This window comes from Zootoca vivipara, chromosome 4 (genome assembly GCF_965207765.1).
Source record: "Zootoca vivipara chromosome 4, rZooViv2.hap1.1, whole genome shotgun sequence".
NCBI classification, from domain to species: domain Eukaryota; kingdom Metazoa; phylum Chordata; class Lepidosauria; order Squamata; family Lacertidae; genus Zootoca; species Zootoca vivipara.
Genome location: NC_142587.1, coordinates 46,528,472 through 46,816,829, shown reverse-complemented (window position 1 = coordinate 46,816,829; position 288,358 = coordinate 46,528,472). Strand labels below are relative to the sequence as shown.

Genomic DNA, 288,358 nt, shown 5'->3' with positions numbered 1-288,358 from the left:
TATATTATGATTGTCATATTACATCTTTAATTTGTTGTTGGCTGCCTGATGGGGGGGATAACAAGTACCATATTTTTCCGTGTATAAGACTAGGGTTTTTTCCTTTAAAATAATGTCCCAAATTTGGGAGCGTCTTATACACGGATAGATCTCCCCCTATTTTCTTAAATCCGAGTCCCCAAAAATAGATGGGAAAATATGAAATGGGAGTGCCTGATCACCTCATCTGTCTCCTGAGAAATCTCTATGTGGGACAAGAAGCTACAGTTAGAACTGGATATGGAACAACTGAGTGGTTCAAAATTGGGAAAGGAGTACGACAAGGTTGTATATTGTCTCCCTGCTTATTTAACTTGTATGCAGAATTCATCATGCGAAAGGCTGGACTAGATGAATCCCAAGCCGGAATTAAGATTGCCGGAAGAAATATCAACAACCTCAGATATGCAGATGACACAACCTTGATGGCAGAAAGCGAGGAGGAATTAAAGAACCTTTTAATGAGGGTGAAAGAGGAGAGCGCAAAATATGGTCTGAAGCTCAACATCAAAAAAACCAAGATCATGGCCACTTGTCCCATCACCTCCTGGCAAATAGAAGGGGAAGAAATGGAGGCAGTGAGAGATTTTACCTTCTTGGGCTCCTTGATCACTGCAGATGGTGACAGCAGTCACGAAATTAAAAGACGCCTGCTTCTTGGGAGGAAAGCAATGACAAACCTAGACAGCATCTTAAAAAGCAGAGACATCACCTTGCCGACAAAGGTCCGTATAGTTAAAGCTATGGTTTTCCCAGTAGTGATGTATGGAAGTGAGAGCTGGACCATAAAGAAGGCTGATCGCCGAAGAATTGATGCTTTTGAATTATGGTGCTGGAGGAGACTGTTGAGAGTCCCATGGACTGCAAGAAGATCAAACCTATCCATTCTTAAGGAAATCAGCCCTGAGTGCTCCCTGGAAGGACAGATCGTGAAGCTGAGGCTCCAATACTTTGGCCACCTCATGAGAAGAGAAGAATCCTTGGAAAAGACCCTGATGTTAGGAAAGATTGAGGGCACTAGGAGAAGGGGACGTCAGAGGACAAGATGGTTGGACAGTGTTCTCGAAGCTATGAACATGAGTTTGACCAAACTGCGGGAGGCAGTGGAAGACAGGAGTGCCTGGCGTGCTATGGTCCATGGGGTCACGAAGAGTCGGACACGACTAAACGACTAAACAACAACAAGATAGATAGATAGATAGATAGATAGATAGATAGATAGATAGAAGCAAAGACACAGCACAAAAGGAAAAGAGGGAAGGGTGGAAGCAAGCTCAGGCATGAGTTCTTAAAGTTAAACGACCAGCTCTAAGGAGTAGTCTTTTCTTCTGCAAAAATCTGGAGTGGAGTCCCTATGATGGTTGAATGGTGCCCTGTAAGTCCCCTTCTGGAAACTCCTGCAGACAAGCTGGTGCCAAACATATTGCTCTGTTGTCCATTGGATCACATCAGTGTGGCCAAGAGTGGGGTCTTGTTGTTTGGGGAGCCCAGGATCTCCACACACACTGCCCAGGCTTCACCCCCAGAGGCGCACTCCATTGTCTCTCATGATGGATGGATCAACAACTGGCACCTCATTTTTTGCTGCCCATGACAGCCATTTTATGTTGCCACCTACAACACTTTTATCAAGATATGAGAACTGGCACTTCATTTTTAACACACAAAAAAAAGCACTGGGCAAAAGATAAATGAAGTGAAGCCGTGATTTAATTCAGAAAATAATAAACTTCCTTTGACTATGCTAATGCTGTGTTGTTGCTCTGTAATCTCATATTGGGGGGGGGGGGGGGGAGTTAGGACTACAACCTGCTATCCAGCCACATCAGAGGAAATCAACATAATTTGGTTAACAAGTCACACTTATGTGTGAATGAATAGCAGCTTAGTGCAAAGCTGGCAGTTCAATTATAAAATATGTCAAGGCCTTGCAGAAGTGATTACAGCCACAATGTTAAATAAAGTTACCAGAAGCATGACTGACTAACTGGCAATTCTAAATCTATTTTTAAGTGTTGTACAGCATTTTACTGGGAATGTGTAGCATATATAAATTTAAGAGCTTTCCTCAATTTCAAAAAAAGAAAAAAGCTTTGGATTCCAAGAGATCTCACCTCAGTTGTCTGAAATGAAGTCGCATGAACATATAATTTAATGTCAAGTAATGAGCCTGTACCTAAGAACTAATTCAAACAGAACCCACATGAAGGCCACTGGGGGAAAAGTTTACGATTGGCACCCTGATCAATAAGGTCTGTAGTGTGTGATACATGTTTAAGATACAGGTTCAAGAGAACCAGTGATTTGATTATTAATTTTCCATACCCAGAGCTTTTTTTCTTTTCTTTTCTTTTTAGAAAAATTGGTGCTGGAACTAACCAGGAACACCTCCCTTTTGTCGTCTTATAATGGCAATGGCATCCACCTGAGAGGTGCCAGAACTGAGTTCCAGTTGAAAAAATATATATACTGTACAGTACTCAATATATTAAATATATCTCTAAGTGCTGTACAAAAAAATTGAAGCAGCAACAGACAACTTAAACAAAATATTACCAGAATATATAGTTACACCCAGGGTCCAAACTAACTCTCTGCTCACCCTCAAAAGTCTCTCAATGAGAAGAGTTCCTGGAAATAGCAGATAATCATCTAGTCTAGTCTCTCACTCTAGACTTGCTTTTTATGGGCAGAACCAAGGTGGATAGTGTTTTCTCAGGCTGCCCACAGCCGTGTCCCGTTCAGCTGCATTCTCCACACCCAAGTTCAGGTAGAACAAGTTTGTTGAGTTTCCCAGGGGGTCCTAAGGATGCAATCACAGCTCTTTCTTCACCCTCTGTCCTCTCCGCCACCTCCTCCAGTTGCATTGCGAAAACAGATCTAGTGTAAGCAAAGCTAGGAAGTTAGTTCTCGGTCCAGGACCTTATTACAGTCGTACCTTGGATCCCTAATGCCTTGTGAGTCAAATGTTTTTGCTCCCGAATGCCACAAACCCAGAAGTGAGTGTTCCGGTTTGTGAACGTTCTTTGGAACCCGAACGTCCGACGGGGCTTCCGCAGCTTTCAATTGGCTGCAGGCGCTTCCTGCAGCCAATCGGAAGCCGCGCCTTGCTTTCCGAACATTTTGGAAGTCGAACAGACTTCCGGAACGGATTCCGTTCAACTTCCAAGGTACCACTGAACTGCTGCTGCTATTCAGGAAATTCTTGAGCTTGCCCATACATTTTGTTATAACACTGACTTAGGTTATACCAAAAGACTGAGAGATTGAACCAAAATGTGAGATATTCGACATGTGAAGCATTCCATTGTCCTTCTTTTTGACTGGTGCTTTACATGGTTACAATGAATGATAATACTGTAATATATTTCATGGAAGAAGAATAAAATAGTTCTGAACTAACTGAAGGAATTAGCTGCAGAAATAATCTAAGCAACATGTGTCCTGATCTTATTCACATTTAGTCAGCAGTAGAGTCTGACTATATTCAATGGGGCTTACCCTAAAGAAAATGTGCATGTTGTTGAAGCTTTAATTTATAAGGCTGTAAACCTGGAGGGTAATTCATTCTCCTTGTGTGATATTCCCTGGCATTTTGGTTGTGCATTGTGTCTTTTTAACTTTACAAAACAGTAAAACAGTTTAATGAGAGAATAGAGCTCTTAAATTAAATCCCAGACACCTACAGTAATACCTTAAACTGTAACCTACAAGGAACTCAAAATCACATTATAGAACAGGGATCAGGAAAAAAAGACTCTCAGATGATTGCAGTTAATACATTAAGCCATCTGTTCACTGTTGTGAAGATGTAAACAAGGACACTTTGTGTTTCTAACAATATTTGCAAGTTGATTTTTTTTGTTTCTGCTATAACTTCAGTGACCTAAGAAGCACCTTGGAGGGATGTATTGTGTACAACTGCATATTCAAAGCACTCTTTTTCAGCAAGATACTTCGAGTAACACACCACTAAAAACAGCTGTTGGGAAACCAGAGCTTCCACTGTGGAAAGTGGGAAGCTGACCCCACAAATTCCAGTATTTCTAGCATGTTTAGTTTCATAATGGTATAGAGAGGAAAGAATATATTTTGTGATAAACTAGCCATAACAGGATTCCTCATAATAGCCACAGAGGGTATGTCCTAAAATTGTAGTGTGCCCCTCCCTTCATCTTCTGATGAAGTTAACTGTTCTATAACCAGCTTTGTGCTTGTAAAACAAACATGAAAAAAACCCCAACCTTCATCTGAATCTGTTCTTGCAAGCTGATGGGAAGGAAAGCAAGTGCCACTAATGGATGGCGGCATTTTACTATTATACCACACATTTTACAGCACATCTGCACTAAATGTGCTGTAAAACAAATTTCCTTACACAGCTAAGCAAATATGAATTAAGAAACATTGCTCTCTTTTTATCATACGCAGGTGTGGATTTACACTTCAGTTCTCATGGGGGGGAAACCAAGCATTTTCTTGTTGCTTTTATAATCCTTGATTATGAACAGCAAAGTATCGAAAGCCCTCTGCAGGTGTTCAGCTCGTGTGTAAAACTGACACACCAGGCTCTGCCTAACTAACTCATGGAAAGACGAAGATCTGAAGGAATCTCCTGTACTCAAGGAAGCTCCCTATGTGTGCAGGATTCCAAATCACACAGGGAGTCTCTGCAGAAGGCTCTTGCTTTAGACCTTCATCCTCTATGGTGGGCAAATGAGTTAGGCATGCTCACCCCTATTCTCACTGCTCCTGTAAGTACTTTTAAGAGCATCATGGCCCATCTAGTCCAGACCCCTGTTCTCAGTGGCCTCTCGGATGCCTCTGGGACTTGAGCATGGCACTACTTTGCCCACCTGCAATTCCCAGCAACTGGTATAATTTAACCTGAATGCAAAACACCATCAGAGGACTAAAAATGCCCAGCAAAGTATCTGAGCAAGACTGTTTCTTAACCTCTGACCAGCTGTTTGATTTTCAAGCTTTTGGGTTTCATGCTGTATGTTTTGTAGCTCTCTCTTCTTAATGACTATCTTCTGATATCCTGTGTGTCACCTTTTTGAGTACAGTGGTACCTCAGTTTTCGAACGTCTCAGAAGTTGAACGTTTCGGTTTTCTAACGCCGAAAACCCAGAAGTAAATGCTTCCGTTTTCGAATGTGCCTCGGAAGTCAAATGGCTTCCGCTGAGTGTTTCTCAATTTTCTCAATTTCAGACTGCCCTTTGCGCTTCGGTTTTTGAACATTTCAGAAGTCGAATGGTCTTCTGAAATGGATTATGTTCGAAAACAGAGGTACCACAGTACATGTTTTAAATAAGGCCATGGCAGAAGCCTAAGAGTACTATCTTCTTTTTGTTTTATCCTGCATTTGCTTCTAAGTTTGTAACTTTTCCAACATTTCCCCCTAATGTTAAACAGCAGCACACTCATCCTAGGTAGATTTCTCTTGTAGTTCATGGAATAAGCACTTGCTGGAAAGTCCAGTATAAGGTGTTGGTTCCTCAGACATAAAGATGAAACTAAACATTATAGACAAGCAAATGTCACTATTCTAGGAATATGAAAAACTCAGTAAGACAGAAGAGGGGGTTTGGGGAGGGGGGGCAACAACAACACAACTCCTTTTCAACAGTGACAATAATCACATAAGCTTACGCTGCTAGGCAGATTTTGCCCCACCTCATTGACAAGAAAATATTGCAGAGACTAGGAAGATGCAATAGAAACTAATCCAGTAGGATCTGCAATTAGGTATATTAAACTGCAAAAAGTTAACCTGGATTGGCCTCTGTGAGCCAATGGGGGGGGGCGGAATTGTTTGAGAATTGCAAAAGATAAGCAGCACCTGTGAAGAGAAAGAACAGATTGGTTCTAATAAGCCAGTAAACATAACAGTAGTAATTTGCCAATAATGAACCATATCCCTAGTGCATATTACCACTGTAAGTATGCACAACATTACAGATCACAGATATGGAGAACAAAAATGGTATAGCTTAAAAAAACCACCATAAAGCCAAGTACAGATGAAAGATCTGAGCAACTAGATTTTGCAAGCTACATGGCAGAGGTGCTGCTACTAATTCAATTTATGTAATGAGAAACCATCAGATTGTTTTTAGGGCTTTAAAGCTTTAAGTGGACCATATGGCCTTCTGTCCTTAAATGTTCTTGTGCTGTGTATAATCTGAAACATAAACTCTTCTGAGTATTGGCCCCGGGGTGCGGGATGGATACTTCTGCAAACATTAGAAAAAGGGAAAATGTCAAAAGGCCAGTATAAAGTTTTTACAGAACTGACATTATGGTTTGCCATATCATTCAAAACACAGAATTAGACCATAAAGGTATAAGTCTCAATTAGGATAAAAGCTCCAGTCCATTTGATTTGTGATATTAAGATTACACTCAATATATACTTCTTTGAAACTAATATTGATTTGTCACTTTCAAGTGTTATTCCTCTATTTCAAATATCCATTCAAGTAAACTGAGTACCAAAATATTGTTCTGTAAATAAATATCTACAGTAAATAGCTGAATATGAATGCTAATCCTAATTGACCTGCAGAAATGTAGCTTGCTGGCTTATTTGCCAACCATCTGACTGGGTTGCCCCAGCTACTCTGGGCAGCTCCCAACAGAAAATAAACAAGCTATCTAATATAGACTGCACGTTAAAACCAATAAAAAAATAAAAAAATAGTAATAAAAAGAAACACAATTTACAACTACACATTCGTTAAAATAAGAATGAAATAGGAATGAAAATAACCCCCCGCTCCATTGAAACATTGAACCAACCACGCAGCCAGCCCATTTTGCAGTTCTCTCCGTTCGGCTGGAGTGCCAGGCAAGCTCCAACTCTGCCTTTACAGTACTGGCTTCCTCCACCACCACCAAGAGCCGCTGCTGTTGAGATGGCAGCAGTGCTGGCAGAGCCTAGGCTGAGACAGGTGCCTTTGTGAAGCCCTTCTAACCGCGACGATTGTATGTTGGGGATGCCAATTCCTCTCTGCAGACTCCTATATTACGGTATATACAGTGGTCCCTCAACTTACGAACTTAATCCATTCCAAATGCACATTTGTAGGTCGAAAAGTTTGTAAGTCGAAAAGCAGTTTCCCATAGGAAAAAAAATATTTGGAAAAATTCGTAAGTAGAGGAAATCGCATTTAAAACCGCCAACGGTTTCCGTTCGGATGTAGAAAAATTTGTAAGCGTGCAGCCATTTGTCCCGTTCGTAAGTCGAAAACATCGGATGTCGAGTAATTCGTAAGTCGAGGGACCACTGTAGTCTTTTTCTTCTTCTTCTTCTTCTTCTTCTTCTTCTTCTTCTTCTTCTTCTTCTTCTTCTTCTTCTTCTATACCACCCTTCATCTGAAGAGCACATGGTGGTTTACAATATAAAGGTAAAGGGACCCCTGACCATTAAGTCCAGTCGCGGACAACTCTGGAGTTGCGGCGCTCATCTCACTTTACTGGTCGAGGAAGCCAGCGTTTGTCCGGAGACAGCCTCCGAGTCGTGTGGCCAGCATGACAAAGCTGCTTCTGGCAAACCAGAGCAGTGCACGGAACACCGTTTACCTTCCCGCCGGAGCGGTCCCTATTTATCTACTTGCACTTTGATGTGCTTTCGAACTGCTAGGTTGACAGGAGCTGGGACCGAGCAACGGGAGCTCACCCCGTCACGGGAATTCGAACCACCGACCTTCCCACAGCGCCACCCGTGTCCCGGTTTACAATATAGTAGCACAAAAATACATAGCATAACAACAAACAACAACAACCCCACCACACACAGTTGAAAAGGCCTTAGGTTGTGACTATTTCACATTGTTACTCCTTTGTGCATTTGCCTGCAAGTTGCTGCTCTGCGATACAATCTGTATGTTTCTGTATTTTCCTGCATTTATCTTAGAGGAGAACAAGTGATTTCCTAAAGAAACTGAGTGGAGATAAATTCTACTACTTCAAGGAGGGGAGGGGACCCTTTTATTTCAAGATAATGAGAAGATAACAGTTGACTTATCAACTGTGGCGTATTTAGTTTTGTCCTTGAGTTTCTCAGTAGATAAAAACAACTTTCTTTTCGGAAAAACTTTTGAATCTGTTAAGAGTTACCTAACTTAGACTCCTGAGCTTTGAATAACTTGTGTGACTGCAAACCTGATGAAGAAATGTTTGTTATTCTGTCATTTTTCATTCCTGGTTTCAAATAGTATAAAAGTATCGTATTATTTTAGCACCTCTGTTGGCAACGCTCTTTCAATGCTACAGCTGTAGAAATCTAAAACTATGAAGAGTGAAAAGCATATTTGATTAACCCCCCACCACTGGGGGGTTAATCTGCTGATTTTGCTTTTAGGTAAGGTGAAAACATCCCACTCCAGCCCTCAAATCCATACAGATTTGCTCAAGAGAAATAGTATTCCTGCTGAACAGGGTGAGATGTTTTTTTCTCCCTTTCAATTCTTTTTAATGCAGATATCAGAATCTGAGGGCAAAAAAGCTAATTTGAAATGGAACTGGATCTGGAATAACCACTAAAGAAATGCCTTTTATACCAGGAGAATTGAAGGATCATTAAAAGGGGCCGGGTGATGCAGCTTCCTCACGAAAAACAAAATTTCACATTCCATGCATGTTAACCCCTCCAAAAAGTCCAAAACTGCTTATAAATTACCCAAAACCATAAGGGATCTCACAGATAGGAATTGTCTGCTTTACTCTTTCTGCTTCTGTATTTGGCAAAACATTAGTTTCCATAACAATTATATTTCTAAAGTTAGTTGTTTTCCATTATAGCCCTTTGCTACCTAACTGGAAGGCAGCTTTTCATTCTAGGCTCACATTTCAAGCACCCACACAATGAACTGAAGTGGATGGTACCGGGAATGGTAGCTCTGTGGGGGCTAAGCTGCAACTCCCAGGATTCTGAAAGGAAGTATGTGTGCTTTTCATGTATATCATGTGCACAGCCATACACCATAGGCATAGCCAGGATTTATGTCAGGGGAGCAGAGCAGAGCTATCTGCAATGCAATTGGTCAGTTATTTTTATTTTTACTTGATTGGGGGGCAGCTGCCCCCCTGCCTGTCGTCGTCGTCCCCAGCCATGCCCATGGCACAGACTTTCTGTTCAAAGCCTCATCCTGTGGTTTTGTTAGATTTGACTTGTGTGTGTTCATACACCTTTTCATCTCTCCCTGGCACTCCATTGTCATTTTTTCTCTCCCTCTTTCTTTCTTTTTTTCTTTCTCTCTCTCTCTCACACACACCATTTTCTACCCCCTCCCCGTTCTCTCTCTCCTAACTCCTGTGACATCTCACTTTCTCCCCAATGGTTTCTCTATTTTCCTTTTTAATGTTTTTTTAATGTTTGAGGCTGTATTGTTTTTAATATTCGGTTGGAAGCCGCCCAGAGTGGCTGGGGAAACCCAGCTAGATGGGTGGGGTATAAATAATAAATTATTATTATTATTATTATTATTATTATTATTATTATTATTATTATTATTATTCCCCTGTTCCCCCAGAACACTACCATTTATTGCCTACCTACTCATTTTCTGTTTGCTTTCAGGGGTGCTAATCTAAGCCTTGAAAAGCACAGAGCTGAAGAGAGGATGCGAGACAGTGTGCCATTCTTCCAAATTCCTTCTTCAGCTCTATGCACTTTTGGAGGGGCAGTATGGGAGGGAGGCCCAGAGACTATGTGGGCACCAGGAAAAATCCCCAAGGACATCTCTAAGCCCGCATGCACTACAATGACAACCGCAGGATTGCAATCTGTGTGCAAGGTGCAGAGCAGGCCTTGCATTCTCTATACTTCTCATTGCATACATAAGAGGAAGATGAATTCTGGAGTATGCAAGTTTTAAAAAATAATAATGGCAGTGTCATCACATGTATGGCATTGTAAAAAGAAAAGTGGATTTTAAAATTCTAAAGCCCAGTCTCATTTTTGTAGGGACCCTCTCCTGACAGCTTCACTCCAGCTGAGAGGGCCGGATACTGTGCTTTCTCGCCCAGAAGTGGAAGGAAGAGAAAGTCCCATGCAAAGAAGAGTGGATAACCAAGATGATAGACTACGCTGAAATGGCAAAGGTGACCGTGAAGATCAGACATCAAGGTGATAAAAAAAATTAGTCAAGAGTGAAAAAAGTTTATAGAATATCTTACAGACCCCTGTAGATACTTAAAAACGTTAGCAGGATTGGTATAACACTTATAATGTAATATGAGTTACGGTAAGGTTAAAAAAAAGGAGATAAAATGGATTAGAAAAATGTAATGAGATGCAAAAAAGGGGGGGGGAATTGGAAACCAGGGGAGGGGGAAGTCCGAGAGATCTAATTAGAAATTGAAAATGATGTGAGTTTATAATAATATTTTTTTTAAAAAAATGAAAATAAAATATACCATATTTTTCCGTGCATAAGACGAGGTGTGTTTTTTTAATTTATTAAAAGATGTTAAAAATTGGGGGTCGTCTTATACACAAATAGTGCAGAGGGTGGATGGGTGATTGGTGGCACCCACGAGCAGTAGATTGTCAGTGGTGAATGGGTAGGTGATTGGCTGCTGCGGCAAGGCCTGCTGGTGATTGGCTGCTGCGGCAATTGGTGGGGTGATTGGCTGCTTTGACTATTGTTGGTGTGATTGGCTGCTGGTGGTGGCGAGCGGGCAGGCGATTGGTGGCTTCGTTGAGGAGTGCATTTAGCATCAGAGGTCAGGCAGGTGAGTGATTGTTCTCCCCCCCCCCCAAAAAAAAAGCTCAACAGCTCTGGGCATCCACCCCCCCCCAAAAGCTCACCAACTCTGACCAACCCACCCACCCTCATTTTCTTAATTTGGAGTCCCCAAAAATAGGTGTTGTCATATACACGGGGATGTGTTATACACGGAAAAATACGGTATATATATATTTAAAAGTTGCTCTGCAGTTGCTATCTGTGAATTGGCTGCCAGCCATGGCTCTTTTTCCAGGATGCTACCGGTAAAGGCACCACAGGCTAGAGAGGGTTTCCTTCCATTCACTTAAGGAATTCTCAGTTTGGTTGACAAACATGTCCCAGGCACACGACAAATGAGAGGAAAGCTGTTGTACCACCTCATCTGTTCCTTTGTTGTGTTTTAGGCAGTGTGCTGTGCATCATTTCATCTCGGCTCTCTTTCTTCCCAGCCTGAATGTCAACATTAGATAATCGGCAGGTTGTCAGAGACAGCCGTCTGCTCTAGTTTAGCCCCCTGAGCCTAGAGAGTCTGTATGCCAAATTTTTAATCATTTTTCTTTTTCGTTTGCTAGCCTTATCCAAAATCTAGCTATGGGCATTGGTTGAACTGGCCATATGCTGAGCATATCAATAGAGAAGACTGCTGATGGCTCATAAAATAATTATTTGAATGGCGCCGCATATATATATATATATATATATATATATATATATATATATATATGAGTCATGTGGTGTGTTGTCTTTATTTTTATAGTCCCTGAAGAAGGCGTTTAAACTCATCAGATGAAATGTGTTAGGCTATTTTGAAAATAAAAACATTTTATCTTGAAACATGTTCTCCTTTTGTTTTTTGTTTCAATGCCGCCATCAGTGCCTTTCAGCCCCTTCACATCAGGAAATCTATATAAGGTAGATTTGGCTGAGAGACTGATACCTGCCCAAGACTACGACAGAGCAGGTATTTGAACCTAAGCACAACACATTGGCCAGTGCACCACACTGGATGTCCATAGAACCATAGAGTTGGAAGAGACCACAAGGGCCATCCAGTCCAACCCCCTGCCAAGCAGGAAACACCATCAAAGCATTCTTGACATATGCCTGTCAAGGCTCTGCTTAAAGACCTCCAAAGAAGGAGACTCCACCACACTCCTTGGTAGCAAATTCCACTGCCAAACAGCTCTTACTGTCAGGAAGTTCTTCCTAATGTTTAGGTGGAATCTTCTTTCTTGTAGTTTGAAACCATTGCTCCGTGTCCGCTTCTCTGGAGCAGCAGAAAACAACCTTTCTCCCTCCTCTATATGACATCCTTTTATATATTTGAACATGGCTATCATGTGGTGCCCAGAACTGGACACAGTACTCCAGGTGAGGTCTGACCAGAGCAGAATACAGTGGTACTATTACTTCCCTTGATCTAGATGCTTTACTCCTATTGATGCAGCCCAGGATTGCATTGGCTTTTTAGCTGCTGCATCACACTGTTGACTCATGTCAAGTTTGTGGTCTACCAAGACTCCTAGATCCTTTTCACATGTACTGTTCTCAAGCCAGGTGTCTCCCATCCTGTCTTTGTGCCTTTCATTTTTTATTTTATTTTTGCCCAAGTGTAGTACTTTACATTTCTCCTTGTTAAAATTCATCTTGTTTGCTTTGGCCCAGTTGTCTAATCTGTTAAGGTCATTTTGAAGTGTGATCCTGTCCTCTGGGGTATTAGCCACCCCTCCCAATTTGGTGTCATCTGCAAACTTGCTCAGGATGCCCTCAAGCCCATCATCCAAGTCATTGATAAAGATGTGGAATAAGACTGGGCCCAAGACAGAACCCTGTGGCACCCCACTAGTTGCTACTCTCCAGGATGAGGAGGAGCCATTGATGAGCACCCTTTGGGTTCGGTCAGTCAGCCAGTTACAAATCCACTGAATGGTAGCATTGTCTAGCCCGCATTTTACCAGCTTCTTTACAAGAATATCATGGGGCACCTTGATAAAGGCCTTGCTGAAATCAAGATAGGCTACATCCACAGCGTTCCCTTCATCTACCAGGCTTGTAATTCTGTCAAAAAATGAGATCAGATTAGTCTGACATACCGGTAACTTATTTTTCAGAAACCCATGCTGACTTTTAGTGATCACAGCGTTCCTTTCTAGGTGCTCACAGACCGTTTGCTTAATGATCTGCTCTAGAATCTTTCCTGGTATTGATGTCAGGCTGACTGGGCGGTAATTGTTTGGGTCCTCTCTTTTCCCCTTTTTGAAAATAGGGACAACATTTGCCCACCTCCAGTCTGCTGGAACTTCACCTGTTCTCCAGGAATTTTCAAAGATTATATGTTGGTGGCATTTGGAGCCCATTTTCTTCTTACAGAAAATAAATGTGATACAGCATTGGGCTGTTTTTTGTGATATCCCAGCTATCTGTAAATTAAAACTGATGTGAAGCATGAGGGCATACTGGCTTAGCATTCTAAGACACGATAAATGTACCCACAGTCTATCTCACACCCCTTTTCTCTTCAGCCACAATACATTTGCTGACTGCCAGCCATCTGATAAGGCTAGACTAAATGGATGTAATTAAGAAATATCTTTCTTCGGATAGATCGTTCTTCCTTCCCTGCTACATTTGTACTGAGTGCTTAACAACTCCCTGGAAGCTTCAAAGCTAACTTGCCTATTAGATGGTCTTACTGCAAGCTCTTTACTGGACAAGGATCCCAAAGCAGAGTCTCACCTCTAAAAGTCATTTTGGGGGAAAGGAGACATTTCCCCCCTTTCAGGGGAAGTCATAAATCCCTTATACTAGGGAGAGATGCTGTCTGAAAAGGTTTGATATCATGGGCCGTCCCCTGAGTCCGCTAGATGTTATCACAGGAGACCGTTGCCACATGCCAGGCACTCCTGTCTTGCACTGCCTCCCGCAGTTTGGTCAGACTCATGTTCATAGCTTCGAGAACACTGTCCAACTATCTCATGCTCTGTTGTCCCCTCCTCCTAGTGCCCTCAATCTTTCCCAACATCAGGGTATTTCCAGGGAGTCTTCTCTTCTCATGAGGTGGCCAAAGTATTGGAGCCTCAGCTTCACGATCTGCCCTTCCAGTGAGCACTCAGGGCTGATTTCCTTCAGAATGGATAGGTTTGATCACCTTGCAGTCCATGGGACTCTCAAGAGTCTCCTCCAGCACCATAATTCAAAAGCATCAATTCTTCGGCGATCAGCTTTCTTTATGGTCCAGCTCTCACTTCCATACATCACTACTGGGGAAATCATAGCTTTAACTATACGGACCTATGTTGGCAAAGTGATGTCTCTGGTACAGTGACAATAAAGTATTTCTATTTCTATGTGGCAACACACATGAAGATATCGCTTGGAACTCTATTTCAGTCAGGAAGGGAAACGGAGAATGCCCTCCTAAGGGGCAAAAGCCATTCTGAACTGCCCCCTAAGACGCTTGAGTCCTACTGAAGTGAGTGATTTTTCCATGGTTACAGAAACAGACCAGTTAAAACATGGTGTAATACAATATGGACGGACAAATTAATAGGGATTGTTAACCGATTGTGATTCATGTTCATGTGAGTCACTAGGACTCTATTAACAGCATGAAAGGTTTCATAGAGAAGGTATTCTCTTGATTCTTGGTACTTTGGTAGTGCAGAGGTTTCATAGTTTGTCAATAAATTGACTTAGATGTAAATTGTTTCAAGTTCATGCCCTCGTCAGAGTCTCATTTTAAAGACCTTGCTTGTGTGAAGGCCTTTGAAGGTTTGGTGCTGTGCTATAACTAGATTTGAGGAACAGAAATATAACTCCCTAATAAGCCCCATCAGTGTTGGCAGCATCATTAAAAGAGTCAAATCCTTTCTCAAAGAAACAGCCTTTGTTCCAAAGATGCTCCAAAGGAGGTAGAATGTGTATTGTGTAGTCTGGATAATATTCATCACATCACAATATTCACATGTTTAAGCAGCTCATAGAGATCAATGAGATTTCTACTGATAAATGGTAAATCTGCACTGGGAACCAAACATTTGCACTCCTGTTGATTATAAGCATGGGACAGTTTTATTTGAATTGTCATAATGCAAAGCAGTCACACCTTTGCTTATAGTTTGGTTCTGTGGGTTGAACCACAGAGCCTAGGGCTTTGCCAATCAGAAGGTCGGCGGTTCAAATCCCCATGACGGGGTGAGCTCCCATTGCTCGGTCCCAGCTCCTGCCAACCTAGCAATTCGAAAGCACGTGAAAGTGCAAGTAGATAGATAGGTATCGCTAGAGCGGGAAGGTAAATGGCGTTTCCGTGTGCTGCTCTGGTTTCGCCAGAAGCGGCTTTGTCATGCTGGCCACATGACCTGGAAGCTGCACGCCGGCTCCCTCGGCCAATAACACAAGATGAGCACCGCAACCCCAGAGTCGGTCACGACTGGACCTAATGGTCAGGGGTCCCTTGACATTTACTTTATCAGCCACTGGCCACAGCAGTGCCAGGTATTCTAAAGGTATCCCAATATAGCCAGATTTCAGTTACTATAATACATTTTTTTAAAAACAATTATTAAAATACTTTCATATTTCAATCTGATTTGGGGAGTGAGTAGGGCTAATCCACCCCTTGCCACTATAGCAAATAAGGTGGCAGCTTAAGTCGTACCTGGTGACATATAACTAACCAAGAAGGCTAGAGCTCCTTTTGTCCTCTTGGATTTGTTTTTAGCTGTTTGCAGTGCAACCAGTAAGACCCATTGAGTTGAAGGTGATGGACGGAGCAATCCTAAGGACTGGATGGGATATCCTAAGTGCTGCCATTCACACCAGCCAAGGGGGATGGAGGAGGTTGTTTTGTCCTGTTTTGCTGTGCCAACTCCAGCCTGAGGATCAAAAACCACTGGTGCCCCCCCCCAAAAAAAACCCTTCATCTCAAGCATAGTGAGGAACCTTCCTGCCCAGTGTACACATCAGAGGCCTCTACCAGAGGTTGGTGGAGCCTGGCAGAAGGTCACATCTGCCCTGCCCTATCCCACTCCAGTGATCCAAAGAAAAGGGGGGAGCTTGAGTATTGGTGTTTTAAATCATGGGTAGGCAGATCCACCCAATCGCCTTCTAAATCAGGTCCACGGCCTCTCCAGGAATCAGCATGTTTTTACATGAGTAGAATGTGTCCTTTTATTTAAAATGCATCTTTGGGTTATTTGTGGGGCATAGGAATTCGTTCTTTTTTCCCCTTCAAAATATAGTCCAGCCCTCCACAAGGTCTGGGGGACAGTGGACCAGCCCCCTGCTGAAAAAGTTTGCTGACCCCTGTAATTTAAATGAATTTTCATGCACTCAGCTATTTATAAGATCCATTCAGGACATGTAAGCCTACTGAAATGCATAATAAATGTTCGTGGAAACCTTTCCTGATACATGTGATAAGCTAAAAAAAAAGCACTTTATGTTTTCTAGACTTTTTTAATATAAGGGTATAATTTTATATGAATGTATTAAAGTAATTTGGTTATTTTTGCATTTTTGTATGCAAAGACTGACAGTTCCTTTCCTTCCTTCCTTCCTTTCTTTCTTTCTTTCTCTCTCTCTCTCTCTTTCTCTCTTTCTCTCTTTCTCTCTTTCTCTCTCTCTCTCCCACCCTCTGCATCTATTCCCTTCTCCCCTCCTTATGATTCCAAATCAAATTCATTGCAACAGAAAGGAGAGAGAAAGGGTGGGGTTCTTATCTCCTCATCCAAATTTTAAAATAAATAAATAAAACACAGCAGGCCAGATGGGAAATGTTAAAAGGCAATTTACAAAGGAGAGGAAAGAATTAATGTGCTTGGCACTGTATGGAAGTGAAACTCCCGGGGTCCTAGCACAGCTGACAGTGTTTGGCTTCCAAATCCAAGGACCAAAATCATGAGCCCTGTGATTGGCATGTTTCTTGGAAGGCACTTCAACACTGAGACACAGTCTAGCCAGGCGCTTATGAATGAGAACGCTTTCCCACAAAAGATGATGAGAGGCAGCTCATTTAGATGACTCACATTCACACAAAATTACTTAGAAAATTGAACAAGTCACATTAAACTATTGTTTGCACAGCTAAGATTTCTCTAACATCCTTTCTTATCTGCTAGCCTATGTGCACTGCAGTTATCTATACTCCGGGAGACAGACTGGGCGAGAATAAGCAAACAGTCATTAATAAAATAGCTTAGAGCCACTTTAGATTCAAGACACGCTGGCATTATGAAGTACTGGTGTGCAACTACAGGACATGCCTTTTTGGCACAGAATTGGAATAGAAGTTTATTTGCCATGCAGACGGGCAATAACAACAAACTCTTAATCGGTCCTCTTATCTCACAATCCATGGATCCTGTGCCCTGCCATCCATTCACAGCTCTGACAACTTCACTGATCAACTTGCCCATATTTACACATTGGTATGGTAAACACATTGCATTGTCTAAGTATTCAAGTGCTCTATAGAGCAGGACTGTGGATTCTATAACATCCTTCCTCACATATTTCCTTCTACTGTTTCCAAGCTGAACTTTTCCAAAGCCAACCCTTTACATAATATGGGAAACAGTTATATACCGGTATCTACACCATAGAGGAAGCTGTCCTTCCAGGCTTAGCTAGGTCACTTCCTCTCATCTTGGGAAGAAGCATTACTAAACTATTTGTTCTCTCATCTTCCACCATTTGAACCCTACTGGTAAGGAAGTCTAAGCTGGATGCTCCAAGCTTAGACCTCATGGATTAAGCAAGCCATCTTTATGTTTCTATACAAATAATTTAGAAGCATTTACCATTTTGGAACCTAAGTTATACTGCCTGTCTTTTCTTGCTGCTGTATGGAAAAGCATGTGAATCCGGCCTTTGAAGAGTTTGTAAGTACTGTAAACCAAACATGTAGTCTCTCTCTATGCTAAGGGAAGTGGAGAACTTAGAAGCGACTTAGAAGGGGATATTTTAAAAGTCTAACAGCCTGTATTTCCAAACTTTGCTGCATATTTTGTGATTTTAAATCTTTGCTGGGGCTCTCTCACCAAAGATCTAGGCATCAAATGAATTCTCCTTTTTATTATACCATATTTCACCATGACAAGGTGATGATCCAGCATAGTGTGTGCATGCTCAGAGGATGACCTCCAAACCATCCTAAATATATTTGCGGAAGCTTACGAAAAAGCTTGCCCTATCACTCAACATCCAAAAAACCAAAGTGCTGCACCAACAAGTACAAAATAACCCCTCTGCAGCACCGCAAATCCAACTCAGTGGTGTAATGTTGGAAAATGCCAATCACTTCTCATACCTAGGCAGTTATCTTTCCACAAGGGCCAACATTGATGCTGAAATCTAGCATCGACTGAGCTCTGTGAGTGCGGCTTTCTCCCGATTGAAGTGCAGAGTGTTTGAGGACCGGGACATTCGCAGGGAAACCAAAATGCTTGTTTACAAAGCTATTGTACTTCCAACCTTACTATATGCTTGTGAAACATGGACCACTTATAATAATAATGTCTAATGTGCACATACACACCTATTCTGCAGGCAGCTTAGTGCTTGTCACTCTGGTTTCTGCTGCTCAGCCCCTCCTCTTCATTACCTCAGCCTAGAGCAGTAACCAAGATTGTGACTTGGAAGAGAAGACACAAGACGTCTGGGTAACCCTGTGACCTTGAAATTCCAGCTATAAAGGACCCAAATACTTAGCTACTGATCAAGCACTCTGGACCTCTAGAACCCCCTAAGTCACTCACACACAACACAAACTAGAACTATCACATTCTCTATCAAAAGTTCCATGGTCACTCATGCACTCATGCTAGAGTTTCCACTGAATCCATCTGGAAATCATCAAACATCACGCTCCAGGACAGGACACTCTCCTTTTAAAGATCTCCTCTCTTCAAAGAAGGGACAGACCTTAAGAGAGGTAGCAGGACCATTAGAGAGAAAGGCCCTGGAACTCGGGGAAGGTTGTCTCCTGCCTGGGAACTATATTAAGTGCTGCAGATGAGGATTTCATTATCTGTTTCATGGCTATTCTTCATGGCTAGTCTCATGCTGAACACTATGCCAGTGGCTGACCCACTAAGTACTGGATGCCTCCCTCACTGCTACCCCTTAGTGAAGATTCTACATCAGGCATCCCCAAACTGCGGCCCTCCAGATGTTTTGGCCTACAACTCCCATGATCCCTAGCTAACAGGACCAGTGGTCAGGGATGATGGGAATTGTAGTCCAAAACATCTGGAGGGCCGAAGTTTGGGGATGCCTGTTCTACATGCTCTCAAGTGCTCCACATGCATTCAGCTGCCACTAATACCGATATTGTTCTTGTATTCCAGACTGCTGCAGTCCCCTGCATATTCTAAAGGTACCCACTTTCATGGCCCAGATACCAAGTCATTTCCCACATTCCATGCAACACAAGCCCTGCTCAGGCATTTGTTAGCTCTGGGTACCAAATGTGTGAATCTGCTCCCAAGGATATGCTGTTAGCATAAAACACTTGTTTTATGTTTAACGGTGTTCCGTTGTGCCAGAAGCGGTTTAGTCATGCTGGCCACATGACCCAGAAAAGTATCTGTGGACAAACGCCAGCTCCCTCAGCCTGAAAGTGAGGGGAGCGCCGCAACCCCAGAGCATAGCTGCCAAGTCTCCCGTATTCCCCAGGAAAACCCCGTTTTTCCAGCTGTTCCCAGCTGAAAAAACAGTTTTTTTGTTTTTTCCCGGTTTATTTTGGCGCGGCGGCCATTTTGGAACTGGGTGGAGCATGCTCAGAAGCGACTTTTGATGTTGCTCTGCCCAGTTCCAAAATGGCGGCAGCGCTACTTCCGGTCTGCTACTTCCGGTCCGATCCCTTATTTCTCCAACAGGAACTTGGCAGGTCTGCCCCAGAGTCGCCTTTGACTGGACTTAACTGCCCAGGGGTCCTTTACTTTTACCTTTAAAACACCTGCTGATCACACCCCGGGGCAATGTGTGATTGGCACCAGTCTGACATATACAGCAATCCCTCATAGGGATGTGAACTCTGGTCAACCAGACTTTGCACCCCTATGGAAGGATTGTATGTACAGTACATGCAACCATATATGCATAGAGCCCTTAATGCTGATGGTGTGTTGGCTGGAAGCAAGGTTGGTGCACATGTTGGCAACTGGGGGTGGGTCTAGTCATGCATATTCTCAGTGGCCCTCTCACATATTCTGTACCCAGGTGAATAACATGCATGAACAAGGCTAGAGTGGGGCCTGGGACTGGGTTCAGCTGGCAAGCAGCAACATGGCCTTTGCACTTTCCTGTGAACTCAGTCCAATTAGGATGTGGGCAGTGCCACCCTCAGCTTGTATAGTAGACAGTATTTTTAGACTTTCAGACTGGATTGTCAACTGTCCAGAAAAAAACCTCACCTGCTTATCTTGTCTTGAAACTCTACCTTGATCTGCAGAAGTCAGCAGGTAAAGCTTTCCATAGCACAGAGATCAACATGATCCCTTGCTAAAGTTTCCACAATAAGTGGCAGTTAAAACAGCACAGTTATGGAGGCTGGCTGAAAATCTGGCAGAAGGGAGCACAAGTGTATTATCTCCCACCTACATGAGGTCATCAGAGATTCAGAGACACACGAGGAAGGAGAAGACTTTTCAGTGGCTGAGTAGAAGCATGTGACCAAATGTACACATTCCCCCAGATCAGCACTGGGTACTTGTCCATTGCTGATTGAACCCATTGACCCTTAGTAGGTCTATAGATAGTGTGCATGCAATACCCCCTAGCTCTTTAATTTCAGGGACAGTTGGGGAAGAAGTTGGGGTTGTTTTGACACCCTACTCATTTGCAGATGGTGACAGCAGTCACGAAATTAAAAGACGCCTGCTTCTTGGGAGAAAAGCAATGACAAACCTAGACAGCATCTTAAAAAGCAGAGACATCACCTTGCCGACAAAGGTCCGTATAGTTAAAGCTATGGTTTTCCCAGTAGTGATGTATGGAAGTGAGAGCTGGACCATAAAGAAGGCTGATCGCCGAAGAATTGCTGCTTTTGAATTGTGGTGCTGGAGGAGACTCTTGAGAGTCCCATGGACTGCAAGAAGATCAAACCTATCCATTCTTAAGGAAATCAGCCCTGAGTGCTCCCTGGAAGGACAGATCGTGAAGCTGAGGCTCCAATACTTTGGCCACCTCATGAGAAGAGAAGAATCCTTGGAAAAGACCCTGATGTTGGGAAAGATTGAGGGCACTAGGAGAAGGGGACGTCAGAGGACAAGATGGTTGGACAGTGTTCTCGAAGCTACGAACATGAGTTTAACCAAACTGCGGGAGGCAGTGGAAGACAGGAGTGCCTGGAGTGCTATGGTCCATGGGGTCACGAAGAGTCGGACACGACTAAACGACTAAACAACAACAACAACACTCATTTGCTACCTGGACAAGAGCTCTACTCCAGCATTTTCTCAGTTGCCCACCGCATGGCTTAACCAATCTCAGAAACAATGCATATATGCCTAGATTCGTGTTGCCTAGGGAAGTCTGAAGTATAAGCTTAGAAATTAAAGGGAAGTTGTTTTTACATATTAGCATATTATTACTCAGACTCCAGGACCTCTGTATTTTGAAGCCAAAAAGGATTTTATTTTTGAATACATTCTTGTGGAAACCATTGCTGATCGTGCAACTTTTAGTTATATACTTCACAAGAGAAAATGTCAAGAGATGGCCTTGTGTCCTTCTGGAGAGAAATATATACCAGTGCTTCAATTTTCTGAAATTTTTTGCTTCTGTGCATGGCTGCTATTATTGCATCTAAACATTTTGCCTAAGCAGAAGAAAATCTAGGGCACCTTTCACAAGATCAGTTTTCTTTCACAGGAGAGCACGAGGGAGCACTGGAGACGTATGGTGACTTTATAAAACTTTAATTAATTTACAAATGTGTGCATCAAGCAGGTATTATGGGGTGAACAGCAAGCATATGCAACTTTAGTCTCACAGCCACATCTGATTATGCTCCATTCTCCAGACATAACTGGCTGAGAGCAAACGAGTCTTTGAGCGTCTATTTTGCAAGCAAAACAATTGCTTGTGGGTGCCTTTCAGCAAATTCAAGGTCAATTGTATTCATAAGCAGTAGAAAGACACTGATAGATTTACCCATTCAGGCTGCACTCCTGTTTCCACAGTTTTCAAAGTAAACCCCACTGAACTCATTATGACTTCTGAGTAAGAATGAAAGGATCTGTCCATTTTGGTTCTCTCAGTTTCTCATTTTTTCTAATCTTAAATTCAGTTTTCCAAATCTTACAGCAATTAGCAATTTTTTTTAAAAAGAACTCATGAAAATTCACCAGCATTTTAGTGTGAATTTTTCCTACTCGACACATTTTTATGTGCTGTTTTCACTAACGGACACGTTTTTGCAGTTTCCCTATTTTTATGTGTTATTTTCACCAAAGCCTTCCTTTTTATGCACAGTCGTCGCTAATACTGTACTGTATATGAATTTTGGTTCGTGAACTACAAAATTTGGATAAGTGTGACTTTTTCAACCGATAGCTGTGTTTTGATTCACATCTTGTTTTGGAAAATATGAATGATATAGTTTCTACTTCAGATGAGGGTATCCCTACTTAGAAGTAGGGATAATTTCTTCATTATCCCTACTTCTAAGTAGGCTCGTATAGGATTTTCCCATTAATAAACCTGTCTTGCTGATACCCCTGAAGGAAAGACACCCAAATGAAAGCTCTACAAATCACACACCTACACTGCCTTTTAATGAAGGCAAGGTTTGGGATGAGCAGACTTCCCCTATTCTGTCCTTTTATTGCTCTCTGCTGTCATCCTTCCTCCAGCATTCTGATTTAAGTCAGGGAATGCCGAAAATTAATTCCAGAACTGGAGCACAGGCCATTTATGGCAGTTTTCAGTCCCTTCTTTTCCTCTTTACCTCTCTATGGGATGGGGGGGGGGGGTGTAGAGAATCTATAAATGAAATTGAATCCGATTGCATCAAGATTTTTTGGCTGCAGCTTTTTTTTCCGGTTCACACAAGTTCACACATACATGTCAGTCTGGCACCACACAAAAAAGAATCCTGTCATAGTCATTTGTAGATGGCTTGCAGACAAGTGAGGCAGCATATGCAGACCAATCTTGTGCTTCCGATAATCCACCACTCTGAAGGGTGCTCTGATATCCCGTACTTGAGCTTGGCGGTCAGAAAATAGCAAGTCTTTGTGAACTGAGTCCCAAACCTGCCAAAGTCCAGTGGTGTCCACTGCCAGGCAGTCTTTCCTGATAGCAGCACTCCCCTTCTTTTCTGAAATTTACCCATGCAATGAAGGGGAACTAGCAGCAAAGAAGACTGGTATGCAGGGACAGGTTAATGTAATACCTGAATGCTCTACAGGAGAGTCCATTGCTGCCAGGGAGCTTGGGAAGCTCTGTCCCCAATGCCATTCAGCTTACTCAAGGTCCATGGTAGCAATGGACACACCACAGCAGCATCTAGGCCTTAAAGATAAGGTGCTCCCTGTTCCTTCCACACCAGCCTTCCTTGCCACTGGGTGCCCCACCTCCTCGCAGTAAGTTCTAGAACACAAAGGGAGGGCTGAGGGTGTTCTGGGAAATTTGCATTTGCCACATACTTCATCCTCAATCTTCCATTTTCTTTTTTATTTCCTGGAAGGGGGGAACTAGCAGCCACAAGCAGCAAGGGCAAATCTGGGGACCTGTATGTTTTGCATTATGAGGCAAATAGCAGCTGGGTGGGTGGGTTCAAATTTAATCAGGAAATTATTGGCAAAGGGGAAGGATTAATCACACCTAAAGGTAAAGGTAACCCTGACCATTAGGTCCAGTCGCGGACGACTCAGGCATTGCGGCACTCATCTCGCTCTATAGGCCAAGGGAGCCGGCATTTGTCCGCAGACAGCTTCTGGGTCATGTGGCAGCGCATGGAAACGCCATTTACCTTCCCACCAGAGAGGTACCTATTTATCTACTTGCACTTTGACATGCTTTCGAACTGCTAGGTGGGCAGGAGCTAGGACCGAGCAATGGGAGCTCACCCCATTGCGGGGATTCGAACTGCCGACCTTCCGATCGGCAAGACCTAGGCTCAGGGGTTTAGACCACAGCGCCACCCGCGTCCCTAATCCCTAATTGCACCTAATCTACCTCAAAACAATGGAGAAAAAAATAGGTTGAGTTGGGGGTTTATTATTACCATCTCTCTAATTCTGGCAGTGTAAAGGTTTTAATGTCAGGCAGTGATAATGAAATAACAACCGGTTTCATACACAACATCTTACTTTCCCCGGTTACTACTATATCAAATCTTCTCTGGTGTATTTGATTAAAACACCTTTTTGAAGGTCGACTTTGAAGATTTGAAGAGATTTCCCTTCGTTGCCTCTTTCAAAGGTTAATTACCTTCATTGTTACATGTGGGCCTTTCTTCCATTTTTAATGTGCTTGGTATTAGATTCAATTAGGGCTGAACTGAACGTTCTCCAGCAAACATTTTTTGGTATGAAAAGGGGCTTTCAGGGGCTCTGCAGTGTTTCCTGAAAGAATGTCCAAAGTTACCCTTTTCACCTCAATTTGCTGCTCTTCCCAGCCTCCATCAGCTGCAGCTACAGCACCTTCAAGACTGAGGGATACCTTTCAATCATGCTAGCCAGTGCGAGAGACAGTGTGGTGAAGAGTGGGGGAATAGGACCTGGGGGACCAGAATGCAAAGACCACTTGGCCATAAAGGCTCACTGGATGACCTGGGGGGGCAGAGGCCAGGCACCCACAGAAAAAACTGTGTGGGTTCCCAGGCCCCAGGGGCCCCCTGGAGATGGCGCCAGTGCACCTGTGCTTCCCATTTTTACCCACCTGACACTGTTACAGGACCTAATGATGTAAAAAAATTACAATGTTGAAAAACTAGTGGGGCGACATTTCAACCTCAGTGATATGACTTCTAGATTGAAGCAACACAATGGATTGGGTGGCCTTTTGAAGGTTTTGGTGGCCCTTCATGAACTTCACAGAGGAACAGAACTGCAAGCAGAGCCTCCCTTGCAGATCTTGAGACCTGGGCTGGTATATGTGGGAGGAGGCACACCTTCAGATAGCGGAGGCCTAAACTTAACAAAGTCATCAAATTCTGTTTAAGAAGCTTTTTCACTGCGAAGGGAAGTTTCACTTCCATTTATTTTATTCATTCTGGGGACTTCTTTGGTGTCTCTGTTTCCCTTGATATATATTTTAAGACCATGGCTGCCAAATCTTTGCTCCTCCTTTCAGCTGATTTGCCATTTCCATATATACAGAGGGCAAATAAAACTTCTTACTCTTATTTTGTACTTGCCTACTCAGAGGTCTGCTGGTGAGGCACATCTTTAGTCTCATAAGCATCTCATAGACGGTGTTGCCCAGTATGCAGCGCCGTCTCAACCATGTCGGGCGCCCTGGTGCCGTGGTGCGGAGATCGCTCCAGCGCCCCCGCTCCGCCCCGTTTCTTGTCGTGGTTGGTGGGCGGGCGCAGGGCGCAGCACGGCTTCCGCGCGGCTCCGCTGCGCGACAGCCCCCTGCCGGACCGGCGCCCTGGCACCCCGCGCCACCCAGCCTACCCCTAAAGCCGACCCTGCCAGTATGTCCAGGATGCAGCCTTACATTCATCTATGTTTAAGCATGTGATCCCCTGTTGCAAAGGTAATCTACTACTGTGATCAGCAATTATTTTTGAAATCCTCTTTCAGATTCTTGAACGAGGATATTAAGTCTTGGGTCTGGAACAGAAAGAACATCATTTTATTATAATTTAATTTTGTCATATACTGGTTGATATTGTACAATCTTTAATTCGTGTCTCATTGGCAATGCATTTTTCAGGCTGTCCTAGGTCAACTGACTACAGTGGAACCTCGGTTTACGCCTACCTCCGCTTATGAAAACCTCCGTTTGTGAACGCTGTGGACCCGGAAGTGTTTACATCTGGGTTCCGCGGCGTCGGATGTGCAGACGCGATCTGCGCAGCATGCGCGTGCGCAGAAGCACTCTATCGACACTTCACGCATGCGCAGAACTCTGCCTTTGGTGAGCGAATGCCTCGGCGAGCGAACACCTCCGCGGAATGGATTGCGTTCGCAAACCGAGGTACCACTGTACATAATATCAGCTGAGTTGCTTTCATCAGTAACCAGATTTGTAATCACAGCAAAGATTGAATTAATTTTGTTTGATGAGACCCATTTTCCACAGAGGAAGGTTGACTTGTTATTAATGGCAGTATATGCTTTAAATGCTTCCTGACTGAATCCATCATTAGCTTTTCCACCATCCCCCCCCCAAAAAAAATCAATATCAGACTAAACCTTTTATAATTACTTGGGTCGTCCAGTCTATCCCTTTCCTACGTGGCACAAGAAATGACCTCTGCCTTTACTGCAAATTTCCCAGCTATTAGATAGCCTATTTGCATTATTCATATGTACGTGAGTTCGTGTGGCCCAATAAAGTTTTAATAGCCACGTACTGTTTTCAAAGTATGTTTGCCAGTATCCCTTTTGGCAGGCCACGCGTTCCTCTCACATCTTCTGGAAATCCATCTGTTATGCTTCTTATCCACAAGATCTTGATTTTGCTCACAGTCTGTACAGGAAGGATGTTTCATGCGCCTGAAATATAAACAAACAGAGACCTAAAATTACAAAAGTACTCTCATTGTGCCCAAAACGAATGCTGGAAGGACAAAATATTCATATTTCAATGCTCTTAGCCAAAGGCTATCCTGCTTTTAGCCTGCATGAGTTAAGTGGGACAGCTATCCATAAAAGGGAAAGCACCCTATACAAGCTCAATACCTCTTTGTCATTAACCCCATTTTTAAAAACAAACATTCTGGGGCATTTCCCCCTTAGTACCAACCCAAATAGGATCTCCACATTAAACTGCTGCCTGTATCAATGGCATATCACTTTTTCCAAAAAGCACAATGCTTTTGCCACAAGAAAATATATTATTCGTATAAAATTTCATCTTTTTTTAACCATCTTTTATATGACCTGACCTCTATTCAAGGGCTTTCATATATGACAGAGGTTCAGCTAACAGATACATAATTGTACATGCTTAGTTGCTCCATCCATTCCTACTAATTAATACAGCAATAAATACTTCTATTTTACTGAGTTTCCAAAATTTGGTTAATTCATGTTATTACTGAAGTAGTAAGCTCAAACATGATGCCCTTTTACCAGTCAGCTTCCTTTCAGGCAAAGAGAATTCAAAAATGTTGATACAAAGACTGGATATATACAAAAAGGTCATATATGCTAATTTTTGAATGGACCACTTTGATTACAGATCAGTTTCATATATCAAATCATCGCTTAGCTGAATGCCATTTCTTTCCTCTTTGTGTTCATCGCAACGAAGAGGTTTCAGAATACATTTGAATAAATGGAAATGGTATTGTTGCTCTCTCAAGCTTATGAAAAGCCGCAGTTGAAGATAGGCTGGTAGCATGAAGTGTACAGAGAAATGCCATCTTTTGGTTTTTATTAATTATACCTTTGGAAAGCAATGTTTTCCACGGCCCAACAATGTAGTAAGTCAAACTGTTCATTGTGGCATTTAAAGGATGTTGACACTTACCTTTAAAAACAGTGCACCAATTGTGCGTATTTAATTGATGCAAGTGCATAATGTTTAATTAACAGGGCTTTTAATTGGCTATGAAACTTTCAAAGAGAGCATTCTTGTGTAGGACAACAAAGCACCAGAACACATGTAATGTTTGTTTATGTAAATGTGTACCCTGCCTTGCCACCCATCTTTCCTCAGAGCATAGTGCGCTTTCAGCAGCAGAAACATCCCCCCCTCCCCCGCTTGAATTATTTGTGCAAAGTTCAAAGGGATCTGGCTTCATGAAATGCACTGTTCAGGTTGTGCCGAAAGGCTGGGGACTAGAAGGAGCTTGACTGAGAGTAATATTTTAATAATAATAATAATAATAATAATAATAATAATAATAATAATTAATTTACCCTGTTTCTCATATTTTAAGGCATACCCATAAAATAAGCAATAGCAGGATTTTTAAGCATTCAAGGAATATAAGCCATACCCCGAAAATAAGACATAGTGATAGGCACAGTAGCAATGCCGGCCACGGCAGGAGGAGGAGGAAAAAATAAGACATCCCTTGACAATAAGCCATAGTGTGTTTTTTTTTTGAGGAAAAAATAAACATAAGATGTGTCTTATAATATGAGAAACACGGTATACCCCGTCCATCTGGCTGGGTTTCCCCAGTCACTCTGGGCGGCTTCCAACAGAAAAATGAAATAAAATAATCTATTAAACATTAAAAGCCTCCCTAAACAGGGCTGCCTTCAGATGTCTTCTAAAAATCTGGTAGCTGTTTTTCTCTTTGACACCTGATGGGAGGGCATTCCACAGGGTGGGCGCCACCACCGAGAAGGCCCTCTGCCTGGTTCCCTGCAACTTGGCTTCTCGCAATGAGGGAACCGTCAGAAGGCCCTCAGTACCGGACCTCAGTGTCTGGGCAGAATGATGGGGGTGGAGATGCTCCTTCAGTAAGGTTGCACTATCCGGGAAAGAATGAACAGAAGCATGATCATTTCAGCATGAGTGGCCCACCAAGACGAGCCTTGAGCATAGTTCATAACCACAGCCACACCATCAGAATATAAGCATGCATACTTGCACATTGAACTGCAGCTCTTGGCCAAGATCCCAAGAGCATATGCAATGAGGCTTCTTCACTTTTCCTTTTCTAATTTTTATTAAAAAGTTTCAAAACAAATACAGGCAGCCCCCTGGTTATGCATGTTCAATATATGTACGACTGTACATACATGCATCGTGCTGAACCCAGAAGTGACCCGGAAATGTCATGGCATTCAGCGGAGACAATACTGAGCTCACTGGATCGTGTGGGGATGTGCACAGAAGGGTAATTATAGCAAAGTGTGGCTCTTTGGATCCTGGCCGTAGTCTATTTGAATTACAGGAATTGATTAGGCATCATACAGTACATTATTCCTCTTATTTGGGAACCTGGGGCTGCCATTATAGTTCTGCTTATGTCTTCTCAACACTCACTTAGGACGTGACCATTGCATGGCAGGAGCTGTCCAATCGAATAGTCCCTAATGATCAATTTTCAGGTGTGGGAGTCAGGGTGGTGGGGTGGAGCTGTCCTCCAGACACTAGTGCTGCTGCAACTGACAGGGTTGGGGCAGGGCAGCGGTAGGGATGGGTGGGACAGAAACACCAGATGAGCCAATCCAGTGCTCCTAGTGGTGCATCTGCGCAGGGCCAACCTCAGTGCCATCCAGTTCCAGAACCTGCTGACGCTCAGTTGATGGGACCATGAGCAAACACCTCTCCTTTTTTGGATAATTTGGTTATCAAAATGCTTTGATAATCAATTATTATAACACTTTGATTATTTGAAGCAAAGCATTGTGAGCCATAAAAGGTTCATTCTTTCCACCCCTTTTTTCAACTGACATGATTTTGGTCCAGTAAAATGGTATCCCTTTTTGGTATCCAATGCTGAAATCCTATACGCACTTATCTAGAAGTAAGGCACACTCAACTCAGTGGGTCTTATTTTTGAGTAGGCATGCATAAATTTGTACTTTTAGTATTGGCAACAATCCCTTCCAACCAACTAACATCAAGAGTGGCTTCAGCTTAAATGAAACTCCCTTGCCGAATATTCCCTTGGCCTCTTGCAATACATTTGTTCAAACACAGACCTATCCTTTAAAGTCTGAATCCCTTTAAAACACAAAATGCTGATAGTAATTATTGATCTGCTGAAGTGAAGATTGCAAGCCCATTTCCCTAGCTCCAGGCAATTGATTTCCATGGAAATTCAACTGACAATTTTAAATTTAACATTTTCCGAAAGGGGAAAAAATATGGTAATTCTCCATTGAGAGAGCAAGTAGGGTGTTTGTGGAGGGGAAAAACTGAACTACAATAAAACATCATGAAAACTTTGATGTATTTTTGCATTGCTTGTGTAGTCTGCAGTATAGGAAAATAAAGTATACCCCATCTGTTTTTATTCAACATTGTGGCACTTTCACCACTGCAACTAAAACATTTTGATTTTTTTGCAGAACCTTCCTATAGCATTAAAGTTACCCAAATTGCAATAGTTGGCTTTTGAAATTCTGCTCAATAAAGATAAATGTCCAACTACATTATTTTAAAGAGGGGGCAGGGAATCTGTATTATGGAAGAATAGCTTTTTACTTGTCAGGTAACATTTTTCTGCCCTCCACACACACAAAAAGTCAAACGTGTTTAAATGTCCAACTCATGATAAAGGGTGAAGCCAATTAAACAGGACTTGTAACGGCTGCCTGACTGTTTCTTGCACTGGCTCTTCCCCATGAATCATTTCCTACTACATTAGACAATAAAACAGGGGATAAAAGCACAATTTGATCTTTCAAGTACAAGGCAGAAGATTAAAAAGATTTTTTTGTGTGAATGTTTCTGTTATAATCGCTTCTGAAAAGTTACATCTGTACCAAAAGAACTTCCAAAAACTCTGTATGCCATGTTTCTTATTGTAAGGAATAAACCATTCAAGTAGCAGGTTTTTTTAAAAAAAAAGAAGAAGAAGAAGAAGTCTGTGCCATGTTATCAAAGAACCACAATTCTGGTAAGAGTAAGAATCTGCTAAGAACAGGTTGACAGATACACAGGAAGGCAGGGCTCATTTATGTTTCTATAGGTGCAAGGGAATTTTAAGGGCCTTTCTTCAGTGAGGTTGCCCAAATCCCCTCAGGTACTAATTATTGAACACCTGGAAGTTCTGCCGTCCTTTGCATATAGTTACTTTACTCTGCTGCAGGTAAGGGTGCTTCTAAAACTTTCACATAATTTCTCCCCAGATGTTGACGTTCCTAATTCCCTGGTCTTGGTGTCCTAATGGAATCCTCTATCATTCCATTTAAATAATAATAACATTCTGAATTTGGTACAGAACCTTGAAGACTGAATGAGGGACACCTGAGTGAAATTGGTCTCTATGTTCTTAATGCTAGAAATATGCTCTGTTAAGTTTTCGCTTATAAAAAAAAACAAGGTCATTTGTATATAGAAATCTATGTGTGGAAAAGACCTGAGCATTTTCTTCTCCAACTGAATCATCAGAAGGAGGATGTGATACTTGAAGTGCTATAGGTAGTTTTTAGCAAATGTTGATGAAGCATTCCCCTCCCCCTGAATTTTCAAGCTTACCTTTCAAAATGTATGCTGCATGAGCAGTCTGCTCCCAATCCAACTCAAGTCGGTGGGAGAGTTCTTACTGACTCAAGTCTTAGAGCTAGCCAAAGGCAAGACTCATGTCTTTGAAAAAGCTGAGCCCTCATGGAGGAGGTTACAGGTTTGACAGATCAAAACCTTGCTTCGTTAGAAAGGATTTGCTTGTTCACTTAGCACATCAAAGTCTGCAGGACGGAGGGTTTTTTCCCAGGCATTTTTGTTTGTTTTATTTCTATCCCTTACTTCTTCATGTTCATAATCCCATGGCAGGTTCAAAACTAAAATATGACTATAATAAAACATCAGTTTTAATAAAAACTAAAATACAACAACAGTGCAATCCTAAGCATACATATACTGTGAAGAAAGTCCCATTGAATTCAGTGAGGCTTACTCCTAGGTAAGTGGAGCTTGGAGTGGCCTGTCAATCAATGAAAATCAAAAACTCACTTTAGGGCAAAAGTGAGGAACCTGAGTGTAACAGGCTGTTACAAGACAGGATGAATCTTCAGCCACATCAGTCCATCTAGCTCAGGCATCCCCAAACTGCGGCCCTCCGGATGTTTTGGCCTACAACTCCCATGATTCCTAGCTAACAGGACCAGTGGTCGGGGGAAATGGGAATTGTAGTCCAAAACATCTGGAGGGCCGAAGTTTGGGGTGCCTGATGTAGCTGCTAGGATGTTTTTGAGCCCTTTTGCCCAGAGTCCCTCCCTTGGGACCAGCTCTAGGGCGGAAAGTAAAGAGAGAAGCTTTGGTTTAAGGAACCCAAAGCCTAGTGGACACAGAACATGGCAAAATCTTGTGAGATATCTATTTTTCAATTATAGAGTTTTATTAATTTCCATTATATAACCACAATTACAAAAAAAGAAAAAGAAAAAAAGGAAAACATACAAATACAAAATCCCATTTTACCCCCCTCCAGGGGGGTGTTTAAGTTTGCCAAAGCACAGTCTGTGATTTCAGTGGCTGACATTCCTTCAGGGTTATCAGTAAAGTATTTTATAAAAGGATGCCATAATTCAACCAAATCGTCTACAATACATCATACCTTGTGAAATATCTTTATAAAACAAAGGTATGGGAGAAGCCAGGTCGGGTGGAGCCACTATGCTAGCTTCTTGGCAGATGAACTGCTGATATTTACCAAGTGGAGGAAGGGTGAGGTAGTAGGAAGGTCAGTGCAGTGCAAATGCATGTGCAGAAGCACCAGGTGAACTCTGCTGGTGCATTTGCACCATGCTAACCTTGCCTCTCCTGGTAAGCAGCAATGATCAGAAAGCTAGGATAGCAGCTCCATCCCATCTGGCAACACATGGGAAAGGTTTTAGTGAGATATCCCTTTGTAAACCAATGAAACCACCTGCCCATTTTTAAAAAATAAAATAAAATAATCCCATGTCTCACCTAACTGATACCTAGGCTTGATAGCACAGATTATGGTTCAAACGCCCTTTGCATTTAGACAAGACAAGAGCGTTGTCTGCACTTAATATGGGGTGAGGAAAGGTTTTGCATTGTATTTTTGTGGAGAAAAATCGCACTAACAGCTCTGACTGATCACACTTGCACTTGGTCTACTGAGTAGTTTTATTATATACTGGTATCCATTAGCAAAATCTATCGACATAAAAAGGCCCTTGGTATAAAATATTTCCTTGCTCAGAATATATATTAGCAGCTCACTTAAAAAAGCATGAAAGTCAAAGGCAAAGCTATGTCATTAAAACATATTTTGGTACCTCTATGTCCTTGTATACTTCTCAGGCTCTGTAATATCAAGCTGTGCTAGACTATCCCTGAAATGTCCAAGCTTAGTGAAATGCAGACATCTGAAAGCAAAAAAATTCACTGAGAATAAGAGACTTGTTATAAAACATTCAGCCGAGCTTTCAGATTCAGAGCACATGTTGAGACACCTGTTGCTCCTCTTAGCTGGAGCTCTGAACAGCACTTTAGTTAACAGCGCTATAAGATAGACTACAAAGCAATCTCATGTGGACCAAATGACTACAGTGATTCATTATTCTAGGATTTAAATGGATACAATGGCAAGACACAAAAACACACACCTCCATTTAAGAAACTACTGAGTTTCAGGGAGCATTTTTAACCAAGCTTATTCCCTATAACTAATACTAGGGAGGGTGTTGAAGAGAACAGGACCAGGAACCAGCCGCTTTTCCGTTTGAGCTTATAACTTTATTCTAACAAGACTCCCACACCAGGCCTGCCAAAAAGAAACATTCCCCCTCGCATAGGGCAAGATTTACCACACACGTAGGCACACATAACCGGCCACAAGTCAAAATTGACTTTGCCACCATTTTCTCTGTATGTATATCCCAGCCTATATATCTTCTCATTTTTTTAAAAAAAGGCGCATTTCAAGGGGCAAAATATTGTTGCTTGTTTTGACACTTTCCTCATTTTGAAGCAAATAAACGGCAAGGCAGGAAAAAGACGAAGGAATAAAAGAGGCATCCCCAGACTTCAGCCCTCCAGATGTTTTGGACTACAATTCCCATCTTCCCCAGCCACTGGTCCTGTTAGCTAGGGATCATGGGAGTTGTAGGCCAAAACATCTGGAGGGCCGCAGTTTGGGGGTGCCTGGAATAAAACAAGGACTTAATTTAGTCTTTTATCACTCTGGAGAGAATAATTTCCTGACACGGTTACATAGACAATTCTAAATTATTCGCCTGTTTGGGGTGAAAAATGAGTGAAAAACAGCTTGCCATTTCTCGCTTTTACAAATTGAGTTAGAATACACACTGGATAGCACGCCAGGAATGCAAGCTAGTCATCTGGCAATCCTATTTCCTCCTTGTTGCGCAGCACTCTGTGCAGAAGTAGCTAAATCTCACACATGGGCAGAAATCAGCAATGACAAAGAGTTGTTCAGACTCACTAATGTACGTCAAGTTTACGAGTGTCTCTGAAAGAATTTGCTGAGGCCAATGGATAAACACTTGCATCTTTGACAACCGTATATATTTGATGGAATTTAACATCATGCTAATACGATCATTCTGCCGGCGCAAGCAGGTGTTGGGATGCATGGGAGAGGAGAGAGTAGTAGCCCCGTTGTGCTAGCACTGGCTTCTGCTAATGCACCAGGTTAGTTGAATCCAGCTATTGCCCTGATTGCTACATGTTTCAATTAATAGGGTAACAAGTATGTGCATACTCACCTGAGTGCAGACACCTGAGCCAGGACTTAGACCTGCCCAGGACATAGCTGCCAAGTTTTCCCTTTTCTCGCGAGGAAGCCTATTCAGCATAAGGGAAAATCCCTTTTAAAAATGGATAACTTGGCAGCTATGGCCCAGGACTGCAAATCTTTCACTGTCCCGGGACAATGAAAAAGTAGGGGGGGGGGGTCTAATGCAACAAGGGCAGTATTGAAATTTAATAAATAAATAAATAAATAGTCCAAACCATTGGGAGCACACCAGATTGGCGAGGGCTGCCTTAAATGAACTGCATACCAATAGCAGGTGGGTGACTTATTTATGGTACTTTAGTCTGAGCAAGGGTGGTCCAATTTGGACTTTGAATAGGAGCTTCTGACATCTTATGAAAGTGTGCTATGTGGGGAAAGTAATGAATGAATTAAGGCATGAGAAATGGAAACTGATATCATACTCACTGAGTCTTCCATTATTGCATAAAGCTTATTATAATGTATTGTTGGGGGGGGGGGCAACACTGCTATTAAAAAATGATTACATGCATAATAAGTATACCAGAAATCACAACAGTATTGTTAATCAGTTTACCTGGAACTTCTGCATATATTCATGTGCAGATCCATACACACCTGCACATTAGTTTTAGCAATGAATTTTGCTGGATTAGAACAAATGTACTGGATCAGGTTTTGCTCCTGGCTACTGCTCCTTTTGTTCCAAATGCGGGGCTAACCCTTTAGCTAGATATCACCTTTCTGTAGGTTTGGCTAATTAAAATGCTAACAATGATTCCCCTATCCACCCCCAATAAATCCAGGGTAAAGGAAGATTTATTCAGATTAGGACCGTGATCTGATGCACATTTACCAAGGAGTAAGTAACACAGTGGGACATAATTCTGTGTTAATATGTGGAAGATTACACTAAACTGGTGAAGCTAAAGGTGCGTTTTTAAAATTTCATTTAAAATATTTATATACTGGCTCTCATTAAAATAATACCAATGCAGTGTACATTAAAACAACTATTCATATATATTAAAAAAACAAAAACAAAATGTAGATACCTGTCTGGACATACAGAATGCTTATATTAATCTATATGTTTAAATTAGAATGGATGAATTCTTTTAGATAATGCCAGCTGGGGATTCCCAGCCATCCACCCATATTTCTTTTTGTTATATATATTTAAACCACAGAGCCTAGGGCTTGCCGCTCAGAAGGTCATCGGTTGAAATCCCCACGACGGGGTGAGCTCCCGTTGCTCGGTCCTAGCTCCTGCCAATCTAGCAGTTCGAAAGCACGTCAAAGTGCAAGTGGATAAATAGGTACCGCTACAGCGGGAAGGTAAACGGCGTTTCCATGTGCTGCTCTGGTTTGCCAGAAGCGGCTTAGTCATGCTGGCCACATGACCTGGAAGCTGTACACCGGCTCCCTCGGCCAATAACGCGAGATGAGTGCCACAACCCCAGAGTCGGTCATGACTGGACCTAATGGTCAGGGGTCCCTTTACCTTTACCTTCACCATTTCAGCTGAGCACCTATTTACTAATAGTATAGTTACAGGTTTGTAGGTTTCATAATTTAATTAAATCTTAGAGGGAAATATCTAGTTTCAGTATTGCCATTTGCATAATCTAGGGCTGGATCTTTTGGAGACTGTACACAGAACTGTCAATTTATAACTCATCATCCCGTTAATATAGTTATCAGTAAAGTATTAACTGGCTGTTGGGCTTCTCCCTCTTTTACTCAGTATTTTTTGCCCTCTCGCATTCACAGTCTCTTGTGTTTTCACATTCTGTTATTGCGTATTTTTAAAGCAAGCATTGACTGTGTGCTGGTTTGCTACAACAATTATCATCTTTGATCACCAGTTACAGAGAATGGAATATGCCTTAGCATATCCCACCTGAACTCTGTAAATTAGTGCTGACACTGTAAAGTCGGAATCCTGCACATCAGCAGACCTCATTTCTCTCATAATCTCTTGAAGCCCTACTTCGTTTATTACTTGCTCAGAAATCCAGCTCAAGTTGCTATTTGCTTCTTTGCAAAAGATTGCTGATCTAATATCAAGGGTAATATTATCCACCCAAGGTGTTTGCTAATTGGCTTACTTAACCAAAAAAAAAAGTTGTGAGGCTGATTTTTCACTAGATCTCCCTCTCAACACTTACACTGTTTCTGCTTTACTGCAATATAGCCTTGAAGTTTAAACTAGATTGTTGCAATTCATAATATAACAACCCCAAAACCCACAGAAAATAAAATCTAACAGTCTTTGCCATCCTGCTTTTTTGCATCTGCTGAATATTTTAATTGGAGGACTTTAATACTACTCCAGCACTTTTTTTAAAAAAAAGTATTTTCTTTTCAAAGGGTTCAGGACAGACTACAAAATATCCTTAGTTTGATCTATCCTCTAAAGGACAAAATAGACCAGAGTCCAACTTTTTGAAATCCCAACATCAAAGCAATATTGGGGGTATCCATTTTTTTTCTTAGAGTGGCATTGCTGGGGGAAGAGTGTTTAACCATTTCCCCAAGCAGTTTTCCTGGTTTTTATACTCCCCACACCACCTCAGTACATGAATATGCTATCTGCCCCACCAGGGAAATTACAACTAGCTGAGAGTTGTTAAGAGACCTCTATTCCCCTCCCAGAGCTATAATTCCCAGAGTTCCCTGTGAAGACGGATTGATTAAGAAACCGCTCTGAGGATTGTAGCTCTGGGAGGGGAACAGAGGTCTCCTAACAACTCTTAGCAGTGCACCCTTAACAAACTACAGCTCCCAGGCTTCTTTGGGGGAAGCCATGACAGTTTAAACTGGTACCATAATGTTTTAAATGTATCGTGCAAATGTAGCCCGTGCCTTACCATGCAAACAAACACAGAACGTTTTAGAACAAGATAAAGCAGATGAAACTCCTGGTGTGCTTTACAAATGAATGATTTTGACTCATTTGAAAGACAATCACAGAGGTCTCTGGGGTACAAAGGTTAAAAAGACTAATGCATGAGAAGTTGTGGGGCGAACCCCAACCCCTACCTCTAAGCAGTGCTGGCTTAACCATTTCTGGCTGGCATTCTTGCAGTGTTGACAAACACATGAACATGTAGGTGAATCCAGTTATTATTATTCATGTTGTTATTATCTGTAGAGTATTTCTTTTGGTACTATATGTTTTGGGAAGGGCAGTGCGGCCAATGAGTCTTCAGGAAAAGTGCATGTACAGTGGTACCTCTGGTTAAGAACTTAATTCGTTCCGGAGGTCCATTCTTAACCTGAAACTGTTCTCAACCTGAAGCACCACTTTAGCTAATGGGGCCTCCCGCTGCCGCCCCGCTGCCAGAGCACGATTTCTGTTCTCATCCTGAAGCAAAGTTCTTAACCCGAGGTACTATTTCTGGGTTAGCGGAGTTTGTAACCTGAAGTGTTTGTAACCTGAATAATATAATAATAAGAATAATTTATTATTTATACCCTGCCCATCTGGATGTAACCCGAGGTACCACTGTACTGCGAGGGGGTAGATTTCTTCTCTAGTGCTGCTGTTGCCCCAGCCTGGATTTTGGGAAAGATACTGTGTAATTATTTTAGCAGCAGCAGCATCTGTAACCAGTGGAGGCACAGCCCCGCCAAACTCAGGCTGCTCTTAACCAGACCCCAGCTGCCTTCTCACTTACAACCAGTCGGAGGGTGGCTCAACTTCTCATTGGTTCTGGCTTTACCTACTTTTAGCTTCCCTGCCTTCCACTCCACCAACTCCAATGGACCCTGGCCACCATAGTCTATAACAATGGCACAGTATGTGGGCAAGGGTCCTCTTCTTTCTCAGATTATCTAGGTCAGCCTTCTCCAACCTGGTGCCCTCCAGATGCTGTTGGACAGCAAGCACACTGATGGAGCTAATCTGATGCTCCAGTTGGTGTGTTTGCACTGCACCAACCTTCCCACCACCTAGCCATTCCCCCTCTCCCTCTCCCTCTCAGTAAGCAACAGTGACCCACCTGCTAGGAAGCTAATGTAGTGGTTTTGCTCCACCTGGCAAGCTGCTTCTGAAGAGATATGTTACCTTCTGGGAGATGGGTGGTGTACAATTCTAACCTGAGCATACTTCTCATTGCAGAATTTACACAAAAGTAGACTTGCAACACAGTCCTTCTAGGGAATTGTCACCTGCACAGTAGTAAGCAATGTCTGCAAATTTCAGCCCCTTACTATTGACAGCTTCTCCTTTATACACAAAAAGCTATTGGGACAAAAAAAAATCCTTTAAAAATCCCAGCTGATACTTGTGTTTGGGGTATATTTTGTCCCTGCCAATGTAACATGAGGGTGCATGCAAACTAACAAAAACTATTCAGTGGAAGCCAATTTTATTCCCTATACAAAGAATTTTTTGAGACAAAAAATATCCAGATAACTTCCCAGTTTATTCCTATGGCTGAAATATATTTTTGTCCCTGCCACTGGGAAACATTGAGATAAAAAATGCATGTGGTTTTTCAAACAAAAACTGATTCAGGTTTCAATGTCCTTCCAACACCACACACATCGGTCGCTTATTTTGGAATATATTAGAACCACAAGATACTGTATACAGTAATTGAATTCTGATTGTGGTGAGAAAAATGTCCCCCAAATATCTGTGTGTGTTTTTTGTTGCTTGGAAAGATTTAACCACATTCATTGGTAACATTTTGTAAAAACCAACGCTACACAGAAATTGCAGTCTTCTGGAAAATAAACCCTTATTTTTAGATGAGAGGAAAATCCTGAGCATTTTTCAGCTAACCAAGAAAAATCAGTCAGAACCCTGTTGTACAGGAACACTGAGTGGTCCTGTACCCATGTTTTGCAAATATAGATCTACTTCATAACTCAACATCTTCATTGCATCAGCCCAATTCACGTGCCAAATGTAAAGATTCAAGAAGCCACCTTTTTTTCTCTCTCTCTTTCTTTTTGATTGACTGAAAGTGGGGGAATTCCCTTTCCTAGAACTTTAGAAGTATAGCGTTTTCCCATTTCTTGAGTGTTTCATGGTGCTTCTTGTAAACAGGTTTACCCAAGACTTCTTCAGAAGCCATTCTCATTTCTGCAGATTCATGCTGAGTCACTTGCCTCTCCTGAGCAAAGCGGAGTTCCATGAATGCGCAAACTTGTCAACATGCAAACAAAGCTCTCTTCACCATGCTTGAGCACTCTGGCACCATCAAGTACCCTAGAGCAGCTAAGCCTAACTTTGCGTAATTAACCTAGATTTCACTGCCTGCATGTACACACCGTGCCATTTGGCCTATACTTATTTTGACAAAACAGCCTCTGATCAAATTAGACTTGCATGCACCATTGCTCTTTGTCACATTTCATTTCTTGTGGCTTTGTTTTGTTTGCCTCACATAATCCCTTGGATGTCCCCATGCTGCTGTGTGCAGTGCAGATCCACAAAAAGGGATAATTAAAGGACAACAACAACAGTGAAGAATAAATGGCAGACTAGGACACTTAGAGCTTGTCCACATTCGAGCATCATTTAGCTGTTAATCATTTTTCTCCATCTGAATTGGACTGGGCAAGTCCACACCTGAAAGTAATTGAATCTGTAGTCCTCCATCTTTCCTGTTCACAAAGTAGATGTGTCTCCCTTGCATTTGTGTCCATCTTTGTTGATTCTGTTACTTTGATTGTAAACTCTCAGCACATACTTTTTCGAACACTGGATGAAGAAGATTTGCTCCTGGGGAGCCAGCAATGTGTGTTAACCTTCATCTTGAAATGCCTGCTTTCTACGTTCTCTATACTGTACAGACTGAAGATAAATCTGTATAATGCAACCTCTTGTTTCTGAAATCTTCTTTAGACCTGAAGACACACTACATGGACCAAAGAAAGTACTTGATAAGGATGTTTGGGATCTAGATTACTGGCACAATATATTTTGATGAACTCCTATATTCCAGTGTAACTCAACAGTGCCACTTAGAGCGTCTGGGAGTAGGGCGCTCTTTGGGGAAGTCCACAACATACCAATAAACTTCTGAGGTAATCCTTTTTACACCTGAACTGGTTGGCTCTTTTGTAAAAGGAAAAGGAAAAGGAAGAAACACTCCTTCAGGTATACAGGGCCGAGGCCATTTAGTGCTTTAAAAGTCAGCAACATACACTTTGAATTGTTTAGGGAAGCTTTTAATGTTTAATAGATTATTGGATTTTAATGTCTGTTGGAAGCCACCCAGAGTGGCTGGGGAAACCCAGACAGGTGGGCGGGGTATAAATTATTATTATCATTATCATTATTATTATTATTATTATTATTATTATTGAATTGTGCTCGGAAACGTACTGGGAGCAAATGTAGTTCTTTTAGGTGTTATATGGTGCCAGCAGACACTGCCCATCACCAGTCACCAAAGACACACACTCATCTGTGAGGAACTCTGCATATTATCTGAAACCCAAGGCTCTTCTCAAGCAGATAATATGCAACTGGCTTTGTTAGAGTTCCCTTTCTATTCAGTTTGCAAGTTTTCCTGTGTGCCTTTCCCTTTCTCTCCCCCGCTCCCAATACAATTCTTTATACTTTGACATTTGGCCTCCCTGGTTTTAAAAATTCAATCCTCACAAGAATCTTTTCCACCTACTAGACCCCTTGTGTTCTAAGGATATTTCACAAGATTTTGTTAGATTCTGTGCCCTCTGGCTTTGGGAGAAGTAAATCCAAAAAGGGTTTTCTTTCTTAGATCTGGGATGTAAGGAAGGTTCCTGGGCAATAGAGCCCAGAAACTCCCCAAGCATCCTGTAACTCTCTCTTTTTGGGGGGGGTACTCTTTTACAAAAGGTGGGCCTGCCGATATTTTTTGCCTGATATATATATCTGTATATTCCTAGCCTCAGAAATCAAGTGAAAGGTCAAAGTGCTGTATAGGGAGCATTCTGATTAAAACTCCTTTCTCTGTTGCCTTCCTACTGCTTAGACATGCCAGTGCTGTCCTTAGGGCCGACAGCAGCTCAGACTGGGGTTCTCTTATTCATTCTTATCTTCTAAAGTACAGATATAAAATCCCTTTGCAGACAAGCACAAACAGGCTATAGCAGAGGAACAATGGGCTCGTTTCTTAAGCGCCATCCCATCCCTTTTATTAAAAACAGATATGATAAAATTAGGAACTCCAGATAGTACAAAAGGGATCCCAAATGCATTTTAAGTCACAGCCTGCTATCAACAAAATATGTTTGGCTCATTCACCAAAGACTTTTATCTTCTGCAATTTAATAATTGTTTGATTCATGTAGCAGCCTCGGATGGCAAAAGATAGTGGCTAATCCACTCACACACCAAATCCCATCTTTGGGTTGAGACAAAATTGAGCTTCAGCAGTTCTTAGTCTACTGGAATTAATACTAGCAGAAATGTTATGTAAGTAGGACAGTTTAGCGAAAATAGCACAGCCCAGGGAGGAAAAGACTTACAAGAGTGAAAGATTTCTATTTAAGATTCTTATTAAAATCAGGTAAGTGTTTAATTGAGAGTGCTGATAATAAACTTGAAATGTTTATGATGGCATCTTGGCCCTCCTGCTGTTCCAGTGTGTGTGCCAATCATATATGCCAGCCAACTGACAGAGAGGGCTGGTCTAGCAACAGCCTGCACAGACCAATAAACACAGACCATATGGGCTCTTTGGCTGCATTTACACAGCAATTTATTCCATTTCCCCAACGTTCCCCTAACTGTTAATTTCCACATTTTATCTGAGCTTTCACACGATGTAAAACCCATTTCCAAAAGAAACTAATGGAATATAGTACATGTTTAACCCTCATTTCCATGATATTTGATTCCATTAAAAAATCCATTTGCCCCCTTAACCCTGAAAATTGTGAGAGTAAAGTGACAAAATTTGGGGTGGTATACAGTTCCTTCCTGCTGTTTCCATGGGGGAATCTTGGGAAACAAAAGAATACCTGTGCAGAAATGATGAGGGCAAAACAACGTTGTCCAATGATGTTGACTGTTGTGTCACAGCAAACCATGAAATCTAGCACGACATGCTGGTATGAGTATCAGTCAAAAAGTCGCCATTCCATAACACAACAAGTACAGCAGTATGAAAAGAACATTAGTGAACAGGACAGAAGCAGTAGCATTATAATCTGGAAAACGAATGCAATATTCCCCACATCTGAAGGCAGCGGTCTTTGTAATACAACACTGCCTTTTATTAAAAAAAGAAAGAAAGAAATACTGTGCATCTAAAGTGTTGGGGGGGATCCTGTGTGTACTGTATATTAGAAAAGTTAATATTGTTACAAATTTTTATCTTACTTAAATAGTTATTTCCATTGATTGATGTCCTGTCTATGCGCATGAACACACACAGACATTCAACTGCTTGTGCATATTTTCCATTTCGGGTAACATTCCAATAAGCCTTCAATTGGAAACCAAGCCTTATGACAACAGTTGAAGGAGTTGGTATGTTTAGCCTGGAAAAGTGGAGACATAGAGGAGATATAATAGCCATCTTCTAATATCTAAAGGGCTGTCACACAGAGGATGGAGCAGTTTGTTTTCTCCTGGTCCAGAGGATAGGACCCAAACCAATGGATTAATGTTCCAAGAAAGGAGATTCTCAAAAACATCAGGAAGAACTTTCTGGTGGTAATGGGCAGTTGATAAATGTCTAATATTTAGAAAATATTTAAAAAGATTCTCCCACTGCCTTTTCAGTGCACTTGTGGTATGTGGTTCTCAATTACTTATATCTATGTTGTCATATCTCACCATCTTGCATCTGCACACTTCCACATTTTTATTTTTGAAGTACAGGGACATTTTTAATTCAGTGTGCCTCGTATCAATTGATTCTTCTAAGTATACATGTGCAGGATTGCACTGTGAATATGTTTAACCCTGAATTTTCCACTTTAATGACTGAAAGCGAATTAGGTCTGCAATACAACTCATAAAATTTGGACTGAAAATGGTATAGCAAAAAAGAAGAGTGATTTGGGAAGCAATTCATTATCAGGATCAAGATCCTTCCTATCAACAAAATCTGGCTTATTTTGAAAAGTTGCTCTTCATCATCAAATTTGAAGATAAATTAATATAATTAATTACCTCCCATCCACTCAGATATTAATTTGTTCCCTGATTCTATTATCTACTTCATTTCTTATGTCTATTGATAATACTTTTTAAAAAAAGAAAGAGAGAAATTCTTATGCCTAAGCTAAAAGACTAGAATGAGTTTAATAATGATATCGTTGCACAATCTGCATGCAATTTTGCTTCATCCTCATGTTGGACCTCTCCTAACAGCCCTGCCAATATTTTGGCTTAGCTTTTTGTAACAAACTACCCCATGCACAACTGAACTTTCCATGATATGTTATTTATATTTAGGGGAATAAACATAATAGACCAAAGTCTCAAGTCTCAAGTCTCAAGCTAATAATGTGAACTGAGCAACTTTAGTCACCCCAGAATCACACAGAACCTGGCCTTTTCATTGTTTGATGCCATCATTAAGACAAGCCACATTTTCCAGTTTTTACTTCTATACAGAAAAAAATAATAACAATGCAGAAGATGGCTCATGTTGTTGTCACACCCAAACAATGATGTGCAAATGCTCAAAACAGCTACTACCCCAAGGGCTAAATATTCTCAGAACAGCTGAGAGCACAGTCATCTTGTCAGCTTCACTCCACCTGTTCTGATATTTGCTTTTAATTCTTTGTGTCTTCCAGTGCAAAGTGTGTTCTTTGCTTTTCTGGTCCTCCCTTGCCCCCACTTGAGTGATGGATTTTCAATGCTAATTTCTATAGTGGTATTATCATGAATGCCAGAAGTAGAAGCAGTCTACATCAGATATACACTTTGCAAAATAAAAATAAAAAATAAATCCCAAGGCCACTGGAAATGTCAAACACGCTATCCAACGTTATTTTTCGAGAAAAAGAGGTGTCAAAATTCACCATGAACACCTCCCTTGTTCAGAGGTGGAGCTAGCTGCTCTGGCACCCGGAGCGACACACATGCTCTGCACCCGGGGGGGGCTAGCCGCCTGCGGAGGCACCGCCCACAGTGAGCAGCCCAGGGGGTGCTGCCTGCAGCGAACGGTGAGCGTCCGGGGGAGGCGGTGATGTCACCCCCCCAGGGATGACACCTGGGGCGGGCTGCCCCCACCACACACCCCTTCCTCCACCACCGCCCTTGTTCTCTTAGAATAGCATTGGCACCCACCAGAGAGGTGTTGGGACTGAATTCTGGCAAATTCCGGCTGAAAAAAGCCTTGCAATTAGCTATTGGTAACTCAAATACTTATATGTAACCTCTTGGAAGAACCAAATCTTAAGAAGGAAATGTAGCAAAAGCCTTATTCTGCTAATGAATACTGCTCTTCATGATAAAAGAAAGAGACATTAAACAAAAAGACAACAATTCAGTGCATACTTAAACAGCCTTGAACCTCCTGGAATCAATGGGCTTAGAAAGCATAATAAATTCTGCTGGATCATTATCAATGTCAGATAGCTCATCCCAACATAGAAAATGCATTGAAGAGTTTCATAAAATGACAATGGATATACAACACATTTGGAGCACTAACACAGCAAAGAAAACATAAAAGTAATTTCTATTCAATACTGTTGGGGAAAGCCATAGTGTCATAAAATTAAAGGAACCTCATAGGTCAGCTAGTTCAACCCCCTGTTAATACAGAAAATTCACTTCTACAGCATTTCGAATGCATGGACATCCATCCTGTGGGAGTTTTGACCCACTATGGCTGCCGCCTTGACACTTACAGAGAAGTACATTTCCATAGAAATAAATAGGAATTCATAGTAAATTTGTCGAGACTATTGTACAAGTCTTCAATCTTCTTGCTCAGGAGTAAGCCTATTGCATTCAGTGATATGGGCTTCTGAGTGAGCATGCTTAGGAGGACCAAACTGTAAGCACCTTAACTTTTACATAAGATCTATTGTACTCAGGGCCGTCTCAAGCAGGTCGGATGCCCTGGCGCCGTGGTGCGGAGATCGCTCTGGTGCCCCCGCCCTCATGGGCGGGCGCAGCGTGCAGCACAGCTTCCACGCGGCTTTGCCGCGAGGTGCCCCTCTGCCGGCCCGGCGCCCTTGGCGCCCTGCGCCACCCAGCCTACCCCTAAAGCCGGCCCTGATTGTACTTAATCATGCTTACGTCTAGGTATATGTACGGTATTTAAAGCTGAAATTCAACATAACTCCTTTCAGAAACATGAAGCAGAAACAGCTATGTTATATAATGATATCACACTTACATTTTTGCCTTGCTTCTTACTTTCAGAGTTTCATGTCTCAGCATTAATAGTAAATTTAAGGGGGTTGCAGTTGAAGGAAGAATGTATTACGTAAGTCTTTTTTGCATTAAGCCTTTTGTTACACATTAAGGGCACAAATTAAAAGGGACGTGGGTAGCGCTGTGGGTTAAACCACAGAGCCTAGGGCTTGCCGATCAGAAGGTCGGCGGTTCGAATCCCCGTGACAGGGTGAGCTCCCGTTGCTCGGTCCCAGCTCTGCCAACCTAGCAGTTCAAAAGCACGAAGTGCAAGTAGATAAATAGGTACCGCTCAGGCGGGAAGGTAAACGGCATTTCCGTGTGCTGCTCTGGTTCGCCAGAAGCGGCTTTGTCATGCTGGCCACATGACCTGGAAGCTGTACGCCGGCTCCCTCGGCCAATAATGCGAGATGAGTGCCACAACCCCAGAGTCGGTCACGACTGGACCTAATGGTCAGGGGTCCCTTTACCTTTACCTTTTAAGGGCGTGTGAGTGAACTAACACTGTTAATGGTCGTGTGAGTGAATTAACACTGACTGGGTGTGTTAAGTATCTCTTTTGTTTTTGGATTGGTAGATCTGCACTCAGGGTTATCTAACGAAAAATGTATTGAATTTTCAAAATACGGAGCAGATCATCTGAGAATGTCCTTTGGCCAGAATACAAGATTCAATGCAAAGGCGTTAAGCCTTTAGCAAACAAGGGAATTACCATCATGGGAGAATCCTAGGGAACCCAACAAACTGAAGTGATCCAATGTCTGCACTAATTCATGAAGCTGGGGTGGGGAGAAATTGTAAGCAGTTTCCTGGCCAGGAATTGATCAGGTCAGATTTGCTTAGCTTCATCAACTTTGTTTCATCATAAGTCTTATGATGGGACAATACAATCAAGGGCTACTAGTCACAAGGGCTGTGTTCAACCTTCGCTATGAGAGCAAGTATGCCTCTGAATACCAAATTGTTTGGAATCACAATTGGGAGAGTGCAAAGTCCTGTTCAATTCATGGACTTCCCACAGGCATCAAGTGGCCACCGTGAGAACAGAATGTTTGACAAGACGGGCCTTTGGCATAATCCAGCAGAACTCTTCTTATATTCTTATTGCACTTGATGAAATGTTCCTTATCCTCCTCCCAGGAAAGAGTTAAAAGCAACATTCCACTACTGCTATTCCTAATTGCAAGTTTGTTCACTTCTCTCTCTTTTTAAAGGAAGGTTTTAATCCTCAGCATACTTGCCATAGCTGAAGTCAAAAGGCATTTATGTCTGAGTAAACACATATATAATCAGGCACACATCTACACAACAAATTACAACTCACATATACATGTAAAGGACATGGAATAATTATCATGTAAATTGGCTGTGTAAACCCACCCCCAAATAACCATGGCATTTAAAGAATCCTTTAAAAAATGGACAAGTTTTCAAAAATATTTAGCAATCTTTCTTTTGTCTAAATGAAATGTTGGCTGTAGGCTCCAATCTTGCTTTGTGCTGATCCACATGAATATGGAGTTTTACACTCTCAATTATTTTATTAAGGGCAGGCTTTTCTTTTCTTCTAAAGAGTGAATAAATAAATATATTGTGCATCTGTTTGACAATTGTTTTCTAAATTTGTTTCCTTCCTTTTTCTCAGTGTATTAGTCATTTTTGACAAGCTCATACTTTCTTTACACATAACGAATGTAACAGTGCCAAGTTCTAATCTTAGATATGCTAACAAAATTGAAAATCTCTTCATATATAGAAGGTCCGTCTGCTGCGTTCCCATAGCATTCCAACAATGAGCGTCCATTTAAGAAGCACTCTGCTGGATAAGACCAAGCAGCTAAATAATATAAATAAATAATATAGATACATTTCTAATAATGTTATTTAAATAAATAAATATTCAATAAACCTCTATTACAGGCTTCCTCAACCTCGGCCCTCCAGATGTTTTGAGACTACAATTCCCATCATCCCTGACCACTGGTCCTGCTAGCTAGGGATCATGAGAGAGTTGTAGGCCAAAAAACATCTGGAGGGCTGAGGTTGAGGAAGCCTGCTCTATTATGTCTTTCCTTAGCTGTCATTTCTAAACAAAAAAGCTGTCCTGTTTGAGTCCGGTGCCGGATTTCAGGCGGTTAAGGCAGGCCAGGAGTTGCAGAACCATGGATAGCTCTGAGTGAGCAACAGAGGTTGAAAGCAAACTAATATCACACCCAGATCATACATTTAATGCACATTTGAGGTGCATGGTTCCCCTGTCCCTAGGAATCCCAGAAAGTGCCGTTTACCTCTCACAGACATACAATTCCCACACCTTAGCACAGGGCCGGATTTAGATTTGATGAGGCCCTAAGCTACTGAAGGTCCAGCTGTCCTTTGTCAACAACAAATTGTCTCTTTTTGTGTGTGTGGTATTGTAATTCATGGACCTAATAGGAGCCTAAAGGTAAAGGTAAAGGGACCCCTGACCATTAGGTCCAGTCGTGACCGACTCTGGGGTTGCGCGCTCATCTTGCATTATTGGCCGAGGGAGCTGGCGTACAGCTTCCAGGTCATGTGGCCAGCATGACAAAGCCACTTCTGGCGAACCAAAGCAGCACATGTTTACCTTCCCGCTGTAGCGGTTCCTATTTATCTACTTGCATTTTGACGTGCTTTCGAACTGCTAGGTTGGCAGGAGCCTACACAACACAAAACACTGCTGCTGTATGCAGATTTTATTTTATTTGTTTTTGATCTTATATTTTGGAAATGTACACCCAGTTGTTGTTTTCTTTTTTAAAAAAATAGGGGGTCTCAAGAGAGTGGGGCCCTAAGCTATAGGCTGTTTAGCTTATACGTAAATCTGACACTGCCTTAGCAAACTAAAGCACCCAGAATTATTTGGGAGAAGAGCTTCTGAAGGAAGCAGAACTACCGAGAGGGACCCCTTTGCTGATCTTAATAATGACAAGCTAGAGAGTCTTTAGGGAAGGAGGAGGTCTTTCAGACCCTTGCGGTCTGAGTTGTTTAGGGCTTTAAATACTAATGTGAACACCTCGAATTGGTAACTAATACAGCTGTTTTAAAAGCGGGGTTATGCCAGATCTAAATGGAACCCCAACTGCTGCATTTTGGACCAACTGAAGTTTCTGGACAGTCCTACATAGAGCACATTGTAGCAATCCAATCTGGAAGTTACCAGAGCATGGAGGTCAGTGGCAAAGTCATTTCTGTCTAATACAGGACATAGCTGGCAGACCAGCTAGAGCTGGAAAAGGGCACTACTAGCCATCGAGGTCACCTGGGCCTCCAGTGACAGAGGTTGAATCCAGGAGCTCCCCAAAGCTGCACTGCTGCTCCTTTCAAAGGAGTGCAACTCAGCCCAGAATAGGCTGTCTCTCCAGCTCCTAGACTTGAGAACTCAAGACCTCTGTTGTCACATAATATATTTTATGTTCCCTCTATTAACAAAGTAACTTTCCATCTGTAACGGGTGCTTAAAGATAAATATTGCATATTGTTTTCCAGTTCCCCCAACATTAGTTTTTCATTGAAAAATAATTTTTAAAAAACTTTTGTGCATGGCTTCTAAAGTTTTAGAATCTCTTCTGTCTGAATTGCTGCTGGACTCAGGGGTCATGACAAAAGCCTTTATCTTGGAGAAGGTACTCGAAACCTTTGATCATCTTGATTGCCCTCTTCTGCACTTTTGTCTGTACAGTTCTGATTGTCCCAGCTCAAAATATATTGTAGAGCTAGAAAACGTGCATACAAGAACAGCCAAAACATAGCCGTCAACTTCCGGATTGGAAAATAAGGGATCAGCAGCGGCGCGGCACCAGAAGTTACTTCTGCGACTTCCGGTGCCGGCTCTGCCCGATTTCCAGTGCCCAGACATGGGCAGAGCGGCACCGGAAATCGGTTTTGCGCATGTCCAGACAAAAACGGGAGAGGTTGACAGTTACCCTGGGACTCTTTCATTTGGGGAAGGAGCTGAAAACCTGCAAATGCTTCCATTGCAGGAAAAGGGGGAGCAATTTATGCCGATTCTCCCTTCCCCTGCAACCCCAGAACCACTTCCCACCTTTTTTTCTAGCTGCAGTATCCCATGCACAGCATTCCACTCATGACAACTATGAATCCAGACTTATACAGAGACTTTACAATTCAGCCATTCTTAATAATCCCTAGCATCTAATTTGCCTCTTTTTTTAACAGTTGCCACACACTGAGTTTACATTTTCACTGAACTATCGTCTATGTCTCAAGGTCTCTTTCCTGAATTCAAAAATTAGTTGTTTATTATTATTATTATTATTATTATTATTATTATTATTATTAAATTTTCTTCATACATCTTCAGATTTACAATGCATGCTCAGATAAACCAAAGTTCTCTATTTACAAATCCAAAAAAATCAACAAACCAACCAAAAACAACAAAAACAATAACAATAACCAAATAGCATTTATCATCCCTCCCTCCCAATCCCCCCTACTGACTCCCCCTCACCCTTGTATGGTCTCATTCTTATTTTTTCTATTTCAAGGTTTTCAGTTGTGTCTGAATCATATAGCTCATATATCTCTTTTATCTTTTTATCTTGTTTCTCTTCCTTTCCCATGTATTTTTAACATTTCATCTACAGCAAAATTATCTAATTTAGAGCAGTACTTTCCCATATATTCCTTCAAACTTTCCCACTCTTTCACCAAGTCCTGGTTTGAGCGGCCTCTGATATTTGATGTCAATTTCGCCAATTCTAAGAATTCCAATGGTTTATATCTCCACTCCGTTAGTGTGGGGATTTTTTTCCCTTTCCAAATTTTCACAATAAGTAATCTGGCTGCTGCCGTAGCATATAAGAACATATTTTTCTTAGTTTTGGGGATGTCCCCAGATAATAGTTCCAGTAGGAATGCTTGTGTTTTTTTCTTAAAATACTTACCTGGCAGGGGAGATACCATGATCACAAAAATTAGTTCTTTGGGCTGCAGTCTTAACTCCACTAACCTGGAACTAAGCACCATTGGATCCAACAGGACTTTACTTCTAAGTAGGAATTGTTTGGATTGCACTGGAAGACTACATGCAAATTTGAAAATGGAGAATCTGAATGATCTTACTATGAAATCCTATATAATTAGCAGGTTCCTGTTCATTACAGAAAACTATTGACAGCAATTGCTTTTCCTGTTTCTTGTAAAATAGGAAGCCCACTGTAATATGGGAGAACTCTAGGTGAAAGCACAGATTTGTGCGGCTGCAAGAAACTGTTTGCCCTTCAAAGAAACATTGGTATTATAACAATAGCTGCAACGAGACTCTGTATATCGCCATATCCTTTTGCTCACATATGAAATTCAATTTCCATTATAATTTTTTTGCTAATAAAAGTTTCACACTCACCACTATAGAAAACTACATTATTATTATTCTATCTTTCCCCCTTTTATTGATGTTTCCTGCTGCGCTGTTTCAAAAAAAGATAGAAAGCATTTTTTAGATACCATTGTAGATTTTGTTTTAATCTGGAGCTTGTTCTGGCCAGTATATGAGGAAAAGAATGAATTTGTTTCCCCCTTTCTTCCCTTCAGCTGCTGTGTTCTGCCTTCTCCCCTTTCATTTGCAATTATATGTGTAACAATAAAAATCGGAAAGAAAAAAGAAAAAAGAAAAGGAGGCTCACAATCATTTATCCTTGGGATATTAATACAAAAGGGTGCAGTCACCACTAGTGTGGGGAAAAATTATTTTAAAGTGCCTCATGTGGGCCTGTCCTAGTTACATTATAAAGCAGACTGGGCGGGGGGGGGAGGGAGAGCAAAATGAGGTGCAAGGCGTGGGGTACTGAACTCTCCTATCATCCATCCATGGTTTTCCTCCCTGCAAAATTGACTGTAATCTAACTTTTCCTTCAAGCATGCTTTGACACCAGGTATGTCGAAAGCACCCAGAATGGGGGTGGGGGTGGGGAGAGACCCTGTGGCTATCCATATGCTGTTGGACTCTAACTTCCATCAACCCCAGCCAACCTAGCCAATGGACAGGGACGATAGGAGGTGGAGTCCTGCAACATCTGGGTGGGAGGTGCAAGTTCGCCATTCCTGACCTGGGTGGAAGAACTGTAGGGAGATAAGTAGTGGGCACGTGAGAGTTTAATATCACTCACCCACATACTGCTTCTTTAAAACAAACCCTTCATCTTATAACTGTAGCACGTCTTGCTGTTGCTAGACACTGGAGGACATTAAACATGAACCTATATGAAGTTTGGTATGCTTATGTCTGGGAATTAATTTTGATGGAAAAGTTAACAGAAAGGTTACATGAAAGAAAACAACGTGAGAAACTACATAACTTTGACAAAACATGGTCCTCCTTTATTACATATGCTTCAAAGAAAAAGCATGCATTTAAACCACCTAAGACACATGGCAACATGTGGAATTATATTTTTTAAACCAGCAACTGTAGAAATATTTTTAATTGATTATATTACTAATGTAATTACCTGGATGTAGTTGGGGCTGTTTGGGGAGGGTAGGGGGGGACTGTATTTGTTTGCTTGTATTTGATGATATGTTGTTCTTATACTCAACAAATAAAATATTCAAAAAAAAAACCTTCACTGTGGAGCTATGGATAGCTCAGTTGGTAGAGCATGAGACTCTTAATCTCAGGGTCGTGGGTTCAAGCCCCACGTTGGGTAAAAGATTCCTACATTGCAAGAGGTTGGACCAGCTCTGTGGTTCTATGACTATGGCTCCCTTTCCGATCCACCCACTTGCATTACAGGTAGTTGGAAAATGATAATAATTTAAGAATATAAGGGTTGTATTCAACGTAGTGCTGAGTCAGGGTCCCCTCAGCACAAAGATTGTCACTAGTGGATTGGATTGGGACCTTCCTCCTCTCCTTCCTCTGTGCACCCCTAAAGCTGTGCTAGGTATTCTCCAACCCTTCAGAGCAGATTTGAGAATGGTGCAGAACATGCATGGGGAGGGGAGCGAAGGGGAGGAGGAAAGTCCCATTGCACATGCAGAAGTCATACTGCTGGCTTGATTATTTAGTCATCATGCATAGACTGAGCCTCAGACTGTTCAAATGAGGCCTTGAAGGCTACTTGCTAGTGAGCACCAATGGTTTCAATAGTGTTCTGTCTCTGACAGTGTTATGACCTGGGTGTTCATAACCCTAGATGTTCATAACACACCCACCCATGTTTCTCCGTAATTGGATTTGCTAGCTGAGCTGTGATTCTAGAACAAAGCTAGAAATGTGGGCATGGCTACTGTAGCTATACATGTGTTCTAGTTTCCTATATGCTCTGGCATCCATATAAATCTTAATGTGTCTGCACATGTGCGACAGTTGTGCATCTCTTTGAGATCATTGCATGAACACCTGCTGAGATCAAGGCCCACCTGTAAGCAACTCTCAGTGAAATCCTAGGCATGTTTATTCAAAGACCCACTTTGTTCAATGGAGCCTACTCCAAGGTAAGTATGCATAAGGCTACAACCTAAATTAGGATCTAGGGCATTCAAATAGCTTGTGGTGACACAAAATGTCATCCTGGATATTATTATGATGTATTACTGCATTTCTTCAAATGGAGAAAAGAAGAATTACCCACAATCCAGGAGTGGCAAATAAAGTTCATAGAATTTATGAACCTAGAGAGAATGACTGCAGCAATTAGAAACATTTCAATACAAAAATCCAAAATAGAATCGGGGTTGGTGGAAGAGTATTTTAAGAAAACGGATATAAGAACTGAATTGATGGTCTGTTTAAATTAGGTAGTCATGGGGGGTAATTAGAAGGAGGAGGCGAAAATAAAATATAAAATGTATTAGAGTTGTATTATAATTGGAAAAAAGTGACGCAAGTTAAAGAGAATTGGAAAGATAAGTGATGTGTTGTGATTTGGAAGTCAAGTTCTTTTTAATAACATATGATTTGGTTGTATATAATTTATGATTTATTTTTTCTGTATTGAATTTTAATAAATCAAATAAAGATTTTTTTAAAACTAAAAAAAAGTAAAAAAATATTATGATGTATTACTGTGTTTTAATTTGTTGGAAGCCACCCAGAGTGGTTAGGGTAACCCAGTCAGATGGGTGGCATATTGATGATGATGATGATGATGATGAAAAATGTTCTCCTATGGCCAAATTTCCACAGTATAGTTAAAAGCACAAAGGACAGCAGAAATGGGACAAGTTTAGGGGAAATTGGACATATTAACTATTGTAAAAGAAATGCCATATGTCCAAAAAGACCATTTAGTTTAATGATTCAAAGAAGTAAATATAAGTTAATAACCACTCAATACTTCCATTGGCTAGGTAACTGTAAGAACTTATGGTTGTCCTTTATCATTGTTCTGCTTGTAATTGACTTTATATCTCATTATTATAAAAGAACAAATGTGTTTATTTCTGTCCATATACTTATGCAAAATTAAAAATTGAAAAACAGAATTGTTTGTGTGAATCAGTTATTAAGAGCCATCAATACATCATGAACTTGCACCCTTTGCAGTGAATAGAATCCCAACAGACGACGGTGTCCTTTCGAGAACCTACAAAGCCCCATGTGAAGATGAGTAGAGACAGCCTGCTGCTTATATCAAAGAGCTTAAAGAAAGGAGCAAAGCTTCTATGAAGCACAAGCTCGCCTCTCTGTGTTTACACTGGGAACCAGAACACCTGTGATGGCAGGACTACTGGGCCCGAGCAAAAATCAATAATGTTCCTGTTTAATGTCCGTTTGTTCCATCCACAAACAAAATTGCAGGCAAAGGTCCCGGCAAGTCATACATCATAACTGTAAGGGACATGCCAACAAGCCAGATGCTGGTCCTGACAGAAGCTGCAAGGTTTGGCAGCAGGCCTCTATTATCTCTGCCCAAAAGGATAAAACAGATTAGTGGTGATTTACAGGGCTGGTATTAATAAAATGCCATCTCTTGTTCTCGCTTCACACAAAAACACACCCAAACACATGCACAAACAGACACATGGAGACATTCATTTGTTTCAGTAGTTCAACACAACCAAGAGTTATCGGTGCAGTAATGCAAACGGACGTTTTAATCCCACAAATGGTTCCCCCCCAAAAACAGGTTCAGAACTGACAAGTCCCAGAAATGGTAGCTTAGGATCATGGCTCAGATAGATAGAAAACAAGGCCTATATGAAGGTAGACAGCCCAGCACTGAAGGTACATAAGAAGAGGGGCAGCTGAAATCCAAAGTCTGGGACAGATGAATAATTGAACCATTTCCTGACTCTTTTTCATAGGAGTTGTACTGCTTCACCCAACTATAATTAAAATCCTGGTGTCAGGGAATCACTTAAATTACCTGTGATATGGAATCAAAGGTGAGTGGGCAGATGGGCAGAAAGAGTTGAGTATTAAAGTAGCAGACCATGTAGTGGTTAAAAATTCCACTGTTTTCACTCATTGAACTTGATAGAGGGATTTGCCTATTGTAATATACAGTTACTGACTCACACTTGTGTGCATGAAAGGGTTAATCTGAGCCCTGAGCTCAAGTTGCCAGTGTGGGTACTTATTAGGCTCTCAGCAGACTTAGTACCCACCCCTTTCTTCTCTCTCTTCATGCTTCCTGAAACAAGCAAGAAGACATGAGGCTATGGCTCCCAATGGCAAGAAAAACTAAGTGAACTAAATCTTTCCAAAAGGGCAATTTTATAGCCTGCATCTTTACTAACCCCAAGGCTGGATGATCCTTTTTGTAACGAAACCAAGTTCTTTTTCTTTTTAAGTCATTTGGAACCATTTTTCTACCAGTGGATGGAGACTTGCTTGCTGTAACTTCTGAAACTCTGTGAGTAAAATATTTTGTTGTGATTTGTTCTAGCCAAAGTATTTTTGTGGGGAACATTTATTTAAAGGCGAATGAGGGCAGATATAAATCTAACCAAGTTGTAATGTGCTTGGGGCGATCATTGTGCTTAACTTGGCTACAAGAGAGCAAGAATCTTTCTTTCAAATCTATCTCTCCAACATTGCCTTCAGGTAAGAGAAAGACCTTAATCTGTTCAAGGAACTTTATTGTGAAGCCAGCATTTAACATGTAGTGTAAATTGCTGATTCATTTGGGAGCAAATCAACATAATGTACCAGCATTAAGGATTTATCTCTAATAAGGCTTAGGCAATGGCTATATTATGCAGATATACTCTTGCACAACAATCTTCTTCACACACTACAAACTTGTGTTATCTGACAATTTAATTAGACTCATCTCTTTGCCTAGGAAACACCCTGTCTTCTTTTATTAGATATCTCAGTAGCTTTTGACACTCCTACAGCACTACGGCATGTTAGAAAGACAGTCTGCCTTTATTGGTCCTGACTTTCAGGATATGCATTACAACTTCGCAACCTGACATATTCACTCTACACCTTGCCACACTTTGCTCATACCTAACAAGAAACATGTTCTTGGTTGCATTTTGAAGAACAGATTGTTGTGCAGGCATGCATAGCAGGAGGCCCCTGCTTACAAAAGGCCCAATATTTTGATAGCAAGGTATTGCAAGATCCCTAATACAAATATGAGAGGAGAAACCAGAATGGCCAAATCCCTCCCATGCAACTTGTCAGAATGAATTAACTTTGAATGCAGATGCCTTCATTTTTTAAAATATACCTTTGCCATCTGTTTGCTTGTGAAAGGTTACAGCTCTTTTTATACATACAGTGGTACCTCAGCTTAAGTACACAATTGGTTCTGGAAGTCTGTACTTAAACTGAAGTGTACTTAACCTGAAGCAAACTTTCCCATTGAAAGTAATGGAAAGTGGATTAATCCATTCCAGGCAGGTCCACGGGGTACTCAACATGAAGCATACTTAACCCAAAGTATGATTGTAATTGGTTCTGGAAGTCCGTACTTAACCTGAAGTGTACTTAACCTGAAGTGAACTTTCCCATTGAAAGTAATGGAAAGTGGATTAATCCGTTCCAGACGGGTCCGTGGAATACTTAAACCATACCTGCCAAGTTGCTGTCAGAGAAATAAGGGACCGGCTGGAAATAGCAGACCGGAAGTAGCGCTGCCGCCATTTTGGAACTGGGCGGAGCATGATCAGAAGTGACTTTTGATGCTGCTTTGCCCAGTTCCAAAATGGCCACCGCGCCAGAAGTCGCACTGCAGCCATTTTGGAACTGGGCAGAGCAGCATCAAAAGTCGCTTCTGAGCATGCTCCGCCCAGTTCCAAAATGGCCGCCGTGCCAGAATAAACCGGGGGAAAACAAAAAAATCCGTTTTTTTCAGCTAGGAACAGCTGGAAAAACGGGGGTTTCCCGGGGAAAACGGGAGACTTGGCAGCTATGACTTAAACTGAAAGTACTCAAACCGAAGTGTACTTAAACTGAGGTATGACTGTATATAAAAATCCATAGTAACATCTGCTAATGTTTAATTTTGACCAAAGCAAGTAACTTGTGCAACATTTCAGAACATTTTTCTTTTCAAACAGAATTTCAGCAAATTTCATACCCCTCAATCTCAGCCCCTCGCGAGGCTTCTGTCGGGCCAAGCCCACAACCCCACCTCCGTGTTAGCGGAAGTGGTTATTTCATACAGGTGGGGAGGCACTGTCACAACAGCAAGTAACATGAACCTGGGGAAAGACTTTGAGTGTTCTTAAAATTGAGGGGTATGGCTCACACCACCCCACAAAGAAAAAAATGGGGTTACTTTACTTCAATAATTCCAAACATCCTTTCAAACACCTGGATTCTGTACCGAAATGGGTTGGTCATCCTGATTGCACTGGGAGAGACATGGGGAGCACAACCCGGGTCAATACCACTGACTGCAATAAGTGATTTGCTTTTTTGAAAACGACATACCAGTAATTCACTCTCAAAAATCAGAAGCATTCTCTGAAGGACAGAAAAGTTTTGGGTGGGAAATAGGCTGTAATGCATGGGAGCAAGATTCCTTAGAAGGAATAAATTAGGAACAAAAATTTCTCCAGTTTCAAAGCATGTGCAGTCTATCACTTACTTTTCTAAGTTTCATGCTTATTTAGAAAACCTAAATATAAACATGTATATAGTGGGATACCCATTCTGACTCATTTCTTGGTCACTGATTATTGCACAACCTGCAACTTTTATAATTAGTGACAGCTGGACCCACTGGAGCCTAATAAAAGTCAATTAACAGAAAGTAGCTGAAAGTTTGCTTTTTAATTTCCTCTGGGCCAAGAAGGAAGAGAAAACATTTTTTTCCTTAGGTAAGGATTGCATATGTTAACTCCAAAAAAAAAGCAATCTATATGAAACCCTGAGATGTGCTTTTATTAAGAAAGATCTTATGGAGCTCATCAAACTCCAGTTCTTATAGATCAGAAACTGAGCACTTACTTTTTATTGGGGATATTTTTTTCTCGCTTTAGGTAAGGAGTGGAGAAATGGATGTGGCCAAAGGCCTAGAGTCAGTAGTGAATCCTCGATACCCACCTGTCAATCACCCAATGTCAAGTCATTGGAAGTTCAAGCTGGGGCTGCAAAGGAAGTATAACAGGACTAGCCCTGTGGAAAGGTTCTATTAATGATTGTGCCCTGGTTCCTGTGCTGTGATCCTGTAGCAAACACTATTGAGGATGTTAGTGTTTTATTATTTATTTTACAATATTTCTAGACCACTGTTCATGAAACATATCAGAACAGTTTAGAAAATTAAAATGGCAATTATTTAAAGCCAAAGAAAAACAACACAGCACAGCTGATATAAAGCAAGGGATGTAGTATCAGGTTCCGTTTTCAAAGGCAAAATGAAAGAACAAGGATAGCCAATGGGATGGCCAATTTCTGTAATATTAGGGACTGTTCAGTTAACTACACAGTGGTCCGGGGATCAGAGCTGAATTTTGCCAGAAGAACAGACAAAATCTTTCACCAGTGTTTGGTAGTAGGATCAAGAGTCTCACAATAATTGAGCTCAGGAATAGCTACAGTATTGCATAGAAAACCCATTTATGGATGTAAGCCCTAGGTTAGGCCCAGACTTAGTTATGCTTGGAGTAAACACATTGAAATGAATGGAACAAGTTAATCACAACTGATTTAAGCCCTACTAATTTGTATGGATCTACTCTAAGCATAAGCAAGTCTTGGACTGAATCCATTAAAATGTGCAATGTTTCTCACATATAACCTGCGTGTAAGCCATTTTCTTATAGAAATAATATTAATAATTTTACTTATGACTAAGCAATCTCATCTTGACTAAAATTTGATAAGCTGGTTGGCAGCCAGAAAACATGGCTTTGGAGGACACTTTGGTCCATGGGACATCCTTACTTTATAAAAACAACAACAACAACAATAAGGGAAGCCTCAAGAAATTATGAGAAATCCAAATAACTGAGGTATAACAACAATATATCACTGTACCTTAATTGTTCTGGCTTTTCATATATGGGCACTCTCACTGGTTTCATGTGCCTATAGGATAACATTTTCTCCCTCAAATGTAGAAGAATATTTATTTCTATTCCCTGTACCATTTTTTTTTATGATGACGATGTTGATTTGGAAGAAATTTACTGTCATCTAAATAAGTTAGAACTGACAGTTTTTGGCCTTGCCTTCTAACTCTCAGAAATAGTTACCTTGAAAAGTAGTCAAGGAAAATAGCACTAAAGACTGCTGAGATAAAGGTTGAAGGGCAGACGTCAGCTTTGTGGACAAAGCCATCTCTGAGGGCCAAAACGGATGTTCACTTAAATGTGTGGAATAGGACTAAGTGCCTGATTTTCCTTTAATTAGTTACAGGTGTGGGAGGACGGATTCTAACTAGAGAATGATCCTACTTGAAGTCAATGGGATGTCATTCCGAGCATATATGCATAGGATTAGACTGTAATCCTACCAGGGAAGAGAACAGGAGAGCTCTTGTTCCTATATGTGCATAGCTGCCAAGTTTTCCCTTTTCTCGCGAGGAAGCCTATTCAGCATAAGGGAAAATCCCTTTAAAAAAGGGATAACTTGGCAGCTATGTATATGTGCATTAGAACTGCATGCATTCAGTAGAACCACTGGCTAGTTTTCCTTACATTGGGGGGGGGGGAGATGGTGTTCCAGGTGTGAGATGACAATATAAAGCTCTCGGTGGCTAGGAGCCATGATGGCTACCAGTACTGTTGGAGGCAGTATGTCTCTGAATATCAGCGATTCAGAATCCTAAGTGAGCAGAGTGCTCTTGCACTCAGATCCTGAGCTTACGAGAGGCATCTGGTTGGCCACTGTGAGAACAAGTTGCCGGACTAAATGAGCTTTCGTAACAATTTGTTGCAAACTTTCAGTTTCTTTAGCAAGGAATCTTATAATGGGGGTAGATTGTGTGCGGTAGTGCTGCCTTGTTTCAAAACTTCGTAATAGTACAATGCAACTTACTTTCAGAGCACATTTTTTTAACATCCTAATGTGGTCACCTTAGCAGCATGACATCAGCACAGTATATTACTATTCGTTCTGGAAGCAAATGTGGAATTAACTTCTTGAGCTAGCAGAGGTCAGGTTAATAGCAGAGATACACACTTGATGCTAAAGGTGAAAGCAAACTGCTGGCTTTTTCATAGTAGTGCCAGCTTTATAATACTGCCTGCAGATGCAGAAATGTTCTCTCTATACCCAGCCCTGGAAAAAGTATGTTTCCTTCCAGCAAGGTTTAATTGATGGGACAGAACAACATTTTCTTAGACAGAGAATCACATCTGTGAAGCATTCCATACCACCATAGATCAGGAAAATTGTGGTATATGGGAGATGAGGAGGTGCACATGATTCAGAAATGTGGGTGATTGTTGATTTAGACCTGGCATCTGATCAGGATATAGTTCATACCTTTCTTTTAAAAAAAATTACATTGGAAAAAAGAGAGGAATGAAATACTGAACTTCATTTGCCAATGGAGTCTTGGTCTCACAGAATGAAGATAGACAAATAGATGTAGAAACATATCTTTGTAGCTTGCCATTTTTCTTTTCTGCAATATATGGAGTGAGCTTTTATCTTCTGACTGTATTTCTTGCTGTCTTGCCTATTTGTTTTTTTGTACAAAAAAATATATACAAAAGATCTAAATAAAGAAACTGAACGTGATGGTTGTGTTATAAAGAGAATACGGGCATAGTAAGGACGCTGTGTACTAGGAGCTAAATCCTGTACTAACTTACAGCTCAAGGTCTACTTTTTAACTCTGTAGAGCCCTATTTCAAATTCTTACTCCCTGGAATTTGAGCCACTGTGCTTGATCTCATTGGTTGCATTAATTAGCCAGGCATGTAAATTTAGAACAGTCCAGAAAGCAGCTCAGTCCGTGAGCTAGAAGGGGCCACATTGACAGAGTGTCAAGCCAGTGCATGAGTTAAGCTGGCAAGTGAGTCCAGCAGGGCGGGCTGTTCTCGCCCTCAGAAAAATAACTCAATGAACTACAAAAATAGATATGCAGTCAGAAAGCCAGGAGGGGTAGGAAGACTATTCAGTGTATTGCACAGTATGTCACATGTATCTATCTGCAGGATGGAAGTGGATGGGCACCAGGCCCTCAGAGAATGTTTTTGTTCCCTTAAGACCAAAGTGTCTAATCTGGAGAATATGAAAGAGGTAGAGAGGTTGGTGGGTGAGGCCTTTGGAGATGTCATAGCTATGTCCTGATTCCAGGAGGACAGCTCCCCTACTGTCTTGGTGAAGGAGGGCTTCAGGGAAGGAGGCTGTAATTCTGATGAAGAATGAAACAATCTCTTAAAAGATTGGGATGCAAGATTCAGGACTGTAGCACTTCTTCACACAGTGCATTGCTAAACAATAGAATTCAATTTACAAGAAGTAGTGATGGCTACCAAATGGGCTACCTTTAAAATAGGAGCCCCTCTAGGGTCTTTTCAGGCCCTACTCTTTTTTTGTTGTTGATATCTCAATACATATAAAATGTTTACATAATATTACATATACATTATACTTGTAAATTCACATTTTTCATTTCATTATGTATCAACATTGTCATTTCTTACTTACTTCTTGTCTTACCCTATGTCTTTCCTCCCCCGTGCATGACTTCCTAATTTTTATTTTATAACTTTATTATTGTGATTCTATTCTTGTATCTTAATAATTAAACATACATTCTTGTATATCTATTTAAATTCACTTTGTGATATCAGTCTATATACATATCAATAAATTTTTGTTGGAGCATCTTTTAATCATGTATTCGTACACACTTCCATTTCTGTTTGAGATTTTGCTTAGATTGCATTCTAATTGTTGCTGTCATTTTTGCTAATTCAATCATTTTTAAAAAAAAATAGGTTGCCAATCTGCCACTGATGCGACTTCTTCTGATTTCCAATTTTTAGCAACCAATAACCTAGCGGCGGCTATTGCATATAGAAAAAAAAAATTCATGTCTTTGGGAATGTCATTTGTTACAATTCCTAAAAGGAATGCTTCCGGACTTTTACCAATTGTTATTCTGAATATTATTTTCAATTCCTCATGTATATTCCCCCCCCCCAAAAAAAATTAATTTTATCACATTCCCACCAGACATGATACAAAGATCCCTCTTCAGACCCTACTTTTAGGGTGCATTTGGGGACGCATTTCTTAATCTTTTACCAAATATTTGCATGGTGGTAGTGCTCCTATTGCAACACACCTTGGATCAGACTGGTCCCAAACCACCAGCTGAAGATCAGTGAATCAGACAAATTCCTGACCACTAAAGCTATCAATGGCTCCTTGCCACAGTTCTACCTCCACTGTCAGAGCAGTATGTCTGTTTCTGAATGCCAGTTGCTGGTAATGACAAGGATTCTACTTTGCTCAGGTTCTTCTGGCAGGCTTCCCGTGGACATCTGATTGGCCACCATAAAAACCCAACCCCCCAGTCCAGTTCTGGTGTGTGGTAGATGCAAACGGTGCATTGGCTGTGAATCCAGGCGGGGGGGGGCTGCTCCCTTCTTACAGGCCTTTCCCACCTTACTGACTCCAGCTACAAAATCTGAGGTGGCTGAACAGATGCTTGAGTTGTTAGCAACATGCTGATGACACACAACTCTACTTCTCCTTTACATCTGCAGGTGTGGCAGTGGATGTGCAGGACCACCATCTTGCCTTGGCAATGGATTGGGCAATAAACTGAAGCTCAATAGAGATAAGATGCAGTAACTGTTAGTAGGTGGACGTCCTCTAGACCGGATGGATAGAAGGTAGCCTGCTCTTGATGGGGTTACACTGCCTCTGAAGGAGCAAGTACAGTGCTTGTCTGACTCCTTTGCTGTCACTGAAGCTCAGGTGGCCTCGGTGGCATGGAGGGGCTTCCATCAGCTTTGGCTGGTGGTCCAATTGTGCCCTTATCCGCACAGGGATAGCATAACTTCTGCCATCTATGTTCTGGTAATCTCTAGGTTAGATTCCTGGAATGTGTTATACATTGGGTTACCTCTGAGGATGGTCTGGTCTGGAGCCTTCAGCTGGTGCAGAATTCACCATCCAGGTTGCTCACCAGGGCAAGATGGCTTGAACATATTACACCAATCTTGGCCCAACTGCACTGACTGCCGATTAGTTTCTGGACCCAATTCAAATTGCTGTTTTGACACATGAAACCTTAAATGGCTAAGGACCACGATACCTCTCTCCATACAAATCCCATGATCATCATCTGAGGCCCTCCTTTGTGTGCCACCTTCACCAGTACCACAGAATACAGAATGGGACTTTTCTGCAGTGTCTCCCTGTTTGTGGAATGCTCTCCCCAGAGAGACTTCCCTGGCCCCTTCACTATATATCTTTGGGCATTGGGCAAAACACTTTTCTACAACCAGGCCTTTGACAGATTAACATTCTATGCCCTTTTCAATGTGTTTATGGGAAGGGGTTTATTGGTTTGTTTTTGTTTTACTAGATAGGGTTCTCATTTTGTATTTTTATCTAGTGAATCACCCTGTGATCTTTGGGTAAAGGGAAGTATACAGGTTTAATTGCTTAGTGCTTTTGGATACTTAATGCCAATTTTCAAGAACTCTAAAGTAAGCAGAGCATTTTATCCCCCTAGCAGAGAAGGAACAGATGTTGTGGAGTCTGACAGGCCATTTCTAATGTCTTGGTGGTCTGTATCTAGCCGCCAATAGCCTGCAGACTAGCCACCCCATGTATATACTCTGCTTTTCTCAACTCAAACCCTCTGTGTTCAAAAGGCTGCTGTGTGGAGTTACAATTCCTTGCACCCACTACCAGAAATGCTGTACACCAGGCATCCCCAAACTTCAGCCCTCCAGATGTTTTGGACTACAATTCCCATCATCCCTGACCACTGGTCCTGTTAGCTAGGGATCATGGGAGTTGTAGGCCAAAACATCTGGAGGGCCGCAGTTTGGGGATGCCTGCTGTACACAGCTGCACTTGCTGGATTCAGTCTTACTTTAAAATGTCGAATTTTCAGAGCTAGGGTCCATGAATATCAGTGGCCCCTTTCCTCTCTACCCTCAATGGATGATGGACATTGTCCCAGCAACACAGCAACCGTCTGTTCTGCAGGTGCCTGCATGAAGATGGTAATCTCCAATAGCCCAGTGCAGTGTTTGAAGACCTGTGGATCGAGACCAGAAAGTCGGAGGGGGAAGCTGCAGCAAACTTTCATACCACCTTTGACAGAAACAAGGTGGCAGGTGTCACGTTAGATAAACTCTGAGCTGCAGAAGCATACCATGATGCTGCTTCATTAAAAAATATGAGCAAATTGAAGCCTGTAGGGTTATGCGGCTAACCTTGATTTATTTTTATAAGGCTGTCTAGAAATTTCAGTGCATGTCTGCAGCACAATGAAAATCAAAGATAAGGTCTATTTTTTTATATCAGCTTGACAAAAATTTAGTTATACAGAAATATATGAGGTTTGAGTTCGGGAAACTAGAATGATGTGAAGGAACAAATTGTGTTCTGTGGTACTTGTACGGCAGTTTATTTTTTAAAAAACAACAACAACACAGTGAACCAATATGCTTTTCAGTGCTGTATAGCATGAGCATTAGACTTGATGTGCCTCTAACAGCCTGCTGTTCTTGACATACAAATTACATCAGTGTTCTTTACAGGTGCATTAAGCTTGTGGCTTGCTGGCGTGCGCACACACTGTGAAACGTATGTACAGGCAGTATTTGCAAAATAATGTTTTTTTATAACAATGTTTTTAAATGTTGGGGATAATGAAGGTCCTTTATAAACAACTCCCTCGCTGAAGAAAAACCTAGCAGAGCATAATAAGTAAACATCAGTGTCCATGGGGGGATAGGCTTTGAGTGTGCTTTAAATATCTGGTATGTACAGAGCCTAACTTAAAAACTGTTATCATGCCCATATGACAGTTATGACAGTTTTACAAAAGATTGATAGTCACTCCACCAATGGTGCTATGTGGCGACTGGCTCACATTTATGTCTCCTCAAAACAACATTTAGCTGTTCTTCGCCCCCATCTTTTTCACAGATGTAATATCAAAAAGAAAGTCTGGGGAAGCAGTACAGTGGTACCTCGGTTTACAAACACAATTGGTTCCGGAAGTCTGTACTTAACCTGAAGCGTACTTAACCTGAAGTGAACTTTCCCATTGAAAGTAATGGAAAGGGGATTAATCCGTTCCAGACGGGTCCGTGGAGTACTTAAACTGAAAATACTCAAACCGAGGCGTACTTAAACCGAGGTATGACTGTAATCCCAGTTTGTCATCACATCACTGTGAGCACAAATAGGAGGTCAGAGCATTGAAATTAGAACCTAGAAGAATGAATGAAAAGTTGCCCATAGCCATTTCTATGCAATATTATTGAACTCTTGGCTATTGGGGGCGGGGAGCTAAATCTCCTGAGAATCAGATGCTGAGATACTAAATCTTAAAACAACGGAGAACAACTTTAGAGCAGAATGTCTTGTAGTACTAAGCATAAATCAGCTGTGATATGAAATCCATAGAGCATAGGGTCAGTATGTAAGCCTCATTGTGTATTGATTGTTGCAAGCCAGTACTGGCCTACGTTTCATTTGTATTTTATGTACTTTAATATAGGCACTAGGCATAATAAAGAACTGCAACAGAAAGTGTGTGTGTGTGTGTGTGTGTACACAGGTGTGATCTATTCTTTTTCTTCATAACAGCCTTTTAAATAGCATTTTAAATATGACGCTTAGCCCAGTGTCTAAAGAAGTTATGCATTGTAGGAGAAGGAGCTCACATATGTAGTTTTCTTGTTGTTGCTGAAAAGTTGAACTACTGTTTCAAATTGAAAAGCATATGTTCAGCCTCTTCAGGGTGACAGAGCTGCAGCAGCAAGGGGGGGCAGCAAAGAAATCCGCAGCTGTATCTAGCATCCCTCCCCCAGTGCAGGCCCATAGATTTTAAAACATAGATGATTATCACCTTTGAATTGTGAGAGACCTCAGATGACCTGTGACAGATGGCCCAGTCGACACCTCATATTTAGCCAATTAACAGAGATCTGGAGCCTCCAAAAATATCCAGAGGAAAGCCATTTTGTGCCCAGTGACCAGTGAAGCATGTTTGATGAACAATTAACTGTGCTCTATCAAGGATATGTTTTGAGAGACAGTTTTATCTTGGCGCTTGTGTTGAAATAACCAACTCTGCTTGGTCTGTTTGCTCTAGTTGCTGATGAGATACAGTAACCAAGTAACCTCAAGGTCTTCATGCAGGCTGAAAGGAGAAGGGATTTAAGCTCTGTGAGTGAGAGATGAGAGAGAGAGAGAGAGATGTCAGGTGCTCTGCTTGCCTGCCTTAATAGTAAGATGGGGACTAAGAGAAAGGAAATGTGTCCATTCATTACATTTGTACAGACCATGTACTTTTATCCAACTTTACATACCAGACTCTGGACTTTTATCAATCTTTATTTACCTTTGACTTTTCTGCTCCATCCAGTTTTATTAATATACAGTAATACCTCGGGTTACGAACGCGATCCGTTCCGGATCGCAGTTCGTAACCCAAATAGTTCGTAAACCGAACGCGACGCGCAGCGCCATTTTGCGCATGCGCAAAGCACGTTTTTCTGTGATTTTCGCGCTTTATGCATGCGCAGGCTGCGCGCCGCTTCTTTACACGCACATGCGGCGAAAACACTTCTGGGGTTGCGCAGTTCGTAACCCGAACTGTTCGCAAACCGAGGTGTTTGTAACCCGAGGTACGACTGTACAAGAGAATATTTATTTATAATGGAAAGGCTCAAAATCGGAAGAAGCGCTCCTGTTTTGTTTTTTCGGTTCTGCTATGCTTCTCAAAGAGCCATCTGTGACGTTAACCTATGAAAGTGCTGGAGGCGAAATAGTTAAACGGGTTACCCAATAAGAACCCAGGGGGGTGGAGTCAGAGGGACTATAAAACCAGCTCGGGGGGGGGGGGAGTTAGTTCAGTTGGTTCAGAGTTCAGTTGGGATTGGAGTGGGAATTGAATTGTGGGGGAGTCTGTGGGTAGGTTGAGTTAGTGTAGCGGAATATAAGGTGAGTCAGTAACAGTTAGTTGCTAGGAAGTTCAGTAGATCACTGAAGGGTGGAACTGGATCCAGGAAGGAGGTTGGTTTAGGGCAGGCATCCCCAAACTTCGGCCCTCCAGATGTTTTGGACTACAGTTCCCATCTTCCCCAACCACTGGTCCTGTTAGCTAGGGATACCAAAACATCTGGAGGGCCGGAGTTTGGGGATGCCTGGTTTAGGGAATGTTAGCAGGTATAGGCCAGTATAGGCACCAAGTGTTTATAATTGACTGAAGACCACACGCTTGTTAAACTGCAATAAATAAAGAGAAGTTTTATGTTCCAATTTAACTCTGACTGGACTCAGCATTTTACCAGGTAGAGCCTGGTTGGTGGCACAGGGATCAATAGACCGTGAAACGTCCGGGGACCCTGTGTGATCGCCATACCACCCTAGCTGGGTAGAACCTTTATACTGTAGCTTTCAGAAAATCTGGCACACTCTTGCTTTATTGGGGGCATAAATGTTCTTCACACACATAGGAGGTCAAACCTCTGGCAACATTCTTTCCAATTTGTTTGCATCCTTCTTTTGAAATATGGTAACAAAAATGGGAAGTTAAATGTCTAAATTAGCTGGTATGATTAGTATTAGAATCGGCTGGCATTTGTTTGGAACAGAGAATGGGATCCCCAGGCTGAGGGGTCAAATGCAGCCCTCCAGTAGAGGTGCATTTAGGGGTGCATTTAGGCCAGTTCAGTTGCGCCAGGTGCAGAACCTTGGGAGCCCTGCAGGGGGTGCTGCAACTAAGATGTAGAATGGAAGACAAGTTGCAGGGGTGCTGAATTTTGGCATCACCCAGGGTGCCGCTGAAATTTGAGACCCCAAAGTTCCTCCACTGCTGCTGGGCTTCTCTGTCTGGCCTTTGGAGCTGTCTCCATCCCACATCTCCTCCCCAGCACACCCTCTCCCCACACACCTCCCCAACCTTGCTTCCTGCCTTCCTTGAGCATCGTTGCCTGACTGGAATGTGCCCTTGTATTCTGATAATGCCAGCCTGAAGGAAGATAGAGGTGTGAGGAAGTGTGCAGAAATGAGCCTACCGCACACAAATAAAAGATGTGCATTCCTTGCTCCTCCTCCTTTTTTGCCTCTGGCCTCACTCACCACTGCCAGATGCCCCCTGGAAATTTGCCCTTGGCCTGGAAAAGGTTCGCCACCCCTGGTTTAGTGCCAAGTACTGTTTCACACAATGCAGCAAGAAATGCCATTTAAAAAGTGGTTTGCCTGATGGAGCAAAGTTGTTTAGCAGATGGAGACCATGCGAATCCATGAATGAACTTGGGCCAGTCAGAAATTCTCAGCCTAGCCTATCTCACAAGGACAACACGAGGTCAGCTGCCTTGTTTGGAGAAAGAGGAGGAGACACACGTAATCATTAAATAATTTTTCTTTTTTCTTTTTTCTTTTTTTTTTTTTTAAAAAAAATAGGCTTTATTTCGATTGTACAAACACAAAATATAACATAAAATTTAACAAAAGATCATATTCAAACATCAACAAAAGATAACAAAAAAGGTGAAAGAAAAGACGGGAGAAAAAAAGAGGGGGTGGGGAGAACTGTATATATGTAGCCTTATAAATACACACATATATATAGTAAAAAGGTAAGCTTATAGACACTAATTTGAAATACAATTCCATTTCAAAGAACTTAAAACTTAGCATACCAGATAGTATACCTGATAATGCTAAATGATATAACATAACATAACTAATAACACAAATGAAATAACATAATATAGCAAAATCAGCACCCATAAAATGTATCAAATAAAATGTCATATAAGCTTAGGATTTGGATTACAAATCCTGAGATAAAAGATAGACAGGAAAAACGGAGAATGAAAATTATAAATTGAAAATTGAAGATTACCATAAAAAGAAAAAGAAAAAACTTCCCACTGTTCATACATCGCTTTATTTACATATTTACCAAATTCTTGCTTCTTTTAGATTATCTTTGAATTCCTACTGCTAATTTTAACCTTTTTATTAATTTTCCCCTGTTTCTTAACTTCAATTTAAGCATATCACCAGATGTACATTAAAATTTTCTTTTCTTAAATAATCTTCTACCTGTTTCCATTCCTTAATACATTTCTGTTTGGGGATGTTCCTAATTGCTGTGGTCATTTTATCTAGGTTCATGAATTCGACCAATTTCTCCTGCCACTCATATATTGTCGGCATTTTTTCACCCTTCCAGTTTTTAGCTATCAATAGTCTGGCCGCTGCACTAGCATATGATAATATATTTCTTTTTCCTTCAGGAATATTTTCTGGGATCATATTCAATAAAAATATTTCTGGATTTTTGGGGAACGTCATTTTCAACATTTTTTTCAATTTTTCATATACTCCGTTCCAAAATTCTTGGATCTTGCCACATTGCCACCAGCAATGGTAATAATTTCCAATTTTCTCTTTACATTTCCAACATTTGTTGGAATCATTTTTGTATATTTTGGCAATTTTGGCCGGCGTAAGATGCCATCTATAAATCATTTTAAGAATATTCTCTTTAATTCCTGAGCACGCCGTAAATTTCATTCCTTCTTTCCAGAGTCTTTCCCATTTATTACTAAATATAGGTCTCCCTAGATCTTGGGCCCAACGTATCATCGTGGTTTTTACCAATTCATCCTTTAATTCCCACTCGAGAAGGTAAGCATAAAATTTTGACATTGGCTTCTCGCCATTTTCCAGTAGTATCTCCTGGAATTTAGATTTATTTTCGGAAAAACCAATTTTCAGATGTTTAGTAAAAAGACTTTGGATCTGGCCATAATGAAGCCAGCTCATGCATTCTTGTTTAAGCTCATGATATGATTTCAATCTTAATCGTTCTCCCTCTCTTTCTAGGATATCCGAATACGTCGGCCATTTATTCTGCCTGAGTTTTCTGAATAATGCAGTTGCTTCCATAGGGGAGGCCCACCAAGGCGTTTTCTGCTCCAAGATGTTTTTATATTCGTACCAAATTTTTAATAAAGATCCTTTGAACACATGGTTCTTAAATTCTTTGTATCCGCCTTTTTTTTCCTCTAATAGATACTTGTGCCATCCCTGAGTGTTATTAAACCCTTCTATGTCTAATATCTCTTTATTCTCCAATTCTACCCATTCTTTTAGCCACACCAAGCCTGCTGACGCATGATACAATTTTAAGTCTGGGACCCCCCATCCTCCCCTCTCCCTTGTGTCAGTCAGCAATCTGTATTGTATCCTTGGCCTTTTTCTACCCCATATAAATTTGCTCAACCCCTTCCTCCATTTTTCGAATATTTCCTTTTTTTCCACAATTGGGAGCATTTGAAATAAAAATGATAATTTAGGTAATATTATCATTTTGATCGCCGCTATCCTTGCAGAAAACGTCATTTGTAGGTTACCCCATCTTTCTAGCTCTCTCTCTATTTCCTTCCATTTTTTGCCATAATTATTTTCGAATAGGTTTATATTTTTGGCTGTAATTTCGATTCCCAAATACTTCACTTTATTTACGATTTCCCATCCTGATTTTTCTCTCAATTCTTTTATCCCTTTTTCTCTTATATTTTTTGTAATAATTTTCGTTTTATTCATATTTATTTTAAAACCCGAGACTTTCCCATAATCATTTAAGACTTTTTTCAAATGCCCTATTGTCTCTAGAGGATCCTCCAAAATTATAATGACGTCATCTGCAAAGGCTCGCGTTTTATACCTGCTTCTTCCCACTTTAATTCCTTTGATCTTTTCACTTTCTTTTATTTCCTTCAATAAACTTTCAATTGTTAGAATAAAAAGGAGGGGGGAGAGTGGACATCCCTGCCGGGTGCCCCTTGATATTTCAATTTCTTGGGAAAGCTCTCCATTTATTATCAAAATTCCTTTTTGTTTTTCATAAATTGAGTTTATACTCCTAAGAAAATTCCCTTCTATTCCTATTTCTTTAATTACTTCTTTCATATATTCCCAATTGACATTGTCGAATGCCTTCTCCGCATCAAGGAATATCAAGGCGGCTTCCCGACCAGGGTTCCAGTCAAGGTATTCGATCAAATTAATCAGAATTCTGACATTATTATTCATCCTTCTTTTGGGGAGAAATCCTTGTTGTTCTTTTTCTATAATTCTATTTAGCACCTCCTTTAGTCTTTTTGCCATGATTGCTGCGAATATCTTGTAATCGACGTTTAATAGGGATATGGGCCTATAATTCTCGACTGAGTCTATTTTGTCTCCTTTCGGTATGAGGGTTATAAAGGCCTCTTTCCAAGACTGGGGCATTTTCCCTTCTTCCATTATTTTATTGACTACTTTCACGTAAATCTCTCCTATTTCTTCCTTGAGGATTTTGTAGTGTCTACTCGAGAGCCCGTCCGTACCAGGGGACTTCCCTACTTTTAGATTCCCAATTATTTCGTGTACCTCTTGCAAGGAAACCGGTTTGTTTAACCTTTCTTTCTCATCCTCACTTATCTTTTTTAACTTGTGTTTTCTAATATATTCTCTTATCATTTTCTCATTAATATGGTCTCCTTTATACAAATTCCCATAATATTTCATGAAGCATTTATGAATATTTTCTCTCTTAACCCAATTTTTCCCATCCATTTTAATATTTGTGATTATTCTTTCATTCTGTTTCTTTTTTAATTGCCAGGCCAATAATTTCCCCACTTTCCCTCCCATTTCAAAATTTTTTTGTTTGGCCCACTTAATTTTTTTCTCCATTTCTTGTCCCGTTAGTATTGATAACTCTGTTTGCAGGATTTTAATTTCAGATGCCACTTTGGCATCTTTGGGTTTTTTTACTAATTCTTTTTCTTTTTCCTCAAGTTCTTTTTGGATCTTATTTAAATTCTTTTCCCTTTGTCTTCTTATTTTACTCTTTTGTTGTATATATATCCCTCTAATAAAGGCTTTACTGGCGTCCCAGATTGTTTCCACCCCTTGTTCCCCTAATAAATTAATTTGAAAAAATTCTTTAACCAAATTCTTTATTTTGCCTACAAACTCATCATCACTTAAAATGGTTTCGTCTAACCTCCATCTCCTTTTACTCCTATACTCTTCCTTTAAATTTAGCATTATTGGGTTATGGTCCGACAATGATTTCGTCATAATTTCACATTTGTCTAATTTAATCATTAACCTGTTTGTGATCCAAATATTATCAATCCTTGCTGATGACCTTTGTACATTTGAGTAAAATGTGTACTTTCTTTCCTCCGGATTTTCTAACCTCCAGCAATCTTGTAAATTATAGCTCTCTAATAATCTAAAGAAAATTTCCGGTAATTTGCCTTTATATTTCTTTCCTCCACTTGACCTATCTAATTCCGGTTTTGTTACTCCATTGAAATCTCCTGCTAGTATTACTTCTTCATCCTCAATACAATTTCCCATTAGCTTCCATAAATTTTTAAAGAATTCAGTCTTTCCTCCATTTGGTACGTACACATTTACCACCACAATTTCCCCTTCTGGTACATATAATTTAACCGCGATTGCTCTCCCCTCTTCGTCTTGAAAGAGTTTTTCTGCTCTAATCTTAGAATCTACATATATAACTACTCCTCTCTTCTTTTTATTATTCAAGGAGACAAATTCGTTTCCCAGTCTTTTGTTCGTCAACAATCTTTCATGTTTTTTTGATATATGTGTCTCCTGGAGACAAATTACCTTCCATTTACCTTTTTTCAAGATATGTTCAACTTTATTTCTTTTAACTTTATTATTTAGGCCATTAATGTTCCAGGAGATTACCTTGAGGGTCATTTCTTTATTAATATACTTTCTATCAACCACAGCAAAAATTCAACTTTTATTCAAAATTTTAATTCCCCGTTGAAACCCAAGAATTTTTACTATAAACAGGTGTGAGTAACTATGTGGTTATATAAGCAAAAAAGGTACCAAATCTAAAATGAAAAAGGAAAGAAAAGGCAAAAGAAGATTATCTGCTAAGTCGCTATATTCTTACTCCTCTCCTTCCACCACCTGTCCCTCCTCTACACTGTTCTCCTCTCTTTCTCCTACTAACTCTCTCCAATTGTTCTTACTGAATCTTTCCGCTTCCTCTGGTGTTTTTATTGTTTTCTTTTTCCCTTTGAAGCTGAAGGTGAGTCCTTCTGGGTACTCCCAAACGTACCAAATATTTTTCTTCCTCAGAATATCAGTCAGGACTTTGTATCTTTGTCTCTTCAGTCGTATTCTTTTAGGCAGTTCTTTGTAAATGTCCACAATCTTTCCCTCTATTATTAGTTCATTCTGTTTTTTCGTTTGAAGGATCTTGTCCTTAAGGAGTATTGAATTTAGATACATCATGCAGTCTCCCACCGCTTTGCCATTTTTCTTCTTATCGACTCTGATTCTATAAATTTTATCTATATCCAGCCACAAGGCGTCTTCTTCCACTTCCAGCCATCGGGCTATTTCTCTAACAATTCTCTCATCCACCCTTTCGTTAGCGATCTCCGGCACTCCCCTCAGGCGGAGGGTCAAGGCATTTTGTTTAAGTTCGAGCATTGCCATCTGGTCCGCTATTTCTTCTTGCAGTTTCCTTAACTCAACTCTCTCTTCCTCCTCCTTTTTTTGCATTCTTTGTATTTCTCTGTTTTCATTTGCTATTCTTTTTATAGATTCTTCTTGCTTATTCAATTTCACCGTCGTTTCTTTAACTGTCTTGTCCAATTCTTTGTGTTTACTGCTCAGTTCTTTTATTTGGCCAGACATGGAGTCCAGTTTTTCACTCAACGATCTGTTCATTTCGGTGATGAGATCTTTAATTTCTGCTAATGGGTCGTTTTCTGATGTTAATGATAATCTTTTTGAATTGCCTGCTGGATTTGCTGCCATTGCTGATGTTATTTTCCTTGTTGTCATATGCCCAGGCATTTCTTACTCCTTCTGGTGTAGCTTTTCTCAATATATTATTGCTTATTCGATCTTTCCCTGAGGTTTCTATTTTGTTTTGGGAGTTCCCTTTCCAGGTTGATTATAGGTTCATCTGTTGGCTCCCCTTTATATTATTTCCGCTTGTAATATCCCCACAGTCCAGTAGGTGGCAGCCTTCTTCACCCCCAGTATCTATGACTCTTCTCTTTCTGCTTCTTGTTGATCACTCAGCTTCCGTAGTGAAGGAGGAAGTGTTGCAACGATGACTTTGTAAGTCTTAATCCTCCATTTTCTCCCTCTCATCCACTCCAAATATTGAGGTAGGGAACATATCTCAAACAGTCTTTAATCCTTATTTCGCGAATATAGTTGACGTATTTAGCGCTACAAAAGTTGTTCCGCAGCTGCTCCCCTTTGCCTCCACTTAACGTGCCGGCTTAGGGGGTTTCTCACAGCTTCTCGCAGCGCAAATATAGTTCTTTAGAGGCGTTACGCTTCCCTTTATAGTTGGCGCATTCTTTAGATTTGTAAATTAAGATATAATAATGAAAGGAACTATAAAAACAGGGCTTACTCTGCAAGTCTTTTCCGCGATGTATGCAGCAGCCCCGTGACCTCCTTCCCGGTTTGCGTCGCGTTTTCTCTCTTTGTTTCCCTTTTTATCGCCAAACCGTTTCCTTAAACTAAATTCTTTCTGGTCCGGGGATCTTGGGTGCTCTCTGGGCGGGTTTCGGGGCGCTCTGCCGTTCAGCTGCTTGGATTTAGCGCCAGCTTCTCTCCTCCGCTTTCACTCCCCTGACATGGGGGGGGGAGTGTTAGCCCGGAGTTCTGCTTTTTCGGCGCTGCTTTTTCTTCTTTATCCAGCCAAACCCCGTGCTTGGCTGTTTTAGGGGGGTAGTTTTAGCGCCACTGGCCCCCACGCACTCGCTTTCACGGCCTGTAGGAGTTCTTTTTTCACGGAGCTCCTCTTTGCCGACCCGATCTCCAGGGCACCCTGACCGCATTAAATAATTTTTCAACCATATCATGTTGAAGGTCCATGTTCAAACTGTGGTTCCTGTGTAATCTCTTGCTCCTGCTTGCAATGCTACTGCATATTCTTTAGATTAAAAAAACCCCTATTCTGTATAATAATTTATATAGGTCTCTTTAAAGGTTTGTGTTGCTGCTGCTCACACTCTGGTTCATAAAGGTGCTCATCTATTTTGAGAGCATCGTGTCTAGGAAGATGACAAATGTCTCAAGGGACTACATGCAAGTATTACTACCTCTGCTTCCCTTGGTTTGGTTTTCATTTTACAGGAACGGTCAGCTGAATGTGATAGATGCATATCTTGCCACTAGCATGAATGATTACAGCAGCAATAAAATGTCTGGAGTGACCACAGACAGCACTGTAAATCATTGCATCTGGGAAACAGATGCTTTTGATCGAGGCGATACATCGCCATTCAGGAAGCTGCTTTTAAAAATACAAAAATTCCTCCATTCATCTTCTGGCTTTCACTAAGGTGACGTACATAGAATTTTGCAGCTGCAACCAAAATGTGCACCTTAACTGAAATCAGTTGGAAGTCAAACATAGGTTCACTACACTGAATCATGTTCATTATAATTATCCCAAACTGATGTAAGTCACTATTTATGTTTGGCTTTCTACTGCAGGAGGTCTTCTGAAGTTGCTGTTTTTGCTGCCTGGTTCTATGCTTGTATCATTTGTATCTGCTTCCCTTGTTTTTAAGTCTGCTGTTGAAATTATATCTATATATTAGAAGTGCTGTTGTGTTTTAGATTATGTCTAATTATGGTTTACAAGCTTATGTTTTAATATACCGTGAGACATCCTGATGAATGGCTGGTAAAGGTTTAGGGCTCCCAGGACCAGCCGCATTATTCTGGCACATGGGCAGAAAATCCCACAATTCCATCTCCCACTCCCTGTGAATAAAAATAAAATAAGAATCAATTAAATAACTAACAGTTTGCTGTCCTGTCATGATACACTGCCTCTCTTTGCCTAATAGTAGGACTGGGCCTGTTTCAAACCGGCTACTCAGCTAGGGATCTGCATGCATCAAACTGTAAGGCAAATGAAAACCACATTCATGTGTGACTGGGCATTGCAGCAGGCATGTTGCCCTATGGCTATGGAGGTGATGGGAAGGATATTTTATCCCTGGTACCTGGATGGATGAAGAAATTCTGTTGAGAGATGTTTCCCTTCCTTCCAGCAAGACACCAGGAAAGGGGAGATCACCCTGGCCTCAGATATTGAGCAGAGGATCAAAAGCCACTCTTAAACACAAAAGAAGAAGAAGAGGTATTCAGCAATAGACTGTTTTCATGGAGGTGAGGGAGAAATAATCTGGTGTCAGTCAGTCACCAACCAGATGATGAACAACAGCTCCCTTCCACCCAGCAAGAGCATCTGCAAGAGGAAGGCCAGTATTTTTCTTCTTCTTTAATGTAAATATTTGAAATATTTGTGTAAGCTGCTCAGAGCCTGTGAATTGGAGTGAGATATCAATCAGACAAGTACATTTGTCACTCTTTCTTTAAAAACAGGGAACAAAATTGTTACTTTGAATGAATATCTAACTGGCAAAATTAAACAGTAGTATTAGTATTAGTAGATTTTTAGAAGACATCTGAAGGCAGCCCTGTTTAGGGAGGCTTTTAATGTTTAATAGATTATTTTATTTCATTTTTCTGTTGGAAGCCGCCCAGAGTGGCTGGGGAAACCCAGCCAGATGGGCGGGGTATAAATAATAAATTATTATAATATTATTATTATAGTAAATCTAAATCGCAAGGATCTGAAGGTGTCTGCCTAAAAGTTTGTGAAGAAGCTACGGTACATATGTATTTAAATGAGCTTCTATACAAGATGTCTAGTAGGTTTGTATTATAGTATCAGTATGAATCAGCCTGCGGGAGAGCTAATTGTATGAAAATAACATTAATAGAAATGGCTAAACAGGTAGGTGAATATCCCACACTGAAGAATAAAATAATGCTTGGAGTGAACTGAAATACTAAATAGGACAATGTTAAGAACATAAGAGCCTGCTGGATCAGGCCGGTGGCCCATCTAGAACATCATCCTGTTCTCCCAGTGGCCAACAAGATGATGATGGAAATCCCACAAGCAGGACCTGAGCCCAAGAGCCCTCTCCCCTCCTGTGGTTTCCAGGCTTCACAGAATCATTGTGAGTAATATTAGGCCCCCAAAGTACCTAATTTAGTACTGGTAACATGCTACTGTCTCCCTGGTCAAAATGCTCAAGGAAATCTTGAAATGAAGAACAAAATCAAGGAAGCATCCCAAGAAGGAATTGTTGTAATAATGGATGACTTCAACTAACCTCACATAGGTCAGTCATGGCAAAAGTTAAAATCTAGATACCTTAAGTGACTGTGTCCTGGACCAGTTGGTCACGGAAGTGTCCAGAGGGGCAGCAACCCTGGTTTTTTATCTTGGGTTATGGCCAGGAGCTGGTGTGAGATGTATTGTTGAAGCAATTGGGAGTAGCGGTCATAGGACTTTTAAATTAAATGTATGTGCAAATGGTCAATTGTCAAGAAAATCCAACAGTTACAGAAACACAAATGTTGGAAAAAGAAATTCAAACAGACAATAAAGGATACAAGATAATAATTTGAGAAGCACATTGCTAAAAACATAAAGACCCACAACAAAGAATTATTTAATTTCTTAATAGCAAGAGAACAGCTAGAGAGGCGGCTGGAGCTTTGGATAACAAGGGAGTCAAAGTTGTACTAAAGGAGCATTAGTAGATCCCAGAGAAGTTGAATGAATTCTGTGCATCTGCTTTCATGGAATATATAGCCAGATCCCTGTGTTTGAAGTAATGTTTACAGGAGGGGAGACTGAGAAACTGAAGCAAACAGTGGTGACGAGAAATAAAGTTCTTTGCCTAATAAATGCAATTATGCTTTATGACTTCCTGGTGGCAAGTGGAGCTGCAGACCATGATCATTCTCTGACAGACAACCCAGAGAGAAAGATGTTTATTTTCTTGTAGGAAAGTTATTTTGAACCCAGGGAAGACAAAGGTTAAAAATAAAAAGAGACACTATAATCTATTTGTGTGCTTGAGTTCGCGCACACTGCAAAATGTACTGTTAATTGTTGCAGAGTTTTCTTCTACCTTTTTGGGCAGTTTGCCCTAGTGAGGTGTGTGGACTATGCTTTTGCAAACAGTAGCATTGACAGATTGCCAGAAGCTGATATCCTCCTCAGTGAGGACCTACGAAAAGGCCTAAGTAGTCATACCAAAGGAAAGAGGGCAGATTCAAACTGTATACTGTATGGCTGCTTCTGAAAATATGAATCACAGAATCTTATCTTTGGAGTGGGTCTTAAGGGCATCTTGTCCAACCCCCGAGGCGATGCAGGAAATCCAGAGACAGGGTATCCCCAACAGATGGCTGTCCAGCTTCTATTTGTGGAATCTAGGAAGGGAGAATCCACCACCTCTCTAAGCAATTGGTTCCATTCACTGAATCATAGAATTGTAGAATTCAAAGGGATCCTGAGGGTCCTCCAGTCCAACCCCCTGCAATACAGGAATATCAACTAAAGCACCCAAGACAAATGCAGTTTACTTCAGCCATCAATTCTAAATCATTTGTATGTCCAACTGCAGATTGCTTTTCACCATTTTCAAAAAGCGCATGTGCCCTTCCAGAAGTAGCTGTTTCCCAGACCAATGCAGTATATAGAAATGAGAATGTCTCCTTTGAAAAGCCTACAAAAGTTAGGCAAGGAACACAATTAGAGCTGCTGGTTGCATTCAACTACAACGTTCCTATCAAGTAGGCTATATTGTCTAAGTGCTCTTAGTTCATGTAATGTACAACTGAAATCTACCCTCTTGCAATTATGTCCTTTGAGGAAACAGAAAGTCTTCTGTCCTCTTCTTTGTGACAACACTTCACTGATACTTGAAAAATCCTATCATGTCCCCCCACGTTCTTCCCCGGGCTAAAGACACACAGTAGCTCTCATCGCTATACTTGTTTATCAATGAAGAGTACTTGTTTTCCATAACTCTGACCAAATTTGTTTCCCTCCTCTTAACCTTTTCGAATTTGTCTACAACCTTAAAGTGCAATGTCCAGAACTGAACACAGCACTCTAGATGAGGCATGAGTTAGTGCAGAATAAAGTGGAACTGTTACTTTCAGGGAAACAAATATTCTGTTAATGCAGCTAAAATTGCATTAACCCTTTTTTGCAGTCACATCACACAGCTGACTCACATTTTGCTTGTGGCAGACTACAATCCTGGGAATATGTTCATATGTACTGCTGCCAAACCAGATATCCCCATACAAGTGCATTCGGATCCCGCCCCCTCCTGTCAATGTCATTTTAAATTTTGTTTGTCTTTTGAGCTGTTAGGTATCCCTTCCAGTTTTGCTTCTTCTGGAATTTGATAAGGATTATCCTCTAGCCCTCCATCTATGTTATTGATATGAAATCTTGAAGAGATTTCCATGACAGAGCCCAGTAGCACCCCATTTGAAAACTTTCCTCTAGTCCATATGGAGTCATTTTCCTACCAGGTCACAATTAACCTACTTGTGGACTAAAATATAGTAGGGAAATTTGTCAAATGCTTTGCTAAGATCAAGATAAATTACATCCTCAGCATTCCCACAATCCACTAAGATTGTAACCCAGTCAAAGAAAGAGATCAGATTGGTCTGACAAGATTTATTCTAGACAATTCCATGTTGGCTTCTACTGATCACTTCAATGTTATCAAGATGCTAACAAACAGACTCCTGTATATTCTGTTCCACTATCATCCATGGTGTTGAAGACATATTGTTTGGTCCTTTTTGTGGGGGCCTCCTTCCTCCCCTACTCATTTAAGATAGCTCAGCATTTCCTGACAAAATCCTCATTAGTCTTGAGCTGCGATCCTTATCCCCTCACCAGTGATACTGCAATATAGTACCCTTTTTCACACAGTGGATTTTTGGACCTTTGGATAACAATGGAGTCAAATTTGTGCTAAGGGAGCATAAAGAGATGCCAGAGCAGCTGAATGAATGGTTTGCATCTGCCTTCACAATGCCCATCAGTAAACGGCCTCTTGTTCTGGGCCTACAAAGTAAGTAACCTTGCCGTGTATTGAATAACAACATAATAGTTGGGATCAGCATCTCTTTTCAGATGGCTGCTTTCCTCTCACATAGTTACAAGCTTCACCCATCATTCAATCAGATTATGCTTAGTTTTACTTCAGAAACTCAGCAGACCATAGAATTATGCAGAATAAAAATGTGCAAAACTCATTCCCAAGCTACCCTAGACCCATTGCTCATGTTTTGACCCCCACAAAGGACTTTCTGATACTGGATGCTGTTTGTATCATCACTCATGCCATGAAATGAATTAGTAACTTTCAATTGCATTGATTGTAGCCATTATTTAATATTCCCATGGGATTGTAGGGAGGGGTATACCTGAATTCTGGGTGCAACATTCAGGCAGCAAGTCTGGAGATGACCCCATTTTCCAGCCTCCAGACTCTATCTCAGTGTATCACATTAAAGAGAAAAAAGGTTACGATGTCATGTTGACTTTTCTGGTACAACTACCTCTCTATTTCAGGCAAACACCCACCCACCAAAATAAGACAGGACAGGCAGAGACAGTGCTGACTCAGAGAAACAAGATTTCATAGACCAGTTTTGCATGGGTTTATGGACATCTGATGAGAAACCTTCTTCCTCCTATTGCCTAATTTTAAATGTCCAGAGCAGCCAATACTCTGCACCAGAGTAGAATGAAGAATTTTAACAACCACAGATTTTATTTCTCATAAAAATATAGAACGTTTCCAATATGTTTTACTTTAGAACAATTTGCAGTGTGGTGTTAAGAGGATTGACCACTGTAGTAAAGGGTCAGCTCAGTCAGTAGAGTATGTGACTCTTAATCTCAGGGACATGGGTTTCAATCCCACTCTGGACAAAAGCTTCCTGAACTGTGGGGGTTGGACTAGATGACCCTTGTGGTCCCTTCCAAACTCTACAAAGAACCCTATGATTCTTTGAATTCAGATAGTTCCATTAGATTTTCTGCAATGCATTTCAGAAACACATGCAGCACTGAGACTTGCTTTCAAACTCCCTAGAGATTCGAAAGGTTTGATGTGCCTGGTAGTGACCTGTATGGTGGAAGTGGAATAAAATTATTCTCTGAATTGTTGAAATTTTGAAAGGAGAGAAAACAGAGAATGAGAAATTCCTTTAAAGCAAATAATATAGAACCTAAAAATTTGTTTTCCCAACAATATGGTTGATTTCCTGGCCATGAAACAGTTGCTTCAGGCAACAGATTCCAGACAGGTGCCATTTTCCTACCTGCAGTCTCCATCTCTTTTTTATTAAAAAAAATATTTTTTATTAAAGATTTCTTGAATTACAAAGGTGTGTGCAGTGTCTCTCATATTTTAACATGTATCATTTTTGCAAATCAGTTTCATTTGTTAAGACACTAAGAAGAAAGAGGGACAATGAGGTAGATAGGGGATGGGAGGGTGGATGGGAGTGAGAGTAGGTGACGATGTTTCTTTTTTGCTTGGCCAACCCAAATCTCTCTCGCCATCAAAAGAACACAAGCGAATAAAGGAGTACCAACACAAACAAAGCTGACATCAAGCCCTACATATATTAAGCAAAACAGTCTCCATCTCTTTTTATCACTTAACAAATCAATAGCCGGGGAGGATGTCGTCTTGAATTTTGCATCAGGTGTGACTACCTATCTCCAAGGCCAGCATTGAGAAATACTGATTCTGAGCCACTGCCAGGAAGCCTTGACTGGTTCATCTTTCCCAGCAGCATATTTTCGTCTTTTCAAAGTGATGGATTGCCACTGAGTAAGAAATGCAGAATGTAGGCCACAGTGTGAGGAAGCAAAGGTTCTTTCTCACAAAGTGTTTAGGCAAAAAAATCTCTGTGTGCGCCTGTGCTAAGTATTTATCAAAACGTCCTGAACCAAGGAGTCAGGCTGAAATAGACAAAACCTCATGCTAAACAATTGAATTGGAAATAGATAGAATAGATAGAATCACATGCTTCAAAACATGTATCTGTTACCACTTCACAAACCGATGTGGACCTACATGCATTGGGCAAACCAATCGAGATTGCCCAAAGTATACAAGGTCGCATTGGGATTGGGCTCTTTCATATAATATCTGGGTCCACATTATGGTTGCCAGAAGTCTCCAGGTTTGCCTGCCCCCTTCAGGTGGCAAGCTTAACTCTCCAGATGGGCAAGTGTGCTGTTGTTGTTGTTTGCAAACTGAATCAAATATGCACAGGACTACACTTCAAGAATCAATCTTATGTTTGTTTATTTGGGAGCAAGTCCAGCTGAATTCAATGGGATTCACAATAACAGGATTGAGCTTTATTCAAATTACAGTAATAAACAAGGTGTAAATATGTATGCACATTGTTTTGTCCAGCCCAGCCTCAGTGTTGATGAAATATATTCTAGTTTGTGCTGGTCAAAAGGATGACCTTAACACCTGCATATACCGGTATGTTATATAGACACTAATCATTCTGTGTGCTAGAGGAAACAACTGGAAGCAGATAGCAGATATATTTTCTAGTATATAATAAAAAATAAAGAGATGAGTCTGCTTTAGTACTTGTTATAAAGAAAAATGTGTAATGCTGAATTTGACGTTTCAGAATTTCTAAAAGGAACCATATCATCAGCTCTCCCTGGAGTGATTGCATACATGATGCAGCAATAAATCTATGTTTACCACTGAGTGTATATATCAAACAGAGAACCACAGCCAATCTGAGATGAGAGTGGAATACGATAAATAGGTTCAAACACTGGTTTCTTGCATTCAAACACTGGTTGTTATGTATATACTAAAATAATAATAATAATAATAATAATAATAATAATAATAATAGGTACATTCCTGCATAGATAGTGAGTAGAGAGGCCCCCAAAGGCTTTTCTATTCTTGAGACACACAATAAACAAACAAAAACAATACTTCCGAGTGCAGGCATGTGTTCACACTGAAGACAGTGGCAAAGCTTAGATTCCATTGATTTAAATTTGGATTCTGATTCTTTTTCCATCTGACACAGTGCATGGGAACTTTTTCAACCCAACAATCATGTTCCAAGGGCTACATGCCAGTGGGGTTAGATACAAAAGCAAATGGAGCAATGAAGGCACAAGCACTCAAGCAGAATGCAGAGCAGGGCCCATGTTAGAGTTGCTGCAATAGAACCCCTGATCTGGACCTTGTGTAGATTGGAAAATAATTTGCTCTCCACTACAAAAAGGAGTTTCTTAAAACAGATCCAAATAAACATTACAAGATACAAAGGAACGCATTGCTCTTAAACAAGCAAGCAATTAGGTCCTGTCTCCTTTTTAGTCCTTAATACAGTTCAATAAACTTTTCTCTCTCTGATCCTGGAGAGAGATCCTAAGCAATTTGCACCATCCTGCAACTTAGCCACTACTGCTACTGCTGCTGGCTCCATCGCTAACAAAGATCCTTGCTTCTCATTTCATCGCCTGCTGTGAGAGATCTGCAGCTCAGGTTTCCAAGATGAGCCATTGATTAGTCTAAAGACTGAAACAGAAACATGCAACCTTTTATGCCACATTTGACAGAGTGAAACATCCCATGCCTAATGCAAACTTTTATTTGCAAAATGTTTACCAACACGATGCATACAAATGTTACATTTTATGCATATTAAACTGATATATACCTGTAATAATAATAATACTTTATTACGGTCAAAGACCAGCTCGCATAACACAATAGGGACAGCATTCATAAAGATAAAATATACAATTAGAATAGATTGCAGCAGTAGCTCATGAGTTAAAATTGAAATATATACATACATCCGTACAACTGAGATTTGGGCTACCATAAAAATTGATACTAAGGCACCCCTCCCCAAGAGGGGACTTCAGCTTTTCCCTAGTAAGCTATTTTATTCTAAAGGATTATCTGTGCCTACAAATCTGGGCACAGAATCTGGCTACCAGCCAGGTTGTCTTGTGATCTTTGCCTAAGAGGAGAGAATTACGGTAAGTTTAGACTTGTCTGGAAGATCGGCGAGCCTCTTCAGCAAAGGGTCGATGGTTTCTCTACGAATCTCAGCATAAAAAGGACATCTAAAAATTACAAATGTTACATTTTATGCATATTAATCTGATATATACCTGAAGGAGCGTCTCCACCCCCACCATTCAGCCTGGACACTGAGGTCCAGCTCCGAGGGCCTTCTGGCAGTTCCCTCCCTGCATGAAGCGAGGTTACAGGGAACCAGACAGAGGGCCTTCTCAGTAGTGGCGTCCGCCCTGTGGAACGCCCTCCCATCAGATGTCAAGGAAATAAACAACTATCTGACTTTTAGAAGACAACCCTGTTTAGGGAAGTTTTTAATGTTTGATGTTTTGTCGTGTTTGTAATATTCTGTTGGGAGCTGCCCAGAGTGACTGGGGTATAAATAAGTTGTTGTTGTTGTTGTTGTTGTTGTTGTTGTTGAACAGGCTGCTGAGAGGTTTAGTCTGGGATGGAGGTGTGGCCGTGGGAGGGGCTCATTGGCCAGATAGAGAGTTTTGGAGGACTGCACTTGGCCCCCTCAGCCATGACGTTCCTGACCCCAGATCTATAGAATATTCTACAGCAGGAGGTTAACTTTAAGAAAACAGTGATCTGTATGCAGTAGCCTAACATGTGGAAATCTCTTATATCTCACTTGTTTTTTTGCTCCCATTTAATGGAAAGGATTCTGTACCAAGTGAAGCATTTTGTCTTAAGCTTGCATCTTAAGCAGCCTAGAAGCACCTCTGATGGGTGTATTCAAAGCAAGCATTATAAATAAAGGAGTGCAAATATATTATGTGCTGTACCAGGAATATGTTTTCCACACTCTAAAATGTCGCAAGCATCTTTTGGGTGGTAGCCCATTTATATAAATGCGACAGAAACTCTGTAGCAATCATAGTAAAGGTGTGACATTCTGCAACACTTGCAAGTCTGAGCTGAAGTCCTGGTTTAACGCTTGCAATACTGCAGTGGGGGACTGCATTGACCGGGGCCGGTTTCTAACACTGCTGTTTCACACAATCAAAGGTTCACATATGCCAGTGATGGCCAAAAACAGCTAGAGGGCCAAGTTTGGTCATCTCTGACATATGCGAAAGGTGCATGTAGTTAACAGCGACCATATAAATGTGCATTTTGACTTTGAAAGCATGCAGAGAGTGGGAAGCTGGTTGTATGGGGAATAAAATATGCTTTGATGCTTGAAACTGTTCATTGTGACTGACCCTAAGGACTGGCAGTCATAAACCTTTAGAATGTAAATTTTACATAGTACTTATTTAGTGTTCAAAGTATTTCATACAACCGAGCCTGAGACAGCAGTCTGACTAAGCCTTCCTAACTGAGTTCCTGATTGAGGGAGGATTTGAACCAGCTCAAAACTCAGATTTGGGACCACCAGATAGTAAGTTCCCCCATGTTTGATTTTGAAGTGCACTGATCCAAAAATAGTGGAAGCAATACTGCAAAGAAGAGATGCCACAGGGTGGGTGGTTGCAAGGTTTGCTTTTGCAACAGTCTTTTGCAGTCTACTAGAGACAGATATTTGCACATTTAAGACAACAGATGTTCCATAATCCCCCTGAATACTTCCTCCTGCATTTGTTGTCCAAAATGCAGTCGTAAGAATTAGCATTCTTCTTCTACTTAACAAGCCATTGCACATTTTAAAAACCTTTTTTCCAGATCACCTGATTCTAACCAAAGTAAGAGAGAAAACTATTAACATAGCTTATCTGTTTCCTTTGCTGAACCTGTGAATAGCTGCTATAACCACTTCATGGGCACCCACAAGATAAAAACACTTGGTGCCAGGTTAGTCTAGTACATAGTATTTGACTCGAAGCCAGGAGGTCTGAGTTCAAATTCCCACTCAGATGGGCATATTTTGGTCACTTACTATGTATTGGTAACCGACATACTATACAGGGTTTTTTTTGGGGGGGGGGGGAGACTTGCATTATTTCATGTTATATGGATATTCGTGGTACCTACTCTGTTTTGTCTGTTTTCTGCTGAGGCGAGGCAGTCTATAGCAAATCCCCACTGCATTATCAGTTTTTTTCTTTCCTTTAATTTTTACTCAGAAACTTGAAGTGCATGTTTGATCTTCTTGTACATAAAGATATTCATAATTGCACTGTCAGGTTTAACACTCTATTTGTAAGAATGGAAAGCATTTCATTCTTAGGGAAGCAAGATAACTGAGGGTTAAATTTTAAAATCATGACACTTGATCAGAGCAGGTGGAACTTGGGAGTGACAGTGTATAATGTAGGTGGGCAGACAGGTTCCTCCCTCACTGTGAAGCTGTGGGAAAAGCAGCTGGGTCCCCTGCAAAACCTGCTTTTATTAGGTTTCTATAACTCCCTTAATCAGAAACTAATGGAAAGCATTTGCTGGTGGTTTACTAAGAACTTAGAGTGGAAGGTCTCATCAGGAACAAGACAAGTGACAGGAGCTAAGACTACATGGCTCGAAAAAGGTCAGTATTTTCCTGGCATACCCTCAGGCGAAACACTTGTTTCATTCCAGTCTGCATTTTTTGTGGGTAGTGACTGTTGAAACCATTTTTAACCAGTTCATTTGTACTGCAGAAGTGTTCTGTCTCATTTAGAAGATAGTGAAGATCTAACAACTCCCGTTTTATGAAACACAAAGACCTCCGTGGTGATAGGTTGTGTTTTTCCCCCTAGAAATATAGGTGCCAGTTGTGACGGATTGGCCTGGTGGGCAAAAGAACTCCAGGGTGCAGAGAGTTAAACCCCAACCTCCTGGATAAATGACGCATTCCATTCCTGAGGGGCGGGACTGCCAGGAGTTTAAAAGGAATGGGAGTCAGTTAATTCGGTGGAGAGGGTTGTGGGAGCGAGGGAGAGTGTGGGTAGGCGTAGGAGATCTTAAAGTGTTCTGAGGAGTTTAATTGAATTATATTATCTAGCCATTGTTAATTGAAACTAAGAATATGATCTAAGAGCCTGTACACATGAAACCATTACGCTTTTAAAAGTCATCTAGTCTAAATAAAGCTTTCTTAAATGTTAGTGGATGTGCTTAATTATTCCAGCTGGGTATCTAAACTCACAGAAGTGGTGGCTCAATAGAGGACAAAACTTACCTCGGGAATTGAGGCAACGGTTTGTGTCTTAGAGATACACTGAGGAGGCTTAGGAGGATAACCTGGGATGCTACAAAGTTGCCAGAGTGGAAAGGGCAAACTTTTGCAGTGGGGAATCAAACTGAGTGAGACCCTTTACTGTAGGCAGGAGGTTATTCTGTCAAACAGCCTAGAGTTTCTCATGATACCAGGCCACGTAAGCTGGAAGACTCTCTTTACTAAGAAACCCAAGTAACAGGGGTTTATTTTAAGGCAGCAGGAGAAGTGGGGGGGGGGTGGTTTCACCCCTGGATTCCTGTGTCACATTTTTAGTAATAGAGAGGGAGGACATTTTGTCACATATTAAGAAGGATCCCTGAAAGTTTAGTGACGCCGCCGGGACTGGGTTTGTCGCATATTAGTTGGTGGCAAAGTCCCTGGTTTCGTTACACCAGTACTCACCATTAGGGACACGGGTGGCGCCTAGGGCTTGCCAATCAGGAGGTCAGCGGTTCGAATCCCCGTGACGGGGTGAGCTCTTATTGGTCGGTCCCTGCTCCTGCCAACCTAGCAGTTTGAAAGGACACCATTGCAAGTAGATAAACAGGTACCACTCTGGCGGGAAGGTAAACGGCATTTTCGTGCGCTGCTCTGTTTTGCCAGAAGCAGCTTAGTCATGCTGGCCACATGACCCGGAAGCTGTCTGCGGACAAATGCCGGCTCCCTCGGCCAGTAAAGCAAGATGAGCGCCGTAACCAGAAAGTTATTTGCGACTGGACCTAATGGTCAGGGGTCCCTTTTTTACCTTTACCTTTTACTCACCATTAAGTTGTGACAGTAAGTGCCACACTTTTTAACAGCAACAAAAAGAGGTGCCGATACTGCGTGCCCTTGAGTACCCCCTGGAGAAAAAACACTGGATGTGTTATATCCATGATTCCTTTTTTTTTTTTTTTTAAATATTTTTATTAATTTTCCAATTAAAACCAATTATATCACATTCAATATTTCAAATTATACACATATATATATCAATCAGACCGAATGTTATGCCAAATCATCTAAAGAATTTTTTATTTGGGTTCCCATGCTTCAAGAAATTGGGAATTCCTCGCAACTGTCCACTGCCGTCTTTTTTCTAAAGTTCAAATCGTCCTTCAAGTTCATAATAATCCAGATCTTCCCCTTACAGTCACATAGATGTTTTCCACTTTCACGATTGTTTCCCAGCTGCTGATATAAATATCAAACAAAGTCTCACAGATGTTCTTTCTCCTGTGTGAGTTAATCAGTCCAGCCTCCCCATAAATCTTCTTAATGGAGCTCCTGTTGCGTTGAAGCAATTCGAAGTAGCGCCATCTTAAAAAGCTCAAATCACTTTCGCTTTCCTCTCATGGCCATGAAAATTTACGATCATTATAGAATTTACAGCTTTTCCAGGCAGGAGACCCAAACATCAAACCATAGACTCTTGGTAAATTAATGGATCTCCTTGCCCTATAGCTGAACTTAGCTTCAGGTCGCTGCTCCAATTTAAAGTGCGTCACAGCTCATAAATCCTCCAAACGCATTCAGAACTCCTTCCGTCCGACTAGGGGGGGGCTTTTCTCATCGGCAACTCCACATCTTTAAAAAAATATGCTCAGTAACAACAGTTATAAGGTTCAACTCACACAGTCTTTTGCTTCTCTTTCACTCCAAACAAGCCAGGACATCGCGTCCGGGAAGGTACGAGGCAACAATATGAAGAAAAAAAATAAAATAAAAACTCACTCCCCTTATCGCTCCGTCCCCATCAATCCTTCTTCCAGATGCAGTACAATCTTTGACTCCTCTCACTCGGCAGCATAAATTTCTCAGCAGTAAACAGCGCTTCTTTCCCTCCTTCTGAAGTATGTCCATAGATTTAAGCCTAATTATCTTCTTTAACCATGGAAATCCCCGCCATGCAGATTAGCGTCCGGGAGTCCTGGCCCTTGTAAGTGCTCAGCCCAAGCTCCCCCCACTCCAAAAACAGTCGGAGTGGGTCTGGGGGCATCGCGGGCCAGCGGCCCCTCTCCGTAACCCCCGGAGAGGGTAGGGGGTTGCCATTTACTCCCCTAGCAACCGCCAAATTCCTTACAAAGGTCAGAGAGATGGAAAACAGGTCCGCCATTCCTGCAGGCGGAAACCGGAACCTTGTTATATCCATGATTCCAGGCAATAAAAGAATGGACAGTGCTAATTTGTCTCTGAACAGCTATTTATTAACTATACCTATATTTTCTTTCAGACGGAAGAAATAATATCTAGAACAGGCCAAGAGTCAAGCCATCTAGTTTAATATTCTGTTTCCATTAGTAGCTGGCCAGATAAGACTGTAATAATTATTAATGACTGGCAATATTATTACATCTACAGATTATATAGATAAAATTTATCTAGGGCATTGGGGAATGTTATGAAGTCCACATGATACAGTACCTTAGCTTGCCAGAAATAAGTGTCTTTTTTCAAAGTAGTGTGGCTGTATCTTAGGGAATGTTCCTTATGTTGAAAGAAATGAGAGTTGTGAAAAGATGCCAAGTATCAGAGGCCTTGACTACAAGGGCTTTTTCCTGGGGTAGGTGTAGCTCAGGTTCATAGTGTGGTACAATATTCAAGTGGCAGTCCATTGCCATTATTTTGCTGCCACCATGTGTGTGTGGTGCAGGAGGGAGAATAGAGGGAGAGGGAGACTGTTGACAATTATCTTGCTTTTTGAAATATCTTGCAAACCCGTTTCAAAGCAAAAAAAAGATTAATTTTAGGGTGTATAAATATATGTATGCATACAAACCTCCAAGAGGACACAATGATCTTGGAAAGTAGTGCTAGAAAGGAAACTTCTAGGGAGTGAGGCACATTCCAGACTTGTCTTTATATGAGTGGCTGTGGATGACATTCCTGGCTGTGAGAAGGGAAATTGACTTTGATCTTGTGAAATAGTCTTGAAATAGAAATCTCATATCGAGTCTATCACTTAAAGTGAGGTTGGTAGTAAATCTTGCATCTGGAACTCAGCCTTAAATGAGGCTGCCAAGACCATGTACATTAATCAGAGACTGCAAATCCTTACCCCATACCAGCAGCATACTTCATGCAGCACTAAGCTAACTTTGGAGTGGGGCCACCATTGAGTCTGGGGTGACATCAACAATTGCCCCATGGCTATCTCACTGAGACTGTCTCTAGATTTCGCAGGCTCTGCAACAAGCTCATTCTAATTTGGCTGCAGATGTCAGACTTCATTGGGTATGTGACATCATCATTATGCCAAATGAGACAGAAGCCAATGCTTCTGGATCACTCTCTGGTGTCTTGTGTGTAAAAAGGGCAAGATGTCAGTCAGGAACAGGATGCTGCTGCTAGGAAGCGAGGTAAAAAAATGTCCCTGTTCACAGTCCTTCCACTCACACGGAGGAATATTTAATTGTAGCCTGCAAACAGAGGGGCACAGTTGGGAATTGTTCTCAACTCAGTCCTACTCTGAAGCGGCTACTGGCATGCTTTCAGGCATAAATCAAGAAAGTACCAAATGGCATAGTCCCTAAAAGCTAAAAGACAGCTTTTTCTGCCATGGATTTGGAGAACTATGGGAAACCTTCTCTGGAACATGATCCTATGTGTCTTAAAGGGACAGAAGGAAATGTTTGTTCTCAATTATAGCGCCGATGTTATTGTTATTTGAAACACTTTGAGCTTTAGCCAAATGAGGCTCCTGGAGTGGGTTATGAAGGATTGCCCTTAGGCTTAGAATCTAAGACATGACACAAAAGAAAAAGCAACAGGGAGGGATGAGGAAAAAGTAAACTCAGGCACAGGTTCTTATAACCATCAGTTGGAATGAAAAAAGTTCAAGGTGCAAAGTTGCTAGTCACATAAGAGAGAGCCCTGCTTCCCTTCTCTCTCTCTATTAGATGTTGATGGAACAACTGCTATCTGGAGAGTTTTTTTCAAATATATTTATTAAAATTTTCAACTTAAAACTACAAATCATCATATCATATCATAATACAATGAAAAAATTCATCAAAAAACATTTTTTAAAAGAAAAAAATAGAAAAACACAAAAACCAATCTCACTTTAATAACTTTGTCATAACTTCAACTTCCCCGTTCCTCCCTTCCCGAGTCTATTTATACCCCACCTTGGCAAATTTCACAATTAAACAAAGCTATCTGGAGAGTTAATACGGGGAGGACCCTGATGAAGCTCCCTTCATATCAAAGCTGATAATAAGCTTCCCTTCTCTCTCTCTCCTCCAGAGCCAGCAGTTATGGCTGGGGATGTTGCTATTTGTTGTTGATAGTTTTAAGGGGGGTGTTGTTTTATTGATCCATTTTGTAAGTATTTCTCCCAGGGATACTAGCTTTACATGCATGGAGACTTTGAGTGGTGCATTCAAATGTGCTTTTGTGTCCCCTGCATCATGATGTGATATAATCCAATCAAAACTATATCATGGTCCCCCCTCCCCCGGAATATTCAAATACACTCAAGGAATGCATATGAGTAAAAACTTGAAAGTATACCAACGCTTTTAGTTTTGTGGGACTTTTTGCAACATACTCCAAGCTAAGTATTTCCTAACAGGAAAAAGATTCAGATAATTCATATCAAGTTGCCCAGATTTCGAGAATGGTAATTGCTACCTGGAACATTATTTCTCCCTATGTGACCCCAATATGTCCTCTATCCAAGAGGATATTTCCTATTTTATGACAGCATTAAGGTGGATTCTTTAAGAATGACACATTTTATGAAGTTTATAAAGTACTCTAACAAGGCCTGCCTTTAGAATCACAATTTCTACTAAAATTTTGATTGTATCCCCACCCCCAGTATAGCTAACAGCAGCTTTGGGTGCAAATTAGATTGGGAAAACAGCACAGGGCAAAGGATCAATCATGCATTGGGGACTGTCTCTGGTTTAGGCTGGAGTCCACCAGAGAGGCTTTTAAGTTTTTTTTTTAAAAAATAGTGGAAGGTCGGATCACAGGTCTACCATTTTAATGGTACCACTGTCCATTTTAATTGAAATGAGAAACAATGTGCAATTACTCCACTCATCAATGGGCTCCACAGCAAAGTTATGCACACTACTGCGTGCAAATAAATCATCACAGGTCCACCACATTAAGACACGGCAATATGCTGTCATTTCGTTTTAAGATTTGTATCTTAACTTTTGCCTGACGCCTTAAGTGCAGCAATTCCATTATAAAACCTTAATATTAAAATATAAAACAAATGGTCTCCACAAGGAAAGATAGGAGAGAAGGAGTTGGGGTCAAAAATGTATAATTCTAAAATACTGCAAGGTGGGGAAGGCAAGGTCAGTTCAGCTGATTTCGGAGCAACTGTATGACCTGGTCTTTGTGTGCCTGCCTTGGCACTACTGCACTAGGTCTGACATATTTAAACCACAATTTTGTCACTCCATTTGCTTTCTACCTAGAGCAAACGTCACTCACCACTTAACAAGCCACCCATTTTGCCCACACCTGTTAGGGCATGTGTGAATAAGACACCCAGATTTGGTCTAGGTGCATCCTCTCTACCACACCCCTTAAGATAACTGGTGCTGTTCTCAAATTCTGCAGATTACATTTTGGGGAGTAGAGCTCCTCGGGTATGGCAATTATCTGTTGCAATCAGAGTTCTCAGGACTGGAGCAAACGTGTATCTGGGAGTGGGTGGGTGTCAAGATATTATGTAGATATGAACGAAGCAAACCTGAAATTCTTGGCTGATTGAGTCTACTGTATGATCTGTTGTCACCACTGATCACACAAACATAGGAAGCTGCATTCTGTCAGGCAAAACTAGCTGTCTCTCTATCTCCAGAAGCCTTCAACCATCCTGGCTATTTATAGGTCCAAGAGGCTCTCAAAGCAATTTACAAGAGGTTCACATTCAAAAAAGATTTGCACATATAATCAGATATAACATGACACCAGGCTTATTAAGGCAGCCTTTCTTGGTCTTCTCTGCTGTTGCCAAACCCAAGTCTTCCTTTGAGAGTTGTTCCCAGGTAGTAGTTTCTACTAAGGCAAGGGAGTGAGGCTGAGCAGCTGATGAAGTCGGGTCTTCCCCCTTCCATACACTTGTATTGTGGCAGTACTACTGTTGCCACCCAGCTTAGTCAGGCTGCAACCCCATAGCAGGTCCTGACTTAATAGCCAGTCTACTACTGACTTCAGGTCAGGTGCATATTCCATTATCTGCTACCTGATCCTTTTCACTGGATGTGCCAGGGATTGAACTTGGGATCGTCTACATGCAAAGCAGGATCCCTCCCATTTATGATGGAAGTCTATCTTGTTAATGACTGCTGCATTCCTCATCCACTGCATTACCAATAGATATCAACATTGCACTGGCTCAAATCATTCTACTGAAAATGAAAATTGTCCTTTTTAAGCAACATCCTAGGTTTGATCTTACAACCGCTAAAATTGAGCTTAGCCTGCATGCAGCCACCCACTTATCTTTACTGCTTGTTAAACTAACCAAGTTAATACATAAAATGCAGTCTCTTAGCATTGACCTAAAGGCTGCATACTACAAAATCTGTTAGTCTAGCTCTAAATCAGATTACAGTACTACAAATATCTTATTTCATACTTTATAGTGATCTTTACTACACACTTTGGGAATTGGTTGGAGGCAGCAACAGCTCTTAACACAACTTCAATTTTTATTAAACCATCCTATCTTCTACTGTTGAAAACAGATTCCAAGTAACAACTTACACTGTTTTTAAAGAGTTTGAGGTTCAAACTTTGCCAAGATTTGCAAAAGAAAGTTTCCACTTGTAAGTCAGTAATGATTGAAAAAAACCTTTACCTTTATGCTCTGGGTATATGAATCCTCCAAAAGAGTGAATGGTTGGTAGAATGGCAAACACAATTCAATGTAAGAGAGTATAAAGTGATGTCTATGCACAAACCCCATTTCACATATACTCTCATGGGATCAAAACTGGTGGTGACTGACCAGGAAAAAGACCCTGCAGTCATAGTGAAGATGTTGACCAAGGATGCAGCAATAGAGAACAAGGCAGATTCTATGCAAGGGACCATTAGGAAAGGAATTGAAAATACGACAGCCAATATCATAATGCCATTATGCAAATATACTGTACATTATGTACATTATGCAAATATACTGTGTACACTTGGAGTAATGTTTACAATTCTGGTTGCCTCATCTCAAAAATGATATTGTGCAGCCGTGGAGAAAAAATCTAAAAAGCATGATCAAAATGATTAAAGAAATAAAGCAACTCCCCTATGAGGAAAGGTTTTTTAGTAAAGAGGAGAATTTGTAGGATAGAAGTGTATAAAGTTATGTATGATGTGGGAGAAGTGGGTAGAGAAATGTTTTTCTCCCTTATAACACTAGAACTAGAATACCACTTGCTGGGCGTCCAAAGTGGAGAGACTGCTGTTGTGCTCTGCTCATGTAATTCCCAGAGACATCTTGTTGGCTACTTTGAGAAGAGATTGTTGGAATTAAATGGGTCACTGGCCTGATCCTGCAGGTTTTTTTTAGGTTCTTCATTTAGGGACCAGCAATGACAGGGCTTAATGGAGTGTAGCATAGTCATTGCCACAACCCATCTGGTTGTGCCAGCATGACAAAGTGAGGGGACAGGAAAACTGCCTCTTTGTTATGCTAGCTCCTAGGCTGCTACACCAAAAGGGTCTGGATCAGGCCTGTTGTTGTCACATGATGGCAGCAGCACTGGCGCAGCTCCCTACCATGCTCTGTTTTGGAAATTTTGGGTGCCACCTGGGCTTCAATCCCCCTGATTATTGGGGAGGTGTCTAGAGGCACTCCTTGTTAGCAGGTCCAGGAGCAACTGTTTGGATTGCTTTATCCAGGCGCAGCAGCACAAGCTCATACCAAAATAAAAACTTAGTTGGTCTTTAAGGTGCTACTGAAGGAATTTTTTTATTTTGTTTCGACTAAGACCAACACGGCTACCTACCTGTAAATGGAATTTTCAGTTAAGATGGTACAGCAGGATACAATGTAGATGCAACTGCAAGTCACCTTCCCATATGCAAATATAACAAAGGGAGATCTCAGCTTGAAGAGCAGGCTGCATGTCTGCAAGACATTCCATTTAAGCTCTTTTTCTTACAGCAAAAGTGTCATACACAGAAACAATTGCACTACGTATATAATTGCTGTGTCCATTTGCTTGCAGTTATTAATATACAACTGCAGTTTGAACCTATCCTGCGCAGAAAAGCATATCTGAACCATGCATTTTGTGTACCCTTTCACTTCACAACAGTTTTATATAAATATCACAATCTCTCATTTTGCTTCCATGCTCTAGGGATATCAGATTCAGGAGTAGCACCCATAAAAGCTGCATTGATTCATCTAGCCCAGCATTACCCAACCACTCCCACTTGCAGAAGCTTTCACAGGCTGAAGCTGTAGATTCCAGGAACTCCTGCATGTAAAACACATACTCTTCCATTAAACTTCAGGCATTCTAAACTTAAGTGGGAGAGTAAAAGGAGAACTTTGTTTTGTGGTCACAGAGAAAGTATTTCACTCAACAGTGGAGTGGCAGAGCCAGGAAAGGATCCACCACTCATTTCACAGCAAGGATGATCTCTACTGCAGCATTATTTATCAGAGTCTATATACCAAATAAATACTGTAAGTGAGCTTTTCTCATAGATAAATTCACCATATAAGATAAAGTATTACAAAACAGTGAGCACACTTTTGAGTAAACAAAAAAAAGCTAGTTTGGCATTGAAGCCGTATTGTCCACATAAGTAAAAAATACATTTTTGTTCTGTAGTTTACAAGGGGTGTGACTACAAGCTCAGAGTTATGAGTATTGTCATGAAGTACGCCTATCTCATGTTGCAGCCTAACAAGTATGCTTTAAACCCACCTTTTAAAAATAACTACATTCCTACTTAAGTCAAACATCCAACACGAGCATTTGGGGGAGTGGGGGGGGGTAAAGAACCCAAACTTGTATTTTAATAAAATAGCATCCAGAAACAAAAACATCCCGCACGCTCTTCGCCCTCTTGATTAACAAGGAAAATGCAAATGATTAATTAAATAGCCAACAATCTGCTGCCTTTCAACGACATCCAAAATCAGCTCTCCAAGGCGGCTTCCTCGCTCTCCTTGTGCGGATCCGAAGAAAACCTGTCCGGCTGCCCCGGTCAGGTACCTTAGCGCCAAAGAGGCACGCCCGGCTACATTACCTGTCCTTTCTCAGCCCCGTCTAACTTCTTGCACAAGCCAAACTGACGACTTGTTCCCATAAAAACTAGTCACGGGGGACAGAAACAACGCTGAGGAGGAACGCAGCTATTTCTCCGCAAACACTACACGCTGCTGCGCCGCGCCGCGCCGCGGAGCCGCTCTCACTTCTTCGCGCGAGCTCCTACCGGTACAAGCCTCACTACACTCAACAAGGACAGGCTCCAAAGCTACTACAATGAATGCCCGCCTGCCCAGAAGAGCGCTACGGCGCCCCGCCTCATTTTCCCCTTCGCCTTCCCTATGACGTTAACACACCCGCGTCTGCGCAGAGCGCTCCCTTTGCGCCCCTGCCCTGAAGGGAAGGGTGTTGTGGGCGTGGCTCTGCGCGCGGTTCTGGCAAAGGACTTGTCAAATGGGGGAAGAGGGGGGAGGGAGGGGGGACGAGAGAACGGGCGGGCGAGCGGGGTGGGGAGGAGGCAAAGAAGAAGAAGACTGCGCGCGCGCCCTTCGAAGAAGGGTGCGCGCGCGCTGGCTCTGGGCGGTTGCGTGACTGATTAGAAAGGTGGCGGCGGCGGCGGCGCGCCCGCCCTCCATTAAACAGCTTAGCGCGGCAGTTGCTTGGCGCGTGGTCGGAGCCGCGCCTGCCTCTCCCTCGCTCCCTCCCTGTGTGTGCGCGCGCGCGTTCTGTCTCTCTCTCTCTCTCTCTCTCCTCGGCCCCTTCGCGTGTGAGTGTGCACCAGTGGGGGAGGGGAGGCGAATGAGGCGGCTCTGCCTTCCGCCGGTTCATCTCCGTATCCATCCCCTCCGTGGTCCCTGCTCCACCCCGCCAGCCACCGCCTGCCGGCATTAGCCTCCAGGGCCGCAGCGGTGGGGGAGCAAAGGGAAAAGGGTCGCGGCGGACGGGGTGGGGAAAGGTGAGGACCTGGCGGCGGCGGCAGCAGCAACGAGAGAGACGGAGAGAGACACGCGGGGAGGCTGAGGCCCACAGGAGGACGGAACAAGGAGCGGCGGCTGAAGGGATTCCCGGCGTGGCCGTTGGAGCCTCCGGGGCGGATTTGGATCTGTGCGGCGTTAGGCGGCTGGGATTTAACGCGGTGGTGGCGGCGGCGCGTCGTGCGGGGAGCGCGGAGGGGATCGTGCCCGCGCCCCCTTCCCGCCTTTGCCGCCCGTGTGGCGAATTGCCCCCATCTGGACCATGGCCGACGACGACGTGCTGTTCGAGGATGTGTATGAGCTCTGCGAGGTGATCGGCAAGTAAGTGGCGGCGGCGGGAGAGGCAAATGGCCGGGGGGGGGATGAGAGGGAGGGCGAGAGAAAGAGACCGAGGCGACCGTGACCGAAGCAGCAAAGCCTCCTCCCCGACGGGAGGTGGTGGTGGGGAGAGAGATGCTCTGCTCCGTTCCCACCTGAGCAGCAGCTGCTGCTGCTGCTGCTGCTGCTGCGGCCGCCGTGTCTGTCTGAAGCAGGGAAGGGGGAGAGAGGGACCGGGTCCATGGCGTTGGGGCTGAGTGACACGACAAGTGAATCCGCCGTGGCGCCCACGCGCTTTCACATGGTGGGGGAAGTGACTTGATGATGGGGGGGCTGTTTCTTCTTCTTCTCCCTCCCCCCCCCTCGCCACCTTCGGGCACTCTGATTAAACCGGCTGTTTGCTCCTGCAGCTAACCTGGTTTTCTGCTTGCCCAGGTGTTGGCAGAGGTCTATGTGACCAGGAAGGTAGGCAAGGAAGGGATGGGGCGGGGGAATGTTTTTCCTCCACATCTTTCTGCTCTTGGGTGGTGTGCCTGGTATATTTGCACGCCAGGTGCCTTCCTGTGCTCTGCTGCATAATAGCCCAGCTCGTTAGCGACGATGTAAGTGACACTCAGGTAATGCTCAGTTTCTCTGTAAATATCCCCCCCCCCCCAATAATAATGATGAAGAGTGCAAAAGGAGATTTTTGGCTTTCTGGGGCTTATGCAACTGCTTTTAATTCGATGTTCGAGAGCTTGCATAAAACGCATAAAACTGAAGTTGCAGCGGTTGCTAAACTGCCACTGCCTGTCTGTTTTGGAGTGACCAGTTTGGTAGGTTGTTTGAAAATGGCAGCTCAAGTCTTCTTAGTTTGTAACTTGTGCAATTCTGTGCTAGTGGGAAATAAAATTAAGTATGATATTAAAAGGAAACAAAACCACACTTTATTTATCTCCATAGTTTTAGGTTAGTAGTGATACTGTGCTTTTTGTGAGCTTTCTACTTATTTTTATAGTTCTTGGTGATAAAACAAAAGTAGAATAAGATGCACCATTTTGAATGAACAGGTAACTTTGCATATTGGAGTTAACTGAAGATGCTTTAGCACTTAGGTGGCTTTCCTATTACAGATTTTGAAAGGATAACTACATGGTGAGGAAAACGCCTTTGGAAATGATTTACCTGGGAGTAAGGTATGCTTCTGAGTACAGGATTGCACTGTTTTCTTTCATTCTAATTTTGCTATAATAGTTGTCAGTTGTCTACTGTAAGACAATGCAGAAATTATATTTTTAGAATTTATTTTGTAATGTTTCTCTCAAAAATTTCTTTTATGGAGCTAAAATTGGTGTCTGCTTGCTCAAAATATTTGGTCTTGTAACACCTTTTGCCAAATACTTTATTGAATGTGTGTGTGTGTGTGTGTGTGTGTGTGTGTTACAAGTGTCTCCCAACTCTTAATTATTAATTTGTCTATGGGAATTCCAGTTTTTGAGAGATAATTTGGTCAGAACCCTAGAAGCATCAGTTAGAAATTCATGTGTTTGCTCCATAGTTCTCAGATTCATTCATTTATTTTACTTTGCTGCTCCAGTATACCATGTGATAGGGTTTTGTTTTGTTGCTTTTGCAATAAATGTGCTACCAATCATGTATTTCCAAAAGGTTATCCTCCTCCACTGGGAAGCTGCTGTCAATTAACACTATTTTGTACTGGAGGAAATGCAGAATTCCCTCTAGGTGACACTAAGACTGAGATCCTGCTCCCTGTCCTGCCACTGATAAATTACGGTATATCAGAAGGTGTTAGTGTTGGGAAAGGGCTTTTTCAGTTGTGGTCTCACACCTTTGGAACTTACTGGTATGATAACTTAATTTGGCCCTCTATTAGGTTTTAAATATTCCTTAAACCTCTTTTTATTCTACCAAACCTTTTCTTGGTTTTTAATGCTCGTTCTCTTTGTTCTAATTAGGTGCTGTTTTATGGGTTTTTATTTTAATGTCCTTGTTTCCAAATCATTTTCTGAAGGCTTTTGGCCCAAAAGACAGATTGAGGTGGGTAGGTGTAACTTAATAAATAATGACAAATGGTGTAGCTTTGAGCATAAGTGATGAATGAAGAAGTCCTAGATTCAATCTTAGGTAAAGTTTATTAGGTGTTGTGAGACCATAGGCCTTGGGATTGGATTCACAGGAGGAAGAAGAAATGGGGGGGGGGAATTGAATTGGGGAAGCCTTAGTAAGAAAGGGACCTCCCCTTTCCACGCTGTCTTTAACCATTATGCAAGAGGAAGCTGGGATGTCGGCTGTCCCCTCTGACCTTCCTAAATAGCGGGGGGTGGGCTTTGATCAGCCAGGAGGGAGGATGCTGAGATGGCTCAGTTGGTAGAGCATGAGACTCTTAATATCAGGGTCGTGAGTTTGAGCTCCACATTGGGGGGAAATTGCTGCATTGGAAGGGGTTGGACTAGATGACCCTTATGGTTCCTTCCAACTCTGATTCCAGTGTTAGAAACTCAGATATATAAGATAGGCACCAAGGCTACAGTCACCAAAACGGGATGTCTAGTTGCCATTTGGGGGTAAAACTGCTCTAAAGTCCTATTTTTCAAATGATGGACTGACTGTGATTGATTCTCAGTTAAACATCTGGCTAGTTCAGATGACAACCTTGAACTAGATTAAGTACTTTTAGAACTTAAAGAAGAAAAGTCACTCAATTCAGGGGCAGTTCACAGATCTACTGGCCTATTCCTACCTCTTTTTGTTAGCAGTGACTGCTCCTGCTCAGGCTGCAAAAAACAACAATGCATTTTGGTTCCAGAAATTCATTCTGATTGTACAGATAAAATATAGCTGATGAAATTCTACTGGATGGGGTATTGGTGTGTGAAAACAGTCCAGATCCAATGATCCCCAGGCATGCACCTCCAAATGATGAAGGTGCCAGGTGCCATCCTGGTTCCTAAGCATCTTCACTTGGTTGCAAGTGGTTGAAAGCCAGGTGCAAAATGAACCTGGTGCATGGATAATTTCAAACACTGTCTGATTCTATTATTCTAAGGCTGAAAAGAGGCAGCAGCAACTGAACAGAAGCATGAACATAAGGGTGTTGTCTTGTGACGGTGTTGCCTTCACTGACAAAAATTGACCCATCTGCCCTGACAGCATGTGTTTGTAATCTCAGCATTCCCACAAGATGAGTAACTTGTGACTAAACTCAAACATACCTTATCTTTAAAAGTTTGGCAGGTAGGGCAGGGAAACTTGTTGGGATACTTCCTTCTCTTACTTTTCTATGCTCCTGAAATCCTGAATCATGACTTCTGAGCACTATGTCTGCTGCCAAGGCTGTACAGTTACTTGCCTGAATAAGGATACTGTATCTTTCCTACTTACAAATTGAAGCCTTTGTCTGTGTGTTTTGAGCAGGGACCAGAGACGGATTAGGGGAGCACAAAGACTCAGAGTGCTGCAACTATTATATAGAATGGAAGTCAGGGGTGCTGAATTCTGGAGTGCTGCTGAAATTAGAGACTCCAAGGGGCCATGACATTACTTGGCTTTAGACAAGCCGGTATCAGTCAGACACAGCCCCTTTCTGTTTTGTTTTGTTTTGTTTTATATTCTGGCCTATCTTCCAAGGTAGTCCATATTGCTGTATTCAGTATTATTAAGACTGTGTACATAAAAGGCTTTGCCTACTTGGTGGGGGGAAGGAAGCTGTTTGCACACTATTGCTGTGTGGAATATGAATATGTGAGTACCATAAACTGCAAGACAGACTGTAGACAGTCCTGGAAAATTGTCTGACCTGGCAAAATGCAACTTTTTACATTCCTAACTCCAACAGGAGTGCTGCTTTAATGATTCTTTTAAAGTGGCAAATATCTACAAAGCTAATTCTCAGTAGTGATGCCTAGGCATCTTGTGAGCTTTTAAAGTAATTGCTCTCTTTAGAGGCTGTGCATTGGAATACACATCTAGCAGGTTTCTTAAGACAGGTATAAGCAATTGTGAAGAGGCTGTGGCACTCTGATTCCTTCTGAGATATTCCCAACCTCTTCCTCTCCTAGCTTTCAGTGGAAGTCTGTATGATAATTCTTTTACTTAAAGCACATCATTCTTATAATTTGCTCAATAAGACGCAAATCTTCTTTGCTACCAATGAATGAGATAATTGACAAGCACACATTGATATTCAAATTTTCTTATAATTCTTTAATCAGTTAATTGTTAATTGTACTTACATTTGAGTCTTTGTTGTTTTTCCATTGGTTTATGATGGCCTTCGCTGTACGATCTTTAGGTTCCCTATTCTCCCAAACTTTGACTGTAGGGGTGGAAGAACAATGGCACAGCAATTTTCTCTCTCACTGCTCAATTTGTTACATACTGTAGAGCAGGTATGGTGAACCTGTGGTCCTCAAGATGTTGCTGGACTCAAAAATTCCCATCCTCTCTTACCATTGACCCTGCTGGCTGGGTCTGAACTATCTTTTTTTTTTTGCATTGTTAAGGGTCTTGTGGGAATATGACCCAAAAGCTAAAATTATTTGAAGGTATAGATTGGCTGATTTTGAGGTCTTTATTTTGAAATCAAATCAATTCTAAGATCATAAATGTGTTTCATGGAAATGAATTTGATGGGCAGTCCAAATCCCTGGTTGGCAGTGGCAGGGCTAAATAGACCAGTGTAGCCACTGCTGCATCCATAGCCCTGCTACATGCACTAGTCAGGTGGGGGGAAGGGTGGGGAGAGACAAAAATGTCTATTTGCTGTGTGAGCTCCCAGGGCCATCTTAAGTATATTTGGCCCTGCACTACCCAGCCTGGCCGTAGGGCCGGCCCTGTGAGCTCCCAGGCTAGCAAAGCCTGAAAGGTCTCTGTTGGGCTTGATGTCAAAGAGTTCTGTCCCAAAGTGTCTCATTTTGAAGGTTACCATTGACTACTGCTGGCAAGGGGATACTGCAGGTGGGAGCTTCTGCCTGCCTTTTGTTTGGGTATTGGGGTGCTCCTTATTAGCAGGGTTGGGCAGAAAGGCACCTCCAGCTCAACCACACACTCCCTCCAGCATGGCAGATCAAAGGTTTGGATTAGTTCATCAGGATTGCAGCTGTGCATATTTGGACCCTTAGTAAAATTACGGTACTTTTAAGTTTTATTAGTTCTAGTGGAGTTTACTTTCAGGTGTGTAGATGTAGCCATTATTGTTTGTATCGAATGATCATATATAGCAGTAATAATAATAGCTGCTGTTGGTGGTTGTGGTTGTGTGAACGTATAAATATATGCTGGCTGGTGTGTGAAAATATATGTTATTTTCTAATGGGGGAAATAAACAGTGATGAATTCCAGATCTTTACATTCCCAGACATACTAATTAGACATAGTCTTATTCTTAAATTCTTTCAATAGGGTCAGAAAGATCATTGTTGTAATTAACTTTCTGCATAAGCAGTATCTATTTAGAATCTAGTAGACATACCTTGGTTTTCTCTCTTATTTAAATTTATGATCTGCCAAAATTTATTTTGTATAAGCTGTTTCTCTACCCACGCAGTTGTGCATGTGTAAAGTTTTGATATACTGATTTAACTTCTAAATAGCTTGGTCTCTAACTTTAAAATATTCATGCAATTTAAAGTGTAAATATCTCACAAAGATAAGGATGATCTGATATTTACTGTGGAAGGAACATGATTTTCAAAGAACCTGTTTTTTGAGTGCTTGAACAATGGTGCTTTCATCTAAGTGATAGGCACCCCCCCCCCCAGTTCACATCATTCTGAATGGATAGGATTAAACTCTTGCTTTAGCATGTCAGCAAAAACTTATTACAATCTGGATTTAGACACACACTAATAGTATAATATGATATGATATAATATAATAATATTCAACTATACTCAGACTCCGAATAAAGACCTGATAAATATAATGTTAACACTTTAGGAAGTTTTATTTCACATATTTAGTTTAATTAAAGGGAAAAGTGAATTTTTCAGGAGACGAACTGGAAAGCGCATGTGTCATTTTTGTGTGAACATACCTAATAAAAATAATAAAAATAATAATTATTCCCCACCCATCTGGCTGGGTTTCCACTAAATGGATAAAAGTGTGCAATCTCAGTTAAAACAATTGTTAATTTGAATAATCATAATCATAATAGTTCTTGTACCCTGCCTGTCTGATTGTATTGTCCCAGGTGCTCTGGGGGACTTCCCACAAAATTTAACAGAACACAACAAAACATCAAACATTAAAAGCTTCCTGAAACTAGGCTGCCTTCAGGTGTATATTAAAAGTCACATGATTGTTTATCTCTTTGACATCTGATAGGAGGGCATTCCATGGGTCAGGTGCAGCTACCAAGAAGGCCCTCTTCCTGGTTCCCTGTAATTTTACTTCTCACAATGAGGGAACTTCCAGAAGCCCTTGGAGCTGGACCTCAGTGTCCAGGTTGAACAATAGGGTACAGCCCTTCAGGTATACAGGGCTGAAGCCATTTAGTGCTTTGAAGGCCAACATTTTACATCCTTATACTTAAAACATCAGAATTAACTGTGTTGTTGGCTAAACAATTGCTTGGTTGTAAAGATCCACAGTGAAACTGGGCAGAATCTCAGGCTGGGATCCACTTGTGTTATCCGTACAGTATACTGAAACTGAAAGCTTGTTTGCCTTGCATCGCCTCCAGCCTCCTCTTGGTAACAATCTAACTAAGAGGATCACACAGCTGCTGGTTAAGAGAATCTCATATAGCTGGACTTTCAGGCTGACACAGAATTACAGTTAGTGGGTTGTGTTTCACATTGACTAACCAAGTACATAAAGCCTGTAAAGCCTTGGTTAGATTTGGGATATGTTTAAATTTTAATGTCTCCAAGATAAAGTAATAATTTATTTTTTATATTGTTCAGGTTGGGATGTTTGCATATTATGTAATAGATGTAATTGGTCACCCCCTCTAACTTAGTACCAATAGGATTGTCACCAAAATGGAATCATTGAGAAGGAGGGAGGAATTCCAAGGTTTGCAGAAGCATAGGAAAACTTTATCAACCCTCCTAAACAGCAGGGAACCAAACAGCTCTCTGAGGGCTGAGCTGTGTGGGTGAGGGAACAGAAAACCCCACAGAGGAAGGAATGGAATGGAGCATCTTGAATTGAGGGTGTGGCTGACTGGCCGGAATATCAAAGATGCGCACTCCAGTACTTTGCTACATGTTTCATTCATATTGTCATCTCTATATGAAGTTTTTCAAGGATGACAAACTATTACAAATTTATAGTTTGAACTAGTGCTTATAATGAATTTGCATAATCATGTGTATGAAGGACTTTATTGGTATACCCAGCTTTGTGATTTTTTTTAAAAAAGTATAAATGTAGAGCTTGAGCAGTATCCCAACTTTGCCTGCATGGGCAAGTTAGAGGTCCTGGAGTTTTTGGAAAGCTAGATGAACCAGCACTTGGAATGGGGATTGGGAACCAGTGAAAAACTAACAGTTTTAAAGTTATGTATTCTTGTCTTGTCAGAGCCAGTTACTATTCTGGCAGTGGCATTTTGAACCACTTAAATTCTTGAGCATGATTTAAAGGGCAGTCTCATGTTGGGTTTGTTACAATAGTCCTACTGGGAAGTTACTAAAGTTTGCATTATTTTGGCAAGGGCTTTCCTTCCTGGAATAACAAAGTTGCATTGTTGTGTCCAGAAAGAGACAGGCAGACTCTAGAGACTGAAGCTGCTGTTGGAACACAGGCAGTGACCATTTTATACAGGGTTCTGTAAAATCCAGGACACCCCTAAAGTTGTTGAGTTTTTGTTTTGTTTTTGTTTTTTTACAAAAATGCCACAAAAAGATGTCACTTACGCCTTTGAAATCCCAGTACAGTGATACCTCAGGTTACGGACTTAATTCATTCTGGAGGTCCGTTCTTAACCCGAAACTGTTCTTAACCTGAGGGACACTTTCACTAATGGGGCCTCACACTGCCACCACGCCACTGGTGCACGATTTCCGTTCTCATCCTGAGGCGAAGTTCGTACCCAAGGTACTTCTGGGTTAGTGGAGTTTGTAACCCGAAGCATTTGTAACCCGAGGTGCTTGTAACCGGAGGTACCACTGTAATGTCTGGGAAAATCTGGATGTATGGCAGCCCTGAGCATGTATAAGTGTGCCCCACACCATAATGCCCCTTTTCTGCCTCTTCTGGGTCCCAAAGCCATTGCGCATCCATTGGGCGTGCTTAAAGTGGTCGTCACCTGTACCTATGGATATTTTACTATAGGGGCTCAATTGAAAGTGAGCATAGCTAGCTCACTACAGAAAATATTTGTCACTCTTTAAGTGTTTATACCATAGCTGCCAAGTTATCCCTTTTTTAAAGGGATTTTCCCTTATGCTGAATAGGCTTCCTTGCGAGAAAAGGGAAAACTTGGCAGCTATGGTTTATACTCGCTAGCTACCATTCTTTGTTGTATTCACTACAAGTGGATTACACATCCACTCTGGTTGTATTTTCAGCTCTTTCGAATGGCCCTCATCTACATCTCTTTTCTGCATACTTAATGTTACACTCCTGTCTTTTACACTCCTGCTCAGCCTTCCAGCAGTGTGATTTACTGGATAGAGCATTGGACTTGGACTGTGGAGATCCAGTTCAGTTCCCCACTCAGAAATGAAACTCTTTGGGCCAGTCATCACAGAAGATATGCCACATATGCTCAAAAAACACAACCAGCCCCATTGAAGCAGGGGCCAGCACCAGATGTTCTTTCCTGCAAAGCAGCTAAGGACACAAGAAGAACCCTGCTGGATCAGGCTAAAGAGCTATGTAGTCAGATTCTGTTCTCACAACAGTACAGATACCTGTGGGAAGCTTGCAAGCACAAACCAATGACAATAGAATTCTCCCCACTGGTGATTCCTGGCAACTAGTATTTGGAGGCATACTGCCTCTGTCAGGGGAGTTAGAACATAGCTTTCATGGCTAGTAAAGTGGATTTTTAGGGGTTGGGGGCTTGATAAGTCTCTCACTCAATTTAACACACATATGCAAATATATATAGTTCATGCTTTCTTGAAGCTTACAGCTGGCCACTTGAAAATACAGTGCTGCATTAGATAGAGAATTGGTCTTACCCAGCATCTTATGTTCTTAAACTCTTTGAAAACATCTTAGTAAAATTGAGGACCCCCTTGGCCCATATATATCGGATTGATTACTGAGGTCACCTGGAGGAGTCCTAATAGTTGTTCTGTTGTGTTTTAGAAGACCGACTGGCTTCAATTAGAAGCCAGGCGCTTAGTGTTGATAGTCACGCACTCTTCCAACAGAGACTTGGCAGGCATCCTCACTGTTAATTTTCAGATGCCTCTTGGAGGCCTTTTTATGTGACAGGCCTATTCAGTTGTTTAATTTTTTTCAAGATAGTTATTTGTATGATTATTATTGTATTTTATGTTTATTATACTTGCATACTTTGTTGCACACAGCTTAGATATGCGAGGGGTGGTCTGTAAATAATTTTATGAATAAATCTTATACATTGATCTGGCATTTTAATATGAGAGTGCTCAACTTCTGAAACACTTTGCAATCTCTAGGAATTTGAATGGAATTTCCTGGTTACATAATTTCTTAATGCAATGATGTTTTTTTTTTTAAGTACCTATGTTATTCCATAAGAATTGTTCAGAAATTGACAGACTGGCAATAGGTTTATTAGGACAAACCAAAAAGTCACAAAATAGTAAGTTTTTTTAGTACCCTAGAACTATTAATCAGGCTGGAACTTAAGTGAAGGGAGGGAGAGAGAGGAAGGAAAAGAGCTGGCTTGATGTTAAAGCCACAAAGTCTGCATTTAGTCACTGTCTTAAGATGGAGTGTAGGAGTAGATAACAGACTTAATTGGATTAGGATCAACCATGTGCTATGTAGATTTCAGGGTGCACCTAGGATTGCTGGAGCAAAGAAGCAAAGAATGTCTAATATCTCATTTTTAAAATTACATGAAACCAAGGTTCCTTAAAACTAAAATAAAGGATACCAGAAAGCAAATTATACCAGATTTCTGCTTAGTTGATGGAAATTAGGTGCTCAGAACATTCATCATTTTAAAATCCTTTTATGTCTACACTCAGCATATGTTTGACTTTTCCAATCTTAACTACATAGAGGATGCTGGAGATGAAAATAATTTCTAAAGGACATGATCTGCTAACTTTTTCCACAGAAGCTTGTTTTGAAAACTTGGCTACCACTGCAGTAAGCAAGGGAGGGCATGGAGAGGACTTATTTTGTGGAGTGAAAAGTAGTAATGGATTGATTTCAATTGAAAGCAGATTCCTAGACTCAGACCTCATTTGTACTATACAGTGGTACCTCTGGTTAAGAACTTAATTCATTCTGGAGGTCCATTCTTAACCTGAAAATGTTCTTAACCTGAGGTACCACTTTAGCTAATGGGACCTCCCGCTGCCGCCATGCCACCGCCATGTGATTTCTGTTCTCATCCTGAAGCAAAGTTCTTAACCCGAGATACTCTTTCTGGGTTACCGGCGTCTGTAACCTGAAGCATCTGTAACCCGAGGTACCACTGTACATTTAAAGCAGCATTATTCGGCTTAAAACCGTTGTGGGTTCTTCTCCAAAGAATCCTGGGAACTGTAAAACTGCAATTCCCAGGATTCATTGGGGTAAACTATGATAGAGTTTTCAGCGGTTGGCTTAGAGTGGGCAAGCCAATCCATTCCTGTTACCAGATTTTAAAAGAGTTTTGAATGAATTATTGGAATGGTGCTAGCAGTGATTCAACTTCTTGGTAGCATTACCTTGTATCTTGCAGCCAAATCGTGCTATAATCTCCTTCTCAAGCTGTTGTAGAATACTTTCTTCTACAGAGGTAACCTCTTGATGTTGCCTAAAAACCAAGTCTTCCCTGTGGCTTTAAATTTTGCTCCAACAACAAATGTCAGGATAATATATTGCTGAATCCCAATAATACTTGAAAAATGACTACTGCAATGGTTTTCTATGTGACATAGCCCTAGGAGACAGTTACAAAGCTAGATTTATTACAGAATTTTATAACCTGGCTTCCTGGAGGACAGACACATATTATACCAATGTTTTGTAGCATCTGCATTAGCTTTGGATATAGCACAGTAGGCACAACTGAAGGGCTTTGTATCAAATGGTGATTTTACATTAATGGAAAGTACTTCTGTTCACACACCTAATTTTAACTGATCCGCTCAACCATCTATTGAAGCTCTCTTTGCTGTATCCCACATTGCTTTGGTGGATACAGGAAAATCAGTAAAAAAAACAGGTGCCCCACTTTACATGAGCATAAGTGCTTTTCCATCAGTGATCTGGGTTTTCTGGAAAAGTATGAATTGGAAAAAATTCCTATGGAAATTAAGCTAATTCTGATGAAAAAAATGTGGTGTTCTAGAGCAGTCTTTCTTGACCTTCTGCCCCTAGATGTTGTTGGACTACAACTCCTGTCATTCCTAGCCAGCATGGCCAATGGTCAGGGATGATAGGAATTGTAGTTCAAGAATATCTGGGGACCCAAGGTTGAGAAAGGCTGTTCTAGAGAGTTATCTAATTTGTCATTTTTATATAGTAAATAAAGCTAAAGACTTTGATATTGCTAAGTTCGCCCAATGTTGTAGTTTTAATTGGCTTCCATTCATTGTTGTTGTTGTTGTTTAGTCATTTAGTCATGTCCGACTCTTCGTGACCCCATGGACCAGAGCATGCCAGGCACTCCTGTCTTGCACTGCCTCCCGCAGTTTGGTCAGACTCATGTTGGTAGCTTCGAGAACACTGTCCAACCATCTCGTCCTCTGTTGTCTCCTTCTCCTTGTGCCCTCCATCTTTCCCAACATCAGGGTCTTTTCCAGAGAGTCTTCTCTTCTCATGAGGTGGCCAAAGTATTGGAGCCTCAGCTTCAGGATCTGTCCTTCCAGTGAGCATTCAGGGCTGATTTCCTTAAGAATGGATCTTCTTGCAGTCCATGGAACTCTCAAGAGTCTCCTCCAGCATCATAATTCAAAAGCATCAATTCTTCCATTAATAGTTGTTAATAAACTTACAAAAATATTTCCACAGAAAAAGAAAGCTTTCATTTGGCTTTATTTTCTGCCCATCTCACTTTTCCTCACTAATGCAAAGCAAACTTTGAAAACAATCCAATGTGCTCATTTTAAACTATGGTTAGGCTAGTGGTTCTCAAACAGTGTGGCACACCACATTGGTGTGGCAGGAGATGATGGCAAGTATGGCAGGAAGATTCAAGAACAATCAGAGAGGCATTTTAACATTTCAGTATAGTATAGTATAAAAAATGGGTTGGGATGGGGATATACAACCAAAAACAGCATCCATGCCTCTCTTTGAGAGCATTGGCTATTATTCTACAGTTCTCTGTGACATTTTGTGTGAACAGGGATTTTCAACTCTGACAAATAGGAATAATCAGAAAAGAGAAAGGCTTCTTTGTGTTTATGAGGAGATGAGTTAGTTTGTCTCAAATTAGACCGAATATAAATGAGATTACTTGGCATAAGCAAATTCACACCTCTCATTGAGTTTGTATATATACTTAAGGTACATATGTAAGAGGCTTGTTTATAATTACATTTTGGGAATTATTCATGTTCTTATGTAGCTAGGAGTTGTTCCTTTTTGTTTTCCAATGTATTTCTTGTTACTAAAAAAATTGGTGTGGCATGAAAAAAGATTATTCTGCAAGTGTGACCCACAGAACAAAGTTTAAGAACTTTTTCTTGTATGTTCTGTTGCTGCTTAACAGGTTTGCTCAGCCTCAGAAGTAGTTCTGTATCTTTTAAAAGAAATGTAATATATTTTTATTTGGATCTGTTATGAGCTGGGGATTATTATTTTAAGATAATTTATTAGGCCTAAAAATTAAAAGTTTTTTTCTGTTGACTTGTTATCTGGCTTTTAAATAAATTTACATATTCTGTAACCAAGCATATAAAGTAATGCCCTTTTATTTTACATGACTCTCTTAGATGTGAATCCTATTTTCAGCATTCTGCAGTGGCACATTCAGAAACTGATCTTCTATATCAAGAGTATTGAAGCTCTGTCACCTATTTCTGTTTGGCCGCCTGTTGAACTTCCAAGCCAGGACTTGGCTTCTCTCTTTTTTGGCATTCCACACTATCTTTATTGCAAGTGTCCTGGCAAAATTCATTTGTCCAGAGCCAGCTAATTGGTGAGATACATTTTCCAGATATCTGCAGAATGATGATCAAGTTCATCGTTACTTTTAGATATTCCCCTCACCCAGGCTCTTAGTTGCGTTCTCCTGAGATGAGATTGAGTAAGCTGCTGAAGATCCTACCACTATGTATAATGTAGTATCCTGGTTCTTTAAAAAGGAAAGGCTGGGCATAGGAGGGCATTGTTGTAATCTTTGGATGAAGGGTGGTATAGACATTTAATAAGAATAATAAGAATAAATTTATAATGGGCTCACTCTCTTCACTTGGTCAAGAAAACTTAGCTTCAATTGTGTGTGTGTGTGTGTGTGTGTGTGTGTGTGTGTGTGTGATTGTGAGAGTATACACAGCCACTGAATAGTAGTACTCAATATTGTATGTTAATGTGCAGTATAAGCTACTGTAATTATTAATGATGTGTGTGTGGAGTAGTTAATAGTGTGCTCTGATAGGTGAAGTATTGGCCTTAGACTTAAGAGACCAGGATTCACATCCCTACAGATATGAAGCTTGCTTCTGCAGATTCTCAATCTGTGGTTTAAGGTGCCTCACAGGATTGTTGTTAGGATAAATTGGATTAACCCCATATGTTATGCCCTGAGCTCTCTGGGGGGAGGGTGAACTATGAATATAAAAAGTAAATTGCCACCTTTAAATGTCCACACACATTTTAGTTATTTTCTGTTTTACATGTTTTCTGGATAGTTATAAAGTTCCCAGGTTTTTATTTTGTAATAAAGGCAAGCAGTTGATTTTATCACATCAGCAATCCAGAGCTCTTAATCAGGCATTACTCAAACATTAAGAATACATAAGAGCTACAGCCTCAGCCTTGATCCAACTGGCCATACAATGTTATGCAACTTTTCATTTATATCCATTTCAGTTCACCTGATGTGCTTTACAACCTAAAATAATGTTTTATAGGCAAAATACGAAAGAGAGAAGGGGGAAGGCAAATACTGATATTGATTGTGTACAATGCTACATAAAGGTCAAAGGTGGAATGGCCCAGTGCAGGAGATGATTCTGGAAGAGGAGCAGCCAAATAGCTGTCAGTCCCAGCCAGGCTAGTAGGTGAGGTCTTGTTCTCCCACAGAAATTGCTGGTTGAAATTACTGCTGATGGACAGCCTTTTTAGAATCACCAACTTTATTCTGCAGTCCTCTGCCTAAACTGACTGATTATGATTATATCCCATATTTTCTAAAAGTCAATATAGTTTTAATGTTATCTGCCCCCCCTTTTTTTTGTAAAAATGTACATTGACTGAGCTGCTCATTCAATACATAGTTTTCACTGTGAAATTGTTAATCTGCTTCCTCTAGGACAGAACTTTCCAAACTGTGTGTTGCAACACATTAGTATGTTGGCTTCAGTGTGGAGGTATGTCACGTCATGCTGGACCAACCAGCCAATTTCCAGTTTTTTTACCTGAGGAAAATTACTATTTCCCCTCCGCTGAAGCAACTGAAGCCTCTCTGGTGCAGAGCGGCACACCCCTTTCCTTCCCAGCCTGATTGTCTCTACCAGCTGCACCACAGTGCACTCTGCCCTTGCTGTGCCTCCTTCGGGTGTTGCCGGGTGGGTTCTGGTGTGTAAGAGGGAGGGGAGAGCAGCAAGGGCATACAGGCGGCGGAGAGCCCATTTAGCACCAGCCTTGCCCTGCACACCTTTCGATAGGCAGCAAACAGGCAGGTGATCTGTGCTGCCAGCTCCAGCGGCCTTTATTCCTGCAAACATCTACGGGTTGATTTAAAGATCTGACAGTTTTGAACCTTTTTAACACTTTCCTCCCTTGAAATCGGCCCTTTTGCAAATGACTTGCTCCCTGGCTGAACTTGATGGTTGCAAAGAAATGAGATTCCATATCTGCATCCTCCCTTGAAGTCCAGCCCCCACCCCCTCTACTCTCTGAAAAGCAGCAACAAATCCTCTCCTTTTTGGGAATTATTTACTCACCTTTCCTCCAAATTTACCAACCCCCCTCCCAACAATACTACTACTGTACTAGGAAATCCCAAAGCCATTTTTTAAAAATTTCTCCCCAGAATAGCTAGAACAGAATAGTAAGGTGTTAGTATTTACATCCCCAAAAAAAAACTCCCCCCAAAAAACCTGGGCCTCTCTAGGCAATAGGGCAGTTTCTAGGTTTAACCCTTGGAGCACCTCACGAGAGAGAGAGAGAGAGAGAGAGAGAGAGAGAGAGAGAGAGAGAGAGAGAGAGAGAGAGAGGGGAGACAACTTATTTCCAGGTTTGCAGCAAGAAAAGCAAAACACACAACTCTGTGCTTTATTCTTCCAGCACAAAAGCAGGCACGGCTGCAATCCCAGTAGCAAGGCTGCTGGGGCGGCAGCGTGGGGACATGGCAGCCGCTTGATCCCAGGCTAGGATCGAGGGGCACGTACGGTAGTTACCATATGCCTTTCTCGTGGTGCCCTCCCCAGATCCAAACCTTGCAAGGCAGCTCAGGGAGGATGGTATGGGGATGCAGCAACCGCCCTGAAACCTCTGGGTGTAGGACGGTATTTAAATTCAATAAATAATAATTATAATAAAATTATGTGTCTTTCAATCAGGGTGCATGGCTGTCACGTCCCCACACCATCCTCCCCAAGTGGCCTTACAAGGCCTGGATCCAGGGATGGTGGTGTGAGGAGGCTGCAACAGCAATGTGGCAGGGGGCTGAGTGCACACACCCTCACTCTGGACAGCTTGCAGACGTGCCCTGCCAGTGGAGATTGCCTCTGGTTGCAAAATGATGCATGTCTAAAAAGTGTGTCACCCAACATGAAAAGTTTGGAAAGCACTGCTCTAGGAGGTACTACAGTCATACTCATGTTGCGTCCGCTCCAGGTTATGTGTTTCCATGTTGCGTCCTGCAGCAACCCGGAAGTACTGGAACAGGTTACTTCCAGGTTTCACCGCATGCACAGAAATGCTAAATTGTGCCGTGTGTGTGTGCGCAGACGCAGCACTTTGGCTTGCGTCAGTTCTGTGTTACGGACGGGCCTCTGGAATGGATCCCGTCCATAACACAAGATTCCACTGTAATGGTTTAGGTAGTCTGTGATTGGAATCATTATATTGTACAAGGTAGTTTCAAAAGCAATAGCTGTGCTATCCTATGCAGGAAAAGCATGCTTAGTGTTCAAAATATAGTATACCAAGTTCTGGGAGTATGAGATGCCATTGAAATGGTACCAAAATCGTTGACAATTTTCATATCCTTGGCTATACCCTTATGATTCCTGACTGCAGAAGACCAAGGAGCCTTTTTATAAGATAATGTAAAGTAATTTTCTTTAGTTGTTTCATGTGTTACTTCCTTAATTTTATGATTCTATGATGGTCTTAACTTTTAAATGGGTAGTGTAATGCACTCTGTGGGGCTGCCTATCAGGTAAGCCATAGGTCAGCAACGTCTGGCCCGTGGGCCAGATGCGGCCCACGAAGGCCGTTTATCCAGCCCATGGGCCGCCCGTGATCCGAGCCGCCCGCTCAGCAAGTCCCCCGCGCGCTGCACTAAACCGGCACAGCGCGGCGCAGGGACTCGCCGAGCGGCGCCAGAAATGGCACCTGCTCAGACGCTGGAAATCGCGTCTACACAGCCACAGAAGTTATTTCCGACGCTGCAGACATGCACAGAAGCCATTTCCGGCGTTCCTGACATGGGCAGTGTGGCAACTGAAATGGCTTCTGCGCATGTCCGGCGCACAGATGATAGTCCGTGAGAATTCTCTGGCCCATGTTGCCGATGCCTGAGGTAAGCATTCCTACATGATATGTGAAAGAAGTTATGTAGCAATGCTTTTTTTGGAGGCATCTCAGTATCAAGTGTAATATGTAGTTTCACTCTATGGTTCCCTATGCCTTTTCCCTCTTTATTCTCTTTCTACAGCTTAATGAATCTTACAGTATGAATGGACAGATTCCAGGCTTGTAGAATCACCTCACTGTGGGTGAAGAACTGGTGGCTTTGTTTAGAGCATGTTGTGTTGTCTTCCTTTTTTGCTCCCCATCTCTGCAAAGTATCAGGAGGTATAACATTCAAAACCACAATTGTATTATAGAAAACTACTGCCACTGTTTACTGTTGTATTTAGCCACTGTTTAATGTTGCATTTAGTGCTGAGTGTTTAATATTTACATTATCATTAGAATATGTATTTAAATTGTACTTTGGCCTGATGTTTGACAAATGTATATGCATCCTACCCCCTGCCAGTAATGATGATGATGATGATGATGATGATGATGATGATGATATTACAGCATTGGAGGGAGGCAGCAATGTGACATCAGCTCCAGGTTTTGAAGTTGTAAATATTGGCAAACACAGTAGCTACATTTAGGAAATGCTGCTTATAGCATATAATGTAGACAGACTTCTTTGTCCCAAGTGTCTCCAGTAATAGAGTGGCAGAGCAAGCATAAGAAAAACTGAAATCTAGCCAGTAAATAAGCAATTCAGTGTCTGAAGTGTTTTTATCTCAGTATTTTGATACAGTAGATCGCTCCATTGTGACTCTGACAATTCCAGAAATTGTCCAATTTCCAGTCTGTTGGAATGTCAGGTGAGCCAGAGTTAACAGTTCTTAATCACACACACAGCTGCTTTAGGATAATTTTGAGGTTGTTCTGGAATCTAACTGGATTTTTGTAAAGCTCTCCTGCAAAGATTTGTACAGGAAACTCAAGGAGTCTTCAACTTTTCTAACACTCAAAATTGAAATCTGTTATTTTTCTACTCTGGTAAGTGATTGCTACAAGCACCTGTTGAATAGTGCCTATGGCATTTCTAGGTTTAACTGGTGCAACTTCTTTTCTGCAGTACTCTATGATATTGTGAACTTTATTTGTTGCCTCTTAAAAAAATAGACAAGGTATCCTTCTAGCTCATTCCACTAACCTTTACAAGGAAGAAAAGGCAAGCCCCTCCTAACACTTCCTGAATTTCTTTTGTTTTAGTTTTGAAATTAATTTACATCTATGCATCAGAATATAACTCTTTCCTAATTGCTTAGGAAGGAGACTCAGCAAATGATTATTCACTTAAGGAAAGACATAACAATATCAGTGCTTTATACCAACTCCTGTTTTAGTTGCTGTGCTTGACCTAATGCTTTAAACAGCTTGGATAACAAGATAGCTATGAAAGTGCCTCATCCTGTTTCGTCAATAACTTTCAATGGTTTATATCCTGCATTTCAACATAAAGATATCCATGGTAGTCAATACCATAGTCTGAAGGTTGTCTCAGATTTGCCAGCAGCTTCCAAGCAAGTGCCTTAGGTATGTGGAGGAGCTCTGACTAGCTTACAGCTTATACTGATTTGCCATTTGTGAGTATTTATACTGATTTATACTGATTTGCCATTTGTGTGAGTGTGGCCTGTCCCCAAGGCCATTGATAGTCTTCTGAGGCAGCTGCCAGCAAGTATTAATTAGCCATCAAATTCACTGAGAACTCTTAACGCCATTCTGTGAACTGCATTTGGAGCAAGTAAAAGCACACAGATCTCCTTGGTGGTTGTGCCACAATTTATAAAGCAACTTCCTTTGTATATGTTGGCTTGGAGGGCAGGGACACAGTGGTGCTATTGACTTAAGAATTCCAGTCCTTTTCCAGGTATTTTGTCTAGTAGACTATCAGTTTTGAGTATATGCATCTGGTATTGGGATATTGAGATAGGAGAGGTATTCTGGTCACCCTGCTGCCCACTACCTAACAGAATTCTTACCCAAGCTAGCAGAGGAAGTCTGGGTGGATTGGGTGTTCCCTCTCCAACCAGTGCAGATTGACTTGAACACTCATACCAAAGCCCACTTAGCAGTGGGTGCTCTGGCTTTTATCTGGCATGATTACCTTGGGTGTACAGTATTGTTTATATTTATTTATATAAAATGTAGCCCATCTTTCCACCTGCCAAAAGGATTCCAAGGTGACTAACAATAAGACAAAATTTATACACCACAAACAAGCATTTTATTTTCTAAAATTCCTTCAGTAGCACCTTAAAGACCAACTAAGTTTTTATTTTGGTATGAGCTTTCGTGTGCATGCACACTTCAGAGAGAGAGAGAGAGGACTTCATGGGTGATGATGATGTAACATGGGTGGGAAGCCTTAGCTCGCCATATGTTTTGTTTTGTTTTCATTTCATTTCATTTTTATTTGAAAACAAAAAGCTTACAGCCACAATCAATCAACATGTTTCCAATTACATATATCATTTGGCTTTTATATCACATTCTTAAAGGTTCTTAATAATTCTTCAGATACCACCTTCTACTTCTACATACTCGGACCTCGGCTTTCATTGCAGGTGCTCTGGCTATTCAAACTGCTGTTCTTCAAAGGTTTGATATTTTGCACCAGGTAGGATGACAATGATTTATAGCAGGATTCCCCAACTTGGGTCTCCAGCTGTTTTTGGACCACAATTCCCATCATTCACCCATTGGTCTTGCTAGCTAGGGATGATGGGAGTTGTAGTCCAACAAGTTTGGTAACCCAAGTTTGGGAAACCCTGATCTATAGGTAGGGAACGTTTACCATACCTAGAAGTATGGTTAGACTGGCAAAATGCTGTGTTTCTCCCATTGCTATATGGTTGTGCACTTCTATAGTTGAAAGACCGTTCTTTAATAGAAGTATTCAGAGCTGAGGGACAGTGCAACCAGCAGCTGACATGCAATGTGTATTCAGAGAGCATCTGAGAATCATTGAAGCATCAGAAGTTGGTTGCACAGTTCAGGTTGAGTTCTTTTAAAGAGGAGTAGCAGTTGTTAATTAAATTTAATAAAAATGATAACTCTTTGGTTACATCTTAAAGACATACATACACTTTGACAAGGGAGAAAAACATGTACTGTATTATTTTTAATGAGATGTTTGATAAAGAAGGACAACAAAAATTCTCAACTCAGAATGCTGAACTACTCAGTGGCTGGTTGCAATAGCTACAGAGAAAAGAAAATCTATGAGAAGGCATTTATCATTATTGATTCTGAGATCAAAAGTCCTTCAATTTAAGAAGACCTAACTACAAATTCATTCATGCAGTGAAAACTATGAAAGCTGTAAGCTAATGCATTTGCCATAAGTCCTCTCCACAAATGCAATAAACAGATTCAACAGTCTCACATATTGTGTCCATTTACAACTTCCAGTCTTCCACTGGAAAAAGTAAGCAGTATTTCTAAAATCTCTTCCTAGTTGCAGATTTGTGCCTCAATGTTTTTCATGACATTCAATGTTTTCTTATTTCTTATTAATTTTGTATACCGCCTTTTATTCGTAGATCTCGGGAGGTTCACAACATAAAAATACAAGAAAAGCACACTAAATACACACTAAAAACAAGAACAAAAAACCCACCCACAATACCACCCTCCCCGCCCCCACTCTCTCCCACAAACACATTTTAAAGGGTATAGGAATGTTTTCGCCTGGCGCCTAAAGGTGCATAATGAAGGCACCAGTCAAACCTCCCAGAGAGAATTCCACAAATGGGGAGCCACTGCAGAAAAGGCCTGCTTATGTCGCCGCCCTCCAGACCTCTTGTGGAGGAGGCATATGACGGAGGGTCTCAGATGATGATGGAAGGATTTGGGTAGATTCATATGGAGAGAGGCGGTCCTTGAGGTACTGCGGTCCTGAACCATTTAAGGCTTTATAGGAAAATCAGCACTGTGAATTGGGCCTGGAAATTAACTGGCTGTCAGTGCAGTTGGGCCAGGATCGGTGTAATATGCTCAAAACGTCTTGTTCCAGTGTGCAACCTGACCACTGAATTCTGCACCAGGTGAAGTTTCCAAACCATCTTCAGAGGTAGCAAAGCATCCAGAAGTACCCCCAACCTTCATACCTGCTGCTTCAGAGGGAGTGTAACCCCATCAAGAGCAGGCAACTTCCCATCCATCCTGTCTAGGGCACCATCCGCTGACAGTGCTTCAGTCTTATCTGAATTGAGCTTCCGTTTGTTGGTTCTCATCCAGTACACTACCGAGGCAAGTCCAGCTGACTCCAGCACATCCACTGCCACACCTGCAGATGTAAAGGAAAAGTAGAGCTATGTGTCATCAGCATATTGCGGATATCAGGACAGTACCTGTCTGTTTCCCCTATGTTTCTCCTTTAGTTGCAGGTTATTATTATTGTATTTCCTTTACTATTTTTTGTTAAGAGCTTCCCAGAGTGGCTAGGGCAAACCAGTCAGATGGGCAGCATATAAATATTTTATTATTATTATTATTCATTAAAGAAAATGGTGTCGCCATATTGGTTTGTGGTTTCTCCTATTCTTTTTACAGTTTAGATTGTAATTTCAGTTTAATGTTGCTTGAAGTCTGGTACACCACTGTAATAGTGCAAGTGTGTGGAGCAGAGTGATGACTCATAGTGCTGGTATTGACCTATGAAGCCTTACATGGCTCAGGACCTTAAGGATCGCCTCTCTCAGACTTAGACCCTGTGCTTGTCATCTGAGGCTCTCCTCTGTGTCCCCTTTCCTAGAGTGTTTGGAAGTTGGCAACAAGAGAGCGGGCCTTTTCTGTGGTGGCTTCCTAATTGTAGCATGCTTGCCTCAGCGAAGCCCACCTGGTGGTTTTGGTTTTGTTTGGTTTTTTGGCGGCGGGTGGGGTGGGGTGGGGAGAATTGGGGTTGGGTGAAGTGCAGCAACAAATATTGATGTGCCTAATGCTAATCCCACTCCCCAAAACTTTACAGTGTTAAAGGAACCATTTGCAACTTACCAGTAAACTAGGAATTGCCGAAGGGTTTGGGGGGTCCTGGGCAGGAGAGTCATTTGTGGTCCATTAAAGTTATAAAAGCAAGTCAGGCATAACATTTCACTTAATTTTATACATGAAGCTTCAGTGAAAGTATGGATAAGTTTACAAAATACATTTTTTGTTGTCAATTTTTATTACAAATGGAGTGGATAATACATTCTATCAACATTATATGGTAAATACATACAGTAGATATAAGACATAAACAAAAAGAAGCAAGCCCTTACCGCCATATGTAATGCTCTTACATAAACAAAAATAAGGTGGAGGGGAGGACCTAAAAAGCATATGGTATGATTTTATGGTAAGAGGAACATATGATGAATTGGTGATAGCCTGTTCACTGATAAATAATGGTACAGTGATTAAGTGATTTAAGAGTCAATGTTCTGTTACCCTGTTTAATTAAATGAACTTTTTTGATACTTATTTGAAGCAAAATCCTCAATCAAATCACTGTTATTCAAACCTCTGCTAGTTTTATGTTCAATTGAAATCAGTACAAATCCTGCTGGGTGTTCTTGTGACATAGAAGAGCACATATCATTTATTATTATTATTTATCAATTTGAACTTTGAAATTATCCATTTGATGGGTAGGTTGACAAAAGTATGGGTTATCCTACTGATTCTGCATAAAAACGTACAAGATTGGTGAGATAAGATAAGGCAAGCTTTCATGTTTCACAACAACCTTCATCAAACAAGTATTCTGAACAAAGAGTCAATGCTTTGACTAGTAATTGTAAAAATAGTATTCAGATTTCTTTAAAATAGACAATGCTCACCCTAAAGCTTTGTTTCATTGTGATGTAATCTATGAAAGTTACAGACTAGGGAAATTTTTGGAGAAAAAATGTTTGCTTATCGGTTGAAATAGATTTCTGAGAGATAATGCATGAGCTCTTATTAAGACAATGGAATTGCAAAGCTGTAAAAAATCTTTACTGGCATCCTTACTTGTATATGTATGTAGTTTAGGATCTTTTGTAAGGCGTAAAATTCCATCTGCTGACTCTCTCTGCTGCTTGCTTTGTTCAGTGAACACTGACTTTGGTTGTTAACAGTACTTATCAAGAATAGTTTCTCCTAGTTTTCTTCACTATAATTTCTTAGCAGTAGGTTGTCTGACTTCAGATCACATTCTTTGCCAATATACTGCTATATGAATCCTGTCACTATCATAGAATTCTGTAGGAAAGTCATTACTGATGACAATTCCTGCTTGGAATGAAAGAAAATTGAGTAGCCCTCGTTTGCAGGTTTGCATAAATTTGTAGAAACCATTTTCCAATAATGGCTGTTAACCAGCTTTCTGCAACACCTCTTTCATGAACCATGACCGCTATATAAGTGCATAAAATGCATATCAAACTGTAAGTATTGGGATGTTTCAATAAGAGTAAACATAATAATAGACTCCTAGAACTGTAGAGTTGGAAGGGACCACGAGGATCATCTAGTTCAGGCATCCCCAAACTTCGGCCCTCCAGATGTTTTGGACTACGATTCCCATCTTCCCCGACCACTGGTCCTGTTAGGGACCCTGCTAGGGATCATGGGAGTTGTAGGCCAAAACATCTGGAGGGCCGCAGTTTGGGGATGCCTGATCTAGTTCAACCGCCTGCAGTGCAGGAATCTTTTGCCCAATGTGGGGCTCAAACTCATGACACTGAGATTAAGAGTCTCATGTTCTACCAACTGACAATGCTGTTGTAATATAAATAGAAAAGAATAAGGAGCCGTGAATGTGCACTTCAAAACGAGCTTTGGGCCACCACAAATGAGCTCCAGGTCTAGCAGTCCAGGAGAGTGTCCTCTAGTGTCCTCTATGAGATTACACTGAAACATACCTGGCCCAGTGTTTTGTTTTGGCGTGGGATGCTCTAATTCCTTATTCTGATCTACAGAGATACAGAACAATTAAATCAAGAACGAATAGATTAAAAAACAGTTTCTATCCAAGAGCTATAACCATCTTAAATCCTGTAACCAAATAATATGATATTGGGGAGTTGTGATGGGTGTGTACATTTGTGTGTGTGGCTGTAATCGTGTTTTTGTTTTGTTTTTATGGGATGGCATTCAGTTTCGTTGTACTAGGTACAATGACAATAAAGTATCTATCTACATTGTAGCTGTCATTGGCATGGAGAAGCCATGCTTGATGGTGTCCGATGCCCAAATAGCTTCCCTAGATGGATGCCAACCATGTTATCTACTCATTTTTTTTTCATTCCAGACTATGACTTCTATGTCATCTAAACAGAAATTGCTGTCAGTAATTACTCTCCTCCAGAAGTCTATTAGAAGGACAGGAATATATAATGTGCCTAGAGTGATGTCACAGTTCTCTGAATGATGTCCAGTTGTAGTAGTCCATTCATAACAACAGCTACTTCACTAGCAGGAGTTTCATTCTTAGTGTACCACAATAGCTGAATCTAGTGGTTGGACTTCAGTGGAGGTTGCAGATGTCAAGATCAGTGTGGGCTCTGTAGAAAAAATTAACCATGACCATTTGTACATGGGAAAGGTGTCCACGTCATGGGTTACCTGGCTGTTGATGCCTTTCCAGAAGCAGAAACGAGTCACATGCTCACGGGCTCTTTTGACCATGTGTCACAAAAACCATGATGACTTCTTCACCAGGCTAATTACTCAGGACAAAACATGGGTCCATCATTATGACTCAGAATAAATCCTAGTCTAAACAATGGAACCACTCTGTCTCACCACCTCCAATATAGGCACGTGTTCAACTGTCAATGGGCAAGGTCATGCTCACAGTCTTTTGGGACCATCGCAGAGTAGCGATGATGGATTTCCTGGCAAAGGGTACCCCAATTACCGGGACATACTACACTTCACTGCTGCAGAAATTGCGGGAGGCCACCCAAATCGAGAGGCGTGGTATGCTGACCAAAGGTGTCTGCCTTCTGCAGGATAATGCCCCAGTTCATAACATGCATGTTGCTCAGACAGAAGCATGGTCCTGTGGCTATGAAATCCTTCCTCACCCCCCTTATTCTCCCAACCTCGCACCATCGACTTCTAACTCTTTCCAACCATGAATTTATTTTTGAAGGGCAAGCTTTTTCCAGACGATAAACTGCTGATTTCTGAGGTTAGGTTGTGGCTTCTGATGTAACCTGACGACTTCTACAGATGAGGTCTTCACAGCTACATAAAGCGATGGGAGATGTGTTTGACTCTTGCTGGTAGCTATGTAGAGAAGGACTAATAACTGTGCCCAGTTTCGTTTGTCTCAGTCCACGGGAAGTACATCAGGGGAAATCTTTAATGAACACCCCTCGTAGTTACACCTTTATCCTGCTTGTCATTCAGAATTCAAGGTTGGGAACATTGGGTTTCTGTATGGTTTCTCATCAAGGCATTGAGCAGATTCGGACTTTAGCAAAGTGGTTGCAACACGTGTGACTGGGTCAGTAGTGTATGTGCATGAATATAATATGCTTTTCTTTTTGCCTAGTTTATCCATTGAATCTTATTTTGTGGGCATTGTTTGAGTTTAATTCCTGTTGCAGCTACTACATTATTCAAACATGGTATTAGTCTTGGGTTATTGTAGGAGAGAAGAGATTCGCTTATTATTGCATTAGGAAATTGAGATCATTGATTGGCTTGTTTGCCTTTAGCATGCATATCATAAAGACTGCAACTTCTCTGGAGCTTACTAGTGGGTAAGCAATATGCATAGTTGACTGGATGATATATTTGATAATTTTGCTGGTAGTGCTGATAGTCACTTTGGCTTAATAACAAGCACTGAGAGAACTGTAGAGGAGTCTTGACTCCTGTTAATTTGTTAAACCTATTATGATTATTCAGGCTGAGAACGGGGGGGGGGGGACTTCAGTTTTTATTAATAACTTGTTGACAGGGTTTGATTTGTCTGTATCTCTGGCCTTATAACATAAGTCTAGAATCTGCTTTATCTGCATTTTAAAAAAACCACATGAGCACAATCCAACCCATTCCAGCCTGCAGCACCTGCAAGAAGGGGTCCACATAAGTTTGAATCAAGCTCTTTTCTCCCTCTGCCCCTTTCTCACCAATTCTCCCTTATATGGATAAACATCTCTCATATCTGGATCTACCCTGTTTCTCATATTTTAAGACATACCCATAAAATAAGCTATAGCAGGATTTTTAAGCATTCAAGGAATATAAGCCATACCCCGAAAATAAGACATAGTGATAGGTGCAGCAGCAATGCCGGCCGCGGCAGGAGGAGGAGGAAAAATATAAGACATCCCTTGAAAATAAGCCATAGTGTGTTTTTTTGAGGAAAAAAATAAATATAAGACGTGTCTTATAATATGAGAAACACGGTACTCTTCAAGTGAAGCCTTACTTGCATAATAGGTGATGATGACTAGCAGTATTGCTCCATTTGTTTATGCTTGCACACAGCAAGAACTGATGAGAGGGAGGAAAAGATTCTATTGAGGATCCTTTCCCACAAGTACAGTGGTGAGAACTTTATGCACAGGAGGAATTGAGTTGTGTTCCATGTCTCTAGACGCTTTAGGAAATCTTGTAAAATGTGTGAACAGATGTCAATTCCAGCAGGGCTTTCTGTAGTCTAAATAGGGCATTGCACAATTCTTCCTACTGTGCCATGTAGAGAAGAGCTGAGTTCCTTGATTCAGCTGGTCATTTGAATCTAGCTTTTTAGTTGTTTATTATTCACATTTCTACAGGCCAAATTTTATCCACTTTCATAGTATACATCTGTAGTGCAGCATTATTTATTTAACTTTTATTGGCAAAAAGGTACAGTTGAGTGATAGCATAATAAAGAGCTGGAAACTGTTCGTATTCTTAGACCACAGCAAACATTTGTAGGAACCATTAAACTGTTTGATTGCTTTAGTAATTGTTAGGCAAAGTGGGGGAATACCACTGAAGATTGAAAGACTTGAATGGTTGTGATAAAGAACAGCAAGCAGCATTGTGTATGCTGTGGGAGAAGAAAGTTGAATATCTCTTCAACTGCGACCAGGTAGGATCTGTGGGTGGGATGATGCATCTTTTTATTTTATTTTATTGCTTTGTTTTTATTTATTTTTTATTTATTTATTTGCTTTACTAGGTTTACATAACAAAAGCATAAGTTCATTCCATGTATCTTTACAATTTGCCTTTTTCCTTTCCCCCCAGTCCTCCCCCCTCCCTTCCCACCCTCTCCCCTGATCGGGACTTCCTTCTTCATATCTTTAACCATGTACACAGTCTGTTCATTCGTGCTTGTATATTTCTACCCAATTCCTATAACATGCGGGTGGGATGATGCATCTGAGCCTCATGAATACAAAATGCACTAATGTTTGTATGTCCTGTGCTCACGCTTATTCTGTTAGGTGGGTAACCTTTTGAGGTCTACAAAGTTTCCCATTGTGCACTTTTTTCTGCACTTGCTTAGAGATCAAAAGATGGTGTCTTGTTCTATTCTAGCTCTTGCTGCTCTCTGCAGGACAGAGTAGCAACTCCATGGTCCAGTGCCACATCAGGCCCAAGCCCCTAGTTAATCAGTGCCTTCCAAAGGTGGTACTGCTTCCCCTCCTCAATTTGCTTGGCACCATTGCTAGGTCAGAGGTGCTTAAGAAAGAGCACTCATTCTTGTTTCCTGAACAACCCCTAGTGCTGTGCAAGAGGAAGAAAGGATGCCTTTAGAAGGTATTCTCTGTAGCACTCAACAGATGTGCATGCTTAGAAGAAACACTGTGCTTACTCTTCACAGATCATTCTGTGGAGAACAAAATACTGTTCCTCCCATCTCACCCCCACCACAGAGCTCTGATGAGAGTGAGTGGAAACCCTGTCTTTTATTCTTCAGAGGTGGTTCTGTGAAGAGCAAAATACAGCATTTCCCCCAGCTGTGAACGGTGTTGTGTGCCTGTGTTCATGCTTCTGCCTGCATACCTGCATATGTGTGTATACATGTATGTATGAAACTGCCAGATGTGTGGATTTGTGTGTGTCGAGTCCATGTACACTAGGACTGGGCAATATCTGGGTTTTTTGTGATATATCACCAACTAACAATCACAGTATAGTGATATATTACAATGTCTGAAATAAGGAGGGGTGGCTGGGCTGTGGAGGGAGGGGAAGGGAGCAGGAGGAGCTACCAGGAGGAAGGAGGCACCCTGCTTATTCGGTCTCAGGCAGGCAGGTGAGCACCTTCTTAGGCTCTCTCTGTTGAGGCCATCACTCTTATTAAAAGAGCCTCACACAGTCCTTCCCAAGTCTTATATTTTCTGTGTGTGATCATTGCCTGACATGGCAGCTGGCTGGAGGGAAGGAGGAGCAACCAGGAGGAAGGGAGGAAGAAGGAGCCTGTTTGTTCCTATGAAGGCAGGCAGACAGGTGAGCACCTTCTTGGGCTCCCTCTGCTGCAATGGGTGAGCACCATGATATATTCCTACCTCAAAAAATTCGAAACTGTTATCACGATCTGAATCTTAAGCTGGTTTCAATGTATTGAAATACCACCCAGCCCTAATGTGCACAGGTGTGTGGTCCTCAGAGTAGTCCTTCCTTAAAGCTACTATCATGGATGTCCATCTGAAAAATTATTTAAAGTTGATCACAAGAGCAGTGTTTTCTTCTGGAAATGGTGTTATATGCATTAACTACTTCTAAATGTCAGTGATATCAAAATGTAGCTATTTTAGAACTGTTCCATCTTTAATAAACCCTAAAGTGTTCATTAAATTGCTTAATAAGCTTTATCTGACAATTGTTGTTTCCAGCTATATATAGCTCTAAAGCCAATCCTTTGGCAGTAGAATGTTTAACTAGCTTTGGGCTATAGAATGCTTAACAGGCTTTAAGGCTGATTTTATTTTTGCAAGAGCTTTAAGGCCACATACAGTGAATTTGCATTTCTCTTCCAATGAAACCATAAGAATTTTAGAAACCATAACAAAATTTTGCATATAGTTTAGAGCCCATGTTGCCTAAATCTAGAAACTAAATATATATCACAGTGTGTGTGTGTGTGTGTGTGTGTGTGTGTGTGTGTGTATATATATATATATATATATATATATATATATATATATATATATACAGACACACACACACACACACACACACACACACACACACGGTATATATATATATATATATATATATATATATATATATATATATATATATATATATACACACACACAGTGTGATATATATATCACAGTTCTGATATATATATATATATATATATATATATATATATATATATATATAGGTAAAGGGACCCCTGACCATTAGGTCCAGTCGTGACCGACTCTGGGGTTGCACGCTCATCTCACATTATTGGCTGAGGGAGCCGGCGTATAGCTTCCAGGTCATGTGGCCAGCATGACTAAGCCGCTTCTGGCAAACCAGAGCAGCACATGGAAATGCCGTTTACCTTCCCGCTGTAGCGGTTCCTATTTATCTACTTGCATTTTGGCGTGCTTTCGAACTGCTAGGTTGGCAGGAGCTGGGACCAAGCAACGGGAGCTCACCCCATTGCAGGGATTCGAACCGCCGACCTTCTGATCAGCAAGCCCTAGGCCAGGCATGTCAAACCTGCGGCCCTCCAGATGTTTTGGACTACAATTCCCATCTTCCCCAACCACTGGTCCTGCTAGCTAGGGATCATGGGAGTTGTAGGCCAAAACATCTGGAGGGTCGCAGGTTTGACATGCCTGCCCTAGGCTCAGTGGTTTAACCACAGCGCCATCTGGGTCCCATATATATATATATATATATATATATATATATATATATATATATATATACATACACACACACACACACACACACACACACACACACACACACAGTATATGTATATGTATGTGTGTGTGTGTATGTGTGTATATATATATATATATGATTCTGTAAATGAACTTTGAAGTTATACAGGATCACTTTATGGACTATCTTCCTTCACAGAAGTGAGACTTTTGTGGGAAGAAAGTACAGAATAAATGCACAAGTGTACCTTCATATGAGATGAGCAGTTACCTGGTATGTACAAGACGGCAAGCCAAGCATACTGAGACTACACAAGCATGTGGGATTTCTGAGACAGCCCCAGTCCCTTTTAGTGCTGTGCCATGCTTAGCATGTCATTCGAACTGGGACACACAGTTCAGTTCTCTCCTCACCAACCATAAGCTGCAGCCAAGGTTTGTTCTTGAGTGATTTAGCTAATGAAGTAGGGACAAAGTCCTTTGCTTCAACTATCCCAATATTCATTGGTTGTAATACTTCCAGGGGTCTCTTTTATTCAGATATATCTATACTGAAAGTTTTATATGTTGTTATTGTGACAGGTTAACATTAGCTAGATTTAAAGCATTTTTTTTTCTTTTGGCATCACCCAAAAAAAGCACAGAGCAGAATAAGAAAGTATGTTTTTATTATTTTACATTAAAAATCTGCATGAGATTAAATTGTAAACAGATGATCAGCCAAGTGATGTGAGTCCTTTGGCTTAATATTTTAAGATTTTGTTTGTAAGTAATACAATAACTCCTCTGAAGATTAATATAATAGAATAAAATTATATACACAAGTTCAGGTGATACTTCTGTGTTTCAAGTTAAAATACTTGCCGGGGGGAAGGAAAATACAAATATATTGCAATACAATAGTGTACTTGAAAATTGAGACATTTAAGTGAATGAAAGTTGGTGTGCACATTCAGAATAACATTTTGTGTTTCAGTTCTAAAGCCCAATTTAAGCCCCCAATTTGTTTTTGGGAGGGCAGGAGAGATATAAAATGCAATGTAATATCTGACTCCTATACCTGTTTTTAAAGTGAGGATAAGCAGCTTAGTAGACAGAGATATTAGAATGAAAGTTGACTCTATTTATTTATTTATTTATTTATTTGTTTGTTTGTTTGTTTGTTGGATTAGTATATTGCCCTTCATCCAACAATCACAACATAAAAATACAAAAATAAAGTACATAATACTTTATATGTGCTTCCAAGCAGGTATATGCCTGCTTCTGTATATGCCTACTCTTCATGGGCCACTTTTGGTATGTCTCATTTGGGGATAGCTCTACAGGTATAATTGAAAAGACTATTTGATTCTTACCTTGTAAAAGGGATTTCTGATGCCTGAAGTGATGTCTCACATAGCAGTCATATGTAACTGGTGCCCATGGCATTTCCTCAAAATATGCCCACTTGTCCAAAAAGGTTGGGTATAGAGTCATACCCAAAATATTTTTATTGTGTTCTATGCTGGTGTGAATTCCAGAAATGTAAGCTTTGGCAAAACTGACTAAAACCAATGTAATAACCATAAGTGGTAACTCTACTTACGAATAACTCTACTTACAAATGTTTCTACTTATGAACGGAGCTCCGCCCGCCATCTTGGATGTGGTTTAGATAGGATTTTTTCTACTTACGAAATTTTAGATAGGGTTGCTTCGACTTGCGAATTTTTTCTCCCAATGCATTCCTATGGGATTCGACTTACAATTTTTTTTTACTTACGAATGTGCATTCGGAATGCATTAAATTCATAAGTAGAGGTACCACTGTATTTTGAATGATGGATTTTTCCTGTATGGGTATCACTGTAAACCAGGGTTCCCCAAACTAAGGCCCGGGGGCCGGATGCGACCCAATCGCCTTCTAAATCCGGCCCGCAGACGGTCTGGGAATCAGCACGTTTTTACATGAGTAGAATGTGTCCTTTTATTTAAAATGCATCTCTGGGTTATTTGTGGGGCCTGCCTGGTGTTTTTACACGAGTAGAATGTGTCCTTTTATTTAAAATGCATCTCTGGGTTATTTGTGGGGCATAGGAATTTGTTCATTTTTTCCCCCCAAAATATAGTCCGGACCCCCACAAGATCTGAGGGACAGTGGAAAAGTTTGCTGACCCGTGCTGTAAACCTCTCAAAATTTCATGTTAGTAGTAGTTAATCAGATCAAAAAGGAAAACAAAGCTATGTGTGAACTATTTTGGAGCTTACACTCAATTAACTATGGGTTATCTTCTTTTTTAGGGGTCCATTCAGTGTTGTGCGACGATGTATCAACAGAGAGACGGGGCAACAGTTTGCTGTGAAGATTGTCGATGTAGCAAAGTTCACCTCAAGTCCAGGATTAAGTACAGAAGGTGAAAATCAGTGGTTATCCTTCCTTCCTTCCTTCCTTCCTTCCTTCCTTCCTTCCTTCCTTCCTTCCTTCCTTCCCTCCCTCCCTCCCTCCCTCCCTCCCTTTCCTTTCTTTTTGGTTGTACAGTATTTCACAACACACACACACACACACACACACACACACACACACGTAGCTCAGTTGGTTTTCATGTGGTGCTATTAAGGCCAAGGTTGTAGGTTTGATCCCTGTATGGGACAGCTGTATATTCCTGCATTGCAGAGGATTGGACTACTAGATGATTCTCAGGGTCCCTTCAATTCTACAATTCTATGATTCTATATCTCTAGTCTCCTCTTGCTATTTCTGTGGTCCAGGGGCTCAATGTAAACTTCAACAGTGTGCAGCAGCAATAACAAAGGCAAATGCTAGAAATAATTAGAAAGGAGACTGAAAATAAAACAGCTGACATTTAATGTCTTTATATCTACAGTGAAGCCACATTTGAAATCCTGTGTATAGTTCTGGTCAACCCATCTCAGTCAGGATATTGTTGACCTGGAAAAGATAAAGAAAAGTGCAGCAAGAATTAGGTAGTTGGAGCACCTTGTAAGGGAAGAGTGAAGTGTTTCCAGAAAAGGATGAAGTTTATAAAATTATTTATTGCACATAGAAAGAGAATCCAGCATTTTTTCTTGTTTTCCCATAATATTAGAGTATTGGGTCACCCATTGAATGATTAGCAATAGATTCTGGACAGATTAAAGTACTACTACAAAAATCACATAATTAATTTATGGTATTTGCTACCACAAGATGTAGTGATGGCTGCTGGTTTACATTTACAGTATTGTGGATACATCTGTCTGTGGTGACTAGTCACGATGGTTGTATGGAGCATGAGATGCACAATTTGCCATGAATGCCAATAGCTGGAGATCAAGAGCAAAGGAGTACAGTACTGTTGTCTTTATGCCCTGCTTGTAGGCTTTCTGGAAGCATCTGTTTGGCCACTAAGTAAAACGGGACGCTTGACTGAATGAAACTTTGGTCTGATTCAGAAGGGTTCTTCTTGAGTTCTTAAAAAAAAAGTTTGCATATTTTACCCAGTTATACAAGTGTATTTATAATCTACATATACTTTTGTATACTGAAGTTTTATTCTTCTGGAGTCTATAAAGCAGAAGCAATATTCAGGATAAAATAATAATCTTTATATTATATATTTCCTATTGCTCATATAGATCTATGGTGTCGGTTTTTATTATGAGACAGTATGCAAATATGTAAATATATTTGTTAAAATCCTGCCGTGTTAAACAGGCAAAGAAGAGGGAATCCAGCTCTGTTCCAGTGGTGTAAAACCTCCAGACCATAGTCTTAATTAGACCCACCAAGCCTCCTCATTGGCCTGCCTTCCTCATACCTGCTGTCTGGAGAGGGGGACAGGGTCTTTCTGGGATGTGTTTCCCCCTCTCCTGTTGTTGCTCTACTTCCTGTGTAGGGTTTGCTTGCTGTGGATGTGGGATCTGTCTATCAACCCCAGCAAACAATAGGAAAAGCATATGTGGCATGGCAAAGCAGTCACTGCCTTTGGCAGTTGCATGACAGAGGAAAGTAAAGAAAGTATGCTAAGCCTCATTGCTTAGTGTCTATGCTAGAGGCAACATCATATGTAGTCTGACAGACTACCACAGATCTTGCCAGGACATAGGACCCCTGCTTGGTTCACAGCCCCACAAGGAACATCTAGTAGTGTGCTGGTCATGGTCAGTGTTGAAGAAGATGAGGGTGAGTCTTCCTCATGGTTTGCATGAGATGGGCAGTTCCTTGGCCCCAATGATTGTACCTGCTGGAGAGGAATCTGCTGAGAAAAAGAATGGAAGGAAGAATGAGTGGTGCCACCTTAGTGTTCAGCTGTTGCTCATGCTTCAGTCACCACCACCACCACCTCATGGGGAGAGGGGTAGATTTCATTGACTGTGAATCACTTCCCCTCTGGGAGTTTCAGGACTTTGTATATGTTGTGACAGCTTGTTTTGCTCCATGTGGCTGTGATCCTACAGGGCAAGCTTGCTCATGAGTTAGGCCAGCAATGCTGATGGTTGGAGCAGAATACCTGGCTTTTGTCAACAGTGCTTAGTTAGCTCCACATGGGACTGCGTGCTTGTACTGTGTAGAAGATACTGCTTCTCACTGTTGTGCTGGGGGTGGAGGGAGAGTATGCTGTAGAAATACAGTTCAGACAACTGCTTGGCAGGGGGTTGGACTGGATGGCCCTTGTGGTCTCTTCCAACTCTATGATTCTATTATTCTATGATTCTAAGATAAGGCTATGCATATGTCAAAGGTGTTGGAGAGCAAACATGGAAGACTGCCACATCAGTTACATACTTAGTTGGTCTCTAAGGTGCTACTGGAAGGATTTTTTTATTTTGTTTTGACTAGGGCAGACCAACACGGCTACATAAATTACAGTTTGCAACAGATATTTGCCCTTCCCCTTTCTTGTCTATGTGGAGTGCTCTGTTCTGACACCCACCAGTTTGTGGAGTGAAGTGGTGGCTCTTGTTGGGTATTTGGGTCTAGAGTCCCAAGGCAAGGTACTGGTTAGAGATCTAGTAAGTTTTAGCAAATTGCTTACATTCCTATCTGTGTTTTGAAGAAAGGTTGTTTTATGCAAAGTGCTCCCTTTTCTTACAAATAGTTCCTGTCACCCTTGTGAGATCTATGTGTACATGACATGGATCCAGAGGGATGTAGCCCTATGTCACATGCCCTACTGTCATCTTTCTGTGTCGCATTCACATATACTGGTGGTGAGCTGTGAAAAGGTACTGAGATACACCATTCCTGTGCACATTAATGGCAACATGAGTTGCCACTGTGGAAGTGGCGATATTTGTAAGTTTCTCCTTCAATTGATTTTAATTGGAGAGAAATTGTTTGTACAAGGTCGAGCAGTGTGAAGTTGTGCCATTGGGTGCGTGCCTTCATGCCTTATCTGTTCCCAAAGGGTAGCCAACATGATGCCCTCCAAATATTTTGGACTTCAGCTCTCATGAGCTCCAGTCAGCATGGTCAATGGTAGAGAATGGTGGGCATTGTAGTTCAAAACATCTGGAGGACACCATGCTGGCTACCCTTTCCTTTTGGCTAACATTATTAGCTGTCTTCAAATATTTGATGAGCTGTTGTGCAGAAAATGGAGTGCACTTGTTTTCCATTGCTCAAGAGTGCAGGACTAGAATCAAATTGCAGGCAAATAATTTTCAGCAAAACAATAGGAAAACTTCCTTAACAGTACAAGTTGCTCAGCTATTGAGCAGATTGCCTCAGGAAGTGGTGGGCTCTCAATTGCTTGAGGTATTTAAGCATAGGCTAGATTGCCACCTAACAGGGATGTTGTAGTTGCAGCCTGCATTATAGTTCCTTCACTAAGCAGGATTTCAGACTTGATTACATCCAACACCCCTTCCAACTCAGTGATTCCTAGTGCATGTGTTCAGAGCAGGCAGAGCTATAGAGCTCCTTCCTCTGCCTTTTAATTATGTTGCTTTCCATCCACACCCATTTCCTGCCTTATTTGAATTACTTATGAGGATGCATCTCTCAAGGTCAAGTATCACATTTTGGCACCTTTTTCTGAGACCGCTTCCCAGTCTTCTGATTTTATGGAGATAGCAGGAATCACAAAACAGGAGAACGTAAAAACTGCCCATGTAATCAGTGATTAATTTTGGTCAGTGATAAGAGGAGAGGTGGTCATCTTCTTAAATTATTCTAGCTTTAAGTCACGGTTGGGGAGCACTTCTTTTGAACTAGGGCATTGCTAATTTTGACAGACAGAAGACTTCACTTCAAAACTACATGTGCCCACATACATAACTTTATTTTGTTTATCTGTCTGCTCCAACACATACAGCTATGTTCATGCACAGCCATTGTTCTTTAATCACATACCAGGCATTCATATCCATGTTCATTCACATGCCCCCCCCCCTTTCTACTAAGGAAGCAACAGTGGACAGTAACAAAGATGCTTCTGCTTCTCCACTAGAAACACAGAAGCAATAGTGGAAGCAAAGAAGATGAGAGAAGCTCCTAAACTGGACAATGGTTTATGAAATATTACTAGCAACAAGCGTTCTTAATTTATGTATTACATTTATATCCCACAGAAGTCAAGGCAGCACACAGCATTCCCCCTCTCTCCATTTTATCATCACAATAACTTTGTGAGGTAGGTCAGGCTGAGAGTTAGTGACTAGCTCAAGGTCACTCAGTGGAAATTGGAACCCTGGTCTCTCAAGTCTTAGTCCAGCTCTCTGACTACGGTACATCATACTGCCTCGGAATGAAGAATGTTTTTAGAGACTTAAATATAAATAGCCTACCGTTTTTAATCATCAAGTACTACATTTGATTTTATGCCTATTATGAGAATACAGATGAACAAATATTAAATAATGTCCTTTAGCAAGAGGAATCTTAGAGGCTGGCCATAATAATGTTTTCTCAGAAGTTCTCCTAATTCTACTAGAACTTAATTCAAAGTAAATGTGCACAGAATCAATCTCATTCAGATTCACAATGCTGTTGCTGTTAATGATTGTGGTATAAATCATATCCCCCATCACATTTTGAAAAATAAAAAGGCCTAATAGGTTTTTGCTTTTTGCTTTTAAAATATAATTACCTACGAAATTGATGCTTCATGGGGGAAAATGAGTATTATTTCATTGATCCTTCTCAATGGTGAAGCAGTCACTTTCCATATATGCATAACACATAAACGAGAGGAGGGAAATTATCAAAGTGTCCATGTAATGCAGGTATCTTGTAATGGAACAAAAATTGTATTAAATGCCTTGTAATGAATTCTGACAACTAGCAAATCTAGTATATGCAAAATTCTATTGAAGCAAATATTAGTATTCATGGTATTTGGTTCTGTGTCATCAGTCTTGGTAGTGTTGTAATTTATCACTTCAAATACAGTCCATTGACACTTTCTCAGTGTTCCAGGAAGTAGCAGAATCTACTGGGTATTATATGTATATGTGATGACAGAATCAGTTAGAGTATTAGTATTGTTTGTGTAATATAAAAGTATACTGATACTATTTGGGGTTTAAAAAATTAAGCTTTCAGATACTGTAGTATAAAAAAAAATGATTCACATATACAAATATCTCAGTGCACCCACAACCACCTTTTCAACATCTTTGCTAGCCTAGGCAGCTGAGTAGACAGGGGATTGTCAGTAGACTGGTCTTGAGCATCTGTGACCACTTGTGACAAATCCCCTCAAATGTCTTACCCATAGGTTTTAGAGGAGAAAATCACTTTGAAAGCATGTTTCAGTTACTGTGACAATTTCAACCATCACACCAATACAGTACTCTTTTCTCCCCACATCTCTTGCCGTTATTGCAACTCTGATAAGTACCCACTGTGCATGCCATGCTGATAAATCCAAAGAATGCCTAGCAACCAACTGGTCTTTATAATGTTATCAACACGACCATTTAAAGAACCATGTTCCTTTTACCAATGACATTTGGAAGGAGGTAAAACAGTCCAGAAAGAATTGTAATAGAAAGAATTGCAACAGAATTGAGGTAAAACAGTCCAGAAAGAATTGTAATAGAAAGAATTGATTGCTAATCAATTTGTGGAGACAGAGTGAGAAGGAAACGGGAAAAGATACATGTTCAGGTGTTGACAAAGTGCAGTGATTGCCATATGTGAACAAAAGGGGATGGGGAAGTGGTTAGGAAGAATTAATGTCGATGTGCACAGGGGGAACTGTGACTATTGCCTGGACACAAAGTGAGTGGAAGTGAGTGGAAGTTGTAGAACTTGAGGAAGCATGGTTCATTTATTCCAGGACATTTCCGTGTAGTATAGCATAGTACAGTATCGAAATAATTATTTTGGGATATACTGTACAACCAGAAACAGTATCCATGTCTCTCTTCAAGAGCTTTGGCTTTTCTTCTACAGTTCTCCACGCCATACTGTTGTGAACAGGGATTTTCAACTCTGACAAATATGAAAGAGCAGAAAAGAGAATGGTTTCTTAATGTTGATGAGAGTTTGTCTGTCTCAAATTAGACCTGATATAAATGAGATTACTTGGCAAAAGCAAGCCCACACTTCTCATTAAGTTTGTATACATACTTAAGGCACATATATTAGAGGCTTGCTTATATTTGGGGAATGATTCATTTTCTCGTGTAGCTGCATTGCTTTATACTTTCTGGATGCCCCATGATCATATTATAAAGTAGTTGTGTTTTATGTTATAAATCAAGTACTTCTAGGAGTTGTTTCTTTTTGTTTTCCAATGTATTTCTTACTAATAAAACATCAGTGTGGTGTGAGCAAATTTTTATTTTGAAAGTGTGGCCCAGAAAAAAAGTTTAAGAACCACTGGTGTTAAATATTGATTTCAAATTCAGGAAATGCTCAACTATATTATTTTACAATTACAATAAGATTGTAGTACTAATTTTTATAGAGGTGGTAACAGTAAGTAATATATGCTGGTCAAGTGATAAAAGCAACCATAGTGGCAGTAAAGTAAGATAAAATACTGAGCATGTTGGCAATAAGGTTTTTATGAATACATTACACTGTAGCAATGGTGGCAGTAACTCATTGAAGGTGTGAACGATAAACGCAAATATAAATTAACTTCAAGACCTTGTCTAGGAATAGGAACTAGAGATGATATTCAGGGAATGGCTAAATATGTACATGAAAGGAGTGAGAAATTTGCACTTAATTAAATGTCTGCATAGGATAATGGTTTGTTTGGCTGATTTCTCAAATCTAAGCTTTGTGGGTGTGTTTTTGGAAAAAAAACCAACCTGGACCAATTTTGTATGACAAACCCCTTTTCTGTCACACATCTAGGATGTTGAAGGAAACAGAAAAGCTTGCATAGTCATACCTTACAGTCTTAGGGTAAAGGTAAAGGTAAAGGACCCCTGACAGTTAAGTCCAGTCGCAGATGACTCTGGGGTTGCAGTGCTCATCTCGCTTTACAGGCCGGGGAGAGCCGGCGTTTGTCCGCAGACAGTTTTTTGGGGTCATGTGGCCAGCATGACCAAGCTGCTTCTGGCGCAACGGAACACCATAACCAGAGCAGTGCACAGAAACGCCGTTTACCTTCCCGTCACCTATTTATCTACTTGCACTTCTTGGCGTGCTTTCGGACTGCTACAGTAGGATGGCAGGAGCAGGGACCGAGCAATGGGAGCTCACCCCGACGCAGGGATTCAAACCGCCAACCTTCTGATCGGCAAGCCCAAGAGGCTCAGTGGTTTACAGTAGTTATAAACAGTACTGGGCTTGATCCATGCACATGGAGGGATTATCATAGAACATGTTTCTTTAGCTAAGTGTATGGGTGATTCGTATGTGCATTATGAGCAATGAAAGACCTCTGTAAACCTTCTAGAGAGGGAGGCTGGATAGGAATGTGGGAAACAAAGACAGACTTCCTGTGTGTGCATCATCAGTGTGTGCGAAAACATGGTCCCAATTAAGTCCCATGGAGATCCCTCCATGTGCAGGCGCTGTCCTTTTGGTGAACTAGATTATGCTCACTCTGGAGCTGGTCTATAACTGTAATAAACAAATGAATGAATGAGTATGCCCACTCTGAAGAATCAGGCATAGTGATGCTTGTCACCTAAAAATGGTTCATAAAGTAGAAACATATCATTAATTGGTGCAGTTGAATATTAAGTATTAAGTGAATTAGAAGTTTCGTTTAATTTAAGAGCTCTGTGAAAAGTTGCTGTAAAACGCTGAAAGATTCTGTGTCAAATACAACCTCTTGATTTAATCTGAATTATGATCTCTGTACAGTATAGATAATGGTTAAACTGCAAGTGTCACACCTGCAAAGTGAAATTAATAGTCAGTTAGCTGAGTGAAAATTGTATGCCCAGTAGAGCTTTTTTCACTCTTTGGTTTTTCGTTTGGTGTTGTTGTTTTTAATGAAGCCCAAGCCCCATGCCATGCTTTTGGTTTTGAAAGTGTCCTTTGGTGAATGAAGAAAGGGAAAAACAGGAGCACCTGTTTAAGGAATGAATCTAAAGTTCCCTCTGGGTACATGGAACTATTAGTCTTTCTATCTTTTAGCTTTAATCCATGAATGCAGTATCTTTATACACAAGCATTTTTTTTAAAGTACGTCCCCAGTTTACGACTTAAATGCTCCAGAGTTTTAAAAACTTTAAAGCCTAATTCAGTGGTCTCTGGGAGGACGCTTGAACTAGAATCTGAACTTAAAACTGCTTTACCATATTGTGCCTAAGAGCATTAATGTTTCGTAGAAATTAACAACTACTACCTCGCTTGGTCAGATAGCTTTGCGCTAAAGAAATTGCACCTGGTATTTTCCTATACGTTTGTAGTTGTAGGGTGGTCTTTAGAGTCAGCTGTAATGAGGAACTCAAGCAGGTAGGGGGGAGACTGATTATCATACTCTTGATGCACAAAATCATCTCCTCTCCTTTTAAAAATATGTCCACTCAGTCAGATGAATTGGATTGCTATGTTATGAAAAGTAATATTTTATTTCCAAATCTGGACGTTTATTCTTCCCCCTTCCCTCAGATAAGTGAATATCTGTGAAACTTCAGCAGTGAAATTTTAAATATCCTTGGGCACAATCCAATTGAGCAGATTTTTAGTTTGATTCTATTTGAGTCAGAATTAAACATGCTGTACTTTTGTCTGAATAGTACCTCTTATTTTTATTGTTCTCTTGTGGTTGTGTTCCTTTACAAAATAGCTCTTTTCCACTGTATTTTGAAGTAACCTATGTCTTGGAGTTGAAATTTCTAGCTATTTTATTGTCCATCTTTGCTTCTGAAAGGCTTTGATTAGCTCTGAGTAAAAATGCACTGCTCAGTAATTTGGCCTTTTGTTATTAGTAGGGTGTGGTGAGTCAGACGTTATATTTGTAGAATTCTCTATGCAAAAGGGTGTCTAATTATGTAAAGACCTATGCTCCTGTTTCCCCCACTCATATGCCTTACTTGTTAAATTCTAGCAATTGCCTAAAAAGAAACTACAGTATCTTTTAAGGCCAACAAATCATACAATCATTGTCCTCAAGCACACTTCTCTGTGTGTGCATGCTATGGCATGTCAGCCTTTAAATGCTTTGAATTGCCTATCTATCCTGTGCAAATCATGCCAGCTGATTCTGACAGCATCTTAATCCTATAAAATAATCTTCAGTTTATCAGAAAATAGTGTGGTGTTCAAAATAGCAAGACACTTCTCCTCTTCCCTCATGCTCACCCCCAAATATGCTCAGGGGGGTTTGGGGAATCCCCAGAACAGATGTAGGGGGCACAGAAAGAGGGAGGGGAGGAGATGATTCTGTCAGTGGAAGGATTTCCCTTTGCACAGCAGAACAATATTTTAAGCCCTATATTGAATACAGCACATACAAACTAGACCACATTAAAGAACCTTTTCTGCTCCATGGACTAGATCTGAGTGGTCCAGCCTCTCAGACCAAGTGAAAATGCAAGACTACTTCAGTACAGAACCTGTGGGCCACACACCAAATTAAATTTCATTATCGTAAATTAAAGTGTTCACAATATAGTTCATATTATTTAATATACCCAATTAATACATTTAATGTACTTATTTATTAAACAAAATTTAATGCACAAATTATTTTAGAAGGCTATGCACTGCCTCCCCGCCCTCTCCTCCTCACAGGACCACTGGTGCCACCACAGAACATACGAGCATTATGGGAAGGCTGGGAGGAAGGAGCAGAAGGAGAACCAACCACTGCCACTGCTGTTAACTTCACTCATACACACACACCCCACCCCACAAGGATGTTATGGGACAGTGCAGCCAGCAACCCACCCTCTTCCCTCATCCACCCATCTGTGGCCCTCCAGATGCTGCTGACCTCAACCTCCCATCATCCACAATAAGCACAGCCAATAGATAGGGATGGCAGGCCAACAATATTTGGAGGACCATAGATTCCCCATCCTGGTCGTAAAGGTTACTTATTGAACTTATGTGCAGTTACTCAAGAGTAAGTCCTATTTATTCCAATGGGTCTTACTTCAGAAGAAGAAGAAGAAGAAGAAGAAGAAGAAGAAGAAGAAGAAGAAGAAGAAGAAGAAGAAGAAGAAGAAGAATTTGATATCCTGCTTTATCACTACCCGAAAGAGTCTCAAAGCGGCTAACATTCTCCTTTCCCTTCCTCCCCCACAACAAACACTCTGTGAGGTGGGTGGGGCTGAGAGACTTCAAAGAAGTGTGACTGGCCCAAGGTCACCCAGCAGCTGCATGTGGAGGAGCGGAGACACGAACCCGGTTCCCCAGATTATGAGTCTACCGCTCTTAACCACTAGAGAAATGCGCCATCCCCTGGTTCTCTAAGGTGGGGGTGGCAGCAGAGGCATTTGGTTGTTTGGAAAGACAGGGACTCACTCACACCTCACAGCTTCTTCTCTTCTGAATGGCTTCCAAGGACTGTAAAAAAAAGGACTATTGGGCTGGACCACTCTGGACTAGATCATCATCAGATCTTAGTCTCATGGGCCAAATTTGACAAGTAGGCAGGGTTGCCTCCCTGTCAACCACTTGACTTCACAATGACATTAGGTAATTGGATGCTTTGAAGTCCCGAAGTAGGGACTTTAAAGCACTATGCAGGACTTGCAAAGAGAGCTGTATGGTACTTTAAACCACCTGAAGTTTGGACTTTACTGCCAGTCAGTTGATGTGCTATAGAATGGAAGCTTGCTTTCTGCTGTTAGGCATGATGTTAGGTGCCAGATGTACGGTACATTTAGGATTTCAGTGAGGCGGTGAACAGCACACTCTGGCTCCTGCTGTTGGGACTTACTCTGATTTGTAGTGTGCCAACAGGGTTTTCTGGGCCCAATATGTTGGAATGGGCCCTCCCCAAATAAAGATGGTAGACAACTGGGGTCTCACCAGCAGTGCAGTTTGCAATGTGTCCAGGTGCTCTGTAGCAAAGGGGGGGGGGAGGAAAAAATATTAAAAGGGGGGGCAGGAATGGATACTTGTGCCACCTTAACAATGGCCTGCTGCTAAATGTCCCTGTGATGGAGAGGAGAATTAATTGTCTGTCATTAAATACTTCAATATGTGTAGCTTTGTGCTTTATTCAAGGCAAGAGGAATGTCTTTTTTACTTACCACAGTGTTCTTTATGCATGCTGAGAAATCAGCTGTGTGAAAATATTTCCCATTGTGTCTGCTTGTTAACTGAAACTAGTTATTTTCCTCTCAGAATATACAGAACAGTGATTTAAAAATCCCTGATCCTGCTTTTCCAGAAGATGGAGATCAGTTCATTCAGTGGTTCTTAATGTAGGACATGCAATAAAATAAAAAATGTTGTCTTTATCATGCTCCTTTAGAACAGAGATAAGTTAATTTCAGAAATGTTTGGCTCTTGGAAACATTTTTTCCTACAATTAGCTATTGTTTGGATTTCAGGTTGATGGGATTTAAAAAATCCGATTCTTCTTAGAATTATCTCCTGTGAAATAATGTTTACTACCAAGGCACAGTTACATGGAATGTACTTCTGCTATATAGAAAATGATTTGAAATCAAGCTTGCAAAATGTAATTCATACAGTATGAAAGGCTTTTTTTGTTTTGTTTTTTGTTTCCTTTAATCTTCCTTGATTTGACTTAGAATTGCTAATGAAGTCTGATTCCTGTGCTTGGTGACAGGTCTGGTTTGCTGAAATCATAGTCAAGGTGTAATTCAAAGGACAAGTAGCAGGTTTTAACCTAGTAAATCACCTTTAGGCCAACATAGGGACAACTGCAAGCTGTTGGATGGCTAAGCAGATATGGAGAATTTTCAGGCAGTAGCTCAGTCTTTCCTGTACCACTCATTGTACCACTCATTGCTGTGCCAGTCAAACTTCACAAAGTATTACATGATTTTGGTGCTACCAAAAAAATATTGTGTTGTGTGGACACATGTCTTTGTCTAGCACAAGCTTTTCGGAGGAAGCAAGCAGATTGACTGCAGCTTTGGAAGGCTTGTCTATAAAACAGGCACCTTGGAGGGGTAATTCTTCATTTGCCAGTAGCAGTCATCTATGGACCCATGTCCTGTTGCCCTCAGCAACCGGGGATGCCTAGTATAGTACTGCCTTGCTTGTAACACCATCCTGTTCCCAAATTGACCTCCTGGAGCTGAAACTGAGAGCCCACACTTCTATGTTACAAAACCTGCTTCTGCATCCAGGCATCTTGGCAATTGAAGAATTGTAATGCAATAACTAGTGGTCTGGGCTCACTGCCCCCCTTTTTGTGACTCAGACACTTAGACTTATGGTCCAGGTTGCAGGGTCATATATATTCAATATAGGTAGCCTTCCCCATTATGCGAGGGAAACTAGTAGGTCTGAGGATTGTAGGGAGCACCGGATCCCATACTATGATAGAAAGATAGTGCACATGAATGGCTAGTTGGGTACACATGAAAATGCATACAGGAACTGACAGTTTACTTAGCCTCAACATGCATTTGATGAACTTACCACTTAACGGGAAGTGTCTGATGCATATATTTTCAAAATGTCAGTTCTGCAGGAACATTGGAGGCAGAGGTTGTTGGAAGTGACTGCTAGATAGGTTTAGCCATTGGAGCAGGGTGACAGTGTGTACTAGGTTTGTGATTGTGGCTGTCCATTTGTAATTTGAAAAGAACTACACTCTGCAACCTACTTGACGGTGTCCTATTCATATGCCTGTTGCTTTCTAAGGACGTGCACTCTGCCAGGCCTGGAACTGATTGGTTAGGATCCTCATGATGAGATTCAGGTGTTTACATAACCTTTGAAGATCTTTTCACACATATGTTAAATGTCCTTGCATTGCTTGGACATTGGCAATGCTAATTGACATGCTGTTCATGAAGATAGAGAGACTTGGCAGACAGCATCTGGTCTCCCAGGCCCAAGGTTCCCCACCCCTGCATTATGGTCTTCAGGGTGTGCAAGTACTTTGAATGGTCTTAGTCTGAGGAGTCCAATGATTGACTTGGATGTGGAAATATATTACATACAAGTTTAAAGACCAACCAACCACAAAGCACTGTGTAAGCCAGTAAACCAGTCTCTGATCATGGCATGGTTTGTTTCTCCAGCTTGTAAGCACTACAAGTGCTGAAGCAAGTTGGTGTTTATAGTAGAATTAGGCTCACAACTTCTCTAGGAAGTGCATGTAGACTGTTGCATAATTTTATAACTGCACATGAGTTTGAAAACACTCGGCTTTCTTTCATTTATATTTGCAGGGTTCTTTACTGTGTCTGATTAATCATCTTGATTTTGTACCTATATATACACAGTATATGTATATAAGATTGCATTAATACTGCAGCTAAAAGGAGAGAGTTCAACATGTCAAACCTATTTAAACTCTTAAAAATGATTCAGAAATTAATCCAGTACCTTGGTGTTAAGTATTCAAATGGTTGTGCATCATTTGTGTGTGTTCTGTTATCAGTACAAATTATACTGTTGACTGTCTCTCAACAGATCTGAAAAGAGAAGCCAGTATCTGTCACATGTTGAAGCACCCTCATATTGTTGAACTTTTGGAAACCTACAGTTCCGATGGAATGCTATATATGGTTTTTGAATTGTAAGTTTTACATTTATATATTACATACACACTCTTCATATGTTTTGCTCACATGGCCAAGCATGCACTTAAAACTAAGCAAAATGGGCTAACATGTTAGATTAGGTGGGTAGTTAACCTTCTTTCATAATTTTTAAATTGGATTTAAATAGTTGCAAACAGTTCCTTCCAAGCTTCATGTGCTATATATAATAAAAAGTATCATGAAAAAATGAAACTTCATTAATATACTGAACTATAATTGTAATACACACATTCTAACAAAGCAAAACCTTAATGTTTACTACATAAGAAAGGTCCAGCCAAATTAGAGCATGTCTTGTGGATGTTAACACAAGAAAACTAAGCACATGATAAACTCCTTTCTAAATTAGTAGGACATAAACATGCTTGTCTTAGTTGGATCTTTCTGAGGGGATGGGATCGCAAATGTTTGCTTGCTTTATTAAATTTGTATACCTCCCTGTACCCCCATAGATCTCTGGATGTTTCACAACGTAAAATTATAATGTGTTGTGTTGCTTATATGCACATGCTTTTATGTATCCTTTAATGCTTGTAGAAGAATCACCTGAGAGAACCTTAGAAGCTATGCATGATGAAATCTTGAAGCATCTAGTTCTCCTATAGCCAGCATGCTTGGAAATGGTTATCACTCACATAGTATTTGGATTCCAGACAATATATTTATTTAGGGTTATATATTAGGTAAAGGGGCCCCTGACCATCAGGTCCAGTCGTGTCCGACTGGGGTTGTGGCACTCATCTCGCTCTATAGGCCGAGGGAGCCGGCATTTGTCCGCAGACAGCTTCCGGGTCATGTGGCCAGCATGACAGGGTTATATATTAATATATAATTATTTATTTAAAAGACTCATGCAGATAGTAGTATTTCTTTACTTTAATGCAGATTGGGCATTGCACAGTTACTTTCCTTAACATTTTTTTAAATTTAATGGATTGTCATCATATACCAGGCAATGATTTACTGTGTAATGTTAAATGCTATTAAAGCATGAATTTTTTAATCCAGTTATTATAATTACAGTTCCACTAGCAGTTGCTTACTTTTTCTTACCCTGATCAGACATCTATGAGGAAGGAGAACGAAAAGGGAAATATTAAAATCCTATTACGGTGTCTGGTCCTTAGACACATTGTAAAAGTGCATTTTCTTATTTTTGTGAAGCACTTTAAGAATTCTCATGTGGCTGGTTAAACTAAATGACACATCATTTAGTTAGGAGTTTGTCTCCATCTACTGGCAATAATTTTTTTACATCACCATGTTCCAAACAGATACTGTGGTGTAAATGTTTTGTTTGGTATGTAAAGTAGTAGCATGCAGTGTTTGAGATTTCAAGATAAAACTGTCTTTTTTAAAAGTAAATTGTCATTCCAGATACAATTACCACAACAGCAAATTTTCTAATAAATAAATAAATCATATTATGAATTTCCACATTTGGCAGAAAAAGAGTGTAGGAAATGAGATGTTACCTAACCACCTTTTGCTTACAACTGCTTCTTCACCCTACCTCTTCCCTTCTTGGTTACAGACTTTGTTGCATAAACAGGTTTGGAATCCCAGCTGGTAAGGGAGAGTTGCAGTGGGAAAGTGACAAGTTGGAAATGGGTTAAGCACCCCTCTTCCTCTCTCCTTCCTTTCTGCTTCTATAGATTGTCTCTTCCTGACACTGCTTTGTTGCGATTCTTTACATATTTTAATTAACTTTGTTTCCGGCTGTACCCATAAGCATCTTGTAATACTGATAGCTGTTCGTGTTTGAGACCATTCTTCACAACTCTTATTACGTTTTGAGCTGCGCTGAACTTGCAATAAGAAAGATGGTTAAGACTTCAAATATTGTTAGTCATTTAAAATAAAAATTTCGTGTCTTACATTTTGGTTAGTGTAATGTGTGACATTTTTAGAATACTTTTGAAAGTGTAAAATTGGAGCATTATCATTATTACATTTCTACTTCCTGTTCTACAATCACATTTTTCTTACTTTTTTAACCTGCAGTATGGATGGTGCAGACCTCTGCTTTGAAATTGTAAAGAGAGCAGATGCTGGCTTTGTGTACAGTGAAGCAGTAGCCAGGTATGTATTCTTATTTTAATTAAATCGTTGAGGAGAATGGAGGGGGGCATAAATGACTAATATTAGATGCTTAAATATCCAACATGTGTGTGTGTGTGTGTGTGTGTGTGTGTGTACACACACAAATACTGCACGTATAGTGTATGTTTTTATAAGCAACTTCATGCATGTTAAAGTATGAAAGTGGACTAAAATGCATTTGGATTAAACATCCAAAGGGTGGTTGGCATGATTTCGAACTTCCAATGGGATTAATTTACATTTTTGCTAGTCGGTGTGGAACAAAATGTTTTTGTACCAGTGCTGTCTCAGCAATTTATACTGCTCAGCTATCTCATGCTGCTGCTGGCAATATGTTGTCAATCATACTTCTTTTTAAATTAAAAATAGTAAAAGAATAAAAGGCCCTGGTCCAGCCAAAATTCAGCAAATGTAAATTAAGAACATAAGAACCCTGCTAGATTAGGCCAGTGGTCTGCCTGCTTCAGCATCCTGTTTCCAATAGTGACTGGTCAGATGTTTTTAGGAAGTTGGCATAGTCCTGCCTGTCCTGTGACAACTGGTATTTAGAGGAACACTGCATTAAACTAAAGAGTGGGTGGAATGGTGCCACAGAACTTCCCCCTTGACAGCAGTGTTGCTGCTGCTTCCCAAGACTGGGCAGGGTCAGGGTGGTGTATAAGTCAGGGCTATACAGTTCACTGGTAAGAGCACCAGATTGGCTGTGCTGGTGTGCCCATGCAGACCCAGCCCCACATCTGAACCATCCTGGTAATCAGCAGGGACACTGGTGACTGGTGTCACCATGTCAGCTGCTCTCATAAGCTAATGTTGAAAGATCCCCATGAATTTGCTCTCCCCTCTTAAAGTCATGTAAACCAATACCCAAAAAACATAATGGCTGCATTTGCATTAGCATTATGACAAGGTGCAACAGCTAGCCTCGTGAGCTTGTGCACTCTCTTGTCGTCCTCCTCCAGGAAGGAGTTCAGAAGCTTTTGTTTTCATGGTGTTCAAACCCAATTACAGTTAAATTTAACTATGGTTAGTGAAAGGAAGCCAGCTCCAAAGCATACTTTATGAACCACAGTTTGGGATTGGGGTGTTATCTTAAATTCTGGTTAATTTTAAATGGAAGTAGAAGCCCCTGGCACCATCACAACAAGGAGCAGCATAAACCTTAGTCTCATGGCAGCTCATCTTTGTAACACTAAACCATGGCAAAGCATTACATGTGAGGCAGATAATTCTATGACTGTATTGAATGAAGAAGTTGTATTGCTTAACTCTTCTGGTTGAGCCAGCTGAATGAAATCCCACTAACTTCGTATTCCAAATTTCTAAACTACCTCTGTGTGTGCATGTGCTTTAGAAAGCAACACAAACGTCTGAGGAGTTTTTTCTCTCACTCTTTTTACACATTTGTAGGTCATAGGTAGAATCTTTTCATCTTCAGTGGCTATATTTCCCAGAATTATTTACCCTTTATAAAGTTTAATTATCTAGCATTTCAAGAGTTGAGGATGTCTGACATTGGGAATATTTTCAAGCCAAAAAGTATATGAGTAAGGATTAATAGATGATAGATCATAAAGTGTTGCAGAGAGCTTTCAAGGGCACAGAGTTTATGGTGATAGAAGGGAGAGGCAGGGAAAGGGTAGTTTAATATACTCAAGGATGAAATCTAGTGTGTCTGAAAAATGGTTTGGGTGCATTTGATAGTATAGCAAAGGATGGCAATGAGTTTAATGGGGGGAGGTGAATAAAATGAATGGACAAAATGGGGTGCAATGATCTTAGGAGAAATAGAGTTTTCTTGTGATTGTAGATTTTGTGGAAGATTCTTAGAACAGGTTTGAGGAGAATATAATTGCTGTTTTTGATTGGTGCTTTTCTGTTCTACCTGCCTAGTGAAGCAAGGCAAACCAAAAGCATGGACGTGATTTTTCAGGTTGGTCAGAGTAGGAGTTTTCTTAAGGAGCTTGTTGCTTTAAAATTGGCATTATGGTGTAAGCTTGATGTGTAGGTAACTAAGGAATACTTAAGTGTAAGAAAATTTTAGTTATTTTTTAATATAGCTCCAATACAACCCATATACAGTGGTGCCTCGCTAGACGAATTTAATTCGTCCCACGAGTCTCTTCGTATAGCGAAAAATTGGTTTTGCGAAGCGGCTCCCATAGGAACGCATTGAAGTGCGGTTTCCCATAGGGTGCCTCGCAAGACCTATGGGACGGGAAAAAATCGTCTTGCGAAGCATGCCATAGGAAACTTCGTCTTGCGAGTCTCCATTGAAATCGCAAAACGCTTTCGTTTTGCAAGTTTTTCGTCTTGTGAGGCATTCGTCTAGCAAGGTACCACTGTATTAATACTGTATATTCCCTTTGAGGGCAAAGCCCTCTCAAGGTGGCTTACAATTAAAGTATAATATGCTACAAATCTAACATTTAAACGGTCAATAGAAGCCAGCAAATAAGACAGTGAACTTCCAGTCCAAATACTAAAATGCAAAATAAAGCATTCAACAAGATTGTAAACAGGAGAATAAAAGCAACTCAAGAAAAATCCAACAAAAGCAAGTTGGTTTTTTGTGCTTTCCCAAGTACCTGAAGGAATGGTGTTTGCTGAAGTGTAGTTGGTAATGCATTCCAGAGACATGGGACCACTACAGATAAGGTCCTGTCCATGTTGGAGGCAGGCACGTGCAATGAGCCCCCATTGTCAGTCTTAAAGTGTGTGCAGGGTGATATGAATGTGAGTTCGTCCCTGAAAATGGGGAAATGCACCCCACCAAAGTTTGCTTTGAAGAGTTATTCCACCTTGTATTGCTTACCTGCATGTAAATTATTTCAGGAATCTAGCAATATCTGTTTTATGAGGCAGTGTAAAGCAAACATGGACATTGCACTGAAATTGCTTGGTTCCACCAGCTGCTGCAACACTACCATGTGACTGTTCTGGACATACAACCCATATAGTCAGATGGGATCCACATTCATCAGTTGAAGCTGTTAATGGTCCTACTGCTTTGTTTTTCTGTGAGGATTCAAAGTTTAAGTGAGTCAATTCCAGAGGTTGGCAACCTCCAGCCCATATGGGCCGGATCTGGCCCACGGAGGCCATTTATCCAGCCCATGAGCAACCCAGTCAGCGAGCCGCCCGCTCGGCAAGTCCCCCGCGCACTGCGCTAAACCGGCGCAGCGCAGGGACTCGCTGAGTGGTGCCGGAAATGGCAGCTGCACATGCACAGATGCCAGAAACTGTTTCTGCGCATGCTCAGACCCCAAAAATCATTTTTGTGCAAGCACGATTTTCGGCTTCCGGGCATGCGCATGTGCATGTCCGGCCCACGGATGATTGTCCATGGGAATGATCCAGCCCACAGCCGGAAAACGTTGCTGACACCTGGTCAATTTAGATGTAGCAACAAAATGAAGGATCAGGTTTCCCTCAAGCTGATCCCTCAAATAGAGGAAAGTTCTTCCACAAGATGTGCTTTTTGGCTCTTTTGGAGTCCTGTAGGCAGGCTGAGACACTTGATAGTTCAGTTGCTGTCTTATGTTCCATAATTGCCGCTGTGTTCTGTTGATTTTTATATTGTGTGGTGTTTTGTTTATTGGCTTTAACTGGATTGCTTTTAATTTGTTTTTATTTCGCTATAAACAGTCTTTAAACCCTTGTTGGGTGAAAGGTGTACAAGTTTAGTAAATAATAAGCAAACTGAAAACTAGCGTGTATACATGGAATAAATTTTGGGTCTTTTTATTCACTATTACGTTTTCAGCTCTGTTTTGAATAAAAGGTAGCCGTTTCATAAAACATAGTTTTTCAGAAGTACATGTTAATCTGCAAATCTTTAAAAATCCAGGTTTTTCACAGCATTCTGTATGTAGTAACAATTATTTTGGCATTAGTTTAGTATAGAGTAGAAGAGTGCCATCCACTGGGCAAAGTAAATTGCAGCATGGGGAAAATAACAGGGATGAATTTAAATACCATTGTTGCTTCAGAATGAACATGTGGGATTGTATAGGTGAGTACTAGTCCCTAAGGGAAATGTTATTAAACATTTATATGCCACCTTTCATGTATACAGCCTCCTAAAGTAGTTACAAAAAATGAACATGTTACACTATCAATTCAAATTTATACAGTCTAATATAATAAGACTTCAACAGATTAGCATTTAAAAACCAGCTAAATCCAACAGTCAAAACTAGGAGAGTTGGAAGATTAAGATTATGATAATTATCAACAGCATAGTATCATCACTGTGTATGATGCTTTGCAAAATAACATAATACAGTTCTCTGCCTCAAGGAGACTACAGTTTACTTAAGAAACAATTTTGGGGTGATTGGTGGAGCACTCATTGGACATTTTACTATTGGAGCAGACAAAAGGCAAATTCAATGTTAGGAATTCCTAAAAGATAAACATTTTGTTTCTTCATTTAAAACATTTCTATTCCATCCTTCAGTTCAAGATTTCCAGTGAAATGAACTCACATTTGAACACTGTAATTTTGACTCCTCTGTGTCCAAAACTGCTTTACATAGTTTGGAAAAGGCAACTAAGAGGGGGCAAAATAAAGAGTTATTAAATTGTGGGTAATCTGGTAAGAATAAACAAATATTATTCCTCCCTTAAAACCCTAGGATTAATCATTCATATATATATATATATATATATATATATATATATATATATATCCACATACATATGTTACTTTCATGACAGAGAAAAGTTTTCTCACGTGGTGCATAATTAACAGGGAATTGATTTCCATAAGACGTAGTGATGACCACTAGTTGAGTTGATTTTAATAAAGAACTGGACAGTGTTATGGAGAGGAAGTATATTAGCTTTGATAGTTAAAAATAAGGTGTGAGCCTGGAAGCAGGTGTCTCGCTAAACCACAGCTTAGTGTGAAGTCCAAATGCAGCTAATATTTGCATGTTGCATACATCATATGCTAGTGCTTGATCCAATCTAGCAATAGTAGATACTGCATGCACAAAGGGCTGCTATGGAGGGAAACTAGGAAATGAACCACTGGATTTGGATATTTTGTGCACTAATCCACAAGTTCAGGAGGGCAGCAGAAGTCTATAAATCATCTCTGTGGTTGATTGCAGGATGACACCCAGCAAGACACCCCTTTTTTCTCCATCTCCTTGTCAATTGATCATCATTTGGCTGACAGGGGGAGGTTGTCTGCTCTTTCTAGGGACTAAATGTGAAATCCTAGGTTTACTCAAATGTAACACTTACTGTATCCAACAGAGCTTATTCCTAGCAAAGTGTATACAGTGGTACCTCTGGTTATGAATGCTTCAGGTTACGTGCTCCACTAACCCGGAAGTAGCTGCTCCTGGTTGTGAACTTTGCCCCAGGATGTGAACGGAAATTGCACACTGGAGGCCCCATTAGTGAAAGCGCGCCTCAGGATAAGATCGGTTTCAGCTTAAGAATGGACCTCCGGAACGAATTAATTTCGTAACCAAAGGTACCACTGTATAAGATTGCAGCCTTGGGCCTTAAAATGGTCTCAAAAACAACCTGAGCACAATTCCTATGCTATATTTGTAAAGCTATAATAATTTTATTTATATTTTGATTTTGCAGTCATTACATGAGACAGATACTGGAAGCACTACGCTATTGTCATGATAATAACATAATTCACAGAGATGTGAAGGTAAGTCATATTAACATCACAAAAATATTTACCCTTTACTGTGTTAACAGTAAAGTGTGGCATTTATATTATCTGCCTTTTTCTTTGTTGCCATGTAGTTTAACCCATTCTTGGAAGGTAAGGCAAAGCGCCTGTTACGGTAGCAACTGGGACTTCCAGAATCTTTGGTACAACTACCAAAATACTGAAAATTGTAACATTAGCAAATCGTTTATGCATTCACAGACACACACACACACACATCCCACACTTTTTGGCCTTGAATTTATGATCCTTTAAAATACGTTGCTGCTGTATTTATCTCCACAGCCACATTCTTTAAAATAGAAGCTAGAACATAAGTTCCACAGGCTATGTATTAAATTCATTTGTTTCCATAGCATCTGTTATTTATTGTTCCAGTTGAATGCAGGTTCAATGCACAGGAGAGTCCAGTTGGGCTCTGTAGACCCTTAATGATATGTATTATTAATGTTTCATAAAAACATAGTGCTTGATCCAGTTGAGTAACTTGAATGGCACAAAGAAGGAGGGCTTAGTGAAAATGTGGAAGGTATGCATAGGTCTCCCAGGCTCTGTAATGCTCCCGTGCACCTACAAATGTGAGTATTGGTGTGGTACCGGTAGGGAATGATGAAAACAGAGCTCTATTAGTGGGGTAAGATTCAATGGGCTTGTTTGCAAGTAATACTAAAACCATGCTTTAATACCACACGTATGAGCTAGAACGAACCCATGCAAAGCCTCCAGTTCTCACACTCCTCCTCATCTCCTCCAACTTGACTGAGACCAGTGGCAGAGGAAGGAGGGTGCGGGGGGTGTGGTCCGCCCCGAGTGTCATCACTGAAGGGGGTGACAAAATGAGGGGTTTTTTATTTTAAAAAAATGGGGCTCATGAAACTTTTTAGGAGTAACATGGTGGCTTAGGCACCTGCAGGTTCTGCACTGCCTAAAACGGCAGTGTGGGACTTGCGCCTGCCTATGTGTGGGTGCTGTGCCCACATTTGAGTGGATTGGTCCCTAAATATTATTCATTATTTGTTTTATCTTTCTAATGTGAAGCTTTTTCTTTTTCTTTACTATAGTTAATAAATCTTAACAACAAACCTTCAGCTATTGTGAATACCAGTATATCTTCTGGAAATTATAGATTTCTGCTTGCTTGTGTTCCCTAATGCCATAAGCTAGGTGTCACTGTTTGATTCCTTTGAATACATTTGATCTTCAGCTGTGTTAAAACATAGAGTAAGGTCTTATCAAAGAATCCCAGTCTTGTTTCACCGTTATAAGGAATTAAACACAGACTCTGGAGAGTCAGCTTTAATTGGGACATATTGAAAATGTGATGAATCCATGTCTGTAGTGTCCTTTCAATTCCTGGAGTTGCTGCACTAAAACAGAAAACTCTACAAGCTGTTGCATTACATAACTTTTATTTATGTATTTATAACATTTATATAATGCATTTTGTCAATGTGCATATATTCAGTTTTTGAACAGTATTACTGTTCAAAAATTAAGCTATCAACTAGAAAATTTTAAAGAATCATGAAAGGTTCAGATGATAATGGATTATATTTTATTTGTTAAATTTTTATCCCACCCCTCCTCTTAAAAGGCCCAGGATGGCAAACAACAAGTGAGAAAACAATAAAATATCTTGAAAACAATTGCAATACCATTATACTGTATAATAATGTAATGTAATACATAATAATAATAATAATGTACAGAAGCTTTTATGATGCTTAGGAATTCGATTTGGTCACTATTAACTGATATTTGTTAGCTTAGCTTCAGTTAGTGTCATGTAGATTTTCCTTAAGATTTTACTTTGGTAACCACTTATATGATTTTGTAATAGCTAGACTTTTAAATGTCTGGGTAGGATTTTGGAGATGGGAAAATTAAGCAATGATTCTTATCTGCATGTACTGTATTCTGCAGTCTTCTTTAGAATAAATGTTATTTTCTCTTTCCATAATTTCTACAATACTAAGTACAACAAACTTTTTTTTAATGTGTTGAGGAAGGTGCAGAAGTCACAGGGTGCTTCTAACCACTAAACAAAAATAGTTGCTGTAAGTTAACAACATGTGAGTCAAGATAGCTTGGTTAAATCAGTGGCCAGAATTCAAAGAACTCTTCAACTAATTCCTTGCATTGAAGAGAGTTTTGAGCTTGCTTTTCTTGAACTGCGTTGGAGAATATCTGATGAAAATATTCTATATTTAGCAGTGTTTTGCTACACATCAAATAAAAATGAAAATATTGTATGGTCTGCTTGTAAATGGTTTCTGTAATCTGTAAAAAACAATTGCTTTGGTGTTTTCCACAGTAAGATTTAATTGTAAATTATATTTTCTCCCCCCCCCCAGTATTTGTATATGTGTTTGCAAATTGAATAGCAGCATTAGTATTGATATACTGAACAGAAATTGAGAGTAAAGGTCTGTTCTGTTGTTATATTTAGTAGAGTGAGAGTTTCTATGTCTGCATTTTGATAGAGCACTTTTAATTAATTGCAATGATACATTGGGCATTATATGTGGCTTTACCAGAGAGATAGGTAAAGGTGCCCCTGACCATCAGGTCCAGTCGTGTCCAATTCTGGGGTTGCGGCACTCATCTCGCTCTATAGGCCGAGGGAGCCGGCGTTTGTCCGCAGACAGCTTCCGGGTCATGTGGCCAGCATGACAAAGCTGCTTCTGGCGAACCAGAGCAGCACACAGAAACACCGTTTACCTTCCCGCTGGAGCGGTCCCTATTTATCTACTTGCACTTTGATGTGCTTTCGAACTGCTAGGTGGGCAGGAGCTGGGACCGAGCAGCAGGAGCTCACCCCGTCGCAGGGATTCGAACCGCCGACCTTCTGATCAGCAAGCCCTAGACTCTGTGGTTTAACCCACAGCGCCACCTAAGCACTAATTTTAAACCTTTTAGAGGCAATGTAGTAAGTAAAATAGTAGGTATTTCTTTAGCTTTGGTTCTTACTCAAAGCCAAATAAATACATAACATTGGCAAAGGCATGGTATAGGATGGGAACACTTACTTCCTGCATGTATGTTGTTATTTAGAACTGGAACTTTGAGGCTTATAGGCCCAAAGACTAAACAGTGTCTCTGATTGCTACAGATAAAGCAACTTCTGAATTATGGCAGGCTAGGGCTAAGCAAACCTATTCTGCTTAACTTCTGCAACATGAAACATCTTCTACCCCCCTTCCTAGATAACAGCTTTGTCTCAGGTTCGCTTAGTCCTTTTTGACTGAAAGACTGTGGCTGCCCAGTGCTGTACCTCCATGGTGACATGGCCAGGGTTCTTCATTGTATAATTTTGCCAGCAATGGATCCAGTTACGGGCTAAGACCCCAACACAAGTTGTGATGTTGGAGCCACCATTTCACCTATTTATGGCCATCTTCTAGACATACTGTATAGAAGCCTGATAGAAAGTGAACTTTGCCATGCATGTTACAAGCAGACCGATAAAAACATTACTGTATCCATAATACATGCAACAATCGTTTAAATTGTTGTGGCTCAGGAAATTTGGGTTGCTAATTTAGACTGTGGCTTACAAAAACAAATGCAGAAGCAAGCAGTCAGTTGCTGATAGTGTTATTCAGTTGCGATCAGAGGAACCAGATACAGTATCTGACCCTTTTCTATTCAGGAACACCACAGTGGGATTTTAACCACTTGCAGGGGCTTAGAATGCCCAAACCCACTCACAAGGCACTACAATTTTTCTCATTTTATTTTAATATTATCAAAACACAGAGATGTGTTTTAGGGTTCTACTATATGCGAGGTACGTATAATGTAGGAATAACCAGCTAGAAGACAAATATTAAGTGTGGGATGTCTGCATATTTCATTAGAGAATATTTCTTCTTTAAGGTAATCAAAATGCAAAGACTGACAGTGCTGGAGTTTCAGCAAATGTAGCCCTTTCATTCTTGCATGGCAACCTGCACATGCCACTGCCCCTTTTAAACATGGCTGTGAAAGGATCCTCTGCCATCTCCTGCTTGGCACCCACACTTGGCAATACAGAGTGCTTTCCAATCATTTCTAATTCAGTAGTGTCAGCAACGGGTTAGTAGCCATAATCAGGAAAGTGCAATATACAATTTTTACCTGCTCTATTTCAATTTCATTGTTAAGGATTCATGGTTAACAATTCATTCTACATTTTCTGACTTTTGTAACCCTTGGTTACATGTGCTGTGTAATTCTAAGCATATTTACTCCGCTAGATTCTTATTATTATTTTCTTCCTGCTTTATAAGGTATTTTTTATTTTATATGTGTTTTATGTTAAAATGAAAAGAAACGAGTGAACACACTAAACTTGTTTTGTAATATTTGAGATACTTGTCTGCATGTACTGTATACAGTATAGTTTGGAATCCATTGACACAAATAGTTTTAATTAATGTAAGTCTGCAGTACAGTTGTAAAATGTTATTGAGAATTAATGCTAGCAAACATCATTACATACACAAGAGTCTTGTGCGGAGATTACTTTCTGCTTCTAATATACTTTACACACACACCTTTTCAAAAGTCTACTGCATCTACAGCTATTACTACTTTTTCATCTCAGAAACCTTACTCTTAAATTCAAAAGTCTTAGCTATTACAAAATTATATATGTGATTACCAAAGCAAATTCTTAAGGAAGTTCTGCATGAGAGTAACTAAAACTAAGACCATGCAAAAATGTTATCTCTGTTGACAGGATTTGTTAACTTTAAGCTACAATCCTATTCACTCACTGAACTCAAATGGAAGTTACTTCTGAGCAGAAATATATGTTAATTGTTAATCTTATTAAGATGCATTCTGGAATGGTGACTTGGGATTTCTGAATTATCTTGAAAAGAATGTCCTTGTTTTGTCTCTGAAGTACTCTCATTCACACTTGAATCCACATGAAGTCGCTTACAAATCAGTTGAAGTACAGTTTTCCGGACACTTCTGGACATGAAGAAATACATAACTGGATCTAAGCAGCTGTTAAATGATGAGAAGACTAATGTGATCTCATTATATTTGTGAATGATCTGTTTCCAGTAACAAGAAGTTTTTTGTAGTTGTGAAGTGATATAAATAAATCTGAATATATGATAAGGAACAAAGCATAATGTGAAAATGATAAGTACTATGAAAGATTTCCTTGCAATGGCAACATATGTTCTAGTATTAGGAAAACTTGTTCTCTTCTTGGAAATTTTCAGAAGATTGTTTGCAATTTTAACATACGACAGAATCAGTAGGATGGAAACAATCCAAAATATTATAACAAGAATATAATTAACACCTGCTTCCATTTTTGCGTTTTGCTTTTCTCTGTAATGGAAACATTTTGATGAATATTTATCTTCATTCCTGGTAGACTGAACAACCATCAGTATAAATCCCGTTATTGCAACTGTCCACAGCGTACAACACAAATATACGCTTTGTCTTGCTGTTAACACTCTAGGGCGTGGTATAGATTTGTTAATTTTTACATAACGGTCCCAACTAATAAGCCCTAGTAGTACAATGCTGATGTACATGTTCATATAAAATAAGTTTCCTACAATCTTGCAAAAAATCAAGCCCAACAGCCACTTGTTCTGGGCTATGTGATAGAATATTCGGAAAGGGAGACAAAATATCAGTAAGAGATCTGCGATGGCAACATTAAGCAAATAAACATGGATAGAGTTCTTCTTGCAAGGAATGCCCAGAAAAACATACAGGGCAGTAATATTGCCAACCAATCCAATTACAAAAATGACCGAATATGAAAATAGTAGAGTTAAAGACAGTGATTTCTCTTCCGTATCACAGTAAGTAACAGGCATTTCTGTGGAGTTTTTTCCAGTTTCATTTTCAGCAAGTGAAAAATTCATTATTCTTCTCTGGGGTTTTACTGTGTGGGAGTTAAAATTCTTAGTAAATCTTCACTTACACTTTTCTGATATTGCCTGGAATAAAATGGAAGACAGTGCAACGAGTACAATGAACTTGATTAACTTTTCAAACAAACTCAGAAACTTATCTGTCATAAGCCTTGTTTTAGTCATGCATCAGCAAAATAGGGTCTTCTCCCAGAAACTATTTATGAACAAGTTTGCAATTATAACTGCTTTATTTATGAAAACATTTTGCTCCTTTTATTTCTCCTCTTTTTTAAAAGTAAGGGAAGAATGAAAAGTAGGCTTTCTATAAAATCTGATATCAATCCAGTATCCCCAGTGCTTAGATGATTGCATTGATAACAAGTGGTGATAAACAAATAGTAGGTAAAGTCTCCTTTGGCACATTAAAAACAAACTTGTTTCAAAAACGATCAAAAATACAAAATGTGTCTTGATATTAGCTAGGTAGTATCTTAGGAATGTAAGAAACAGATCTTGTTTACATACCAAATATAACTATTTGGAATTCCCCACTGTCTGTGGTGGCTGAGGCTGATGGGAGCCCAACAGTATCTGGAGAGCCATGGGTGCCACACCTGGGTTAGGGAAAGACATGTTAGAAATGGAACAAAGATCTTGTTTGATCTGTGGCTATGAGAATTTCCCCATGGCATTAGCTTGATTGAGAGTCTCTGCAAAAATATTTACATTTTGATACCTAAACCCATAATAAAGTGACATTCTAAAACCATGCCAAAGCAGGTTGACTTTGTCACCATAAAAACAGATTCAGATTATTTAAGGGTAGATTCAAAATGGAAAATCAAATTCTACTTTGTGTTTGTAGTTTAGAGTATGATTTCATTGTTGAAAATGAAAATATGAACCTTGAAAGATTTAGATTTATGATTTTACTAGTGTTTTAATATCACATTTTATATACCGTATTTAGACTCAAGAGTGTGTTCGTTTGCATGCTCTCTCTCTCTCTCTCTCTCTCTCTCTGCAATCAGCACTAAGCTCAGAGGGGCTTACTCCTCAATAGCCATGAATAAGTTGTGCTGTATTCACACTCTGCAGCAAATCCTAAACTACTTGTTGTTCCAATGATATGCTACTACTTTAATAAAGTTGCTTGTGGCAGTCTTAACATTTCTCTGCCTTTTTAAAAGGAAAGATGAAGATGTGAAAGAAAAGTAGAATATGTTCTTGAGAAAAGTGCTTTCTCATCTGTCAAGAAAGTTGCACTAGAAATTTAGAACTGTTTTTCTGCACTTAACATATGAGCAAAATAGAACTATAATAAAAGGAAATACTCACTTTTTGGTTAGTGGCGGAGTTTTTTCTACTGAATTCTCCTTTCAGCCCTTGCGTTTAAGGAAGTAAGGGAGGAAAGGAAGTCTGTCTTATTAGAAAGTTGTGACTAGGGTGGTTTTAAACTGGTAAGAATCAGCTTCATCAGCTATTTTAGTCTTTCGTGCTTTCCTCCAGATAACTGTTGGAGGATTGGGGGATGGTGATGAGCTTTTATGTGTAATAGTAATCTCTGATGCATGAAGATGCACCGTGGGAATGGCAGGTACAGTATATATAAACACACATTGGGATATGGTGGAGGACAAAATATGAGTACTAAATACAGGGGAATGCAGAAACACATACAAATAAGAGAGCTGCCATAGCTGAAAACAAAAGCACATTTAAAAAGAAATCCCAGTTAGCTCTAACCATGATTTTAGCTTGCTGGTGAGGCAAAGCTTAATCAGAGTTAAGGCAGCAGAAGGGGATACTTTACAGAGTGGTTGGGTAGTGTGTTTTCCTGGACCTACTTCCAATGTTTTAATCATGATTAAGAGTATGTCTGATAAATGATTACTTTTTTATGATTACTGAAAGACAATTACTTTTTCGGTGAAAGAAATATTGCCTACAATCCTTTTCCAGGCACTAAGTAATGCTGTCAAATTTTATACTTCAATCTTCCATTTAAGCTATTCTTCTTATTGTCGTTGTTGTTGTTATAATGTCTAAATAAAATGTAAAATCAATAATGGTATGTCCACCTCAGAATACAGCTTCCCTCCCCTAAATATTTTTCGTGCTTATGCAAAACTTGTAGTTCTCCAAAGCCTGCTGATACCTCCTCTTTGTACATGATCGTGCTATTTTGGCAACCTAAGGACAGGCAGCTAAGATAAATGAGATCACTGGGTGTGGTGAATTTTGCCACTGATGGGTTAGATATGATTGACAGATGAGTATTGTCACAGGAGTGGGTGGACAAAATATGCACTGGTTTTGTTAGCATTTGCTAGGTGTAAAGCAGTAAGGGGTGCTACTGAATCAAACATATTCAAAATGAGAACTTGTTGTGAAAAGGTAATTTAACAGTAAGGAATTAGACATATTAGAAGAGCTTTTCATTTATTTATTTTAAAGAAGGTACAGAAGAGTTCATGCAAATAGAATTTTGCAAGAGTTCTCCAGCTCAAAACAAGTGTGCTGCTTGTTTTAGTAACTTCTGTTTTTGCACCAGATAATAGGTACAGTGCCTCTTTGATGTGTAATAGGAAGGAGTCCCAAAGAATAGGTGCCACCACACTAAAGGCCTGATTCCTACATTGTTTGGAACAAACCTTCTGATGACATGGAATCTTCAACAAGTCCCAGTAAGCAGTTGAACCAATGCCTTTTGCAGTAGCTGCAGGTAGCCAGAAGTGTGGTATGCAAGTTGACACAGGAATTTCTATTTTTTCTCCTAAAGTTTAGTTAAAGACTCTCCACAAAAATAGGCAATGGTCGAATTGCATTTTATGGTATTGAAATTTAGATTTGCTCTGATGAACTAACAAGAAATTTTCATTAGGAATAAAATCAGATAAGTTTAGGGAAATAATGCTTCTGTTGGTTGAGTGTGTTATGTTGGTCACAAAAACACATAAGCCCTCCACCACAAACAAATGAAAATTTATGTTTTACCTTTATTCTCTTTTTTTTGAGGTTCTTGGCATTAAGAAAATGGGATAAGATGTTACCTGAAATATGTTCATATGGAGCATTTCTTGTGACCAGTGTGCCCCTACATTGCATAAATGTGCTGTCCCATTTGTCATCTAAACCTATTTTTATAAATGCACCATACCATCAGTGTAGGGAAACCTTACAAAGCAACCAATCCCTTGTTGTGAACGGTTGCTACAATGAAGTAGCCGGATACCTCTGGAAGACATAGGTTAGGCTGACAATTTACACAGAATCTTCCTTATCCTCCTGAACATTTTCTTCATTGGTTGAGCTTATGCTACACAGAAAACTAAACCAGACTAGTGGCAGAATAATCCGGTTAAGTTGAATAACAAACTCAGTGAAACTCTTGTGAGGGATTAGAACAGGAGTGGGAAACCTTTTTGACTCAATGGACCAGATCGTTATCATTCCTTGGCCCCATAGGCCATCTTTAACAGGTGGGCGAGAAACCACCTGATACTGGACAGTTGGCAGGTGGGTTGTCAAAGTTCCTTGTGCAACATGTCCCAAGCACCCAGCAACCACCTGGTTGTCAGGCACTTGCAAACCGCAGAATGATGGGATTTGCCAGCAAAGTGACAAGCTGCTGTCTACAAAGACCAGCTTTGCAATTGAGTTCCCTACAGGGAATTCAGGCAGGCAGCCAATCCAGTAGGGTTGAACTTACTGCCCATCAGCTAACTTCAGTCCTGCTTTCTGCAGGGTTAGGCTGCAGGATTGAGTTCGCCAGAGGGTGCTCAGTTGTGTAGCCAGTTCAAATGTATGTCTCCCTGCCCTAAACATGACATCACATATGACATCAGGAGGAGGCTTGCCATCCCTGGATTGAAATCTTAACAGGTTTTGGGTGCTTCTCTCCTTGGTGGTAGAACAGAAATTTACAAGAATAACAAAATTACTTTCTCAACAAATTCCCGCCTTCAGCTGCCCCATATCACCTGCCAAAACAATGGTTCTATTCAGCTGATACATCCATTAATGTCAATTGACACTCTTTCTAGCTTTAATACCATTACCAAATATGTGTTGTCTTTTTGTGAACATTGAAAGCCGAGCTAACTCTGTTGAAGACCTACACCAGAGAATACTTAGCCATTTATGTGGTTCTTGTGATTGTTGTAAAGACATAAGCCTATTTTCTGTTGTCATAATGTTTTGTTTATACCAAATTTTGTTTTGTTTTGTTTAAATTAAATATCAGAGGGGTTTTTGTCTTTTCAGCCACACTGTGTGCTACTTGCCTCAAAGGAAAATTCGGCACCCGTGAAACTTGGTGGTTTTGGTGTTGCTATTCAATTAGGGGAATCGGGACTTGTTGCTGGAGGTAAGAAATGCAAGTGTTTCGAAAGAGGTGCTATGGAGCTCAAAATGGCGAATTAACATTTCAGGCACTAACTACCTAAAAACACTTTCACTTCTCATAGCTGTATGTGAGGGAGGGATTTTTGTGACAGTCAAAATGAAAGATGATCCATAGTGAGAAAGTTCCCTTCCTGAGAATTGTTTATAATTATTCATCACCTTCCCACCTCCTCCAGTGTCTTTTGACTGTCTTAACACCTTTTAAATAAATAATCCTTGAGCTACTTATTATCCTTGCCATGAATCATCTATAATTGGGAGGGGGGGGCAGAAAAAAACCTTCTAGGCCTGCATTTGAGGCCCCTCCTTAAAAGTTGCCAGTTTGCTATTTTGCTTCAATTAAAGCCAGGACACCTGTTTTCATGTCATGTAACATTCAGTGGAGACAAAGCAAGGAGGAGGAGAGATGAAAGGGGTGCATTTACCGGGCCCCAGACCACTGAGATCAGCCAAGGTTCTGGTATCATGGGCTGTTATTGCACTGGTAGAACTGTTACAGGCCACCATGTCTTTTTCCAGGTAGAAGCTGCTCAGATCATAGCTCCATCTTTGAAAACTAAAGTCATTTTTGTATTTTCCTTCAGGACGGGTAGGAACACCTCATTTTATGGCCCCAGAAGTAGTAAAAAGAGAGCCATATGGAAAGCCTGTAGATGTGTGGGGATGTGGAGTGATCCTTTTTATTCTGCTCAGTGGTTGTTTGCCTTTTTATGGAACAAAGGAAAGATTATTTGAAGGCATTATCAAAGGAAAATACAAGGTACGTTATATTCATTTTTCTCAAGGAAAAAGAAGTCTGGATTTTGTAAAATGTATTTTGATGCATTAAAATATGTGGACAAACTCCAGGCTTTTTTTGATAAGAATTAATCAGATCAGCAGTCTCCTGAAAAGTTGTATTCGGAGCACTGTGGAAGTACAGAACTAGAGGGGCAGTTCCCCTCTCCCACCTCCAAGTTCAGGAAGGCGGCTGGGACTTGTCATGGTCATTCACTATGAAAGGACCTGTCACACTTATCATGGATACTTGCCACGAAAAGCACAGCAAGTGAGTTTGCAGACCCCTGACCTGTACAATCTTCATCCCTAGTCATTTGTTGTTGCATTTGCACATCAGATTGGAAGTGTACACTTCAAACACCTAAAAAATGTTTTAAAAAATTTCCCTGATCCTGCAGGTAAGCACTGAAGTCTACAATAGCGCTTCCCTACCCATGGCATTGGAAGTGTTGTTGTTAGCCAGGTTAATGTGCCATAATTTTTAAAGAGCTCAAATAAATCCTCTTAATGTGTTCACTTTTTTAAAAGGGTATTGCAAGTATTGAGTCTTCTTACTTTCTGATTTTATTAATTGGTTTGTATTTTTGGAGTTGCAATCATGTGTCATTTGGTAACAATCACAATAGCATAAATTAAAGCATATTAAAAACATTCTGTGGGTAAGCGGTCCTGTGTTTCCTTACTACTCAGTTCTTCTTTTGTAGAAAACATGGAGGAGCTAGAAACCACATAGTTTCCAAAACACAGTGGTTTAACAATAAAGTCTAGTTTCAAGTTCACAGTTTCATTCAAAACTGACATTTGAAAACTCCTATTTCCTGTTTTCAAAGCCAAATATTAGGTTTTAGCTTATAGTTCATCAGCTAGGGAGTCTGCTTTTAAAAAAAAACCCAACAAACTTACTTTCTATAAAGTGGTTCTGAACCATTTTTTAATATAATAAAAGCTGCACAAAGAGGTGGGTGTTTTCCATCTGTGGCTTGCTGAAATTTTGTTTACTTTGGAGGGAATTAAACAATCTTTAGTTAATTGTCCTTAGTTTGCAGGAATATTGAGTATGTATGGTATATTTCAGTGGTGGTGTATCTGTACACTTCAAACATGCACACACAGAAATCAGAAACCTGAACTTAGGTAACAGATTCCATTGAAAGAAAAGCTGAATTATGTAATATGTACATATTATTTGAATTGAACACATACATTATTATTATTATTATTATTATTATTATTATTATTAGAAACTAGCTAAATATTGCATGCAAATATGAGTAATGAAACCCTGATTGCTCTTTTCTGGGAGGACATTTCACCTTTTCCCTGCCCCTCACTTTTGCATACCAAATCCTGTTACTGCTGCCACTTTTCACTGCATGAAGTTTCAAATGCATAAAAACATACTGTTGGAGTTCATGAAAGAGAGAAAGTGACATGGGTGGGTGGGTGATTTGTTAAGTATCTTATACCCTAAATCACCACCACCCGAACTGTCTTTTATTACTGGTTTTTTAAATGCCCTTGATAGAGTTTCTTTATATGCATTGTACATAGTGTTAAGTTAGGCCCTTGCTGCTGAGGTCTAAGTTTGGCTACTCAGCAATAAATAGAGAAGTATTTTGCAATTGCACTGCTTCAAAGTGTTCCGTATTTTTAAATATCGGAGAATTCAATTGACTTGATCTGGTAGATTACTTGGTGAACTGTTTCAGTTCTTACAAAAGTAGTTGTGCACTAATCTGCACAAATGTTTTAACTTGGATTGACGTTTCCAGCTTTTTAACAATCTACAGCATGTTTCTGGAACTCTTGTTGTAAAGACCCTGTCATGTGCCTTAGCTTAACTTACTCTTTTTGACCTAGATGAATCCAAGGCAATGGAGCCATATCTCTGAAAGTGCCAAAGATTTGGTACGACGTATGCTTATGCTGGACCCAGCTGAAAGAATTACTGTTTACGAGGCACTCAACCATCCTTGGCTGAAGGTAAGCAGTATAAATGGTGTGAAAGAACAGCTGATCTCCAAATCTGTCAATGTTTATAAACCTTTGTAAGACTGTTGCTAACTTGTATGTACTGATACCAAGCCCTCAGATGGCATAATAATAATATAATTAAACAAAACATCATAAAAATATTTGAGCACATTTAATATTTGAAGCCAAAAGAATAGAAAAAAATTAAATGTCAATGTTCTAAACACTGTAGAAAAACACACAAAATAAAAAGGGTTTACTTCCTGCCTAAAAACCGTCAGGGATGCGACTAAGATTTTCTGAGGTAAACCTGTAATTGTGGTCTTGCCACAGAGAAGGTTTGTCTCAAACTGTCGAAAGGCACACAGAGATGGATTCTAGGAGGGTATTTTGTAATGTTCCAATTTTTGTCAAAAATCTACAATACCGTCCTTAATTAATCTCTTCTGTTTTCTGTAATTTCACATTCTTGTTCCTAACTTTATGGCAGCAATGAAGAACCATTTTATTTCAGGGGGCATTTAGGGTTCTCTGAGTTGCTGCTCTGAGCTTGTGTTTTTCTGTTTTTGGCTCCTTGTTGTTGTTTTTTTGTTTGTTTCATTTTGTCTAATGGTTGTTATGAAATATTTTTCTAAATGATTATGAGCTATCTCAAGACACTTTGTGTGAGATAAATATCTTTTTGAAAAAGAGAGAGAGAGAGATTCCTGGGAACTGCCCTGACTCAGATTAAAATTTACAAACATACTTTTTTCAGGGGGTTTTTTTGTTTGTTTTGAACATGTGTTTAATAATAGAGTTAATAACTCTAACTGAATACAGTTCTAAATGATATACATTGTTTCCAATATTTTATTTGTAGGAACGTGATCGCTATGCATACAAGATTCACCTTCCAGAAACTGTGGAACAGCTGAGGAAATTCAATGCAAGAAGGAAGTTAAAGGTAAAGAAAACAAGCAAACTACTTATATTAAAATATACCGAAATAGCATTCAGGGTGATCGCCAATGTTAATTATACCCACGCCAGACATACATTACTCTGAATATGACTTAGTTGAAAATCACTCTCAGAATAGTATTCTAGTTGTTGGCCTTAATGATATTGGGGTGGGGGGGATGATTGTTTGGGGGGGGGAATCTTCATGAAAAGATGTGGATAGCCACATAATTTGAATTATTTAAACTGGAATAAAAGAATCATCAACAATAAAATGCATATTGTTATAGAACAGTTCCCAAGCGTCTTCTCTTCTCTTCTCTTGTCTGTCTGCCCAAGTACATGCAATATTTGCAAGCTGACGTCACCACCTTGCATTTCAGCAGAGTGAAGCAGTAATAGGCCATTTTTGCAGTCTCTGGGTGGGCAGCAGTTGCAGCCTGATGAAGCAGGCCCTCAATGTCACAGAACCAAAGACCTCTCCATTGTGTGGCCAGCTGCAAAGGAGGGTGGGATAACCCACCATCTCCTAGTTTTCGAATCAGCCAATCAGAGTACCAGAGGGCCCAGCTATATACCGTAGGCCAATTGTGCCCGAGTTCAGGGCTACAGTCAGCTGAAGAACATATAACTACTTGGAATTGTGCTACAGAGAATAAAGTTTAATGGTTACTCTGGTATTGCACAATCCTTTGTTTCAGTCATAAACACTTTACATAGGTAAAGAACTTTAAACCAGTTTCTGATTCAACTGATTCATCCCAGAATGGCTATTAAAATATCCACAGAGTTGGCTCTGCAAAGGTGTGTTGGATTCATAGGTGACCATTTGAATACAGGTTACAAGCAAGCAACTATTTTTGCTAGTGCTAAATTTAGAATCCCCTTTGGCCTTAAAATGATGGCTTTAGGATCTATAGTATTGGGGGGAACATTACTGATAGTGCACTTTATGACGTTAGCTTTTTGTTTATTCAGGGTGCAGTACTAGCAGCAGTATCAAGCCACAAATTCAATTCTTTCTACGGTGATCCCCCTGAAGAACTGCCAGACTTCTCTGAAGACCCTACCTCCTCAGGTATTTCCATTTAAAAGAACATTACTCTAGTGACTTTTGGTCAGACATATTCTAATTGTGGGTGGTATCGAACAGAGCACTTCTGCTAAAACCAGAATTTCCACTTGCACTAGAGATATTTTCATTGGGTGTCAGACCACCACATGGGTGACTATCGCCACCTGGCATTCAATGCAGGAAATGTTCAGAGTCAAGCAGGATAGATGTAATAAGATCCCAAGGAGCTGAACTACTCAGTACTACAGCTTTAAAAAATACATGTTTGGAGAATGTTAGAAACAGCAGAAGAGATTCCTGCTTTGTCTTCCTTTATCTCTAAACCAGCTCAGACTAGGAAGTAGGAACATAGAAAGCAGCCATAATTTATGTCAGAACATTGGGACATCTGACTCAGTATTACCTATACTGACCAGGAATGGCTTTCCAGGGTTTCAGACAGGAATCTTTATCAGCTGTACATGGATATTCCAGGGCAGTGGTTTTCAACCAGTGTGCCATGGCACCCTGGGGTGTCTTGAATGATGGTCAGGGGTGCCGCGGGCAACACTGACCTCTGTCCCTTTCCTTCCTTCCCTCCCTTCCTCTGATGCCCTCTCACGTCTCTGCCTCCCAAAGGCCTGAACAGCTGTTTGTTGCAGCAGCCCTGGCTACATGCTCCCCATGTGAATGGTGCCTCTGGTGCTGGTCAGGGGGTGCTTCCCAGGCCTGTGGGACACTGTGAGGAGGTACCTCTCTTTGGGGCATGGGGGGCAGCTCAGAGACCAGGGGCTGCAGCTGCGGCTGCCCAGAGGATTCTCAAGGAGAGGGAAGAAAAGAAGAGACACTCCACAAGGGAGGGTGTTTGAAAAAGGGTGAGAGGCTGCCAGCTCTGCAGGCAAGAGGTGACATAACTGGGCTCTTGAGCCCCACAGGGGTGCCGCAGAAAGAATGTGGTTGCTCAAGGGAGCCATGGACCCAAAAAGTTTGAAAACCTTTGTTCCAGGGGTTAAACCTGGGGTTGGTTGTACATGAAGTATATACTCTGCCACTGAGCTATGCTTCCCAATTCATATTGGGAGCAAGAAATCTATCTCTGTTCCAAGTCCTCTAGCAAGTGCTCCAGCTGCCTATTAGTTCAGTTAACTCAATTAAAAGTGCTTTTGATAATGTATAAAGCTCTGAAGAACTTGGGATTTGGGTATCTTAGAGAATTCTTCTGCCAGCACCAACCTGTTGAGGCTTTGAGAACAGTGCCTGTGGTCCTGCTTTTTGTGCCTCGTGTAAATGTTATTCACAGTGTGGGAACATAGGATAGGGTCTTCTCAGTGCTGGCACCCCGATTATGAAACACTTTCCCCCTGTTAGCACAGACAGCTACCAAGTCCTTTACACCTACTAGCTGACTTACAATAATAATAATTTATTATTTATACCCCGCCCACATGGCTGGGTTTCACCAGCCACTCTTTGGGGTGAGTAGTTGTGGCAAGGAAAAATAGAGGCCTCCTAGTAACCCAATCAGAATCAAATAACAAAAACAATTAGGAAGAGTAAAGGAACCTTTAAGGTGATGAAAAAATAATCCTGAAATTGATGTAACAAATGCATCTCCAAATTGTTCAGAATATTCTTTCCTATTCAGTATCTTGTAAGTGGTTCCCAGTTTTTATGAATTTTCTTTTTCTCAAAGAATATTTATAATATGAACATAATTAATTCAGTTAACTTATTTTACTGCATGCCATATCTTGATAAGTTGTTCTGTTACCAATAGGAGTACTTACTGATTGCCCATCCACAAACACTATTACAGTAATATATTGACATATTTCCCACTAGCTGTTATCTCTGATCTCTAAAATGCACTATCGTACACTGAAAGTCAGTCACAACTTTGCATAATATACATTTTCACTTCAAGATTTTAGCATTATGCACTATATTTTTCAAGCGGCATCTATTAAAGCTTCAGGAAGGCTTTATTTCTACTGGTTCCTCAATCTTGATAGAAGCAGTAGCCCACTTACATAACTGCCCTGTCATCTTTCCTGTCCTAAAACTTGCATGGTTCCTCTTATTTTCTGTACAACATCAGCATGATTTCTCTTCCTCATTTGAAGATAACAGTATGTATTAAAGCAAAGGTTAATAGTTAGTTTATTTTGTCTCCCCATGCATCCTTGTGTCTTGAATATGTCAGGTGGAAGAGTTATGAAACTGGAGAAGCCTCCTTCTCACGCTAGGTTGCAGGAATGTGTTGATGCTGTATAGCTCTACTAAGCTATATTGCTATGTATAGTGCCACCACACTATATTATTTTGTTTTTGTTTTTCCAGGGCCAGGAAGGAGAGGCTTGAATGTTTTTTTGACACTTACTTAACTGTACTCACTGGAGAATCCTTCAGAGGGATTTGTACCTTATTTCTTGAAATAAAATAATTCAATTTTTTTAAAACGAATGTGGCATGAGATACAAGCTTATTAGTAAGGAACTTAAGAAACTTCAGTTGAGCTTTTATATTTAAATTTAACTGACGCAGTGCTGTATGGCATGATGCGGGTGGCGCTGTGGGTTAAACCACAGGGCCTAGGGCTTGCTGATCAGAAGGTTGGCGGTTCGAATCCCCGTGACAGGGTGAGCTCCCGTTGCTTGGTCCCTGCTCCTGACAACCTAGCAGATCGAAAGCATGTCAAAGTGCAAGTAGATAAATAGGTACCACTCCAGCGGGAAGGTAAACGGCGTTTCCGTGCACTGCTCTAGTTCACCAGAACCAGCTTAGTCATGCTGGCCACATGACCCACAAGCTGTACGTTGGCTCCCTCGGCCAGTAAAGTGAGATGAGTGCCGCAACCCCAGAGTCGTCCGCGACTCGACCTACTGTTCAGGGGTACCTTTACCTTTAGTGCTGTATGATTCTAAATCTGAGGGGAAAGGTGAAGAAGCATGATCTCTTAAGCTGTGAGCAATGTGCACTAAACCCTAATTCTCAGCCTTGATCTTTTAACATTTATTTTGGGAATATAGTCTACTTCACAAGTGTGTTGTAAGGATTAGCAGTGGTTTGAGCATTCAAAAGCACTATACAAATGTTGGTGTTTCCTGCAATAATATTAATTCTTCAATATCATTCTTATTGTTATAAAATTATGGAAATCAGCAGAAATGCAGGTTGTTTACTGGCAGAACTTTCAGAATACAAATTTCAAATGGGATTCTTCTTTCCAAGGTAATACCAGTTGAATTTTCTGGGATGTGACAGTTCTGGTAAGGAAGAGTATAGTGTGCAGGGCAGTGCTTTTTTCTGGGGGGATGCAGGGGTACGCATACCCCTAATCATTTTGTGAATCTTTGTACAATTGTCCATGTACTGTATCTATTTTTCCCAGTCTGAACTATAAAATGGTGATTTTCTTGAGTCAAAATGAGACTACCCCTAAACATTTTTTTAGAGAAAAGAAAGCACTGTTGTAGTGTATAAAGCAGTCTTCCCAACTCCCAGCAGCCCTAGTCAGCATGTGTAGTGGTTTGGGATACTGGGAGCTAAAAATAAGCATTTTTAGATTTCCTGTATTTAATACTTTGCTTGTAATAATAAGAAATAATGTAAGAAATGTTTTGGGTTTAGTGCTTGATATACTAAATTACCAAAATTATTTTAACATTCTATAATTACAATCCTGCCTAAGCACTACAACAAAAGTTTAGGATGTCATTCTGCTTGTTCTTAGATTAACAGAATGCCATAGGAAAAATTTATCTTGGTTTTAAAAGACGTCAGTTTTATAAGATGGTAAGGAAGCAATACTATTTAAATAAACATTCACATCTTTATTTACAAAGAACATTTAAAACAATATAAGAAATGATATAGTAGACTTTTAAGAAACAGCAGTATGTAAAGAGGGAAACAAACCAGAAGTGGAAGTTGAAGGAAGCTCAGGAGGGGGAGGGAAGAAGTGATGTAACATAAATGTTATTGATATGAGATGTATGTAATGATAGAAAAAGAAAAGTGAATAAAAATTTAATAATAAAAAGGAAGCAATACTCAAGATAAATGATGTAACAAAAAGAGAAATGGTCACACCAATCCTGAGGTAGGACACACTGTGAAGTAACTTTAGATCATTTATTCTGGATATTACATTTACTTACTGGTACTTACTTACTTACTTACTTACTTACTTACTTAGTATACCACCCTTTATCTGAAGATTACCAATAACCCCCCTTCTGTTAACACTTCTAAAAGGCTACAGAATCTTAATCAGCTAAAGCCCTGGTTACAGAGAAACATTTTTGCATGGCTCCTAAAAATATGTAATGAAGGCACTCGGCGAGCCTCCTTTGAGAGAGCATTCCACAAACAGAAATACACTGCAGAAAAGGCCCATTCTCATGTTTCTATCCTCTGGATCTCTGATGGAGGAGGCAAACAAAAAAGAGCCTCAGATGATGATTGCAGGGTCTGGGTTGGTTCATATGGGGAGAGGCAGTCCTTGAGGTATTGCGGTCCTGAGCCTTTTAAGAGTTTATAGATCCAAACCAGCACTTTGCTTGCAGATAGCCAGAGTCCACTTCTGCAATGTATTCTGTCTCCCGCCCTGATAATTATAGACTTCTTCAAATTATCCCAGGGCAGGTTACAAAAATATAACAAACACATTACAATGTACAATAAAATAAAAAAATTCAGAAAACAATGAAATACCCTTCCCTTTACAAAAGTACATCTCCCTTAAAGCCCACAGAGTGTGAGCAAACTGGCTAGACAATTCAAGTAGACCAGATCCCATAACCTAACCAACATCTGAGCTTGAACAAAAAAAGAACAGAATTATTTAAACCAGTATAAGAAAAATAAAACTGTATTGAAAGGAAAGTGGGGGGGGGTTGGTTGGTCACTATTCTTTTTCACAAAAAACCCATATGATTGTCTTAACATAACTCTCATCACTCAGGAGTTTGAGTTTTATTTTTGATATGATGAATTGAGTTTGTCACTGAAGGTTTAAGTGCTTTGATTGCCACTAGATGGCAGAGAGAATGAACTTTCTAGGACCATTTCCTTACCAGGCAAATGTTAATGTTTACTTGTATACTTTACTGCATAAAATGATGCAGTATGCAATCTTTGAAGCAGCGGAGGGGAGACCCAACAGGTCTAATTAGGTCTACCAGGCTTCAGTCAGACTGGATCCAATTTCCCACTCCTGCTTTAAAGCACAATACTTTCTTAATGAGCTAAAATATGTATGTCCATATATATAACATTCTTCAGTAGTGTTGTGGCCCGAATGAAAAGAAGCAGATGAATGAAAATGTGGCATTGTGGTTGACATTATTACAACAAATCTAGATGCCAATTTTGACCTTGTATCTACTCTATAGGATCTAATAATGTCAGCCAAAACATTGCAGAGTCATCTGCCAGCAATGTCTTTCTGTATTCTATGCAGGATGAACAGGTCAAACACAAAAAGTGGACACAAATTTGACATCAGAAATTGTAATACTAGAGAATATTTTGACATACCAAGACACTTAAGACAGTCATCCTCAAACAAAGGAACTTCGGTGTTAGACTCCATCTTGAAACTGCTGGACTGCATGTTGTCAGGAAATTCAATTTGATCAGCTGTGATTGTCACTGTAACATTAATTTTCATGTAATTATTACTGCTCTTTGTGCAATTTGGTTCCCTCTGTCCTCACTCCTCTCCATCCATGCTACCCCAAAAAGTGTCTCCCAACTTGGAATTAGACTATACATCTTTTAAAGTAGATTCAGTTTCCAAAACTTTATGCCAACATTTTTCAATCTATGGCCCAGGGATCCCTGGTGAGCCTCAGCCCTGAAGCCCAGGTGCAGTATAAACTTTTGACCAGGCTGATGCTAGCAGCAGTTCCCTGCATGCACTGTATGTTGACATGTGTTTCAGCAGGAGTTTGTTAGGGAGCAAGGCTGTAGTATGCAAAATTTGAGAGAATGGAGGGAAAGGAAAGAATGAGAAGGAAAGGGAAGATGTGGGTGACAGGTAGACCGTGTATCATGTGAATGTGAGGGAAGGAAAGGGGGTAGGATGTACTAGTGGAGAGGATAAGTGTCTGGGCCCACTGCTGTGTGTTCTGGCCTCTTCTGCCCCTGTAAGAAGTTATCAACACTCCTCCACAAGGGAGATGGAGCTGGTTCTCATGGGGACCTATGTACTGTTACTACTTCTTCACAGACACTGAGAGCAGATATGAGTGCCCTGAAACAGTAAGTAGTGCTCTGATCTGCTATGAAGTTTCCCAAGTGCCGGGCATAGCCCAACATGCAGGAAAATGGATGCACACCTTCCTGTTCCCAGAGTGACCAGTTGTCAGTAGTGGCTAGAACAGTGTTTCTCAAACTTAGGTCCCAACTGTCGTTGCACCACAGCTCTCATCATCCCTGACCACTGGTCCTGCTAGCTAGGGATGATGGGAATTGTAATCCAACAGTAAATGGGGACCCAAGTTTGAGAAACACTTAACAGCTACCTCAACACATTAGTGGAGCTTCACAGTGGTGATTGTGTAGCTCATGCGGTTGCTGTTTGAACCTATCATCTTCAAAGGTGGTATTTTTAGTAGGATTCATCCTGACCAAAAGAGTGTGCTGTGAGCCTTTCTTTTAGACTTCTTGTGCTACATTTGGCACTGCACAGAGACAGAGTCATGCTGAAATCTGACATCTCATGTTGACCCAAACAAAGTCCATTCCATCTTAATGAGCATATAGTTCTTCTGGAAGTTTTCCAAAACCTGGGATTAGATAGGACAAAGCAGTGCATACTTTGGATGTTTGCTAGGCTTTGTCCTTTTAGTTGTCCAGGACCAGATCTCTGGGAGAATCTGCTACCGTCAATTTGCTGTGGGTACACAAAACTGAGTGAACTAGTCTCAATTCAACATTTCATTCACTGAGTGTCCATCTTCACCTCTATGGACTGGCAAAGCTTGCTGCTCTGAAACAGGTCCAGTTTTATTCCCATGGGCTATTGTAACATCCACTGGGTTCTTTCAGGGAGTTGCACTACTAGATATTTGGCCCCCTGCAACTTTGCAGTCCTTCTTCATCACTTCCAGCTGGATGTGAGATCCTGGACAGATGCCTTCTTTGTCTGTACTCAGCTTTTTGCTTTCTTAGCACCTGTCCCACCTCCAGTAAGCTTGCTACTCTACCAATATGTATGATGGCACAGAGACTTGTACCTGTTGTTCTTTGAGTGGTCATATGCAGGCACGCAGCCTGTCCCCTGCTGCAGGCATTCCTATTTTTCTACATGGCTCATTTATATATGTGTTGTGACCATTGGAAATTTGAACTGCGTGGGAAGGTGGGTGCATTGAGGATGGAGTGCCTGCCAAATTCTATTTTAGGTTGAGAATGTTCCCATATGAGACTCTGTGCAAAATCCATATGTGTACAGTATCTGCACAGATGACTACTCAGAGAACTGGCATTATAGGTAAACGGCCTGTTCTTTGCATCACTCTTGTTTTATTCTTCGGCCTAATGTTGAATACATCTATTCACCATAATGTTTACATAATGTATTTGTTTTCCTGTCTGAGCAGTTTTAAGATCATTTTTATAATAATTTTCCTAGCTACTCCAGCTGCAAAAAAGTCCAAAGTTTTCTCACAATTGAATCACAGGTTAATGTTTTGAAATTATGATCAAACTGCCTGATAGATTAAATTTACTAAAGATGTGTAAAGCTATGATACTATATAATTATGCACACTGATTTTGCATATATATCATGTACACTTGTACTTCCTTACTCCTGTATGGGATAACTGATAGCAAAAATATTGTACTTGTTTTAATTTCAAAAATTATACAACTGCCAGAAAGTCAGGTGTTTAGCATAGGGAAAATGTATGACAAGGTCTGCTTCCCCACTTTTTATTGCTTATTTTAATCAACATATTAAAATATAACCTATAATAAATAAAAAGTGTTTGTGTGTTCATCTTTTTGTGTGTGGCTAAGCTAGTGTGCCAGGTTGCAGCTTTCATAATTGCTTATTTTGAAATCTTTATGCTATTGTTGTTTGTCCAAATGCTGCCTTTCCTGCTAGGACTTCTAGCTGCAGAAAGTAGGTATCCCTTTGTTTTCCTCTAAAGCTTTGCATTCTGCTACTGTGTTTGGCTTGCATGTTTAAATCTGCTATTTTCTCCTTTACAATATCCCAGTTTTATATTGCCTGTGCTTAAAAGAAACATAAAAGCATGCTGTAATTGTATACACTATTTGTTAGTTAAGTATAATAAAAAATGTTTCCTCTGGATTTTTTTTTTAAAGCTGTTCTTGATATAGTATTAAGAGTAAGAACACAATTATTCTCCAAGCACGGGTGGGTGCAAAACCTGCATATGGCAGGATTCCCCAACTAATCAATGCAGCCCTGTTTCTCTTCCTCAGTTCAAAGCACAAAGTAGCGCACAAAGGCGTTAAGGCAGACATAGGCAAACTCAGCCCTCCAGATGTTTTGAGACTACAACTCCCATCATCCCTGACCACTGGTCCTGTTAGCTAGGGATGGTGGGAGTTGTAGTCCCAAAACATCTGGAGAGCCAAGTTTGCCTATGCCTGCCTTAAGGGAAGTGGGAGGTCTGTGTGCCCCACCCTCTCTCCTCATGTAATTTTAAGTTACTGAAAATCAATATATTGAGTAACTTATAATACACAGAGGAGAGGACTAGATCTGGGGGAATGTGCGAAGTTTGTTTGTTTGTTAAAACCAGTGTTTCCCAAACTTGGGTCTCCAGCTGTTTTGGACTACAGTTCCCATCATCCCTGACCACTGGTCCTGCTAGCTAGGGATGATGGGAGTTGTAGTCCAAAAACAACTGGAAACCCAAGTCTGGGAAACACTGGTTTAAAAAAAAAACATTTCTACTGTGTGTAGTCCAGTTTCCAAGATAATTTAGTTGAGGCACTTGAAATTTTCCCTAATACTAGTAGCCACATTACATTGATATTTAACTAATCACTACTTGTCTATTACAGCATGATAATGTTCATGGAATCTCCCTCTCCCTGTATATCCAAATATATGAGCATTCATATTTACAATTGAAGATTACTGGTTGTCTAAATATTTTCAGAATTTTGGTGTTTGCTTTTGTTTGGTTTATAGGTTTCTTTTCAAAAGTTTGGGGAAACATACACGAAACCACCAACAAAATATATCTGTACTTATCAATATGCAAACTTAACATCTCAAATACCAACTTAATCCTGACAACAAGTCAGGTAGATCACTGCCAGTTTTTAACTCTGTGAGTAGATTGCAGACTCTTTGGAGTTGGCCACCCCTGGTATAGGCTATTCTGGAGACTTAACAAACGATTACCACAATGTGATTTATTTATTTTTGTCGCCAGCTGTATGCATTCTGCACGTCTACAGGTTTACCATGCAACCATGGAATCTGATATCTGCTGCAGAATTTGGTATCCTGGGTATCTCAGTTTCTAACTCATGGTCCTAGAATGGGATATCAGAATTAAAATCACTACTCTTCTGGAAAGTTCTATTTGGTTGTTCTAATTTGAACATTTCACTGTTCAAGTATATGGCACTGACAACTGTGGTCTAGTATCTGACTAAAAATAGTAGCTCAGGTATTAAAAAGTATATGGCACTGACAACTGTGGTCTAGTATCTGACTAAAAATAGTAGCTCAGGTATTAAAAAGTATATGGCACTGACAACTGTGGTCTAGTATCTGACTAAAAATAGTAGCTCAGGTATTAAAAAGGGGTAATTAACTATAAGGGACCCAGGTGGTGCTGTGGGTTAAACCACTGAGCCTAGGGCTTGCTGATCAGAAGGTCGGCGGTTCGAATCCCTGTGACGGGGTGAGCTCCCGTTGCTTGGTCCCAGCTCCTGCCAACCTAGCAGTTCGAAAGCACGTCAAAATGCAAGTACTGTAGATAAATAGGAACCGCTACAGCGGGAAGGTAAACGGCGTTTCCATGTGCTGCTCTGGTTCGCCAGAAGCGGCTTTGTCATGCTGGCCACATGACCAGATGAGCGCGCAACCCCAGAGTCGGTCACGACTGGACCTAATGGTCAGGGGTCCCTTTACCTTTACCTAATTAACTATAAAATGTATATCAGTTTCCATTATTCAAGATTGCACAAAATCAGTAAGCAAGGGGTATGAGGTAGATATTTCCATGTTTATGCATATGGAAATACATTGAATTTCCCACCCTCCCGCCCACATAAAATATATACTAAAGACAAATCATTGTAGCATGTTGGAGTACTTCTGGTATGGTACTTGTGAATGAAATGGTGTTTGATAAACACAGTATTTCATGTAATATGGAAACAAGACAGCTTCGGTCAGCAAAAGGTAGTAGCTAGCATTTAAAGACCTACCGTTCTTTAGCTCTTGAGTACCATGCCTCATTTTATGCTCTGCAAAATTGACCTTTTTCCTCTTATGTTCTTGTCCACCATTATTTTCACAAACTGCTTTTCACAGACCATTTGGTGGTGGTGGGATTTAACATTTTAGATTGGGGGGTGGGGGTGGGTCGCTGCGCCAGAAGGGCCAATGTTTACTTTAATTTTTGCCTTTGCTCACCTAGTACATTCCAGACATGTCGGGCTACAGCTAGCATCAGCCCAGCTAGCACTGCACTTATCTTTGCATATTAACCAAACTTCATAATTTATAACAAATTCTGTTCAGTTTCAGAACAAGCCAATTTCAAACTGTGCTTTCTGAAGCTGATTGTTAAACTAACCATAGACTGTTACAAACCACAGTCACAGACAATGGCAAGATGAGATATGGGGAAACTGAAGCAGAACACTGCCAAATTTGTCCTTCTGACCTCAGGGGAAGAGGGGAGGGGAGCTTGGATGCCTTCCAACTTGGACACACCATGCTACACCGTGGATTACACATGATGTATGAACTCAACCAGTGAAAAATGTTGAGTGCCCTTGCATTTCTCATTTAAAACCAATACAGACCTAAGCATATTTGGATTGCAGTGGAACCAACTTTAGATGCTTTGTGCTGACAAACACATGGTTGGATTGGGGAAGCCATTTTTATATGCTATATGAAAGTTGTTTTGTGTTAATGTATTTTTTATTTATAGAACATCAATATATGAAAATTCTGTTCATTATGTTCAAATAACAGTTCCTCAGCAAAAGTTACATCTTTCTGTCTTGTTTCATTCATAGTGAAATATTCTCGTTCCACTTGAGCCCTCAGTCTTTTCTCTAAGTAGTTTCTTCTCTGTGTCCTTGGCTATAGGAGCAGTCTCACAAGTGCTGGACAGCCTTGAGGAAATCCATGCGCTTACAGATTGCAGTGAAAAAGATTTAGATTTTCTACATAGTGTTTTCCAGGATCAGCATCTTCATACGTTACTAGATGTAAGTATTTTCCTAGGCAGAAATATTTGGTTATTGAAATATTTTGAGCAAATCAATGTTTCTTAGTTGTGGGGAATATAAAAATTGCTATAGATCTTGAAACAGTTTGGAGGAGGTGAGTGCTTAAGGTACCCTGCCTCAAATTGCCTTAAAACATTTCATGTCAAAATCATGATCAGTGCCTGGTATATTTTAGCTGGTTCTATAAATGGTCATAACAGCCAGAACTTTGAATTGTGCATACACCTTAATTGGAAGCCAGTATCACTCCTTGAAAGCTGACGTTCTTTCCTACTTGCTACCATCCAGTGTCTCGGACACTGAGGATTCCCTTCTCTGTCTAGGAAGTAGGCTCTTCCAGAGAGAAAGGCTTCACCAGGGATTGAGCTCAGTGGCACCTCTCACTGAATGCAGCTAAAAACATGGCCACTGGATTCATGATCCATTATAGTTTTCAAACACATTTCATAGAAAACTCCATAAAATGTCTATAACGATAATCCAGTCTGGAAGTTGTCAAATGATGAATCACAATTATGGTTCCTGTTTTAGAATGTAAATCTGTACAACAGTTGCTTCTGAAAAGCAAACTGAAAATTGCATTGACTTCAGTAGGACTTTCCTGCAAGTTCTCTGTGGAGCATCAGTGCTTATATCTTCTTAATTTATATACGTACCTTACAGGTGGTCGTGAAAATATAGCACAAGTTTATTAGTTTTGATTCATGAAACTTGTAACCCCCACGTAAGGGATTTCCATTTTACTTTTCTTATGAAAGTGATATTCTCCCCAATTTCCCACAGCACAACTGCTGCAGGGGTGGGGGCAGCAACAAAATCCTCAATTCACTAAAAGTTCACTGCTGCCTACCTTGGTGGGCACAAATTAAATCTATCTTATGGAATCATGCAGTTTAGTCATCTATCAGGGACAACTTACATGGGTGATTCTGAATAGAGATGGCATTTGAATAGAATCACCCAACTTACATGGGTGATTCTGAATAGAGATGACAAGTTACAGTGGTACCTCGACTTACAAATTTAATCCGAACGGACCTTCGTAAGTCAAAAAATTGTATCTAAAAATTCGTAAGTCAAAAAAATCCTATCTAAACCACATCCAAAATGGCTGACGGAACTCCATTCGTAACTCGAAACATTTGTAAGTCGAGTTATTCGTAAGTCGAGGTACCACTGTAAATTTCTGCATAGTGATAGAACAGTATCAGTTTTTTTATATCTGAGTCTAGTTTGTGCTGCCACCTTTGTCTGTCCTGAGCTCTATAACTATAGTTGAAAATATATGAATAATCAACTTATGAAGTTAGTGTTACTTTTTATTTCATACACAGATTTTTAAGGTAAGGGATATTTGTACAACCTTTTCTGTGCTTGTAAAAAAATAAATCTTGAGTTTTAATGTTTATTTGGAAACAAATCTCACAGAGTTCAGTGCAACTTAACTGTTTCATAAGTGTATGTTGGCTTGCAGTCTAGCTAGCAGGACCAGTGGTCGGGAGCGATGGGAGACAGCTCTAGCCACTACCATTGAGAGCAGGTCAGAGCACTCTGGAAATAGGAAGGTGTGCACCTGTGTTTTCTGCATGTTGGGTTATCCCTAGCACTTGGGAAACTTCATAGGAGATCAGAGCACTACTTACTGTTTCAGGCCATTCATATCTGCTCTCAGTGGCAGCCAGTAGAGGAAAGGCACTTTATACAGCACAACTGTGTCCACAGTAAATTGTGTTGGGGAATGTTGGCCATCAAAAATGGTTTGTGGCCATTCCTATTCTTTAGCATAGCCATAAGATATAGCCATTTTTGGATGTTGTGTGGTTATGTTTGTTTTGGAAACAATTTAGAGATGTTTTAGCAAAAGGTAGACTATGTAGTTGTCTTTGTCCATGGAGTTTTCTTGGCAGGGATACTGGAGTGGCTTGCCAGTTCCTTCTCGAGGTGGGGAGTCTGACCAAACTGCGGGAGGCAGTGGAAGACAGGAGTGCCTGGCGTGCTCTGGTCCATGGGGTCACGAAGAGTCGGACATGACTAAACAACAACAGACTATGTAGTTATGATGTTTGTGTTTTTCCTTTTAGCTTTATGACAAAATTAACACAAAATCTTCACCGCAAATCAGGAATCCGCCAAGTGATGCTGTACAGAGAGCCAAAGAGGTAAGCATTTTAAACGCGTTTGAACTGGTTGAATACAGACTTCTATGTCCTAAATCAGTGTATTAAGAGTACTCCAAATGAATTAACTGTCAAAATGTTACCCATGGTGCTGTGGCATGCTCCATGCACAATGTTCAGTTTGCCTGAGTAACTACAGTGGTGTTAGAGTCTACAAAGATACCTAATATGATTATCCTAACAAAACTTGAAGAAGTCAGTGATATCCTGCTGATCCCAACTGTGGCAATAACACAATTGGTGTTCCCCCTACAGAATGATGTTGCTATCTAGTACCAACAAGGAGCACATGTGTACCTCTCCCCCTCTTATTTTCTCTTCTCTCTCTCATTCACACGCCCCACACAAACTAACCAACCAACATACCTCTCCCTCTTTCTTTTACTCTCATAAAGGCATAGACCACACAGATCTACCTACCTTTTCCTCTTTCTCACACATGCACACTACATACCAACCTATCTAGCTCTCCCCTCTTTCACACATACACCTAGACTACACTGATCTACCTGACCCCATTTTCTCTCACTCTTACATACACACAACGCACAACTATCTAAATACTTTCCCACTCCTTTCTATCACCTAGCCCCACCTCTTCCACCAACCTCCCTCCCCTTTTCTATCTCTCTCGTACACCTGCTCCCACTTTTCTATCGTTCTCTCTTCCTTCCTTCCTTTCCTTCTCTCTCTCTCTCTTACACACACACACACACACACACACACACACACACACACCAATGATGGATACACCATACTGAGTGATACATCCACACCCAACAGTCATCAAAATCCACTTATAATTAGGAATTATCTAATCCACTCTCCCAATTAGGAAAGTCCCTTCATGGGTAAAGCAAACACATTGCTCTTCCTGCCACTTCTGCACAAGACAGTGTGTCCTGACACTGGCGTATTAGCATCTGTCCCAGGACACTGTGGGCCTTCTTAAGGAGCTTTTTCTGCTAAAGTGTGGGATACACATATGCAGATCTGAGACTATTTATGAATCTCATGTCAAAAGAAAAGTAAGATATTTTAATTAAATAATTCACTTTTTTTAGACCTTCTATAGTAGAGTTAAAATTCATATAATAGGGCTTATGGCTGATCGGAGGGGGGGGATTAATGTGTTTAAAAGTTCAATTCATTTAATTAGCATGCTGTTTTGGTTCGCAGGTATTGGAAGAAATTTCATGTTACCCTGAAAACAGTGATGCAAAAGAACTGAAACGTATTTTAACACAACCTCATTTCATGGTAAGCAAATGTTTGTTTGTTTTAAAAATGCAAAACATTTTTAGATTGTTTTATAACAATAAAATGTTGCAGTGGCCATTCTTAACATTTGTCGTTAAAACCTCTGCATCCGGGGGGGGGGGGGGAATACCATCTGAAGCCTGTGAGCATTAAAACAAAAATCTAACTAAGCGCACAGAAGTATGCTCAATCAACCATTTGGATTAACTCTTACTAACATTTTAGTTGACAGTGATCATGCTTGCCTATGGCGTTTGTCATCTTCTAGTCATAGTGACAACAGAAAAGTCCAGAAACAATTATTTTACCTAAGGCTGCAATTTTGCATTGGGAATACCACTGAATTCAGTGGTACTTATGAGCAGAAACATGTATAGGATTGAGATGTTAGTTAACTAAGGTAAAATAATTTTAAATGCAAATCTGTTGAGAGCAATCAACTATCATAGCATACAATTTGTGATAACAAATTAGCAACATATTATTATTTAAATGTATTTATTTAACTTATTTCTGTCCTGCCTGTCTGATATCTAACTTAGCCATCTATTGGCTAAGAGGAAGCCTGTAACTCAAAGCCTTGACACTGTGATCAGCCATAGCTGGACTTTGGCATGGCCAAGTTAAGACAGGAAATATGGAGCTAATTTATTATGTTCTGGAATAAGCTAAGTAGGTCTGCAGTGAGCAATGTGACAAAATCTACCCACTCCGCCCCCCAAAAAAGGACCTTGGAAAGGAGGCCATTGGCCATTCTTTCTCTGCATGTGGATGAGTATTGCTGCTATCGCTTGGAACTCCTCTTTTAATTAAAATAATTGCAGTTTCCTCAAAAACATCAATCAATCAATCAATCTACCCACTCTTTAGTTTTTGTTTTCACTGAATTAAGGGTGCTATTAAGAGCAAACATTATCTCACCATTCCCATAGTGTACAATACTTTTGTTTCCAACAAACCACAATATTTTTTTAAAGGAAAGTTAAGAGGTGTGCATGTGTGTCAATGAAGTATGCACACATCACACAATAATGTAAATACAGTGGTACCTTGGTTTATGAACAGCTTAGTTTATGAACAACTTGGGTTAAGAATGCTGCAAACCCGGAAGTAGGTGTTGTGGTTTGTGAACTTTGCCTTGGAAGCAGAACATGTTCCGTTTCCTGTTGAGTGTAAATTGAGTCCCCTGCTGCTATGGGAAAGCACGCCTTGGTTTAAGAACGCTTTGGTTTAAGAACGGACTTCCGGAACGGATTAAGTTCGTAAAGCAAGGTACCACTGTAACTTGGGTTTTGAAATATGACAAAAAGGTACAGTATGATTCAGAGGCACCATCATTATGTATGTAGAATATGTTCAATCCTCATACATGTAGAGTAAGCACAAGAAATTGTGGAACACCATAACTGTTATTTTCTTACAGGCCTTGCTTCAAACTCATGATGTTGTGGCACATGAAGTTTACAGTGATGAAGCATTACGAGTTACACCACCTCCCACCTCTCCATATTTAAATGGAGATTCTCCAGAGAGCGCCAATGGAGACATGGACATGGAGAATGTAACAAGAGTGCGATTGGTTCAGTTCCAGAAAAACACAGATGAGCCAATGGTAAACAGACAGCTGCTCTCATATAAAGATATCTGATTTGCATCCATTCATTACCAGATGGTAGATTGTGACTAATGAATGGATCATATAAAACTTAGTTATAAACCATTTTTAATTTCTGTCTTTAGAATGGCATTTGATAGCTAATCATTAAAAATGTTTTATTGGGGATTCTTAATAAGTTGTAGCATTACATATTGGATTTTCCTAACTTTAGAAACAGACTTCGATTTGTAGTTAACTGTGTAGCTGCTGCAGCTGCTTAGCCCAACTATATCATACTGTATTCTCATTCCAATTCAGTTTTCCAAGTGTTGTTGCTTATGTAGCCAAAAAGGCAACAGCCATACAATAGAGTTTCATGAGAAGAATCCCCCAAAGTAGACCAGTGAGGACTCCGTGCCCATGGAATGCTAGCTGTTTGTGGGGGACGGGACTGAAAACTGGATGGGAGTGGGGATCAGATGGAATGGCTATAAAATAAAGCAGAAACACATATGTATGAAGGTACCTGACCATTCATGCTCTTGCTAGCTTAGGTGCCTGCTTGTTCACTCATTCTTTGCAGTCTCCTACCTAAAAAGGAAAACTTTTGAAGGTTCCCTTGCAACAGACACACACCATTCTGTTGTGCATCTTAATAGCTAACACAGATGGCTGCGCACCAGTCCATGTATCACTGAAACAATATCCACACGCAAGAGGAAGAATCCAAGTTGGTAGAACTCTTAAGAACGTCTGCAGAAATACAGAAAAAGAAAGACTAGACGGAGAAGCCCATGTGGGCAGGAATAACTGCAGAAGGAACTGATGAACACTGAGCATGCTCATCTGTCATGGAATTCTGGCTAATATAGGCAAGGGGAAATGGAACTGAATTGCTGGCAATCTATGCAACATTGTTATGCTGAAAAGAAAGTAAAATCCTTAAATTGCAATGGAAGAAATGATAATTCTATCATGTTGCTATTCCAACAACAACTTGGCTTTTTGCAGAAGAATAAAGTCATAGATACTCTCAGAAAGGTTACCTCAGTTTATATATCTGATTTCTAGCTTAAGAAAGTATCCTCCAAGTGAACTTCAAATATCTGATAGAGGATATTCGCTCAAGAGAAGAATTACGACCTTTCTTGGTTTACCTGCAGTAGTTTTCCTGTGATAAGCCTTGATTTAGAATGTTAGCTGACAAACAGCAACAGATATAACAGAATATTTTCTTGGAAAGTTTGCATGATAAACCTTCTAAAGAACAACTATTTGCTAATGTTGTATATGGAAACCTTTGGCTTCCATGAATCCATTAATAGAATTGGCCATTTTTTCAGCTGGTTCAGATATTTAAAAACTAACACATAACAGCCCAAGTGACCCAGAGGATTCTGTCTGGAAACAATGTTTGAGCTGGCATATCCCTGGTTTCCCAGCACATCAGCTCTGTGACTTCCCGGTAATTTCTGTGAGTGCAGTATCTGAAAGGAAAATACTACAATGTTTATGCAATTTGCACAAACAAAGTAGAAAGTGGTAGGTTTATTATTATGTTATGAGTTGCTTACTATAAAAAGTCACTAAGTAAGTTGTAAAAGGTTCAGTGCAAAGAAGGCATAACATAAAACCAAAAACAGTACATTTCAATAAAACTCTTTCAGTGACCCTATTCATTCATTCATTCTCCCTCTCCTTGAAGCAGCCCAGGGCTGCAAACACATCCAAACTTTGGTTCCGTTTTGTTTTTTAGCATTCTAAAACAAAAACAGTTACAGTTAAAAAAACACCTTCTAAATACAATTTCAGTTTAAAATATTCTAAAAACAATTATAATTAAAAACAGAATTTTATTCAGTGATCTAAGGGTTGCCATAAACAGTCTTTGCAACTTCAAACATGCTGGGTCAGACATTATTTCTACTACACACCTGTGAAGAATACTCATGTATGAACAAATTTAGTTTCTGAAATACTTGTTCGCTCTTTTCTGAATTGATTGTTTCTTTTTACTAGGGAATCACTTTAAAAATGAATGAGCTGAACCACTGCATTGTAGCAAGAATAATGCATGGAGGAATGATTCACAGACAAGGTAATGTTGGCACGAGAGCAAATTAACACAACTTTTGCAAAGTACCTGGTGCTAGGAATTGTTCAGTGGCTATAGTCCCATACCTCTCTGCTTCAGCAAGTCCTGTTGCTATACCTGAAGCATAGAAATGCTTCAAGAAACAACATATAATGCAAAGTTTGATTTCATACTATAGTTTGTGAACCAGAGCCATGAGTAAGGCTTCATTATGAGCTAACTGGACTGCAGCCAAGGACCCACCTCCAATAGCTTGTGCATGGTGGGCTTCCTACAACATTTTATGGGTAGGGCCTTCTTGGTAGTGGTGCCTGCCCTGTGGAACACCCTCCCATCAGATGTCAAGGAAATAAGCAACTATCTTATTTTTTTAAGACATCTGAAGTTTTAGGGAAGTTTTAATGTTTAATGTTGTATTGTGTTTTTAATATTCAGTTGGAAGCCGCCCAGAGTGGCTGGGGAAACCCAGCCAGATGGGTGGGGTATTAATAATATTATTATTATTATTATTATTATTATTATTATTATTATTATTATTATGTTTCTGCTGTGTGTTATGTTCTCTCTCTTCTGCCATCCTTGCATTTACTGCTTAGTATAGATCTGATTTTAAATTGTATTGAGTTTTAATGATCGTATCGTTTTATGATTGTTAGAAGCCACTTTAAGGTCTTTGAGCAAAAAGCAATCTATACATTTAATAAAGAAATAAATTTAAAGGGACCCCTGAACATTAGGTGCAGTCGCGGACAACTCTGGGGTTGCGGCGCTCATCTCGCTTTACTGGCCGAGGGAGCTGGCGTACAGCTTCCAGATCTTGTGGCCAGCATGACTAAGCCGCTTCTGGAAAACCAGAGCAGCGCACGGAAACGCCGTTTACCTTCCCGCTGTAGCGGTTCCTATTTATCTACTTGCATTTTGACGTGCTTTCGAACTGCTAGGTTGGCAGGAGCAGGGACTGAGCAACGGGAGTTCACCTCGTCGCGGGGATTCATGAAAGTAGAATATTTTTTATGTTAATACCGTATATTTCGGTGTATAAGACGACTGGGTGTATACGACGACCCCCAACTTTTCCAGTTAAAATATAGAGTTTGGGATATACTCGCTGTATAAGAAATACGACCCGGCGTATAAGACGACCCCCGACTTTTGAGAATATTTTACTGGGTTAAAAAGTAGTCTGATACGCAGGAATATACAGTGTTGATGTAGTTTAATATTATTCCATGTATGACTCCTTTTACTGCCAATCCTTTTCTCTTTGGGATTTGATGCTTCTGTTACACAATGCCATATTGCTTTCCTGCTTCTATAGGTACGCTTCATGTGGGTGATGAAATTCGGGAAATAAATGGAATCAGTGTAGCAAATCAAACAGTGGAACAGCTGCAAAAAATGCTTGTAAGTATGCAAATGATTATGCATCTGATTTATCTAACTTCAATGGAGGAATAAAAAGTCAAATTTGCTTCTTAAAATAATGGAGTCCAGCGCTGTGAGCTTTGCTTCCCCATCACCTATCACTATTAATTGACAGTGTTTGGGGGCTGTTTTTTCGAGAGATAATTCTTTGCAAGCTTAACCTCAGGCCTCAAAGCATTTGTGGTCTTTCCCCCTCTCTTCTTCTGATTTGCTTACCAACTAAAGTGGGACAAGATATTTACTGTCCCTGAGGGCTTATCTACAGTTATCTTTTCCCCTGCTCTTTCCAGGCGCAGGTCCACATTTTAATGCTCCGTATCCAAACATGGGAGGGGGTGTGTGTCCCAAGCTTCCTGCACAAAATCCTGCTCTTTAAAGCTGAATTGAAGCAAACATTAATTGAGGTTTCCCATGGATTGCTGTTTGCTCCAGTTGAGCTTTAAAGAATGAATTTTCATGGGGAAAGCTCCAAAGCAAAAAAAGGGGGGTGCTCGGACACAGAGCTTTATATCGCAGCTGTGCCTTGAAATAGCAAAGGAAAGGTAAGCGTGAATAAGCCCTAAGTGTTTCAGTTGGGATGGCTTGTACCACACACACACACACACACACACACACACACACACACAAACACACACACAGCACTTGATTTAGGGATACTCATAATGACAAAATTAGAACATTTGTTTTTTTAAAAAAAAAATCATCGTTTTTCCTCTTCCATTGAAAAGTAATGCTCCCGAAAATTAGACTGACCATTCTGATCCTGTCCTTTTACGTTTGTACAAATAACTTGTGTGTGTGTTAGGGTAAGGAGCAGAAGTTGAAAATGTTCAGTGACACCAATCTTTTTTTCATGAAACAGTAATGAAAAATATTGTGTCTTCAGTGATCACTGTTATAGAAGTTGATCAGACACTTGTTCAGTCTTTTGTTGTGTAAGTTTACACATTCTATTCAGGGCTGGAGATGCATTTTATATAAAACACTTAACTCAATCTACATAGTAATACTAAGCACAGGAAGGAAGTTATTTTTCAAAGCATTCTATTAAGCAGCTTTCATCTGTAAGATTTGATTATCCTTGTTGTTATCTTCTGCTTGTATGCCCGCATTTGTTGTTCATAAAATAATCCCATTCTTTGAATTTAGCCTCGTTGTTGTTTTTAAAGAAATAATGGATTATGACAAGCCTTTGCATGCTATGTAAATAAATAATAATTATAAAATCTGCAACAAGCTGCAGGTTTCACCTTATAATAATGGTTAATTTAGGTTAGAGTTTTTAATGTCAGTATTCAATGCCACTCTCTATTTTTCAATCTTCAATATAACAAATTTTATGCTATATCAAAATTATTTTCTTTGATTTTAACATGTGAATTGAAAAATAGTTGCATGTCTTTGTTTGCTAAAGTAAGCCAGGAAATGACAAAGAGAAATGGTTGAAATCACCAAGAGAGAAGCAGCTTGCAGGTTCAAAATGTTTGTGATTTCTTGCTGATTCCTGAAGACCTCTAATGAGTACAAGTGAACATTACAGGTGCATCTGGTTTGAAATACAGCCACATGATTGCCATATTTTCTATTTTATTTCTGAATGTGAATTTCTGAAAGAACTGCTGAAGCCCTAAGGTGTTTTATTTTCTTGAAATATTAGATGGTTTTGAGTGTTCTGTTGTGCTTTTTGTAAAATAAATACTTAAATAAATAAATTTATTTCACTTTCTCCAGAGGGAAATGCGAGGTAGTATCACCTTCAAGATTGTGCCAAGTTATCGCACCCAGTCTTCTTCATGTGAGGTAATGAATTTAATGAATTACTCTTTCTTCTCAATCCTGTAACCTAACTGCCTGCTGATGGCTGAATGTTATTGCTTTCTGGGAAATTGTTTCTGCCTGTGCTGTTAGATCACGCACACCAATTTTACAACAAAGATAACGGAACAGAGGAGTAGCGCTACCTACCTACTGTGTCGTCCTTCTCTCATATTCATTACATCAGCTCATTAAATGCTCCCTAACAGCCTATAATATGAAAAAGGACTTGTACTATTTCCTGCTTTATTTGAGGCATAATTGGGACGTTCGGTGGTAAAAAGCAGGCTTAAGTAAGTTTTTAGTGCAGTGAATAAGATGGTATGTTCAGGAGGACTGTAAAGGCAAAACAAATTCAGAATGCGTGGTCTGTTTCTCAAGGAGTTAAAATGTTTAAACTGATATGGCAAATCACTGACAGAGAGAGAAGGATGATACTAAAAGGAAACACACGCTGTAGCGGCAAGATTTTTTTTAATGTGAGAATTAAAGACAAGCTTCTAAATAGAAAAGGGGAAACATTTTATATTTAGATGTTCTAGTAGAAACAAACTGATTGAGCCAACAGCCCAGTTTATTGCATCTAGTGAAAATAATAAACATCAGAGAGGATAAATAAATTAGCAAAAAAAAAAATCAGTAAATTGTAAGTCCTTAGCAGGATCATGATTATCAATTAATGGGGGAAATACCTGTTTGTTTATTATAAAAAGGATAACCATGTGACCAAAAGGCAAGATACTCAATGAAGAGATAAAAGTGATATAGATAAATAGGAAAAGAATGTTGAAAATGAATTAGTCATTAGGATATCATTTATGATATCCTTTAATCTACCAATTTAGCCAGAGGAAAGCAAAAGCACCAGATGGCTGAAGAATCACTGATATCGGGGGGGAAATGGCGAAATAATTATTTTTATTTAATACATTAGGACAAATTTCTGTCTCTAGTACCTAGTGAGAAGTACAATCATGAAACTTCTCACTTATGATAGAAATTAAATAGATGTTTGGCGTTGTCAGGAGTAAGCAATGCTGTACCATTTTTTTTTCATGGGATAACTTATTTCATTAGACAAGTAAATGTTCTAACATACATAGGGTAGATTTACAAAGTTTGTTCCTGTTGAAAATGCTGGCTTTTGGGGTTAGAGTTATCTACCTGGCAGGTGAAATGCCTTGTAAGAGTGAGAAAAATCAAGAGAAGAAAGGAGAAGATTTCAGTTATGAGAAAAGCCAGCCCTTTTCAAAATCACAGATAATTATTTCATGATTTTAATACAGTACTTTATATCCCGAGCCCAAAGTTCCATATAGTCACTGTTAGTTGTAAGAAGTAGAAATTCACAGTGGCTTAGCTTGGATTCTTTTTGCAATTCATAATTGTAATGAGGCATGAATAGAATGAAATTTGGGGGGTCATCTAGCCAAAGAAAATGATGTATGTTCAAAAATATTTAAAGAAAATTGTAAGAATATAACACAGTTTGCAATACTTCCAGAAAGTGGGAAGTGGTTAATGGATTTTAAACTGTACATTTTAAAAAGGATTTAAAAGTTTAGGAATATCCTGATATCAGGCAAACTAACAAGGAGATAAATTAGTGGCACATTGTGAGCCAAACAGCTTTCAGAAAATACTTAAATATAATTCTGTTTAAATTATTGTTGGGTTACCTCTTTGATTTTTATTCTAGTTTCATAATCTTTAATTCTGCAATGACTAAGTGTAAAACTATTTAAAACACTTTTTTCCAGGAAGTACATGTAACTTTTTAAACCAAAGAGCCTTCTACTCTCTTGTCTCCCATGCAAAATGTTTCTAATTGCTTGTTTGGGGTTTTGTACCTGTATAAAATATGCTTTGATAGATTTGTTTTGATTAAATTCATTTTAAGGAAGGATGTTTTTCCTACTTAGCAAACAAACTGGGAGAAATACTATGTAAGTGATGTCATACTTTAAAATACTGCATGCTCAATGTATCAGTTGATGTGGATTTTGGTAGCATATTATAGATTGCCGATATACAGATACACAAAAATATTATCTTCCATTCTAAAATGGCAATTATTTAATTTTGAAGTAAATTGTATTTATATCAGTAGTTGCCAGAAGCGCATATAAGCCATTATGCAACATCCATGTAGATTACTTGTTTGTGTCAATAGCACAACATTCCACACTCATATAAAAGGTAAGGAGAGGCCCACCTTGTATTGGAGGCTAGCCATGCTACTGTTTGTCCATTTTAAAACATTGACAAGTTGTACACTCCTATGCAGGAGTCATGCAGTTTATTTAGTGCACAGTCTCCAAACCTTTTGTTTTAGAAGGATAAGTAATACTTACAAAATGGCCTGGAGATTAAAAAAACAACAACCCTGTGTTGGCATCACAAGTCACATTACAAACCGTACTGAATAGGTGCCTATGACACTTTCATACCACAGTCCTCACAACAATCAAAGAAGCAGTGAATATGCTAGCGGGGAACCCACATTTTCCCAGACATAAATCCTACTCAGTGATACAAAGCACGACAATGTTGAGGGGGTGTTGCCCTTCAAAACACCTATACCAAGATTGCTTTAATCCAGGAGGCGGTGAAATAGCTTCAACCTCTAATACTAACCCTCAGCATAAGATGATTTTTAAAGGATAGTTTGTGTACAGTAGAATCTTATTTATCTAAATGCATTCTCCAAACGATTAAGCACATATCTGTAGTCAAGCACTGAAAACAAGTTATTATTTTTCTAGAACTCTCAGGATGTACTTTAGACTTTGATAATCACTTTGAATTTTAAGGGGGGGGTTAGATGCTGCCTTGGTCAAAGCTCTCCTCCTCTTAGAAAATAAAATAAAAAGAGAACATAGCTTTACATTAAAATAATACAATTGGAACTTTTTGATCCACAGAAGTAAAACTTGATCTGTTATTGTGTTTCTTCTCATTTTACTTTTTACTTGCTGTTCTTTTTAGTAGTCTATCCTCAATTTTTATTTAAAAAAAACCTCAACTTCTAGCATCTAGAAAAAGCTCAGTTTTCAAAATTTGAAAACACAAGTTCTTGAAATGTATGTTTGAGCTCTTTGGAGAAGCTTTGCATTTTTTAAAAAAAGCACCAGGAAATTTTTGAAACCCTGAAATATAGGCTTTGGGTAGGAACCAAAGGTAACATCAGTTGGTGGAAAGCTTCTTCCATGCATGGAAGGGCTGTTTCTGACTTATCAGAAAAGCATTGTGTGAGAAAATAATCCCCAGATCCAGATGAGTTTCTCCATTTGTACAAGTTTTTTTGTAGGACTTTCCACAAGCTTATTATGATCTACTAGAATTTTTATGCTGCAGCTGGTATTTTAGTTATGTCCAGTTTCTTATACTGTAATGCAGTCTCTGACACATTGTGCCTCTAGCTCTTGAGCAAAACTCAACATGGAACAGAACTAACACATATCCTCCTCCTAGTTGCTGTAAGATAGGCTAATAGTTAGAATTCAAATGTGATGTTGAAATTTCATCCCCAAAAATGTGTTGCTTTGAGTATATTTTTTAGAATGGTTCGGACCTAATGGCAAACCATGGGTTGGCATTATGTGAACATAGTGATTCACTACTTCCTTCTGGTTTGAGGTCAACCTTAATTTGCCATTGCATCTGAATTAACAAACTATGGTCTCAGCATGCCCTACAAACCAGTATTATATAACATCCCTTAACTTTGAGACTCCTCGTCCATTAAGTGCACATTTAAGGAATGCATAGACTGTTTGACTAAAACATAATACATCAGAGTATATTGCCCAGAGCTGGTGACCAACATGACACCCCCCTTAATGCTGAAAGGTAGAACACACCTTTTAGTTTGTGAGGCATTGCTTGAGAGGCTTGTTCCTAAAAGGTCCATGTGTTCCCCTTTCTGCAAGTAGCAAAAGTTATTATCTGAAAATGAGGCAATATATACAGAGGAAGGAAATTTAGCTGGAGAATAGCAATGTGAGTTTCACCTTCATATGAAAACCTGGCATGAAGTGAAAATTCAATGGATAAATGGAAATTTGATTTCATTATTTATAGCTGAACATTGGGAATTGTGTAGAAGTCAAATCCATGTTTCCTCCATTGGGTTCTGCAAGTTGGTTTGTAATTTTAGGTGTTCAGAATATAGTAGTAGCTATGTTAGGAACACCTTGCTTTTTAAACTGTGTTCAAATTTTGAGTTGGCCTTTGGTAAGAAAACAGATACAAAGGCATAAAGCATAACAAATCAAAGGAACATTATAAACAAATTGTATGGTTGGCTACAGGAGAATATACAGCCTTTAGTAAAATAGCAAAATCTGTTACTGAACTAGTGTTGTTTTTTAAAAAAGAAGGTAAAACCAAAGGAGTCATGAAGACTTCATTACTGGCTGTTTGCACTTAACATTTATTGTAAAACATTAATGTGTAAACACATTAAAGGTAAAGGTAAAGGGACCCCTGACCATTAGGTCCAGTCATGACCAACTCTGGGGTTGCGCGCTCATCTCGCATTATTGGCCGAGGGAGCCGACGTATAGCTTCCAGGTCATGTGGCCAGCATGACAAAGCCACTTCTGGCGAACCAGAGCAGCACACGGAAACACTGTTTACCTTCTCGCTGTGTGTGTGTGTGTGTGTTTAGTCGTTTAGTCGTGTCCGACTCTTCGTGACCCCATGGACCATAGCACACCAGGCACTCCTGTCTTGCACTGCCTCCCGCAGTTTGGTCAAACTCATGTTCGTAGCTTCGAGAACACTGTCCAACCATCTTGTCCTCTGTCGTCCCCTTCTCCTAGTGCCTTCAATCTTTCCCAACATCAGGGTCTTTTCCAAGGATTCTTCTCTTCTCATGAGGTGGCCAAAGTATTGGAGCCTCAGCTTCACGATCTGTCCTTCCTGTAGCGGTTCCTATTTATCTACTTGCATTGTGTAAACACATTATTGAGGTATAAATGCATTCCTGATTGCTACTGCAAATCTGTTGCCCCCTAATCTGAGGGTAGTTCATTTCTATGAAAGGAAATCTCCCACACACTTTTGTTTGCTAGAGGGCTAAGAACTATTATGGAGGACACTTCACATTTTGCACAACTCTGCTCCTAATTGCTCAAGCATCTCCTCCACTGCAGAGTCCAAAATGGGAGTAAACATGTTTTAAATTCCCCAGGCAGAAAAACTGTTTTAGGGGTGAGCACACCCAAAAGTGCAAGTAAATAAATAGGTACCACTCCGACAGGAAGCTAAGCGGTGTTTCTGTGCGCTGCTCTGGTTTCACCAGCAGTAGCTTAGTCATGCTGGCCACGTGACCCGGAAAAACTGTCTGTGGACAAACATCTGCTGCCTCGGCCAGAGTAGTTCGTGACTGGACTTAACTGTCAAGGGTCCTTTACCTTTAGGGAGGGAAGAGCTAGTAGTTCAAGGGCAGGCGCTTGAAATTGTCTCCCTTCTCTCCCTCTCTTTCTCCTTGGTGATAAATGGTATTGTATTGTGATGGGAGAAAGGATAATCCAGCTGGGGTAACAGTAGGCACCCGATATTGCGATATATAGCAGCACATCATTCAAAATTAGTGTTGGCATTCCAGCCCCAAACTTGAGCTCTTCAGCACAGTATAGCACAGAAGGTTAAGGTTTCAGGGACATGGAAATAAATAACAGTACACTCTTTTTTTTCCATGTCAACTTCCACAGCAAGTCCAAAATAGTGCCGCAGGGCTCCTGTTTCAGGCTGCCTGGAATTCTGAGCTGGAGGATTAGTTTTAGAACCTGAAGGAACAAAGCAGTATTTTGTTGAAGATCCTCGCTTGTCTGATAATGCAAGCTGAGAGTGAGATATGAAAAAAGTATCGTCAATGAGGGAAATTATATGTGCAAATCCCGCTATCGGCCCACTCCCTATGCAAAATTCACCTATCCACAAGTAAAGAATTGTGCCCAAAACTCACTATAAACACCACAGATTCACATATCCAAACATCCAGAGTTTGCCCACTTCCTTATTTCCTTGCTTGCTTCTGCTTTGCTGGTTGGTAGCAGCTATGTTTAGGCAGAAACCATGAAGGGATTGAGGGTGCAAGATCAGATGAATCAGTGAGTAGGAGGGATCAGAGAAATCAGTTTTCCCTTTGTCTCTCTTTTGCTGATTGGCTGCAGACATTTCAGGAAGAAAAAATTGAAAAGGGTGGGGGAGAAATTGGGAAAATCCCAAATTAGAAGTATTTCTATCAGAAATAATGGAAATCATGAACTCATTATGTGAACACTCGCCTGACGAATGATTTTCACAGAAAGTATTGTGCTTGGTAAGCAGGACCTGCAAGTATATGTATTTTAAAAAGGCTATTAAAATCAAAGTAGCACTGTTGAAATTAATGACCCAAAGTAATCATGTTCATTAACTTCAGTGGGTCTACTCTGAGCAGGACTAGCATTGGATACAACTTTATTTTGAAAATCATAGAGTCCGAACGTTTTTCCTAAAAGGATGATCTTACAATATTTCCTAGAAGGCAAATGATTGATTAGGCAGACTTCCCTAGGCAAAGAATACTAAATATGGGACCTACAACAATAAAGACTGCTGCATCTCCTCATTGATAGCACTTCTTGACTGAAGCTACTCCTTCTCATATCAATAGATGGGTGAGCTCTTTTGAGGAAAATATGCAGCTGCCCCTGTTGTGTGTATTAGTATGCATTAGTATTCTCAGATAGATACCAATGCAGGCACAACTTTGTAAGTTGAAATGTATGAGGACGCCATTCATGTCATCTGTTGTTTTGTAACACAAGAAGCTATTGACCCGTTGCAATCTAATATGGTGTTAGACATATTTTACTTATTGTTGGGGAAATTATTAAATCCAACTGAATATTCTCATCCTAAAATATAGAGTCCTGTATTTTTGCCTCAGTCCTTTTTTTCTATAACGTAAGTGATTTGTTTACTGCAGAAATATTCAAAAGAAGATGAGCTTTCTTTTATGACAACTTTGTCATGTATTATATGCCACATCAGAAGTGTAAAGATACGTCTTCTAAAGAGTGGTTGGGGAAACTCAGCCCGATTGGTGGCATATTATTATTATTATTATTATTATTATTATTATTATTATTATTATTAACAATATCATACTATTCCATTTGTTTTTAAGCAAGCTATGTTTCTTCATGTTGCCCTCCAGATGAACTACAGACTATGAAAAGCCCAACAGAATTTACAGATTATTATAGGAGGAAAGCCTCCCCATATACACCAGAAAGATAATAGCAAGTTTTCTATTCAATTATGTCCCAAGATTTCAAAATACTATGAAAGATGCCATTCCAAGTTACACACACACACACATGTATGTATGTACATATATATGTATATTTAGTATTTCCCACTTACATTTCAAGTTATAAAAACTAGACATTAATTTAGATTGTGAATTTAAAAAGTATGAAAACACTCGAGACTCCTGGTTTCCACATCATGCTAAGCCAATCCCTGGTTTAGCATGAACTTCAGAAGAGGAGAGGGTAATAATTTTGCTCCTGCCCTGTCGTTTTGCTGAGATAAGCCGTAGCTTGATTCAGTGTGTCATCTGAATCTGGATGCATGGTTTCACTCTCCCAGACAAACCTCAAACTGTAAACCATAGGAAAAAAACCTTGGATAAAACTGAACATTAGTCTAGAGAGAGCTAAACTGCAACTAGGTTTAAACAACACACAGAGCCAAACTATGGCTTAGTACAATATAGCATCAGGACCACCTGGGGAGAAGCAAAGCGGCCACTTGGTTCTCTTCCAGAGTTTGCACAAAGCTGTGGTTTGGCTTTGTGTGATGTGGAAAGCAAACTGGAAAATAAAAGGCAAAATAATTGGTCACGAGCCTGTGGATATAACTGTTGACATGAATATATCTATGTTCTGCAGTAGTGTTGTGTGATAATGAACCTTGTGTCTTATTTCAGAGAGATTCCCCCTCTACATCCAGACAGTCCCCAGCTAATGGCCATAGCAGCATTAACAATTCTGTTTCGGTAAGACTTCTAGACAGAGAGTATTCAGATCTTGTTGGTGCTCATCTACCATTCCTGTTATGATTACATGTTCAGTAGAAAATTGTCTTCTGCTGATAAAATCAAGAATACTTAGAAGTCTAGTTCCCCATTTGCTCTCATTCAAGGGTTTACGCAACAACATAATCTTCTCATTAGAATCCCTTTAATGAGTTACATTCAACTGTAATGTAGAATTTCACTCATCCCTGAAATATGCTTATCATTACCCTCATCCTGACTTGCTCAAAACTAAGCAAAAAGGCTAATTTCTATTTTCAACTTTTGAAGTGGTCTTTTGAAGCAAAACATTTGCACAGCAGGTATTTGGAGGGTTTTGGTTTTTTTAAGACCTGGACATTTTTTTATTTTTAAAGCTCTGTAGATTGCAGTATTGGTTTCCGCTATCTCAGTTAAGGAATTGGTGTGTCCTCTGCTGTTGTGGTATGTGCACATATTTTTGTGAAATATGAGCCTTGCCTGGATATGAAAAGCAAAAGGAACTGGCTTTAAACTGCATTTATAAGCCCAAGCTATTAACATCACATCTTTAACACAAAGTACTTTCTTTTTAGTCATATGTTCAGGAAAAAAAGGTACTGTTAAACGTAATGGCAGACACCGCTATTTTTTATCATTTGTTTTTCTCTGAACATATATGGTAAAACACTAGAAAGCACCTGTAGACAGATCCTTCCTTCAGAAATACTTGGATAATTGTGCTGTTAACACATGTACTATAAGTTGAGAAATGGTATCTGTTTCTGCGAACTTTCAGTTAACATCAATATAGACGGTTCTATATGTTGTTTAAAATACTGCAGTTGTAATTAGCTACAGGAATAAATTGGTTTAAGTATAAACACTAAAATTTATATGAATTAGAAATCTATTTAGACATAACAGCTGGATACACAGTAGCTTTCAAATTGTAAAAACAATTTATTTATATAATTGTCCCATTAGGAATATAATTAGAACGTTAAGGCTCCTCCTTTGCTTACAGGTGCTTTTGTGTTGAAGATGATGAATTCTTATTGAAAGCACATTTTCTGTCTGCTTAATTTTTACCTGCTTTCTTCAGCTTGCTGCTAAACAGCCTGGGTTTGACATTTTTTCCTAATAAATGATTATTTCTGAAAATAAATTTGTTGTTAATACTTGCAAATTAACTATTTGCTTTGATACTGTTGACTGCTTTCAAAGTAAAATGAAGTTTTCTTTTCCTGGGTTGGCTTTGTTCTGCAGGACTTGCCATCAACAACACAACCAAAAGGACGACAGGTGAATAGCTATTCTACATGGAAGCTTTCCTAATTTAGCTCCTTTAGTTTGTAGCAATTGCTCCTTACCATCTCAAATGTGGTATTCCATGGTGTGCTCACTTTAAAAACTTTTCCCATTTTGTGTTTCACTTACCTAGCTGATTCACCGTAGTTTCCTGTGACCTGAAATCTAGTTGTAATTTTTTATTACAACTTTTATTATTATAATTTCTAATAGTAGCTAGATTCAGGACCATGTGATGTGTTGATGCCATCATTCTTCTAATGTTTTGTTTTCATTGCATCTTCATGGTTGTCGTTTGCTGCCCGGAAACTAATATTTAGGCATTTACTATACATAACAGTTTTTCATGCGTGGTAGGAGTTGTGCATTCTTGAGTATTTTGGTCTTAATAAATACTGAATTTTCTTAAGTTTCATTATGCTGAGGAGGGGGTGATTAAGGGACAGTTCTTACAAGCTGGAAATTTTTATTTATGATTATTACTCAGGTATCCTGATAATATTTGGTAATACCTTTAGAATTTATTTACTTTTATTTATTTATTTATTTATTTATTTATTTATTTGCTTGCTTGCTTGCTTGCTTGCTTGCTTGCAGATTTATAAACTACTTCACAACAAAAAGTAACTGAAGTGGTATACAATAAAATAATATAAAGTATTACAAGCACCATGAACAAAGGACAATAAAACCAGTTCTGTAGTTACAGTTATTGTTGCACAAAATGGCTGGGTCACATTTCATGAAAAGCCTTTTCAAACAAAACTCCCTTTAGTTAAATATAAAAACAGCTAGGTGTTTGTCTGATTTCAAATGGTAACTGATTCCAAAGGGCAGCTGCAACACTTAAAGCCTAGTTTCTACTGCATACCAATCACACCTCTGGGGCATGCGATACTCTTAGCCAGGATATATGGGGTGAGGCAAGTTGTTTAGGACATTACATGTTAAAAGCAAAACCTTGAACCGATCCCAATAGCATATTGGCAGCCAGTGCAGTACTGTGGCAAAGGTTTATGTGGTGTAAACAGGGTGTCCCGGGCAGCAACCTAGCATCTATATTCTGCAACATCTGCAGATTCCAGACTAAGCTCAAGGGCAGCCCCACATAGAGCACCCTGTAGTATTCCAGTCTTCTGGGTACCAGGACCATACCCACAGTGGCCAAGCTATCTCAGTCCAGGAATAGACATAGGATTTGAACTCTGTTTATGTGCCCTCATGCAGCCCACTCACAGCATTCAAACACCAATCTAGAGCCTGATTCAGATATTGCAAAGAAGCAATTGTGTGTCATCATATTTTTTTGTCTCAGTGTGCTTCACTTTACAATTGCTTACCCTCAGCTTCATTTTCCATTTTAATGCTCATTCACCCAGTTTGAATAGATATCTGTTTAGAGCACCTTACTGTTCTTACCGCCCTGAATGAACTTGGCCACTTTGCTAATCACCTGTAACACTACATCATGACTAAGTTAAAACAAGCACTGGTCCCAGTATTGGGGGACCTCACATCCTGTCATTGTGAGAACTGTCTCCCCCCCCCAACTCTCTTCTTCCTGCTTGACTTGACTTACTGATCCCTTAAAAGATCATGACTGACTGCTAAAAGTACTCAGATTCCGTTAATGAGAAATTCCATCAAAAAGTTTTTTGAAAGTCCAAGTTTGCAATATAGCCTCTCAAATAACTATTGCAGGACGCAGGTGGCGCTGTGGGTTAAACCACAGAGCCTAGGGCTTGCCGATCAGAAGGTCGGTGGTTCGAATCCCCGCGACAGGGTGAGCTCCCGTTGCCCGGTCCCTGCTCCTGCCAACCTAGCAGTTCAAAAGCACGTCAAAGTGCAAGTAGATAAATAGGTACTGCTTCAAGCGGGAAGGTAAACGCCGTTTCTGTGTGCTGCTCTGGTTCGCCAGAAGCGGCTAAGTCATGCTGGCCACATGACCCAGAAGCTGTACGTCGGCTCGCTCAGCCAATAATGCGAGATGAGCACCGCAACCCCAGAGTTGGTCACGACTGGACCTAATAGTCAGGGGTCCCTTTACCTTTACCCTTGCAGAAGCAATATTGGTCCTTTCCAAGTACAGAGGCTGATCTTGGAGATGTTAACAGATCTTTGTTAGATCAGCTATTTCATGTTTGAGTTCTTTAAAGGTAAAGGTACCCCTGACCGTTAGGTCCAGTCACAGACAACTCTGAGGTTGCTGCGCTCATCTTCCTCTATAGGCCGAGGGAGCTAGCATTTGTCTGCAGACAGCTTCCAGGTCATGTGGCCAGCATGACTAAGCTGCTTCTGGTGAACCAGAGCAGTGCATGGAAATGCTGTTTACCTTCCCGCCAGAGCGGTACCTATTTATCTACTTGCACTTTGACGTGCTTTCGAACTGCTAGGTTGGCAGGAGCTGGGACCGAGCAACGGGAGCTCACCCCATCACAGGGATTCGAACTGCCGACCTTCTGATTGGCAAGCATTAGGCTCAGTGGTTTAGACCACAGCACCACCCGAACTCCTAAAATGGATATCACCTGGATCCTGTGATTTGTCTGTTTCTAATTTGTCAATAAGACCCAGAATTTCATCTCTTGTCATCATGGTTTGGCACAGTTCCTCAAATTCCCTTTCTGAGACAGTTAGTTCAGCTACAGGGATCTGTTCTACATCTTCCGCAGTGAAATCAGATGGAAAGAATTCATTCAGCTTCTTCACAATTTCCTTTTCTTCCTGATAATGCATCTTTAACTTTCCTGTCTTCCAAAGGTCCAACTGCCTGTCTAGCAGGTGTCCTACTTCTGTATTTTTTTCCTTAAATGGTTGCTCTTAATGTTTTTAGTGATAATGCTTCTCAAAAAATTTCTTTGCATCCTGTATTTTCTGCTTGCAATTCATTCCATAACATCACTTGAGCAACAAATTATTTCAAACTAACTCATCAATTTCAAAAACAGTAGCATCTTTATAAAAAATAATAATTTCCAAGACTTGGGAAAATACAACCAAGAATTCCAGATTTTAAATTAGTATATATTTAATACGATACATGTTGAATCTAAGGGCTAGATATTTTCCTCCTCTCAGTAAACCCCTGGCCATCTGACAGCAAAATTAGGCATTCCTTCTATGACTCTGTCCTTCTCGTCTACAGCTATCATGACTTCCAAAGGCTGGAGGTGTATGAGGGAGAACTGAGAATTAAGACAGGACTTGAGATGATGTTGAAGAAGTTATTGGGGAGCCCAGACAAGGAATCGTTGAAACAGGGCTTTATAGAAATGAAAGATTTAGAGCAAAGGAAGCTGCCTATAGATATGCCCCTAGTAATATAGCTTGTGTTCAGCACATAGTAAAGATGCACTATGTACATTAATATTCTTCATCTTCTGAATTAAAGTTTTTCTTAGTTAAGGTAATGTCCATTAAGTTATACATATTTCTATTTCATATTTTGAGTAACTAGTAACAATCTTTTAATGCAAACAGACAAAGAGGTGAAGTAGAATTTCAAAGTTTCAATGGAATGTTAAAGTACTCCAGTTAAAGGCTTCATCAAAATCATCACCACAGTTCTTTCCAGCTTTTTCTGTTTTGTTTTCAGCCATCATTCTTATGTCTAATACTGGTATCTTCCTAAGCCTGGATGCAAACAGCATGTGATAGTTAGATTATAGAGTAACATTTCACCTATCAGTTCTAACCATATTAACATCACATTGTCTTCACAAACTCCTGTTTTATAGATATATGTAAGAGCACAATTTGAATATGACCCAGCAAAGGATGACCTCATTCCCTGCAAAGAAGCTGGTATCAGATTTAGAGTTGGTGATATTATTCAGATAATTAGCAAAGATGATCACAATTGGTGGCAGGGTAAACTGGAGAATTCAAAAAATGGAACTGCAGGCCTCATTCCTTCTCCTGAGCTTCAGGAATGGTATGTTTGGAATTTTATAAAATTAATATGTCTGTATTTTAAAATAAATTGGTGTGTCAAAATGTGCCTACTATTTGAAACATTTGTTCCCTTTTTCTGGCAAAAAAAAGGTGTTGGATTTAGTCAATTAGATTGGTCATTCAGTCTAGCGCTCAAAACACACATACACTGTTATAGCAAGAACATGCGCATATACCCTGAGACTACTCATGGGAGAGGTAAGTAGTGATAGCACTGCAGTGATAAGATCAGTCCCTGTGGAACTTATTCAGGCAGTCTCTTTGTGACAAAGAAACGAACAATTGGTCTTACCTGAAGTGTAGTTTTGGGAGTGGAGCATCGTTTCCAACGGAATGGGTGTTCACCATGTCTCACAACAAGGTGAACACCCATTCCATTGGATATGATGCCCCATGAACTAAAATATGCCTTCCATAATCATCTCTATCAACAATTCAGTGAAGAGGCAGATGAGTGCTGCCACGACGTTTTCTCATTGATATTTTGAACAAATGCTGTGGACAGTCCATGAGAAATTTATGGTTAAACATGTCAAAATCCTCTGAGAACCAAAACAACAACCAGAACAAAAGCCGCCAACAACAACAACAGAAAAGCAAAAAGCCTCTGAGAAATCTAGGAAATAATAGATGATGGTGTTGCATTTGCCCTTCCTTGGGTAGATTGACTGCCAGGTCTAATAAACCAAACTGAAATTGTTTGGGGAAAGATGTGTGATTCAGCAACCATTCTCCCCCCCCCCCACCTTTAAAATAATAGGGAGATTAGACACTAGATAATGGCTATATAAATTATCTGCTTATACACTAGCCTTCAGAGAGCTTTCATCACTGCTGTCTTCTGAGGCAGCAGCAGCTTTCTCTAATTAAAAAATGTACTGGTAATCCCATTCAGCAATCTGCTCTTCCTCTTAGTGTAAATGGTTGCTAACATTTTTACATGCACCATGTTGGCATCGGACAAATGTGATAAGAGGATACTTTCAGTGCCTCTGTTTGGATACTTTCATATAGTTGCAGTGTCCAAATCAGATTGGAGGCAATGTTGTTTTTCTGCAAAATGCCTTGCAAAGCAAGTCCATAACAAACTGTAGTTAGTTCACATAAATGACCAACCGGAGAAGGCAAGAAACCCTTGCCTATGCAGAAGAGCTCCACCAGACGGCATGGCATTTGTTTCACTTCCATGGCATGACCTTCAAATGATATCTGCGTTGTGTTTAGTTTGATTCGGCCTGAATCTTACACTGCTTGCACTCAGTTGCCTTCCCTGCTGCTTTAAGGTCCTTGGCAATTCAGTTACCAAGGAGTAGCACCTTACAAAAGTGTGAGAAGAGAATGCCTAGCTGCCACAACGTCATAGCCACATTCAACTTTTGATTTCATATATCAACCATTCTGTCACCAGAGTGACCTTTAGTGCCAATGGATAAATCCTCCAAATAATTCTGTAAGCCAAAGGATCCATCAGCTTCTGGAAAAGTACTGCAGAGAGCATGAACTGAGACTACTCAGGCCTACATAAGGTTGTGGTCAATTCATGACAAAATGTATTACGATAATACCCTCATACCCTTGCTACCTAAATCTAGGACGCTACAGAACACTAAATCTGGAGTGTACCTGTGTGTGTGTTTCTAATTAATTAAACTTACACCCTAGTCTTCCTCTGAGGAGCTCAGAGCAACTTATATATGGTTCTTCGTCAGCACCCCACCAAGGCAGCTTCCAAGATCAAACTTGCTTGACTTCAGTAGCAGAAATGCTTCATATAATCTTAGGCCATTATCTGGGTTTGTAACACATCAGCAAATGATTGTCATAGCAGCCATGAAGTTCCTGCTAAAGGCTTGATAATAGCAAGCCTGAAGACCAGGTCTGTAATTAGGAAGTCTCGAAGATAAAATCTCAGTCTCAGCCTTACCCTATATGTGAATATAGTCTGTCCTGGTTATCTACTAAAAGGAAGGCTAGCACTGTAGAGATCAGAGATCTACTCTGTACCCAAATTGTGGCTGATGTTGCACTAAATGACCAGGTGGAACAAACTGGACCACTCTGGATTAAGCAGCAGTCCATCCAGCTTTTGGCAATGCGAATGAAATCAAGGCCTTCCTTCGTGTTTAGACTATGAAGGTCATGTAATTTAAGTTTGGTTTACAGATCACCCCGCTATTGGAGGATTGTATTCATGAGAGTTGTCCCAGGAGCTCCCTCCTGCCATCAATCACGACAGTCAGTAGCCATGGCAGGATGAGAGGCTTTGAGAACTGGAGCACCTTCTGCCATGCTATGCCCTGTGCTGTGACAGACAAAAAGAGCCACAGCTGTCAAAGTGCTGCTTTGCCCCTGCCTTAGCTCCTCTCAGCAGCTGCAGCTATCTTTAAATAACTCATTTGACTCCATGGTGGCTGCTGGTGTGCTAAACAAGGAATTGGTGCTTTGAAAGGGTCATCAAAACTTCCAGTGCGAAAGCTGGAAAATGAATTTTAATCTGTCCTGCAAAAAATTAAAAAAATATTGGGTGGGGGGAATTATGTTAAAGATAAATATTAACATTGCTTCATTTAAAAAGTAATCTTTGGTAACAAGCTGATAGTTTTTTCCTCTTCACCTACAAGGCGAGTGGCTTGTATTGCTATGGAGAAGACTAAACAAGAGCAGCAGGCAAGCTGTACTTGGTTTGGAAAGAAAAAGAAGCAATACAAAGACAAATACTTAGCAAAGCACAATGCAGGTGAGAAAAACATAATGCACATAAAGCCTTATTTAACATTGCTGCATTGTTCATTATCAAGTAAAATTTTAATTTCACCAATGTCTCTCAGTGGAAACATTTACCTTAAAAAATCCAGATATCGAAGCGTAAGAAAGCATAAGCACTAAACAGATACAGTACTGGTCAATAAACAATATATGGGAAAAGCAATGGTTAGCATAAGTTGAATATGGAAAATGTGCCAATGCATCTGGGGCAAGATCTGCATCTTGAAGACAGTGTTAGGAAATCTGAGATGTTGTACAAGAATGTTTTTGCAGCTGTACAGAATTTGCATATGCAGTATGCAGTTGAACTTCCAAGAAAATACAGTGCTCTTAAGAAAGACAACAGTTTTAACGAGTTTAACATTATGCATATCTCTTGAGAGTTAGTGTAGTTTATTACATTTGACACTTCTCACATCTGAGGAAGTCTCAAAGTGAATTATCAAAAAGACAGAGACTGGGTACATCATGGATTTCATTACCATGGAACTGAAAATTATGCATATTTTAATCTACTGTATGTTTGCATTTGGGTGGTTTATATTTTAAGTTTTTGTGTTAAGACATTTCGGTCTAATGTGACTGAGGGCGCTGTATTTGTGATGACGATGTGTTGTGGTACTCTGACACTCAGACAATTAAGCCTTATAGGGCACTTCCAAATTCTGGAACTTGCTTAAATATACAATTTGTTGTCTATTTTCATTCCTTTGCTATAGTTGAAGGAAGGGATTTTTATTTTTAAGGAGTTTGGGAAAGGGCTATAGAAGAAAGGGTGGGGAATTTGGGGGAACGTAGGTACAGTTGCTGTTGTTGGGGCAGGGGAGGAGAAGAGCAATGAAAATGGGGAGTTTCAATATCTTGAATGTGACAGTTCCAAGTTCTCACCAAATTTGGAAATATTTCACCAGAACTGTGCACACCTTTTGATATCCCCCCCGCCCCTGGACTCTACATTAGGGGGCTATTCTCTAAAATATATTATATGATTGCAACAATGAAAATTCCTGTAAATCCTTCCCCCTTGCTTTTCATGCTAACATAAACACCTCCCACTTTGTCCTTCGGTGTCCGATGCACAGTTGGAAATAGTATCTAAGCATTAGATACAATGTATTGTGAGTGGGCATCCATTGGTGTTACAGAACGGATTTTTTTATTATAGTCGAGCTGCACGTAGCTACACTGACAAATAGAAAAGGACAGTGCAAACATTCATAAGGTTTGCTTGTATATTAAAGGCAAAAGTTCCTTTCATTTTTATTAGCATAATTATTTCTGTTCTATGTGTTTTGCTCCAAGCTCCTAAAATTAGGACTATGCCTGTTCGTTTGTTCGTTTTAAAAATATTAAGTTTTTTACAAAAAAAGTTGAAGATTAATATAAATAGTCAAAGTGTGAAAATATAGTCTGCATACATATTCCAGTGTGTGGTAATAAGCTCCTGTGTATAACATCAAATCTTCATATGAGACCACAAGCAGTTCCCCCATGGCCTGCAAACTCGTGTCACCTGAATGATAGATTGAAATCTACTGTGAATGTTTTTCTGAAGTGGATTTTCCCACACACCACTCTGTACTATTCTGCTGTGTTAGTTACCAATATAAAGCACAATAATGTACTTCAAAATGGACCATTACCTAGATGAATCTGCCTCATGAAAAAACTGTTACAATACAATCAGAGGCAGGGAATTCAGTGAGACTTCCTTCTAAATGTTCTTAGGATTAGTGCATTTTAATTTGGACCATCTAATGCAGAAATCACCATGTTCCAAAGCATGCTATAATGCTCATTAAAATGTAGAATTTGTCATAGTATGGGCAGGCAATTTGGAAATTGCTTCATATTGCCGGTGGGGTGCATTTCCTTGCATAGAGTCTTATGAAAAACTCAAATGTGTTCAAGGTAACAAGAATAAAATTCAAACAGTAAATGTTTCCAACTGGAAAGGCACAATCTATCCAAGGTAAATGGTGTTAAGTCCCATTGATTTCAGCAGAGAGATTTAAGCATGTGCTTAACTCGCCCACTGAAATCAATGGGATTTAACAGTACTTCATTTGAACTACATCATGGCCCCAGTTCTCCTAATATTCTAGGTTTGGTGGGGATTGGTCCATTCATAATTTATGTAATCTAGGAGAAGTCTAGTATTTGTTATGATGATGATGAATCACAATAAATTGTAGGTGTATTTTAAATTGTACATGTATTTTAAATCTGAGGCAATAACGAGTAAATGCATTGGCAAAAATGGAATCACATAACTTGGATACCTGATTTGTGTGTCATTATCTTCTTGCCTGTTTCTTGTGCTTTGGGTGAATGAGTGGTCCTGTCCCTACTACAGTCTCTTATCAAAGAGAATTTAAAACTGCTGGTTGGCGGCAGAAACTTTCTGGGTGTCAGTTGGAAGACACCAATCCCCCAAAATAAATCCAGAGTTCTTTGTGCTTCACTGCTACCATAGAGATTATCAGGACCCCTCAATCTGTGTGTTTTTAATATATTTGGGTTTTTTTTAAAAAATGCTATGGAATCTGTAGTGTATAGACCAGTTGCTAAAACTACCTCTGCAACCCTTCCTCCCTTAATTCTTTCACGCCCCATTGTTCCACCTTTTCCTTTCAATTACTCAACCTTTGCACATGCGCAACATCTCATTCTCAATACTGATGGGGAGGCATGCTGCTGCCTTGTTAGTAATGTGTTTTTTAATTTTTTAAAAAATACAACTTATAAATGGTGTCCTCCAAACAAACCAGATGGCTAGACGCATACTTCACAAGGAAAGGAAAGCTCTTTAAAATCAGAACTGCATCAGTTCCGAAAATCAAACTGGTTATTTTTCTCCTCCCTTTGAGTTGTATCCAATGGTGCACTTCCACAATTGGAAGGAATCATTCCTTTTGCAGAAGCATCTTTGATATAGTGGAGACCTCCACTGGCAGAAGAGGAGAGGGAATTATCCTTATAACTCTGTGAAGCGGATTTAGGCATTCAGGGGGAAAATGACATTCTGTCCTGCAAAAAAAGGGGGGAAAGAGTCCTCAAGATCAAACTCTTCCCTGAATGGAAGGACACCATGAAATTCAACCCTGTATTGATAGTGGATAGTGGATAGGCAGTATTTCCTATCTTCTGTCATATTTCTGCTATTTCTGAATTCCTTTTCATCCTAGTTATTTTAGAAATTCTAGCCATGGGGCTCATTCTTGCCCATCAATATCTACAGCTAATTTGAAGTACAGGTTATTCCATCTACATTTTATTTTAAAATTATAAAGTAAGAGTGGAATCTAGTGCTCTGTGAGTGGACTTCCAATTATGCACAGAAGCATTGGATACAACCCTGAATTTATAAAGGCCAAGTGCCGTGGGTTTCTTTTCTCTCTAAACACCAGACCATAGGCATATTCAATTATTCTTCTGGTCATGCCAATGACAGCAACTTACAGGACAGAGCCAAGTTTTTATAAAACATGCTTATCATTTAACGTGATTTATTTGCCTTGTGTTTAGACTAATGCATGGTGAAGTTTATTTTGTGCCTATACTTTTATTTTACTAATATATTATGAGCCATATTTCAATGACCCCTGTACATTTTTCATGCTGTCTTAATCCCAATGGCCTCTGTGCATGTAAGTAACCTGTCAAGTGACAATGCCTCTTTATTTGCTTCTTACAGTTTCCTTTCAATAACTCCTTTTCTTTATTAGCTAGAAGTGTAGAACTGTTTAAAAGTTCAGTCTGTAAATGTGTCCATGTACTCCTGAATTTGTGTTTACAAATCATTTCTTCATTTCTGTTGGAAACCCTGAAATTATTAGTGGTCATGATTATTTACCAGAATGTTTTATTCTGTTTGTTTTGTAGTTAAGGAACTGTGTTCTGTTTTCACTAAGGGTGGTTCTACTCTTAGCAAATATAGCAAGGGCCTGATAAATTATTTTGGGGAGCTGGAGTGAAGTTTTTCAGAAGGGAAAAAAATTAGGGCTAGTTACCGACTTAGGTGGGATATTGTAGAACAAGCTCTTTGATTTTAATTACCTGAGGATATAACTGAGACACTTTCTTGGTACATGGCAATATAAGTTCTTGAGACACGTTTAGGGATAGCTCTGAAGAAATGTTAAAGATGTAAATATTAATATCCTATGAAAAAAATACCTAAAAATTGCCTGGAAATGTTTTTGAAACTAAAATGTTTCGCTTGCTGAAGTAGATCTTGGCTTTTAATTATTCAAGTGTTTATGCCCCACCTTTTGATCTCAAGGGACACCTCCGTCACCGTAGCAGCTATATGGTGTGTGGGGTTTATTTTAAAAACAAACAAACTGAAAGCTTCCTAACATTCTTGACATAATATTGCTGTACCTGGAGATAAGCATCAAATAGATTTGGTCCAAACGTAGCCTTCCACAAATGAAAGGGGACCTTTAGCTGGCCAAAATGGGCTGAGTTCCAGTGGAGACTTCCCTTGGAAGAAGGGGAGGAGCTAATTGTCACTCATTTGCCCACTCCCTCTGCAACCCTCCTAGCCCGAGGCTCCCCTGGTCCTCCAGAGCAGCTTGTTGGGAGGAAGGCAGAGGAGGCTGCCTGGAGAATGGGAAAACTGACAAATGACAAAAATAACTTCCTCTAGCAAGAGAGTACTATGGACAGAGTTACACCTGCAGTTAGTCTGGATGCAGCCACTGACCGTCCTGTCCTGAAAAGTCTTTCCAGCTTTTCAGGGACATATGACTGAAAAAATGTTTGGATGTCCTGGTTCTGAATCTAAATTTAAAACTGTACTCTAATAAATTGATTAAAGTTAAGCCATGCTTACTGTTAGACCTCCCTTTTTTTTCCTTCCAAAATCATAGTAGTATAGACAATGTTTAATAGAATGGCTTCTTCACTATTAACATCATCATAATTTAAATATTCAAATATACCTTTATAATTGGCCGAAATCCTTCAACTGACAATTGTTTTCTACAGAAATTATTAAAACACCAGAAACCTGTCATTATTGGCCACAAGTAAGGACAGGGTTGATAATATGATTTGCTGTATCACAGCAATCAACAGTGGTTTGAGGTAGCATTGCAGTAAACATAAGGAAAATTGAGAACCTTTACTAGAGTCATATTTTATTAAATGCTTGAATTATGGTGGTGGTTTTATAGTGTGCCGTGAAGCCATCCTCTGTCATCAGATCTTTACTCACCATCTGAAATTTAGAGAGCATGTTAATATAAAATTAGCACTTCTGTGTGAAGAGAACTCTACTTACAATTAATCTGATAAATGTATATGGAAGAGTAAGTAAAACAATAAAACCAAACAATTTAATGCATTTCCATAGTTTTGATAAAATCTAAATCTTTATTGTCTGTGTAAGTAGATGTTCTCATATTTGTATTCATCTGTCTACAAACTTTATTACTCACTTTCAGGAATCCCAGAATTTTCCAGAAGCACTAATTTTTTGTAACGTGCATAGTGCATGATCTCAAATTCTTAAGCATGCAATTTGAAATATGATCTTAATATTGAAGCAAAATTTGTTTGTTTAATAAATTGAAAGAAGGAAATAGTTGGTTAAAATACTGGCTTAGCTTATAAATTTGGCATTTGTGGAAAATTAGGTAGATTCACTATGCTTTTTCACCTTATTTCTGGCTTTTGTTTTCTGTTTCAGTGTTTGATCAATTAGATCTTGTCACGTACGAAGAAGTAGTAAAATTGCCAGCATTCAAAAGGAAAACACTAGTCTTACTAGGTAATTTTGAGTATAATTTTTGTTCTATAATTGAAATTTAAACAACATAATTTTGAATCTCTGTGATAATATTACATTTCCTTTCCTGTAGGAGCACATGGTGTTGGGAGACGACATATAAAAAATACACTAATCACAAAACATCCAGACAGATTTGCATACCCTATTCCACGTAAGTAACTGTTTTACGAGGCAGATAGCTGCATATTAACTACTTATTATGATGTACCTAATTTATTACTTCCCAACAATTGTACAATTTTCCTGACCCAAAAACCCTTGGCTGTGTGTTTTTTGAACACATTTCAATACAGACATTTCAACTTTTCCTTTCCCTGCACCCTAACCCCAATCTCAGAGTAGCAACCTGAGCCATGTACACCAATGATCTAAACTAGTGGAAGGCAGCTTCTGCTGTCTATCCCAATATTTTCTACTCTGCCAGCTGCTCTCCAGGATCTCAGGAAGAAATATTTCACATCATCTACTACCGGAGATTGCCGACAACTATCTTCTGTGTGCAAAATTATTTTATTTATTCATTGCCCTTCTGCCCAAGCACCCAGGGTGGTTTACAGTTTAAAAGGTCTACAACAAATGATACAAGATGTAAAGTTGGCTTGGGGGGCAAGGAGACTGCTTGACCTAATGTTCTCTGTGCCTCACCCTCTTCTTCCTCCTCAAAAGGGTTTTGTGTCTGGGCCCTGGGCAGTCCACCTAGAGCAAGCCCTCTTTTTCCTCTTCATAGGACAGGTGGTGTCTGTTGGCTCTGTAAGTGAGGGGGGACACCCCAGCTAGAGTGGGCCCTGACAACAAGCAATGGGCATTGCAGAATTATAATGGGGGTTATAGCATTATGTAGTTTCAATGGAAACTTCTTTCATATACTGTACCCCTTCCAGCTGATTGTGGAAGAGGAATATCTCAACAGCACCAGAGAACCCTAGTGCAGAAGCAAAATACTTATCCTCATAAATTCACACCGTTTTGTGATCTGTTGTGGCAAATTTAGTCATTTTTTCCGATTACATTCCACCTCCAGCCCTAGCACCACTCCCTGGCTGTCCGCTTCTCACAGTACAAATGTGAAACTTTCACCCAGCCACATTTACAATAGATATACCTATGGATAACTACAACATTAACTCACCTATACATTTTCTGAGGTTGAGATATTATGAACTGGGGATAGTAAAAATATGGGGCTGCTATGCTTGTAATAAAATCATTTTAAAAAATTATTCTAAAGAATTGCTTTCAGAAAGGTTTTCTTCAGTGTTTTGCAATTTTAAAAAACATCATTTTTGTTTTCCATAGCTTGAGAAGCCAATGTAAAAATACTGAAATAATTAGTGGTAGTTTTTGCAAATACAAATATATGAAGGTGAAAAATAATGTTGTTGTTTAGTCATTTAGTCTTGTCCAACTCTTCATGACCCCATGGACCAGAGCACTCCTGTCTTCCACTGCCTTCTGCAGTTTGGTCAAACTCATGTTAGTAGCTTCGCGGAAATAATAGTCCACCATATTTACTTATGAATGTCTTTGGCATCAGAATATATGGACGGTCTATAATCCTGTGGAGCAGATTTTGAGGGCATGCAAGGAGCTGCTGCAAAGGGGTTGAGGGGAAGTTAAAGTCCCCTTTCATGAGCAGACGTCTGCTCCACTTGCTCATGGACAGCATTGGCAGCCATTCTGTATTATAGATTGGGTGTGAAACATGACGAGTGAACAAACAGCTAGTTACAGTGTTCTTGTAATTACAGATACAACCAGACCACCAAAGAAAGATGAAGAGAATGGAAAGAATTATTACTTCGTATCACATGACCAAATGATGCAGGACATTTCAAACAACGAATATTTGGAATATGGTAGCCATGAAGATGCAATGTACGGGACAAAACTGGAAACAATACGGAAGATCCACGAACAGGGATTAATTGCAATACTTGACGTAGAACCTCAGGTAGATATAGAAGTGACTACCGTAACTCATTGTATTACAGATTTCTAACATGATTTTATTTTTTTTGCTAAATTAACACATTTGATATGTTAATGAGCTTTTCTTCATATATGAACTTGATTTTTAAATTGTTGGTATATATGAAAAGTACATGACATTTCCCCACATAAAATGAAATAGAGCTATGTATCCTTTTTATGAACATTTTTGTCTCTTGCAAAAAGAAATATGAAATAAAAAGTCCATCTGCAGTGTGTTTTACATCCCAGGTGGGCCACAACAGTGTGTGACAATATTTTCCAAGGGTGCCCCCAATTATTTAGTTAATCAGACCAGTTTAGGATGTGGGTTGACACATAGCCAAACCATATTGTCTGTGAAATCATTGCCTTTGCAATATGATCCCTGATCAGCTGGGATCATTCAGGGAAGAGAACCTGGGGAATATAAAATGCCACTGAATCAGCAGTAGAGGGATAAACAGGCTCTGAACAGTGGGAAAAGGTGCAGCTAAGGGGCTTGTGGGGGAACATTTCCTCTCTAAATATTAAAATTTGGCAGGGCTCTTGAAAAGACTTCATACATAGCCCAAAGTGTTTCTTGCCATTTTTCAAGCACCAGTAAGAAGAGTTGCAGAGGGAAACAGTACTGTATTTTAAACTGTGGATTGTATAAATTGCAATACTGTACAGTAATATCAGCTTGAGTACTGGTTTGCAAAGTCTTCAATATCAAATATGTACAACTGTTGCGACCTGGTAGTCAGCAGGAGTTACACATACCTGCTATTCCTGGTTACCTAGTAGCAAATGAAAGCCCCTTCACCTAGTTCTCTGCGCATCACAGAGAAATCAAAGGTGGTAAAGATCTCTTCCCCTCTTGCTTTCGCTCTCCTAAGTTCTCTGGCCTGCTTCCAAGTGTCACCAATGCCTGATACGAACAGAAAGTCAGAGGACAGGTGGGAGTCAGTGGGAACCACAAATAGTGTCTGCCTGCCAAGCCCAGATAAAATTGGGGGCCCTTGTATTATATTTAATTTATTTTTTACATTCAGTAGTACCCTTGACAGAAATGAGTTCTAACAATGCATAGACATTTCGGGCATTGCAAGGTTGGAAACACTTATCAACTTACAATTTGGCTTCTAAAAGGATCTAGAATCATGTTTTGTCTTCACATGTATTACAATGTATGCCATGCTCCTCCTCCTAAAATATTCTTTCCTTAGGCCCTGAAGGTCCTGAGGACTGCAGAGTTTGCTCCTTTTGTTGTTTTTATCGCTGCACCTACAATTACCCCAGGCATTAACGAGGTAAGTCTTTTGCAATGTAATCCCATTAAGAATAGGTACAAGCAGAAACTCCATCCCTATTTGACAGAATTTAATAAGATAGATAATAGTGATGTATGAAATCTTGAACCATTAGATGATGAAGAAATATTATATTCATTATTGTTTGTACTGTACTGTAACGGAAGTTTAAGACTATGCCCATTCATTCATTTTCCTTTCAAATCATCGTTTGCATAAATATCCCTTTTTCTTTACCTGCTTTATCATACCTTGTTTTAAAACCTACCTTTAAAGCACATATTTCTAAGGACATGTCTGTACCACTCATTTCTGCACAATCTTCCACTGAAAATGCATGAGAGGATGGTGGAAGTCTGCCTCTCTGTTTTGTGTCACTGATTGTCCCTAATTGGAAGTTCACATCATGTTTCTTTGCACACAGATAGAGAGAATGACCTTTTTAAAGATATAGATTGAGTTTGGACAATGTCTTGTGATGTTAAGACATTATCAGAGCTTCTTTTCCTTTTAATCTTTAAAACAACTTTTAGCATACTTACATTTATTGGGAAAGTAGAAATTTGTTTTTTTTACTTTGTCCAAGCCCAGCTGCTTAAAACTTCCATATAGATCTATTTATTCATTTCATTTTGTATCAAGTGTCAATAGTTGGTGTCTAGGTGTAATTGAATATATTTTAATAATTGCGTTTTATAAAAAGCAAAATGCTGAACTCGTGATTCCAAGATGGAGCAAGCACCTGTTCACTGACAAAAGGAGACGGAAATTGAAATGAAAATAAGTGTAAGATGTGGTGACGTCACAGACATATCCTCCTACATGACTGCCCTTGTTTTATTTATTTTTCTTGAATTATCATTTTTTCTTTTCTTCTCATTTTCTTGCACTTGTACTAATTTTATCTAGCTGCCAAAATGGTGCAGAAAGTTGCCTGTAAGTACCAGCTTAGGAAACAATAATATATAATCCGTATTATTTTAAGTTGCACAGTAGAAAGGTACCAGACATAGACAGGAACAAGAATTGCATTTCGGTAATGATGTCACAGACCAGTGAATGCACAGGTTACAGTCCATGCAGGAGTCTCAGTAACAATGTATGAAGGAAATATTTCATTTTACCAAATTTTTACCTCTATTCAGTGCTTATTTTCTAGAAAAAAGGGGTGACAGTTCTTACCATGATTCTCTTCCTCCCTTTTTTCTCTCTCTCTCTCTCTCTCACACACTCTCTCCTGTCCCCCCTCCATTAATTAAAGGCCCACTGTGTGCCCCTCTCACTTCTCCAACCTCTCCCTCAACCTTGTCCCTTCTGCTCTTCTTCACACCTACCCAATGTCCCACCCTCCCCTTCTCCTTCCTTCCCCTCCTCCCAGCCACCAGCTGCACCATCCGCATTCGCCTCTACGGCTTGCCCCAGCCACAGAATGGAGGACGGTGGAGCCTTGTCCCGTTCTCTCTCTCCCTCCTGCCCCGCAGACATGCAAAAGAGCAAGCAGAGACAAAAGGGAAGTGGCACTCACTCGCTCGGACGCTTGCAGCACTGCAAGGCAGCGGCATAGGAGCATGTCCAGGGGGAGAGTGTGCATTGCAGGGCAGTCGAGGGGGAATGGTGCAACCTGTTGACTGAGAGCAGCAACTACAGCCCCAAACAAGGGCCTCCTTTTCCTCACTGCCGCTGCCTCAGCCTCCTGCTTTTCGCAATCCCCCTTTTAGCCATGCTTGCTTGCTTGCTTGCTCTCCCCACCCTCCATATACCTTATCGCAAGATTTGGTGAGAGGGGGGTCAGTACTGCATACTGTTGAGTACTGCCAGAAAAAAGCACTGCCTCTGTTGATAGGGAAATGTTATATCCCTGAAGCCCAAAATGCAGCTTCCATGGTAGATACATAGACTAATGAGGAACAACTGCGCTTTCTTTGCCTTACACTAGGCATCCCCAACCTTCGGCCCTCCAGATGTTTGGGACTACAATTCCCACCATCCCTGACCACTGGTCCTGTTAGCTAAGGATCATGGGAGTTGTAGGCCAAAACATCTGGAGGGCTGCAGGTTGGGGGTGCCTGCCTTACACCATGATCATTTTAAGGCCCATTGTATCACCAGGGTGTGGCTATAACATGCCAGGCTTTTGAATCCATTGGCTCTGAATCTTAGTACTTTTCTGCTTCACCTCCCTTTCCTGATACGTGCCTGTTTAGGAGGAGTGTGGTACAACTGGAAATAACAAGTGCTCAGAGTAAAGCTTCTCAGAATGTGTGTCAATCTGTGAATGTTTCCCATGGTGGCAGTTTCATATAGGCCAAAGTAATGAAGATGGGGCAATATATCTGTGGATTAGTTGACACCACAGGTCTCATGTTGCTAATGCACAATACCCAAACTAGAAGCTCTTTGTGTGCATAGGCTGCTCCTATTGGGGGTGGGGCTGGGTTGTCCCTGTGAAGGCAACAGCAGCATTTATAGGTTTAGAGCACATGTGGGATACATACGGCTCTCCGGTGGTTGGTCATGCTGGCTGGGGTTGATGGGAGTTGAAAATCCAACATCTGAAAGACCACAGGTTCCCCACACTTATAAAGGGTTTGCAAAAGTGTGCACATCAGAAAAACTAAATATGATCCTGTAATGTTTTCCCAACTCCCCTGTTCTCTAATACACTTTAGTAGTTCATATGTACCAGAGAGCATACAATGTATTCCTTTTAGTCAACACCATCTACCAATTTTTTTGTGAGTAAAGGCAACTTCCTGTATGTGTGTATTAAGCACACGTTTCACAAGGGCCGTCCCATTCATTTAAATAAGGGGGTGACTAACATGGGGCCCTCCAGACATTTCAGGACTACAGCTCCCATCATCCCTGACCCTTGGGCCATGCTAGCTGTGACTGTTGGGAGTTGGAATCCAGTAACATCTGCAAGGCCACAGGTTAGCCCCACCCCTGCCCCAATTTAGAAAGAGACAACAGGATCATGCTCACGTTCCTTTATGCGTCCAGATCTGCTTCTTTCACTGAAATGAATTAGATTGCTCACATGCCTTAAATCAATGCTTGACAGAAGACAAGCAGGTTGTATGTGGTGTGTTGTCCTTAATGACATAGCCCTCCATACCCCTTGGTCCTTGTTTATGCTGATCCTTTTTTCTCATTTTCATTCCTTGTCCATTTAAGTCTCCCTGAAAGTAGTTAAGTGTATGGTTGTGTTGTGAGAAACCTAAGAATATGGCAAACTGTATAACAAATTAAGTGGAATTTGGCAGTTATTAAGGTACTGAATTACTGACAAATTCTTAGGTAAGAATTTCATTTGGTAGTCTCTTCTGTATAAGTTACACATGCAAGATATAATGGCAAGAAAATAATACATGTGTTTCACCTCCCCCTTTCCCCAATCACTGTGCAGGATGAATCTCTTCAGCGTTTGCAAAAGGAATCTGAAATCTTACAGAGAACATATGCACACTACTTTGATCTTACAATTATCAACAATGAAATTGATGAAACAATCAGGCATCTGGAGGAAGCCATTGAGCTTGTTTGTACAGCCTCACAATGGGTTCCCGTCTCCTGGGTGTATTAATCTTATCACCGGAAGAATTTTATCATTACTGGGAACCACCTCATACATGGAAGAACCTCTTTGTTATTGACCTTGTGTCAACAGGTCTTGGCCCCTAGAGACTACCTAGATGTAGTGTGACCTAAATTTATAATTATCGTCATGTCCTTATAGATAGGAGGAGAAAATGCTAATTTAAAGAGACAGTATCTTTTTTAATCAGTTCTCCTAAACTTTATTAAAATGTATCTTTAAATATATGTATTATTCAATCCTTTGGAATGTTATATTTTTGGAAATCATAGCTTTTAATTTCAAAGGCCCCTAAAACTGCACAAAATAGATGCTGCTTTCTATAATCTATTTTAATAATAATATGATCTGTTACTTAACTTGGGGTTGGAACACTACATTCTTTTTAGAGTCTGATTTTGTGAATTGGAATACCTTGCTTTCCTTTATTTATTTGAAATTATTAGCCCAATCATAACAAGATCAATTCTTAAATTCTAATGGCCTTCCTTTGCTTTTTTTATTTTTAGAATAGTATTTTGAAGTACTTTCATGTAATATCCGAATAATGTGATACTGTCTCTTTGAAGAACTCTGTAAAACTTATAGAGATTTGAAGTTGGGTCTTGACTCTTAATGCATGTGGACAGTCGCAAGCGTTCATGCTGTTGGTGTATCTGTGTTGAAAAAAAACTGTAATCTACAGCAAAGTACATTCCGTTCATGGGGGGAAGTACCCAAGGGAATAAAATTAAGTACTATGACTAAGTTGTAAAACCTATGCACATCCCTTGCATTTTGGGCAACTTTATAAACAAAAATCCTAATTTTTATTAATAATCATGTAGTGAAATGTGTTTGTAATTTTGTCTCAATTTAATTTGTTGTAAAGGTGGGAGGGGGAAAAAATTACTGGTTTCACCATTTCAGATCTGTGTTGTCTGAGAGTATTAACGTTTTAATTACGTTTAAGCAAAGAAATGCTGATTTTTAATATGTATGTAATTGTTTTGAAAATGCACACATTTTACGAGAAAATATACTGTGCAATGAAGAAACCAGTTTAGGCATTGCGATGAACTAACAATTCCAAAAGACTCATCTGCCGCAGCCCTGTAAATTCCTTTCAACGGTAAATGACTCTACATTCTGACCAATTTTTTATTTTAAATATACTTCCTTTTATGTGTTCAACAATTAAATGCCTTGGGTCATTCATTTCATCACAGGATTCTTCAGGTGCTTCGAAAGCCAGTCAACTCCTTTGTAGATGTTTAGGGTGGGGAAGGATTCTCGCCATCTTTGTGTTGATTGGCATACATGGTTTGACTGCAAGACTTGAAGACTTGTGGCTCACTTAGCAAATAAGGGTTGCTTCATACAGTCACATTTTTAGCATGTGCGCATATTATACATGCTAAAAACAATACTGTATACCGAAAAAAATATGCGTAATAAAACAAACATGTGGCGCACAGGTACAAATCTCCGGGAGCTTCCAATTGGCCACGTCCTCCTGCAGTGCATACTGAATGGGGAAGCGTTTGTCCTTGACAATGTGTGAAGCACTCCTAAATTTTATATGCAGAGCCTTAATAAGCAAATATTTTCCATGTATTCATCTCAGGGTTGTTGCTATTTTCTGATTTATCTGACCTTCCTTCAGCAAAGGGTAACATCTGTTCCCTGTCCTAGAAGAGGGAGACTGAGCATTTCCCATCCCAGTTTGATGTCTTTGTGAACTTAAATCACCATTGATCGCCAGTATTGATGTACCTTGGACTGATTGTTTTACATTTTTATTATTTAATATGGATTTTTTGCTTTTGTTATTAAATTCCAGTATGTTTTTGAAAAGTGTTATCCTCAACGTTAAAATGCAAAAAAAAAAAAAATTATTTACTCATAGATAGCTTCACCTCCTTGAGAACCATTCAGAATTCAATGTATGTTAACAATATAAAAGACTAAAGATTTTTAAAGGGCCTAAGAAGAGTTAATCCACTTTGAGAAGACTGCAAGTGAGAGCAAAGAGAGCCATTTCCTTTGGCATATAAGTCTTTGCACTTGGGTATTTATGTACAGAGGGTGATACCCAACATTTGTCCTCCTCAGAGTATACCCATTGGAATCAATGAGTTGAATCCAGCTCTGCACACAGAGTTCCACTTGTGCAACAGGACTTCTCCTACCTCACCTTTCCTCACGTGTCCCAAAGAACTACTCTGCAAATCTTTTATAGCAGATTTTGAGGGTACGCAGATTTTGAGAAGAAGTCCCATTGCACCACCCAATAAACTTAAATACATTGATCTCAGTGGACAACCATAATTTAGCTGGATAGCACCCATTGCCTTTGTCCCATTGCATAGCTTCAGAAATTCGGATTGCAAGCTAGTTTTGAATTTCTGAACCTGGCACAATGTATGTTTAATGAGAAAAAGAGATCCCTTTTTCTATCCCCTCCCCCGGGCTTTGATTATTCAACTACAATGTTACCTTTGGGTTACAAACACTTCAGATTACAGACTCCGCTAACCCGGAAGTAGTACCTCGGGTTAAGAACTTTACCTCAGGATAAGAACAGAAATCGTGCGGTGGCAGCGGGAGGCCCCTTTAGCTAAAGTGGTACCTCAGGTTAAGAACGGACCTCTGGAACTAATTAAGTTCTTAACCAGAGGTACCACTGTATAAACATAACCATTTAATTTGCATTTGTTATTAGACTACATAGTTTTCCTGACTTTATGACATCATGCCTTGCATCACAGGGCTGACAAAAAACTGAAGCAATATACAGCTGTTTCTTTACCATCAACGTTATTCTTAAGGAATTGAGTGTACTATTATAATCCAGTGCTGTGGAAATGGAATCACTGAGCTGATTCAATAAGCTTTTAATCTCCCAGCATTCTAACATCTGCATTAGTGACTTATTCTCTCTGGGTTTTTTCTGTTCTTGTGTGTTAAACTTTTTATTCTTTAGCTAAATATTCAGCAGCAAATTATGGGGATTTAGTAGCCAGTGCCACTATGAAAAACATTTGTGCTAGTAGCATATTTATTAGCAGTATCTGTGTACAGTTGTGATGCAAGTTCATCTTCTATGACAACAGCAAAACTCTAGTTTATTTTAATGCAGCTAAGTAGCATCCATGGTTTGTAGTTGAGATTCCTGCATTGCAGGGGGTTGGATTGGATGGCCTTCAGGGTCCCTCCCGACTCTGCAATTATATGATTCTGTGATCACCAGGATTGCACCCTTGGTGGGTGGCTCCTGCACTGCCGACACCCATTAACAATGCCGCCACCTGCCACACCATCCAAAATGGTAAAGTATGGAATGGTTCGGTCCCCCATCTTGATTCAAAATAGCAGCCAACCTTTTCCAAACAAAGACCAAAATCTGCACCTCCATCTTAAGAACCGCCATGTCAAATTGGAATAGCAGAATCATCAGAGACATCCCCACTGACCCAGTTTGTTGCACCAAATTGAGCAACCATCTCTTGTGACATCTCCAGATAGGCAGAGTTTAGAATGGTTCAGTCTGCTATTTGGATTCAAAACATTGTCCAATGGTATCCAAGCAGACCAAAACCTGCCCTTCAAATTGGGCAACAGTATTTTCAGAGGTGTCAAAATTGGTACAGTTTGGAACCATCACACCAAACTGGGTGACGTAACACCATACTGAGCAACAGCGCCTTCAGAGGCATCGAAACACAGAACTCTGCATCCAAAAGAGAGTTACTACCGGTAGGAAGAAGGATTGGCTGCTATACCACTGTGAGCATTGTAGCTCTGTGGGGGTAATAAGGATCTTCTAATAACTCATCACCTTAACAAACTACAGTTCCCAGGATTCTTCACGTGGAAGTCATGACTGCTTAAAGAGGTATGATGCCACTTTAAATATATTGTGCAGGTGGTGTCTCAAGAGTGAAAACCAGGAGTGTGTTTTTCTGTGAACTTGAGCAGGTGCTTGGAAGCATCCTGCTCCTCAATTTGAAGAATATGCTGTTCTTCCCACCCCAGCCACTAATTTGCACCTGGCTCCATTTGGTAAATTTCAGAGTTCTAGGTTTTTTGCTTGTTTGTTTCTAAAGGTAGAAAATGCAAGCCTGAAATCTGCCCACCCTGATTTACTGGATGTGCCTATGCTGCCATGTTTTTGAGAAACAAAAGACACCACAGGACAACCCTCATGGTACTGAACAGTAGCCTCCCATGACTACTCTGGAGGTCAGAATGGAACCACTAAAGCATGGTGCCCCCATACTACCCCTTCTTAAAAATAATATTAGGGAACAATGAAGGAGCCTCTCTGTTTGCATCTATCCAAAAGGCATTATAAATAGAGACTTTGTTTTCTGTTGGAATACGAAACCTTACCGTTGTTAATATTTAAATGAAATTGAAATGGGCCTCTTGAGGAAAAAAGAGAGCATCTGTCCAGAGAATTAGCACTTCTATGAAGAAATTAGCATGGTGAGTTACTGCTTTGTTTTGTAATATTCTGATATCATCTACTAGCTTTCATTTTAATTGGTATTCTGAAATGGGGGTAAATCAACACATAGATGTTACTTTGGGGGAATCCGGGGAGTGGGGGGGGGAAATATGCCAGATACTAAAGTTAATTAGGCCAGTTATCTTTGAATGTCATGTTTATTCAGCAATGTCAACCCCTCCTTCTCATCCTATGGAAATGCCTTCATGTTGTTGTTGTTTTCACTGAGAAATATGCCAGAATGCTTTATGTGAATAGTGCTCTGTTTATGAAAGGATTAGCAGAATATGAAATGGAAAGATCATTGTTTTCAAGGAGTGCATGTAGCCACGGCATACCATGGGGATCTATAATTAAATCTTCCAGGGTTTTGTTGTTGCTGCTGTTGTTTTTAAATTGAATAGCAGTCACAAGGAGGATGTTTGGATCAGGACTTTGGTATCAGGGTAGGAGATAACCTTCTCCCCCAGTGCCTTCTGATTTAAATACTGTAGTTTCTCCAGCAGCTATTTGCCCTGCATTGTAGATCCGCCAAGTGTCATGGAGCTATTTTTTACTGTGATGCAATTAGCATCTGCAGTGGCAAATTTCAGTAGGAGAACAGTATACAGTGAAAAAGTTAACCCCCCCTAGTGCTGCAGTGGTGGTCCAAATTGGCCCTTTCCTCCTTAGCTGCTGTTCAGATTTATAAATAGTGGGAGAGAAGTGGTAGGAAAGGCTTAAATGATTAGGAAAGGTGTTGGAAATGAAATTGCTAGCATCATAATGCTTTGTTATTCTATTGGTGTGGCTGTATTTGGAATACTATGAATGGCTGCTCCATTTCAAAAAGGATATCATACCTTTGGAAAAGGTACCCCAAAGTGCTTCTCAAATTATTATGTGTTTGGAGCACCCAGCATATGAGGAAAGCTTTTCAGGGTTTTGTTTTGTTTTTAGTTCAGAAAAAAGACACCTATGGAGTTGCCTAGGGTTGTTTCTTTGTGTTTGTTTGTTTGTTTGTTTACAATAATGAATGGAACTGAAAGGAGTGTAGATAGAAATTTAGAGTTCAGAGTCACCCAATTAAATTGATGAGCAATATTTTCAGAGCTAACTACTCTTTTGCACAAATTGTTCAAACTTGTGAAGAAGAAAATATACTGAGGATAGCTCATGATAAGAATGAGTGGTAACTTCTTGCTTTCAAAATTATTTGTTGCCTTGCATTCTCAGTAAAGTGCCTACAGTGAAGTTTTGGTAACATTAACAGAGATTTGTAAGAGAGTCTTCATGTATACTATGAAACAAAATTCCTCCACATAATCACTCCTGAATCATACTCTTAAAGCATTTTTCTGTCGGCTTATATCCTGCCCTTCAAGTAACATTGTTCAGGATGTATTACACAACTTTCAAAATTACAACAGGGGAAAAATAAAACAGCAGGTAAGGTGGCATAAGACCAGCTTAGATTCAGAGGTTTTCACAGTTGTGGGTCTGAAGAAATAAAAAAGGTTTTCACCTGGCATCAAAAATATCACAGGAAGGCACTAGATGAGTCTCCCTGTAGTGAAAATTCCATCCTTGAGGTGCCACCATTGAAAAGGCTTCCTCTCCGCAGCTATGACCCACCATACCTCATTAACGGGGGACCAAACCAGGAGAACATTCTCCAGTGAATAGTGTACAGGAGCCTTGCCCGAACTTTAGCATCCTGGTGTTGTTGGACTAGAACCCCAGCAGAGGAGGGGGTCAGGAGGAAGGAGAGCCTGATGGTGAATAGATAGACATTTTCTCCCCAGGCCTTTTAGTTTACCCTTAATTTTAGGACCCATAGTACAGTACTGTGAACCCATCACTAGAACTGGAAAAATGGATAGCACTTTGTATAGCATCCTATTATTTTTAATCCCCTGTATCCGTTAAATACAAAGAAACAGCCTAAGGCTATATGGAAGGGAGACAGAAGGAAAATCCTATTCAGGCATTCAAAGAGCACATGTAGGAATAGAATGTACAGGGGCCACGAGGCCATGTGCACCAGCCCTGCCATCAAAATCTGTGCCATCAAAGTTCCTCAAGTTCTGTATCGGAGTGTGGTGGCAGTTCTGGAATGAATGGAGATGAGCAGATACTTAATCTAGACAAGATAGTGAGCTCTAATGACCCCAGACACTGTTTTCAGCCAGTTCTGGGTGGGGTCGCATTCTGTCATATGCAATATGGGCACAGTTTAAGACTCCTGGATCCAGATCCGAGCCTGGATACTTTTTAAGAATTTTATTTGTTTGCCACCTGCTCTCTCTTTCCTAGAAACTGCTGTCCTGGCCTAGCCTCAGTCATCCATGTTTTTTCTCACCTGAGGCTGAGAGTTCTGATTGTAGCTGCCTGTTCAGAGCATATTACACCTGTTCTCTGTTGTATCCACTGTTTACCAGTTCAGTCCAATAGGCTTGCTTTGACCTTAAAGCCCTAAAAGGCCTGGGATCAGAATGCCACATAAAAATCACAGCTACCCATTGACCTGCCTCTGTTTTTCTCCAGGTCCGACTGGAGATACAGTAGAGGGGATACTTGGGAGAGGGCCTTCCTAGTCATGGCATTCATGATTTGGAATGGCCTCCTAAGATGTATGGCTGCTCCCTTTGTTGCCTGCAACCATATGGGAAGATTTCCCCACATTTAAAGAAGTACAGTATAATAAGGTAAATGGGGGAAAGTGAAATCAATATAATATGAAATAAAGGAATGTTGGCATGATATGATATAGCTTGCACATGTTTAAACCAGTTACATGTTCTTGTAGACATGACATTCAAGCAATTGCTTAGGGAATGGGCTCTGCATTAAGCTCCCTTATCCTGTGTGTGTGTGTGTGTGTGTGTGTGTGTGTGTGTGTGTGTGTTTTCAATACCCATAACACCAGTGGAGAAACATAATTGGTTGAAGAGCACAATGTTAATCTTCATTCACTCACGAAATCTCTCAGGCTGAACTAAATGACCCTTGGGGGCCCTTCGAACTCTACAATTCTATGATTCTCCTTGTCCCAAGCACCAACCTCTTCATCTTTATCATTTACTGCTCAGAACATGATCAAATTCAATTCACAATAAAACTTTCAGCTTGGCATGTTCTGCTAAGGGCTTTCCGTGTTCACTCCAGCTCCAAAATGCCAGGACAGCTCATTTGCCCTAACCCCATGGCTGATGCTTGACGCAAATTCACATATTGATGTTAGAATGCAGTTCAATTGTTACCTACGAACTCCAAATCTTCAATCTTTCCTGTGCCAGGAAATTCAGTAAATTCTTAAAAGCCTCTCTTCTCTTCCACTGACTCTCGAACCTGCACTAAGCAGGGAGTTCACCTAGGTGACAATCGAGCACATTTCCAACTCCTTAGCATTCTATGTGAATGGGATTTGTTGCCAGTTGGGTAATTGCTGTGCAAAATAAGACCTTCAGTTGTATAGACTCCCTATGTGTATTCCAGTGAACAAACAAAACAGATAGCTCAGTTATCTCAGAGCATAAGGCTCTTAATCTCAGAGCATGGGCATGGGCGTAGCCAGGGGGGCAGCTCCCCCCCACACATGTCAGGTAAAACAATAGAAATAACTAACTGACCAATCACGTTGTCCTTGCCCCCCCACAAAAGTCCTGGCTATGCCCATGTCTCAGGATCATAGGTTTGAGCCCCACATTTTGCAAAAGATTCCTGCATTGTTGGGGGTTGGGCTAGATCAGGCATCCCCAAACTTCGGCCCTCCAGATGTTTTGGACTACAATTCCCATCTTCCCCGACCACTGGTCCTGTTAGCTAAGGATCACAGGAGTTGTAGGCCAAAACATCTGGAGGACCGCAGTTTGGGGGTGCCTGGGCTAGATGACCCTCGTGGTCCCTTCCTACTCCGTTCATCTCCATGGCAGTGGTGAAGCTGAAATAACCACAGGAGTCCAAATCAATATTGTCAAATAACCTGTCTGTTCAGTATCATGGCCTTTAACAGCACCAATTTCCCTGAAATGAAAAGGGTTTTTTTGTAATTGAGTTTCTATAGTTGATAGTCCTAAATGTTTGCTGCTAACTCTTAAGTCACAAATAATTTGTGCGTTTCTATTAGTTTTGAGAAAGCCTGTCTGTTGGGCTTTTGCTTAAAATGCACTGTTAACTTTTTTTTTTTACTACAATTGCCATAATAGAGTTTTCATGTTAAAGGACAACAGCAATAAAAGCAGTTCCTAAATATACATTATAAAAAGAACCAGCTGTACAGAAATGAAAACCAACCAATATTCCGGATCCTACTAGCAGTTTTATCAAATGTCTGCAAACTTCAAGCCGCATGATGAACAATGTTTTCCCTGGACTCGAAATCCTCAACTTAATCTACAGCATTTGGCTGATACAGGAGGGGACAGGGACGAGACCTTTTATAATACACAGTTGAATTTAGCATTTAAGAAGATTATTGCATTTATAAATAGCCTGAAAATCCAAAGTCATTGAATGTAGTGCACAGAAGAGATCATACAAGTAGTTATCATGCCATCTGGCCCCTTTTTTTGCAGTAGGAAAATTGTCCTATAAAACTGCATTAACTAGAATGTCTGGGTTTGGGTGTATTTAACACTCCACCCAAAAACGCTTGCTGCTACTGTTGCTGTGATTGCATTTTTCTTTGCATAGCTGAACAATAATAGGGCCACGCAGTTAGGAATTTAGCAGCATAAAATCCTATTTTGTAAGGCAGTCAAACTATGGACTGGAGAAAGAGTGAGGATTCTACCACTTTCAACAGCAGCTGGGCTTGGGAAAGCTGGACAATACATTTCCACCAGTCCATGCAGTAACAAGTTGTTCATTATTTCTTACTATGGCTGCTACTCTGAAAGGCTCAGCAGAAACAATGTGTAACTCTGTGTAAACCATATAAAATTTGTCAGAAAAGGGTCTTTATTAGTTGAAGCATCCGTCATTAATAACACTGCCTGCTGTTTTAAATCAAGAGTGGGAAATGGCTTTTGTGGCTGGATTGTGTGTTTGACATGCCTAGTTAATGATTTTTATTTATTTATTTATTTAATCCTGTTTAAAAACCACCTGTTTGCCGATTCTCCCCTATACAGTAATACTAACTGCAGATGTAAGAACATGAATGGTATTTTAAAACAGGATCTTTTTGTAGGGAAATTTTAGTCAGACATTTTGTTCTTTCAGTTCTTTTATAATTTAGATTTGAATATGTGTGCTTTGAAAACCATAAGCCACTTATTACAAGCTCCATGCACTTGTGGGTAAATGTTTTTCCTTATTGTATCACCAGATTGGGGAAAGTGCTCTTTTAGAGTTCCCATTAAATTAAAAATAATAATCTTACACTAGACAACACTTTTTTAAAAAAATCCAAAACTAAAGACAGGTTACATAATTATCTAGTTCACAGTAGCCTATGGGAGTGTTGAATTTTTCAGCTTTCAAATTCCAAGAATGAGAGAGAGCTGACCATAAAGAATGAGGTGAGAGCTGGACCATAAAGAAGGCTGATCGCCAAAGAATTGATGCTTCTGAATTATGGTGCAAGAAGATCAAACCTATCCATTCTGAAGGAAGTCAGCCCCGAGTGCTCACTGGAAGGACAGATCCTGAAGCTGAGGCTCCAATACTTTGGCCACCTCATGAGAAGAGAAGACTCCCTGGAAAAGACCCTGGTGCTGGGAAAGATGGAGGGCACAAGGAGAAGGGGACGACAGAGGACGAGATGGTTGGACAGTGTTCTCGAAGCTACGAACATGAGTTTGACCAAACTGCGGGAGGCAGTGGAAGACAGGAGTGCCTGGCGTGCTCTGGTCCATGGGGTCACGAAGAGTCGGACACGACTAAACAACAAAAGTTGTAACATGACTTGGGAATTCAAAAGATATTTTGGTTAAATATAATTTAGTTTTGTTTGGTAAGTAAAATGTATGTAAAAATGCATTGGAAATAATTAAAAATGATTGTCAAGTACTTGCAGTTGTTGTTGTTGTTGTTGTTGTTGTTGTTGTTGTTGTTGTTGTTGTTGTTGTTGTTGTTGTTATTTCTGCTCTCTGCACTCCTTCTATCACTGCTGTGGATGCAGAAGCTCACTGTCTATCCCCAGGCACTGCAATCGTCTGCAAGGGATTCCCACATAGTAGGGACATTAAGTGCATGTGTTTGCTAAGCACTTTTAAGTAGAAGAGGTATTGATATGCAATGTTTTAAAGATGTTTTATTGTTTTATCACTTGTTTGCCATCCTGAATTCCTCTGGGAGAAAGGGCAGGATACTGTCCTAAACAAGTTTGGGGACAGGGCTAGTGTTTAATTAGGGATTTTGAACCCTTAAGTCAAGAAGAGGGGAAGGGAAAGAGACCTTGCGTCTTCTCTCCCCGCCTCATCCCCCAAATCAAGACCTGAGGTGTTTCCCTTCCTTCAAGATCATCTCAGCACCACAGCTGTCAAGCACAGTGATTCATTGGGGGGGGGGTGAGTACGCTGGCGAGGATCATAGCAGGTCTCTTGTAATTTGGCAGCCCTGCAAAAAGAACTTGATCTTGTCTCTCAAAGCCATGAAACACACACACTCGACGCAACGCCATCTATTTCATCAATGAACATAGTTTGGTTTGTTGGCTGTTTCGTTTTCTTGGATGAGAGCTCCACTCGTCAATTTCCGTCTCTCCTTCCCCCACCCCACACAAACATGAGAAACAGAGTGTGTCCTGAACTCCTGGCCTACCTGGCAGCGAGTCAAGTTCAAAGGCCAGGGATCAAACCACACCAAGTCCAAAGGTCAGGAAAAAGTCTGAAATCAGGATACAGCCCAGAGTCAAAGCTGAAGCAAAGTACTGTTGAAGTCCAGAAACATTCAGGCCAAGGTCCACCAACATCATGGGCAGTTGAGCAGACCAAGCACTTCCTCTCTGCTTCCCTTTGGTACTTTGTCTGCTGATTGCAGCACCTGGGCTTGATGAGGCAGGTGACCCTCACCTGTTCCAAGCCCACTCCAGCTGAGGAATCACACACACATTCCCAGAGCTAGCGAGCCCCACCTGGCCAACTAGGGAGCTGGGCTGTAGGCCCTTGCTTGCCTCAACCTCCTACAACGCCTCTCCCACTGCTCTCTACACTTCAGAGCCTGCCGTGTTTGTGGGGACAGCGCCCCCTCTGCCTCTGGGTCTTGCTGCTCTGGTTCCTGTGCATTGCCCTCCCCATCCCCTTGCCATCGCGTGAGTACTTCCTTCTCTATCCCCTGCTTGCCCCAGTGTGTTCTAGTCCCAGCCCTTGCCGGGATCGTCTTCCTCCTCCCTGTCGTGTTTGAGAGATACCAGCTTTGGTAGCACATGTTTGATGGGGCAAAAAGAATAGATACAGGTAACTTTCAGGGAGACCCAATGGCTCTTGCACCAACGTAAGTGATACTGAGTTGGGCTTTACATCAGTGCAAGGCCCATTGGATTGTTCTGTTAGAGGCTGCATAGTAGATAAGAACTGCTGACTCCTATGGAGAAACAGTCATTGCTACAGAGTGTAGAGTCATAGAATTATAGTTGGAAGGGACCATAAGGGTCATCTAGTCCAACCCCCTGCAATGCAGGAATTTATTTTGCCCAACGTGTAGACATGGAGTTGCAAACAATGCAAGTCCTTGTAAACAAGCAGAAAAGCATGCTTTCAGCTCATTTACGTTTGTTTGGCTTTTTTAAGTGATGGGGAATTGTGCAGTTGGAAAATCTGCTTTTAAGAAACCCTGAATAATAATATTTTCCAAGTGGAAACCTTACACATTTTACTGATTTGGTTTCTTCATGAATGCTAATTAATATCCATGCCTATAAAGGCATGTATGAGTACAGCCATTTTCTAAGGAGGGGGGCATTTATAATTAATTTTGTATCTATCTGTAGTCTTTCTCCTTGCAGTATAGCTTATAGCACTGCAAAGACTTCCATATTTATTCAGTGCCTGTAGCACAACAAACCATTTAAAAGCAATTTTTAAAAAAGAATTCAATGCTTGTTTGTTTTTTAAAATGCCCTTTTGTGTGCTGTTTGAGACATAATTGAAGGGTTAAGAGACTCCAGGTGATGTGGGTGCATAAATGGCACTTGCAGGATTTGCTCAGTCAGTAGAGCATGAGACTCTTAATCTCAGGGCTGTGGGTTCGAGCTCCACATTGAGCAAAGGATTCCTGCATTGCAGGGGGTTGGAATAGATGAGCCTTGTGGTTCCTTCCAACTCTACAATTCTGTGATTCTACAGTTCTGTCATAGTTCAGGAGTACAGTCGTACCTCAGTTTACAAACACAATTGGTTCCAGAAGTCTTAACCTGAAGCGTACTTAACCTGAAGCGTACTTAACCTGAAGCGTACTTAACCTGAAGTGAAATTTCCCATTGAAAGTAATGGAAAGTGGATTAATCCGTTGCAGACGGGTTCGTGGAGTACTTAAACTGAAAATACTCAAACCGAGGCGTACTTAAACCGAGGTATGACTGTACCGCATCGCTGCTTGTGTTGTTTTGTTGTTGTTGTTAATTGAATTTATATACTGCCCTGTATTTGGAGGTCACAATAAAATCAAAATATAAAACCACAAAATATATAATAAAAATAAAAATCCAACGCAATAACACACACACACACACACGCAAAAAAACCCCACATTTTAAAAGGGCATAGGATGTCAATCAAATCAACCAAAGGCCTAGTTTAAAAGGAACATTTTTGCCTAAAGGTGTATAATAAAGGTAACCAGGCGAACTTCCCTGGGGAGAGCATTCCACAGACAGGGAGCCACTGCAGAGAAGGCCCATTCTTGTGTTGCCACCCTCCGGACCTCTTGAGGAGAAGGCACACGAAGAAGGGCCTCAGAAGATGATCTCAGGGTCCAAATGTTCAAATGGAAAGAGGCAGTCCTTGAGGTATTGCGGTCCTGAGCTGTTCTTCACAGAGGAGAGGGAGGGGTGATGGAGGGAGGGGCAAATGGCTTACTGACCTGAGTAGCCACTGCCCAAGGCATAGCAGCTGTCCCTGCCCATTTTAAATTTATTTACATTATATATACTACATACCCTGTTTTGTCCGAGTCCCTTCTATTTGGTTGGGAGGTGGAGAGGACTGCTGGCTTGCTCAGCACCTGTGAAGAGTCAGGGGCTTGCCCCCCCTTCCCTCCCCCTCCCTTGAGTTCACCCACAGCCCAGTGGACAAATTCTGAAGGAGAGTTGAAATGACTGGATGTAATGAGACAAAAGCAATTTTAAAAATAAATATCATGACAAGTAACACTACTTAGAGGGAAAATCAGGATGGGAGATGATTATTGAAGGAATTAATTGAAGTGAAAATGTAATTTTGGGAGAGATCACTATGAGAAATTAAATATTTTTATTCAGGTCATGGTTGTTGCATCAGAACATAACAACACCCCTGGTGGGAAGGCCATGTATTCAGACATTTTGCTTCCAAAAGCAGTCAGCCAATTGTCTCTGGGAGCTCAAAAACTAGGCATCTCTTATTTTTTATCTCTAATATACCTATGTGTTTTGGAAGTATCTTGCGTCTGAACATAGAGATTATGTTTAGCTATCACAGGTAAAAGCTGTCAATATGTCAATTCAGGGATATATTTTTTAACCCATCTAAACTAGTGGTGGTCAGCGCACCTCACGGCTGTGAGTTCTGTATGTTCACTATGCGTTGTTTGAAGAAGAATGTTAGAAGCGTTTCTTTATAAAGCTGCCAGAATTTTATTTCCCTTCTGTTTCTGGGAAATGTGGCTATCATGAGGGGAGAACAGTTCAGACCATGGCACTCCAGCTATTGTTGAGTCAAATGAGAGAGGTCAGCCTTGGAAGCAGAAATGATTTTGGCAGTGTCAACATTTGTGGCCTTACAGAAGCAGGTCTTCTGTAAAAATGGGTGTGACAGCAGCTGTGGGAGCAAAGGAGCAGCTTGCCTTAAACTGCATTTGTGGCTCCATCTTGGTAAAAGTCAATTGTCCCCATCTAATCCAGCATTCTTGTTTCCCACAGAAGCTAGCCAGCTTATAGTTAGGACACGAGTGTGGTGTTCTTCCTGTGGTGGTTTTTTTTTTTTTTTTACTTCCTAGCATCTGATATAGTAGTACAGTGGAACCTCGGTTTATGAACACGTCAGTTTACGAATTTTCGGTTTACGAACGCCGCAGACCCATCTGGAACGGATTAATTCACTATCCATTACTTTCAATGGGGAAGTTCACTTCAGTTTATGAACAGACTTCCGGAACCAATTACACCCATGCTTCGGGTTAAGTACGCTTCAGGTTGAGTACTCCGCGGACCCGTCTGGAACGGATTAATCCACTTTCCATTACTTTCAATGGGAAAGTTCACTTCAGTTTATGAACGCTTCAGTTTAAGTACTCCGCAGACCGTCTGGAACGGATTAATCCACTTTCCATTACTTTCAATGGGAAAGTTCGCTTCAGTTTATGAACGCTTCAGTTTATGAACAGACTTCCGGAACCAATTGTGTTCATAAACCGAGGTACCACTGTAGTTCCTTTTAGCTATCATAGCTGTTAAGAGGAGCTTCCACTGCTGTCCCCTGAAGATAATGGAATGGGACAGTGGCATTTGTTAGGCCTCTCTCTCAGCACTGCCAGACTCACAGGCATGGCGAGTACAGTGTGAAATGCTCTCCCCACAGTAAGCAGAGGAATCGGGTCGAGCAGAGGAAGTAAAAAGTCATGGATATATATTTGTGAAGCGTGTTTATAAAAAACATGGCAGAAAAGGGGAAAAACCCATCCCCAATATCTGGATTATTATGCTTTAGTCTTGCTAAATTGGTTCCCATCAGGTGGAAGAGATTCATACAGAGAAACTGATCCCTATCTCTTTCTGATCCTTTTAATAGCTGCAGAACGCCATCACCCTTTTTTGTTCCATGACGATAGCATCCTATATGTAAGAACCACCAGAATGTCTCCTCAAATCCCTTAGTAAAGCTGCAAGTCTATTATCTAAATTCTTCAGTACATATCACCATACATATTGTTTTCTGTCTTCCTCATTGAGCTATGTCTGATTACAAAATATGAACAGCAATCATGTTCCTGCCAACTTTCTTTCAATACAGCGTGAATTTGGATTAATTTTACTGCAGCTGAGGGACTTTAGAGCCACTCTTATGGGAGACTAATGACAGGAATCACACTCACTAAGTGTGACAGATTATAAAATTATAAAGCGCTTTATAAAGGAGTTCTGCCTCTGTGAACCTAAACCTATTTTGAAAGATGGGCCCAAAGTAGATCACTAGGTCTAAATATGCACTAAACCAGAGTCCTTTTGTACCTGACCTATGTCTGAAGGTGGTAGCTTAACATCCTATCCTGTACAAAACACTATACAGAGGGCATAGAACTTACAGTAGTTCTAAATAATATCCAGAGATTTAGGTAACATACTAATCTGATATTGCATTCCCCCAGTCCTAAAGATGCCTCATTAGTCAATCCATCTAACAAAGTTGTGTTGACAAAAGCTTCTGTGGTGTTTCCTACTTCTTCCGAAAGGCCCTTCTGGAGTAGGAATTTAGAGATAAGGCTGTTGAATTTGTTCTCTGTGGTAGACTGTGGTTCTGCGGTTGCGAAAGGATTGTAAGTTGTGGCATTTAGCTCCTCTGGGTCAAGACAAAAACCGTTGGGCGTTCTCTCAAAAGAAACATCAGTTAAGTCAAGACCAGCCACAGAGGATGGGGAGGCACACGGAATATCTCTGACAAGTCTGTAGTTCTCCATCCATTCCTTCAGCCACTCAATCCTGCAATCGCATTCCCAGGGGTTCCGGAAAAGGTAGAGTCTTCCTAGGAAGTAGACAGGTTGGAAGACTGAAAAAGGCAAGGTGGTTAGGTTGTTACTGTTCAAGTGCAAAGACACCAAGCCTATGAGGTTTTCAAAAGCCCCTTCCTCAATGTGGCTAATCCTGTTCCTGTCCAAATACAAAACTTCCAGCTCTAACTGGTCCTGGAACCATGTATTAGAGACATTTCGAAGTAAATTGCCACCAAGATTAAGCATGTTGAGACGTCTCAGGCCGTCAAAACAGTTATCAGGGAGGTCGCTGAGGACATTGTCATTTAAATAAAGATACTCCAATTTCTGACAGTACTGAAAAGCTCTGTCATGAATCACGCTTATTCTGTTATCTTGCAGATTGAGATATTTCAGTTGGGTCAGACCCAAGAGAGAATTATAAGCCACAGCTTCGATCTTGTTTTTCTCCAGATAAACATGGGTCAAATTCTCCATCCCTCGTATCGCTCCTGGAATCCTTTTGAAGTTGTTCTGAAAGCAAAAGAGTTCCTGAAGGGCTGGAAGCTCTATAAAAATCCTGTCTGGGATGTTGTAAAGGTTGCAGTCCGCTAAGTCCAGTCTGGCGAGCCTCTTGAGTGAAATGAAAGTCCTTGTGTGCAAATACTGAATGTATTCGTTGTGGGCCATTTTTAGTTCCGTCAAGCTGGCTAGCCCTTTGAATGCACCAGGAGTGATGAAGGATATGTTGTTGTGGCTTAATGAGAGAGATCTGAGCGATGGGAGGGTACCAAAGGCCCTCTCAGCAAGGAATTTGATGCTATTTTTATCCAGGTTAATAGAGTAGGCCTCACAGGGAAACTCTTTTGGGATCTGTGTGAAACCAGCACGGTCGCAAAGGATGGCACAACTCCTCTCTTGAGTGCACACACAGCTGGTGGGACAGGCGCGGACACAGGCCCACACACAGTGAACAGCAGGGATGCAAAGAAGGACTGGCAAGTAAGTGTAGCAGCAAGGGAAGGGGGGGAGAAAGAGAGAAATCAGATATTAGTGGACACTCACAGTATCAAAACACAGCATTTATATAATGAATGGATCTTCCCTACTAGTAGTAGTAATATTAAATAAATAAATACCCATCCGGCTGGGTTTCCCCAGCTACTGTGGGCGGCTTCCAACAAAAGATTTAAAATACATTAAAACAACAGTCATTTAAAACTTCCCTAATACAGGGCTGCCTTTAGATGTCTTCGGAAAGTCAGGTAGTTGTTTATTTCCTTGACATCTGATGGGAGGGCATTCCACAAGGCGGGCGCCACTACCGAGAAGGCCCTCTCTTCATGGTTCTCTGTAGCTTTGCTTCTTGCAGTGAGGGTACAGCCAGAAGGCCCTCAGCGCTGGACCTCAGCGTCCGGGCTGAACGATGGGGGTGGAGACACTCCTTCAGGTATACTGGGTCGAGGCCGTTTAGGGCTTTAAAGGTCAGCACCAACACTTTGAATTGAGCCTGGAAACATACTGGGGGCCAGTGTAGGTCTTTCAAGTAAACTGAGTGACTAGTTGCTGATACTGAAACACCAGCTGTGAAAGGGTCCTATTAAGTTTCAAGAAGCTGAATTACTTTCACAGAATCTCAATAAGCTCTTCAAATTATGTGGCATGAAAAAGCTTCGCTATCGCATTCAATAGGTTCTTCTTTGGGATCCTTTCGATGGAGAGACTTGCCCCAATTTACATAATGAAGGCATTTCCCCATCCTCTTCCCATCAGTAAGTGAACTGGATTTAAGGGATGCAGCTGCAACTAAGCCTAGGACTCTCGATTGGGAAAAGGGGAAACTGAAATTATTGGTTGTGAATGGGGAGGCTGCTCAAGTGCACACTGCAAGCAGGCTAGCCAACCGATAAGATAGTCATCATGGCAGGTGATGAGAGTTGAAAGGCATTGATGTCACTGCAATATTACAGGGTCCTTGTGTCAGCTTATCTGCTCACAGGGCCCCACATTTTCAAACATAGGGCAAACAATCTCTTAAACACAAGTTAACGGAGTATAAGCAGTAAAAGCTAGCAGGTATCACTCTTCGCAACCAAACACAAACATGTGGTATTAGGCCAAAAATGTACTCAGCTTTTAAAGCAAGCTACAAAAGAGCAAAGTCTAATTAAAACTAGTTCACAGTTTTGTCTTCTGCCTTCAGTGGGACAAGCCCTGCAGGTAACATCCTTTGCTCCCCTTAATTTGTGGGATCAGTGCCGTTGGTTACACATCAAAGGCTGGATTTCATTTAACTTCATCCAATTTCTTTTAGTAGTGTTGACCACTTTTAAGCAGCCATGAGAAGAGATTTGCTTGAAATATTCCTTTGGTTCAGTGCCCAAGTTTGAAGAAAGTCCTGTCCTCTCTAGTTCTACTAAAAGGGAAGGAGGTCTTTCTACTGGTTTTTGTCCCCTTTAGAAATAAATTTAAAAATTGTCCAGTAACACCTTAGAGACCAACTAAGTTTGTTCTGGCTATAAGCTTTCGTGTGCATGCTTATACCCAGAACAAACTTAGTTGGTCTCGAAGGTGCTACTGGACAATTTTTTGATTTTATTTATTTCGACTGCGTCAGACCAACATGGCTACCTACCTGAATCTTGTCCCCTTTAGGTTACTATAAGAGGCTTCATGAGGAACTCTCTGGAGATCTCTGTAAAGCCAGCACAGTGACATAAGAAGGAGCAACTCCTCCTCTTGCATGCTAAACTATTTCGTATCGTTTAAAATTCAGAACTATTAAAAACCACTTCGCTTAAACTTTCATCATCCTTACCTTCCTGCTTTCAGTGTTCCTCTATGGAACATTCCAGATTTGATATTTAAACACCAGCTACTGCATGCGATCAAGTGGATTGACACATGCAATCACAACCAGCTACAGGAGGCTGTGAGTTTGAGCAGAAGAATTTCATTCCAAGCTCCTTCAGTTATTTTTCTGTTCAAAATTGCCCCCTGCCTCTGAAGTGAAACGTATCTTGCCCTGTATTTTCTCTCTCTAAGGTGGAGAAAGTGCGGGGGGGGGGGGTGTTGAACAAAAAAGCAATTGGGATTGAAAAGGTTTAGCAGTTCCCAGTCCCCAAAACGTTCTTCTGCTCAAATCTGCGGGCTCCTTAGGCCTCCATGACATAATTTAAGCATTGGTGAACAATATTTCTGGAGGGGAAGGGGAGGAGTACATTTTTAAAATCCTTTGTGCTTTATATACCTTGGACATGGATGTACCGAACATCACAGATCTATTTTGCAAAGTGCCTCAAGTGCACAGACAAGCTCAGGCCTGTTTGACATTTGAAAAGCTACTCCCGGACATTCATTTCATCCTGCATACTGTATGAAGATAGGCCAGGACAGAGGTGGGCTGAATTTGTCTTATAGAATGTAAGTAGTTTCTTTTCCTAGAGGACCAATGTGCTTTAAAGTGTGCATGATTAGGATCTCTCAGATATGCTTAAAAACAGATAAAAATATATACAGCACCTAGCACATTGTTCTTGGGTTGTATCCAACATAGTGCTATGGCAGGGCACCATCAGTGCAAAGTTTACCACTAGCCTAATAGGACTTCCCCCTCTCATGCCCCTGCTAAATCTGTTCAAAGGTTCCCCTCAATACTCCAGATTTGGGGAGGGTGCAAGGGAGAAGAGGAGAAAAGTCCTGTTGCGCTAGCGGTAATCTTTGCACTGAGGGGATGAGTTAGAATACCACTCCACTTTTATTATTAATCCCAGAAACCATCAAGGACTTGGACGAGGTGTCAGTGGTGTGCCTCGTTCACTCAGGCAGATCCTAACAAAGCATCTTGCACTCAGGACCACTTTTTAATGACCATCTGGAGAGGTGGAAATGTGTCCACATTGACCGTCCTGATTTGTCGTTTGAGAATCATTTCGTGTCTAGGATTCTAGGTGCTGCTTTAAACTCGCAAATGGACTACCCACCCACCCCAATGTAATTAATAAATGTGTGCTTGTAGCCTTTCTAAAAGTCCTCTCTGTGAAGCTTGGATGCTACACACGCTTACTGAATAGTGAGCGGACAACACCTAATGATATCGATCTGTTTGCACAATGGAAATCAGCTTGTGCAACAAGACTTCTGGTTCCCCTTCTCCCCAATGTGCCCCCCAATATCTGCTTGAGAGAGACTGCCAACCCTCCAAAGCAGATTTTGGGGGACACACAGGGAAGGAGAAACATAGACCCACTCGTGCTATGTTGGAACTCATTGCTCTGCACACTTTTGCCTCTGCCCCCCCCCAACATGGCACCCTAAAATGTTTCCCCATCCTTGCTCCAGATGTTGTTGGGACTCCAACTCCCATCAGTCCCCACCAGCATGGCCAGTGATCAGCAAATGATGGGAGTTGTAGTCCAACAACATTTAGAGGGCTATAGGCTCCCCATCCTTGCTATAAGTCCTGCCTTGAAAGTTGGAATAGGAATAATCGGTCAAGTACTTGGGGTGGAGGGGAGGACATTTTAAAGGAATAAAAAACAACAACAACAACCATCATTTATGTTAATAAATGGTATGAAACACTCCTTTCTCCTACACAGATGTATCTTTGGTACTTAGGAACATAAAGGATGGTAACATTAAGGCTTACAGCTGCATTAAAATAAAGCCTGCTGCATAACTCTTTCTGTTCATTTCCTCTAAACTAAAAGTTATCAACGCTAGTCTGTGTATTGTGTGTAGAAAAGGGACCCCTGACCATTAGGTCCATTCGTGACCGACTCTGGGGTTGCGGGGCTCATCTCGCTTTACTGGCCGGCGTTACAGCTTCTGGGTCATGTGGCCAGCATGACAAAGCCGCTTCTGGCGAACCAGAGCAGCACACGGAAACGCCATTTACCTTCCTGCCAAAGCGGTCCCTATTTATCTACTTGCACTTTGATGTGCTTTTGAACTGCTAGGTTGGCAGGAGCTGAGACCGAGCAAGAGGAGCTCACCCCGTTGCAGGGATTCGGACCACTATGAACCACCAACCTTCTGATCGGCAAGCCCTAGGGCTTTGTGGTTTAACCCACAGCACCACCCGCGTCCTGTATTGTGTGTAGGTCAGCTTTAATGACCAAATTGCAATAGTCCACCATCAAAAATCACCTATCTGCACAGCTCTAGTCTACTGTTTATTTAGGCATTATTAACACAAAACTGTGTCACCCAGAATTAAGTATGCATTACCCAAAGGGCTTACTTAGCCACATAACACCGGTCCTAAGAGACCTACATTGGCTCCCAGTACATTTTCGAGCACAATTCAAAGTGTTGGTGCTGACCTTTAAAGCCCTAAATGGCCTCGGTCCTGTATACCTGAAGGAGCGTCTCCACCCCCATTGTTTAGCCCGGACACTGAAATCCAGCGCCAAGGGCCTTCTGGCGGTTCCCTCACTGCGAGAAGCTACAGGGAACCAGGCAGAGGGCCTTTTTGGTAGTGGCGCCCACCCTGTGGACGCCCTCCCATCGGAGGTCAAGGAGATAAACAACTACCTGACATTTAGAAAACACCTAAAGGCAGCCCTATTTAGGGAAGTTTTTAAGCTGTGATATTTTAATGTATTTCAGTATTTGTTGGAAGCCACCCAGTGTGGTGGGGGAAACCCAGCCAGATGGGCGGGGTATAAATAATAATTAATAATAATAATAATAATAATAATCCATCCTTCTCTCGCATGGAATAGCTAAGTCAAAAGAGCACTAAACTGAGGTAAATAATCTCCCCCCCCCCACTGTAAACTGGATCCCCACTTTATTCTAATTTGCCTCAGTATAGCAGGGAATGGGCAATGTTTTTCTTTTTGATAAATTGTCCCTAATCAAAGTCACAAATTAAGCCACACAAAATGCTGAAAAGTTCTTCAAATCCCAAATTTCAATTGACATTCATAGCAAGTATCCATTTTAGGTATCCAAAGAAAGGAATAAGCTTAAAGGACAGCCGCCATACTGTCTTTACACAGAAAGACAGTTAATACATCATTAAGTAGAGTCCACAGAGGGATACAATTTCCTCATAGATCATGCTCCATATTTCTCCTCAAAGAAACACAAAAACTAATAAATATAATAGATTAAACGAAAGGGGAATTGCTGGTGTCCAGGTTTGACTGAAGTAAAAGGGCAGCATAGCAGAAAAGTGACACAGATGTTGTAATCAGCAAATGATCCAGTCCTGTACCTTTATGCTGAAAAATCTGACTCCTGAAACTGATAAATTTCCTGCAGTGGATGCTTAACATAAATTAACTCTTTCAAAATAAACTACACGCTACTAGTTTTAGAAATTGCTGTAAAATTTAGTGGAATGAAAAGTCTACTTACCATTTAAAATGATGACAAACATTACCCTGATTAGTCGCTTGTGGCATCTCAGGTCCTCCAAAATCTAAAAGCAGACCAAAAATAGGGAACTATGCCATACAGTTCTGATTTGCAATCGTCCTTTGCCTTTTTCTTTTTTTTTAAGTATTGCTTATAATTGTCATCTTCTGTCTGAAAGCACAACTGATCTCCCTTCTGCTGGTTTCTTCCACAAACCTTCCCAACCAGCACCCCAATCCTTTGCATCTTTATTTTCAAAGTGAATTTGATTCCCACTAAATTCAATGGGACTTTCTCCCAAATAATTGTGCATTGGATTGCAATCCTACTTGCCCAGTCTTATAATACATCACACTGAAATATGGACTGGAAATAATGAAAATGTATGGCTGTATGCAGGACTACCAATGCAACCACCCACAGATACTTTCCTTCACCAACACCTACAGAATCAAGGTGAAGTAGAAAAGGGACTGGTTATTTGCCTCCCTTACCTGACAGGGGGATGTCTGTGTTGTCCTTTTTTCTTCTGCAGCTTGCGGTTAGCTCTGTTGCAGCATCTCTGAAAGGCTGGCATTTTCTCCACTCTCAAAAGCTATCATTTAATGGCAGGAAAATCCTCTGTATCAGGGGAGGATTAGCAGAGACGGATGAATTTGTCTTGTTCCATAAAGCTCCTGGATTGTTGACAAATCCATCAGCTTTTATTCCCCTCACACCCCTCAAAAATCAGACAGGAGCTGGCCCTCAGCCATCCCCAGCATTACAAGGAAAACAATCCTCGCCCAGTGCTAGTTACATAAGGAGAGGCAGGGTGAGCTTCATATAATTATGTTTGAGGGCAAGCTTGTGATTTTAGCATACGCAGTGACTGAGGAAAGCACACACCTGACTTCTATCAAGGGAAAGTCTCAAAACTCGGCTGCCTGCCATAATCTGAACCACAACACATAGCAGTGGAACTGGGTCTACCCAGGGCCGGCTCTAGGGGAAGGCTGGGTGGTGTGGGGTGCCAGGGGGGCGCCGTGCAGCAGAGCCGTGCAGCGCGCGCCCACCAGCCGCAGCAAGAAACGGGGGGGGGAGCGCCGGAGCGATCTCCGCACCACGGCGCCCAACATGCTTAAAACGGCCCTGGGTCTACCATTGGGCTGAATGAGGCTGCCACCTCAGAAAGCAGATTCTGGGACAGAAATGTGGCTCTCCCCCCCCCCCATGGTCTTTGAACAATGTCCCCACAGGTGCAGTGGGACAGTGTGGTGCCAGATGCTGTTCTCTTGGCATGCACTAGTTGCATGCACTAGTTGCAATTGGCATGCACTAGTTGCACAACCAACCTGCTGTATAGTGCAGACAGTGGCTATCAGTCGTGCAAGAGGACTTTATTTGCTCTCCCTGCCCCAGCATGCCTTCCAGATTGGGAGAGGGTGGCGCAAAAGGCAAAGTTCTGTTGTCGAAACATCCACTTGCATGTTTGTGCTTTTCGGTGCATCTGCACCCAGTATTTGTGGGATAATCAGGCTTAAGCCTAATTAATGCATGAAGGAGTTAAGACCATGGAATAAGCTGTCCTGCCAGGTTTAGCTAGCTCACTTCCCCTCACATTAGGAAGGTGATCAAACCTTTGTTCTTCCATTCCATCATGCAAACTCTACCTCTAGCTTAGACCACGTGACTTAAGCAAGCCATCCTTGTGTTTCTTTACTTTAGGAACTTTCACGACTTTGGAACCCCAATCTTACTGCTCGTCTTTTCGGACTGCTCTATGGAAAAGCACACGAATTTGAAGAGTTTGTAAGTAAACCATCTTTAACTTACCAAACATGTGGTCTCTTTCTATGCTAAGAGAAGTGGAGAACTATGGAAGCAAAGTTGGGAGGGGTTATTTTAAAGGTCTACTGCTCCATGTATTTCCACTTTGCTGTACACTCGTACCTCGGAAGTCAAGCAGAATCCATTCTGGAAGTCTGTTTTACTTCCGAAACATTTGACTTCCAATGTGCAGCTTCCGATTGGCTGCAGAAAGCTCCTGCAGCCAATCAGAAGCCCCGTCAAGACGTTCGGCTTCAAAAGAACGTTCGAAAACTGAGTGTGTCACTTATGGGTTTCAATCGTTCGGGAAGCGGACCGTTCGACTGCCAAGATGTTCGGGAGCCAAGGTACGACTACATTTAAATCTCTGCTAGGGTTCTTTCACCAGAGTACTTGCCCCAAACCTAGATCTCAGGCATCTAGGGAACTATCATTTTATTATACCCAATATATTTTTCTTTTAACCAGAAAAAGAAACCCACTATTCCCCTCCCCCACTTGATGCACCAGCAACACAAGGCACAGCCTCTACCCACTTCCAGCTGGCATATCCATAGTACAATACAAGTGCAAAATGTAACTATGTTGCAGTGGATTCACATCCCCCAAGAGGAATGTTCCTGTTCTGGAGCCTTGCAGTACTTATTTCAGGGGAGCAGGGGGCAGTGAGGTGTCAAGAAAGGGATGGATATACTGTAGTCAAAAATATATGGAGGGCACCAGGTTGACAAGTGTACTAGAGAGCCGCCAGCCCTCCCCCCAAACATTTAAGTTACTGAGGGGTTGGGATAAGAGTTCTTACCATAAAAACCCAGCTTAATTCAGGTAATTTTTAACTCAATGCATCATTTGTATGAGACAAATACTACTTTAATGGCTTACTGGCAGACTTGTCTTCCCAGGCTTTTATCACAGGTCTTAATTTTGTTCCTTCTTCCATCGTTGTATCGTGCAATTACATTGTAAACTGCTCTGCCAAGAACAGTATATCAAACTTCCAAGTTAAGATTGTGAAGATCACATTTCAATTAGAGCTTTTTAAAGCTTGACACCCTATAATCTCCAACCATTCTCAATTTGTCTGAGCTGATGTTTTTAAAATGACTTTTGGAAGGTTGTGCTTTCGGTATTGGAATTTACCCTCAATCTTCAGTCACTTACTCCAGCAGCAATTTCAGGGGTTAAGTACCAGGTGTGGACACTTTATTTTGGCTTTTTATTCCACCTTTAAGTACTGTAGTTTAATGAAGACAAGAGTGCCTAGCATGTCCATGGGGTCACGAAGTTGGGCACGACTAAACAAAAAAGTAGTTTAATGCTAATTGAGTTGCGTGAATGCTAAAGTTTCAGATGCTTTGTTTAAACAGAGATCTGTTCCACATTTATTAAGTAGCATCACCCTATTCTATCAAGGTACTACTCTCTCCTTGTTGGAGGAGCCATTATTTTAAAGATAGAAAAATTATATTTTAATGATTTAATCATAAAGCTTTAAGTGCCACTGAATCGAAAAGGGCACTTGAGCTGATTGAAACCACATTCCTTTTCACACCATTCAATTACTATATGGAAATATAGCATATAATTCTGGAAATATATTGGTGTGTATTCTGACTAGGAAAGAGTTTAGGTGTCAAACCTCTGCATGCAAGAGCATTCTGCAAGGGGCTAAATCCATATACCACTGGTCAGTTGTTTGGGAGGAAAACCCACCACTTGAATAACATCCCCACATTTAAGAAAACAGGCCACTACTGGTAGCTCTGTGGGACAAAGCAGAACAGCTATAATAATTATAATAATAATTTATTATTTATACCCCGCCCATCTGGCCAGGTTCCCCCAGCCACTACAAGGGGCTGTTCCATACAATGACCTTTCCTAGCTATTAAATGTGTGGACTGCTTCTATTAGAAACTTTCATCTGTGGCTTTTAACCTGGGATGTCTCACTGCAATCAGTAATGATTAAAAATGAAAAAGGAGAAGCACATTTTGTCACCAAGAAAAAGACCAAACATCATAAAGTGCATTTCAACTTTTTATTTTATTAAAATTGAGAGCAATGCACAGCACATGCAGTGCTAGCATCTAAACTAATACAATAAGCAATTACTAAACCTACAGTGACTTGAAGTTCAAATCTTTACATTCAGCAAGTTTAAATCCGTTCATTGCATATGATTAAACCCATTCTTTGCATATGATTGAATCCTTATCTGAACTGAATAATATTGCTGGCTGTAAAACTTGCTAAAACGCTATTGCTGAATGTAGAAGTCACTGATTATGCCAATACAACAAAGATAACCACATGTTTTGAGGATTGCAATGTGCCAGACATTCACTGAAAAAAAAACCACACAACTAAACAAAAACTCACGCAACAAACATCTGAGAATCTGGACACTTCACGTCAGTGTTTTGAAGTGTTTCATTAATATCTTAAGACAAGCGTATCAAAACCTTGGCATGTTTAATTTTAAAGTTGCCAATTTTTGTTTTACTATCAGAAAGTTATGGCTACATTGCCAATGCCGGGTCTGCTTAATTTGACTTAAGAGTTTAATATGACTTAAACATTAAAAGCTCACACTACCCCGAAATATATAATTTCACGCATACGGTGACATTCAACATTCAAGTGCCAGTGTTTTTGTACTGTCTTTTGGTCAAGTTTCTTTAAACTTTCAAAGAATCACTTTTAGGCTTACAAAAATAAATATTTGTCAAAAATGTTCAATAAATATTACACAAAACTAGCAGCAAAAAGTATCTAGAAATCTGTCGTGTGCAAAGTTTTCTTCCCAACCATTATTCCCATGGTCCCAGTTTTAGAATCTAGTTCTTCCTCCTTAGACAAGCTGCGTTCAGTCTCCCAAGAGACAAAATAAGATTGGAAGTTAAGGACACGCACACAAGACATATAAAATTCTCTGAATGTGCAATAAAAGAAGTATTTTGTAAAAAGTTATGGGCAAAATGTACAAGGGCCTAAATCTAGACTAATTGAAATAGCACCATAACAAATGACCTCAAATACTGTCAAGTGCACCTACTTAAAGTTTAGAACAAGGCACAATACACTTGAAAAGATCTATTGCACTTTAGGAGATTTTGCTGTTGTCCTATGCCACTTAGACTAAGAGTTGGTAACAGCTCTGGCCGCAGAAGATAGCTCAGAGAAACTAAGTGGCAGAGGCATTTTACTGTTGGAAATACTTATCTTTGGCCAGATTCAGCATAACAGACTAAATACAATGGAAACCTATGCAACTAAAACTGACTAAAACTGCACTTGATAGCAGAATTGAAACCTTGTGCAGTTATGTACATTCCAACCTTTGTGATCTCAGAATTTGTTACTCTTCTGGAGCCATTTTACAAGTCTACAGTAAGCCAGTTAACACTTCAACGCAGCTTGAACAGAGTAATGTGAATCTGCATTAAAATAAAGCCTGCTGCATAATTCTTCCTGTTCATTCCCCCTTGACCAAAAAACATCAACACTAGCATGCGTTAAGACCAAAAAAATCAGTCAGGCCCTTAAAAGGTGGACCCATCACTGTTGTGGTCAGCCATTCTACCATTTCAATTTTAATATGGCAGGCAATTTTGAAAAGTCTAAGTAGATGAATTCTCCTAAAAACTATTTCAAGTTCAGACCTTTAAACATTCCCTGTAATGTTCCGCCTCCATTTGGCTAGCTCACATTTAATAAACACTGGAATTGCTGTGTTTACTTGCATTAACTTTAAAACAGTGCTTGTATGCATGTATCCATACATCATCATCATCATGACTGGAATGGCTTATTAAAGACTATCAGGTTCTAAGTACCTATCCAGGATAGAGTGAGCAAATCAACTTTAACTTAGTACAGTTTTGCCACATTAGAAACTAATTCCATTGATATGCTTCAAGATGTTTTATTTTTTCAAATCTGAGTATCAAAGCCCTAATGCAGGCCACCGCACAAGTTTTTTTTTGTAGTATAAAGTGGATGAATCAATGATTCCTGTAAGTTGTATCACACCTGCGTGCCAAGGTTTGATTTTTTTTAAAGCCCAAGTAGAGTAATTTTGTCAAGACAATTGATAATCTTGGGCATTACTGAGCCAACAGGACATCAAAATAAAAAGTTGTCTAAAGTTAAAGGCACAGTACATTAACAAATGATCCTCAGTCACAAAATTATAAATACAGTCTGGGAGTAGGGGGGTGGAGGAGTTAATCTCAACTACAATGGAGTCTTTAAACCTTCAAAGTAGGGCTTCTGTTCCTTTCCTTCTTCTTGTGACCTTGAGCTCCCTTAAAAAAAATTCAGTGGAGAATCACAGCTGGTAATGTACTGCGAGTTCTTGAAGCTACACAAGGTATAGTCTGGCTAAGTTACATGTGGTTTCCATATTAGCTTGTTTGGTAAGAATCTGCAGCAAGCAGATCAGTTGCCCCACCAATCTACCCCCTGAGAGTTATAGTTTCCTCCATATCCATCACTGTTATAGAAGCCGCCATAGCCGCTACTTCCACCTATTAAGACAAAAAGGCATGAAGAGTTTATGACCAAGTGAATTTACCTATACAATCTTATTTTTTACAGTTTAGCAGAAGCCCAGAGTTTAGATTTCCCCACCACCTTCCCTCATTCCAACAGCCCAGGGCACACTACAATACGAAACTCACCTCCAAATCCTCTGCTGCCTCCGTGGCCACCGCCACCGCCACCACTGCCACCGCTGCGCCCACTACTTGTGCGGCTGCTGCCAAAGCTACTGCTGCTGCTGCTGGTGCCTCCGCTACTTGTTCGATAATCTCGGGCACCAAATCCTCCACTGAAACGGCTAGAGGAAATAACAGCGACAAGTCACAATTAGAAGACCATGGTTCCGCAAGTATGTTTTTTAATACATTTCCTAATTAAAAGTACCCTTCATGTTGCTACACCAGGAAATTCAGTTAATAGAGCATCTTTGCTAGTTCTTCAAAAATTGCCAGTCCCTTGGCTAAAATGATGTACTATACTAATTTTTAGTGTTATGCATGTCATTTTCAATAATAGGGGGCAAGCAAAACAATGCTGGCCCCAATCCATTTCAGAGCCAGCATCTGAAGAAATGCCCCTGGCAGCCCCTGCCTTCAGAGGCTGGGAGAGAAGCAGCCAGATAAAGGGCCTTCACAATTGGGGCTCCCAATCAGTAGAGCGCTCATCCAGTACAGAATTGCATATTACCAGGTAAAAAAGAGTCTCATAAAAAGACCCAAGCAAACAGATCTGTTAAATCTACCTTTGCTGCTTCAAAGTAATATTTTACATATGTTCAAGTTACAAACCACCCTGAGCTCTAAAAATTGAAGGACAATAATTTTTCACCTAAGATCTCTGTTGCCGGTTAATAAAAAATTAACTATTTTGATGGTGCTTAATTATTAATTATGGAATCTTAAGATTTGTGTTACACCAGGCACCTTCTGCTGAGTAGGTCTATTATATGGTCCATACTCCACTAAAATATCATTTCCCCAGAGCCACTGACAGCAGTAGTTTCAATTTTTTATCTGCTCTATGAGTCCTTTTTAAAAAGCAACCTCTCCCAGGCTAGTAATTACTATTCTTCTCATCCTGAAGACATAGGAAGAGCAATATCTTTCTTCCACTGAAGGGCCAAAGGGAGGAATACAAAAGTAAAATATTATACTGCTATATGGAAGTCAGGTATTTTGCTTTGACGTTGGGTATCATTCCAACTCATCTACATGACAGGTAACTGCTTGGGGATTAAGTCAACTTACCCTTTTGATCGCCCACGACTGCTTCCACCTTTGTGTATCTGCTCATATGCCATATTTTCTAGCCAAGACGGTACTTCCTGTTTAGCTTCAACAAGTAGATCTAGCAAGTCTTTTGTGATATTTATGTTCCTCTCATTGAAGAATGATGTGGCAAGACCTAAAGAAAGAGATACATCCTATTAAGGCAAGGTAAGGAAGCTGTATGTTCAAAATACCTAGAGCACAGGTAGGACATATTCCTGAGTGCTCTTCAAATGACACAAGCTTTTAGTTACAGCTGTAGCTGAACTGTAAACAGCATTCAAGAAATTTTGCACACAGGCATACAATGATGTCTACCCTTTCCCACGTCAAGGTAAAGCAGTACCAGAAGCCATCTGCTTTGTGCTTTGCAGGAATGGGAATATTTCATGTGAATCTTTCACAACATGCCTATGTTAACCAGCGATCTTTTGCTCAAAACCAGTTCTAATCTACTCAGTCTGTGTTACCAACTTTTTCATACTCAAAGCATGCTGGAGTTTAGTGACATTAAAAGTCAACAGAGGATGCAAACACTAATGCTTATACCACTGTGGAAGTTTTATCAAGATGTAGATGAAGAGTGCCTTACCAAGATTCCCGACACGGCCTGTACGGCCAATGCGATGCACGTATTCTTCTATGTCACTTGGCAAATCAAAGTTTATGACGTGTTTTACATTTGAGATATCCAATCCTCTTGCTGCTACCTAATGAAGATAAAGAGTCAGCCATCAGCTCCCTGTAAGCTGAAACTGCAGTGTAAAGAGCCAATACAAAGACACAAGCATTTTCTTAACAAAGTCTATACTTACTGCAGTAGCAACCAAGATGGGACTTCTGCCTGAACGGAACTGGTGCAATGCCTCTTCCCTGTCTCGCTGAGAGCGATCACCATGGATGCTTGTGCAAGCATAGCCTTCGTGGTAGAGGAAATCCTCCAGAGAATCAGCCCCCTTTTTAGTCTCCACAAACACCAGAGTCAAGGAATCTTTTCCTATGTAAGTGAAGCATCTCATTAGCAAAACAATGCCAAATCTATTGTTATAGCACCACCAAGTGGTACAAACTAGTATTATGACTGCAACCATAAAAAACAACAACTTTACTAGTTAAGCTAGCCGCATGCAGATTAAAAGAAAAATATTAAAATATAGGAGAAAACAAGGGAGGAAAAGTCTGAAGCTTTTCCTCCACCTAACATAGATTCTCATTACCTGAGCCATTAGAGTTGTGTTGGATTTCTCCCAAACAGTCTTTACCTGTGGCATTTAGGAGGTCAAGCAGAAATGACCGTTTGTCTGACTCTTCCACCCACACTACTTTCTGTGTGATGTTCTCGGATGTAGAGCCAACTCTGCCAACAGCCAGAAAGATATATTCCTCCAAGAAGTCACGAGCAAGCATCTTCAAAAGAGAGAACTCTACTCAGTATGGGAGACGCCTAAATAATGAATCCACCCCTACTAGACTTACCTATAGCTACAAGCTTCCATGGATGCATACAAACTAGGCTTCTCATCATATTTTAAAACTAGAAACAAAGTATTGGGGGGGGGGTACTTAAAACAGAACTCTTCTTGTTCTCTACCTCTGGTTAGCTACCTACAACAGCAGCTGCTTGCTGGTTTGAGTGTCACCACTTCTACAGTATGGTGACTTTCACTGGAAATGGGACATTTAAGTACTTTGCAAAACAGAATACCTGAATTTCCTTTGGAAAAGTAGCACTGAACATCATAGTCTGACGGACACCTTTGGGTGGCATAGTGTCTTGTTCAACAATACGGCGGATTTGAGGTTCAAACCCCATGTCAAGCATACGATCAGCTTCATCCAGTACCAAGTATCTGGAAGGTATTATAAGACCACGTTAGGATTTCCAAGACTCCATGTTAATATGCTGCTGTGAAAATGCTAAAATTATTAAAATATTATTTTCACATACTTGCAAAAGTCCAGTCCAATCTTTCCTCTCTCCATCATATCTACAAGACGACCTGGAGTTGCTACAAGCAAATGGCAACCACGTTCCAAGTCACGTATCTGTTGACCAATATCGGCCCCACCATACACAACGCAGGGACGGACTTTGGAGCGATATGCAAACTATGGAAACACAACTTAGTTTTAGAATCCAAGACTTGAGATATCAAGTTTCTAGGAGCACATACCACAGGGCTGGCTAATCTACAGGCCTCATGTGCCCTTGGCCCTGGGATTTTTGCAGATCCCCCCCCCAATTTTTTTTGTTCTTTTAAGATTTTTTTTGGGGGGGGATCAGTGACTACTGCTGTGATTCTGTGATACATGAAAGCTTTTTAACCACCCACCCAATTTTCTTCTTTCAAAAGTTAGCAATTTGTTGTCCCTTCAACTCTTGTATTGGTCAATACAGCCACCATAGGTCAATGTGGCTGTATTAGGCACCCCCTAATTAATACTTACTTTTCTGGCTTCTTCATATATCTGAACTGCCAGCTCTCTTGTGGGAGCCAAAACTAGTGAGATGGGGTATTGCTTACGGCGTCCATACCTTCCGTTTTCCTGGAAGATTAAGTCCTCATTACCAGCTGGAAAATAAGCTGCTAGTAACAGTTATTTCTCAACACAATCTGCTACCCAAGTGTTTACACCATTACTCTGCTCTTTCCATAAAGATTTTTAAAGGTTGTGGTCTGAATCCTGCAGTGTTCATGACTGCACCCATGCAGGAGAACCACAAGTAACTATTAGCATCACAGCCATTCTAGCAAAGTGACTGTCATCGGAATCAAGATGCTGGCTACAACTAGTCTGGGTAATTTTGTGGAAACTCCATCCTGATGTGTAAACTTATTTGATGGCAGTGTCTTAAAATAAATTCACCTTCTGTTATGGTGATTTCCCCCTGAAAGAGAGAAGACTGACTGGGAGTCCTTCTGTATCCATTACTGTCATGGCAGGTACAAGTGGCCTTAGTGGACCAGTGCCTCCAACAGGTTAGACTGATGGCCAGCCACTAGCATGCCTGGAGAGGGAAGGCCCAGTTTCTTAGTCTACGATCTGGCAACCTCTGGGATAGATTACTGCAATGTGTTATGTGGGGCTGCCTTTGAAGACAGTCTGGAAACTGCAACTAGTGCAGAATTCAGCAACCAGATTGCTGCCTGAGACTACGTCTGAACATACACCACTAGCAACCACACTACAGGTTGCCTACAGGTTTTTGGGTGGGCTCCAAAGTGCTGGTTTTCATCTAAAGCCGTACGCACATCTTATTGTCCTTTTTTGTGTGCTTCCTGTGAAGATGAGGAGGGTGGAAACACAAAAAAGGCCTTTTCAGTGGTGGCCCCCTATGTGTGGAATGTTGGGGAGATGTGCCTGGCGAAATTATCAACTTTTAGGCAGTAGGCCAACATTTCTTCATTTACTCCAGCATTTGATACTTATATGCTATAATGGTACCCCAGCCTGCTTTAATATTTATCTTTTAGTGGGGTGCAAAAAAAAAATCCAGGATGATTAATTTTAGTAAATTATGTTGTTTTATATAGTAAGCAATGAATAAATGCAATAATGGGTATATCTGTACTCAAGCTCTTCATTTTTCAGCAATGTAACAGAGATGGCAATACACACAGTGCTAAAGTGAAGTACTGTACTGTATTGTTTGTTTAAACCAGATATAATGTACTTGCCTTCATAGCTCTAAGGGCATCACCTGGGCCATCTGTATATATCTGACTCAATATGGGCAGAAGAAATGCAGCAGTTTTTCCAGACCCTAAAAGAAAAAACATTTAATCTTGAGAGCAATGCAAAAACATTTTCATTCCATAAATCCCACCCAAATGTTATGCTCCATCCATCCTGTACTCATCCTTGCTCATAAATACAAAGAAAACAAAGGAGCTTGTGGTGGACTTTAGGAGACAGAAGAACGAGGTCCAGCCACTTTTGATTGACAGAATTTGTGTGGAGAGGGTAACAACGTTTAGATTTATAGGCATTGAGTTACAGGAGGATCTGTCCTGGAGTGTTAATACAAGGGGGCTTGTGAATAAGGCACAGCAGAGACTGCATTTTTTGAGAATTTTAAGGAAAAACCATCTTCCACAAAAGCTGCTGCTTGCCTTCTATCACTGTGCCATACAGAGCGTGCTCACGTACGGTTTATGTGTGTGGTATGGAAGCTGTACTTCTCAGGATAGAGCAGGGCTGTGTAGAATTATTAAAGCAGCAGAGAGCATTATTGGCTGCTCACTCTTCACCTTAGAACAAATCTACACCACCAGGTGCCATAGAAAAGCACTAGATATATCAAGAGATCCAACGCACCCTGGTCACCATTTCTTTCAGCTCCTGCCATCGGGACGGAGATATAGAACAATGCAGGCAAGAACCAGCCGTCTCAGGAACAGTTTCTTCTCTAGAGCGATTTTGGCCTTAAATGGAAAGCCTGGACTTTGAAGTCATCTTATTTTATTTGTTATTTGTATTATATTTACTGTTTTTAATTAGGTTTTGTAATTTTGGATTATGCGGAATGCTTTATCTGAGTGGATGTAGCAACCGAGTAATTTCGTTGTTCCCACAAGGGGACAATGACAATAAAGATATCTTATCTTATTTCAAGTTAATCTGAAATTTAGCGTGGTATTTTAAATCCTAAATATATGTCTTACCAAATTAGCTGTGTCCATGTTGTGCTTAGAGTCAACTGCCAGTAAGGGAATGGCCTATCCCCAAGAACCCTCACTTAGAACACTGCAGTAACACATAGCTAACACAAACTTGCCTGTCTGGGCACAAGCCATCAAGTCTCTCTTGTCTTTGATGATAGGGATAGCATATTTCTGCACTGGAGTAGGCCGAGTGTAGCGGGTGAGTTCAATGTTCCCCATAATGATTTCTCCCATGTCAACATCGCTGAACTGCAACAGAGTTCAAGTTATTAAACAACCTGGTAAAAGCACAAAGTTTGCTTTACACTCATAAGAGGGGAAGGCAGAGGATGGGCAGAAAATTGCCCCTCGTTTTCCAGCATCTTGCTATAAGGCTGGATACCAACAAGTCTTGCAGTGGGCTCTTATGTAGGATGGCATGTCCCCTTCCTTTCTTGGCATCACCTTTTGTTTATGCTGAATACAGAGGCAGCAAAGCATCTTTCTCAAAGCCTAACGTAAAAATATAGTGTGCTGCATGCAATTCCATGTTGCGTATAGCAATCACATAGATTATTAAAGACAAAGACTTTTAAGTGTTCTTCCCATCTCAAGGCAGCCCTGTTTAGGGAAGCTTTTAATGTTTGTTGGATTTCTGTATTTTAATATTTTGTTTTGTTGGAAGCCGCCCAGAGTGGCTGGGGGAATCCAGCCAGATGGGCGGGGTATAAATTATTATTATTTTGAAGGACCATCAGATCTACACTAATTTAAATGTATAGAAGTAGTCCCTTAGTATTCTAGCATAAGCAGCGAACTAGTTACAGCATTACACAAAGGAAATACTTACACTCTCAATGTGTGGAGGACAGTTGTTGCCCGTTGCTTCAACTGGAATGTCATCATACTTCTCAAAATTAATGCCAGTATTCCCACCAGCAAACAGCTCCCTAGAAGATAAACATTCAATGTACAATCACATAGCACTGAACACCTGACTTACAGACCACCAGATCCCACTGCTAGTACTTACTGCTCCACACGTTCGCTTGGGGCAAGTGGTTTAGACCAGTCATCTTCATCACTTTTATCAGACCAACGACTGTTTCCACCACGTTCAAATCTGCCAAAGGCACTTCTATCACCACCACGACTGCTAATGCCATCAAATTCACCGCCTCTTCCACCACGGTCATCAAACCTAAATCACATGAAATTACACTAAAACCCATTTTCATGACAGTTTCTGTGATGTACTAAACACACTAATGAAGCTGCCTGGCTGCTAGGCAGCTTAAAAGCATTTCATGATATAATTAAACAATAAATCAGTATAACCCCACAGCTATCCATTTTCCAAGATTTGACATCCCCTTGAGAAGGATATATTACCCCAAATATTTCAACTGTCTCACATATATCAGGCATGTGGACAGGATATCAATGAAATTTGAAGTGGCACACCTGCCAGGTAAAGGCATTTAATTGTTCAGATGGCATTTTAACCCATGTTGGGAATTGGACTATCACTTAATTCCTCTACTGCTCTCACAACACAATTCTGCCTCATCCCCTGAACGCCCCAGCCTCCTGGCCCTTCAACAAACAAGGAGAAAGCTTACTGAAAGAGCTCCTTCTAAGCCCAGATGTATGCCATAACTGCACAGTGGCTCTGAATTTTCATTCCCCTGTCTTTCTGCTGGGGCATATGTGCTAATGCTAAGAAGACACAAGGACTTCTATTATGTGGATATAAATTTTAGAAGTCCTACAGCAAAAAGGTGGTGGAAATGAGAGGGTAGCCCTATACACATGAAATTAACATGCTGCAGCCAATGCAAGCCTAAGAGCTACAAAGCACACGTCTTAACCTCAGTCAGTTCTCCCCTATTTCTACGGATTACTGAATGTTTTATGGTGGTGGCATTCACATTTTTAATGGGAAGAGAGCTAAATTTTTACCTTCTTGAACCATTACCACGCTCAGCAAAAAAGCTTGATTTTCCTGATCCACGGTCACTCCTTGCACCAAAGCTGCTGTATGCAGCATCCCTGTCTCTGCCAGCATTCCACCCACCATCAAATCCTAGGAATAATAAAATCACCAATGAAATCACTGATTGTGTGGATTAAAGATACAAAATCCCTCAAACCATCACCATGAAAATGTATAGTATTTTACAATTTTACAATTACAATATTTTAAAATTTTACAATTTTACAATTAGCAGCCTGTCTTAAGAGACATTCCCATATTTTATTGCATATTGTGAATCAAGGAGACACTGAAATTGGGTGTTTTTGCTGCCAATATTGCAATATGGCAGAGATTAAAAAGCGGGTCCAGAATGATCATGTAGTAAATTATATTCAAGAGGCAGCAGCCGATGATTCTCTCGAGCTGCAGCAAACCCCAGAAGCAAAGCCTAGAAATGTCCATTAGGACCCTGCATACTGTTGCGCCCATGGCATTGTAGTAGAGTATGGCCATTAGGCAACCTTTCGTGAACCACTTCCAAAAATTATGTCATTATCTTATTCTAGTTACAATTAGGTTGTCTCAAGAAAAAAAATTGCAACCTGGGCTGAAAATGAGACCGTCCCGGAGTCCATCAATGTGTCCACTGAAGCAAAGATGATGAAATAGAAGCAGTGAAAAGACCTGGAGACTGATGATATTTCCTGACAGGAAAATCTGGAGTAGGTGGTAACTGGTATAATGAGGCCACTCAGTGAGAAGCTTCACTGTTCTTGAGACATTCGTTATGACTGTAGGATTTGGATAACTATACAACTCCAGAATTCTATGGTACTATCCTATAGCTGTAACTAGAAGTAAGGCTCCGGGATCAAAATCCAAATAACCAACAAGAATGAATACTACTTTTGTAGCTTTCCAGCTGACAGCAAAACAGCTCTGCAAATGGTACTTGATAAACAAAGCCTCAAACTTCCCTAAGAAGTCTCAACCTATGCTACTATACTCTTAATCTAAGCGCTCTAGAAAGCTGTCTTTATTGCCAAAAGCAGCAGTGGACACTCAAAAGTTTTGTTGGATGAAAGGTGCCAGGTCTCCCTCGCCCACCTCTGTCATCACGTCCAGATCCTCCTCTGGATCCAAACACACGATCACGATCGTAGCCATTCACCCGGCTGTCACGATCATATCCATTCATATAGCCATTACCTCCACGAGAGTCCCAGCTGGGGGAATCTTTGGCAGAGAATAAAAGGTTACAAAATTAAAGGGTAAAATGCGCTAGCAAGTTTTTGCAAGCTCCACAGCATCAGTGCGACTTTGCTGCCAGAAATTTACATGAAAGCCTCCTTTCTGGGGAAAACAGAGTGGTGTTGGGTCTAATTTCTTGATTAGAGATGCAAGCCTTCACCTGACCAGGGTGTTGCATTGTGAGCTGCTTTACAAAGCTGCAAACCAGGTTTTATAGAAAGTTGTGTATTTAGTTGAGCCAAGAGATTTTTTTTTAAAAAAACCTAATGCAGTGATTTGTATGTGTATTAGTTTTGTGCATCAATACTTGCTGCCATGCTGAAAACAGAAGCATGTCCTAAAGAAAGCTTGTCAAACTGACTGAAGCAAGATTCAAAATCCTGTGCTGAGCTTGGCAAATATACATTTTATTATTCATTCAACTATGAATGGAATGGTGACAGACCAGTCCACTATTAGTGTTGTATGTATTATTTTGATTACAAATCCAGCTTCCTAGTAACAGCAAAAAAGAAAAAAATAGGATTGCAGTATAAAGTTCATGAAATGTTTGAGTCTAAGCCAGTTTAGTGATGCAGATGCAAATGAACCTTGGTGAGCCTTGAGCTCACACACTTTCCTTGACATGGCAACAAGGAGTTCTGAAGGCTTCAACTTATATTTGTGCTTGACCATAACTTGTTATGCCTGGGGTGGCCACTGTGGTGCTTTGGAGAACTTCTGTGGCAGAGCTCATGAGGTATCAAGGGTTATCCCTGCCCCCAAAAGCTAGTTGAAAGAGGACATTGGAATGCTCTTTTCCACTTCCCATTTCAGCTCTGTATGCTCTTGAAGACTCAGATCGTTACCTCTGCAGCTGAGCAGAAAGAAAATCATCTGAGATAGGAAGGAAAGAGAACCGATCTCAGAGGCCGGGATAAAAGGAGATTGGAGAGTATGCACATGAGTTCACACACCTTCGTTCCAGTAAACATGGATCCTTAGTTCCAGTAAACATGGCAGAAGTCTCCCCCCCAACCAAATAACAGAACCCATCTGTCTCCATTGACAGAACAGAATTTCTTTTTTTAAAATCACAGGTCCAGTTCTTTTCATGATACAAAACAGTTCTCCTAAGGCACAGGTCCTTTTGGAACGCATGTTTAACAAGTGACCCCCTCAAAACCATTAAATAAATTAAGGTCACCTCTGTGTACACAGTTGTGTTCCATTATTTTGTTTGACATCCTATGTAAAAATGAACATCCATTAGAATTTGTGCCGTTGATATGTTTGTGATACTGGCAAGCACCAGAACTGCATTTTTTTACTGTGCAGTCTCGCACTTCAATCTTTATTCTCATGGTCATTTTGGGGTATTTATTTATACTGGATCCAATGTTTACTCAAGTCACCTTGTAAAACCAAAAAACGTGTGTGCTTTCTCTGTCTGCAGGGGGAAATGGAAAGAGATGAAAAAGAAGCAACCAGAGGTGGCAGCGCCCGCAGAACTTTCATAGTTCCAAATGTGCCCATTAGCCCAAAAAAGATTGGTATCAATGCTAGATGTTCAAACTGATGAATATTAACTACAGATCCGTTTGCAACAAGCCAAGCTGAAACCTAGAATTAACATTAACAGGCTTGTCAATTTGGACATAACAACCTGCACTTAACAGAAGTCTTAACTCCTGTTGATGGCTGCACACAAAAGGAAGCACGAGAAGGAAGTGTATGTATGAGTCCAAGGCTTGCTTGCATCACACTAACTGATTTAGCATGATATCCAAACTATCCCACTGCTACCTCATGGGGTTGCATTGATTCTTCAATTCCTAGCAATGTTCCATTATCCTGCTCCCTCTCTAGTTGCAAGCTTTTTAGGAGCTGCTGGAGTGAAGCTTGCTGGCAGTACTCCTACCAGTGAACACTTTCACTTTCGAATAGGGAATCCCCCCCCCCCCGCCAGCACAATAGATTAGGGAGTTGGACAACAACCTAACATTTATCCAGTACTTTCTGAAATTATCAATTTACATGTATTTCAGTTGTTTTAAAAGTTCTAGAAAAATTGTTTACTACTGCTAAAACAAAAAGATTTTACATCTCTAGATTGGATGAATCAAGATTCTGCTCCATGGACTTGTTATTCTTTATTCCAAAAACCTGAAGTTTGTGACTGATTTCAAAAATGCCAAGTTCTACTAAATTACCTAGAACAAGCTATTCTAAGTACTTCAAATACTTATCCAACCTATAAGCAACCAAAATGCAAAAGAACTGAAAAAAGCAACAAGAGATATGTTGGAAGAAAGGTTTTCAAAGATGTAGTGCCGTGTTTCTCCTAAAATAAGACACGTTTTATATTTATTTTTCTGCCAAAAAAACACACCACAGCTTATTTTCAGGGGATGTCTTTTTTTTTTTTAAGCTACTACCCTGGGAGGCTCGGCCCGCCGCTGCCGCAGCCGGCGTCGCATGTTCCCCTGGAATTGCTGCAGCCGAGGCTCCGGCCAACGCAGCTCCTCCATGCCAAGGGGCTCCCGCGGGGCCTACGCTCCCCGCCGCCGAGGTAGCGCGGCCCGGCCTAGGCCTCACCTTGTCCTCCCAGGTGGAGTCGCTCCGCAGCGGTTTGCCCCACAGCGAGCCCTTCAAGGCGCCGCCACCGCCACCGCCGTTGGCCACCAGGTGCTGCTGCGGATGCGACGTCGGCTCCTCCTTCCGCCGGCCGCCGCTCATTGTCCTCTTCTGCCGCCACCGCCTCCCTCCCTCCCCGCCGGGCCGCCGCTGGGTCGGGGCTCGGCGTGGCGCGCGCGGCTCCCGCTCAAGCCCCGACCCAGCGGCGGCCCGGCGGGGAGGGAGGGAGGCGGCGGCGGCGGAAGAGGACAATGAGCGGCGGAAGGAGGAGCCGACGTCGCATCCGCAGCAGCACCTGGTGGCCAACGGCGGTGGCGGCGGCGCCTTGAAGGGCTCGCTGTGGGGCAAAGTGCTGCGGAGCGACTCAGCGGGACCCGGGAGAGATAGCAGCGCGTCGCACGCCAAGTCCCGACCCAGTTGGGGCTCGACGAGGCGCGCACTGCAGAAGCCCCACGCAGACCTGCTCCCACCACTACCGGTAACAATACCCCCAACACGTCTTATTTTGGGGGGATGTCTTATATTTCTTTGCCTTTAGAAAATCGTGCCATGGCTTATTTTAGAGGCACGTCTTATTTTAGGAGAAACACGGTACATTAGGCTAATGTGTAAACTTATAGAACCTGCTTGGAGAATGGAAAGTTTGTCCAAGCGCTTAGGGGAGAAGTTCATAGATTTTTTTAATTGGGAAATTCTGTAAATAGGATTAAGCACAAAACCCCTCCATTAGTTCAGGAAAATAATTAGTATTTAAGTTCAGAGTATATTGTGTGATTCCTTCCATATTTAAAAAGATTTTATTAGGTGTCTAAAGTTCTATATCCAAATAGCATGGTTATCTATTAATGGCTACTAGTCACAGTAGCTAATTACTACCTCCAAGTACTGTATCAAGAGGAAAGAAGTCTCTGAAACACTAGAATTATTGCGCTAAGCTTCTGCTTGTTGGCTTCGCATAGGCATTAGGTTGGCCAGTGTGAGAGCAGGATGCTGGACTAGATAGGCCTTTGCTCCGATCCAGAAGCCCTCTTCTTATATATTCATATTCACACTAGACAGCACTGCACACTATTCAGCTTCAACATGTAACTAAATAAACTGTGAGGCATGGTAAACTTGCTAGAAAATTAGCACTAACAAGGCTTGGGTAACTTTCAAGTGTCTTGCGGGCCACTAGTTTTATGCCATGTTTAATAAATCAGAAGATCCAAAAAAGCACTTGCCAGACCCAAGTATTAGGATTGCTATGGATTTAAATTTTATAAAGTGCAGAATTGGAAACCTTTCCTTGCCTTTTTCTATCCAGTCTATCCATTCGAGGCGACAAAACCTTGATCAAGTACAAAGTGCAACTGAAGTTGTAGTTTCCCTTAATGTGTAGTTTTCCTTAAACACAGTAAGCTAGTACTGTAGAGTAAGCCCGCAACTTATGCAGAATTTACGTTCCAGGGATTGCATCTAAAGACAAATTCAATACACATTGGGTTCAATAGCAGGTGGGATTGCCAAAGAAATTTCTTCTTGAACCCCACTCCCTTTTTATTTTTTGCCACACATGTAAAGCTGAACACATACTAGCTATCTGTGTGTAAGTTGTGGGTTTACTGTGTTCAAATTAATCCTAACAAAAAGTTGCAGGCAAAGGAAACATGCCTGACAATGAGTGTAAAGGAACAAATGCTCACACTGTTAGTTGACTGCAAGTTATGACTATGCAATATGCTTAGAGGCATGCTCTCAAATGACAAATTTTTAAGACCACTCCATCTTGACACCAACTTACAGCTTCTTGGTGGCATCGAATTGGAATAGTAGTTTGCCGCATAGTTATAGGCATTACCTGCTGCAAAAGAGCCATAAAACTCCCAGCATTATAATTCACTCCAGTTCAAAGGCATAAAAATCTCAACATAATGGTAGAGTAGACTTTCTTCAACCTGTAAAATATATTTTACTCAAGCAACATAAAAATATTCGTGTGAAGAGGTAAAATTTCCAGGCTTCCACATTCACATTCACCAGCTCACCTTTGGCGATCAGGGGGAAGAGGAACAAGAGCACTCTTTTGCCTCCTGGTGGCCATGATGGGGGAACCCCGTCCTGCTGCCAAAGCACATGTACAGAGGACTTAAGAATGGCAGGAGCCAGCCTCTCACCAGGCCAAGACACCCTGAGAAGCCAAGATAAACTCTCAACAGCTCCAAACAGTCCAACACAAGGAGTCTTTTCCCTCAAGAAAAGGGCAATGCATCTGATTCAACAGGTATTGTGCTATGTCACACTCAAGAATTTATACAGCTGTTTTTAAGGGTTGCGTCCTAGTCCTACTCATAGTAGATCCACTGAAATAAACAAACATGGCTAACTTAGGTCCATTAATTTCTATGGATCTACTGAGAGGAACTCAGAATGAACCACCTGTATGAGAGTGAATAAGCCTTTCCCTGGGAAAGCATCATCCTATCCTCTTGTGTTGGGTAGTCCTTGGAAGCAGCAGGAATCACTCTTCAATGTTTCTAAGCATGTCCTTCCAGATGGGCACCTGTATCAGTCTTTTGCAAAAATAAAGGAACTCGTGACATACTTGACCAATTGTGATAAGAGCTTCTGTGGATTTATGATACAACAACTCTATTGGTCTTTACAGTATCCATAACCCACACGAAGAGAGAAGGGGTGAGTTAGGACAACTACAAATGGCTGGATATCAATGCCAGTCAATATTTGTTAGCCTCAATACAAATGAGTTTTCTTGCAAAGAGCTGTTAGTTTTTAATAGAAATTAGAACCTGTGAATTTGAACAAGCTTCATCTTATGCCCCTTGATCTGCCACTATTCACAAATTCTATCAGTTGAGCAACAAAGTGGGCAGAGTCAAGTTGCCCTGACAATAAGCACCCTATTCCTAAACTTTCCTATCTAGTAGTTCTAATACTTGCAAAAGTAATATCTGAACATTGTTTCCCAGCTCCCAAATTCAGTAGCACTTCCAGACCGGTTTGCTGAACTGTGCAGAGTTCATCTTTCAATAAAGGACACTGTATTCAATCTGTAGATATTTAAAGTACGGTAGGCTTGGAAACCTGCAGCCCAGAAGATGCTGGACTCCAACTCCTAACTCCTGCAGCAAAGCATGGCCATAGGTTCTCCATACCTATTTTAAAAGACTCCTGGCAGCAAAGGGGGGGGGAGACCTCTATTAACTTCGAGAGCTACTTACCAATGAACCAATTTATAGTCAACACTCCCCAGCGAGCTCATAAAAATATTAAAGTTCACAGTAAGTTAGTTTATGGCTTTTACCCATGAAGCAGATTTAAGCTAAAACACTGAAAGATGACAACTGCAAGTAAAAAGTATTCTAGAAAACTCTTGGTGCCCCCCCCCGCCAGTCCACAAGCAAGGTAATTTTTGCAGAGGCATCTGAGGCAAGACAAGGTGTCACAGGTTGGGAGAGGGATGAGACCTGATGGTCTCCAGCACTTCAATCATATTTGAATTAAGCCACATGGAGTAAAACACTAACTTACTCCCAGGTAAATGAAAATTAGATTGCAGCCCAAGTTTAGTTGTTGATCAGACACTATTAATGCAGCATATTCCCCTATAGCATTGGTGGGTTGAATTTTTAGAGTACCATGATGCAATTTATCAGGAGATTAAGAGCTTAATCAACTAACAGCTTAAAGCTCAAGAATCCTTGGACAAAGCTCTGTGTTCAAACTTCCCCATAAACAGGCTTGATGGTTACAGGCTACACATAGGGTTTTTCAGGGCACGGTATAGCCACCAACTTATTAGAATGGATTGTACCAAACTATGAAAACAAAAATGTGTCAATGAGCTGACCGTAAGGCTTCCATTAGTAGAATGCGGAGGATTTTCACCAGTACTCCATGAGCTCTACATCCCACCACATCCTCCCTAGATCTCCAGAGTGTAGGGAAACTTCCACAGCAGATTTAGGGGGCATACAGGAACTGCTGAAAATTGCTTCCAGATGATGGTACGGGTATACAGTCACCATTTATTTTACATTTTCATGTGTGTGGGCCACTTCCCTACAAATTATTAACACAAACTCTGATAATGGGGTAGATATTTCAATACAGGAATCACTACTTGACTTCATGATTATCATAACTTTCAAAATGAGCAAACCATTCTCTTATTCTGCTTGGATGCAAGCACAACATTTATTTTACAACAGATTGCACTGTTACTTAAGTAGCTTTATTACTCAAGCCAAATATACAGCTCATCAATCAGCAGCTTACTGCCAGACTTGCCTAGCTAGACTACACTGAGCCCAAATCTTCTCTGAACCCACTGTAGAATGAGGGAATCTAATTTTTGCCATAGACTTAATAAGGTGTTACTTTTAAATATGCACTCTTAATACCTCTCCCTACCTCCAAAAGCCTAGGTACTCATTTGTCCAACCACTTGTACCAAATCTCCTTGAATCTGAGCACCCAACATTTTGGGGTTCTTGCAGTTCAATTCAGTGAGCCTATTTTTTTTAACCCTGATGCTCCATATATTCAAGTACCAACAAACATACCCTGCTTTGAAGCTTCTCTATTCCGTAAGTGAGGTGGAATGTACCGGCCTTCTGAAAGTTGGGGAAAAAAGTTTCAAATTAAAATTCTGTACAGCAAAGTCTGTTGCTCTTATTACCAAGATTATTAACACCTTATTTTGTTTATTGATTAAACTCATGTCATTTTTTGCTATAGCAACTCTAAACTTACAGTATTTTAAGCAGAAAACCAAACCAACATACACATTAAGAAGTGTTTAAAGTACTTCATGCTTAAGCATATAGTCTAAACATACAGCACCTCTTCCCAAGTATTTTCATTGTTAGAAATATGCAAACAACCAAAGGGTGGCAACACGAGAACGAGCCTTTTGGATGGTGGTTCCCCATTTGTGGAATGCTCTCCCCTAGGGAGACCTAAAGATATGTAATAAAGGTGCCAAATGAACACTTTTCTCTTCAAGCAGGCATTTGGCTAATTAACATTCTATGGCTTTCCAAATGTGTTTGTGGGAAGTGGGTTATTAGCTTGTTTTGTTTTCTAACGCACAGTACTTTGTATTCTCAGACAGTATACAAATTTAATAAATAATTGTAACAACAATAACTGGAATGTGCTGCTGCCTCACTATAGGAAATACATACATACCCAGTTTTAGCAGATGAAACAATTTATGGACGTTTGAGTAACACAATCACTAAATGCCTTTTGCTGATACCAAGCTCACACTATTGTGCACCAAAAGTGGTCTGCAGATTAGGTCTGCAGTTAATTGACTGATTAAGCAGGTACCCAATTTAAGGTTCTTAACATTCATTTTAAAGGAAAGTTTCTAGCATGGTAATACTTAATGTATAACAGATTTATGTATAAAAGATTTACGTAGAACAGATTTACGTAAAATACCAATGGGATTTAGTAGTCTACAATTACAGTACTTGCAGGATGCCATAGATCTGCTCTCTCAAACATCAAAATCTGCAATTTTTTCTACTTTTGTAACTGGAGCAATATACCACCAAATATTCTTTTACTAGCTGCAATAAAATACTTTAATTCTGAATTATATACTTACTGCTTGCTCCACCTCCTCCACTCTGATCGTCTGAGGAATTCAAGTCTAGACCAGCAAACTTTTTTAAAAAGGGAGAGAATAGTCATTCAACCTGATTAATTGAAAATACTTAAAGCACTGTAGTAAAAAAAATTCTTGTCTTATCCCACATTGTAAGTTAGCAGGCTCTCCCCCTTAAATACCAGAATAGCTTTGATATTTTAATGTCAATTTAAACCGTACCTCCTTAAAACTTACTTTGGTTTTACTTAAAGCATGTGACATTATGGACAAACCCCTCAATTTTAGTGCTGTCTTCCAATACGCTTAATATTTGCATTCAAAAATCGGCCACAACCCAAATTCCCCTTTCCTCAAAAATAACTACTTGTGCCAAATGCTTTAAAAAATAGTAACAGAACTTAAGCTTGCACTGTACACCTTAGTTTTATTGAAGATGTCAAGAAAAAAGGGCCTAGGCCTTAAGATTGTACAAGCAGTATATACAGCCAAGGTAAAAAATACCGCTGCTGAATATTTTCGTGTATTATTTTGTTTGCGGGGGGGGTTAAAAAAATAAAATCCTTTTATATCTAAGAATCCCCTTTTTCAACTTAAGATGGACGCACATCACAATCTCGCGCGGCCTTCAGACAGAGCCATTAGCAGTTGTACAAGGCAGGCTCGCTCGCCTTCGGGGAAAGCGCTCCCTTCTCCCCGCCCCACAAGCGCCGCCCGCCCTCGCCGGCGTTTACGGCCGGAGCGACACAAGCGGCGGGGAAGAATCCGGCGGCGGCGGCGCTTCGCTTTCACTGGCGGCCGCTAATCCGGCCGCGTCACGTGGCTCCTTCCTCTTTCCCCTTCCCCGGCCGGCTTCATGACCTACTTCGGGAGCCGGCTCTAGTGCAACGCCACCCGGCAACTATCCCGCCCCGAAACGGGCAGAGAGAAGGTGCAACTTCATTTTAAATAGGCTTCCGAGAACCCAAGACGAGCGGAAGACGCGGCCTTATGCCTGCCCTTCCTCCCCCCACCTCGTGGGCCTCGAGGACAAAGGAGCAGGGGGCGCGCGCGCGCGCGCTCGAGGTAGAGGGAGGGAGAGCGGGAGGAGCAGCAGCACCAGAGCCATTGTGGCTCCCACTCCCCTCCTCCTCCTCCTCCTCCCCCTTCCCCAGACAGAGGGAGCCGCGCACGCGCCTCCACCGCCAAGCTGCCTCTCTTCTCCCCCCCCCACCCTCGCTTCGTCACACGCACAATGGCCGCCGTTGTCCCCCACCCGCTGCAATTTCCGGCCGCCGCCGCTAGGGGGCCCGGCAGATGTAAGCAGTCGCCAGCGACGCACAAAGCCCCCACAGCAGGCCTCAAAGGGCCCGGCGGCGCTTCACCCGAGCTACCCTCCGCTCTCCGCTCCCTTTACTCATTCGCAGGGGCACCGCTCGCCTCGCTCCGCGCCCTTTCCTAACAGAGGCTCGGGGCTTCACGGAGGCGCCAATGGGGCGAACCCCACAAAAGGAACTGCGTCACAGTTAAATACGCCACCAGGAGAGCGGCATGAGGAGGATGCGGGTGGGCGATAATAAAAGGAGTATCGGGGCGAACTAGGATCGATTCAATGAGTCCGGAGGACCCCAGAAAGCAGACCGATGAGCGCCGGGGAGCGGGGGGGGGAATACGCCTCGACCCTCCAGGCCCACCCGCCATCCCACCCCCGTTTACCTGCTGATCTAGACCGAGGGCATTTTCCACTGCCACATGACTCATAACGAGAGATCGTGTCGGGAGGTCCCGCTCCGCGTAGAGAAATTCGGATTCACTAGACGTAGAACTAGCCTCTGTCGCTATCGCCGCTACTTCGCCTCGGAATCGCGTCTCTAACTGAAACCCCCCCAGTTCGGCCCGGGCCCTTATATATTCCTCCGCCCCCTCGCAGCCGCCGTGCTGACTTCAGCGCGCAAACCACGCCCCTTCTTCCTCCTCTCGATCCCCTCCCCCCACCTCTGCTTGCAGCAAAAGGTATCGCGGGGAGAATTCTCCGCTCCGCATAAAGAGGTGGGGGGAGGGCGAAGAAATCCCAAGGCTACCGCGAGAACTAGGGAGGCTGCGGACTCCTCCCGATTCAGGAGGATATAGGTGTTATCGCGAGGTCTCCTCACACAATGTTTACAGCGCTGGTCGCGCGAGATCTCTCCCCCTCCCTCCTGGTTTGCCTTCCCCTCCCTCCCGTTTCGTAAAGACTGGTGAGTCACCCCCCACTCCTCGTTTCCTTTGAGATCTCGCGAGATTTCTGTCCAAATGAAATAAGGCTCTGGGAACAGAGGGTCTCCCTAGGTCACGTGGGCATTTCCGCCATCTTAGGCTGTATGCGGCTGCTGAAGTGGCGCAGCCTTCGGGTGGGGGTAGAGGTGTAGTGTGAGGGGCCCAAATTGGAGAGCCGAGGGGGCTAGGCCGCCACGTATGTCCCGAGGATTGCGAGAAGCAGCACGAGAGTTGGCGGTAACGTCAGAGTGGCGCTGCGCGACTCGCTTCTGCCTTGTGTGACCTAGCAGGGGTCGCCTGGCAACCAGCAGCGCGGCCAGTAGCCCCTCCCGACGCCCTGTAACCCCTGAACAATAAGGGGGCGATGGTCTCCTGGCGGAGTTCTTGCGCCTTTCCCCCTTTCCCACCCCCTTCCCTCTGGCGCCTAATGCTGTTGCTTCGCTTGGTCACAAAAAAACCCTCTGCAGAGAAAGGATGAATAGCGATGACCTTGTCTAGGCCTCTCGCATCATTTGCCTACGGAAAATGCCTTCCATTGCAAGGAGGAGTTTGGCCTCTGCCGTCTTAAGTGTGGGAGGCTTCAGACCCCAGAGGTCAAGGTCAAGAGCTGAGAGGCCTCCCAGTATTTTTAGCTCTTCAAGAGGCTTCTCAAGAATGCCTGTCGCCTTGGATGCATTTTTACAAACTAGCATAGCTCATAGTAGCCCCCCCCCCGCCAAACTTCAGTGGCTAATCACCTGAGGAAAAGCAATTTGAAATTGTTTGCTTGCTTCAGTAGATCTTTGAATACTCAAAAAGTTTGTTTCTCCCTGTGCATGCATGCTAACCACATTTGCACTGACACAGTATGATCTTACGCACATTTATTTTAGTAAGTCCCATCAAAATAAAATAGTGCTGTAAGTGCCCTTGTTCCAATGCAAATGTGTGTATTTATTTGAGTTGTGTATTAGGACCAATTTATTCCTTCAAGAGACAAAAAGTATCCCATCTCCCAATGCTTGTAAATTCACTTCGCAATATATATTTACCACTCGAGTTGCAAAGCCCCTTTTTTGCTGAGGAAACTACAAAATAATTATATTTCTCAACACTAAAAAAAACTGGGTTTACCAGTATATGCATCATATGTGCATCAGGGCCACTTATGTGAACTTTTCAGCACCTAGCACTAAGGGTGGAATTCTATATACACTTTACTGGAAGTTAAAGAAACAATTGTGGTTTCTTTAGGGCTTACTTCTGAATCTACATGCATACAATTAACATTTGATGGTCATGGAGAAGGACAAGAAGTTCTGCCCTAGGAGCACTGAAAACTATTTGGAGATTCTCTGGCTTCTGAGAGTTCATTAAGAACTGCAGTATACTTTCAAGCCCATCTGGAAACTTGCTTTTTTAAAAAAGAGAGAAAGCTGAAATGCTCAGGATGCTGCCTTCTCTGTTCAGTATCATGCCCAGCGTCCTTCCACAGTCCTGTAGGATACACACAGCCTTTCTTAAAGTCCATGTTCCTAGGGTCACTCACAAGCATGAAAAATGTAACATTGCCAGGATTCTGCCATTTAGCTAAGCAGCCTGGACCTGGAGCTAGTCCTCTGCCTGTGGATGACATTCAGTGATGTGTATCTACTTGCACAACAGGAATCAGGTTCCCCCCCCCTCAAACCTTAGCCTCCTGCATGTCCCCAAAGCAGATTGGGGTGACATGCTGAGGGGGGGGGGGAGTGCCTTCCTGCACGAGCACTTAATGCCATGTTAGCTCTTACATAGCATGACCTATGACAGAACATCTATCCCAGCCACTGCCTGTTCTTCTTCCTGCACTGGTACCGGTAGCTACTGTGTCATCCCACAGCTCCCTGCTGTGTCCGTAGCTCACCGGAAGTCTCAGGTGGAAACAGCATTTTATTGGGCACTTTTGTGGTTTAAAGGTGCAGAATAGGGCACACAGTTGCTTGAGGGTATATCCATACTCCTTTTCTATGATCCTCGCAGCAGCCCAAAAATGAACATGCTGAAAGAACATATGTGCTGGAAATGAGTGAAGAGTTATACTGGGACATAGTATACCGTAAAGGACAAAAATACCATAAACATGAAGAAAAGAAGCAGGCATGAGACTAAACTTGGGGTTTGTCCACATTTGAGCATTGTTTAGTTGTTATTCCACTTTTTCCCAATAAAATTGGACTGGAGTAGTCCACATCCTCATGTATATGATGGTGTATGTTCTTTGTGTTTGTCCCTGCCTTCTAATTTGTTGAGACTATTATACCAATTAAGTACTGACAAGGTATTCAGACAATTAGCTGCATATGTACCTTAAAAAAGAAGAAGCTAATAATGCCCACTTACAACACAAAGAGCTCATAACCCACCTACTATCAGCAGCCAGAAGCATCATAGCCAGACACTGGAGAGACCTGTCAGGAGTAAGCATAGACCAATGGTATCAAATAGTATGGGAAACAGCCTTATTAGAAAAACTAACCAACAAACTGAAACTGATACGGGGACAAATAGAAGAGGACGCCTTCATCCCAGTATGCACATCACAGCCCAACAAGATGACGACAACAAGAATCCCCCAACAGCACAGGAATCAATCTGGCTAACCTGATTCAAAAATACACACACCCGCTCATACACAAAAACAATTCTCACTACAGCCAACGAAAGACAACCAGCCACACCCTAAACCACACCCAGCCTCTCTCACAACCAGCAGCCCCCCTGCCCCCGCCCATGCTCATGGACCTGAAGGTGTATGACTTCAGCTTTTCGAAATGAGGGACTTTTTGGTTGGGAGAGTAGAGGTGTGCAAACATATTTTGTCTCCTTTATTATTCCTTGCATTGAATAAGGAACGGTGTGTGAGAGAAATAACATTCCAAATCAGCCCACACAAAAGGCACACGAATGGGGAATGGGTCAAATCAAAGACAGGCCACAACAGATACATAGCTGCCAAGTTATCCCTTTTTTAAAGGGATTTTCCCTTATGCTGAATAGGCTTTCTCGCGAGAAAAGGGAAAACTTGGCAGCTATGAACAGATAAAATAGCATTGAAAACAGGGATCGCTTCCACCGCTTCCAGGTATCTTGAAGCTGCTGGAGTACAACTCCCATCATCCCTGAACACTGGACAGGATCTTTATGGGAATCTCTCAACACCTGCCAATAATAACTGATGGCCATCTATGTTGGCTAATATATTGCTATGGTAAAGACCTTGGGTTGTTTTGCAGTCAGTTTACCTTACTATAGGGATCGTGCTGCACAACAGAAGACCCTCAAGGCCAAACCTGAACCTTTTCTGAGAACTAGTTACAGGTAGGTAGCCGTGTTGGTCTGATGTAGTCGAAACAAACAAACAAAATCCTTCCAGTAGCACCTTAGAGACCAACTAATTTTGTCATTGGTATGAGCTTTCATGTGCATGCACACGAAAGCTCATACCAATGACAAACGTAGTTGATCTCTAAGGTGCTACTGGAGGGGGGGGGTTCTTTTATTTTCTGAGAAGTTGTCCCTCCTTCCCATCTGCTCCTCACAACCCAGAGGCAAGAGAAACATGTGGGAAAGCTGCTGACTGTGAAAACATATTTCTCACAGCCCATGCGGTCAGATGTGGAAGGGGGCTTAGCCCGCCATCCTCCAGCCCCTCCTCAATCCAGCCGTCTCATATGACTATGTGCTGGTGGTGAGAGCACATACAGTACATGCAAGCAGCTGCAGTCATATTCCTTAGCTCTTCACTCCCTCCAGAGTTTGCAGGGGCGAAATTTGGTCATATGGCACGGACCAAATTTGATTCCCTCCCCCCCCCCAAAAAATACTTATTTTCACAATAATTCCTTATTTTTTTGTTATTATTTTGTGCCCCCTCGGCTTGGCACTCACACCACCCTGAATCTGGCCGTGGTTTCCCTCTGCATGATCATGAAATGCCATGATTGCTTGCTTGTGATTCGAGTAGCCTGACTGTGTGAATCAATCCTCAGATTCAACTTCCTGGTTTGCTTGTTCTCCCAGCTACACAGATACCTAGAAAACTGCTAGGACAAAGTGTTCTAGATGAAGTGGAGTGACCTGTTATTCTGAAACAATTATATATTTCCAAGAGAGTTTCATTCAGTAGCTGCCGCATGGAATGTTGCTGAGCACTAGGAGACTTCAGACTGATGTAGGATGGCGCTTGGGATGCAAGGTTAAAAAGGAATGCTCTGATAATTTGGCCAAAAATAGGGTGGAGCAGGCTGCTACAAGTATGATCATTCCCTCCTCTCATATGATACGATGCTAAATGTATCTTTGCGTTTAACCTGCAGGGTTGTTGCTTTTAAAATGAAAATATCAACCAACTGGGGCATGTGATAATGATCAGGGTCATTGCAGGCATGGAAGGGGAAATTAATTATGTCCTCTGCTGCTGTGAAAGCTGCTCTTTGAAATGCAGGGACGGGTCAGCAAACTTTTTCAGCAGGGAGCCGGTCCACTGTCCCTCAGACCTTGTGGGGGGCCGGACTATATTTTTGGGGGGGGAAATGAACGAATTCCTACGCCCCACAAATAACCCAGAGATGCATTTTAAATAAAAGCACACATTCTACTCATGTAAAAACACCAGGCAGGTTCCACAAATAACCCAGAGATGCGCTATATGTAAAAAGGGCATGTAGGTAGATGTCCACTTTTCTCCTAAACCGCTTGACCGATTGCGTGCAAATTTCGAACACAACGTCCAAAGCGAATATGAGAGTGACCATAAGACAGATGTCACACCTGGGCCACGTAAAAACCCCAAACCCTGTGTTCCAGAACTCATAAGTCACCCTCAAGTGCATGCTGGGAGCACAGGAGAGGTTGCAAAACAGCACCCTCTAGCAACGGATACACTGGTACTGCACCTAGGAAAGCTTCCCTCTCCACAGCATCTCAGCTTGGCTTTCCAGACTGGGCCAAGTGGAGGTGGGGGCTCGCCTGGGTGGGGGGAGGAGGGGGCTGCATACCTCATGGGTCGGGAAAGGGTGGGGACAACCACAGGGATGAGCTGGGGGTGGGGGGAGGGGATGGGATAGCTCATGGGTCAGGACAGGGTGGAGGGAGTCACAGGGATGACCCTGTGTAAACAGAACACGCGTAAAACATTTCAACAAAATGAAGGGAGACTCTGAAGGTGAGGGGAGTCTGAAGGGGGACTCTGAGGGTCCATTTAACAGACCGAGCCACAGCAACGTGCGGCTGGGCCAGCTAGTTTTAAATAAAAGCACACATTCTACTCATGTAAAAACACGCTGATTCCCGGACCATCCGTAGGGCAGGCTAGATTTAGAAGGCAATTGGCCCCGGATCCGGCCCCCGGGCCTTACTTTGCCGACCCATGTGCAGCGACATAGGAAGCTGCTTTACAGCTACCTGGAGTCATCCCACTGGTCCATTCAGCTTAGTATTGTACACACTGTCTGGCAGCAGCTCTCCAGGGTTTTAAGAAAGGAGACTTTCCTACTAAGGGCTGCCATGCATCCGGATTTTCCCAGACATTACCAGGATTTCAAAGGCGGAATAGAAATTCCAGGGGGAATTTCCAAGAGGCGGCACTTTGTCCTGGACCTTGGGCAATTCAATAAAAAAGCGCTCTTTTTTTCTTTTCTTTTTTGTATTTTTGGGGTCTTCCTGAAAAAACCTCAGCAACTTTCAGGCAACCCTATTCCTACTCCTACCTAGAGATGAAACCAAGAACCTTCTGCATACAAAGTAAGTGCTCTCTCACTGAGCTACGGCCCTTTGGGAAAGTGAGACACCCCTGAACAACACATAAATGTGATAATGCATTGTGTGCCATTTTCTTCTACCTTAGCCTATCCTGCACATCACTCCTCCTTCTAGATAAAGAGAAATTGCCAGAGGAGGGAACATGTCTGAACATTCCAGGGAAGTGATGGAGGATGTCCAAGTAGCCACAGGGCTTCATTTCCCAACCCACTCAAGGTGCTGAAGCCCTCAGTGTCCCGATTGGAAGATGAATAAAGCCCTCTGCCTGCCCTTGGAACCTCCACTTGGAACCTTGAGAGGCAGTGAGGGGATCTGCGGAATCTGTGTGATGACAGCAAGCTTGATCCAGGCCCAAATGCAGCACCAGGAGCCAGCAGCTCATACAGCAACTAGCCAGCCTCCCACCTCTGCCCCAGACTTGCTGCTCTGTAAAGCCCTGTCCAGCTGGCAAGCAGTGTTTGGTTCCCCTACGTCTAGAGCAGGCATCCACAAACTTCGGCCCTTCAGATGTTTTGGACTACAGTTCCCATCATCCCTGACCACTGGTCCTGTTAGCTAGGGATCAAGGGAGTTGTAGGCTAAAACATCTGGAGGGCCGCAGTTTGGGGATGCCTGGTCTAGAGGAACAAACTGTATATAGACCGGCATGATACTTACTTTTTAGTATGTGAATTATGAGCTCTGCTTCACTCCACTGGAGAGCCAGTGGTTAAGAGCGGTAGACTTGTAATCTGGGGAACCGGGTTCGCGTCTCCGCTCCTCCACGTGCAGCTGCTGGGTGACCTTGGGCTAGTCACACTTCTCTGAAGTCTCTCAGCCCCACCCACCTCACAGGGTGGCTGTTGTTGGGGGGGGAGGGAAAGGAGATTGTTAGCCGCTTTTCAGACTCCTTCGGGTAGTGATAAAGGGGGATATCAAATCCAAACTCTTCTTCTTCCATGTGAGTGGTTCCATAATTCTGTGCTCTAAACCTCAGATCAATTTCCCAGAAGCGCTATACTGCAAATGGAATAAATGTGCAATTTTTTTGAAACGTGCATAAGATAGTTAATTTGCACTTAAAAGCAATGGTAACCAGAATCGAAAGTTTTTTAAAAAATACGGTAAATCAAAATCAAAATAAAGGAGGTTAATCCAGACTTCTAGGAATGGGAAGAGCTGCAATCCTTTGTGTGACTTGTATTAGCCTGCAGATTTAGTAGAATGAGGGATCTTGCACCCAAGTTTATATGCCAGGAAGGAATTCTGATGGGAAGGAAGAGAATTGAACAAGAAAGTGTAGTGTAGAGCTGGTGACCGAGACAAGAATTTCTTGGATACTGTTAAAGACACCATCCAGAAGGAACCAGAAAAGCCAGGCTATACAAGTGGGTTCTTGTTGATTCAGTCTCCCACAGTCTGCAGACTGAGCATATAGCACAGCTTCCAGTTGAGGTATCAACGCCATCTTTAAGTTGTACTGGCATGGTTCTTTTGTATTATAGTCACCAGGTGTTTTGAAGGAAATTTGTTGTTTATGGCAGCAAAATGCCTTCTTATTGCGGAAAATGGCCTCACTCACTACATAACACCTCTTGGCTTGCCAGCAGCCTTAATATCTTGTGCCTACGCACAGAACCTTGAACTTTAATTACATCTGCTTTGATGCCCTCTCTTGGTTTTATGCATGACTTGAACATTTACTGCTGTTTGGCCTACATTCTAAAATCTCCATTATTGAAATTCACCTTCTTTAAGCAAGCTAATTTTCGCCTGAGAAACCCGGCGGATATTTTTGTGCAGCTGTGTTGGCTTTATGCAGAAGGCAGAACACCACCAAACAGCTTGTACCATGATCACTCTGCTTTCCAAGCACTATTTGGGAGGATGGAGGGTGGGGGTGGCACCTATAGTTTAATGTTCTTTTTAAAAACCAAGGTTTTTTTCAGCCGGAACTCACCGGAACTCAGTTCCAGCACCAACCAGGTAGGTGCCATTGCCATTCTAAGATTCGAAGAGAATGAGGGGGGCGTGTTCATGGTGAGTTCTGGCACCTCTTTTTCCTAGAAATATAACACTATTTTTAACAACAGTATGATATTTTTGTCCAGTTATGACTTATGCGGGAATAGAGATTGAGATTAAATCACTTGGACCAGCCAGAGCACAGCACTATTGCTTGAAAGCTTTTCCCCAATATAGTGCTAGAGGAGGTGCTATCACCAGTAGTTTAATGGTATAGCATCTGCTTTGCATGCAGAAGCCCGGAGAGCATTTGCCAGCTAGTGACAACAATGAGCTAAATAGATCAGTGGTCTGACTCAGCATAAGGCAGCTTCCTATGTTGCCCCCAAATGTGTTTTTATTTTTTTCACTTGTTTTTTCTGTCACCTTGAGCACCTTGGAGTGGGAGGGCAGGATACAAATTTAATAAAGGAATAAACTGTTGGGTCAGCTGCTTGCTGCAAGAGCCTGGGATATGCTTTACTTCAGCTGTGTTTGTAAGAGTTTAGAATGGAATTGGTTTGCTCAGAAAAAAAGGAGGCAAGCTGGAAGCATCTGGGGAAAAAGAATCTGAAGAGTTACACTGATTGCTTCATGATACAGTAAATGTCCTGTCTTCAAAAGCCAAGTTTACCTTAGCTCAGGGAATGTGATCCAATCAGACCAACATTACAAAAGAGTGCCCCCTCCCAATGTGGGTGGTCCTATTAACATAGCTGCCAAGTCTCCCATTTTTCGCGGGAAACCCCCATATTTTAAACCGTTTCCCGCTGGCAGCCCGGATTGGAAAAAAATCCCGTAAGTCCCCCGGATTTCAGTACCTGCCAGGGAGGCTCCTTCTGCGCATGTCTGGACATGCGCAGAACCAATTTTGGGTGCTCTGCCCATGTCTGGGCACGGAAATTGGGCAGCGCCGGCACCGGAAGTCACTTCTGAGCATGTCTGGACATTCGTAGAAGCGACTTCTGGTGCCGCTCTGCCCATGTCTGGGCACCAGAAATCGGGCATCGCCGACACCGGAAGTTGCTTCTACGCATGTCTGCAGGAGACTTCCAGTGCCGGCGCTGCTGGTCACTGATTTTTCTAACCGGGAGTTAGAAGGTATGCCTATTAACCAAGAGTCTAAATTCATCAACACTGGCCAAAGGAATGCATACACATTTGGGCTCCATAAAAGAAAGGAAGAAGAGTACGGTATCTTGACAGGGCAGGAATCCACCAAACCCTGCCAAGTAGTATCCTGGCTAGGCTAGTCCATAGGAAAAGGCACGGCTGCACATATTCAGTCCGAAACAGGTTTTGAAGCTTTTGTTTAAAGAGGTATCTAAACTCTGGGCTTCAAAGCCCATGTTGTTCTGTTGCAGCAGTTCCATCCCAACTATGGTCCGTCCCATTAGCAGCTGTGGAACTGTAGTGCTGGCACTGGGTGGAGAATGCCTCAGGTTCTTTGTGGCTTGTGGCTGAGGTTTCTTGTTGGGGTGGCTGAGGTTTCTGTGCAATACATACAATCGCCTGTGTGAGGTAATTAATTTTAAAAAAAAAGGCTGGATCCAGCAAGAGTCATAAAATTACACAGCAGTGTCATAAAATTACAGAATTGTACAGCACAGTGAAGCATGAGGAGCACAGGCTGCCAGACACGTTAAATATCCCATTTAGTCTGCTCACAGTGCTTCCCTTCTTTATTCCTCTTGCAATGAACAGACCATAGCATTCGTAAGTTTAAATGCTTTACTTAAAAGCTCCAGCAAAAAGCAGCAGCAAGAAGAACATAGGTAGAAATATTGGGTTTACAAAATACGGAAAAATACTTCTGAACACATGGTCTGAACTTGAAGCAGTCGAGCCCAGACATATTGCCTGGTTGGCTTCACATGGTGGAAGAGAATGAAGAAAGGTTCACTTCCTCCTTCACTAGATATGAGCGGCATGACTTAACTGAGTCTAGCAGTACAGTTCAGTGATCTTAACCCCTTCATTCATTAACTAGCCGTAAGCTTGCTAGTGGTATTTGACTGCAATTTCCCAGAGTTTCGGGGCTGTGGGGTATCCTGGGGCCAGGATACACAGGAGGCAACTATTTTAGGTGCATCCAACTGATGCACAATCACCGATGTGCAGGTCCTTTTTGACCCAAAAGAAGGCGGGATGGGGGGGGTAGGGGCAGGAGCGGAACAGGCAGGAACCTCTCCTTGGCAAATGCATGTTCCTCTCACAGTCATCAGTTATGCATGAGATTCTGATGAGTGCATACCCTCCAATATTTCTCTGATGAAAATAGGGACACCCAGTGCTATTTCTATAGAAAAAGAGGTGCTGGAACTCACCTCAGGAATCAGAAGGTTTGTTTATGATTAATATAGTATTGTAAATCCTCCAATATTCCTTAAAGAGCCTAGAAATTTCAACAGGATCCCTTGGGGGGGGGTGTCGATATCTGCACATATCAAATGAATCAGGACGGCAACACAGCATGAAAGGCCAGTCTTTCCTTCCAAAATGACCATCAAGATCTCATCATGGATGCAGATGTGTACCTGCATCAAAAGTGCCGTGTGTCTAGCTCTTTGTGTACAAATTCCAGAAGGGTAGCAGAAACAACAACAAAAAGTCCAATGGCACATTAAAGATTAACAAAGAACTTGAAGGTGCCACAAGATCCTTTGTTGTATTTGCATACTGTGCCCTTTCTCACACAACCGTCTTTACAGGGTGTATTCAGATCATTTTCCTGCCATGTGTGCGTGGAGTTTTGTTTTGCTTTTTAAGGTGTTTAGGTGTTGCAAACTCCCTCTTCCTCTTAGCAGCTTAAGTTTCGGTCTCTGGTGAAGTCACTGATAATCCCAATAGTTCTCCAAGCCACATAGCAAAAACAAAGCAGCAGACACCAGATTAATGTCGCATAAGAAGAAGGGGGGAGGTGGACATTCCACTGGGAAAACTCACAAGACTCCTGCATCTAACATACAGGTATTAGTTCTTCTTTTTCATCTCCCAATAAAAGTGTCGTTAAAGGAAGTAATCTTTATGAAAGGAGAGAAGCCATTCACGTTCCTTGGTCTTTAAACTGCCAGTGCACTGCAGCCCTCCCTTAAACCTCCAGGGAAGGTGCTATGAAACCAATGCTGTCATTAAAAGTGTTTGGGAGGTCCAGAAGGAAATAAAGAAGGGAAAAACGAGGCAACTTAAAAACAAACCAATAGGTTGAATTGGGTAAATGCTATATTTGGAACATTTGCTGAGATTTCCATAAGGTTGCCATGGAATACACATGCACGAAAAATGCATCTTAACAGGACAGAACTATTTGGCAAATGCATGCATTGCTCTTACAGCTTCTCTTGCAGTTTTAGTTTATAAATTTTAAAATATGCCACCCCAATGAGATCATTTTTAGCCACTTTGTCTTCTCCAGTACCTACTTCAAAAATGGCTTTTTGGCTACCACCCAATGATGTCTCTGCTTTCCTTTCACCCAGCTGAATCTTCTTACATTTCTTTTTTAAAAGGGGGAAATGTATACATCTGAATATTTTGCATACTTTCCCATGCATTTAGAAAATGATGGTATAGCACTATTTTAACCAAAATGAAAAAATTCCAACACTTCCTTTCCCTCCCACAAACAATTTTAGTTTATGTTTGCTTGATGTAGAATTATGATCCTAAATTAGAATGGTCCATGCATTGCAAAAACCTTCAATGAAGAGTTGTAGCCAATGCAAGTCCTACTCAGAGTAGACCCACTGAAATTTATAGCCATGAGTTAGTCATGCTCATTGATTTCAATAGGTTTACTCTGTGTAGGACCCTGTTACATTACAGCAAGCATCCCCAAACTTTGGCCCTACAAATGTTTTGGACTATAATTCCCATCATCCCTGACCACTGGTCCTCTTAGCTAGGGATCATGGGAGTTGTAGGCCAAAACATCTGGAGGGCCGCAGTTTAGGGATGCCTGCATTACAGGATATCCTTGTGCAGGCTTCCAGTAGCGGGATCTGTTAGTTGAATCTGTCTCACACTTTATGCATTTTGACATTGATTGACATGACTATTGACCTGGCATGTTTCTGTTAGAGAAAAAATAAAAACAAACAGAAATTATTGTATAACTTTTGCATACAAAGGACCTGGGTAGCTGCCTTATGCTGAGTCAAAACATTGATCCATCAAGTTCAGCATAGTCTTAAATTACTTGCAGAAGCTCTTCTGACATCAAGCCCAAATATCCTTACTCTCTCAGGCATTTGGAGAGAACCAGTGAGACCACTTTTAAAAAATTGCAATGTTTTAGACTGTTCTGTGCTTCTTTAAAATATACTTTTAATTGTTGGTTTAACTGATTTTTTGCAACTGCTGTTAATGTTATGATATTCTGGAAACTACCCAAGGATTACCCAAGGATTGCTGTGATTATTTATTTATTTATTTATTTATTTAGATATGTATACACCACACTTTCCTTAAACCTGCAAACAATATACATTATTGCAGGATCAATAAAACGCCAGTAAGAAAATATCAATAAAAAGATCTACACATCTAGATAATAGAATGCATGGTACCAAGGATCTTTATGCAAAGACCTCTCATTTCTCACTGGAAGCTGAAATGGAGGGGTTACTGGGGCCCTTTTTTTTGTTTGGAAAGTTCCTCCTTGTTCAAGGAAGCCACTGACAGGACAGGCAGGGGGCAAGAAGTGAAATCTGTTGAAATGGCTTGTGGCAGAGTTGGCCCAGCCATAGGGCAGGATGAGACCACGGCTTCAGGCAGCAGAAGCCCCCGTGGGTGCCCCACCATTGTCACTGGTTTTGGTCCAGTAGCAGATGCAGCAGCAGCCGGAGTAGGTAGATGGTGGCAGCAGCGGCAGGGCAAAGCAGCCCCTTCCGTTTTGCCAACAAGCTGCCCTGGTATGTGATATTGTTCCTTTCTTGGCAAATCTTCATAAAGGGACTCCTGACAGCCACTGAACATACTGAATAGAACATTCCTGGAAGGGACACGAGGCATACGATTGACCTCTGTATTGTTGCTGCATGTTGTTCTCCTCTGAATTGCCTTCAATCAATTGCAGAGATGTGAAGAACTGCAAGCTCTCAGGAGAGATCAAATGCCATTGGATAAGTTGCAAGGGATTTGCCGACACCTTGACGCCAGGTGATAAATTTGTATTGTTGTAAAATTATGTAGGTCTCTGGGCACCTTAAACAAAGGGGATCTTGACCCAGGTAGAGTCCGCAGATCCTGGTAAACTAGCGCAATTGCCGCTGCTTACCGCTACGAAAATAAACAGAGCCCCAGCCAGAGCTGTCAGAGCAAGGCAAAATTTATTAACCCACTCGAAAATAAAGAAATAAAAGGCCGTTGCAACAGCGGTTCAACCCCACGCAGCACATTTAGTGGAGAAGAACCCCGAACAAAAGAAGCTTTGGATTTTTATAGGAACAGTTTCTCCATGTTACACAGTTAGCGTGAAAAAGGCGGGAAGTGGGCGGAAAGGAAGCAATCAGGCATGTACAAAGGCTTAACAGTCCGTGATGGGTAGCGACAAAAGGTGACAATCTTTGGTGGTAGCTGACTGATGCATGAATAATTTTTCCTATTGTTTCAGGATGAGCCAACGGAGATGCGGAGAACATCGGTGATAAAAAAATCTAAATAAAGTTGTTTTTCTCCCTTAATTTTGTGTATCTGTGTCATCTGTCCGCGGCCAGCTAGGTGGCAGTGTGGTATTACATATGATGAGGCGGGAGGGACAGTCATCCTAATTCAGCAGAATATGTGAGAACTAATACACCGGAGTTCATAAACATATATAGAAATCAACTTGTGATAATGCGCTGATCGGGGTATACAATATTGATGATAAGTAGCAAGAAGTTACAGTTTCATGTGCATTCTAAAGAGGGTTTACATACAATTGTAGCGGGTGAAAAGTGGAAGGAACGATTACGTTCTGACAGCGATCGTGCAATGACAGCTACAGCGGAACACTTTGACATTCAGTAACAAAATATAACGGGATCTCAGGCCAAACAGTGTATCGAAGGAAACATTTGTTAGAGACAGTATAAAGAAAATTCCTCCTTTATTTTGGTACTGTTTACTGCAACAAGATCGGCTGGGCTTCCTTGGAATCGATAATCTCCTTTCCTGGGAGGGGGGGGACGGAGACGCTTGGTCAGCAGCGGCAAGGAGTTTGTGTAATCAGACGAGATAGCTGTCATTTCCAAACATCCTGGCTTGGCTTTGTTATGTGTACCTTCCTATGGGCTTAGGGCGGAGGTTGTGGTGATCGGATCATGTTGATTGGGATGGTGGGGCATACCGGGGCATGTCTGGTTGAAACAATAGAAGGATTCCCCATCCCGGTCTCAAGTCAGCTTTCCCTTTTGACCTGATTTGGTACTCTGTGAAACATGGCTTTGGTGTGGCCAAGAAATGCGTGTCCCCTCTCTGTTCATTACTGAACCCTTATTTCATTTCCCCTCTCTGCGGCCTAATTTTTAATTAATTAAAAATTAATGCCGCACACTGGGGTTTGAATAGTCTCCGTTCCCTAGATGGAACATGGGGATATCTTCAGGGTACTCAGGGAACTGTTGCAGGGCGGCTTGCAGGCGCACAGAGGAGCCTAACGATCGGCTAGCAGCTGTCACTGGGGAACAGCTCTGCAGGAAGCAACAGGAGAGAAATAGGAGGAGTGCCAGGGATATGGAGATATAGATAGTCCCCTTCACTACCTCCTTTAGCCAATTAATGTTTGGGAGCCACGACCAAGGGTCCCAATCCCCCATCCCCTCATGTTGGATGTTCCTTAGGTCGTGAACGAGAGAATCCATTGTCTGGAGATGCGCGGTGACGTTAAGGGTCTGGTCAGAAATGTAGGAACAGCACTCTGCCCCGATGAGCTTACATGTGCCGCCCTGGGAGGCCAAGAGGAGGTCAAGAGCAAGGCGGTTCTGTAAGGTCATGGAGCGGACCTGGGTCAACTCCGTCAGGACTGACATGGTGGAGGCTTCAGATTCGTTTATAAAACGGAGCAAAATGTCCGTCAATCGTAAAATGTCCAAGTGGTTAGAGTAGGCTCCGTATGCAGGAATGAGTGCACGGAGCCATGTCTCTCCACTAGCATTGGGCTTCCGGGAAGTCACTGGGGAGCGTCTGTTCCTTCTACGGCCATGGGGTAAATTCCGGGTTACTCGAAGCCCCGGGTGCACATGACCCAGGTAGCAGGATCCTTGCATGTGTATGCTGACCCAAGTGAAAGCTCGTGTGGAACAGACCCAGAACAACCCACCCAAGGGTTCCCCAATACGGCCGGTCTGAAAGGTTTCCACAAGGGCCGCACTAGGGGTTTCGGTTATAAAGGGGTAAAGCACTGCGGTTAGGGCAGATTTCATATTTAGGTAAGGGCGGGAATGGGTACGGTTCTGAATCCATGTCCTGTTTCCCTCAGGGTCACTAATGACAGTCACTAAGCAGGAACTGGATCCTATGTGGTCCTTGGTTCCCGAAAATTTTCTACATAGTGGCCCGGTGATTTCCCCGCTTAAGTAGATATATTGAGAGGTAGGCTTTATAAAGGTCAGGTTGCGGGTGAAGAGGTATTGGGATCTGTACTGATCTAGTGTGAGGGGTGTAGCAACAAAAGGTACTCCTTGCTCAATATGTGCTGGGGTATGAGCGCATATCCAGCAGTCGGTGAGGTTAGTTGCATGGGCTACCTTCTGTACTAATTGGATATAGGAATTGCCTTGCCAAGCGGATCTTAGGGAGTTGCGTTGGGAATCAGGGAACTCAGATAAGTTGATAGATCTGGGGGCCGTGCCGACTGGGTGGAGGGGGTCATGGCGTTGAAGGAGATACAAGTCGGAAGCTATCCCTCCACATCTCTGGGGCCCCTTGAAGTCCCACTCTAGATCAGCGCTACCCCCAACCGGGTGTAACCATCCTTCCACATACTTGTTCCCATCCCATGCTGAAAAGGTCCCCAGATCCCATAGACAGCAGAACTTTCGTACACAAATACCTTGAACTGTGGTGGTAGTGACAGGATGGGTGCAGGTGAGTCCATAAGTCCAGAAATCATTAATAGCGGAGTCCGTATACCCTTCCCAGAGTCCATGTCCTATCTCAGTGGGGTCATAAGTCCTGACTGTCATTCCCCATTGAGTTTTGTGATAAGTTCCATTGTGGCAAGTTAATCGGTTCCACAGGTTGTCAATGGTGTAGAATGCACGTCCGATGATGGAATACGAGGCAGACCGGATGAGCAGTTCCCAGACTTGAGTGTCCCGTAAGCGGGGGCGGAAAGCATGTCGGAGCCAAGTCATGGTTCCGGGCAGGCAGAAGTCGAGGTTTCCCAAGTTGCTCCGAGATGAGGGATCGGTGGAATCAACCGCTCGTCGGTCCAGGAAGAAGAAATCCGTCGGGTTCCCTCCACAGTCGAATGGTGGTTTCGCGGCTACCAGGAGGGCGGAAAAACTGCATGCCAGGAGCAGGAGGCGGTCCATCTTTTAGGGGTGAGTCGCCAATCTGTGTGGGAGAGAAAGAAGAACATGACAGACACGATACACCTAGGGAGGAAGGGAATTGGGGCTTGGGCTTGACGGCATGCAAGGGGGGGTGAGGGGAGAAGAGGGTTGTGATAAGGGTAGGTAAAACAAAAACAGGGAACTCAGGCGTCAGTTTCGGTGGTCTTCTCCTTCCGGAATTGCAGTCGAATAGGAGGGTGGTCAGGATCGTCTGGTCGTGGTTCAAGCAGAATCTGTGACATCCACCTCTCCGGGGTCTCACAGCCAGAGTCGTCTCCTTGAGGTGACGGCGTAGTTGGTCGAGCTGCGGTGTCGCCAGGAAGGTCGACGTCAGGGTGAGCGTTCGATGCAGAGTCGTCTGGGGGAGTGATGTCCTCGGATGGCGGTCGTGTAGGTCTCTCAGCGTCGTCTGGTTGAGGCTCCTCTTCCTCCGGTGGTTGTGCTGATTTGCAGAAGGTGTGGTGGATCCATGCAGAGCGTTCGGCCACCTTGACAGCAGTCGGGGTTGTGAGGAGGATCTGAAATGGTCCTTCCCATTGCGGTTGTAGGGCAATACGTCTGTAGGTTTTGATGCGTACCCAGTCTCCCGGTTTAAACGAGTGGGCATCAACATCAAGGGGTACATTTTGACAGTTTGCAGCATATTGGTGGAGCCTTTTGAGTTGCCGCTGCAACTGTCTTACATAGGCAATTAGTTCATTTTCCCCAGCTTCCAGTTCAGAAATTGGGAGTTGGGTAGTATGGGTTGGGGAAGGTCTTCCAAATAAAAGTTCATAAGGGGAGAGTTTTAAAAGTCCTCGTGGCTGACTTCGGATATTATGCAGGACTAACGGGAGGGCATTAACCCATTTGAGGCCTGTGGCTCTGCATACCTTACCAAGTTGGGTCTTGATCAACCCATTCATTCGTTCAGTTTGTCCGGACGAAGGGGGGTGGTATGGGGTATGGAGCTGCCATTTTATCCCGAAAGCCTTGGAAATGGCTTGGACTATTTCAGCCGCAAAATGGGTGCCACGGTCTGAGTCTAAACGGCGTGGAACTCCGTACCGAGGTATAATTTCTTGCATGAGGATCCTGGCTACAGTTTGTGCGTTTGCGTGTTTGCACGGAAACGCTTCTGGCCACCCCGAGAGGCGGTCTGTTATCACTAGCAACTGTTTATATCCTAAGCAGCTAGGAAGTTCGGCAAAGTCCAGTTGAAGGCTTTCGAAGGGAATGTACGCCCATGGTCTAGAGCCTGGGGGTTTGCGAGGTTCGGTTTTGGGGTTAAAACCTGCACATATGGGGCAGTTTTTAGTCACTGATTTGGCAAATTGGTGGACACCCGGGGCATACCAGTGTCTAAGAATGCTGTCACTAAGTCGGTTTGTTCCCCAATGCGTGAAATTATGTAGTACCCGGAGGTGGCGTGGTACCCAAGCCTTTGGCATTGCCAGGCGGCCATCTGGCATAATCCATAAATTGTCCTTAAGTTGGGCCCCTAGTTCCTGCCATGAGGTTATTTCTTCTATGCTCGCAGTGCGATACATTCGAGTGAAGTCCACGTCGGCTGGAACTACAATGGCCTGAAATTCATTCCTATACATTTCCCCTCTCATGGCCGCTGCCTCCTGGGCAGCGGCATCCGCAATACGGTTTCCCGTTGACACAAAGTCTGTCCCGGTTGTATGTGCCTTACAGTGTATAACTGATATGGCCTTCGGGAAATGTATGGAGTCCATTAACCTTTTTACGAGGGGGGCATGAGAGATCTGTGTTCCTGCAGCTGTTAGGAAACCTCTTTGTTTCCAAAGAGTTCCCGTAGCATGTACTAGCCCAAAACAATATTTGGAGTCAGTGTAGATATTAATGCTCTTGCCTTCGCCTAATTCACAGGCTCTGATTAGGGCGATAAGCTCTGCTGCCTGCGCACTGTAGCGTGGGTTAATAGGCGCAGCCTCAAGGATGGATTCATGTGTGACTACAGCATAGCCGGTTTGTCTGTGTCCTGCCACCACCTTGGAGCTTCCATCAGTAAAAATCGAGAGGTCTGGTTTTTCTAAGGGGAGATGATCTAAGTCTTCCCGGGGGTTTTCTGCCAGTCGGACAGCTAAGGTGCAATCGTGATGGGGGGTGCCATCATCGGGCAGAGGTAGAAGGGTGGCGGGATTTAAGGTGTTGACTCTTTTAATGCGTACATTCGAGGGAGTGAGTAGAGCGGCTTCATACTGGTTTAGACGTTCGTTACTGAAATGTTGACAGTTCCTTAAGTTTAGTAAGGTGGCTACTGCATGCGGCACATTTAAAATTAGCTCTTGGTTTTGAACTATCTCTAGGGCTCTGTCCACTAATTCCGCAGCCGCGGCAATCGCCCTGAGACAACCTACAGTCCCCTTCGCCACTGGGTCTAATTGTATGCTGTAGTACGCGACAGGACGTTCCTGACCTCTGAAGGTTTGCGTCAGAACTCCGGATGCTACCCCCTTCTGTTCATGTACAAATAATGAGAAGGGGAGACGGTAGTCTGGCAACCCTAAGGCTGGAGCCGACCTCAGTTCTCTTTTTATGGTTTCAAAATTTTGTAAGCTGTCCTTGGACCACTGAAGAGGTTCTGGTTCATCTTTATTAGTCATTTTTACAAGGGGTTTGGTTAATTCTCCATATCCTGGGATCCAGCACCTGCAGAATCCGCTCATTCCTAGAAACCCTCGGAGCTGTTTCTTGGTCTTTGGCAGGGGAACCTTAGCTATAGCATCTACTCTCTCAGTTGTCAAAGCTCTTGTTCCGTGGCCAATTATGTGACCCAAGTATTTTACTTCAGTTTGGCAATATTGTAGTTTTTTTGGTGAGACCTTGTGGCCCTTGTCGGCAAGGGCGGTTAGCAGATGGACGGTGTCCAGGTGGCAATTAGTGTCGGAGGTGGAGCAAATTATCAAATCATCTACATACTGTAAAAGGGAGGAGCCTCCAGGAAAGGAGAGGTCTTGTAGGTCCCTATGCAATGCACAGGCAAAAATTGTTGGGCTCTCTACATATCCCTGTGGGAGTCTAGTCCAAGTCAGCTGTCCCTTTTCCCACGTGAAGGCGAACAAAAATTGGCTTTTCTCATGCACTCTTATGGAAAAGAAGGCAGAGCATAAATCAATGACACTGAAATATGTACTATCTGGTGGGATTCCGGTCAAAATGGTATTAGGGTTGGCGGTGATGGCGTGGCGGGGTATCACAAAGTTGTTGATAATTCTGAGGTCTTGGACAAGCCTGTATTTAACTGGGGCACCCGGGGGTGATGGTTTGTGTACCGGCAGGAGTGGACTATTGCATGGGCTGACGCAGGGAACAAGGATGCCTTGATCCATGAAATCCTGTATCATTGGTCTCAATCCTTCTATTGCCTCCTGCGGCAAGGGGTACTGTTTGATGGAGGGGTATGGGACATCGGTGCGGAATTTAATAACAACGGGATCTGCCGATTTTAAGAGTCCCACAGAGGTATTTGTAGTTCCCCACAGGTGAACTGGTACCTTGTCAATCAGAGGGGTTGGTATTTCTAAATCAGTCGGGATTTCTTCTTTTAAAATGCCTTGAAAGGAGACTGCCGCCTCTTCTGGCATGTGGAGGTAGATACCCTCAGCGCTGCAAGTTATAGTTGCCTGTAATTTACATAGTAGGTCTCGCCCTAGTAGGTTGACAGGGCTCGAGGTCAGTAGAAATGAGTGCTCGGCAGCCAGGGGCCCTATCGTTACTTTCGCTGGCTCTGAAAGAGCGCATGTCCTGGGGATCCCGTCTATGCCCATAATACGTTGCTTTTGTTGACTGGACCTCAGATGGCTGTCGTTTAAAGTTGAGAAAGTTGCCCCTGTATCTAGTAAACACTGATACTCATGGCCATCTATGGTGATTGTGCATATGGGGTCATGGGCTGATAATGCAATTGTCGGGCATACCAGGGCAAGGTTCGAAGGATCCCCGTTTAATTGTCATTGGTTAGTCTCTGAATTAAGAGTGGGGTGCATTTGCTCCTGGTTAAATTCCAGCGGTAGTTGGAATGGGCGCTGATTTTGGAAAGGGTTTGGCGCTATCGGGTTAGGGTTTTGTGCTGCCGTGGATCCCATCCCTAGAGCTGGTTTTGGTGCCACGGTATTTAAGAGTAGTGGACAATTTCGCTTGAAATGCCCTATTTGATTGCAGAAAAAGCATAGAGAGGTGGCCTCTCGATGCTGGACATTGTTAGCCCTTTGGTAAGGAGAGGCTTGACGATTTGCATGTGCGTTCATCCCCCTAGGTTGTGTGGGAGCCTTTGAATTTCTGAAGGGGTAACTCGGCTGGGGGTTATATGCGGTACTGGCTGCACTCAAAGCCAAGGCGAGGACTCTAGCATCGTCCTCCTTTTCCTTCCTTGCCTCCTTTTTCTTTTTCTCATCCCTTCCATCATAAATGGTTTTCGCAAGCCCGAGGATCTCACTCATGGGTTTCCCTTCATAGGCTACTTGGAGGGAGAGGAATTTTCTGATGTCCGGACAAGCTTGGTCTTTAAAGAAGCTTTTTACCACTACTTGGTTGTCTGGGGTATCAGGATCGATTCCCCCCCATGTCCGAAAGGCGGTTATTAGCCTGGTATAGAAGGCGGTGGGAGTTTCATCAGGTTCTTGGGTTACCTCCCTGATCTTAGTCCAATTTGTAGATTTTTTTCCCGCGAGCCTTATCCCATGTAAGATGGCTTTTCGAAACGCCTTCAGATACCAAATCCCAGGCGTGGTGTTATAGTCCCATTCTGGTTCGGTTCTAAGTTGGGCTGCAGTTAGAGGCTCGATCCCTGCGGGTTTATTGAGTTGGACATCAGGTAATTTTAGGGCTTCTGTTGCTTTCTCTAAGATCTCCTCCCGTTCGGGCTCATTAAAAAGACCATTCAGGAGCATGTGTACGTCTGCCCAGGAGGGATTATGAGTAGAAAAAATAATGGCAATTTTACGATAGCACATGTCAGGATTGTCTTTTAAGGTCGACATCTGCTGAGCCCAATTCAGTAGGTCCGAGGTTAAAAAGGGAACATGGGAATAGACGAAGTTTGTCCCATCTGAAACTGGGACTGACCTTAAGGGATATTGTCCCTGGGTTTTCTCAGTAGCCTCTAGGTCCCTTTCTATGGGGTCTCTTTCCTTTGTGGACGATCCCTTTAATTCCGATAGAACTGTCACTAGTTGCTCCATTAAATTGTTTTCTGGGTCACGACTACGAGTTCTGCTAGCGACAGGACTTAGCTGGGGGGGTACTTCAACAGGAATTCGGGCTTCGAGGTCGCCCTGAGGTGCTGGACTTAGACTAGGCATGGCAGGAGTTGCAGATCCGCCTTCCACTGCACTCCGGGAGTTTTGGACCTCATCCTCCCGTTGTCTGTTTGCGTTAGGAGAGGGTGCCGGGGCTTCGGCAGGGCTACAGAGCTGGTCTACCGGCTCTTCTATGATTGTTTCCTGGTACGGTGGGGGTCTTGGGCTCCTTTCCTTTATCACTGGCATTTGTGGGGCTGTTGGACCTTCAGTTCCTTTAAGAAGGATTTTTGCCCTTTCAAATAAGTTGAGATATCGAATTTGCAAGGGATATTGGTCTTCTAGGGTTATTCTTAGTGCAGAGATTCGCTGGGCATTAAAGGAACCTCTCGGTATCCACTTCTCTCCCTCTGGATGGTCCGTGGTGACGCGGATCCAGTTTTTTTGACAGAGTCTCTTTAGCCGATTTTTGTCAAGTTTTTCCACCCCAGGTAATTCATGCCAATGTTCGAATATGAATTGTAATGGGCTTTCATCCTCAGAGTCCCCACTTTGGCGAAGCTTCCATTGAGCTTTGCCACGGCTGGGAGTCTGGGACAGGAATTCCTTTGAATTATGCGCACCCATGTTTATTCTGGCTCTTTATACTGCAGTTCTGGGTCCCCGACCCTTTCTCCTGGACACACTTAACCTTCCGAGTCTATGACCCACCCCCACGTTCTAGTGGTGTTTCTGCCTGCCGTTCGCGTGCACTAACTACTAGGCGGCTGGTGCAGCTAAAACCCTATTGGAACCCTCCCACTGGTCATCAATTGCCTGAGGGTTCCACAGCAACTTCCCTGCCTCTTACACACTAAACTCAGATCCTACTGAACGCTTGCCTATGCAATGCCAGGTCGGAACTGAGGAATAAAAGG

At 41.1% G+C, this 288,358-nt stretch overlaps 4 protein-coding genes across 14 annotated transcripts; 1 reads left to right on the top strand and 3 right to left on the bottom strand.

The window, feature by feature from the left end:
- Window positions 1–97,129: 97,129 nt before the first annotated feature.
- Window positions 97,130–219,093, top strand: CASK (calcium/calmodulin dependent serine protein kinase). Of its 5 annotated transcripts, XM_035116663.3 has the most exons (27): window positions 97,367–97,899; window positions 99,009–99,071; window positions 130,008–130,120; window positions 143,698–143,803; window positions 145,833–145,910; window positions 151,539–151,611; window positions 161,778–161,880; window positions 162,503–162,678; window positions 164,559–164,681; window positions 165,535–165,618; window positions 166,593–166,692; window positions 177,998–178,119; window positions 180,222–180,299; window positions 181,497–181,577; window positions 183,001–183,189; window positions 185,194–185,272; window positions 186,588–186,673; window positions 188,426–188,494; window positions 196,500–196,568; window positions 197,835–197,870; window positions 201,614–201,810; window positions 204,452–204,567; window positions 210,295–210,375; window positions 210,467–210,547; window positions 212,145–212,347; window positions 213,576–213,659; window positions 217,069–219,093. In XM_035116663.3, the coding sequence occupies exons 2-27, from the start codon at window positions 99,028–99,030 to the stop codon at window positions 217,243–217,245; spliced, it is 2,748 nt and encodes a 915-aa protein (XP_034972554.1). In that variant the 5' UTR covers window positions 97,367–97,899; window positions 99,009–99,027; the 3' UTR covers window positions 217,246–219,093. The 5 variants fall into 5 exon arrangements, with proteins under 5 accessions (XP_034972553.1, XP_034972556.1, XP_034972555.1 ...); XM_035116662.3 differs by lacking the exon at window positions 99,009–99,071 and having other exon boundaries at window positions 97,130–97,899; XM_035116665.3 differs by lacking the exons at window positions 99,009–99,071; window positions 196,500–196,568 and having other exon boundaries at window positions 97,130–97,899.
- GPR34 (G protein-coupled receptor 34) lies at window positions 155,957–158,973 on the bottom strand. Of its 2 annotated transcripts, XM_088667816.1 has the most exons (3): window positions 158,850–158,973; window positions 158,037–158,125; window positions 155,957–157,595 (listed from the first exon to the last, which is right to left on the bottom strand). In XM_088667816.1, the coding sequence occupies exon 3, from the start codon at window positions 157,518–157,520 to the stop codon at window positions 156,435–156,437; it is 1,086 nt and encodes a 361-aa protein (XP_088523942.1). In that variant the 5' UTR covers window positions 157,521–157,595; window positions 158,037–158,125; window positions 158,850–158,973; the 3' UTR covers window positions 155,957–156,434. The 2 variants fall into 2 exon arrangements, with proteins under 2 accessions (XP_088523942.1, XP_034972559.2); XM_035116668.3 differs by lacking the exon at window positions 158,037–158,125 and having other exon boundaries at window positions 158,850–158,951.
- Window positions 219,094–231,134: 12,041 nt separating the features above from the next.
- On the bottom strand, window positions 231,135–234,793 carry NYX (nyctalopin). The gene has a single exon (XM_035116690.3). It carries the CDS (start codon window positions 234,245–234,247, stop codon window positions 233,150–233,152), a length of 1,098 nt encoding a protein of 365 aa, XP_034972581.3. The 5' UTR covers window positions 234,248–234,793; the 3' UTR covers window positions 231,135–233,149.
- An 8,969-nt stretch (window positions 234,794–243,762) lies between these two features.
- Window positions 243,763–265,521, bottom strand: DDX3X (DEAD-box helicase 3 X-linked). 6 transcript variants are annotated; one of them, XM_035116675.2, is made up of 19 exons: window positions 265,355–265,521; window positions 263,660–263,717; window positions 262,605–262,655; window positions 259,823–259,882; window positions 255,280–255,408; window positions 254,157–254,280; window positions 253,228–253,395; window positions 253,045–253,144; window positions 252,329–252,464; window positions 251,229–251,314; window positions 249,997–250,095; window positions 249,497–249,657; window positions 249,254–249,398; window positions 248,766–248,955; window positions 248,364–248,545; window positions 248,141–248,258; window positions 247,528–247,684; window positions 246,421–246,578; window positions 243,763–246,267 (listed from the first exon to the last, which is right to left on the bottom strand). In XM_035116675.2, exons 1-19 carry the CDS (start codon window positions 265,397–265,399, stop codon window positions 246,179–246,181), a joined length of 2,256 nt encoding a protein of 751 aa, XP_034972566.1. In that variant the 5' UTR covers window positions 265,400–265,521; the 3' UTR covers window positions 243,763–246,178. The 6 variants fall into 6 exon arrangements, with proteins under 6 accessions (XP_034972566.1, XP_034972560.1, XP_034972561.1 ...); XM_035116669.3 differs by having other exon boundaries at window positions 248,811–248,955; XM_035116670.3 differs by lacking the exon at window positions 259,823–259,882.
- Window positions 265,522–288,358: the final 22,837 nt, after the last annotated feature.

Coding starts and splice junctions, on each gene's coding strand:
- DDX3X (XM_035116675.2), bottom strand. CDS start 265,399: ATGAGTCATGTGGCAGTGGAAAATGCCCTCGGTCTAGATCAGCAG. Junction 254,281..255,279: donor ATCTGGACGTGATGACAGAG/GTGGGCGAGGGA, acceptor TATTATTCCTAG/GATTTGATGGTGGGTGGAAT. Junction 246,579..247,527: donor AGTCGTGGGCGATCAAAAGG/GTAAGTTGACTT, acceptor TATTTCCTCTAG/CCGTTTCAGTGGAGGATTTG.
- NYX (XM_035116690.3), bottom strand. CDS start 234,247: ATGGCCCACAACGAATACATTCAGTATTTGCACACAAGGACTTTCATT.
- GPR34 (XM_088667816.1), bottom strand. CDS start 157,520: ATGAATTTTTCACTTGCTGAAAATGAAACTGGAAAAAACTCCACAGAA.
- CASK (XM_035116662.3), top strand. CDS start 97,841: ATGGCCGACGACGACGTGCTGTTCGAGGATGTGTATGAGCTCTGCGAG. Junction 188,495..196,499: donor CCCAGTCTTCTTCATGTGAG/GTAATGAATTTA, acceptor GTCTTATTTCAG/AGAGATTCCCCCTCTACATC. Junction 210,548..212,144: donor ATTTGCATACCCTATTCCAC/GTAAGTAACTGT, acceptor TTGTAATTACAG/ATACAACCAGACCACCAAAG.